This window comes from Eubalaena glacialis, chromosome 20 (assembly GCF_028564815.1).
Source record: "Eubalaena glacialis isolate mEubGla1 chromosome 20, mEubGla1.1.hap2.+ XY, whole genome shotgun sequence".
Taxonomy (NCBI): Eukaryota; Metazoa; Chordata; class Mammalia; order Artiodactyla; family Balaenidae; genus Eubalaena; species Eubalaena glacialis.
In genome coordinates, this window is record NC_083735.1 from 24,338,926 (window position 1) to 24,623,925 (window position 285,000).

Below are 285,000 nucleotides of genomic sequence, written 5' to 3' on the forward strand. Positions count from 1 at the left end.
GAGCCTTGCACTTTCTGGGGTTTTCAAAGTAGAAAAGTTTCCTCCAGCTTCCTTTCCAGGGCTCCCCTCTCTCCTCCAAAATGGAGCCGCTTAGCGCCTGGGGCGGTGGGCTGCCCAGGCTGGTTGTTGGTTTCATCAGGAATGTTGGGGTGGGAAAGGGAGAAGGGTGAGCAACAGGCCTTGTGTACGCCCAGCAAAATCTCCTTGGAACCTATGAACTCCCAAATATCCTTAAAGGGCTCAGAAATTAATCCGCATTGAGCATCCCTCAGGCGCCTTGCACATTCATTTTCCTAGTATAGTTTCAGCTTCACTCACACACAGATGCACACACGCAAACCACTGTGGGGTAGGTTTTATTAGCCTCATTTTACAGATGCAGAAACTGAGGTTTGCAATGCTAAAGGTCTGTGGGTCACAGAGCTAGTAAGAGGTGAAGCCCAGCTTGAATTCAGTCCCGAGTTCAAAGTCTGTACTCTTTCATTTCCTGTTATTTAAAAATAAATATTGTTGTTTTTCTGATTATCTAAGTGATACATAGTCTTTTTTCAAATTTATTTTTCTATTGAAGGATAGTTGATTTACAGTGTTGTGTTAGTTTCTGGTGTAGAGCAAAGTGATTCAGTTATACATATATGTATCAATATATACTTACTCTCTTTCAGATTCTTTTCCCTTATGGTTTATTATAGGATATTGAATATAGTTCTCTGTGCTATACAGTAGGTCCTTGCTGTTTATTTTATATATAGTAGTGTGTATCTGTTATTCCCATACTCCTAATTTATCCCTCCCCCCTTTCCCCTTTGGTAACCATCAGTTTGTTTTCTATGTCTGTCAGTCTGTTTCTGTTTTGTAAATAAGCTCATTTGCATCATTTTTTTAGATTCCACATACAAGTGATATCATATGATATTTGTCTTTGTCTGACTTACTTCACTGAGTATGATCATCTCTAGGTCCTCTAATCTCTATGATTATCTAAGTAGTACATAATCTTTATAGAGAATTTGGAAGACAAAATAAAATATAAAATTAAAATAATCTATAATTCCACTATCCAGAGATAGTAGTCACTATTAACATTTTAGTCTCCTTTTCTCCAGTCTGAGTTTACGTTATGCTATCCTATTTTATGTCCTGCTTCTTTTGATGTTTTGGGTTTTCTTGTTTGTTTCTAAATAGTCTTTATTTTTCAGAGCAGTCTTAGGTTCACAGCAAAACTGACAGGAAGGTACAGAGAGTTCCCTTATTCCCCTCCCCCCATATATGCACAGGCTCCCACACTGTTGACATCCTGCACCACAGTGGTGTATTTGATACAACTGATGAACCTATACTGACATCATTATCCCCTAAAGTCCACAGTTTACATTAGGGTTCCCCCTTGGTGTTGTACATTCTACAAGTTTTCACAAACGTATAATGACACACACCCACTTTTATAGTGTTAAACAGAATAGTTTCACTGTCCTAAAATTCCTCTGTGCTCCGTCTATTCATCCCTTCCTCCTCTAACCCCTGAACATTCTACTGTCTCCATAGTTTTGACTTTTCCAGAATGTCATATAGTTGGAATCATATAGTATATAGCTTTTATAGATTGGCTTCTTTCGTTTAGTAATATGCACTTAAGTTTCCTCCATACCTTTTCAGGGCTTGGTAACTCATTTCTTTTTTAGTAGTGAATAATATTCCATTGTGTAATGTACCATAGTTTTTTTAACCATTCACCTATTGAAGGACATCTTGATTGCTTCTAGTTTTTGCAGTTATGAACAAAGATGTTATAAACATCTGGGTGCAGGTTTTGGTGTGGACAGAAGTTTTCAACTCATTTGGGTAGATACCAAGGAGCATGATTGCTGGATTGTGTAGTACGAGTATATTTGGTTTTGTATGAAACTGCCAAACCGTCTTCCAAAGTGGCTATACCATTTTGTATTCCCACCAGCAATGAACGTGAGTTCCTGTTGCTCCACATCCTCACCAATAGGTGATGTTGTCAGAGTTTGGGATTTTTTTCATTCGAATAGGTGTGTAGTGATATCTCACTGTTGTTTTAATTTGCATTTCCCTAATGACATATGATGTTGAGCATCTTTTTACATGCTCATTTTCCATCTTTATACCTTCTTTGGTGATGTGTCTGTTCAGATATTTTGCCCATTTTAAAATTAGGTTGTTCATTTTCTTATTGTTGAGTTTTAAGTGTTCTTTGTATATTCTGGATAACGATCCTTTTATGAGATGTCTTTTGCAAATATTTTATAACATTCTGTGGCTTGGTTTCTCATTTTCTTGACTGAGTCTTTTGCAGAGCAGAAGTTTTTTTTTAATTTTAATGAAATCCAGCTTATCAGTTACTTCTTTCATAGAACATACATTTGGTGTTGTATTTAAAAAGTCATTGCCATAACAAAGGTCATCTAGATTTTCCCCTCTGTTATCTTGTAGGAGAGTTTTATAGTTTTGCATTCACTTTAGGTTTATGTTCCATTTTGAGTTAATTTTGTGATGGGTGTAAGGTCTGTGTGCAGATTCTTTTTTTTTCCTTTCTTTTTTTTTTGTTTTTTGCTTGTTTGTTTTTTGTTTTTATGTGGATGTCTGTTGTTGCAGCACCATTTGTTGAAAAGACTATCGTTTCTCCATTGTATTGCCTTTACTGCTCTGTCAAAGATGAGTTGACTATATTTATGTGGGTCTATTTCGGGGTTCTCTGTTCTGTTCTATTGATCTATTAGTCTATTTTTTTGCCAATAAAAGACTATCTTGATTACTGTCTTGAAGTCAGTTCGTGTCAGTCCTCTGACTTTGTTCTTCTCCTTCAATATTGTGTTGGCTATTCTGGATCTTTTGCCTCACCATATTAACTTTAGAATCAGTTTGTCAATATCCACAAAACAACTTGCTGGGATTTTGACTGGGATTGCATTGAATCTATAGATCAAGTTGGAAAGAACTGACCTCTTGACAATGTTGAGTCTTCCTATCTGTGAATATTGAATAGCTCTTCATTTATTCATTTCTTTTATTTCTTTCATCAGAGTTTTGTAGTTTTCCTCACATAGATCTTGTTCATGTTATTTGAGATTTATACCTAAATATGTCATTATTGGGGGTGCTAATTTTTTTTTAATTAATTAATTAATTTATTTATATTTTTGGCTGTGTTGGGTCTTCGTTTCTGTGCGAGGGCTTTCTCTAGTTGCAGCAAGCGGGGGCCACTCTTCATCGCGGTGCACGGGCCTCTCACTGTCGCGGCCTCTCGTTGTGGAGCACAGGCTCCAGACGCGCAGGCTCAGTAGTTGTGGCTCACGGGCCTAGTTGCTCCGCGGCATGTGGGATCTTCCCAGACCAGGGCTCGAACCCGTGTCCCCTGCATTAGCAGGCAGATTCTCAACCACTGTGCCACCAGGGAAGCCCGGGGGTGCTAATTTAAATGGTATTGTTTTTTATTTCAAATTACTGATATATAGGAAAGTGATTGAATTTTGTATTTTAACCTTGTATCCTGCAACCTTGCTATAATCACCCAACTTTAGTTCCAGGGTTTTTTTGGTCGATTCTTTCAGATTTTCTACATAGACAGTCATGTCATCTTCAAACAAAGACAGTTTTATTTATTTCTTCCCAACCTGTATACCTTTTTTTTTTTTAAAATATGGACGCTTCACGAATTTGCGTGCCCATCCTTGCGCAGGGGCCATGCTAATCTTCTCTGTATCGTTCCAATTTTATTATACGTGCTGCCGAAGCGAGCACTCCAACCTGTATCCCTTTTATATCCCTTTCTTGTCTTGTTGCATTAGCTAGGACTTGCAATACAGTGTTTAAAAGGAATGGTGGGAGAAAATATCCCTGCCTTGTTTCTGATCTTAGCAGGAAAGAATGTAGTTTCTCACCATTTGTTATATTAGGCATAGTTTTTCTGTAGATGTTCTTTATCAAATTGAGGAAGTTCCTGCTCTATTCCTAGCTTGCTGAAAGTTTTTACCACGCATGGGTGTTGGATTTTGTCAAATATTTTTTCTGCATCTATCGATATGATCACGTGGTTTTTCTCCTTTAGCCTGTTGATGTGATGGATTACATTAATTGAATGAGCCTTGCATAGCTGGAATAAATCCCCCTTAGTTATGGTGTATAATTCTTACTATACATTGCTGGATTTGACTAGCTAATATTTTGCTGAGGATTTTTTCCATCTATGTTCATGAGAGATCTTGGTCTGTAGTTTTCTTTTCTTGTAATGTCTTTGTCTGGTTTTGGTATTAGAGTAATGCTGGGCTCATAGTATAAGTTAGGAAGTATTGCCTTTGCGTCTATCTTCTAGAAGAGATAGTAGAGAATGAGTATACATTCTTTCTTAAATGTTTGGTAGAATTGCCCCAGTGAATCCATATGGGCCTAGTGCTTTCTGATTTGGAAAGTTATTAATTGTTGATTCATTTTTAAAATTAGATATAGGTCTATTCAAATTGTCTATTTCTTCTACTGTGAGTTTTGGGAGATTGTGTCTTTCAAGGAGTAGATCTATTTCATCTAGGTTATCACGTTTGTGGGCATAGAGTTGTTCATAATATTCCATTATTAGCCTTTTTATGTCCATGGCATCCTTTTTTTTCACTTCTGATGTTAGTCATTTGTGTCTTCTCTCTTGTTTTCTTAGTTAGCCTGGTTAGTGGCTTATCAATTTACTGATCTTTTCAAAGAACAAACTTTTGGTCTTGTCAGTTTTCTCTGTTGATTTCTTGTTTTCAATATCATTGATTTCTGCTCTAATTTTTATTTATTTTCTTCTGCTCTCTTTGGATTTAATTTGCTCTCCTTTCACTAGTTTCCTAAGTTTCCTAAGGCTTACATGATTGATTTTAGATTTTTCTTCTTTTCTAATATATTCATTTAATGCTAAACCTTTCCCTCTAAACACTGCTTTTTCTGCATCCCACATAGTTTAAGTTGTATTTTTATTTTCATTTAGTTCAAAGTATTTTAAAATTTGTCTTCAGATTTCCTCTTTTTTTAAAAAAAATTTATTTATTTATTTAAAAAAAAAAAAGTTGCCAGCTAACTTAGTGTCTGGTGAGGGCCAAATTTCTGGTTCATAATGTGGGTCTTCTGGCTCTGTAATTAAATGATGTAATGGGCATAAGATCTTTTGTGTGCTACATTTATTAGGTCACTAATCCCATATTTGAGGTCTCTGGCCTCATGACCTAATCACCTCCCTAAAGCCCCACCTCCTAATACCATCAACAAGGGAGCTGGGTTTCAAAATTTGAAAATTAGAGGTACAAAATGTTTATACCATAACAGGGACCACAGGGTTAATTTATTTTTCCTTTCATGTTAAAAGTTTTGCACATATATATTTATTATATACTCCTCAAACCCTTGTTTTTTTTTAAGACTCTTTTCCCATATAGGCTAGTACAGAGCATTGAGTAGAGTTCCCTGTGCTATACAGCAGGTCCATACCAATACTTATCTATTTTATATATAGTAATGTGTATATGTCAGTCCCATTCTCCTAAATTATCCCTCCCCCACTTAACTCCTGGTAACCATAAGTTTGTTTTCTATATCCATGACTCTATTTCTGTTTTGTAAATAAGTTCTTTTCTACCGTTTTGTTTTTACATTCCGCATATAAGCAATATCACATGATATCTGTCTTTCTGTGTCTGACTTGCTTCACTCAGCATAACAATCTCTAAGTCCATCCATGTTGCTGAAAAACCCTTAATTGTTAAGGATAACTCTCAACTTTTTCCAGTGTCATCAGCAATTCTTTCTGGCAGACATGTGATAACACTTTTTAAACAGGGATATTGAGACCGAGGCTCCTGACCTATTCTGTTTAATGAAGTCATATCTTGCACGGCACCCCATCATCACCAGTACAACCACAAAGTTCAAATGAAAATGACAGGTATTATCAAGTTTGACAAGAATGTGTATAATCCTTGAATCTCATTCACTGCTGCTGAGGATGAAAATTCATACAAATGTTTTGAAAATATTTAGAAGTATGTGGCTGTAGGTAGGAGGCCTCAGTTCCTTGCCACATGGATCTCTCCTTAGGGCTGCTTGAGTGTCCTCATGGCGTGGCAGCTGGCTTACCCCAGGATGAGTGATCTGGGACAAGGTGGCCATCCCTGGTTTCACATCAACATGATCTCAGGCACAAACCTCCTTGTTTTTCCATACCGGCCCGCGGTCCCCAGGACTGTCGCAACTTCGGCTGCTGGGGCCCCTCCAGAGCCGGCAGCCTCAGTGAGGCCGCCCTCCCCTAGGGCTCCAGGGCCCAGATTTCTTCTTTGAACCATGTTTTGTTTAAATGTGTACTTAATATTCAAGTATTTGGGATTTTCCAGCTGTCTTTTTGTTCTTATTTCTAGTTTAATTCCAGTGTGGTCTGAAAGCAGACATTGTATGATTTCTCTCCTTCTGCAGCTGTTAAAGTGTGTTTTATGGCCCAGAAGGTGGTCTATTTTGGTAAAGGTTCCATGTGAGCTTGAGAAGAATGTATACTCCATTGTACTTGGATGAAGTAGTCTAGAGATGTCTATTATATCCAGTTGATTGATGGTGCTATTGAGTTCAACTATGTCTTTACTGATTTTTTTGCTTCATGGATTTGTCCATTTCTGATAGAGGGTTGTTTAATCTTCCAACTATGATAGTGGTTTCATCTCCTTACAATTTCTCCTTACATTCTGTCAGTTTTGTTTCATGTATTTTGGTGCTCTGTTGTTAGGCACATATGCATTAAAGATTGTTATTTCTTCTAAGTAACTTCTTAAGTCTAAGTTACTAAGCATAATAACTTAAGTCTATGCTACGTGGTACAATTTTATGTCCTATTTTTTTCTCATTAAAAACATGATTTTGTTCCTAGGCACAAGCTCTTTTTACTCCATAAGTCTAATATTTCTTAATCAACTTGGGTCAGACCAATTTGTGATGATTCACCATATTGCCACAGCAAGATGTTATTCATGTGCCCTGGGGAGTTGTAGGATGGGGTACAGGACATCAGATGGAGAACAGGTTGAGAGGGAGCCCTTGACAACTGGTAGCCATCATCAGCAAGAGAGATGGCAGAAGAACGGGCAAAAGTTTCAGTTATTGGGTGAGAGAGCAGGTCAGCATCAGCATAGACTGGACCAGTGAAGCTCCTTCCATTCTAATACCTGCCTGTTAGTACAGAGTTAAGACCAGGAATCCAAAGTAGAAAGCAGCTGTGTGCTTCTTGAGAGGGAAACCAAAGATGTGGGCAAAGGGCAGGGCAAGGTTCAGAGCCCACGTAGAGTAGACACCAGGGTCAACACCACTCACCAAGGCTGAATGTCCAGCAGGTCTGCTAGATGGGGTCTCCAGTCTCTATTCTGAAACTCAGGCAACTTTCTCATCTGCCACCTTGGAGTTGTGTATTACTTCCTGCCTCCTGGGCAGCCAAACCACAGTTTGAAAGTGAGCCATGACAGATGTTTGACATGTGAGCCCTCTTTAGTAACTGCCTCTGGGAATTGCTTCGGTTACTGCCCCATTCTATTCACCCGTCTTCTGAAACCTTGGCCTTGATTGGCCATGTCTATGATGAGAATGGAAGAAGGAAAAAAGGCTCTAAAGAAAGGATTGAGTGATGTTAAAATAGATTGGGTGAGGTGTAGAGTTAACAGCAATGCCCTTAATGCTATTGAATCAGCTGGGTTTCAGACTGTTCTGTTTCAAGGTCTCCAAGGTCTGTGCTCAGTACAGTCATGCCCCGGGCTTCAGGACTTCCAGCCTCCTCACGTGACAGTAACCCTGATCAAGCTTTCAGTGCCAACCAACTCGCTAGCTCCAAAGATAAGGGTTGGCTTTATCTTGCGCTCTGAGAGGGCCTTTTGCATCTTTCCTGGGCTAAAATTTCTTCTGAGCCATCTTTTGTTTTCACTGAAATACAGTTGTTGCTTTCCCATAACAGATTAGTAGAGAACGCTCTATAACTGGCAGTAGGATCCTCTCATAACCATTGCCTTGAAGCCAGGAGACAGTGTGGTAGAATCCAGGGGATCGAAGTCTCAGACTTTGAATCAATGTATGACTAACTGCAGTGGAGGGACCAGGAAGAGCAGAGCAGGAGAGGAAAGGAATACAGTGATGTGGTCAGCATGCAGAGTCAGAGACGCCTTTGTTCCTTCCTGCCTTGTTATTGCCCAGCTTTGTGCTCGTTACTTACTCAGAGCTTCAGTTTCCCCAGCAAGAATTCCCAGCATGGGCTCTCGAAGAGGGGTTGCTTATTCAGCACCTATTTATTGAGCATCTATTAAGCACCGTGAGCCCCTGTAAAGGAGAGCCATGTGTTCTTCCTCTTCCATCCCAGATGAAATTTTTTTTTTTTTTTATAGAATTTTATCTTATTTTAGTTAAAAAAAATAATCGTACCACCGAATGAAGAAGTAGCCTTTTTTTTTTTTCCTTTTTCTTTTTTGGTGAGAAGGGAAGAGAGAAAAAAAAAGCAATAAGCCAAAAGTATCTGACACATGTCAAGCATTAAATCAATTCTTATTGAATAAGTAAATAAATGTATGGATGGCAAAAAATAATTGAATGAAGAAAAAATGAATCACTATAGAAATACTGACCTTTGAGAATGTGCTTAGACGGGTTGAAGGTTAGAGGAAGTGCTGGTTTTGATGCCTCTAGCAGTCACTAGTGCAGCCACGGAAGTAGATGGAAATAAAAGAGTTGGCTCCCTTCAAAATACACAGCACAGAGAGGCAGCATTGCTAGGAAAGGGATGGAAGACCAGAAGTTAACCACCTCCATTGTGTAAGGAGCAATGTGGCCCAATGAGAGAGTTGGGCCAATTTCGTGAATGCCCTTAATGATTAATTTCTTAGTTAATAATTGACGTGTCATAGCAGAGAAGCCTGAAAACTGAAATGGCAATTGTTTCATTATTTTGGATTCTCCTGCGTGTCTGGGTCCTGCTAATCGTCACCATGGGGTATGTGGAAACATCAGCAAGGGAAGGTGCATTTTTAACCTTCTGAGGTGTTTAAATAAATTCAAATAAAATACATGTAAATAAAATCTCCTGAGTTACCAGAAGAGGGATGAGCATAGTCAAGAAGGTATACTGGGGACTTCCCTGGTGGTTCAGTGGTTAGGACTCTGCTCTTCCACTGCAGGGGGCAGGGGTTCGATCCCTGGTTGGGGAACTAAGACTCCGTGTGCCTCGTGGTGAGGCCAAAAAAATTAAAAATTAAAAATTTAAAAATTAAAAAAAAAAAGAATGTGTACTGACTTCCTTGAATATCTGGGTGCTCTAAACAGGTCCTTATTTAGGATTTGAGACCCTGAGAACAGGGCTGCCAGAGAACCGAGTCACCCCACACATAAGAGGGGGCACTAGTATAACAGGAAGCGCTCTAGAGATTTTTGCCTTGTCATTTCCTCTTTAAATACAACAGAAAAGTCCATTTAGCTGGGATTCTGGAACACTGCCTACTCTCCCTGTCCTATCTGACTGTAAAATTCAACAAGGGATCATAAATAATAGACTCTAGGCCAAAAATACATTGGGGGAATCCTGTCGAATAGAAAGGCTGACGTCAGTGACTTCTGCACGGCCTCTGATATTTAGTCTAAAGAGGGAGAAGCGAGATCACAGATCCCGGGGTCGCTTCTGCTGTGTGGAGCTGAGGGAAGGGAACGAAGCAGAGCTGAGGCTCAGCTCAGCCCAGGTAGCCCTGGTGTTCTCTTATCCGTTGCTGCATAATAAATTTTCCCAGGACTTAGCAGGTTAAAAGAACAGTCTGTCTCATGATTCTGTGGGTCAGGAATTCGGGAAAGTTCAACTGGACAATCTTTCTGCTTCATGTGGCATCAACTCAGGAATCAGCTGGCGGAGGCCTCATCTGGAGGGTCCATGGCTTCACTCCACCACTCACATGCCTAGAGCCTGGTGGGCTTGGCTGGAACTGCTGGCCGGGGCATGTTCATGAGACCTCCTGGCCTGGAAGTCTCCGGGCAGTCAACCTCTTACATGGTGGCTCAGGGCTCCCAGAGAAAGTGTTCCAAGAGACCTGGGTGGAAGCTGTAAAACTTCTTATGTCTTTACCCCAGAAGTTCTAGAACGTCACTTGTGTAGCATTCTACTGGTCGAGCAAGTCACCAAGGCCAGGCCAGCTCCAAGGTTAGAGGCACAAGACGCCGCCTCTCAGTGGAAGAGGTAGCAAGCGTTTGTGGTCACCCTTAACCTAGACGGTCGGAGAATGGAAGAATTGTCTACCCAGTGGAGGGGGGCTACATCCAGAAGCATCTTTTCACTTCTCAGCAGGAACAGCAAGAAGACTGAACAGACGCAAGGCAGGTTGTAATCCTCCCAACCCCTCTCAGAGACTCGGGGGTGCTGCAAACAGCCCCGGAGACCCAGAGACCCAGGCCCTTCCCCGTGAGTACCTTTCTCTAAAACGAAGAGCTATCTCTGACCTCTCTCCCTAAGCTTTCAGCCCATCTCATCTACAAACTCTTATACCTCTGGAGGTCTTGAAAAACTGGAGATGCTCTTCCTGCAGCAACATACTATAATTGGTGAGAAAACCAAATCACGGGCCCCAAACCCGGCACATCCTACAAACATTCAAGTGCGGGCCTTTCCTTACATGTTAAAGACATAATACCTCATAAAATTTCCCATTATGTTTTTCCAGTTTCTGAACACCTAGAAACGAGATCATGGGTGAAGACAATCCATGCATTCCACAATAGACATTTACTGCCCTCAACCACGGGACAAGCACAGAGCTGGCCCCTAGCAGTACAAAGAAGGAGGAGACACATAGAGCCTTCACACCAAGCGAGTCATAGGTAATAACAAGAGCCCAGACCTTCTCAAAGCCCTCTGAGTAAGGACTATCATTTAACCTCTGCACAGAGGAGGAAGGAATCAGGCTCAGAGAGGTTAGGGGACTTGTCTAAGAGCACACAGTGAGGGGTGGTAAAACTGGGATTAGACCCTAGGTCAGGCTGTGCAACCTCTTCTCAGAAGACACAAATCCCCTCAGAGGAAAGAAGCAAATGCACTTCTGGGTAAACACTTCTGGGTACAAAGGGTGCTGGTCTTCCTAGAGTCCCCTCCCTCACGTTTCGATCACCGGTGCTGGAAAGGGGACTGGAAAGGGGACTTGAGGCAACATGCAGGACCAACCTTTCCAGTTAAGCTACAATCTCTGCAGGCCCCATTGTCTTATTTGGCACTTTTGAAAAATATCCATCCCCTCTGGAGATCAGCCTGGCAATATATAAAGAGAGCTATGAAAGTGTTCATACACTTTGACCCAATCGTCCCACTGTGGAATATACCTCAGGGTAATATGCAAAAGAGAAAAGAAAGCAAATAGCACAGAGAGGTTTACGGTAACACCATTCACAGCGGTGGAAAAATGGGGTGTGACCCAATGCCCCACATTGAGAAAAGGTTATGCGAACTATGGTACATTAAGACAATGGAACGTTATGTTGCTCTTAAAGGGAATCGAGTTTACAGATTCTGTTGATAGATCGAAATGCACACGTAAGAGAATCGCAAGAGGAAAGAGAAGAATGCAAAAGAGTATGTACACTCTGGCTGCCGACATAAATCAGTCTGCGTGCTCATCGATAAGGATCAGAAGCCAGCAGAATGTTGCAAATAGCTAGTGCTCTAAATTTATAGCATATTTTTCCCTCTGAAGTCCAGAGTGCCATGAAAAAAGGATCCATCATTCACTTTTGTTCCTGGTGAGGAGAGAGGGGATTTCCTAATCCCGAGGCTCAGCGTGTGTCTGCAACGTCATGTGTCTGCAAGAAGAGCCAGCTCCACACTCATGTACGTGATACAAACACAGTGTTCAGAGCAAGGCGGGGGAGGGTGCCTGGCCTATACTCGCTAGGCCATCTCTCTGAAATCACATATAGTTCTGGGCACCGCACTGCAGGGGAGACAGATAAACCAGAGCTCATTTCAAGGAAGATGACTAGGGTGTGTGGTTTCTAAAGACCATGGAATTTGGGGAAAGCTTGAAAAGCCTAGGAATATCTGGCCTGAAGCAGAAAAACCTATCAGAGACCCAAGAAGCTCTCTTCCAGCCCTTGGGAAGCATTCATGTGGAAGAGGGTTGGGCTTGTTTGGAGGGTTGGGAAGACCTATGGACAGATGTTATGGAAGAGCAGAGTTCAAGTCAACATGAGGAGTAGAGTCATTCAAGAGGCAGTGAGTCCCACGCCACCAGAAGTATGCAAGCGAAGCATGTAAGTTCCCATCACATAAATGGCCCTCCAGTTTGACCTTCATCAACTCAAGCAGGATTACGCATCAACTCGGGAACAGACACAGTTTCCCTGACTCATGAAGCCCTGAGGGAAAAGCATATGGTAAAAATAGAATATTCTGCCCTTCATAAACTAAGATAATTCTACTGACCCACTGTCAGTGAGGCTTCCCCTTGAGTTGTTTTCCTAGGACTGATCCTAAGTGTTTACAAAGTGATATTGTGGAGAACTACAGACAGGCCAGAGGTACAACCTAATGCTTTCATTTCTTCCAATGGAAAGTGAATTATCCTGAACTGAGCAGCATCCGTGATTTTTGACCTCATTAATCAAACAAACAATTGTGCCTTTAAGAAACTTACATTAACATGATATTGTGGTCTACTGGCTTCTACACTTTTTATTTTATTTTATCTTTTGGCAGTGCTATACGGCATGTGGAATCTTAGTTCCCCGACCAGGGATCAAACCTGCGCGCCCCCCTGCAGTGGAAGCGTGGCGTCTTAACCACTGGACCAACAGTGATGTCCCTACACTTTTCAAATTGAGAAATTCATCAGTAAAAAAAATTGAGCATGTACCCCTAATGTCTGTTTGTTAATGTACAGATTTATACATGGACTGCTGTCAAAACATATTAAATATTCATAAAGCTTAATTTCTTTCTTATCTGTAAGTAAAAGTACATAAACAAAAGTTCTAGTATTTTCTCCCCAAACTCCTTGGATCATTTTACTCACCCCTCCTTCCCTGCCCTCAGTGTGAATACTCACTGGAGACACCATAGCTCTTGCCAACGGAGAGGTCAGTCTGATAACATTGGCGCCGCTGTAATAGGAGCAAACACATCAGGATTTAAGAGAATTGGGATAGCTAATAAATAAATACCACCACGTCTGAAAAAACCTTAGGTCTATTGGTAGGCATTGGAGTTGGGGTTTGAGCAACTTGTCCCAAACCAGTTTACAAGTATGACGAATAAAATCTTATAATAAAATATATGCAACTTTATAACAACTAAATAGAAAGCTTTAAAAAAAATAAGGGATCTCATCATTGAATTTCAATAGTGCTAGCTACTGAATGGATGGATTCACTTATTAATTCATTATTTATTAAGAACCTACTAAGTACCAATTAGGCATTGTGTGCTACGTATTGGGGATACTGTAGAAAGAAAAAAACAAACAGAGGGTCCCTGAGATAGTGAGATAATAAACAAGTATATGAGACAGAAAATACACATGCAGGTAAACAAATTTCAGATTATAAATTGTGGTCTGGGACTTCCCTGGTGGTGCAGTGGTTAAGAATCCACCTGCCAATGCAGGGGAAACGGGTTCGAGCCCTGGTTTGGGAAGATCCCACGTGCCGCGGAGCAACTAAGCCTGTGCACCACAACTACTGAGCCTGCGCTCTAGAGCCCGCGAGCCACAACTACTGAGCCCTCGTGCTACAACTACTGAAGCCCATGCGCCTAGAGCCCGTGCTCCACAACAAGAGAAGCCACTGCAATGAGAAGCCCGCGCACCGCAACGAAGAGTAGCCCCTGCTCGCCGCAACTAGAGAAAGCCTGCGCAGCAACAAAGACCCAACACAGCCAAAAATAAATAAATACAAATAAATAAATTTATTTTTTTAAAAAATGAAATAACATAAACTGTGGTCTGTGCCGTGAAGTAAATAAGCAAAGTGATGTGATACACAGGGGTGGAAGGAGGGAGGAGACTACTTCAGATAAGGTGCTCAGGGTGGGCTTCTCAGGGAAACTATATCCATCCCAATCGCTGAAGGCTGAGAGACTACCACATGGAAGAAGGTAAAGACATACATAGCACACTGCCAAACTCAAAACATAACTCCAAAACCAAAGGGCAAGCTTAAACTCGTCTTTCAGTCGGAGCCCATCACGTATATTTTATTTATTTATTTTTTACTTATTTATTTTTTAATTATTATCTTTTTTTTGGCTGTGCCACACGGGCTGCAGGACCTTAGTTCCCTGACCAGGAATTGAACCTGTGCCCCATGCAGTGGCAGCTTGGAGTCTTAACCACTGGACCACCAGGGAAGTTCCCCATCGTGTATATTTTAATGCCCTCTCTGGAGCTTAGAGCAGAACCGTTTATTTTAGGCGCTCAATGCACTGAGTGAACAGGTATCTGGCTCTAAGAACTTTCTTATAATTGGGCTATTTCTGTCCTCATTCAAGGCAGCACGTACACTCTCCTTTCCTTGGTCAAGGCTTCCTGGCAACCTTTCCAGATGACACAGAGGCAAGCCGACTTCATGGCTACAGACAAGCCTCCCACTGGTCCTGCCAATGGGGAGTTCTCTTAGTTGAGCAGGGTCACCCCAACCCACACCTGTGGAAATAGTAAATAGTAAACTGGATTTGCTCTAAAGTTGTTCAAATTCCCTGCAAGGGCAACTGCTTTATCTTAAAATGTAAGACTCCTGGAATGAGCACGCCACAGGTTCTGTGCCCGCTGAAGATGTTAATGTATGGTCGGTAGGTTGGATTTATGAGGCGGCATCATCTGGGAATCACATTCTGTCCATTAAGTAGAGCTAAGTGCTGTCAGGAATGCAGGAAGAGCCGTGCTGAAACGAGGGAGCAGATAAGTGATTACGGCGCCTTAAGTGAATCCATCTGGACCAGCAGGTCCTTCGGTGGCAGCCCCACGCTGGGCAACCTGGCTGAGCAGTCTACAGACTCACCTAACCCTCAGATGTTTGGAAAGCAAAACGCCAGTCCTTTGCTGTTCCGTCTCACTGGCTTTTTGTGCACACTTACATGACTTACATGACAAGAAAGTTGGAAGAGAAATCACCCATGTACTTGAGATTGCAAAGAAGAATGGTAAATCTGCCCTTGAATTTGAACTTGACTCACACTCTAGGGTTTTGTGGAAGACTGAGCACAACAGCCATGACTCTCAGAGGTTCACTGACACTTATTTCAGTTCTGAACATCTCCAACGCAAGAGTAAGAGGGAAGTCCTGGACTCTGTTTATAGAGAGATAACCCTGAAGTCAGTAAAAAAAAACCAAAAAGCAAAAAACAAAAAAACCCTGGGCATTAAAATAGTATTACAAGAGAAAGATGGCTTTCTAATGGGACCAGGAATAGCAGAGACACTTCTAATATGAAAACGTTGTCACTTTAACATCAAAGCAGCATGAGAAATGGAAACCCTCATGCACCGTTGGTGGGAATGTAAATTGGTGCAGCCACTATGGAGAACTGTATGGAGATTCCTCAAAAAACTAAAAATAGAACTACCATATGATCCAGCATCTGGGTAGTTTTCAAAAGAAAACAAAAACACGAATTTGAAAAGATATATGTACCCCCATGTTCACTGAAGCATTATTTAAAATTGCCAAGATACAGAAACAACCTAAGTGCCTATCAACAGAGGAATGGATAAAGAAGATGTGGTATATAAAGACAATGGAATACCACTCAGCCATAAAACACAATGAGATCTTGCCATTTGTGACAAGGATGGACCTAGAGGCTACTAGGCTAAGTGAAATAAGTCAGACAGAGAAAGACAAATACCGCATGATGTCACTTACATGTGGAATATAAAAAAAAAAATCCCCAGGGACTTCCCTGGTGGCGCAGTGGTTAAGAATCCGCCTGCCAGTGCAGGGGACACAGGTTCGAGCCCTGGTCTGGGATGATCCCACATGCCGCAGAGCAACTAAGCCCGTGCGCCACAACTACTGAGCCCACATGCCACAACTACTGAAGCCCGCGCGCCTAGAGCCTGTGATCTGCAACAAGAGGAGCCACTGCAGTGAGAAGCCCGAGCACCGCAACGAAGAGTAGCTCCTGCTCGCCACAACCAGAGAAAAGCCCACGCACAGCAACAAAGACCCAACGCAGCCAAAGATAAAATAAATAAATTTATTTAAAAAAAATAATACAGTACTGCATATTTGAAAGTTGCTAAGAGAGTAGACCTTAAAAGTTCTCATCGCAAGAAAAAAAATTCTGAAACTATGTATAGTGACAGATGTTAACAAGCCTCATTGTGCTGGTCATTTCATCATGTATACAAATATCAAACCATTATATTGTACACCTGAAACTAATATAATGTTATATGTCAATTATACCTCAATTTAAAAAAAACACAACATGAAGTACATCCAATGGTTGTATAAAAATGTAATCTGAGCCATTCTCAGTAATCATTTACACACTTAAAACAGATAGCAACCAAATGTGCAAAAATTCAACAAGGGAAGAAAAATATATTCCAGAGAATGTAGACCAGAATTTGTTTGATTTTGATTCCCAGCAAACCCTAAAAATTGATGAAAAACAGATGGTAAGTAAACACTGAGAAAAGGAACAAGTGAAAGATACAACCAAACTAGCTTCAGTTATTCAAAAAGATTTTTTTAAAGATTGATTTTAGGGAATTCCCTGGTGGTCCAGTGGTTAGGACACCGTGCTCTCATTGCCAAGGACCCGGGTTTGATTCCTGGTCCGGGAACAAAGATCCCACATGCCATGCCCAGAAGATAAATAAATAATTGAGATTAATTTTAAAAAATAAGGGAAGGCTGTGTACTGTGTTACCATGATTTGTGATAGATGTATAACAAAATCTCTCAGGGTCTCTTGGTCCGAGGAGATACGTGGGCTCCACGTGGAGGTGGTGGGTTCCATGGATGATTGAACAACCTGAGTGGGCTGTTGGCCCTGTATGAGCCTGAAGAGGGATCCCCACTGTGAAGTGTCTGTCCCTAGTCCTGTCCATTGAATTGTTTTTGTTAGCCTGGAAGACCACTTTATCATGTTTATGATTGACCCACCTTGCAAGGGACTGCTGACCCATTGGAGGGTGCCACCCAGGCGTCCACGCACCCACTCACCAGTTGCAGGAGCTTCTGTGAGCTTCGATTTCCTTCTCCGAGTCTCAGTAATGTGAGAATAACTTCTAGAGGCTTTGCAAGAATTAAACTACACAGCAAAGTGAAACACCCAGGAGAGAGCTTCAATAAATGTGGATTTCTTTCTAATCTTAGGAAGCACTAGGATTCAATATTATCTCGATAGCTGAGATTGATAGATTAAAAATCCAAAACATAAAATATAATAGAACAAATACACACCTTATCTTAAAACAGACAAAGGGTAGGCTATGGGAGAATGAACATAATATCAACTTTGATTAAAAAGATAGAAACTCTGGGAATTTTTTAGTGGGCTACAAATTCATGGTTAAAGAGGTAGCCTTTAGGCTTTTCTTTTTAGTGTGTCTGATCCCGGAATTCTTTTTTTTTTTGCAGCACCGCAGGGCTTGCGGGATCCTAGTTCCCTGACCAGGGATTGAACCAGGCCCACAGCAGTGAAAGGACAATTCCCAGAGGTAGTTTTTAAAAAGATACACAATCTGGGGATTTCCCTGGTGGTCTAGTGGTTGAGACTCAGTGCTCCCGGTGCAGGGGGCCTGGGTTCCATCCCTGGTCAGGGAGCTGGGTCCCGCATGCCGCAACTAAGACCCGACGCAGCCAAATAAATAAATAAATATATATTTTTTAAAAGATACACAATCTGAAGATACAGTATGGGTGGTGTGGTGTGGAATAGGGTTGAAGGCTGGATGTTGCAACTAGGCAAAAATTTGCTCAAAATGATGCATTTTCTAAAAGCAAAAGCTGTTTGCGAATGAAATTATTTTCCAAATGAGACAGTGGCACCTACATCAGGCTCTCCAGGCGGAGGGTACTTTTGGGGTACCAGGTCTTTCAAGGTCTCTCTCATCAACACCGGGGGCCCTCATTCCTGGGCTTCTCTCCTATGGGCTCTGGTCCTCTGGGAGAGAGGTATGCCTGGGCTTTGCCTGCCATCATCACCAAGTAACTGTATGATACTGTTTCCCACCAAGGTCAGGCAGTAATAAAATAAAAAGAAAGCAAGTCCCAGTTCTGGAAAGACAGGCATGTCTCAATTTCCACTCACCTTCAAGCCACTGGGGATGATAAGAAGTACTCACTTAATGTTGTCTGCACTTACCAAATAGCAGTCCTGTATTTGACAGCACACTGATAGTCATCGGTTCAAGCTACTGTATATTTATTAAGTGATAAAACTGATGATCTCTTAATAATGAAGAATTCTGTAATTCAAATTTGATCATTTAGGTGACCCTTTTCTTGCTTCTCCATTAGCCAGAAGTATTGTGAAGATCTACAACCTAGTCTCATAAATTCATATCTAATTATTTTTAAAAATTCATATTGACTCAGATAATGTACTTTTCAAATTTTGTGGTTTACAGAAGCAAGTCATCACTGAGTCATGCTTACAGTAAACACAGGCAAAAGGACAGTAATGTACTTAAATAAAGGTAGCACACTGCATTGGGTCTGTACAGAAATAAATTTTTTTAACATTTACAAATACAGGTACTCAAAATTGACTTTCTATAAATAAGGTCTCATTCCTCATCTACAACCAAATTTAGTACATGCCAACATTATTAAAAACAAAGCAATTTTTAGCTTTGAGTATAAAAATTCATGTGTCTTTTTTTCCCGCAAACAAACATTTCCACCATTTTTAAAGTGATCAAAAACAGCCAAATGGACTTTTAGGGAGTTTTCCAAAAGCAAAACAAAGGGGGAAGTTAAATATGAAAGAATCTGGTACCTGAATGAATTTTTTCCACATATATAAAAGATTAGTTTAGCAAAAATTAAAGTACAGTGTGTCTCATGGGCTCAGAATTGCTCCTGAAATGTCTGGATAAATGTATCATTTGTTATACAATTTATATTCTTATAAATGTGATATACATGTGAATCTGGTGTTAAGGCATATTAGGGATATAAGCTTTGTAAATGAGTATGTTATAATTTTCTATTGTTAGAAGTTGTTATCAGTAATTTTGAATCTCAGCCCTTCTCTTGTCAAGCTTTACACTAAGCAGAGCTTCCAAATTAAGAAAATATTTGAAACACTTTCTTGAGTTGCTTTTAACACGAGACTCCTTGAACGAATTAAACCTACTTAGTGCTGCTGACACTCATGTTTCCACTGGCTAGCAGTGCCAGCCCTAGGGTTCAGAAAGGTAGAAAGTCACCCAGATATCCTCCCCAAATAGCTGACGTATCTGTGGAGGCAGCCACTGTCTTCACTGCGCTTCACCGCGCTGGCTTTTTTCAGTTCAAGTCATCTCCCTCCGTGGGAAATTGTCTATGAATGAATCTAACTTCTAATCCACTGGATTGCCTTTCTCTCAAAATCCTGTTTACCTGGGGTTCTTCTTTCCTTTCCCCAGAAATCTATTGCCTTTATTCTTTCTCCTCCTCTAGTTAGCTCTCCGATAGAAAAAGTAAATGTTGAATTTAACATGCCTTCTTGGTGCTGTTTGGAAGGGTTCTAAGTGGCAAAATATCCCTCAACCAAAAAAAGAAACAAAAAAAGGGGGCAGTTTATGGCGGGGGAATAGTACAGAGAATTCATCTGGGGTGGATATACCTGTTGCTATGAGGGTAAATATATGAGAGATGTCATTTCACTTGTAGAAGGGTCTACTAAAACACAATTTTCTTTTTCTTTTCTTTACTTTATAAAAAAGTTTTATTTTATTGAACTATAGTTGATTTACAATGTTGTGTTAATTTCTACTGTACAGCAAAGTGATTCAGTTTTATATATATATATTTATATATATACATTCTTTTCCATTATGATTTATCACAGGATGTTGAATATAGTTCCCTGTGCTATACAATAGGACCTGTTGTTTATCCAGTCTCTATATAGCAGTTTGCATCTGCTAATCCCAAACTCCCAATCCATCCCCACAGCAACCATAAGTCTGTTCTCTGTGTCTGTGAGTCTGTTTCTCTTTTGTAGATAGGTTCATTTGTGTCATATTTTTATTTTACTTTTTTTTTTAAGATTGTTTTTGATGTGAACCATTTTAAAAGTCTTTATTGAATTTGTTACAATATTGCTTCTGCTTTATGTTTTGATTGTTTGGCCCCCAGGCATGCGGGATCTTAGCTCCCTGGCAGGGATCGAACCCGCACCCCCTGCATTGGAAGGCAAAGTCTTAGCCATTGGACTACCAGGGAAGTCCCCTGTGTCATATTTTTAGATTCCACATATAAGTGATATATGGTATTTGTCCTTCTCTTTCTGACTTACTTCACTTAGTATGATAATCTCTAGGTCCATCCATGTTGCTGCAAGTGGCATTATTTCGTTCTTTTTTTATGGCTGAGTAATATTCCATTGTGTATATGTACCACATCTTCTTTATCCATTCATCTGCTGATGGACATTTAGATTGTTTCTATGTCTTGGCTATTCTGAATAGTGCTGCTATGAACATTGGGGTAAAACACAATTTTCTATTAAAAAAATCAAGTGGTATTTTATTATGTGGATGTTGTATATGCATCAAATCAATAATCAAGAACAGCTTCAGGGCTTCCCTGGTGGCGCAGTGGTTGAGAATCCGCCTGCCAATGCAGGGGACACGGGTTCGAGCCCTGGTCTGGGAGGATCCCACATGCCGCGGAGCAACTGGGCCCGTGAGCCACAACTACTGAGCCTGCGCGTCTGGAGCCTGTGCCCCGCAACAAGAGAGGCCGCGACAGTGAGAGGCCCGCGCACCGTGATGAAGAGTGGTGCCCACTCGCCACAACTAGAGAAAGCCCTCACACAGAAACGAAGACCCAACACAGCCAAAAATAAATAAATAAATTAATAAAAAAAAAAAAGAACAGCTTCAAATAGCCCGTTGATAGTCCATTATGTTAGTAAGCCTTGCGTTGCACTGGGGCCTAGTTTCAAATTTGCAGCACTGCCTACGCTCAATGGTAGATATCTCAGTTTGCAAAAACCCTTTGGCTCTCTCCGTACAAATAAATGAGATCATTCTTTTTTCTCAAGGGAAAAAAAAGAGTTATGATAATCACACTATTTGTAGATTGAACTAAGGACATGGGTAGAAAATTTGATGAAAGAGAAACAGGAGTTAATGTTGATGTTTCAGGCTCCAAACCTAGGTAATTGGGGAAATTACTAAATCCAAGTTGAGGACAGGTTTTATAATCTGTAAAATGCTAACAGAATGTCCGTGGTTGGTATAGGTACAGACAAACCAGCTGAGAAGAGAAATACTGGGAAAGGGACAAAGAATGATGCATTAAGGTGGGAAATTCCCATCTTGGAGAATGAGATATTTGAGCAGAGATGTACCAGACACAATTGCAGATTTCCAGGTGGAAGTTGAGTAAGGCAGTAAGTCGAGAGACAAAGATTTAGTAGTCATCCACATAGCGGTGATGCTTGAGGCTTCCAGTAGATAAGGGAGAATGATGACAATCCCTTTGATTTTCACAATATAAATTTTTCATTGCCTTTTCCTCTGGTGTGTAGTCAGTTATTATGTCTCTTCTGTGTCTGTCTGTTTTGCTTTAGCTTATGTGCTCCCAGCGGGTAAGAATATGTCTAACTCACTTTCAACAGTATGCAACTCAGTATCGTTGGCGAGCAGGCTATTAATGTGCACATTTCTCATCCAGATCTGAGTTGGTTTGACATGGGCTTGGGGAGGGGAGGACCCGGCTCCAGGACACAGACCATGGAGTTAAGTGTGAGTAGGGAGACAGGGCTGAGAATAAAAAAACCCACTCAAAAGACAGCACCGGGCTTCCCTGGTGGCGCAGTGGTTGAGAATCTGCCTGCCAATGCAAGGGACACGGGTTCGAGCCCTGGTCTGGGAAGATCCCACATGCCGCGGAGCAACTGGGCCCGTGAGCCACAAGTACTGAGCCTGCGCGTTTGGAGCCTGTGCTCCGCAACAGGAGAGACGGCGACAGTGAGAGGCCCGCGCACCGCGATGAAGAGTGGCCCCCGCTCGCCGCAACTAGAGAAAGCCCTCGCACAGAAACGAAGACCCAACACAGCCAAAAATAAATAAATAAAGTGTAAAAAAGTAAAAAAAAAAAAAAAAAGGCAGCGCCGTTGTGAAGGTCCTATGAGGAGGTAGAATCCAGGCGGAAGACCATCAGAGGGCAAACAGAGCACGTTAGAAGGTGAGGGAAGAAGGTTTAATGTGTAAGGAGGAAATGTATAACGTGATGGTTTTTTCTAACCTCCTCCTCCAGTGATACAGTCCTGAATGCATAACTCCAGAAGCCCTGACACACTCTCTCCATAGTTCACCCAGCATCCTGGGCTTTGGAGTGTGCATCCAGACGTGTACCTTCCCATGTGTAATTTAGTGTCTTTCCTTAAAGTCAGTTGCGGTTTTGACCATCAGTGAAGAATCAAATTGTAAGCATCTCAAACACAGGGATGTGCCAGAAGCACCCCTACCCCCCTTCATGGTCTACCCTGGAACCCTTGAGGAACTGCCCCAGCCCTCCTGCAACCTGGGTCTGAATGAAAGAGGTATCCGCTGGATGCTCCCAAATTCAAGGACTCGTCTTACTAAACCAAGGGCCTCACCCTCGCTGTACCTTGTTCCCTACATTATTCTCTTCATTCCACCAGGCAACCTGCTCACGCCCCAGCCCTCACGGTCCAGGTCTCCTCGGGCTGGCTTTGCATCTTTCTCTGACACAGCACTTTCTCTGAAAACCATGCCTCAGGGTGAATGCTTGGCCCAGCGCTGAGAATCTCTGCACTTCTCTGCAGGCAGGTCCTGGCCAACGCGTCCCCAAAAGAGATCTGGTCCTCCTCGTGTTTGTCCACACCCTTGGCTCTGACCTGTTCATCCCACATTTCTGACACCCTTGCCCAACATCTTCCACTCTGAAGGTGAGTGAAAAGCTGAAGGTTGAAATAGTTACAGTTGTGATGAGAACGTATATGATCATTAGCAAATAAATATAATGTAACTCAAATGAATGAATAAAAACAACTCACCTTCGTGTGGAGATACAGCTTTGGGGTTGTATTTTCCTTTTCTTGCATAAAATTAGAACCAGTTGCTGTGCTTACAGAAAAGTCTTTGCTTTGCCAAGCAAATTGGCAGAGATGTTCTTGCAATAAAAGGACAACATCCTAATATCTTTTCCTAGCTCTAACCTATAAAATGTGGTCTCTATTGTATTTCCAAACATGAGGGAATTATAACTTCCTCCCGTCACCACCAACATTGCTAGGGACAGAAAAAGAAAAGCCAACATCTTTATTACTTCTCTGAATAAAGTGTTACTGTGCACATGTCAAATGCTGGAAATTGGGCTAAGCACTATGAGAGTTACAGTTGCATGGAAGCTCTGATCTCTGGCCCACAGGCATTCACGATCTAGCTGGGGAGACAAGACATGTACAATTAGCCACACTACCAGGCAGCGTACCGTAAAGGCCATCGGAGTGAGTGATGGGGGACTCAAGAGCCATAGGATTTCAGAGGAGGGAGAGAGCATTTCTGGCTTAACAGAGGAAGTTCAAGTTGAGCTTACCTTTTGCTTATTCAATAAATATTGACCGGATGTCTCTGAAGACTGGGGACTGTGCTAGTTGTTGGGGAACACAAGAGTGGGCAAAACAGACATGTCCCCGTGGCTCCCATGAGAGCCTAGAAGGGAAATAGATCCTAATCAAATGATCACACAATATATAATAATAACTCATGGTAAGTTGAAGGAAGGAAGTAGAGGGAGCTATGCAGGCCCAAAGGAGGGCATCAGGGAAGACTTCGCTATAGAAGGGATGTGGCATCTGAGATCTATAAATATGTAGGAGTTAACTAGGAAAAAAGAGAAGAAACATAAAAAGAAAGGAGAGGGATATCCAGGTGGAAATGTCCAGTAAGTTTTTGGGGGTTTTGTTTTGTTTTGTTTTTTTCCGTGCCAGGTGGCATGAGGATCTTAGTTCCCTGACCAGGGATCGAACTCATGCCCCCGGCATTGGGAGTGCAGAGTCTTTACCACTGGACCACCAGAGAAGTCCCCAGTACGTTTTTGGACATGCAGAAGATGTGGATTTACAATTGTGGGGAAATGCCCCCTCACTGTGGGAAGAAGAGGCAAATTCCTCAGCAATGTCTCCTTTTTAAACCTGAATTCCCAGTGCCTAATATGTGTCAGGAACTCTCATGTTTTTAATGATTGATTTGAAAGCGGAAAGGTCTATTCTTTACCTTGGCTTGGCTTGTAAAACACTTGGAACCCAGTCTACCCAGGGCAATGAGCAACTGAGATTCCTAGAGAGGATTTAAACCTGTGTAATAACCAATGTTTTTGAGGATGTAGTGAATTAGAAACGTTTGAACAGCAATCTGGCAATGTAAATCGGTACAATCCTTTTAGAAAGCCATTTCATAAGATACAAAGGAATATTGAACACTCATTTTCGAGAAAGTTCTACTTCTGGAAATGGATCCTAAATGAGATTCTGCATACAGAGAGAGAGTTTTCTATGCAAAGGTGTTAATTGAAGAATTGTTTTTAAAATGGTAAAAACTTGAAAACAGGCTAAACTGTCCAACAGTTTTTGAATGCTTATGCAAATCATTATATATATTTATTCAACAGGATATTATATTTCTTAAAATATTACTTATGTAATATGAGAAAATACTTTTTTACAATGTTAAGTTTAAAAAACTAGATTCAAAATTGGATGTCTGTTATGAGTATAGTTCAGAAAAATCGCGTGCAGAAGAGAAAAATCACTTTAAATAAATAAACAAAAAATTTCAAATGAGATAATCTTTGGCCAGTGGAATTCTATGTGGTATTTCTTTTCACTTTTATCTATTTCTCATACATTCTAAAATGAACATATATTGTATTACATTATAATTGTAAAATGAACTTTAAAAAAAGTATAGTTCAAAAAGACCAAATCCATATTCCTCTTTTGGATTAGTGAGTAAAATAAAAGATTTTCTTTTTCCATTGTCAAAGTTGGTATGTTCTTTCTGTTACATCTTGAGAGCACCGGTGTGATTAAAAAGACTGATAAATGACCAAGAATTCATGGGTCATCCACTGTAACTCCCTGAAGAATGAGGAGAAAACCCCAAGTCTTGAAGTTAGCATTAAACTAATATAAAAAATTAGTCATATAAATCTACCCAAACTAAATATGCAGTGCTTCATTTATTGCTTAGTTATGTAAAGACTCAGTACACCAATGCAGTGAAATTGAAACAAGTTTTAATAACAAATAGCAACAGAGGCTTCACTTAGTTAGGCAGAGACCCAACCAGAAAGACTTTGAAATGATTAAAATACTACAAAGAGCTGAAGACAATGCCAGCACAGGGAAGCCCTTGGCTGATTTACAGTTGGGATCACCCCCTGTTCCGGTTAGCGCATGTACCTCAGGTGACCCTGGGAGAGAACTGGCTGAGAGGTGGGATGGAGCTAATGACTCCATCAAGCTGAGACCAGGGTATAATTAGATGAACCCTTATACTAAATGGACATCACAAATCTGTGATTCAGTCTGCATGCGATTTTATTTTTACCTCAGGCTCTGTCCTGTGTCAAAATTTGCCAATGATTTTCATGAATCCCATGACAATTTTACATGGATTCAAATAATGCCTCTGACTTTTTAATATCCCTATTTAGCCATTAGATTGATGGATCAATTTTAATTTTTAATATTGAGCATATTCTATATTTTAGACCAGGGAGCATAAAGCCATTTTGCAGTTAATGAGTTTCATCATTATGTACAATACAATGAACAGTGGTTTATTTAAATTGGGCAAACATTAACAATCATACACAGAGCATTTGTTTAAAAACTTCTCCACACTGTACGGCACATGGCAAAGTTTCATGGTAGATCCGAAAAAAGGAAAAGGAAGAGAGAATTCACAGTGCGGGAGCCAGAAAGAGCCAACTCCTTGGCTTACTATTTCACTGGAGGGAAGCTCTGTGGGAGGCGTGGGTGGGTACACACAGGCTGCACTTCCACAGAGGTGCTGTAATCTGAGAAGGTGCGGAGCAAACCTCCTGGTCCCCATATATCTTTCCTATACATTTATCACAATGCTTGAGGTTCTACCATTGCAATTTTCCCCTGGAGTCTTGAAAGCTAATCATGTTTATGGTTCTGCTTTGAAGATTGCAGAGCACCAGGTGCTCTAACCAGTTGATCGAGATTGACTGGTGGACCTTAATGGAAGAGGCAGGATTGATGTTAAGAGCTTGAATTCTGCCTCGCCACTTACTGAGAATGACCTGGGGCGGGTTATCTTCTCAAAACTCAGTTTCTTCCTTTATAAAATAAGGATAACAATACTTACTTTGAAGGGCAGTTGTAAGGAGAAAATGGATGTCAAACTCTTAATCACAGCAGATGGTACCTATTTCAGACAACCAGGTGGGTCAGCGGGAAGCTCTTAGCTCCTGACTGAGTGTAAGCACCTCCCTCAGCTCATGAGTGTCTCCAATAGAGTAGCTTTTAACCTAGAGGTCCCCAAACCTGGCACTGTGGAGATTTGTTTGTTTTATAAAATAAGAGATAGTCAGACACCAACACTTTAGAGACTCTGATTCAGGAAGTATAAGAGGCTTAGAGGTAAAGAGTATAGATTCTGACTTACTTCACTCTGTATGACAATCTCTAGGTCCATCCATGTTGCTGCAAATGGCATTATTTCGTTCTTTTTTTATGGCTGAGTAATATTCCATTGTATATATGTACCACAAGGCAAATATCATGTGATATCGCTTATATGTGGAATCTAAAAAAAATGGTACAAATGAATTTATTTAGAAAACAGAAATAGAGTCACAGATGTAGAAAACAAACATGGTTACGGGGGCGGGGAAAGTGGGGGGTGGGGGGTGGATAAACTGGGAGATTGGGATTGACATATAGACACTGCTATATATAAAATAGATAACTAATAAGGAACTACTGTATAGCTCAGGGAACTCTACTCAGTACTCTGTAATGACCTATGTGGGGAAAGAATCTAAAAAAGAGTGGATAGCTATATATATATAACCAATTCACTTTGCTGTACAATAGAAACTAACACAACATTGTAAATTAACTATACTCCAATAAAAATTTAAAAAAAAAGAAAAAAGTATAGATTCTGGAATCAGACTGCCTGGCTTCAAATTCCAGCTCTCTGGCCTACAATGTGTGTCTGTGAACAAGTCATCCATCTTTTCTGTACCTCAGCCTCTTCATCTATAAAATTAGGATAATAACAGTAACCTACCTCAAGTAATTGTTAATGGGATAAAATTAGTAAGCATGGGATACGGCCTAGCATCTGATAGTTTTAAAAGAGGCTGTAGATCATGAGATGCAGCTGAGCTAAAACCACTTTGCTACAAAGCTCTTTTTAATTAGCTTCCAACCGTTGGTCCTTAATGTAATTTCAGAAGGAGAAACAGGAGATTCGGGGACATCAAAGAATAATTTTTGGCAAATGACTGATCACTGACAAGGAAGATAAAAATGAGGAGGCATCATTGTTTGATCATGCCTTATATGGATACTTTTACGAAACACTGGACAATTTTCAAGGTAAACCATTTACGTCAAGAAGCACAAAGTCAAAAGATTGGAAGGAAAACCGATAATTACAGGATTGCACATGACAAATCAAAAGTAAATGAATCAGTGCCAGAAATGTTTAAAACTGCTTGAGTTGGATACTGAAAGTCAGGGGAATAAGATATACCCATCTTAAAATGGAGAGAATTCCATCAAATTAGATCCAGATGCATTTAGAGCTTCATACCTGTATATTACAAATAGACCAGCTGCTCTAAGTGTTAGAAATCAAAAGTAGGCAATACATGAAGAGGAATTTTCAGTTCTTTAAGCAACTTAGTATGTTATCTATACTTCCAAAATTCAGAGACGTTGTCGGGCATTTCTTATAGCTTCTCTCTTCTTTGTTTTTCTCAATTGCCTTTTCCAAATTCTTTTCCCTTCCTCTTGCATACCATCATTTACTCTTCTAAGCTCTTGTATTGATAAAATAAAAAACCATGGCATCTAGGTATTTACACAACATATTTTAATTGAAATTTTTTGCTGCGATAATTGTAGATTTACATGAAGTTGTAAGAAATAGTACAGTCTCTTTATCCTTTGCCAGTTTCCCCTAATGGCAACAATTTGCAAAATTATAGTATGATATTACCACCAGGTAATTGACATGGCTACAATCCACTGATCTTATTCAAATTTTCCTAGCTTTACGGATACTCATTTGTTTGCATGTCTGTGTGTTTATTAAGTTCTACACAATTTTATCACCTGTGTAGGCTCATGTATTCGCTACCAGAGTCAAGGTACTGAATATCCAACACCACAAGGATGTCCCTCATGCAGACCCTTTACACCACACCCACCTCCTTCCCGCCCTACCCCACCCCCCAGCTCCAAGTTCCTTACTCTGATATCCCATTTTTCCCCCATTTCTAAAATTTTGTCATTTAAAAAATGTTACATAAATGGAATCACATAGTATTGCAACCTTTGGGGACTGGCTTTTTTCACTTAGTATAATTTATAATTCCCCAGAGATTCATCCAAGTTGTCCTGGGTATCAATAGTTCATTCCTTTTTATTGCTGACTGGTACTCTACACTAGGGATGTTCCACAGTTTATCTGACCATTAACCTGTGGGAGGACATCTAGACCGATTTGAGTTTTTGTCTATTATAAATAAGACTTCCATGAACGATCATGTACAAGTTTTTGTATGAATATAAATTTTCATTTCTCTGGGATAAATGCCCAGGAGTACAATTGCTGGGTCATATGGTAATTGCATGTTTAGTTTTATGAGAAATTGCCAAAATGTTTTCCAGACTAGCTGTACTTTTTACATTCCCGCCAGCAATATATGAATGATCCTGTTTCTCTATATCCTCACAAGCATTTAGTGTTGAGACTTCTTAATTTTAGCCTTTCTGGTAGATGTGTAGTGATATCTCATTGTGGTTTTAATTTGCATTTCCCTGAGGGCTAATGATGTTGAATATCTTTTCATGTGTTTATTTGCCATCTGTATATCCTCATCATTGAAATGTCTGTTCATGTCCTTTGCCCATTTTCTTTTCTTTTTTTAAAAAAATATTTATTTAATTTATTTGGCTGCTCCAGGTCTTGGTTGTGACACACGGGATCTTCATTGCAGCATGTGGGCTTCTTAGTTGTGGCATGCATGCAGGATCTAGTTCCCTGACCAGGGATCGAACCTGGGCCCCCTGCATTGGGAGCATGGAGTCTTACCTGCTGGACCACCAGGGAAGTCCCTCTTTTGCCTATTTTCTAACTTACTTTGTTTTTTTACTATTGAACTTTGCAAGGGGTGTGTGTGTGTGTGTGTGTGTGTGTGTGGTTTTCCTGTGTTCCAGTATTTGCAAATCACATGTCCTTTGTCAGACATGTGATTTTCAAATACTCATTCCCAGTCTGTAGCTTTTCTTTTCATCCTCTCAATAAGGTCTTTTGCAGAGGAAATGTTTTCAACTTTGATGAAGTCCAATTTATCAGGTTTTACTTTTATGGATTGCGCTTTTGTGTCAAATCTAAGAACTCTTTGCCTAGCCCCAGACCAAGAAGATTTTCTCCTATGTTTATATCTAAAAATTTATAGTTATATTTTACACTAAATCAGTGATCCATGGGACTTCCCTGGTGGCGCAGTGGTTAAGAATCTGTCTGCCAATGCAGGGGACACGGGTTCGATCCCTGGTCCAGGAAGATCCCACATGCTGCGGAGCAACTAAGCCCATGTGCCACAACTACTGAGCCTGCGCTCTAGAGCCCGCAAGCCACAACTACTGAAGCCCACGCACTGTAGGACCTGTGTGCCGCAACTACTGAGCCCGCGTGCCTAGAGCCCGTGCTCCGCAACAAGAGAAGCCACCGCAATGAGAAGCCTGTGCACCACAATGAAGAGTAGCCCCCGCTCACTGAAACTAGAGAAAGCCTGTGCGCAGCAACAAAGACACAACACGGCCAAAAATAAATAAAATTAAAAATAAATAAATAAATCAGTGATCCATTTTTAGTTAATTTTTGTATAGATGTAAAGTTTAGGTCAAACTTTGTTTTTTTTACCTGTGGATGACCAATTGTTCCAGTGCCATTTGTTGAAAAGGCTATCCTTCTTCCATTGAATTGCTTTTTCACCTTTATCAAACATTATTGACCATATTTCTGTGGATTTATTTCTGGAATCTTTATTCTGTTCCATTGCTGTGTATCTCTCTGCCAATACCTCACTTTCTTGATTATTGCAGCTATGTAGTAAGCCTTAATATTGGGTGAGTGATTCCTCCCACTTTATTCTTTGTAAAGATTGTTTTAGCAGTTCTAGGCCCATGACTTTCTATATAAATTTTAGAATAAGCTTTCCATGTGTGCAAAAAGCCTTGCTGGGATTTTGATAGGAATTGTATCAAATCTATACGTCAGTTTGAGAGAATTGATATTTTAATTATGTTGGACCTTGTAATCCATAACCACAATATGTGTCTGCATTTATTTAGGTCTCCTTTGATTTCTTTCATTGAGGTTTTGTAATTTTCAGCATACAGATCATGTTTTATGTATATTTAAATATTTTGCTTTATTTGAGTGGTTGGAAGTAGCATCATGTTTTAAGTTTGTTTCCGTATGTTCATTGTCAAACAGAAATGCAATAGTTTTTTGTGTGTTGGTCTTATATCCTAAACCCTTGCTGAACTCACTTACTAGTTTTACGAGATTTTTTGGTAGACTTATTGGAGTTTTCTACATAGACAATCATGTTATCTGCAAATAGAGGTAGTTTTATTTCCTCCTTTCTAATCTGTCTACCTTTTTTAAAAAATTATTTTTCTTGCCTATTGCAATGACAACAACTTCCAGGACTATGTTGATAAGAGTGAGAGTAGATTTCTTTGCCTCGTTTGGGATCTTAGGGAGAAAACATTCATTCTTTCATCATTAAGTATGCAGTTAGCTCTGGGGGATTTTTGGTAGATGCTATTTATTAAGTTTAGGTACTTCCCCTCTATTTCTAACTTTCTGAGAGTTTTATCATGAATCAATGCTAGGATTTACCAAATGTTTTTTCTACATCAAATTGATATGGTCATACGATTTTTCCTCTTCAGCTTGTTGAATCAATTACGTTGATTTATTTTTGAATGTTGAACCAGACTTGTATGCCTAGAATAAATCCCACTTGGTCATGGTTCATAATTCTTTTTATGAGAGATGTTGTTCTGTTATTTTTTTTGTACTGACTTTGTCTGGTTTTGTTACCAGGGTAATACTGGCTTCATAAAATTAGTTAGGAAGGAAGAGATTGTATAAAATTGGTGTTAATTCTTCTTTAAGTGTTTAGTAGAATTCTCCAGTTAAACTACCTGATTCTGAAGATTTTTGGGGTGTGAGGTGGGGGAGGAGAAGGGCAGTTTTAAAAAAAATAGACTTTATTTTTTAAAACGGTTTAGACTTACAGGAAAATTGAGAAGACGGTACAGAGAGTTCCCATATATCTCGTACCCAGTTCCTCTATTATTAATATCTTAAATTAGCATGGTACATTTGTTATAATTAACGAACAATATTGATACATTATTGTTAATTAAAGTCTATACTTTATTCAAATTTCCTTAGTTTTGACCTAATGTCCCCTTTCTGTTCCAGGACAGAAAAGGTAACCCAGGGATCACCACATTATGATTATTTGTCATGTCTCCTTAGGCTTCTCTCTTTTTTAAAATAATTAATTAATTAATTTATTTATTATTATTTTTTAAATTCTTATTTTATTTATTTATTTTTGGCTGTGTTGGGTCTTCGTTGCTGCACGGGGGCTTTCTCTAGCTGCGGCGAGCGGGGGCTGCTCTTCGTCGCGGTGCACAGGCTTCTCACTGCAGTGGCTTCTCTTGTTGCAGAGCATGGGCTCTAGGCCACAGGCTTCAGTACTTGTGGCATGTGGGCTCAGTAGTTGTGGCGCACGGGCTTAGTTGGTCCGTGGCATGTGGGATCTTCCTGGACCAGGAATTGAACCTGTGTCCCCTGCATTGGCAGGCAGATTCTTATCCACTGCGCCACCAGGGAAGCCCCATTAGGCTTCTCTTGACTGTGACAGTTTCTCAGACTTTCCTTATTTTTTTTTTTAAGATTTTTTTTTTTTGATCTGGACCTTTTTTTTTTTTTAAGTCTTTATTTAATTTGTTACAATATTGCTTTTGTTTTATGTTTTGGTTTTTTGGCCACAAGGCATGTGGGATCTTAGCTCCCCAACCAGGGATCAAACCCACACCCCCTGCATTGGAAGACAAAGTCTTAACCACTGGACCTCCAGGGAAGTCCCAGACTTTCCTTATTTTTGATGAGTTTAAAAGTTTTGAGGAGTACTGACCAGGTATGTCGTAGGATTTCCCTCCATTGGAATTTGTCTCATGTTTTTCTCACGTCACATTAGAGTGAGATTATGGGTTTGGGAGAGGAAGAACATGGAGGTAAAGTGCCATTTTTATCACATCGTATCAAAGTTACATATTATCCACATGATTTATCACTGTTGTTGTTGACCTTGATCACCTGGCTGAGGTATTGTTTGTCAGCCTTTTCCACTGTAAATATACTCCCTCACCTTCCGTACTACTTTTTGGAAAGAATTTACTACGCGTAGCCCACACTGACAGAGGAGTTATGCTCCCCCCTCCCTTGCAGGCAGAGTATCTGTATAAATTATTCGGAATTATACATGGGAGATTTGTCTCTTCTCCCCTTTTTATGTATTTATTCAACTTGTGTCAGATTTTCCTTAATGCATCCACATTCTCAAATGTCATTAATACCAGATATGAGATGATTATCCAGGGTGAAAGCAGCCATTATCCTCTCTTGGTTCTGGGACACTTGAATTCATAACAACCACCTCACTTTATAGGTGCTATATGGCACAAGATCATTACTGAAATTGAAGTGAATACAAACTAGGTTGAGTCCTTGGTGAGACACTCGCATTCCACACACATATTCGGATGTCAGGGTGTCATGGTGCAGAGGCTGGCCTGGGAATCAGGAGGCTGGAGCTGCACTGCTCTTGACTCTAATGAGCTATGGGACCTTGGGGAAGTCAAACTCTGGAACACAATATGTTCACATGCAATCACAAGAATTGAACCCAATGAGCCCTTCCTATACTAAAAATATCCATGCGTGGCAAAGCCACAGCTAGGTTCAGAGTGGTTAACTGATCACTGTAGGAGCAAACACTGCGGTTTTGCCTGACCAACACTGGTGTGTAGAGTTTAACCAGGCAAGGGGTGGCCTTGGTTCTGTCCTGCTTCATGGTTACTTAGCGATGTTTTCTGACTATGTCCCTCCCTTTGCATCCCTATTACTACACTTTTTTCTTTTTTTATTGAACTATAGTGGATTTACAATGTTGTGTTAATTTCTTCTGTACAGCAAAGTGACTCAGCTATGCATATATATATATATATGTTCTTTTTCATATTCTTTTCCATTATGGTTTATCACGAGATACTGAACATAGTTCCCTGTGCTATACAGTGTGACCTTGTTGTTTATCCATCCTATATATAATAGTTTGCCTCTGCTAATCCAAAACTCCCAGTCCTTCCCTTCCCTGGCTCCCCTCCTCCTTGGCAACCACATGTCTGTTCTCCATATCTGTGAGTCTGTTTTTGTTTCGTACATATGTTGATTTGTATCGTATTTTAGATTCCACATATAAGTGATATCATATGGTATTTATCTTTCTCTGTCTGACTTACTTCATTTAGTATAATAATCTCCAGGTCCATCCATGTTGCTGCAAATGATAATGTTTCATTCTTTTTGATGGCTGAGTAGTATTCCATTGTATATATGTACCACATCTTCTTTATCCATTCATCTGTTGATGGACATTAAGGTTGCTTCCTTGTCTTGGCTATTGTAAATAGTGCTGCTATAAACATAGGGGTACATGTATCTTTTTGAATTATAGTTTTGTCTGGGTATATGCCAAGGAGTGGGATTGCTGGATCATATGGCAACTCTATTTTTAGTTTTTTGAGGAACCTCCATACTGTTATTAAGGTCATCAAGCTTCCATACCTAGACCATCACAATAATCTCCTTGTGGGTATCCCAACTCCCATCTCTTTCCCAACAGTTCACCATACATTCTGCAGTAAGGGTGATCTGAGAACTGTAGATTTATTGAAGGTTAGGTTGAAGGAGACCTTAGAAAACAACTATTCCAGGATTTTCCAAACTGTTTTTTTTTTAATAGTGGTTATGCACACACAGATAAACCTGATTTTTGGTAAACTACTTTTGAAAATTCTATATTCCTCTCAGAGATTTACAACTCACGCTTGTATATTCAAGCGGGTTCTTTGCATCATACTTCACCACCACCTATGAGTCAGGTCTTAAGACTGTCGAAAAACAACAGGAAATGGTTTTTTAAATATTATAAAATATTTCTACAATATACTTTTTTATAACATATATGTGGGGTGAAAAAGGCTCTGAGAAGTCTTGTTTATTGTTTAATCCAGAGTTCCTCAAACTAATTTGACCACGAAGCTTTTTTGTTGTTGTTGCCACAAAATATCAATAACATGTCTTAGAACTAATGTTCTGAAGAACATAGGGAAGTGCTGATCAGCCCATTTTCTAGATGAGGGAACTTGGGTTAAGGGAAGTTTATCAACTGTACAAGGTCACAGGACTACTTAGTAGTACAGCTGGGACTAAAACTCAGGTTTCCCAAATTCCTGATGGCCCAGTGTTCTTAGCATCATACTACACCACCACCTATGAGTCAGGTCTTAAGACTACTGAAAAACACCAGGAAATTTTTTTAAATATTGTAAAATATTTCTACACATATAAGTTTTTTATAATATATATATGGGGTAAAAAAAGATATTAAACACCCACCACCCAGCTGAAAAAGTAGAATATTATCAGAAACTTTGAAGCCCTTAGAAGCCTCTACCCAATTGTACTATCCTGTATTTATCATTCACTTGCTTTTCTTTATAGTTTTACTGCATATATATAAATATACCCCTAAAAGACATTATTCTATTTTGCATATTTTGAACATTTAATTACTAGTACTATTGTACTATCCTTTTGCAACTTGTAAAGTTTTTGCTCATTAATTTTGTGAGATTCATCCATGTTCATAAGTATAGCTAGAAATCCTTTGTGTGTATATATCATAATTTATTTATTCATTCTCCTGTCAATTGATATTTGAGTTGTTTCCTTCCCTTTTTATTTTGGTGTACCATAAGCAATGTTGTATGAATTGTCTTTCATGTGCACATAAGTGTGAGCACATGTGCTAGTATCTCTAGTGAGAAACTGCTAGAGCTGTAAGATATACCCACCTTCACTTTTTCTACATAACATGAAATAGTTGTTCAATTTACATTCTCACCAGCAGTGTATGAGGATTTCCACTGTTTCACATCCTTGGCAACATTATCTTGCCAGACATTTTTAAACTTTATATTATGGAAAAGTTCCAACGTATACAAGAATTATATTATGAGCATTCTTCAGCTTCAACAATTACCGACCCATGGCCAGTCTTCCATGGATCATCTTGGAGTATTCTAAAGCTAATTCCAGACATAATATCACTTTACCTGTAAAAATTTCAGAATGTATCCTTAAAAAATAAGGACCCTACCTTTTCAAAATTGAGGTAAAGCTTACATACAGTAAAGTACACAAATCTTAAGATTACAGCTCAGTGAATGGTGAACTTTCACATGTACCCACAGCTGTGAAACTACCACCCAGGTCTAGAATGCTCCAGTTCACCCAGAAAACCTTCTGGTCCTTCTTGGAGGACCTTATAAAAACATAAGAACAAGACTACTATCACACCTAAAATTGAATAACAAATCTTTAATAGCATGGAATATCCAGTCAATGTTCAAATTTCTTCTGCTTTTGTTTTTGTTTCGTTAGTTTTGCTTTCCGCTCAAACCAGGGTCCAAGTAAAAGCCACCCTTTTCCCGTCCTTGAAGTTTATTTGATGAACAAAGCAAGTGGTTTGTCCTGAAGCTTCCCACGGTCTGAGTTTTATTGGAGGTATTCTCCTGGTACTGTTTCCCATGTTCCTGTGTTCCTCATTTCCAGTAATGTGTTTGTTAAATGCAGAGACTGGATCAGATTCAGGATCAAATTTCTGGCAAGAACATTTTATAAGTGGTGGTGTGTTCTTCCATCAGGAGGTTGTATCTGTTTTGTTTGGAAGGGCAACAATTATTGATGATCATTTCTTAGTTCGTTAATTCACTGGAGGTTGCCAACTTGTGAGATGCTATCATTCCCTTTTCATTTATTAGCTAGAATATTTCTCTAAAGAGCAACTTCTGCTCATCAATTATTTGGTTACCCTGAGATGCATTTTGTATGAGAAATTGACAGACTTTAAATTTTCTACCAATATAAAATAATACCGTGGTTTAAATTTTCTATTTCCCTAGTTACTAATGAGATTTTCCTAAGTTCCATATTTTTTCTTCTGTCAATTGCCTGTTCTTGTCTTTTGTCCATTTCCTCTCATTGTACTATATGTACTATATGTCTTCTTACTGGTTTTTGAGTTGTTCACATATTCTGGATACTAATTCTTTGTCGGTTGCAAATATCTTCTTCTGGTTTGTGGCATTCTACTTTTGGCCTCTGAGGCTTTCCCTTGTTTTGTTACCAGCTTGGAAATGCATTAAAAGATGTTCATTTTGCCATGTAAAGGGCACAGATACATACACCACTAGCGACACGTGGTATAAATATAATGTGACGTTTACTGGGAAACTTATAGGCAGAGAATCAGCAGACTGCATGGTCCCCTCCCCCCATCCTCTCTATTCTATGGATAAGTGTACTTGGGCAAGGTATAGTTCATTTATAGAGAAATTAGACCATGAGAATAAAAGCTTCCTTATTAAGGAAACTAGCTTATTCCAAAGAGGAACTTCTAGAGCTCATTTTCTGGTAAAGCTGTCCTTTTGCTGAACTAGTACAGACCTGCGGAAGCAGCTTCTTACGAAGCTACAGAAATGGGAGAGGAAATGAACCTCCAGAGCCGTCTTGATCTGTCTCTCCTTGTATCCGAGGTGTTCTGTAGTGGAGTAGCTTTTCAGATTATCTAGCCTCCCATTTTACCAGAAAGGGAAGTCCTCCAGAAAATGTTTTTGAGGTCAACCGAATGCTTGCAATTAGACTGTGCCTAGAATAATACAAGCCAAGCTACACATCACTGCCAGATTAACCTTCCTGGAAATTTTGCCTTGTTCATGTTAGTCTCTGGATCAGAAGCTTTCAGTAGTACCCCATTTCCTAAATATTAATGTCCATATTCCTCAGCTGGACATTCAAGGCCTTCTGCCATCTTGTCCCAATTCAGTTCTCTGACCTCACCTTTACACAAATTTCCACCCCGCTAAACTGGACTCATCATTGTCCCTTAAGAGCACCACAGAATTCTACTGCTTTCCTTCTTCTCTCCAATTATCCAAGTCAGCAGTCTCCTCTAAGGTACAAACCAAAATCTCTCTTCTCTCTGAAGCATCCCCTGCTCAATCCTCCCTTGTGAACTATTTGATCGTTGAGTAGAAACAATGATTTTTGACAGTTAGTGTTCACCAAACACCCAAGTGCTCCCCACTTTTCCCAGCCCCCTTTGCAGTTGGGTTGGGGCTATGAGACTAGTTCTGATCGGAGGACTATGAGAAAGTCACATGTGTGATAGGACCAAGGCAGGTAAGAACTGATGCATTTCCCCCCCACCCTTGATTCCACTACTGTGGCGATCCTGTGTTCTAGATGGTGTTGCTACAATATTGAGGAGAACCTTCCTACTCCCATTGAACTTTGTGGGAATGAGTAATAAACAATGGAACTTTGCGAGTTGATTTGTTATTGCAGCATTGACTAGCCTATCCTCTTTTCATTTGGACAACATAAAAGTGTACTGTTTCTTGACTCTGACATTATTTTTCTTTCTCTTACTCCTTATTTTGCCTACCAAGCCTCACCATCCCATACTTTGAAAAAATACCTCCTATTCCAGAGGCACGATCCCTAAGTGAGTGGCTTGTTCTTACAGCCCACAGTTGACCAGACCAGTGCACCTGACTTAAGCTGGGCCATTGAGGTCCTCCCAATTATTTTTTCCTTGGAACCAAAACAAGTCAGCTCAACTTTTCTAGTGACTGGAGTTCTAGGATAAAACTGGGAGCTGTCAGCAGTCATGTCCAGATAGGAAGAGAAAGCTGGTTTACAAGAGATTCAGTTGACACAGAGAAGCAGGGACATTTAGGACTGCTTCCTGTCGTTCCTGAGACCTACATGTCTCTTAATCCTTCCTCATCTTGATGTATCAAACCTTTCTTGGATTCCAAGATGCAATAAATCTCATCTTGAGTCAGGTACCCTAGACTGTCTGTTACCTGCAACCTAGCGAGTCCACCTGCCATCTGTCTACTCTTTTCCCTGTGGAAATATCATCAAACCAGCATAACAGGAATTTGGAGAAATGTTTACCTTTGAGGTTGTCCCAAGTGGTAATGATGTTCCTTAAGGGCACCAGATGCCCTGATCCACACCAGGAATATTCTTGTCTCACACCTCTACTTTAACGTCAAAGAGAGATACATGGATTTTGGCTCCACAGAACCACAGAGAATGGGGTGAATAATGAAAGGAGTAGGGACCCCAAGGGCACAAACCTAGCCCTGCGGGAGGAAACAGAACAGCAGGCTCGTTATGTGGTGTTAATAGGCTTAACAAGACTGTCTTCTGAGCTAATCAGTAGAACAGCAAGGGTTATACTGTACAGTTCTCAAATCTTGCTTTGACAGGAGGGAGAGAGTTTTCTTTAAAATGTTTTAATTAATTGGAGGGACATCCCTGTCAATCCAGTGGTTAAGACTCTGCACTCCCAATGCAGGGGGCGCAGGTTCGATCCCTGGTCAGGGAAACAAGATCCCACGTGCCGTGTGGTGTGGCCAAACAAACAAACAAACAGAAACACACACAAACAAAAAAAAAAAATGAAAAAAGGCCTCTCTCATCTTCCGAGATGGCCCACACTTTGTCTATGGAGTGTGTATCTCCCTGAATAAACCTTCTTTCACTTAAAAAAAAAAAAAAGAAAAAAAAATGTTTTAATTAATTGAAATATTGTAGAGGATGCTATTGGCATCCACCAATATCCCCTTGATGTACACCCCAAGGTCACCTGCAGCACCTGAGTCTCTTCATGAGTGCTTTCTCTGGCTGCAGAGGTGTGCTCAGCCCATGTGCCAGACAAGTTGGAAGTATCAGGGGGGAAAAAACCCCAAGAGCAATTTTAATCAATGAGGGCTGAGAGTTGGTGGATAAATACCCCAGTGCTCTCACCCCTTGGCAGGACAGCTCCTAGGTGCATTCTGCAGTCTCAAAGGGACCCCAGTGGGGATGAGCGCTGCTCATAAGCACACTCTTTTGTCTCGTCCCTACATTTCCCCGGTCCCTCACCATACTTCCTTGTTAATAAACAACTTGGTCCCAAATCCTTCTCTCTCAGGAACTATTTCAGGGAAACCCAAACTAAAATATTTTAAAATTATTATTGAGGTATAATTTACATGCAGTAAAAGTTACTTTTTTAGAGTACAGTTCTAGGAGTTTTGAAGGTCACAGTTGATCATGTGTCCCTTAAATTTACACAATATTCTATGTCAATTATATTTCAATTAAATAAATAAATAAATAAATAAAATAAAAAATTCTTAAAAAAAGAAAGAAAGACACAATTGTGTAAATACCACCACATTTCTATCACTCTCCCCCTCCCTGAAATTCTCTGGCAACCATTTGTAGTCAAACCCTCCCTCCACCCCCAGCCCCTCGTAACCGCTGCTCAGTTTTCTGTCCTTATTCCAGTATGTCATAGAGGTAAATGGAATCATACACTATGTCGTCTTTTTGAGTCTGGCTCCTTTCACTTAGCAAAATGCATTTGAGATTCATTCACGTTGTTGAGCAAATCAGCAGTTTGTTCCTTTTTATTGCTGAGTAGTATTTCATGATATGATTATATCACAGTGTGTTTATCCCTTCACCGGTTGGAGAACATTTGGGTTGTTTCCAGTCTTTGGAGGTTATACATAAAGACATTACAAACATTCACATACAGGCTTTCACATGAATATAAGTTTTGATTTCATTTGGGTAAATACCTAGGAGTGTATAAGGTACATTCGTAAAAAGCTATTCAATTGTTTTCCAAACACCAATGCATGGGAGTTCCTCATCTGTACTTAGTATTTTCAGTTTAAAAAATTTTAGCCATTCTGATAGGTGTGTAGTGTTATCTCATTGTCGTTTTAATTTGCATTTCCCTAATGACTAATTACTTTGAGCATTTTTTCACGTGCTTAATCACCACTCATATATCTTTTTTGCTGAAATATCTGTTCAGATCTTTAGCTCATTGCTCTCTTATTGTGTTTTGAACATTCTTAAGACATTCTTAAATTTCAAAATGAGAGCTTTATTGATTTCTGATTAGAAATGCAGTTATACTCATTTTTAAAAATCAGGCAGCACATAAAAGTTTAAAGAAAGTGAAAACAAAATTAGAGACCCTTACCCTGATTCTTTTAGTCACAATGAGAGGAAAGTTTCAGGACACCAAATGACAGAGACCCATCAAAGGTAAATCATTTTATTGATGATGCTTAGCAACATTCCTATGTTAAAAATTAAAAGTAGAACTACCGGGACTTCCCTGGCAGTCTAGTGGTTAAGCCTCTGCGTTCCCACTGCAGGGGACACAGATTCGATCCCTGGTCGGGGAACTAAGATCCTACATGCTACGTGACGTGGACAAAGCAAAAAAAAAAGTAGAACTACCATATGATCCAGCAATCCCACGGCTTGGTATACATCCAAAGGAAATGAAAAGAGGATATCGAAGAGATAGCTGAAATCCCACGTTCACTGTAGCATTATTCACAACAGTCAACATACGGAAACAACCTGTTCATCAATAAATGAACGGATAAAGAAGATGTGGTATGTATGTGTGTGTGTGTATATATATACACACACACACACACACATACAATGGAATATTATTCAGCCATAAGGAAAAAGGACATCATGCCATTTGTGACAACACGGATGGATCTTGAGGGCATTATGGTAAGTGAAGTAAGCTAGACAGAGAAAGACAAATACTGCATGGTATCACTTTTATGTGGACTCTAAAACAAACAAGCAAAAAAAAGTCAAACTCATAGGGAGAGGTGGGTAAAAGGGTACAAACTTTCAGCTATGAGATGAATAAGGTCTGAGGTTCAAATGTAAAACGTGGTGACTATAGTTGATAACACTGTACTGTAGAATTGAAGTTTGCTAAGAGAGTAGAACTTAAATGTTCTCACACACACACACACAAAGATAAATATGTGAGGTGATGGGATACGTTAATCAACTAGGTGAGGGGAATCCTTTCAAAATGTGCACATATATCAAATCACCACTATGTACACTTTAAATATCTTTCAATTTTATTTGTCAAATATACTTCAATAAAGCTAAAAAACAGTGGGGGAGCTAGACATGCACCTGTTGCCAAACTCCACTGGCATGAACGACCACAGCCCTGCTCCAGGATGGAGATGTGGTCTGTATATACATTTTTTTTTATTGAAATATAGTTGATTTACAACGTTGTGTTAGTTTCCGGTATACAGCACAGTGATTCCATATATATATTCTTTTTCAGATTCTTTTCCCTTATAGATTATTACAAAATATTGAGTAGAGTTCCCTGTGCTATACAGTAGGTCCTTGTTGGTGGTCTACTATATACATTTTTAGTACCTCTTCTCGGGTGGAAACCATGGCAAACAACTCTCTTACCTCATGTAAGGCTGTGAAACAGTGAAATCCAAGCACAACTCTGTTACCTCATCCAGGTGCTGAGGGAAAGGTCTGTCTCTGTTCTCTAATAAAACTATTTAACACCAGTCAAGCACTCTTTCTTCACAAAGGACTTCTCACAGAATTCTACAAATGTGATATATTCTCTTTCCTTGAAAAAAAAGTTTTGTTTTCTTGAAAAAGGCACACAGACCTAGCTAAATAGTCAACGTTTATTAAACCTATGTGCTTTGCAAAAGGAGGGGAAAAATCATTAAATGGTAGTTTCAGAGGATGTCCTAAGAATCTCTCATAATATCTATTAATATAAGATAGAGGAACAGTACTGATATTTTCCTTTTTAACCTGATGCTTTTTTCTATGCACATATACACGCACACAAAAAATAGCATATAAAATAGATAATATTTTGTAACAATTTTTAATGTAATAGATATCATGGAAATCTTTTCAAATCAAAAAATAAGGATCTATGTTAATCCTATTTAATGGTTGCCCAGTATACACTGTGTTAATATAATTTATTTATGCAATCCCCTACCTCTGAATATCAAGGTTGTGTGTAACACCTAGATATTACATTTGTTAAGTGAATTGTCTCTCTTTGTCCTTTGACCACTTTTTTATTGGGTTATTGAAAAATACCTTAAATATTAGTGATATTAAATATATTTAATTAATTTAAACATTTAACAATCATGAGAAACATTCTTTCCTTTCTTCCTCAATAATTTAATTTTTAAAACATTATGCAGGACTTCCCTGTGCAGTGGTTAAGAATCCACCTGCCAATACAGGGGACACGGGTTCAAGCCCTGGTCCGGGAAGATCCCACATGCTGTGGAGCAACTAAGCCTGTGCGCCACAACTACTGAGCCTGCACTCTAGAGCCTGTGCTCCACACAAGAGAAGCCACAGCAATGAGAAGCCCGCACACCGCAATGAAGAGTAGCCGCCGCTTGCTGCAACTAGAGAAAGCCCATGCACAGCAACAAAGACCTAACGCAGCCAAAAATTAATTAATTAATTAATTAATTTTTAAAAAAAACCATTATGCAGGTCCTAGCATGGAAGGTGGTTGGAGTTCACATAAGGAAGGCAGCCAAGCAGGGTGACAGCCTGGCAGGCATTAGAAGAGCACGTACAGTGGAACTGAGCAATACGTAAATATACTGAGGATAATGAGAGCCAGGTTTCTCACTGTCGGAGAAGGGAATTACAAATAAAGAAAAGGAAAAAACTAGAATGAGCATTGTGTATTGCATTGGGGTTACAGGGATTGATGTGAACTAATGGTATGGAATATAGAGATGTAGAAACAAATATATATGTTTGTATGTATATATATGTGTGTGTGTGTGCAGAAAATACAAGTGTGAGTGTGTACACATTTATACATCCCCTTGCTCTGTCCACTAAGAGGACCTGTAGCAATGAGCACACCTAAAGCCCAGATCTTGGTATCTAAATTCCTTTTCTCCACTGAAAGGACTCCTTGTAGAAATGGCTGATTCCAGGTCTGGGGCATGGAAAGTGCAAACTGAGTCTGCAACGTTTTGTACCAGAAAGTAAGGAAGTGCTTATAGACTGATGCGCCATATCAAAAGGACACAGGAGCCACCTTGAATGGGGCCCAAATCTGGGACAAACCTGGGATAATTTGAGCATCAAGATAAATAATGATAGTAACATTACATTCCACTGGATAGAAAAGGAATCCACCAATCCACATTGATATAAATAGACAAATGAGTAAATACATGGGGAGAAGGCCAACTAATACGTTTAAAAGGAGTGATGGCACTAGAAAATTACCCCTTGTCAATCATTATGCTAGTTATTATTCAGGCAGGAAACATCAGTTGATGCTAAAACTGGAAGGTGAAAGTTGGATGAGAACAGGATATTTACACAGCCTCAAAGTTCCTTCCCACAAAGTAGTGATTAGTTATGAGAGGAAAAAGAGTAACCTTACCATCAGACACTATTATCATTATTTTCAGACCAGCTGACATCATGAGCTACCTGATGTGCAGTAAGAAAAGCACAGCATCACTTCTCTGATGTCCCTGCCAAACATGGGTAACTTAATCTAATCCTGAGAAAAGAAACACCAGACAAACCCAACTGAGGGATATTCTAGAAAATAACTGAGGACCTATTCCAGGTCAGAGAAAACTGAAGAGACATAACAAGATATATATACACATGACAACGTGTGACCCTGGATTGGATACTTTTGCTTTAAAGGACATTATTGAGACAGTTAATGAAACCTGATGGTGTCTCTGGGTGAACAGTATATGGGAATTCCTTGTACAGTTCTTGTCATTTTTCTGTAAGTTTGAAATTATTTCAAACTAAAAAGTAAAAAGAAAAAAAAATCATAAACAGGGGAAAGCCAGAAGAGTGACAGATTTATAGTCAGATGTGGGAACAGGATGGAAGACTCAAATGCTCAGACACTTCTTTGTGGTAAATGGATGAAAGAAAAGCCTTTCAATGAAAGGAGAAACAAAAATGCTCATGTGGCTGTAAAATATCACTATTTCTTGCACAGGCCTTTAGTGAAAGTACCTCAGCAAGTGACATTTGTATTAATTAGCAAAACATATAACAGAAAATAGATCAATCAAAAAAGGAGGCAGGGACTTCCCTGGGGGTCCAGTGGTTAAGACTCCACCCTCCCCAAAGCAGGGGGCCCAGGTTCGATCCCTGGTCAGGGAACCAGAGCCCACATGCCCCAACTAAAAGAGCCCGCATGCCCCAACTAAAAGATCCCACGTGTGGCAACAAAAGATCCCACATGCCGCAACCAAGACCCAGCGCAGCCAAATAAATAAATATTAAAAAAAAAAAAAAAAAGGAGGGAGACCTGCATAGGTCAATGTGATTATTGCCACTATCTCACAAACAACTACATAGTGAAAAGCAAGAGTTTAAAGTAAAGAAATATCATGAAGTTCAAAATCCAATAAAAAATACAGTACTGGAAAAAAAAGATGTATATAGTACTGTGGGCCCAGAGCCAGAGGATATTCTCAGAATGGCCTTCAGACCTAAATTTAATCATCTGGATTTTTTTTTTTTAAGAATCATCCTAGTCAACCTTTTCAAAAAGGATAAACCTTTTAATAGGAAGTCTGTATTTCCTCATAAAGGTGGAAGAAGCACACCAAGTCCTTAGCTGAGTTAATCTCCAGAAAGCAGGCTCTATGGTAGCATTGCACAGCATATTGCAGAGACATCGCTTATGGCAAATTTATTTCATGTGGTCATGTACAAGCATATCAATAAAGGAGCTTACGGACTGGCAGTGCATGTCCTAACTATGTTTGTACTTCTGTTAAAATAAAATATATGCTCTTTCATATGGTCTTGACAGCAGCTCTGAGGAGGACGTGAGCCATTATCACTAATCCAATTTTACAAATCAGGAAACCACATCTAAACAAGATGAAGCGCCTTTCCCAAAGTTGAGTCTGATAGGTGGCAGAGCTTGGGCTCAACATAGATGCACCATCTCTAAATTTGCTGCAATTTCCATGATACCAGACTCACTCAAAAAAATCACAAATCAGCAGTAAGCAGTAACTCTGTGATCTCAAACCATTGTTCATATGTTATGATCTGTAGCTCAGAAAGCTCATTCATTCAATAATGGCTAGTATGAAGTACTCATTTGTAACTCATTTCTAAACATCTAACATTTATTGGAAGTATCAACAAGTACTTAAAATGTTTGTTAGTGATTATATGACAGAAGCTGAACAATAAAGCCTTTCCCATAATCTCCTCATGTACACTCCTCCAGATTTCTTTTTTATAATTTTAATTAATTAATTTATTTATTTATTTTTGGCTGTGTTGGGTCTTCGTTTCTGTGCGAGGGCTTTCTCTAGTTGCGGCAAGCGGGGGCCACTCTTCATCGCGGTTCGCGGGCCTCTCGCTATCGCGGCCTCTCCTGTTGCGGAGCACAGGCTCCAGACGCGCAGGCTCAGTAGTTGTGGCTCACGGGCCTAGCTGCTCCGCGGCATGTGGGATCCTCCCAGACCAGGGCTCGAACCCGTGTCCCCTGCATTAGCAGGCAGATTCTCAACCACTGCACCACCAGGGAAGCCCTCCTCCAGATTTCTTGATTGGATGATGTTCTGTTCAGATTGATATTCGAGATACACACAAAATATGTTGAATCAGACCAGGTTATAGGTTACAGCCCAGAATCTGTGCCAGCAAGTCTGATTATCTATGGTCAGCTAGACATCAAGATCAGCACTTGTAAAATAAGTTCCAGACAGTTTCAGAACAAACAATGCTTTTCAAGAAACATTTTCTAGAATGCTTAACTGATGTGGCATCAGACTTGAAAGACAATTCAGTGGATTTGCATCATGGTTAAAAAAAAAAAAAAAAAAGAACCATTTATCCAAGTCTGTCTGTAATGTTTTTCACATGTTTTAAATATGGCATAAGTAGATATAATGGAAGTGTCAGATGAGATTATGTCACTATTTCGTCTTTAAAAGTCAATGAACATTCCAGCATAATTCATATGCTTGCTCTCATTTTTTAAAAGGTGGTGAAGTAAAGACCTGGATAAGGGACTACTATTTATTTAAAAGCTATTCAGGGACTTCCCTGGTGGTCCAGTGGTTGAGACTTCACCTTCCAATGCGGGGCGTGAGGGTTCAATCCCTGGTCGGGGAGCTAAGATCCCATGTGCCTCACGGCTAAAAAACCAAAACATAAAACAGAAGCAATATTGTAACAAATTCAATAAAGACTTTAAAAATGGTCCACATCAAAAAAATCTTTAAAAAAATAAATAAAAGCTATTCATTCTACAAATATTTATCAACTATGTTCCAGGCACACAGTCTAAGTGAATGTACCGTTTTCTCATGTAAATAATGAAAATTAAGTTAAGTTTCAGTTCACATACCACTGGCAATACCAGGCATCCCTGAGCATACTTGAAACCCCAAATACTAGTTCTTTTAGAATATTGTTTTGGATCAACTAAGGCACTTTCTAAAGTATTCATGTCAAAGATATAATTGTCTTAGGGAATTATATCAGGATTAAATCAAACAGTGTCATGTTGAATGTTTACAGATGTTGTAAAGAATGGGATTAATATGCTTGGGAAAAAAAGTAGGGGAACTAGATGGAAAAGTGGTGGCTGAGAGTAGAGGATGGAGGTAACGGATAGTACAGTGAAAGAAGCAAGAAGACCCAGAGGAATAGAGAACTAAATGTAAACCTGAGAAGCTGAGAATAACACTTGGTTTCCTACCCAATAGCTCTTACCCTTCCCTTTCTTCCTTGCAGACAGAAGCCACTTCCCATCACAAAGGGTGAACAAGCCAGATACTTTCCCAGCATTCAATGCAGCTAGAGGTTCCCATGTAATCTGGTTCTGGCCAATGGGAGGTGGGGAAGAGTTTCCTCCTTATTAATATAGGCTCTGCCTACCTTTTCCAAGCCATTGAACATAATTGTGTAAGGATGTGATGCTTGGAATTGCTGCAGCTGTTTGGGGACTTTAAAGGAAGATATCATGGGGTCATAAGAAGACATACCACATGCATTGACAATGGCAGAGTAAAAAGATGAACCAACTCAGGGACTACACTTCTCATTATGTGAAATTTTAAAAGTTTTTGTTGTTTAAGTCACTTTCCATCCTTTTTTTTTTTTTTTTTTTTTTTTTTGCCACGCTATGTGGCATGCGGGATCCTAGTTCCCTGACCAGGGATCGAACCCATGCCCCTGCAGTGGAAGTGTGGAGTCTTAACCACTGGACCACCATGGAAGTCCCCCATCAAATTTTTTGTTGTTGCTACTTGCAGCTGAAAACATTCTAATGAATACATTTTTATTACTGCCTTAGGATAAAGTCGAAATTACTTTCTATAACTTATAAAGTTCTTAAACTCTTAATTATCTAGCCCTCATTTACCTCTCCAAGCTAATCTCTGACCACTTTTTGCATTCTTCAGTTTTTTCAGTTCTCTAGCCCAAAGTCCTCTCCTTCCCTAGTTTCTAACTGGAACCCTCTCCACTCCTACCACTCCTGCTTGACCTGGCCACTACTGCTCATTCTTTAGTACTTGGTGAAATGTCACATCCTCCTAGAAGCCACTACTGACCACCCAGAGTATGTATTTGCCACATTTATGAAGTCCCTAGAAATGTGAACTTCCATAGTTAGAGCACATTTTCTACTCTATTGTAACTGTTTCAAACAGTTAGCCCGTGCAAGTCAGGCTTGTGTCTCTCTTGTTCATTACTGTATCCTAAGAACCTAGATGGTACCTAGCAGTCATATCTATGGAACACACGAAGGAGTTGTAGAATATTGGAAACAAAATAATGTCAAAGATCAACTAGGAAAAGGCAAACACCTCACTAGAAAAATGCACAAAGACATGAGAGACGATTTCCAAATGGTTATAAACAGATGAAAAGATGGTCAGCCCCTGTAGCAATCAAGAAATGCAAATGAAAAGAATAATACTTTTCACCAACAGATTGGCAAAATGAAAAAGAACTCTTCAATACTGGGAATGTTGTAATGAAATGGACAATCTCGTGCACACTGTAGGAGTGAGTATAAATTGTATAAACTTTCTAGCCATAAATATCAACATTTAAAATGTGCCTACCGTCTGACCAAGCAATTTCTTTAGAATGTATTCTAAGGAAATAATCAGGCAATGTGCAAAGACATTTGTCTATGGATAATTAAAAAACTGTAAACAACTTAAATGCCCATGCATATAGAAGTTGTGCACACATAGTGGCATCCTACAAAGCTTTTAAAAAGTTGAGATAGGAAAAACCAAGATGTCTTGATAGGGATAAATATTTATAACAAGGTTAATTTAAAAAGCAGATATAGAGTATTAATATATAATAATGCCATTTAAAATGCATGTTAAAATTGATTTAAAAAACAAATTTAAAACAATTAAACCAATTAAGTTGTTGAAACAAACTGTTCAAAAATCATATTGGACCAAGATGGATATATCCAGCCACTAGTTTTGAACCTTTTCAGTCGGAGAATGTCCAGTTTACATTTACAAAGATTAGTCATACATACATTTTAAAGTGGGTCACTTAGGGTGAAAATTACAGTAATGCTTAGGATTACTGGGACCCTAAAGTTACACACACACAGAAAGATTTAGTTTTGTAACTTTTCAGCCAGTGATGTTTATCTTACCTAATTAGTCCTGTTTTTTTGCCTCTTAGAGATTTATATACTTATTTTATACTTAAGTTGATTTGATGAGGCTTTTTTCATAGGAAGAGAAATAAACTTCTGATGAAAAGGAAAAAATGCCTGTTCTTCTTTTTCCTGCTGGATATTCCTAGAAAGAGGAGAGAGATTTAAAATGTTAACAATCAAATGTACAAAAAAAAAGAGGAATCTGGGTACAAACCACTTTCCTTTCGATCAGTCGTCAGGGTTACAGCCCCATTTTCACTCTCACTTCCGCGCTGCCAGCTGCTGTCAAGGCTTTGGGGGATTCTTCCGTGTAAGGTTGCTTCTCAATTTTCTCCCATCAGGCTTAGGATTTAGTTTTCTCAGCTCCCCCAATTTTATTGTTGTTGTTTTCTTTCATTCTCTTTATCCTTGTTAATTTATGTCTTAAAATAATAACAACAACAGCAAGAAATCTTTTCTGTGTTTTTATTGGAGGTTTTGGAACAGAGTGAATAGAAACGTGTATGTTTCACCTGCCATCCTCAAACAAAAAAATGTGACAATCCACATAAAATTTGAAGCACGGTCCCCTGGTCAGTGGTCAGTGCTGTTAGCTGCTATTATTTTTATTAGTGTGCTTGTTCCCTTTTTAAATCAGACTGCTTGGTCTGCCTCTTTTCTGGCTAGTCTTTCTCCTTGTCCTGTCCAAGCATAGATACTTCCTAAGATTCTGTTCTCCAACCTCCTATTTTTTCAGCTCACCTATGATTCCAATACAGATGGCATCTAAATATACATATTAACTCCTATCTCTTCTGGGCTAGAGATCCATTTTTCAACCATCAGCATGACCCCAACACTTGCGAACCTTAGAAGCTTGATGCTGAACTGGATGCTCATCTATCCATACAACCAACTCTTCTTCTCCAGACATCTATTTCTTTTCTTTTTCTTTTTTCTTTCTGGAGTTGGCATCACCGAATCCTTGAAGCCTTGAAATCTGGCTTTTAGGTCAAATGCCTTATTCCCCCTTAGCCCCTCCGTTCAATCATTTGTCAAACCATGTAGCTTCCCCCTTGGAAATGGCTTTCATTTCCATCCTTTTTTCTCTGCTTATCCATGGACCATTCAACATCCCTGTTTTCCATCTCCCATCTCACGTCACTCGAATCTACCTTACTGGCCACTGAAGATTTCTTCCTAAAGGGCAGTTCTTGATAATGACTAAATGAACTAAATATTCAGCCTTATCCTTAACACTCATGTAGAGGTTCTCTACATTCTAGACAAGGTAGAGTACAGTAGACATTTACAAGCATTTAATTTAGCATTTGACCTTTGACTGTTTATAAGTGAGTCTCTAAAAGGCCAGAGACATTTGCTAATTTACTATTTGCCTGAAGCACAAGTTCAATTCACAGCTATAAAGTCGGTGACAAAAAAGTCACTTAATTATAATCGTGCTTCCAACTCTCCCACCGCCACATGGCAATCTGGCTTTGTTGTTTTCTACGTATCATCATGTATTTAGCAATTTTTATTGAGGTTCTGAAGGGAGCACATACATTTTTCAATTCCATTTTACTGTCTTTTAGAATGAAAAGTACATGCTAGAAATGGCAGTTGGGATTTTTGTTGTTTTACAAATCTAACTGTTGGGTCAAGGGTTACTATACTGGCTAATCCTTAAAAATGCCCAGTGCTTCCTGGTTTCCAGAGCTTTGCTCCCACTGTTCCCTCCCCCAGTGTTTTCATTGTCTATTGCTACATAGAAAACCACCCCCAAACCTAGTGGCTTAGAACAATAATCATTTATCTGCTCACAAGTGTATTTACCATTTGGGCAATATTCTAAGATAGTTTGTCTCTGTTCCATGTGGTGTCATCTGGAGGGGCTCAAGATAGAGCATCTACCTCCAAGACGGCTCACTCAGAAGGCTGGTTGCTCGTGCTGGATGTTGCTGGGAGTTCAGATAAAGCCTTGGGGGTTGAGGGAGCATGGCTAGGGCTTGAATTTCCTCCACATGGGCCTCTCCAGGTGACTGCTTGGGCTTTCTCATTACATGGAAGCTGGGTTCCAAAAGGGAGGAAACAGAAACTGCCATAAATTTTTAATGCCTGGGCTCAGAATTCCCAGAATGCCACTTCCTCCACATTCTATTGCTCAAAGCAGAAACAGGCCTAGCTCAGATTCAAAGAGAGGGCACATAAGCTCTAACTCTTGATGGCAGGAGTGGTGTGCATGTACCAAAAAAGGGAAGTTTTTTGGGGCCGTGTTTGAAGACTAGCTACTACCATCCACCTTTTGGCCATAATACATTTCCTTCCCATATGAAAAATATACTTATCTCCTTCCCTAAGATATCAAAATATCTCATCCCATTATACATCAGTTCATAGTCTAGGACAGGGATGAACAAATCACAGCCTGAGGGCCAAATCTAACCTGTGGGCTGTTTTTGTACAGCCCCTGAGATAAGAATGGTTTTTAGATTTTTTACAGGATTATAAAAAACAAAAACAAAGAGTAATAAGTGACAGGGATCACACATGTGACCTGCAAAGCCTAAAGTATTTACTATGTGGCCCTATACAGGAAAAGTTTGCCAGCCCCTGGTCTAGGATATCACCATCTAAGTCAGATCCAAGTGCAGAGGTGGCTTCTTGGGTGTGGTTCCTTGACTATGGCTCCTCAGACATGGTTCCTCTTGATCTGAAGACCAGTGGACTAAGGGGACAAAATATCTGTCTCTCACATACCCAATATCTAATGGTAAGGTAGGGACAGAAACTCTATAATAGATACTCCCATTTAAAAAGGGGAGAATAGGAGAGGGACATGGAAGCTGGTCCATAGCAATTCTGAAACCCAGCTTGTCAAATGATATCACTTCCTTACTTATGCTCACTCCTGCTCTTTGGGAATAATTCTCAGTGGCTCTTTCATCCTTCTTGAGTTATCTTCCCTTTTGGAAACAGCTCATAATTGCAAATGAGTAGCTTCCTCAGCCTGCTTCCTGCCTATAACATCGAAGGTCCAGAGGCCTCTTTTCATTATGAATAGTCTCTGTTTCAGTGCAAGCTAGTAGAGATCCTTAAAAAGCCAGAGGTTTCTTATACTTAAAGTTATAATCATCTCCCTTAGGCAAAAGCTGTACTCATATTTCTTGCCAAGACAGTCCCTTCTCTACCTTTTGACACTATTGTAGGACAATGTCATTTAGATCCCCAGAAGCCCTGCTGTCTAGTTGAAAGGATCTATGAGGTACTACCTTAAATTTTTCTGAGATATTAATTTATCTATTATTGCATAACAAGTTACCCCAACACTTAATGGCTTAAAACAACAAACTGTTATCTCACAGTTTCTGTTGGTTAGGAATCCAGGCTCTGCTTAGCTGGGTCCCTCTGCCTCAAGGTCTCTCAAAGGTTATAAACCAAGATGTCAGCCAGGGCTATGATCTTGTCAACCTGATTTATGTCAGTTTACCATAACAAGATAACACAACTTGGTGGCTTAAACAATAGACATTTTTTTCTCACAGTTTTGGAGGTTGGGAAGTCCAAGATCAAGGTGCCAGCCATTGGCATTTGGTAAGGGCCCTCTTCCTGGCTTGCAGATGGCCATCTGTAACCTCACATGGCAGAGAGAGCAGAAACTCTAGTGTCTCTTCTTACAAGGGCACTAATCCCATCAGGGAGGCTCCACCCTCATGATCTCATCTAAACCTAATTACCTCTCAAAGGTTGTACATCCTAATATCATCACATTGGGGATTAAGGCTTCACAATATGAATTTGGGGAGGATACAAACATTCAGTCCATAACAGGTTTCATCTAAGTCTGCACTTAGGGGAAGATCTGCTTCCAGGCTTACTCGCATGGTTGTTGGCAGGATTCAGCTCCTTGTGGGTTGTTGGACTGAAAGCCCCAGTTCCTTGCTGGCGCTTGGATGGAGGCCTCCACCATTCCTTGCCACATGTGCCTCTCTATCAGGCAGCTCACATCATAGCAGCTGGCTTCCATCAAAGGCGGCAAGTGAGAGAGCAAGAGAGGGTGTGTAAAATGGGAGCCCTGGTCTCTTTGTAATCTGACCTTGGAAGTGATATCTATCACTTTTGCCATGCTCTTTTCATTAGAAGCAAGTCACTATGTCCAGCCCACACTCACAGGGAAGGGATTACACAAGGGCTTGAACACCAGGAGGTTGGGGATCACTGGGGGGCCACTGTAGAGGCTGCCTACCACGGGGTCTTCTAGCTACATCCTTGTCTTGAACTTTACCTAAGGCCAGGTTTTCCTGGTAGCAACCTGGATTTAACCTTTGCCCCAGGCCATTTTTTATTTTGAGAGTTTTGTCTTCTGGAGAATCTAGGAATGAAGAAGTTTTATTTCAAATCCAGCAAGTCCTGGCTTCTTTAGGTTTCCTCCAGATTCTGACTGAAAATGGAACAGTTCCTTTTTTCTTTAGCTCACCTCACTTCTCTTGTGCTAAATCATAAGCATCTACAAGAAACCATCCAACCCTTTTGACATTCTATCCAGATCTAGCTAGATCCACATGTTCATTAGGTATCTCTTCTTTCATGTAATAGCAGGCTAGTTTGGCTAATTGTTCTTCCAGTATGTAAATGGGGTCTCCTTTTCTCCTGCCTGCAGTGACAATACTCTCATTGTCTTTTAACAATGCTCTTCAGGACCTCCCCGGCAGTCCAGTGGTTAAGACTTTGCGCTTCCACTGCAGGGGGCACGGGTTCGATCCCTGGTCAGTGCAGGAAAGAAGAAAGAAAAGAAATTAAAGAAAGAAAAGAAAGAAAGAAAGAAGGAAAGAAGGAAAGAGAGAAAGAGAGAGAGAGAGAGAAAGAAAGAAAGGAAGGAAGGAAGAAAGGAAGAAAGAAACAAAACCCCAATGCTCTTCACTAGCAGACTCCTCAAAGTTCTTCCAGCTTCCATCTTCCACCTGATCCCAAAGCCACTGCCACATGTTTTGCGTTTTTGTGATGGCAGGATCCCATTTCTAGGTATGCGAATTATGTTTCAGTTTATCTACTGCTGTATAACAAACCACCCTAAAACTTAGTGTTTTAAATATCACATATTAATGCATATATGTAGAATCTAGAAAAATGAACCTATTTGTAGGGCAGGAATAGACATAGAGACATAGACATAGAGAATGGACATGTGGACACAGGGTGGGGAAGGAGGGAGGAAGGATTGGGAGATTAGGACTGATGTATATACACTACCATGTCTAAAATAGATAGCTAGTGGGAACATGCTATAAAGCACAGGAAGCTCAGCTCAGTGCTCTGTGACTACCTAGATGGGTGGGATGTGGGGGGTGGGAGGAAGGTCCAAGAGGGAGGGGATATAGGTATACATATCGTTGATTCAGTTCATTGTACAGCAGAAACTAACACAACATTGTAAAGCAATTATACTCCAAAAAAAAAACCCTTAGTGTTTTAAAACAAAAGCATTCACTTTTTTTGCTAACAATTTTGCAATTTGGGCGACTCAGTGAAGACAGCTCATGTCTCTTCCATGTGGTGTCAGCTGGGGCAGATCAACTAGGGCTGGAGTATCCACTTCCAAGATAACTCACTCACAAGGTTGGCAATTGGTCGCAGCTGTCTGCTGAGAGCTCAGCTGTAAGCTGGGGACCTAATTCTCTTCCAGTGGGCCTCTCCACGTGGCTGCGTGGGCTTCCATAAATGTTGGAGGGAAGTGATTGAATCTCAGAACTATTTTAGGAGGTAAAAATCAGGATGTTGCACAACAACGTGAATATACTTCACACCACTAAACCATACACTTTAAAGTGGTTAAGACGGTAAATACAATGTTGTGTGTGTGTTTAGCCACAATTAAAAATTAATAGATAAAATCAGGGGAAGGTGGTGATGGCCTGGAGGTGGGTGGGGGCAGGGGTGAGGGAGAGAGATGTGTTAAGAATGACAAAAACTAATCAAACACAGCCTCTGGCTTCAAAAACATTTTTGGTCCAGCAGAGGATGTAGAAGAGTTAACAGAAAATCACAACACATGTGCTAGATACTGCAGCTTTCTGCCACGGTGCTAACAGAGTTACAAAGCCCATGCCATGCAAATTGCCTCAAAATGGACCTTTAATGCCTGCAATTCCCAGAGACGAACATTTAAGACATAATTATAGGTTTGGATTTCTTAAAGCAAACTTCAAAATGAACACTGCTAGAGAAACAGAGATGAGGAATGAAAACTACAGGTGCATAGAATATGTCCCTATCAATCTAACAAGTAACCTTCCAGGCCAGAAGCAATGAAGTAAAGTGGTGGGCAGGGCAAAAAGCAGGTGTTTCTTGGTCATTAGCCCTGTTTTTCTAGGGTATAAAATCCCTTTGTTGTCTTAGTATGTCTAGAAACTATTGCTACCGAGGAGATCTCATGTTGAAACTTTCTTTTTTTGAAGTAGTAAACAGGTCATAAAGATCATTTATATCCTGAATGAATGTACATCCCCTCCCCCGACTCTTTTGCCTCACTCACAAAGTTGTATAAATACCCAGTCTATTTACAGATTTTCATTGAGTTTTGCTGGCAACTTAACCCGATTGTTCTTCCAAATAAGTCTAAACCATTCTTCGTAGAAAGGGCAAAATAGGAGTCCCTCTTTTCCTGGTATGTTACCTCATCCCCAGGGTGTTTTTTGAAAATATGCTGAATTTCACACTCACCATTGACTATATGTTACAGATTTCCCTACTTTATCATAAACTGCCTGATGTGTCTGTCAGTTGACTGGCTGAGTGGTGGTCTTGGGCCCCTGTGCTGAGTGGTGTGATTTTATTTTTTACTTTTTGAAATCTCATCAGTTGTCCCATTCTGCACAAGCTCTCTATCTAGGGTCTCCCACAGCAAAATAACGACTGAAGACCACTTCCATGAATCTGCCTAGTGCCTTTGTGGTGTTCTCCATGCTGAGACGCCTCGGCTAATTCAGTCCCTTCTGCAAGGTCTTGGAAGGATCTGTTCATATCATTCAAGCCCTAGAATCAATACCTGATGAGAATGTGTTCATTCATTCAAAAATAATTATTGAGTGCCTACTATGTGTTAGGCACTGTCTCAATGTTGTGAACACAAGAATAAACAAGCCAGACAAGGATCCTCTCATGGAACTTATTCTCATTTTTTATTCCAGAGGGTTTTGACTTTTAACAATGGACAAGGTGCCAACTTGGCTTCAAGACAAAGGAATCAGGTTCTCTGCTTGAGATTAAGCCACATTTCCTTGGATGGAGGTGGGGGAGGTTCTCCAAGCACACTAGAACCACCCAACATCCACCTACTCGTAAGTGGAGTCTGACGGGGACTATCAAGGACTAGGTCAATTGTCATTTTTCTTGGTCCTCTGCCAGGCTCCATGAAGACAATGCCTTTCTGTGGAGTGTATTCAGGAACAGGCAAGAATGGCCAAGGAGGGCAACGTGCCGGCATTACTGGTCAGCACAGGGGCCCAAGACCACCACTCGGCCGTTGCTCAGAAAGACATTGCCCCCTCGTGGTTCCTTATATAACTGAAGGAATAATAACTGTACCCTTGCCCCTTCTGAACTTCAGTTGCAATTTCAATAGACTCTTGGTTTATTTTCATCCGGGGGACATTTTTTTTTCCCCTGTAGAGAGAAATGACAACATGACAGCAATATAATCTCTTTATCAAAATCTCCAGACTCCCCCCATCACCAGAAAAATCCAATATGTAAATCCAAGTATCAGTACTGCTTTTTTTTCCTCTTCAAAATGCTCTTAAAGCAAATATTTTCTTTGCTTTCTACCATCTGAACCAGGATCGGCGGTGACGTTGCTGCGGAGTTGTTTGGGGTATCTTGTCTCCACAGCACCACTTTCAATTCCCTAAAAGCAGAAGCCTTATCTTCAACTTCGCCGCCACCCCCATCCCATTCCCAGGAGCACTTAAACCAGTCCGGGGTAAAGAATGTCTAATGGGGGAGGAGGGGGGGTTGGGGGCGGAGACAAACAGTGAAGCAAGCAAATAATAATTAGAAGTTGTGATTGTCGCCATGCTGGAAGGGAACAGCGTGCTGTGAGAAAGAATTCCTGGGAGTGAGAAGTGAGGGAGAAATCTACCGATGTTTGGAGTTTTAAATTATGTGTTTGTAGCAGTCACTAAGTTTGAAAGCTTAAATGATACAATATTGGAAAAGTTCTCAATGGCACAGGGAAAGTGGAAATTAATCATGTCAGCTCCCAAGTATGGTAGACTTAACTGGGTCCCAATGGGTGTCAGGTGCTATAGTTTTATCTATCAACCTATAATTTCCTCTAATAGCAAACTCCTGGTAGATAAATAGAACTACTTCCATTTCACAGAGGGAGAAACAGAAACAGGCAGTTCTTCCTTCCGAGGTTGGTGCGTAAACAAGCATAGTGCGCTGACGTCCCAGAACGCCGAGTCTCCCTTCTTTCAGCGGCTTTGACCCTCTGAATATCATCTGTCTTGGCCTCCAGTTCGCCTGGCAGAGAGAAATATTCCCTCAGCCAACAAATATTTATTGAGCGCCTACTGTATACCAGACAGCGTATTCGAATAGCCATGGGATTCAAAATGTAAACAGGGCCCGGTCTCGTCTTCCAAAAAGGATCTCCCAAGAGAGTAAGAGAAGCAGCCAGGTAAACAAATAATTCCAGGACAGTCTGGAAAGGGCTGTAGAGGAGTCTGAACAGGGGCGGCGGGTGCGGAGACGCTGGAGAGGTTTCCGAGGACCCGGCGTCGGAGGTGGGTTTGAAGCTGCGCCCTGAAAACGCCGGCCCGGAGCGGGCTGCCCCCGGATGTCACTCGACTTCTCGCGTCCTGTCATTTCAAGCTGCCGACTAGGAAGGGAAGAAATAGGTCTAAGCCGGTACTGAAAAGGAGGGGTAGGGATTGGGGTGCGAATCCCTCGTGAAGAGCAAGCAAACAAAAGTAGCACATCACACTTCCCGGTCCTCGCGCGGGCAGGGCCTGACTGCCCGAAGCCCCTCTCCAAGCTGCGCGCAACGCCCGGCGACCCCCAGGGACCGTGCAAGCGGTAGGACCTGACCTTCTTCCCTCCCCCCTCCTCGGCCCTCGCCCTCCGACCTACCGCGGCGTCGGGGGCTGGGGTCCGCCGCTTCCGCCCGCCGCCCCTCCGCCCCTCCCCGGCGCGCGCCATCCGGCCGCGGGGCAGCCGCCCTCGGCGCAGCCCCTCCTCCCGCGGGGGGCTTGCCGTCCCGCGTCCCGTTCCTCCCGGCTCCAGCCGGCAGCCCACGTCCAGGGAGGGCGGAGAGAGGAGGAGGAGGGGAGGGAGGAGAGAGGGGAGGGAGGGAGGGAGGGAGAGAGGGAGGCAGGCGAGAGAAGGGGAGCTGCTTGGAGCCCGTACTTCCCAGAGCCAGCCAGGAGCGCGCGCACAGCGGCTCTCCGGGTCCCAGCCGCGCCCCGCTGCCCCGCACCTCCTCCTCCTCCTGCTCCTCTCCGGGTACCCCTCGCCCCCTCCCTCCAGCAGCTGCTACGCTCGGGCAGCGGCCGCCCCCGGCCCCTACTCGGCCACAGCCCCAACTCTCTGGGCTCACTCCTGGGACGCGCGTCCTCGCCCCATCCTTTCTTCCTTCCTTCCCTCGCGCCCGCCCGCCCTCTCCAGGTCTCCCTCTCGGGTCCCGATTGTCTCCGTCCCCTTCTCGGTCCGCCGGCGCCTCGCCCTGCCCCGTCTCTCCCTCGCACTTCCTGAGTCGCCCGCCGCCGCTGTCTCGCCGCGCCGCGGGAGCCCGAGCCCGAGCCGAGCCGAGCCGCCGCTGCCCCGGCTCCAGCCCCCGCAGCCCGCGGCGCCCGGGGAAGGGAAAAGTGGGCGAGCGCGCCCTCGCCCAGCCCCGCGCCCCAGCCCTGCCCGGCGAGGGAGGACCGGGAAGATGAACAACGGCAGCAAAGCCGAGAAGGAGAACACCCCGAACGAGGCCAACCTTCAGGAGGAAGAGGTACGGAGTGGCTCGGTGCGGTGGTGGGTAGGACCTGGGACGGTGGCCGCGGGCTTTCTGCAAAGTGCGGGCGGGCGGCCGGCCGGCGGGGCGCGGGTCCCGGGGCGCCGGGCTGCGCCGGGGAGGGAGCGCCGCGGTCGAGGGTTTGGGAATCGTCCTGGCCCCGAGACGCCGCCCCAGACTGTGGCCCCGGGAGGCTGTATCATCGGAGAGTGTGTTTTTGTGGGTCCACGAGCGTCAGCGTGCCTAAAATTGCGTAACTCTGAGGACTTTGCTGAGACCTTTGTAAGTATAATGCTCAGCTTTGTTTGCCCCGGATTTTAAAAGCGGAATCGAGAGCTGACTCCTGGGTGACCTCAGATGATTGGGACCGGGAGGGTCAGCACTTAGCTCTGCGTCTGGGGCTGGAAGTTGTGGGGTGTGTTTGTGTGGCTTAAGGAAGAAAATCGGGTAAAGTTCCTCGTTAAAAGACACCTTCGGTTCCCTGCCCCCCTCCCTTTCAATGTGAAAAGTTCTTGGTGAAATATCTTCCCAGCTGGGGCATTTTGGATTAATAGATAACTCTTCAGCCGCATTCTTCTCTGATGAGTCAAAGACCCCGAACCTGGATGATTAGGTTTTGTAAGTTTAGGGGCTATGCGGTTGTGGGGAGCAGGAGTTGAATACAAGAAGAAGCAAGAAGTTGAATACAAGAGTTTCAAACTTTGCAATTCACCAAGTGACGATCCAGGCTATTTTAGGAGGACTTTGACGTCTGAGCGTCAATTTCATGTGGTGCGTCCGTAACAACCGTAAATATGTTAACGGCTGCAGAGCGTTCCTTTGGTAGAAACAAAATTCGATAAACGTGGGGGGAACTCCTGAACAAACGTTTCAGAATTTTGTAGTTGGGATATTTGTGATATCCTGTTAAATGGCTCAGTTCCTGCAGGTACATTATCTGGAGCCCAATAAACAATACTTTCCGCCTACTTTTTAAGAAGCCCACGAAACCGACTTTAAACATTCTAAAAGGAACTTTATGTTTAGATGCAAGAAAGTATGCAGTCTCGGTAAAAGTGTTCTTATAGGTATTGCATGCTGATGTATGAGGTTAACCGAAAGGTAAACTGATTCTAAAGCGATTAGGATGTTGAGATTATTATGGAGATACTGTGTGGTGTGTAAACTAAAATTCTGATAGTGAAACCAAAGGTTGCGGAGGATTTAACTAAAACATACAAGCCCTCAGCACTTTGTGCACTTGTAAAATAGGAACTGTTTAAATGGGGAAGACGGAGGGGAGCCCTAAGACCATGCAAAACAATGCAAAATAAACAAGATTTTACTCTTAACAGGGTTGTAAGGTAGTGCAACCCAGGTGATTGCTGTGAGCCCCAGGTGAATTGCTGTGAGCCAGAAGTTTGCCTTCTCACCTGAGGAAATTGCCTTCATTATTATAAACTATTATTTTGAAAAGCGTTGCTTACATGCTAGTTGTTTTTTAACTGCAAGTGGAGTACTACCGACAGTCCTTCTTTTTCAAAGAGATGGAGCCTTGAATTGCAAGTTCCGCTTTTCTTGAAACTTACCTGCTGCTTTGCTATTTGTTTTCCCTACCACTGAAATAAAATTTTAAAAATAAGTTTGCTTTTTTAAGGAGTTGCTGTGTTTAACTAATTCAGCTAACATACCAAGATACTAATGGCTTCAGAAACCTTTCTGTGTCACTTAGATTGGCGATCTGTTGACTTCTAAGGGTAAGAATATATTACGTGAGACCGTCTTTCTCTCTTCACCTGATTGAGAACTTGGAAGGTTAATCAGGTTAAAGATTTTTTTTGTTTGAGTGTCCCCAAACCATAACCTACTTGACAAAATTAGGTAGAGAAAAGTCACATTTTTCTGCTTAACCCATACAGCTTAACTGCGGACAGCACTGGCATATTGTCTGCCCTGATCGTGGGTGTCTTAATGTGTGAGGCTTGGGTACTAGTATAATAGAATCAGATGATGCCAGTAACAATCACTGCCTCTTAACCAGTGGGAATGGCATGTGGCTCTAGAAAGTATCAGTTTCAGCAAGATACTTGTTATTTTAAAAATAAGGGGACAGTTAAAAAGATTTCAGAACCCAGGTTGTACAAGAGGTGGAGCAGACAAAACAGGTACACCATGAAGAGAGAAGTTTTATAATGTTAAAAATTCAGGAAAAGAAAGTAAGTTGGCCTGAATGATCTAGGTAATTTTGCCCTAATTCCCTGTTTGGGGTTTATGTTTGTTTTTGAAAAACTCCTAACCTCTTTTTCCTAACCCTGAAAGCCACAAGTAAAATAAATATGGTATTTGGTGAGTCCCATTAATGTGCTCAGCAATATACAAAACCACCGCCCTGGACCCTTTCCCTGCCCACCCAGGGATCAGCAATTTGTTCTCAAACACATTTAAAAGCCGTGGCCAAGGATTCCAGTAAACAGAACACACACATATACGATGTATATACATGTAATGACAAGAGAGGAAAAATGTGTTTTGTTGTAGTTTTCTGATAGCCATTGAGCTGATGAGGAAGAGTGAGTCCAGTCATTATTAAGAGAAAATAGTTTCATAGATCATCAGGGTAATTTAGACTTTATCACTTTATAAAATCCAGGCTTGTTTTTTTTTCTACTTTTTTAAAAAAGTGAGTTCCTTTTATTTTCCAGTACATTTCAGCCCTGATTGAGAGCTTCTAAAGCTCACTTGAAACAGTGATGCTTGAAACACTTATTTTGGTTCCAATTGAATAGAAGGAACAGACAAGGACTTAGGAGAATTTTTGCAGCTTTTTAGGGTTGGAAGTTTTTGAGAACTTGGGCAGGAAGTAGTCTTCTGCTCTGGGTAGTATTTAAAACTTTGAGGAAAAATAATTTTAAGATTTGGCTAGCCAACTGTAAGAATACATCTGGTTTTCTGGCTTCTAGTATTCTATACATATGTGTTCCTATGCAAGTTGTCCCTTTAAAGAAAAACCAGTTGTCAAAATCTTCTTGGGATCTGAGATTTACAAGGCTTCTGTATATGTATGTATAGGGCAGTAGATAATTTCTTACGTAACTTTACAATTAATAAAATAATTCCTAGAATTTGCCTCTAATTTTGGACTAGATGGTATTCTCTTAAAACACTTGGCAGTTCTCACTTGACCGACTTTACTAAAGTTAATAAATATATAAGTAACAGACATAATTATTTGTCTTATCATTTAAGTTTCATATATTGAGACATTCTAGTAGTAGATAGAAATTATTTTTGGTCACTGAATTTTCAAAATGGAAATCAGATAAATAGTAATCTGGTCTTATTTTTACTTTTATGTTATCTGTGTCATTGGGTACTTTTCAGGCTGATTACAAATCATTTCTAAATGGTGTTTTATGTTGAAGCACTGGTATTAGAGTAATTTCTCCTTGAATTGCTTTGAACATTCTTGTACTTAAAACTAAAACAGAAAATCTTGGCCTTGTTGGACTATTGATCAAAAAGGTGTTTGTCAGATGTTGGGCAGAAATCACACACAGTCAGGTCTTCAGAAGTTAATACAAATCTTTTACCTCGCATTCCGCCTTTTAAAGTACTTAGTAATTTTGCCCAAATATTGGGGTCATGAAGAAGTTGTTTCTTAGGAAATTGGCGCAGAGAAAGGGTACCATGGTAGTTTGATGCGGCAACGGCGGGTTTTCATTGAGCATTAAGATTAATCTACGTTATGACCTGGGGAAAATACAAAATGGTTTTGTACAGTTTAACCAAGTTTGGAGTCTGTTACTCCAAATCAAATCAAATGTAATAAACTTATATTTCAATCATAAATAGGATTTGGTGACAGTGTCTTGGATGAAAATGTGGTGACTTCATAGTAAAATGATGCTGCAAGACCACTGCCAATATGGCATGCATTTCTGAGTTATTTTTCCAGTAGTGGTTTTAAAATTTCCCTGATAAACCCTTATGCTCACTTGTCATCTGTTTCTAACGGCATTTGTTTGGATAGATAGATTGGATGCTCTTATTTGAGGACCGAAGCCTTTGACGTTTGTGATGGGGCAGTGAAGTGGGAATTCTTGTGCACTGAGATGGGGATATGAATCACGGCAGCTTTTGGAAGGACTTGGCACTGTATAAGAAAATTTCAAGCCCTTTGATTCCGTGCTTTTATTTTTAGAAATTTACCCTAAGGAAATAATAAGCATGCACAAAGATTTATTTAAAGGGATGATTATTAGAGTTATTTACGATAGGGAAAATTCACAGAGACTCTATGCCTCACAGCGAAATTGCTAAGTAAATCATGGTCTAATTCCTCAAAGAGAATATTAGGTAGCCATTAAAAGCCACATTTTTAAAGAATGTACGTGTGTGCGTGCGTGCATGTAAATTTTTTTTTGGTGGCTTAAAACAACAGAAACCTCTTCTCTCTCAGTTTTGGAGGCTAGAAATCTGGAGTCAAGGTGTTAGCATTGCCGCCCTCTGAATGCTGTAGGAGAGAATCTGACTTTCTCTTCCAGCTTCTCTACATTTTAATTGAGGGGTTAATTCTCATGACAAAGTGAAAAGAGCAAAAATAAAAGTTTTATATTATGTGATGCCAATTTTAAAAAATAACCAAACATTAATAAAAAAACTATCTGGTGGATTACAGATCATTTTGTTTACTTTCTGGTGCTTTTCTGTGTTTTCTAAATTTTCTATAATGCACATAGGAACAAAAACAATTTTATGTCTTTTCTCTTAGATTTCAGTAAATTCCCTTGAAATATCTGTAGGTGTCACAAAACCATTGGGTTGGTCACATTTCGTTTTGCTCCCAAGCCTTGTCTGGGGAATCAGGCCTCTGATCCTCACAGCCTTTCCTCATAATGTTTATCTCATTCCCTTATCCTGTCTCTTCCTAGTGATCTTCAGCTGCTCTCCTTGTTCTAACATGCTTTCTCAATCCATCCTAACACACACTGCTGGGTCCTCTGGTACCCCAGCTCCTTCAGCACTCAGTGAAGTCCAAATATGATACTCAAGATTGCTCCTAAGGTACCTCCGTACATACTCTGCACACCATTTATTTCAACCACCCTTTCCCTCTTGGTCTAGCTTGAAGTGCTTTCCAGGCAAAAGTCAAGTTTCAGCCTACATTTTGCAAGATCTCATCACCTGAATGTCCTATCCCAAAGAGAGGCTTTTCCTCAGAATTCCAGAAGATACATTATGTTATCTCCGTTTAACTCCTGGATCATTACATTTCATTTTTGGGGTTTTTTTTTTTTTTTTTTTTTCCTTTAAGATCTATGCCGTCTTATCACAGTGTTTCCAATCCCCAACACCTACCCAAAGTTGGTACCCCAGCACAAGGTAAGTACCACACACTTACACATGTATGCACATATAATTCTTTATAATTTATAAACATATGAAATATCCTTACTGGTAGGGATGGTGGTGATGACCTTGAATAGGTAAGCTGTCACAAAGCAGCCACTTCCTTAATGTGGGATTTAGAGCCGGTTATGGATGGATGGATCCTCTGGGAAATGACCTCCCCCACCTGTCACCTGCAGCCTCCATTTGCGCCCACGGGCCAGTGTGCTTGGTTCATCCAACAGCCACTGCCAGTGTGGGCCCGCTCATTTCGAGGTGCAGTTGGGTTTTCACTATTAGAATTTGGTTTCTGCTGTGGGATTCATTTTGACCTTTCGGACAGGGGCTTCTGGAAGCTCTGGTTCAGTGGTGCTAGAACAGCATTCCCAAACGAGGCTGCCCTGTGTGATGGCCACTTTGGAATGTTTGTGTTCAGTTTCATTTGGCACCTTAGTGTCTGCCTTGGGGGTAGGGGAAAGGGAATGCAAATGTTCCTCTTGAACAGTGCTTGCTTTGGTCAAAGAAAAAATGTAGGAAGGAATGAAGAGAATGAACCTTAGTAAGAGCTGGGGCAAAAGTGGCGGCCTGGCTCTCTGGGCTCGAGGCCAGCAGGGACCAGGTCTTTAAATTGATGCTCTGTTGATATGAGGGCGTCATGGGGGATGAGCTTATCTGTCCATGGGGATGACTTGGGTATGATTCCTTGAACTCACATCCCTGTCTTTAAGTGTACGGGGAGGATGTTGCAAACCACTTCAGTGCACTGTGTGTTGGAGCGAGCGGGGAGCGCTCGACTGCAGAGCTTATCAGAACAGAGTTGCCTAGTTTGTTGCCTAGTCGTCTTTACCGAGCGCCGGAAAAAGAAAATACGGAAATACTTGATCCTGGGAAATTTTCATACATCTTTTTAGCCGTTCACTCAGGTAAGAATTGTTAACTTTTGAGTATTCTGTGTCAAGTACTGGCCAAGCACTTTATGTGTATCACGTGACTCATCCTCACACTGAGCTAATGTCGGTATTACGGTGATGAGGACCCTCATTATATGGGGAGGTGACTGAGGCACTGAGAGGCTGAGTGACTGGGGCCTTCACGTTCAGATTCTGGGGGACCCAAGATCTGGGACAAAGCTCTTACTCCAAGTTTCGCCCAGGTTTAGTGGCGATGGGCCTGTGTAAACAGGTATGGTAAAGCACTGTGTTGAATTAAGTGAGGCGGTAGTTGGAGTTGGGAACCAGTGGGCAGCACAAGGAGGGGGTGATGGAGCTATATATATCAAAGACAGCTTTAAAAAAAGGTGATATTTGAGATTTTTTTCCAGATGAAGAAGGGTTGAGACCGGAGGGGAAAGATTGTCTAGTCAAAGGGATTGGCCTTCAATGAAGATAGAGGCTTAAAAGGGAAAACAAGCAGGAGAGGAAGGGAAGTCAGGATACGAGGGGGAGGGAGACATGGGAACGGGAGGGAGGCATGGGAGGGGGATGGAGGCATAGGAGGGGGATGGAGGCATTGGCGGGGGAAGGATAGAGGAGCTCTCCTTCCATGCCAGGGACCAGGAAAGACTCTTCCTGTGATGGGAGCTGGGCTTCTGTGCAGCGGGCACTTGGAGTTCTGAGATGTTCCTGTGGCAAAGGGGATACAGTGGATTTGGAGGCTAACACTGCAGGAGTCCTGGTCTCAAAATTAGGCAGTGGCTGGCGGTGGTGATTGAGCCGGGCGGGAGAGGTGTTCAGGGGCTGCAGTAACTGTCAGATGCTCAGGAGAGAAGACTAGGAGTTCCATCCGTGGAGCCTCTTGGGTTTCTCTTTTGGTTGACTAGCTAAATGGTGGTTGTATTTGTAGAAGTAGAAAATACCTGGAAGGGGAAGGAAAAGAAGGCAACTGAGAGGTTGGGTTTGAGGTGCAGAGGAGAGGTCTTTCAGAACAATTGAAGATTATATAGCTAGCAATCGAAAAGCTGTATAATATGAACTGAGTGCCCAGAAAATTAGAGAGGGCGTGGGACCCCTGTTCCTTGGAAACCTTGTGAGGGTAGGCAACAAAAGGTGGACAATTTACTTAAAATTTGAAGCTGTGTTTTAAAAAAAAGGGGGGGGGGTGGAGAACTGGAAATTCTCAGGAAAAATTGAAGCAAATTTTTTAAAGCACTCTTTTAATTTAGGAACATAAGAATGTATTGCATATATCTGCCTAGTTATAATAGTGTTCAGAATACTTAACCATTTGAAAGCCCGATTCAGGGGAGCTTAAAAAACTCTGGGTATATATAGTATATTTCATATACTTTTTGTTTGTTTGTTTTCATCAACAGTCTTTGCAAATTGTTTTCCTCTAAAATTTGCAGTTAATTCTCAGGCTTAAACTTTTCTTCTCCCAACCCTGTACCTAGAAGGGACATAACATTTGTAGATGGGTTTGGGAGGTAAAGATGGAAGGCCTGGAGAGGCTTGAGTATTTTTATAAGAAAAAATTTCCCCGAGTTGCTTTGTTCTTTTTTTCATTTTATGGGGGTGGGGGGAGTTAGAATGAGCCTTTGGCTAGAGCCCAAAGTCATCTCTTGCGTGGGTCATATTTTCAATTTATTCATTTCGTGCTTTCCTAAAAGTTTGCTACTTTTTCTGCTCACAGCTAAGTGTCAACTCGTGAATAAAGAAAAACGGTCCAGGAGTTTAAGGAAAACAACAATTGCGTTTGTATTTCTCGTAGGTTTTAACCCTGCTGCAACCATTATGATGCACATTATGTAGAATACTGGAGAAAAAACCGGAAATGGCAGTAATAAATGCCAATCACACCAGGAAGACGGTTCCAAATTCCAGGCTGTAATACAGTATTGTTACACAAATTTAAAACGCTGAGGGAATGCCAAAGCAGCCTAGCTCAATCATGTCAGCCCCTAGGATTTTGCAAAGGTACAGAGAAACCTAGGAGTCTCAAAATTGAGGTACATCTCACCAACCCATGAAAAGAAGTTAGAGACTAATTTCTACTTTCAGTTAGTCTTTACTTCTCGTGAGTTGATTTTTTTTTAAAATGACGTTCCTTTCTCTGCTCTTCCTAAATTCTTATGTCATCAGGTAGATATGCTGGCAGAAGGCCAACATTTTTCTAAGAAATCCTAGAGATAAAACAAATTTTTTTTTCCCTCGAATCCCCAGGATCCTGTTTTGTGAACTTTTTTCTCTTATGCCCACCTATAGGATAGATAGTTTTGGCCTCATGAGAGAAGGGACAGCACAGAAAGTGTTATCTTTTTACAGAAGTAGCAGAATTTCCTTTGTGCTGGGAGGGGAAGTGCTACAAAAGTGTAATTACTTTACCCAGCATGTGCGATTTACAGGACTTAAAATGTGTGAGTTTCCAAAGAAGCATCTGTTTTTAAATACAGTATCCCTCTAAGCCGGCAGGATGTGTTTTGGGGCAGGGAAGGGACACACACACACACACACACATATGCACACACGCACGCGCTTCTGTCCTGTGCCTGCCCTGGGATGCTGGGTGACAGGAGACTGAAAACGTTGGTAATTGCTTCTCCTCTGGGCCTGGCTTATCCTTAGAAGGAACGTGAGCTGTCCTGGAGTCCAGTCGCCGTGTTCTGATTCTGCCTTCTCTCCTCTCTACCCTTCTAAGCCTGTTTCCTTCTTTACCAAGACCTCCAAGCATTTTCCCAGCAGTGAGCAAAAAAAAACTGGTTCGAGCTAGGGCTGAGACCATTTTTGTTACAAAAATGTTTTTCAGTCTTACTGCGTATGTGTAAGAAAATTGGAGGGAGGATTGAAGATCAGGTGCATGTCCAAATATAATCAAACTTGTAAAAGCTTGTATGGATTTTTGGCACATTAATTCACTAAGCATCTACTGAGTAGCGTCTACTGTTTTAAGCATTGCACATTATTTTTTTAATTTCTATTTTATTTTGGAGTATAGTTGATTAACAATGTGTTAGTTTCAGGTATACAGCAAAGTGATTCAGTTATCCCTATACATGTATCAATTCTTTTTCAAATTCTTTTCCCATTTAGGTTATTACAGAGTATTGAGCAGAGTTCCCTGTGTTATACAGTAGGTCCTTGTTGGTTATATGTTTTAAATATAGCACATTTTACATTAAGCATTGCACTTTAACAAACCCAATGAAGTGTTCTCATCCCATGTTGAGGGATAAGGAAACTGAGGCTCTGAGAGATTAAGTAATTTGTCTGACATTTTATTTGCAACTAGTGGTAGGAGATTAAACTCTCCAGCAGTGTGCAAGGTTCATGTGATCTGGGCCCTGCTGGTCTTCCTGACCTCATCCGCCAGGAATCACAGCTTCATTCATTATGCTTCAGCTGCTTGGGCCTTGCTTAGGTATCTCCAGCTTGCCAAACATGTTCCTGCCTCAGGGCCTTTGTGTGTGCTCTTCTGTCTGCCTGGGAAACTGTACACCCAGATGTTCCTATGGCAGCCTCGTCCTTGGCATTCATTCAGATGTCAGTTCAGATGTCACCCAGGGAGACCTTTGACCTCCAAGTTCAAAGTATCCCCACATTCCCAACCACTGTCGCATCCCTCTTATTTTATTTCCCAGAGAGTACTTTTTACTCACTGACTTTACCTTGGGTACTTGTCTTGCACTCCTAGAATGTGACTCCTGTCTTGTTTCGGGCTGTAACTCCAATGCCTAGAACAATGCTTAGAACTGCCCAACGTTTGTTATTTGTTAAATGACTGGAATACAAACCAACCTGTCAAATTCTGAGGCCTGTACAATATACCACATGGTCCTAAGTCTTTTCCAGCAGTTTTTAGATTAAATTTTAATGCTGCCTTCAAGATGATCATTTCTGGATCCCCATCCCCCTGTAATTACATCAGAAAGTACAATTACCGCCTGCTGTTAAGCCAGAAATTTTGGATGGTAAGTGATTGATCCCATGGAGATGGGGGCTGGGGAGGGAAAAACAGGTTTTCATACGTAAAGGAATCCTTCCCTTTGTCCAGTTAGAATGGAAACCAAGTACGTATTTCCACAGAAGCAAGAGTGAAATGTGGGCCGCCCATGGAGTGACAAGTAAAAGTAGGGCAAGATGACTTTGATTACTGTTTTGCAGATGTGCTGTTGGGTTGCAAAGAGTTAATGTTAATAACCCAGGTGGAATTGATTTGGAGATAGACTTAGCACTCACTCTCAGCCCTTTGAGTTAGTCTAGCCTCCAGCTCAACGTGCTTTCCTCCCTCGGCCTACAAAGGAAAAAGGCACCCAGCTCAGGATAAGGCGGGCTTTAGCTAGCCAAATCCAGCCTGTAAGCACCTGTGTTACGGTAGCTACCGGGCAGCGGCTGATCTGAGCCCTGGGAACCCTTAGGCCGGCACCTCAGAGCCGCAGATGATACCCACTAGTCAGCCTCACAGACGCAGGAGCTGTGTTTACTCACTTTGTAAAGCACAACAGGTGACGTGTCAGGATGTAGACATCTAAGTCATCCTTGCTTTGGTCATCAGACTGCCTGATAATTGAGCTCACTGAGGCACTCATGAAAGTGCAGGCCATTGGATTATCCTCATTTATGGCATTTATGTCATAATACTTGACCTTGAGCAAACTTTTTAAACTTTACCATCATCCACTGTCTGATAGTCTTATAACCAGTGGTATATAAATCCTTGTATTAGTCGGTGCTTGACCAAATCATCAGTACTCTTTTTTAAATTACTACACTTTTTTTTGTTTCCTAAGGGACGTAGGACAAGTCATTTAAGTGTCCGTTTCCCCAAACTAAAACATAGGGGTGGACAGACGACGCCTGCTATGCGTTGAGAGAACTGGAACTCCTCTGCCGTTTTTCTGCTTCATCCCACTTCTCCTCTCCCCTGTGCTGTGCTGGCACGCCAGCCCAGATACCTCCGGGGTGGAGGGGGATAGGCTGTTTGCGGGGAATGGTTTTAAGCCTGAGATTGTTTTGTTTTTGTTTTTTACTGAGAAAATCCGTGCCCCTCCTGGAGAAATGGGTGGGAGTTTCTGGGTGTGAGCTAACGGCAGGAAATGACCCTCTCTAAACAAAAGGACTCTTTAAGGCCCATCCTGAGTCTTTGTGTTTTGAGGAGGGGTTATACAGAAAACCAGAGCAAGGAAATTAATCTCTGCTTTAGCCATGCGAAGGGAGGGAAGGGAGAAAGGAGAAAATTCCTTCCCTGCTCACCCTCCCAAATGTCCAAAGTGCCAGGCAGTACCCAGTGTGAGCGCCGGAGAGGTTTAAAGTAAAGTGGGACACACTTTTTGGGACAGTGTGGCTTCATAACCCCAACACGCAAAAAGGAACCAGGTTGGGCAGAATTATACCCACCGTGACCTTCAGCTTTAACCTTGGCTTTCAGCTGCTGCTTGAAAAACCCATCACCAGCAGGATGCAGAAATACAGAACGGGGAAAGGAGAAGAAAGGGATATTTTGTATGATCTATTAGTTGGGGTGCTGTGATTTGCTAATGAAGACCCTGTAGATAAATCAAAGATTTGAATACTGCATTAACTACTGTCTTCATTTTTTCTAAATCTTAACTGATAAGAGCCAGTGACTTCTGCCGGTTGACTAACAGAAGGCATTTGTAATCATTCCTGTGTTAGATAGCAGGCCCATGTGAAGAAATGTCGGGCCTTGCCCCTGCTTTGGAATGCTCCTTCTTTCTCTTCACTCTAAAGTGACCATTCATTATATCAGTATTTATTCAGCAGGATCCTGAATTTATATTGCTAGGAAAGTAGTTCTGTCTTATCAAAATTATTTTGCCTTTACAGATTCTTGCTGACTTGCAGCAATGAACTTCTTCCAGGCACACCTTTTTTTTAGGAATATAAATCTTCCCACTAATAATTAGAAACACACATTTTTGTTGAAAGTGGTTTTGTGGCTTACTTCATTTTCAGAAAACGACAAACATCTCAAAGAAACATTGTTAGCCTACTATTTTAGGCTTTATATTGTAACTGTATTTTTAGAAAGGCCTGCTGATGTGTTTGGTGGGTACAGTGTGGTGTGTTGGGGGTAGAGAGGTGGATTACATCACGGCACCAGACACTTAACAGAATTGCAGAGATAAGATTAAAGCGGATGCTCAGATCCCAGTATGAAAGTGTTTTATTTGGATATTACATGTGTTGAAAGACTCTGTATCTTAAATAGGAATCGAGGAGTGTAGAATTGTTGTAAAGGTTTACAGGGAAAAATTGTTAAATTCCAGTGTCTCATGTGTTGGTAGGTTTTCTCATTTTCCTAATAAGTAAACTTGAGAGAAAGATTACTGTTGTAGTGTTAGTAATTTACAGATATGAAAATATACATTGACTTATATTCATTTGGAGGCTTATATGGTATACATCTGGCATTTGTTTTTCATTTGTAAAAGATCAGTTATTTTTCAGTTATTATCTGTGTAACATCACGTATTTTTACAAAGAAAAGATTAAAATACCAGTGATGATCTGCTCTCTACATTTAAGCACTTATAACTATAATGTCTGGCGGTAGAATTCTTTGCATTGAGAACTGTTTCTGCATCAGCTTTGGTGACTAGGACCAAATATTCCCAACCTGCATGCTTTACATAGGTTACTTTGTGGTTTAGATGGATTTGGGAATGAAGCGTGTCTGATTGTATTGGGTGGAGGAAAAGCTTCTTCTGTAGCTCTTCCCATTCGTGCAACTACTGGTAAACCTTGAATCAAAGTGAGAATGTCCTGATCAGGAATGTTCTTGGATGATCAAAGGGAAGAGTCTTGCCCTTTGCAAGACTAGCATCTGTTGCCGTTTGGTCATAGCGCACCCAGCCTGCTGACTCTGTATCTTAAAAACAAAAACAAAAGCCAGTAGGGAGGGAGCAAAGACTCAAAAATACCTGTGGGGCTTTGGAATACGTTGAGTTCCTGATTTTGGCAGATGATCATTTGAGAAGTTTTAACCGTTAAGTTGTCCCTTCCTCTGCCTTCCCAAAGCACCCCCCATTTTTAATTAACAATTAATCAACATGAAAATTGCTCTTATTACTATTATTATAAATCATGGGTCATGATTATACAGAAAAATCCTTTTGGTATGAGCTTATTCTGAACTCCACGAAACTGTTGTGTTTCCTTATTCACTAATGAAGTCAGCCCAGGAAAGCTTGGGTGCCGCTCAGAGCAGGAGACCCAGGCACAGAAATCCAGCAATTTGACCTCAGTCCTCCACCTCATCCCAATGCTCTCTGAAATTGCTCCACAAAACTAATAAGCATTATATTGTCCAAAATGAAATTGCAGTCATATTCCTCGGAAAATGTACCATGAATACGTCACTGCCCTCCCCACCCCAAATGGGTTAATTTGCAGACATACAAATTAGGACATTTCTCATATAGGGTTGGGATAAAGAGTAAGCATATTGTTCGTTGTAAAGTCCTGAGATGATTTCCCTTTATCGAAAGCTCTAGGATATTAATGCCACTTTTTGTTGTTGTGTTGGACATTTGTGGTACCCACTCCAACAGCAGTGGGCCACAGCGTAGCTTCAGTGTACAGCAGAGATTATCTTCTGGGATATTGTCGCATATTTTAAATCGTGTTATGCACTTAACTCTGCAGTCATTTCTCCCAACACTAAAAAAATAACTCCATTGGATTTTTATTTTATCTGGTTTTTATTATTGAGACTACCAAGATGCATAAGCCACTTGTTTACCTAATTGGATGACGTTGGGTCCAAATTTCTTTTCACCGTGTTTCCCCTCAAAAATAACATCTTTTTTTTTATTGGCAAATAAATTCACCTGTATTATCCCCTCCTTTCCTTTCCCTCCACTCCAAAAATAAAGGTAAGCAAAAAAAACAAAAGCTATAAAGTTTATTAAAATTTTAACAATTCCTTTCTCTACAGCTAATGTTAACATTTTGGTATCTATCTTATTTATGTCCTTTTCTGTGTGTACGAGTGTAAACACACACATACACTCACTCCCCTCTATTTTTACAAAAACGAGATCATACCGTAATAGTGTTTACTTACATTTATTTGATTTTCTTTTCACTTGACATTACGTTATGAATATCTTTGCATGCCAGTGGATACATTCTGAAGCTCCATCTTTAATTCTTTATACTATGCCGTAGTAAGGATGTGCCTTAATGTATTTAACCCATTCCTTATTATCGAGCCAGGAGCTTGTTTCCAGCTTTGTAATATAAATAGTGCTATACATCCTCCTAGCTAAATTGGAGTATACACCCTTAGTGATTTCCTTAGCTTAGACTCTCAGAAGTGGAATTTCTGGGTCAAAGGGCTTACAGTCCCTTTTTATTTATTATTTATTTATTTATTTAATTTATTATTTTTGGCTGCGTTGGGTCTTTGTTGCTGCACGTGAGCTTTCTCTAGTTGCGGCGAGCATTGGCCGCTCTTCGTTGTGGTGCACGGGCTTCTTATTGTGGTGGCTTCTCTTGTTGCGGAGCACGGGCTCTAGGCGCGCAGGCTTCAGTAGTTGTGGCTCGTGGGCTCAGTAGTTTTGGCTCACGGGCTCTAGAGCGCAGGCTCAGTAGTTGTTAGTTGGCTTCTCTTGTTGCGGAGCAACGGGCTTAGTTGCTCCGTGGCATGTGGGATCTTCCCGGACCAGGGCTGGAACCCGTGTCCCCTGCATTGGCAGGCGGATTCTTAACCACTGCGCCACCAGGGAAGTTCCCCATATTGACTTTTTTAACCCCCCCCTTCAAGACATCTCCTAGTTATTTTGAGTATTGCTTGTAGGCACTAAAATGCTTAGATAATTTCTGGAGCTTATCTGGCTGTTAATTTTGAATGAGTGAATGAGTAATGGTAAAGATTTGAGGATATTTTAAAGAATTTTTATCAGTTGTCCTTGGTTCCCCAACCAGGCCTGTTCCATAGGGGACAGAGGTACCACCTGCAGAACGCAATGCCAGTATGCTAAGCTTTTTCTTCTTCTTCTTTTTTTTTTTTAAAACTAGGCTTGCAGAGCCACACTCGCCAATCAGGTTAGCATACTGGAAAAATAAAACATTTTCCTCTTTGATTCTTCCCCTCAACTTCCTGGATGGAGCCCTTTACTCCTTGACTGCATTTGTTTCTTTTCGTCTTCATTCCGCAGTAGCCCGGCTGTTGATCAGTCATGGTGGCTCTCAGCCTTAGAAACAGAATATATAATTCCCAGGTGATGTAGTCATTCCAGAGTTATTAAACTCCTAATGTATTAAGCCCTAGTGATACAATGGGCAGCAAGCAGACATTGTCCTTGACCTTCCTGGAACTTGCAGTGTAGCGGGGAAGTGTATATTAAATAAAAGCACCTGTAAATATAAAATTATAAACTGTGATAAGTGCTGTGAAGGAAAAGCATAGTTGATGGGTAACGAGGGGGCCTTGTTTAGTTTGTTCTAGGCACCGTTCACATAATTTCGTGTATGTTAACTCTTTTAGTCCTCATAACGCTATATCAGGTAGGTACCAACCATCATTATTCCTAATGCACAGGTGAGGAGCTGAGAGATGAATAACTTGCTCTAGGTCACAGCTGATGAATTGCAAAGTCTGGATTTGACCTGCACAGTTAGTTCAGAATCTGTCGTCTTATACTAAATGTCACTGTCAGTCTGGAGTACTCTTTCTTTCGAAAAATTTATTCCAAGGAGATCAAGAGATCTTTGGGGCCTAGTACCCCTTAGGATCCTGCCTTCGTAGAGAAATTTGAGATATGGTACCTGCCTAAGTCCCCAGTGGTGAGTAATGTGGCAACTTCTTTTCAAGGATGTGAGTCACCCAGTTACATATAGCATCTCTCGTTTCAGAAAATCTGGGTGGCCCGTGACCACCTGCCACAGTCTAATCTGTCCCACCTTCACCGTCTTACCTGTCTGGACTCTAAGTTAGACCCTCAGAGCCTCAACTGGCTTTCTCTCACTCTTAGTCCATTCACACGAAGGGCAGATGAGGTACCTCTTCCAAAGATGTTACTCCCCATAAATCAACTAGCGCCTGAAAACATTTGGAGGCTCCTTGGTCAAAGGATCTGACGTCTAGGAGAGTACTCTGAAAACTGGAGGGCACTGTCCACCACCATTTTTTGGTTGTAGTTAGTGGGTAAGATGCAGATTTCTGTCGCTGACATTTAAAGCTCCCCGTGATCAGGCTCTTCCCTGCATTTCCAGACTTGGTGTCTGCTGTCTGCGCGTGTGCACTCTCTCCTTTACCTCCATCCCGGCGTCTAGTCGGGTGGTGGTGGTGTCCTGTTCTTTCTTTTTTAATAACTTTATGGAGGTATAATTCACAAAACTTAAAATTCGCCCTTCTAAAGCATCCAATTCAGTCTTTTGGGGGCATATTTAGAGTTGTGCAAGCATCACAACTCTTAATTTTAGAACACTTTTTGCTAGCCCCCTCTCTCCCCCACAAAATAAAACCTGTGTTCGTCAACGCCTCCTCCCAGCCCTTGGCAACTATACTAATCTTCTGGTCTTCATGGATTTGCCTATTAGGGACATTTCATACAAATGGAATAGTACAAAATGTGGCCTTTTGTGTCTGGCTTACTTCCCTTAGCATACTGTTTTCAAGGTTCATCCATGTTGTAGCATGAATTGGTACTTTGTTCCTTTTTATGGCTGAATAATATTCCCATTGTATGCATATACTGTGTTTTGTTTATCTGTTCATCAGTTGTTGAACATATGAGTTGTTGCCACTTTTTGGGCGCCCTGTTCTTACAAAGATGATTCCACCTCCAGGTTCCTGACTTGCTTGTGCCTAGAATGTCTTCTTTCCTCCTCTCCGTGCATTTACATTTTTCCCCCAGGCTTACCCTCTGGGCTTTCCTAGTATTAGCCTGAGTGGCTTCCCCCTCATAGAACTATTAAGTCAGGCTCTGATTTAGCACACTGAATGTGCTACCTAGTATTTTTACTTCTGTCCTTTCATGAATATCTACACGTTTGTATTTGGACTTGCTTGTTAGTTTTAAAGACAATTCATTCAACAAATGTAGAGTTTAGGGTAAATCAATGAACAAGGCTAAGAGCCTTGGCCTTTGTGGAGACTTAAGATTCTGGCAGAGCTTATATTTTAGGTGACTTTTAAACACATATGTATAATTTACTGCGATTTTATATTTTCACCTGGCCACAAGCTGTCACACAGTGTAGATTCTCAGTAAACATTATTTGATCATTATTGCATTGAACTTTTCTTAACTTTTAAAAACAGAATGAGGCCACTTAATCCTCTCCAAAGGTATAGGTTGCTGTCTTATTTCTTACTGGCACTGTAATCACAGTGGCCGAGTTTATTCCTGAAGGTGAAAGGATGTGTGTGAAGTGTCCCCTTGGAGACTAGAAACCAACTTGGAGAGAACACGTCTCCTCACATCCTCCTATGTGCCATGTCTTCCCTCCAGACCCTCGCCTGCGTCTTGCTCCTTTCCTAGGCTGTTCAACTTGGAGTCTTAATTATTCCAAGGACTGGAATCTGGGAGAAAGAGGAGGGAGGGCGGAGGCTGTTCCTCACTTACTGTCAGAGTTGAGAAATTTTCCTCCCCCTTGCTGTTCATGAGTAGGAAAGCGTTTACTCAGTTTCTGATAAAACTGAGGCATGTCACGCCCTGAACCAGGCACCCAAGAAGGGCTGCCAGCTCCTTACCCACTTGGCCATAATTACACGTGATGTCAGGTGTCTTGCCTCCCCAGTGTCTTTTGGAAATGGTAGTGGCATGGCTCTCCCAGAGCACCATGAGTATTAACGAGTTAACATTTGTAGAGGCCTCTGGAAATGTTAAGTGCCTGGTGTTCTTATCTCCTTTCTGGGCATAGTTGCCTTATAAGGCTGTCCCCTGGGCCGAGGGACTTCTGTTGGGGAGCTGGGCCAGCCTGTGAAGCTAGATGGCTGTGGCAGTCCGTGACAGTGTTCCCAGGATGGGCTCAGATTTCTTATTTTAATGCTGGTGATACCACTTTTTTTTTTTTTTGCACTAATTGTTAGTGTCAGTCTCTCCAGTACTTTCCCCTCAGCTTTATTGCATCTATTTTTAGCACCCCATGTCCATGATTCTTTCCCTATGAAAACCAAGTATAGTAAAATCCATTTGAACAAAATAATCCAGGCAGAGTTTTTAAATTTTCTTTTTTTGGAAAGGAAAGGCTACTCATCCCAAGAATTATTTTGAAGTAAATGCATTCTTTTTTTAAATGCTGTATTTAAAAAAGAAATAGCAGGTACAGCATTCCAATAGTGCTCCTTAGTTTTAAATCAATGAATGAAAATGCACAGATATTCAATCTAGATGACTACAAACGTTTGTTCATTTTTCTTTCATGAAACAGAGACTGCTTTTCAAACAGTGGTATGTAAACATGGAAACTTACATGTTTGAGATCCGGTTTTAAAGATCTTCCCTCTCTCTCTGGCTGTCAGTGTTATAACATACCCATTTATGCTTATCAGAGCTTTTTGGAGCTGGAAGGGACCCAGGAAGTGCTTTTGTTCAACACTCTCCCTTGAGCAGTGAGTCAGCTGAAGCCCAAGTTTGGGTCTGGAGCCCATTCCCTTTTTAAAGTAGACCATGCTGTTCTAATTGACCCCTATGTCTCTCTCTGGAAGAAGAGCTGTCATCTCTCTCTGGATCCCTTTATGTCAAGTAAAATAACTCCTATATTTTGAGTTTGTTAATTTATAAAATAAAGAGGATGATAGCTACTCTCAGCCTACTCCAAGAGGGTGCTATTAAGGTGAATGGTGTAAGTATGCCAAAACTTTGTTTTGGGGTCAAGAGAAGGGTAGAAGGTTAGAATATTATTTCTTATATCCTTGTTGACCTCTAGAAGTATCTTGGTTAAAACCTCCCCTCCTTTTTTTTTTTAAGTATCATCGGAACAATAGGTATGAGTCATTGGTAACTATCTATGCTGGCTCGGTGGATTACCATCATTTTGATTAATGATACACTTCTGCTTGCCAGGGCAGTACCTTGTAAGTAAACCTAAGTCCTTTTTAGAGGCAATGAACAAATATTTTTGGTGAGCCTTGGACCGCCTGTATCTGTGTGAATGTTTATAGGCTATCTTGTTTATAGGAAATGGTGCAGAGTTGGGGAACTTTGGCCTTAGTGGTGGGAAGTGGGACACAGTAGGCTGGGTCTGTTGCTGGTTAGCCATTTGATTTGAACAGTATGCTTATGACCCCAGGGTCACTGGACCATCTGTGTATAGGCCAGCCAGCTCTGCTCTGTTGGGATTCCAGACCCTGGCCGGGAGGCTGGGCCATGTGTGTCACTGGTCATGAAGCTGGAGCAGATAGATCACCAGACCCAGAGAATGAATTCAAAACACATGCCCTGAGGATAGAAGACTATTTGTGGCTCTTTAATTTATGGGGATATCATAACAGTTAGACATGTTACACAGTTAAAGTTTTCTGGTGAATAACAAAGTACATATTTATCAAGGATCCTAGGAAAATACAGAAAAGTATAAGGAAGGAAACAAAAACCACTTATCCCACTACTGACACATTTTACATTTTGGATTTTTCCCTTTCTTGACAGTTTCTTTCCTTGGCTTTCATGATACCGTGGACTCCCCCGCCTCTTCCCCCCCTTCCCACCTCTGACCTCACTCCTGCATTCTCCTTTTCATCTTTTTTCCTTGGTTTGGTTCTTAAGCGATAGTATTCCTTAGCCCTCTGTCCTGTGTATTCATTTCTCATTATCCTACTCTCCCATGGATGATGTCCTTTGTGCCAGACTTCTGTCCTAAGCTCCAGATTCAAATATCCAAGTGTCCATACCACCTCTAGTTGAATGGCTCTCGAAAACCTTAAACTTAACGTGTCCAGTAACTGATTTCATTATCCTCACCCCCAAACTTGCTCCCCTGTATTCCACATCTGAGTCACCCTTTACCGGGGTGCCCAACTCTTCCCTCTCCCTCCCTAACTAGTCTATTGCCAAATCCAGCAATTCATCCTCCCATGTATCTCTTAAATCTGTTGCCTTCTCTCCATCTTCCCTGCTACCATCAGAGCAGGGCCACCATCAAAACTTTCTGCGCTGCTGGGCCAGCTTTGAAACACCTTTCTGTCTCCAGCCTTGCCTCTCCACAGTTCTCGATCTTCGGGACAGCCAGGGTTACCTTTCAAAAAATGGAAATATGCTCTGCCATTCTCCTGCTTAAAACCTTTGATCATATCCCCTCATCAGATAGTCTCATCTGTGACACTTTCTCCTGCAGATTCTGCTTTTAATCATACTGAGCTTCATTCACTTCTCTAGTAATTCACCATCTCGTCCGTTTATTCAGTAAGCATTTTTATTGAATATCTACCATGGCAAATGCTAGGTTCTGGCAACATGCTCCAAGGAGAATGGGGAAGGGGTCAAGATACACCTGGGACTGGGCTCCCCTGGAAGGCTGTAATGGCTCTGTCTTTGGGAAAACCTGGGCCAGGATCATGCAGTTCACTACTTTGTGTGCTAGATGGCAGGACTAGTACATTCTGTGCCTAGCACAGTGCATGTGGAAGGCATGCAGTAAGTACTACAGCTTGCACTTCTGCAGGGCTTTGAAGGATGATGACTCCTTGGAAGGACTATGTGGGAAGCACATTGTGCAGAGAGAGGGACATCTGATTTCTTCATCAAAAATTAAGTGTGTCTGAGGTCTGTCAGTTTGGTTTTGTGTTAGCTTTATACTTAAAATGACTGTGGATAGGGCTAAATTTTAATGTAATACAATAAATCCCTTTTGTGACATTCCATCACAATTTGGGATTTTCAGAGTTGGGAAATCCCTATGGAGCCAGGACGTAGAGTGTTGTTTCTGGATTATACTAGTGACTTATGAGTTAGAAGAGTTGCATATATAGTAGCCATGTCCCCTGCTTCATCTTGGGTTTGTTTTGCATCATACTGGCCAGATAAACTAAACAAAATGATAAAGGGTAGAAACGGCCCTCCATTAGTGAAGTCAATGTTTGTGTAAATGTTAATCCCTAGGAAATAGAATGTTCTTCACTCCTCAGTCCTACAGATCCAGTTTTTGACCCTCATTCTACTGCCTTGATGTTTTTCATATATTTTTTCTTTTCATGGGGGAAGCTTGTGCTTCAAAGAGACAGATACATCTTGTTGCCTAATCTCAGAATACAATAAAATCTTTTGGTGGTGTTTGTGATTTCTGAAAAGTTTGTTGAAACGTTCAGATGGTTTACTTTCATATAGAAACAGAATAGATCACATTGACTGGATATTTAAGCGTTTACAGAATGTTTGGAATTGTTGGATGCCTTCTCTGTTTTCTTTCTCACTGTCTGCACCTCCCAGGGAATCATCACTACCCAGTACCAGATAACTGACATTATCAGTGACTGAAATCAACATGGAGACTCCTCAGAAAACCTGTTTTTCATAAACTTTTGGAGAGTTGCAAAGGACCATAAATACCACGTTCCCTCATTTTTCCGTTGTTAAAAAAAAGTACAAAGTAATAAGGCTTGTGATTTTTTTTTTAACGTAAAAATACAGAAGTACATGCAGTAAAAATGTAATTTTCCCTTCAATCTCCCACCCCATTCTGTTCCAAAAGTGTAATCACAGTTAATGGTATAATAAGCATCTTTCTATGCACTTAGATGCAGATAAAAATGTTTTCTTACATGCAATACATATGATTTACTCCCTCTCTTTATTTTAACCTGACAATAAATCTTAGATCTTGTGTATCAGAATGTGTAGCCATACCTCATTCTTTTTAATAGTTATATAGTATCTGTTGTAAGGATGCACACTAATATGTCTTACCACTTCCTGCTGACATTTGAGTTATTTTTCAGTATTTTTTGCTGTTACTAATGCTACTGCAGGAAGCATCTTTATGTATACATCTTCGGACACAGGTGTGCTGGTATTTCTAACAGTAATAGAGTTGCATTTTATGCATTTAACTTAGTAGAACTCAATCATAATATGCTCTTACATAATTAAAAATGTAAAATTTTATTTTGTCTATGTCTTGTTTATGATATATGTACCGCAGTAAATAAATTTATATTTATGTATACTATTAGGCATGTTTGAATTAATGAATTACATACACTTGGACAATTTAAGGGATATTTAAGGATTTTTTTTTCCATATGCCATTTAAAAATTTACTCTTTAACTCTGGAACACGAGTATAATGTAGAGATTCCTAGAATTGGAATTTCTGGAAGAAAAGGTTATGTGCACTTAACTTTTTGATAGATAATGCTGAATTTCCCTCTAAAAAGACTTATTAATATACTGTTCATTTCTTCACCTCCTTTCTCACATCAGATAATTGTCTTTCTTTCTTTGCAATCATTGGCTGGGAAAAAGGCATTTCATCATTTTAATTTGTATTTTTATTAACGAAGTTGAACATTTTCATATGTTCACTGGTTATCAGCTTTTAAACAACTTGGTTAGTAGTCCTCTCTTATCCATGGTTTCGCTTTCTGTGGTTTGTTACGGTCAACTGTGGACCAAACATTAAATGGAAAATTCCAGAAATAAACAACTCATCAATTTTAAATCGCACACTGTTTTGAGTGGTGTGATGAAATCTTGTGCCATCCCACTCTTTCCTGCCCAGAATGTGAAACATTCCTTTGTCTAGTATATCCATGTTGTACATGTACCCACCAGTTAGGATAGGAAGAAACATACATAGTGTTATCCATGGTTTCAGGCATCCATTGGGGGGCATAGAACATATCCCCTGCAGATAATGGGGGGACTACTGTATTTATATTCTTAATTTTTCTATTAAGGTATTGATTTCTAGGCACTTTTTATATATCATAAACATTGTTTCATGTATGTACTTCCTAAAGTATTTTGGAAATATTTCCCCTAGTTTTTTGCTTGTCTTTTAAGGATAGGCCCAAACTGTTATTATTTGAAACAAAGTCTAGAATAACAAACTTCAGTAAGTTGGCCAGACAAGATAAACACAAAATCGCAAGGCTTTTTTTTAACCTACCAGCATAGGAAAGCAGTACTAATCAAACTAGAAAACAAAATTTAAAAAGATACATTCTTGGCAACAGTAAAAACAAATTTGAAAGAACTACCTGAAGAATACTGTATTCTAAAGGTCATAAAAACCTGAATAAATGGAGATAAAGACTATATTCCTGAATGGGTATCATAAAGTTACCAGTTTCCTCCAAATTAATTTATAAATTAAATACAGTTCCAATAAAAGTTTCAAAGTAATTTTAAAAGAATTTGACAAACTGGTTCTAAAGTTCAATTGGACTTATAAATGTATGGACAGCCAGGAAAATTTTGAAAAAGAAGAACTATGAAGGGGGACTTTCCTCACCAGATATCAAAATCCATTTCAAAATGGTTTTAAAAAATTTTTAAAGATTGCAACATTTTAGTTGAAAGAGGCAAATCACTAAATGGGACGCTGAAGTCCAGAAAGGTGAAATGACCAGCTAAAAGTCATAGCGCTAGCTAGGGACATTTTTTCATGAAGTCTAAAAGTATTTCACAGTTTCTGAACTGATTGCATGCTGTTCTAACTTTTAGCAAAACTCCATTTGCGGATTTCTTGTTTTGTCATTTAAAAAAGAGTATTTTAAGGAAAATATGCACTCAAAGAATCTACTTGCTGGACATTTCACAAAGCTTGAACAGGGGTTAGAAAAGGAAGATGCTCATACAAGTCAGCCAAGTCCACGTGTGTTTCATGTTCTGGTGTTCTTCCCAGTGGACATGGCTGAATAGTTTAGGGGTGAAGGGTGGTGGTGGAAGGTAGGAGAGTCCTGGGGAATATCTAGGAACAGGAGGTAGGAATGGTTTAGAAACTTGGAATCAATTGACAGACTGGTTAGTATTTTATTGACATTGTAAGTTAAAAATTTAAAATATTGATCTGTTGTGAGTCACGAGAATGGCCGATTTTAATTTATTCCCCCCTGTGCTTTAAATGTGTGCTGAGCTGTAATAGACGATTAAAAGGTGCACGGATGGGAAGGGGGTGTTTAGAATTTGTAGTTACTTGTATGAAAGTTTGGCACGATTTGTTTTTTTGTTTTTGAGTGTGGCTGGTCAGCTGCAGAACCTTCTGTTTAAGGAACTGATAGCATCTAGGGTGGGGCTAAGAGCAGAATCATGTTTAATCACATACTGACCAACTTCCTGGCACTAAGAGAATTATCACCAGGCAGCAGCTACCAGGCTAATTTAACTTTAGTTCTGGACAGGCACATCTGCAGTAATCATTTTTGAAGTAAAATTTCTTCAAGCAAATGTAGGCATTACTTGGCTTCCTCTTTCTGGCAATGTTTTCATGAATCCTCTACAGTGTTTTTGTCGTTGGTGTGCGCATATATGTCTTTCCCATTAAAAACTCTTTAAAGTACAAATGTCATATGCAAATACTATATTTAGTATTCTTAAATTTGAAAGTACAACATCAATAGATGATTTTTAGAAGTTTTCTATGTACCTACTCTGTGCCAAGCATTGCAGTGCCCTCAGGTGGCTTGTGGGCTACTAGGTGGAAAGTAGGAAACCGAGGTTAGAAAAGGTGAATTGCTGTAACAGATAAGAGTAATCACTGGCTAGGATACTGAGGAAAGCTGCTTAGAAGCAGTAGCATTTGGGCTGGGATGTGTCGGATTATCTACTGTTATTTTATACACAAACCTGGGCTTTGTTGAGGCATGAGAGTTCCATGGCACTTCCTTTTGTAGGAGCTTAATGTACAAGAGAAACCCAAATGTATGTTTCTGACACATTTAGACATCTGAGGGTAGGTTTTGGAAATCCTTCCACTTGGGCTCATTACCATAATTTTTTATTATGTAAGCTAACACACAAGAAGTTGCAGAAGAAATACATCAAAAATGCACCTTCTTAAAGTGGAAAGATCACATTCTTAGAGGTATTGAATGGATGTGTTTTACTGAAACAAAATTCCATTTTCGATTACTGTGTGTCTACTCTTTATGCTAGAGGAACTCGTTAAATAGGGAATCATTTGACTGCATTCGTGTATCCATTGATTTCCACTATCCAAAGTAGGGCTGAGAACCAGGACCTGGACCAAAGGCCTCAGAGCAGTTGAAATAAATGTATATTACAGTGTCCATGCCCCAGACCTTCATTGCTGTGTTAATATCAGAGCTGCTCAACCTCACTTCCAGTCTCTTTTCTCTTGAACTGAATCGCCATGGGCTTTGCTATCTGGTGTCCCAGCCGAGCCCTCCAACTTTCTGTCCACCGGTGTCTTACCAGGGCTTTTAAAATTCTTACCCGGACTAGAGATCCAGACTCTCAAACATCTGTACTGTTTGTCCCTTATCTTTTTGTTCTGTGTTTCCGTCACCTTGCGGGTATTTATAAGTCACCAGTTCTGCTTTTGTTGGAAGACCTGTGTGGCAGGGCTGGGCATCGCTTTCCTCTTTGTGTATGTAGGGTCTGGTTGCCTAGCTACCTCGGAGGACGGAGTGAGGAGGGGTCTGGAAGGGGAAGCCTGGAGACGTCTGAGTTAGACTCGCTCTGCTTGTTTTCCAGTGTGGGCGGAGCTCCAAGGGGCCCAGGGAAAATCTATTGCTGGGAAACAGCTACTTCCCTTCCATTCCTTCTTTACTCTCTTTCCCTCGTTTTCTTTCTTCTCTTTTTAGTTCTTCATTTCTGCTTCTAGCTCAGGCCCACGGGTGCTCATCGGGACCAAAGAATCTGCGGAGTCCATTGGGTCGAGGGGTGGGAACTTCCTGGAAGAATATCTTCGCTTTTCAGAGACCAGCCTCATGGGGCAGTTGAGAAGAAGGGCATCCTGGTGGAGAGGTTTACTCTGGGTCTACATTCAGAAGATTTAGATGAGCTTTCCACTTCTTCAGAGTGCCTTGAGATTTGGAGTGGGCCAGTGTAGGTTTTGAATCCTGGTTGGTTTCTTATCCTGGCCTCCTCACTTATTAGCTGTGTTACCTTGGGCAAGTTACTTGATTTCTCCGAGGCTGTGTCTTCCTTGTAAATTGGGAATAACAAAATCTGCCCCATAGGGTTGCATAATACAAATTGTAGCAATAGTAATAGAGAGTATGCCTCATTAGAATGTAAATATGTGCTCAACAAGTACAGCTGCTATTATTATTATTATTTACTTGGAAGGGGGTTATCATTGAGAAGTGGGATGAGGACAGGTTATGGAGAAATCAGCCAATAAGCCCAGCTTTTGTGACACAGAAAATTTAATTAAAAATCACTTACTTCGGGCGCAGTTAGGTTAGATACATAACTAGGTTCATGGTGTGTTTCTCCTGTTGGCTGGGTGACCTTTAACCTTTCTAAACCATAGTTTCTTCATCTATTTTCAAGAAAATGACGGTAATATCTACTTCATGGAACTGTAAGGTGATCTTGTGTGTAAAACATGTGGCAGAGTGTCTGGCACAGAGCTTGTCCTAGAAAGGATCTTATTTTTAATTCTTAGTAAACTTTAAGGTAAAAGAGCAATTAATGCTACAGTAACAATTACATCACCGTACCCTCTGTCCCTGGAAACGTGTCTGTTTCCAAAATTTTTGACACTCCTGCAATATGTTTCTGGAGAAAACATACCTACCCAACAAGAGCGTTAGCCCGTTATTAAATAATAACACTATTATTACTTGGGTAGAAATTTGTTTTCCTTCGAAAGTTAAGGCTTGCTCCTCAATATATTGCAGTGGATAAAAGCATGACTCCTACTCTCTCAGTAGCCTCTGCTCCTGGGATTTAAAGACGTATATGTAGAGTAATTTTAATTTCTTTATCACCCACATCTAGCACAGTGATTAACATGTGGTAGTAGCTCAATAAATGTCTCTTTAACTTAGGTTGATTTTCCGATTTTTAAATACGTTTCTTTTTACAAATAGTTTTTGTTTCATGGAGACTTAAAGTATTTGCACTTGTAGTGGTTATTTTGGTGTTTTATTTCACAGTGAACAGTGGGCATGTTAACCTGGATATTGGCATGCTACCAAACATGGCTTTTCTTTCTCGGTTTTGTTGCAACAGCTAGTTTCCTTAACCAAGGAATTTTGGTAAGATTTAGTGTATTCATCAAACACTAGTCGCCAGACGCTGTTCTAAACGTCTTACGAACGTTAACTTACTGAGTTCTCATAACAATCCTATGAGGAAATACAACTAGGATCCCCATTTTATAGGTGAAGAAACCACAGAGAGGGCAGGTAACTTGCCTGAGCTTGCACAGCTTCGTGAGAAGGCTGGCATCGAACCCAGGCAGCTGTTGACTCCAGCACCGCTCTTCTTAACCACCACTCTGCTCCTTGCTGCCCAGCATCTGAGTGCCCAAAGGCGTGTCTCTCTTTCTGTGTCTTTCATGAAAAGTTGCTTATATTCCCTTGGCCTGTGCACTGCTTTAAAGAAAGCAGCATGGAGCTGAACAGAAAGAGAATAAATGCTGACAATGGAAGAATCATGACACGTTGAAATGCTGGTGATGTAAGATGTGACCATGATGACAGATGCTGGGTTAGCAATGTTCACGTTCCACCAGGGGACCCACTCGCCAGTCTGCAAATAAGCTTTCTTGTGTTCAGATTCCTTGGTGATTATTATTCCTCAGGGGGCAGTCATCCTTTTAATCTTGTGGTAGAAAATTAAGAGCAAGTCTCACTGAGGTGTGGTTTATTTTTAAGTTTTCTTTTAAATATTAGTTTAGAGAAGTTAATTAAGTACCTGGCCTGTGAATCCAGCTTCTTGGATTTCTTCACCGTTTAGAGAGCAGGTTTTCTTAGGAGAATTAGATTACAAATTGGAGAGTTTTCACCTTATCGGTAAGTCATGAACATTTGGGGTCCTGAATAGGTGGCAGGCTTGCATAATAGGACCTGAATAAAGTTAGGCAAACATAACTATCTCAGATCTTAAAGGCCTTTTGAACAGAGCCTTAAGCTAAAGTGTTTGTCAGCGTTTCAAGTAAGGCCCAAGAGGCAGGGGTACTTTCTCATTTTGCTTGCACTGATTTTCTTTTTTAACTTACGGTGTCTTAGGGTTGCCCCAGGTGTTATAAGTTGCAGGGAGGTCTGGCCTGCTTGAAAGCAGTGATTGTTGATTTTGGGGGTCATTGATCCCTTTGAGAATCTGGTGAAACCTGTGGGTACTCTCCCCAGAAAACACACAGACACACACACACACAGACACACACACACACACCTTTGTTCATAACCCTTAAGTGCCACAGACTGTATACGGAAATTCATCATGGGAGCCACTTACCGCCCCTCCCCTTATGTGTGCCATCTTCTGCCTTCCTGGCTCTAAAATTCAGCTAACTGGTTAGTTTATCACACATATATTCTTGCTTGCACCCCAGGACCATTTGCTTTTTAAAGTCTTCCTGACTCTGGGAAGTGAATCTCAGAAGGGAAGAAAAAGCATTCCTTCAAACTCCACCAGATACTATCCCTGTAGGAGACAACTATCAAGTGGACCCTGCTTTCTAACCACCATTAGCCCGGTAGGAACTGAGGCAGAAAGGGGTCCAGTGAGCGAACCTGGAAACTCTCCCCGTTCCTGCCGTGCCCTCTGTCCCCTCACACCACACTGGGTTCCCTGCACTCACTCACCTTTATGTACCTTGGCACATGCTGTTCTCCACCTGGAATGCCCTTCCATCCTTCCTGCACCCCAGGAATGCGTGCTCATCTTTCAGGGCCCAGCTCAAGTGGACTCAAGTGGAAGTCTTGCTGAACTCCCCCAGCAGGCCCCTCTCTCCACTGTGTTGCCACAGCAATTTTTAAAGGCCTGGGTTACAGCGCACACATATCATGTTGTAATTATTTTTTATATGTTTGGCAGACTCCACCGCCTGTAAACCAAGCACTTGTCTTAATCATCTTGATCACCCCGAACGGTGTTAGGTGCTAGGTGTGTTTGGCATCCAGCGTCTAAACAGGTAGGCTGTGGGGTTAGGATGCCGGAATTCAGATTCTGACTTTGTGACCTTGTGAGGAAATGACTTCGGTCTCTTTGTGCCTCTGTTTCCGCATCTGTAGGCTTCTGGGGGGCGGTGGACAGAGAGGCGCGAATCAACGCGTATTGTGTCTGGCACACAATAGTCAGCAAGTGCTAAACATCATGATTAATCGTAACATTAAGCAGTAATATTATTATTTTTTTTAATGTTCATGTTCGATCACTCGTGGTTTTTTTTTTTTTAATTCATTAATTTATTTATTTTTGGCTGTGTTGGGTCTTCGTTTCTGTGCGAGGACTATCTCTAGTTGTGGCAAGCGGGGGCCACTCTTCATCGCGGTGCGCGGGCCTCTCACTGTCGCGACCTCTCGTTGCGGAGCACAGGCTCCAGACGCGCAGGCTCAGTAGTTGTGGCTCACGGGCCCAGTTGCTCCGCGGCATGTGGGATCTTCCCAGACCAGGGCTTGAACCTGTGTCCCCCGCATTGGCAGGCAGATTCTCAACCACTGCACCACCAGGGAAGCCCTAAGCAGTAATATTATTGAGTGAATGAAAAACTCTAAGTAAGTAATCCAGCCATAATTGGAGATAACATTATTTCAAGAAATTTAGTCTATTCTGTATTGTCCAAGTTTAAATACCAGCACAGATCAAATAAATCAATCTAACATTTGTAGGGCACCCCAAGAGGCTTGGTAGGACACTGTACTTTCAGTCTACCATCCATCTCTTTGTTTTATGTTAACTGTGATCTATGAAAGGGCTTTAAAGCACTTAGAAGTAGGTACTGTGGGAGACTTTAGAGAACGAACTTATGTTTACCAGGGGGAAAGCGGGGGAGGGAGGGATAGACTGGGAGTTTGGGATTGACATGTACACGCTACTACATTTTAAACAGATAACCAACAAGGACCTACTGTATAGCACAGGGAACTTGGCTCAATATTCTGTAATAACCTAAATGGGAAAAGAATTTGAAAAAGAATGGATACTTGTATGGGTATAACTGAGTCACTTTGCTGTACACCTATGACTAACACATCATTGTTAATCAACTATACTCCAATATAAAATAAAAATTAAAAAAAAAAGTAGATACTGTGGGAATATAAGACTTTTTTTTTTTTTTTTAACGGAAATGAACACTTTTAATATATAGTTTAAATGTGTTCACAACCTTGTGTTTTTCACATCACTTTCAGAGCAGCCCTAGTAAGCTTTGGGAAATGGAGGGGGTCACCACCATGTTTAGCCCCACCAGTAACGTTCAGCCCTGTGGGAATTCATAAGTAACACTTAATCACAAAAGCATTTGCTTCTGCTTCTAAGACAGGTCAAAGGTGGTGAGAAAAAAATATCATTGGAGTTTTTTTCCTGTGTGTGTTTTATTTGTAGGCAGGATGGAGACATCATGCTTAAGTCATAAATGTAATAATCCTGTTTCAGAACTGGAAGGAACGTTGCTAGTCTAGGCTTTTCTCCTTTCACAAGTAAGGAAACTGAGGTCCAAAAAAGTGGCTTGATTTGCCATATAACATTGTGTCTGGATGTGGGATGGGTCTATGCCATCAGCCCTCTCGTGGAGTCACATGGATGGCCGTGTGGCTGGCTCGGGGTGAGGGGCTGCTGCAGTGCCCATGCTCTGTGCAGGACCGCCTTTCTGCTTTCAAGCACACAGCTTGCTTCTAGAAAGCCTTCCTGGACTCCCCAGGCAGTATCTTCTCTGTGCTTTCAAAACTAAATTATGCCTAAATTAAAAGCTGTGAACTCCAGGCCTCCTGGAAGGGTATTTAGTTTTCCCTTTTAAAAAAGCAAAGCAATTAAGCTAATGACAGTGTTGCAAGCCTTAACCACATCATCCAGTGATTGATATACATGTCCCCCAGTTTTTGTAGTGAAATATAAAAAGTTTGTAATCTTATTTTGTAGTCAAAGTTTAATCAATTATAGTAGGTCTCAGTACATCCTTAGCAATTGGGGCCTCAGGTTACCCAGCAAGATCCCTTTCATTAATTTCTTGCAGTTATTTTCCTTCGTGTTTTGGCTTCTTCGTGTCTACATAGTTTCTAAGCTCAGCAGCCCAATAAATGGCACTATTATCTCCAGGTTTCCATGCTTTAAAAAGTGGTATACATTTGCTATTGTTTCCTTTTTCAAAATGTAGGTCAATTTGTGAATTTTAAACTATTTTTAAAGTGAAAGAGGGGGAGGGGAAAGTGCTTTTAGAAGAAATTGAATCACAGTAATTTGTAAATTAAATGCCCTATCCCTAGTAACTGGATTCATAGAACAATATTTTTGTTTGCAACTGTTTGGTTATATAATCTACACATAAACTTGGCAAATTTAAAAAATATGAAATCACACGAGTCCCTTTGCCACTGTTGGCAGTATAGGAGAGAATCATACTTGTTGCTCTATAGCTGTAGTATTTCTATAAGAAACAACAAGTTGCATGCCTTGATTCTCTGCTTTACGTGGAATAAGATATTTGAGAGGTGAAAACAAAGAAGAGGCTTCATGGTGTATATCCCTGAAATGCACTTGTTTGGCACATTTTTCAGATCTTATAAAGAGAACTAATCTTTTGGTGAGTTGTTGAATAACTTTTGACCCATTCCCCCAAAGTACATTACAAAGTATGTCATATCAACGAACAGAAATGCAATAATGACAGCATTTTTAAAAAATATAGTTTATCTGAATAGAGCTTAAAGTAATGAATTAAAAACAAACAACCACTACCCCAACAAAAACACAGAATGATTCCCATCCACACACGCAGCATTTTCTCCCACTCTTTTAAACCACCTCACATTTCCCAAGCACCAGAAATCCATATTTTCTTTTATTTTTTGGCCAGTAAAGGTAAGAGCAGGTAGAGAGACTCTGTTCAACCTCAGCCCAGCAAGGCACACAGCAGTTGGATAATTTACCATACACATATTAGTGGTGCAAGACCTAATTCTTGTCCCTTACAGTAATGTCACTGATGTGTTCTGGTACCCAACACAAGCAACAAAGCGGTACTTTTCATTGACTAATGGATTTAAGTTTTGTGTGTTTTTGGGGTTTTTTTTCCTGGTTTTCCTGGAGACACTGTATTCAAGATGTAGTTTAATAAGGACCGATTAATTCACTGCAATTGTTAAATTGGTGTTCTGGATATTCCTTTTCTATTAATGAATGCTGAGATTGCAGCCTGATACTGTTGCCTCCTAAGGGTTATTCCAAGGCACATGATGTACTGTTATGTAGATTCACATGCAGTTGTGAGAAATAATACAGAGAGATCCCCATGTACCCTACACCTAGTTTCTCCCAGTGATACATCTTGCATAACTGTAGTATAAAATCTAATATCTCAACCAAGAAACTGACATTGCTCTAATCCACTGACCTTATTCAGATTTTACCAGTTATACTTGTTGTGTGTTTATATTTAGTTTTCTAAATTTTATCACATATGTAGGTATGTATGAACACAGTCAAAATACATAACGGTTTTATCACCATAATACCTCCTGCTACAAAATGACAGCATTTAAAAAATTAGTGGTATTTAAGTGTTATATGAAGAGACTGGTGTTTGAGTTCTTGGTAGCTATCTCAGTTACTAACTGGAGAAGGTAGAATAATCATGCAACAATCCTTTTATACATGTCTGAGGATATATGGATATCTTTGAGAGACACGTACTAACACCCTATGTAGTAGTTTCTCCTAAAGGCCAAAATTATAGCCTCTGCCTCATCTTCATTTACTTTTCTTGAGATATGGGTGAAAGTGCTATGAATTTTAAAAATACCTATCTCTTATAGTTCACTTACTCCAAAAAGATATATTAAGTGTCTACCCTGTGCTTGGCACTGTGCAAGCTGCTGAAATTTAAAGACAAATAAAAACAAGGCCATTTTCTTAGTGAAAATGATGAAAAGTAAAGCAGATGATGACAATGCGGGAGGATAAGTAATTATTTGTGGGTATGATTTACTTTTTTTAATGAACACTTTTTTTTTTTTTTTCCCCGTTGCACCGGGTCTTAGTTGCAGCTCTCAGGCTCCTCAGTTGTGGCATGCATTTGGGATCTAGTTCCCTGACCAGGGATGGAACACGGGCCCCCTGCATTGGGAGCGTGGAGTCTTATCCACTGTGCCACCAGGGAAGTCCCTGTGATTTACTTTTAATATATAAGTGAAAGTGGTTTTAAAATGAGCAAGGCCTACTCCGTTCATCTCATCTCTCATCTCTCATTCAATAAGGGTGCTTATCAGTATATGTATTACTGATCATACAGTTCTATTGTCAAGAAAAGAGTTTTAAAATTTTTTATTTAACATCCCAAAGATCACTTTTCTTTAGAACCAATCTTTAATTTGACAGATTAGCCTATAGTTGTTGAAACTGACTCTCTGGTCAAAAAGTAATGATTTTTCACCCCTTTGATGAGGTGTCCTGAGTCTTTGGTTAGATGAAAAACTGTAGACAAGTTAGCCCTGCATCTCATTTGCATTATTATTATTTTTATTAATTTTTACCCTTAAGCAAGAAATCTTCACCAGGACCTCTGATCTGGTGTTGACAGTACTGACCACAGAGGTGCCCATGACTTCTTTTGATGTCCCTTGAAGATGTTGGTGCCAAGGGCTACTTAAACCCTCCTTGGAGTGAAATGTTTTTTATCCATTGAGGAGTGTTGCCTCAACTTGTGTCGCTTACCTGTTTTGCATTCCTATCAGCCACACCACTTCCTTTGCTCCTATGACTGGGATGACTACGTCCATGAAGGTAGTTATATTAAAAGCAGATGGTAATATTAAAATCAGATAGGCTTCATTAATAGAGCGTGAGAGTGTGGTTTGCATATTAGTCATATGACTAACAGTTTAAGTTCAGGGTTATAGCTATTGTAATAAAACCAAGTACAGCTTCTGGCTCATTTGTAACTTAGCGGTAGTTTCAGTTATTTGTTACTATTCGTGGCTTTCTTCTTGTTATAACAAGGCAAAGAATAAATAAATGGGGGAAAAATCCTTACACAGTTGTTTTCTATCTGGCTATATTGCAACATAGGAAAACAACAAAAGAAGAACCCTTTAGCTTGGACATTCCATTGACTCAAGAAAAATCACACAAGCTCTGAAGACAGCTTTTATTTGGAGAGAGAGAGACTTTTCTGGAGTCTTCCCATGCGGATTGTTGAATAGAAATTCAGTGCAAGCTTCTGCTCCTCTAAAATGATGATGTCTTTTGCCTAAGAATAGACCCTTCTTTCAGTATAGAAACCAGATAAGCTGTCCTACAGTGATCCAAATAGCTAGCGGCCTCATCCCCTCTCAACCCCCAAACTTGAATAACAACCCAGCAATATAATTTTACCGTTTAAAACTTGGCTGACCCAAACATGAACTTTCAAAGAAAACAAGAGTCATTACTAAAAGAGATTCCATTTCTTTCCGGGGCCTAATTTAAGATGACTTTCCAGAACTTTGAAAAAACTTATTCTTCCAATGGCCACTTAATTGTGAAACAAAATAAACACCCACAGGGGAGGCAAAATACAGAGTTCTCTTATGTTTGGATTTTAAATTATCTTTTTTTTGGGGGGGGTGAGTTTTTTCTTTCTAGGGTTGTCATACATTGTTTGGAGTGATTTACCAGGTTCCATCCAATCCTGTGAATTTTAAGGGCGATGATTTATGAATAACTTTAATTCAGTAAGACTTCATTTCTTAAAATTTGCCCTGTTAAGCTTCTCATAATACCTCTCTATTCTATGTGCCCTGGTTATTCAGAGCCAGTGAGTGATGGTGTCAGCACTCTTAAGCCTGGTGGGCCTGGCTTCTAAGCCCTTGCTTGTTGCAGTGAACCAGACCACTTTTTATTGTGTATGCCTTTCCGAACACTTGGAAACGTCCTAGAGAACCGAAACAGCTCTGAGGAACTGCAAGACAGTACTTAAAAGTGGCACAGCAGAGAGTGCACAGGCTTTGAAGTCAGACAGGCCTGGGTTTAAATCCAGACTCTGCACTTTGAGGTATTGTCTTTGGGCGGAGTGAGCCTCATGGGTAAATCAGGGGTGATTCTACCTGCCGTAGCAGGATCATTGGGATGATTACATGAGATATTGTATGCATAGGATTGAATCAACTAAGTATAGCCGGAGTTTATGAAATGATAGCTGTTCTTATTATAATTGAGTCATTATTATTATAATTATCAACTTGACCTAGAACTCCCGTGTTCTGATTTTTGCCATTGTATACATAAGACTTGTCATTGTACCCATGTTATCTAAGAGATGACTTCCAAGTGTGGGTTACTTCAAGAATAAAGTAACTGAGCAGTCATGAGTCTCAGGTGGTCCTAAACCAATGCAGTGACTTCTGTGAGGTGAGTGAGCCCGTATTTTGTTTGTGGTTTAAAAAGGAAAAGGGAAAAAACTGTTTATAGAGTCCTGCATCATCAAGTCACTTCACTTTTCTAAGCAGTGAAATGGGGGAGCTACATTGGATGGTCTGTAAGTTAGCTTCTAACTCTGAAATTCTGTGATTGGTATTAAACCCAGTAATAGAACTCTGGGAGCTTTTAGTTTCCACAACTCTTAGGAAATTAGGTGTATCAGGGATTATTACATGAGAGTTGGAGGTAAGGGAGTTACTATCAGTGGTCTCTTCTGTCCACTAAGAACAGAAAAAAAGAACTTTGTGTTTCATTCTACCAGATTTTCAAAAATAATAATAATAATTACTCCCTCATCACACACACACACACACACACACACACAATCACACAATTTAGTTCTCCAAGTGTAGGCTTTCTATTTGTGAGCAGTTTATGGAATTTCATTTAACCAGCTCCTAAGGAGGGCTTTTGTGGGACAGGGAAAGAAGACTTCTCTGTCCTTAAGGAATTTACAATCTAAGCAAGGCTGAAAATGAAGAAGATCCTAAAACATGTTTCTAAAGGGCACAGGTCCAAAGAAGACACATATCCATACCATCCAAGTGGTTGCTAACTCCCTGTGAAGGCGCCAAGTTAGAACACATGCTCTCTGGCCATCTTTTTAGGTGCATTGCTTTCTAAAAATAATTTTTTTATTGAAGTATCGTCGATGTACAATGTTCTGTTAGCTTCAGGTATACAGCACAGTGATTGTTTTATACATATAATTATATACACACACGTATTCTTTTTCAGATTCTTTTCCCATGTAGGTTATTACAAAATATTGAGTATAGTTCCCTGTGCTATATAGTAGGTCCTTGTTTATCTGTTTTATATATAATAGCGTGTATATGTTACTCCCAAATTCCTAATTTATCCATCCCCCCCCACCTTTCCCCTATGGTAACCATAAGTTTGTTTTCTATGTCTGTAAGTCATTTTTTAAATAAGTTAATTTGTATCAATTTTTTAGATTCCACATATAAGTGATACCATATGATATCTGTCTATCTCTGTCTGACTAACTTCACTTAGTATAATCTCTAGATCCATCCATGTTGCTGCAAATGGCATTATTTCATTCTTTTTTATGGCTGAGTAGTATTCGTGTGTGTGTGTGTGTGTGTGTGTGTGTACCACATCTTCTCTTTCCATTCATCTGTCGATGGACATGTAGGTTGCTTCCATGTCTTGGCTATTGTAAATACTGCTGCAGTGAACGTGTATCTGCAGGGCACGTGTATCTTTTCGAATTATGGTTTTCTCTGGATATAAGGTGCATCGCTTTTTGATTTACTTAATTCTTTCATAAATTTCATAGACCTTTCTAATTGAGTAGTACTAGTACTTTATGGTACATGACTTCCTAAATTCAAAGTCTTTGCTGTAACTTGGAACTCTGTTCATGTCAGTAATCCTTATGGGACAATGAGTACTGTGTTGATGATATACACAGATTAAAGAGACAGCAGCCAATGGGGATGTGTGCACAGCCTGTGTGTGGTTGTGTGTTTGTGGTGGTGGAGTGATGAGTTAGGGAAGACTCTATATCAGGAATAATCTTGAAGAGGTTTCAAAGGTAAGTTGGTGACTAGGAGAAAAACAATCTTTGGTTAGATTATTTAAGTCAGCAATATATTGATTCAAGATAGAAAAAACATTTGGAATATGGATAAATACAGGGAAGGAGCAACAATTTTTCTGACATTTCCTTAAGTCCTTATTTGGAACTTAGTTATTTCCAATAATTATCCCCATTTTTCTTTTGAAGAAAATAATTGTTCGTAGTAAAACAGACTACCTTGCAGAATAGAAAGCTCCTGGCACCAGAAGATGTTTAGAGGTTCGGAAAAGTAATTACTCCAGGTTTTCTTTTGACTTTTCTGAACACTTTAAACATTTCCTGCTGCCAGGAGCTTTCTATTCTCCAAGGTAGCCCATTTTACTAGGGACAGTTTCAGTGGTTCTGCACTCCTAGAACTGTGACTTCCATGCTCAGTACTATTCCTGCCTAGTTGGATGACAACATAATTAACCAACTCCTTGTACAGGGCAGCTGTAAATATTTTAAATGTGCTGTCAAATTTCTCCTGAGCCTTGTATTTTTCCCTTCAGGATAAACATCTCTACTTTGTTCAACCATTTTTATATGCCATAGTTTCCAGTTGATTTCCTGACCTGATTGCTCTTCTCTGGGAAGTCTTCAGATGGGATTTTGTGCTCTGAGTACAGCCCTTCTATGCAGAACACGTTGGCACCATTACATTCCTTTATCTAACATTACTGTCACTTAGGACTACCTTAGCTTTCTCAGCACATGTCATCCTGCTTCTCTGCTTCTCCAAGGCTGGGGTATGTGGTTGCCACAGCTTGCTGGTACCCTTACATTTTTTCATGCAGTTACGGTTTGCTTGTGTTTCTGTTTTCAAAAGAAAGATGGATTCATTGTGTTGAATTCATACGATTGGATTTTGTACTAGCAGAGATCCTTGCTCATGGGATTTAATGTTTCTTGAACATTTGAATAAGTAAGAACATTTGAATTGAATACATAATGAACCTTTATACGTTTATACTCCTCGTCATGATATGTGTAGCAGTTTGACCTGGAGTTGTTGGGATTATAGGTCAAACGTTAACATTGATCTTATCAAAGCCTGCCACTTGGATAAGCAAGTTCACTTCAGAAGAATTTTGTGTTGAACTCTGAGTGCTTTAAAAAAAAAAACAAAAACAAAACTGTTGTTTTTACTTAGGAAATGATTTATCTATTATGGAAGTTTGTCTTAGAGCACAATTTTAGATATTTATTTGCTTAGTATTCATTCCCATCTTCCTCTTCCCTTGCTGATAAATAGCCTAGTGGCTTTTATAAATTTATTTATTTATTTATTTATTTTTGGCTGTGTTGGGTCTTCGTTTCTGTGCGAGGGCTTTCTCCAGTTGCGGCGAGCGGGGGCCACTCTTCATCGCAGTGCGCGGGCCTCTCACTGTCGTGGCCTCTCCCGTTGCGGAGCACAGGCTCCAGACGCGCAGGCTCAGTAGTTGTGGCTCACGGGCTTAGTTGCTCCGCGGCATGTGGCATCTTCCCAGACCAGGGCTCGAACCCGTGTCCCCTGCATTGGCAGGCAGATTCTCAACCACTGCGCCACCAGGGAAGCCCGCCTAGTGGCTTTTAGTAAAATAAAAATTAATCAACAAGATTCTGTAAATAATTGTAAAATTTCTGAGCCAACTGCTAGTCTTACTCTTCTTCTTCCCAAGTTTTAGGGTGGTCATTATAACCTTTATCAGATACAGAGTATAACTAAGTAGATTTGCCCCATCTGTCCTACCTGTGCAGTGAAGTAGACTGACAGTATGTGGAACCAGAAGTTGATGGTGGTCATTATTGCAAGGGGGTAGGGAAGACGATAGCAGCCAAGAATGCCATTTTACCTGAAACTTCTAAGTGATTTGGTAGAGGAAACACTTATTCAAGCAAAGGTGTAACTGGAATTCCCTGGCAGTCCAGTGGTTAGGACTCTGCACTCACTGCCAAGGTCCCGGGTTGGGGAACTAAGATCCCACAAGCCACATGGTGCGGCCGAAGAAAAAAAGGTGTATGTAGCTGATTACCTTTCACAGAGGATTAAGAATTACCATTTACTTCTGCAGTTGGAATTAAATTATTTACTTCTTTATCCTAACACACATGGCGCGGGGGGGGGGGTGAAGGGAGAGGCATTTCAAGCACAGACTATACTACTCTACCTTTTTATGTTTTTCTTTCCCTTTGTATTAATGATATATATTATTAAATAGCCTAGATGTGCCACTGTTTATGTCAAGTTTGTATTTATATACAGAGCTAGAAATAGAAAGATACGGTCTTATTTGAAATGTCTGCTTGCAGAGGGGGAATATCTGAATTTACTTGGAAGTGTCAAACATACTCTGATACTGTAATACTCGTGGTTATTTTGACCTAATTTTAGATGAAGTTAATGTGAGCTATGATCAGTCACTAATGTTAAATAATGTTTGTAGGATAAACTTTATGGGTGCGTAAGTTAAAAGTAAATCACTTTAATCCTAAAGCCAGAAGGAAAGGATGTGTTCTTTCTTCTATGTTTCTTGTCGAATCTTACAGCTGAGTCGGAGGAGTCATGAACCGGCAATTTCTAAGAAGTTAAAAGTAATTTTGATAATTCATAAAGCAAAATCTTCTCCTTTGAGAGTCCTTTCTCAGGATAGCATAATGATGTGGAGGCACTGATTCATGGTTTACAAGGAACCTTTTATAATAGGACCTAAGAGAACCTTAAATAGGCTGACTTGCAGTGAACGTCTCAAAAAAGCAATGTCGTTAGAAATCTGTTGACATTCTGAAAGTTACAAGAAAAAAGTTCTTCTGTAGAGGTAATCTTCAATTTGCTTCTCTCTTGCTAATTGTTTCTTCTTTTATATAATTAAAAAAATATTTTTAAATTGTGGTTAAAACACACAATTTGCCATCTTAACCATTTAAAAATGTACAGTTCAATAATGTTAAGTATATTCACATTGTTATGCAACAGATCTCCAGAACTTTTTTTCTTGCAAAGCTGAAACTCTGTAACTGTTAAACAACTCCCCATTTCCCCCTTCCCTCCAGCCCCTGGCAGCCACCATTCTACTTTCTGTTTCTGTGTATTTGTCTACTTTAGGTAATCCTGTATAAGTGGAGTCATACAGTATGTCTTTTTGTGACTGGCTTGTTTCACTGAGCATAATGTCCTCAGGTTCATCCATGTTGTAGCATGTGACAGAATTTCCTTCCTTTTTAAAGCTGAATAGTATTCCATTGTATGTATAGACCACATTTTGTTTTGTTTGTTCACTCATTCGTTGATGGGCATTTGGATGGCTTCCACCTCCTGGATATATTGTGGCTTATGCTGCTATGAACATGGGTGTGCAAATATCTTCGCAAGATCCTGTTTTCAATTCTTTTGGATATATACGCCGAGGTGGGATAGTTGAATCATATGGTAATTCTATGTGTAATTTTTTGAGGAACTGCCATACTGTTTTCCATAGCAGCTACACCAATTTGCATTCCCACTAACGGTGAAGAAGTGTTCCAATTTCTTCACATTTTCGGCAGCACTTGTTATTTTGTTTTGTTTTGTTTTCTATAGTAATTATCAATCTTTCACACTAACCATAATGATCAAATAATTTTTGAGTGCCTGAGTGTACACAAATAGGAGATTCGGGTGTAGTCTAAAAAGCTGGGGTTTCAAATTGTTCTTTAACTTGCTTTTAATAGGTCTGGTATATTGTTTCTTCTTGATTTTCAGCAAAGCCAGTAGGGAAATTTTTAACCAGGGTAGAAAAAGCAGTGGAACATTGTGTAGCTAAAATTGCAGACCTCAAACTTGGCACAGGTATTAAGCTGATAGGAAAAAAGTCAAGTTCAGTAGACCAGATTGTGGGGAAAGCATGATTCATGTCATAGAGTTTACAAATAACAGGTGTACATAGTGCACTAGGATGTTTCTTGCCCATTAATGGAAATGTTCCAGAGACCGAACAGTCTAGAAAGATGGATAAGGTGGTGGATCTCTTCAACTCCCCAGTGTTTCACTTTTTCCATCATAATGCCTAGTTTCTGTCCTTTTTCTGTTACAGACGCTAGGTAGTATCAAGATTGTTTCCTTGCTGTTAAATGTGGAAAAAATGAACCCTCCAAAAATAGGAAAAAAATCTAATGTTTTGGGAGTTTTTCCACTGTAGTGTTTATTTATTCGTGTATCCTCTTAACAGTCATATCAGAAACAACATGATCAGGCTCCTATAGACTACACATATTAGAGAAACAAGTAACTTGGATAGAAAAACATGGGAAATTACTGAACTAAGAGCAAGTAGTGACTTAATTTTGAACCATACTTTTTTGGACCTTTAGTATGCCAAATGTTCCCTCTGGTGATACAGGCATAATTAAGCCAAAAAATGAAATAAAACACTTGAGATTCTTCACACTCCGTTTTCTCATTCTCTTCACTTCCAGGTCCTCGTCGCTTTTTTCCCTTTTGCCCTTCGTTCTGTAGCACTCCTGTGTGCCTTGAAAGTTTTCTTCCCTCTTTTTGCTTCCTCTGACTCTGGCAGCTCCCAAATGCGACGTTGGTGGCACTTTATCTTGTTTCTGTAAACCCTCCCGGCCAGTCATTTATCTTGTTTCTGTAAACCCTCCCGGCCGGTCACAGCCTTCTCATCTTAATTACATTCTCCCTACTCCCGCTGTCTTCCCTGAAGTCTTCCTGTTTTGCTAAAGATGGTGCCCGTTAAGCCCTCGGATCTCCGCCTGCCTTTCTCTTCCTTCGACTGATGCACGCGGCACCGGAGAGCAGTCCCCACAGCCGGAAGCTGTGTCCGGTGTGCAGCCGCACTTCCGGTGGCGGGACACCCTGCCGGATGCCATCTTGGTAGGGAGGCCGAGGGCACCGGCTGGGCCTGAGCCCGAGCCTGCTGTCAAGAGTGGGAGGGCACCAAGTAAGAGACCTATTAAGTTTCCTGCGGAGAGAAGAGGGAAGGTCAGGATGGCTTTGGGGATGATACTAGTAACTGAATTAAGGTTTCCACGGAAAGGCTAAACAGCTTGGCCATTAGCTGTCACCACTGATGCAATGACTCTTAATCGTGACCTTTTTTTTAACCCCCCATAATAATTTTTCTTTGATCATGGTGTCGATATTAATGTCCCCTGAAACATCCACTTGTGACAGTAGGGGCGATTGAAAAAAGCGTGTGCTTAGACAACTTCCTTCACACCCACTGGCAATGGCTCCTCGATAACCGAGGATGGCTGTGACAGAGCCCATTCGAGCTCTGCCCTGTACCCACAACGCTGATCTGGAGCAATGCTCTGTGTGAGTGTGGTTTATGAAATACAGGCATAAATATAGACCCAGTCTTTTTCCTAAAATGCAGTACTTATTCTTCTTTTCCTGAAGCCTCAATATGGTTTTTAAGATTTTTTTGTGTCCTGCGTGAATAACTTTGGTAATTATGACTAGAAAATCCAAAACCTCATTCATCTGGATGCTGTAAAAGAGAAAAGACAAGACTGCATAGCATAATGTTAAGAGTCCAGGCTCTGAGCTACTTCAATTGAAATCTCAGCTTTAACACTTAACAACTTTTTGACCTTGGGTAGGTTCCTTAACCCTTAGTTAACCTCGTTTGCAAATTAACTCCTATCTCAGAGGGTTGTGATAAGGGTGATTGAGTTGATACACGTCCACACTTCCTTCTCTGAAATCCTTGGGACCAGATGTGCTTCAAAATCTTTTAGATTTTAAAAGGTAACACAGATTCAAACCACACGGAGAGTGGGGAGGAGGTCGTGATGGCGGCCCCGGAGCTGGAAGTGCAGCCCCTGGCTGTGGTCTCTGGCAGAGGATGTGGTGAAGAAGAAACCTCGGGCCACTGCTGAGGCGAGCAGCAGGAAATGCCAGCAAACCCTGGCAGAACTGGAGAGCGTCCTCAGCCACCTGGAGGGTCTCTTGCCTGGACACTAGGACCACGAGTGCTGATCCTCCTTGGGGGCAATGCCCTCAGTCCTGAGGAGTTCTACGAACTTGACTTGTCCCGCTTGGTCCCCAACAGCGTGGACCCGAGCCTGATCACAGCAGCTTGTTTGTGCCGCCTCTTCTGAGCCATTTTCATGGCTGATGCCTTCAGTGAGCTGCAGGTTCCTCCACTCATGGGCACCATCGTCATGGCACAGGGTCACCGCGACTGTGGAGAAGACTGGTTTTGACCCAAGCTCAACTACAGAGTGCCCAGCCTGGGCCACAGATTGGCTGTGACCCTGTCCCGTGGCTGACCCGCCATCCCAGCTACAGTCTGGGAGGATTACATTTGGTTCCAGGCACCCGTGACACTGAAGGGCTTCCACGAGTGAATGGGAATGCTCGTCGTGAACACAGTGGCTAAATTATCTTTCCCCCTGTGGCACCAAGTCACCCATCTCTTGCTTGGAGCTAGTTAATTCCTGGTGAGAGGAAGGTTCTCTCCTCCTGGCTGCCTGCCTCCGTTATAGACTTCCCCGGGGGCTGATGGTATGGCTAGGGCTGTAATAATCATCACTGAACAAGCATCTCTTTGAATCAAAGGCTGATTTTCCCAGAGGGTGCTGGGTCAGGTGTTTCTTCTGGGGGTTGGAAAGCAAACATGGGCCCATAGACAGACACCCCTATGGAGGTGACCCTTTCCTGCTTTTTGCTGTGGCATTTCAGAATTTTTACTAGGGACATAATGTGGATGTGACTCGTGAACTTAAATATAAAATGAATGGATTAATGTTAAAAAAAAAAAAAATAACACAGTGTATAACCCACTGAACACAATACCCCCAGTGAGGTCTAAGGTAGAGCCTAGTAATTAAGCAGACTACTATTTCTCCAGTGAAACAAATAGTTACACTAAGTGGGAGAAATGAAAACTAGTCATTTCAGGTCATGTTTTGCCACCCAGTACATTTACATATACGACCCTTCTCCCCCCACCGCACACAACTTTAGGCTTTCTGAGCTTTTAGGTTTTGGAATTGGATTAGGGTTTGTGGATCCCTATGTAGCCATTTGTAAGCACCATATTAATGTTAGTTATATGCAGAACTGAGTTCTTTCTATACTTTATGACCTTTGGCTTGTCACTATAAGAATAGTTAAATCATTGTGGTTTAAAGTGAATATGGTGGGGGTCACGTAATTACATGTATTTTTCACATATTACTATTTCATTTGGGTTTCAGGTCTACCCCTTTTTCCAATTGTAAAAGAATAAGAAAGATGGAGGACGAGGCAGAGCAGAAACATGCCATGTTCTTCTTTTTTTTTTAAAATTTTTATTGGAGTATAGTTGCTTTACAATGTTGTGTTAGTTTCTGCTGTACAGCAAAGTGAATCAGCTATATGTATACATATAGCCCCTCTTTTTTAGGTTTCCTTCCTGTATAGGTCACCACAGAGCACTGAGTAGAGTTCCCTGTGCTATACAGTAGGTTCTCATTAGTTATCTGTCTTATACATAGTAGTGTATATATGCCAATCCCAATGTCCCAATTCATCCCACTCCCACCTTCCCCCCTTGGTATCCATAAGTTTGTTCTCTACACCTGTGTCTCCCTTTGTACCCATTTTTCTAGATTCCACATATAAGCGATATTATACGATATTTGTTTTTCTCTTTCTGACTTACTTCACTCTGTGTGACAGTCTCTAGGTCTATCCACTTCTCTGCAAATGGCACTATTTCGTTCCTTTTTATTGCCAACTAATATTCCATTGTATATATGTACCACATCTTCTTTATCCATTCCTCTGTTGATGGACATTTAGGTTGCTTCCATGTCCTGGCTATTGTAAATAGTGCTGCAATGAACATTGGAGTGCCTGTATATATATATACATATATATATATATGTATATATCTTTTTTTATAAATTTATCCATTTATCCATCTATTTTTGGCTGCTTTGGGTCCTCGTTTCTGTGTGCGGGCTTTCTCTAGTTGCGGTGAGCGGGGGCTACTCTTCGTCGCGGTGTGCGCGCTTCTCATTGTCGTGGCCTCTCCTGTTGCGGAGCACAGGCTCTAGGCGCGCAGGCTCAGTAGCTGTGGCGCACGGGCTTAGTTGCTGCGCGGCATGTGGGATCTTCCCGGACCAGGGCTCGAACCCGTGTCCCCTGCATTGGCAGGCAGATTCTTAACCACTGCGCCACCAGGGAAGCCCTGGAGTGCATGTATATTTTTGAATTATGGTTTTCTCCAGGTATATGCTCAGGAGTGGGATTGCTGGGTCATAGTCATGTTCTTCTTAACTGCCATCTTGTCTTGCCTACCAGTTGGCTCCTCATTGAACCATTTTTTTAAAGAACATCTCTTTCAAAGATTTCAAATTTCTGAAATATTTTCTTTTGTTTGTGACTTCTGTTTTCATTTGCCTCTACTCTTAAGCACACATTAAGAACAGAAAGCCACCCTGTAAATCTTAATCTTTTGCTCTGGTTTGCTGCCAGTGAATCATTTCTAGAATATCTGATGTAGAAAAATCTTAAATTTTAAGTAACTTAAGTGTTCCTAAGATTTTAGTTTTCTTTTACAAAGAAGGGAGCCTCCTGAGCTTAGGACTGTGGGGTTAGTGGTCTCGTATGAACTCATGGTTAGTATTACAATTGGCCTGAAAGTCTAGCGGTCTGGTACGTCTTATTCTGTTAAAATCCATTGAAAAATCTCTTGACGCTTATAGTAGAAGATAAGTAGACGTCTAGATTTTCATCCTCTTTTCACTTAGTACATATATTTGCCAGTCAGAGCCTGACCAAAATGAGAATGTGGAATGTTTGAAAAAATAACGTATGCTTTTGAAAAGATAAGACAGATACTGTAAGCAGAAACTATGTACTCTATGAAGGGCAAATTTAAAATTTTAGAGGAAATGTTACTATCCTTGTGTCTGTAAGAAACAGACATATTGACAAAAGTAACTATATACGTAGGTATTTAAGCACTTCAGGAGAATAATTTTTAGATTAATTTGCTGAAGTATATCTGTTCTCTGAAGAACTACAAATTTCATTTTTACTCATTTATAAATCAGTAGTTCATTAGTTCCTAAAAATAACTGATTCTCTATGGAAGTGAAGCTGATATTGGGGTTTTTAGATTTTTCTTTTTCTCTAACGTTTATCAGTTATCTTTAGTCTGTCTATAAATATATTTGTGTGAGGCTTTTGTTAACTGATTTCATTGCCTCCTTAAGACATACCAATGTGGCACATTAAAAGTAACTTGAAAAGTTAGATCTAAAGGGGCAGAAATCACCTTGAAGTAAGCCTTGTTTCTTTGTATAAATTTATCTCTGTTGCTGCTTCACATCATAGTGAGGTGGGATATTAATTTTAAAGCTGATTTTATAGTTTGTGTTTGGTGATTCCTTCTAGTTCCCTTTTCTCTTTTTTGTGGTTAAGCTGTGAGGTGCATTAGGTCACTTGGTATGTTTTATTTTTAGTAGTCTCACAGTATTTTAAATCTTATATTTTACTCCTTTAACAAGTAGGAATCAAGGCCAGCAATCATTAAGGTTGAGGCTGTTCTGTTTCAAACTTGCTGCTCAAAAACCAAGGAGGTTAAGCAAGAAACCAAGATATCTTAGGTTCTTCTGCTTCTGTTTTCTATCTTAAGATTTAACACGGGGAGATTATTTTTTAGTTTTTAGTTTAATAAGTTTGTTTTTAACATGAGATATTTATAGCATGAGTGTATGCGTGTGTATGCACACATACACGCAGTATGACATTGACTGCAGCAACGAAAAACAAAGTAGCGTGGCTTGAACATAATAAACATTTATTTCTCTCACATGAAAGCCTGAAAAGTGGTCCATGGTCTGTGTGATTGGTCCGTATTCATCAGGGACTCTTATTTTGTTGCTCTGCCATCTTCAACAGGTAGCTTTTATCTTATGGTCTAAGATGGCTGCTCCAGTTCTCACCATCATATCTTCTATGCAACAGAAAAGAGGGACGATATGCTCCCTTTATGGGCACAACTTAGAACTTGTAGGCATTGCTTCTGCCCACACACCATGCGCAGACCTTAGAAATATAACCTTAACCAGCAAGGGAGTTTGGCAAATCGTGTACCGAGCTAAAATATATTACTTTGGGACTTCCCTGGTGGCGCAGTGGTTAAAAATCTGCCTGCCAATGCAGGGGACACGAGTTCGAGCCCTGGTCTGGGAAGATTCCACATGTTGCAGAGCAACTAAGCCCGTGCACCACACCTACTGAGCCTGCGTGCTGCAACTACTGAAGCCTGTGCTCTAGAGCCCGTGCTCCGCCACAAGAGAAGCCACTGCAGTGAGAAGCCCGAGTTCTGCAACGAAGAGTAGCCCCTGCTCGCCGCAACCAGAGAAAGCCCGAGCGCAGCAACGAAGACCCAGCGCAGCCAAAAATAAATAAATTTTGAAAATATATTACTTTGTAAAATGGGAAGAATAGATACTGTAGAAAACTTGCCATTGCTACGAAAGTGTGTGATATTAAGTGCAGTGTTTTGTTAACATTGGATACTCATCATTATCAATATTTACCAAAAGAAAAAAAGACCCGGGAATTCCCTGGCGGTCCAGAGAGCACGGGGTTCTATCCCTGGTCAGGGAAGTAAGATCCCCGCACAGCGAAGCCAAAAAAAAAAAACCCACCTCTGTTATACAGCCATTGGGATCGTTAAATCACCAGTCTTGGGTATCCCTGAAAAATATTTCCTTACAAATCTTCACGTGTAGAGAAGGATCTCCTAATTCTTAATTTAGGAAAGACTTTGTAAGGACAAATTGTTGTTTAAAAAAAAAAAAAATGGTTTAAAAACTAAATTCAGTAAAGATTAGAAAGTAAAAGTCCTTCATCTAACTGGCTTTGAAATAAATACTTTTCGAGCTTTATTTTGTCAGTATACGAAATTGCACCTGCGTCATGTTTTTGTATCTTCGACATCTTTCTGTATCAGCAATGTAGATCTACCTCACTTAAAAAAATGTTATTTAGCATTTATTTGGGGATTTTTTTTTAATTAAAAATTTAAATTAGAGTATAGTTGATTTACAGTGTTAGTTTCAGATGTATGGCAAAGTGATTCAGTTATACGTATATATTCTTTTTCAGACACTTTTCCATTATAGGTTTTTACAAGATATTGAATATAGTACCCTGTGTTATACATAGGTCCTTGTTGTTTATTTTATATACAGTAGTGTGTATCTGTTAATCTATTTGGGGAATTTTTAAACAATGCTGTTAATATAGCTGTCACGTACTTCATTTGTGATTATATTTTTTTGTTAGTTGATTAATTATGGATAGTTCCCTGATCAAAACAGGAGACTTATAAAGCCTCTTAGTTCGTTTTGTTCTTGCCTCAGAAATCTATAGCCTGGTCTTTCAGTGTTCCTGGATTTTCTCTGAGAATACATACGCTGTTAGAAGTAAGAGGGTGTAGGCGTGAAAAGCAAACAAACAAAAATTGAGATGGTTTACAACTATAGTGTCCATTGTTAAATTCAGAATGAAACATTAAAAAATCTGTTTTCTAGTTCTGGATCATTTTTGCATAATTCGTGTTAATTAGAATATTAGAATTTAATGGATTAGTTTGTATGTCAGTAAAGTATTAGAATTGGTATTTTTCACATTTTAATGCTGTAACATTAAGGATGTGTGAAGTCACTTGCACGTTTTTTAAAAATGTTCAGCATGACGTTCTTGGTGGAAGATGGCAGGATACTTGTGACGTGGTGCCCTCCTGGTGTTTGGCCCCTGTGCCCCTTTTACCATTGGCATGAGGATCAGCTCTACCACTGGTTTCAGTACTAGTCTTAAAACCAGCTCCCTTTCCATTCTTTCCCATCTTTACCGTGTTGCCTCTCAAATTCAAGACACCTTATCTATCAAGTATAGAATTTTTTGAAATGGAAGCAGCGGTGCATGAAAAAGAAAGGTTGACTGGTAGAAATTGGTAAGAATTTGGAAAAGTACATAGAACAGTGGGTAGAAATGGGTGTAATGGGTTAGACGTCTTGGACTCAGGAGAATCAGGTCTTGTCTCTATCACTTTGTAGTTTTATTACAAGTTACTTAAGCTTTCTGGGCCTCAGTTTTCTCATCTATAAAATGGAGACAGAAATAGGACATAGTTGATCTGGTTGGAGTTGGGATTAAATACTGCATGTGGTAAAATGCTTGGCAGTATTTTGTAAGTATTATACAACTCTGTATACCCTTTATTTCTTTTCTTTATCCAATTCATTTGTGAGGCCATATTCACTGGAGCAGCTTTTCTCTCTATTCTGTTACCAAGCCTGCCCTGCCCCTGGAGTTGAAGTCAGGATTAGAAATCTGGGGGTTTGGCATATTTGTTCACTCAGCTAGGAACGCTGGAGAAGAATGATAGTTACCTTTTACGGGGGAAACAGCATTTAGATCAGTGCCAACTCCACATTCTCAGACTTTTGAACAGTTTGCCACTCTGGTATCTATTCCTTAAATGCTTTGCTGAGCCTCATTGAATGAAAGAAAAGAAAGTAAGAGAAAGGAAAATGGGACAGACAAAAAAACCTCATAGCATTTGTAAACTTGGATTTTTAGTTAAAATGCTAGGATTCTCTAACATGATCCTCCTCTTCTGACTTAGTCTCATATTTTCATATCCCGAAGCAACCTAAATCATGTCCCCTTTTTCCCTCCGCCTTTAGTTCTTCGCAGGTCACGAAGCCTGTCCTCCTCACATACCACCTCCTCCCAGGAGGAGACAGATGCCAGCACTGTCACCTGTCACTTCACACAGGGAGAGACCGGGCCTCAGGGAGATTGACTGCAGCAGCATCACTGCTCAGGCTGGAGGCCAGATTCTAGGGGGTTTCTGCCCCTCTGATAGTCTCTTAGGCATTTTGTCTTTCAGAGTACTTTTCCATTGTTTTGGAAAGCGCTCCTTCAGGACCAGAGTCTACGGTTTTATGGGCAGAGTTTAGTTTCAACAGAAAATCGTGAAAAATTACATTTTACATTTAGTTATACTCCAAGTCAACTAGGATGTCCTGTTAGAAGCAGGGCTCCAAAAGAACAGTTTATCTTTCCTTTAAACAAATGGAGGTATTACAAGGGACACAGATGGAAGGCAGGTTGCCACATCAGAATAAATTAATGCATAGTTTCCTTCTCCCAAATAACTTTCCTCTTAAAATGAGGGGTGGGAGAATGGATTAAAATGACGAAACTTTAGATTGCTATGTTTAGTCACTTTACAATCAAGAAGCACAATGACTAGCCAACATTCTAATATTTGTTTAAAAGTCGATGGCTTTAAAAGCCCTGGAGGTAGACTATTTAATCACTTGCATGCTAGCTCCTAAGAATTAATAATTAAGCCATTCCGCATGAAATGGACTTGGAGATGGACTACTTTGGAAAGTCTATCAAGTAGACTTCCTTTCAGTCTGATGGAAACTCTGGATGGTTACAACCTGATTTGTTTGCTTTTATTCCTTATACCCAGAACTAGACTTTGAGGAGGAGGGTAGGACAGACACCATGGGAGGTCACTTCAGGTAGGGGCTGGAAGGGTGTGAGCAGAACACCACGCCCATACCTGTGATGTTGGCTGGGAACTCCAAGTGGTGAACAAATAGCAACTTTTGATGGTTTCCCTCCAACCAGCTCAGGCTTTCAGTCTCAGTTCCTGCCTTGGAACTCATGACACTTGAGTGGGAAGAAGTCATCACATAAAATGCTGCATAATATTTCCAGAGCAGCATGACTATGAAAAAATAACTGGCTTTCTAAAAGCTGGCATAGTCTCCTGTAGCAACATGGGTGAACGTAGCTATTAATTTATCGGTCGTTTTTGGTTTTATTGGGTTTCCCATTGACTGAAAGCTATAAAAGTTAGGTTTTCCTTCAGTTTAAGAAAACATTCTTTAATAGTAGAGAAACTTTGGAGTAAAATTATTTTTCCTTAGCAATTTATGATACTCACTGATGAAAGGCCAGGTGTATTTCTTCAGTAAAAATCCTACCACATATATTGAAATGAGTAGAAAACATACAGTGAGCATGGTGACTAGCCAGCATTTTAATATTTGTTTTAAAAGTAGACTGCTTTGGGAGACGCAAGAGGGAAGAGATATGGGAACATACGTATATGTATAACTGATTCACTTTGTTATAAAGCAGAAACTAACACACCATTGTAAAGCAATTATACTCCAATAAAGATGTTTAAAAAAAAAAAAAAAGTAGACTGCTTTAAAAGCCCTGGAGGTAGAATATTTAATCATTTGCATGCCCTGAAATGTTCCAGTCCTGGGGTCTTGAACAGGCCCTGGGTGCTGCAATATAGGAGTCCTTTTGTTTTTCATAACCTGCTCTGTAGCAGAAGTAGGCAGACCAGCACATTTCACTGGCCTGGGCTTTTGAGGTCTTTAGAGTCACACCTGCCATCCCAGTACCCTAAGCCTCAGAAGATTTCATTTTCATACCTCCCTAAGCTAATATCTAATAAACTTCTTGTATAAAATGATGTATATCAGGTATTACTGCAGCTACTGACACAGGGTCTGTACTCATGGGGCTTTGTTGATTAGGCAAGACTGAACTGTTTCATTATTTAGTGGGTGTTTTAATATAGGTCATGTGAAGGTTGTCAAGCAAAGCAAGAAGGCTTTGCACAGAAACTAAGTTGAGATTTTGATAGATATGGATTCTCTCCCCCGACCCCCAAACAGTTTTCTCTTTGGAAGTAGCTCCCATTATTTCAGAATCTCTAGAAGTATGAATGGGGTTAGTGCCTTTTCTCAGGGAAAACTGTCGTTTTACTGATGTTTTCCAGCAAGAAACAGTCTGTTAGTGATGGATATACTGATAAGAATGGAGAACAAGTGAGAAACTGGAGATCTTTGTGCAGCTGGGGGCTGATTTTATTTATGGGCACATTTAGCCCATTTGTTTTTAAAAATCAAATTAACTGTACAAATTGTTCCCATCTTCTAGGGAATGCAGAGTAGTCGACAGCTAGGTGCAGTGTTGATTCAGGAATTGATATTGGCCTGGAACCACTATAAAGTGGTTGCTTCCAGGTTTCTGCTCCATCATTATGTTAGTTACAGTATTATTTCAAGCATCCTCAGAAAGATGGCACATCCCTAGAAAACAATTTTTAGGGATGAAGCAGTGGTCAAAGGTGTTTAGTACTAGAATATAGGACTCATAATTCCCTGAAGTGCTTTTTCCTCCATATCCCTCTGCCTTCCTCCCCTGTGGGCTCCCTCAACGAGGCTGCATTCCTGTTTCTAAGAGATCATCAGTACAAGTAGTAGTATATACTAAGTTCAGCATCAGTTGAACTTCAATAAGAGGAAGGCAGTAATCAGAAATATATTTTACAGTCATCTTTGCTTAGTTATCATGAAAAATATGGGCATCCCAGCGGCCTTTTACCTCTATTCAGAGGTGGCCAAGAAACCCAGGTCCATCAAGTCCAGCCTATAGGAAAGCAGGAAGGAATGAGTAATTCACGTTTGATGTGCAGAGATGGTTGTACCGGGCATTACCACTCAGAGAGAAGGCATCCAAACCGTAATTTTAAAATGTTAGATGTTAGAGGAGGAGAGGTGAAGAATCATTAGGTTGGAATTAGATATTCCACACTGGCATTTGTTCAGACACTAGATGAACAGATCGTTGCATCCAGATTGATTAGCTCTCTCCGCCTCTACTGCCCCTCCCATAAGAATTTTTTTTCTTGTAGTGTATAGGATTGGTCCTTCTTTCATTTCTTTTGGTTTAGTACCTGTCGTTCTATCATCTTTGACCTCTGTAATGATGCCTGGGTGGTGGGGAAGAGTACCAAGTGATTCTTAGGCCTCAAATTCCTGCCCATCAATGAGATGTTTGTAGTATTTTCTGTTAAGGATCGTATACCGGGACAACTTGCTTCAGCATCAAACCATTTCTTTCTTTCTTTTTTTTAAAATATTTTTATTGGAGTATAATTGCTTTACAGTGTTGTGTTAGTTTCTGTTGTACAACAAAGTGAATCAGCTATAAGTATACATATATCCCCATATTCCCTCCCTCTTGAGCCTCCGTCCCACCCTCCCTATCCCACCCTTCTAGGTGGTCACAAAGCACCGAGCTGATCTCCCTGTGCTATGCGGCTGCTTCCCACTAGCTATCTGTTTTACATTTGTCAAGCCATTTCTTATCAGAGACTTGGGGGAGCTGATTCCTGACATTTGTTTATGTCATATGAGGTATACTTATGCTATTTGTCTAAAAACTATTCTTAATAGTTTCTGTTAGCTAGTCAAAACTTCAAAACCTTTTCCTTTCTAAAATATCAATATCTATGAACTTCAGAGCAAATTATGAGTACTGTTCTTACCGAGTATCTCATACTGCTTTGAAGTATGGCTACCTGGCACAGATGTCTTCTTTCCCATACCCTGTAAATTCCTCAGAAAGACATACCAAACTTTATTCATCTTCGTGACCTCTATAGCAGTACTTCTCAGTGTGTGTTCTATGGGCTGCCTGTATCAGTATCATTTGGGACCCTATTTAAAAATGCACATTCCAGAGGCCCAGCCTTAATTAATCAGAATATCCAGGAATGGAGACCAAGAATCTTCATTTTACATAACCGTCATGTCCTCCCTGTGAACCTTATGCTCATTAAAGTTTGGGCAGTCGTTCCTGTAGAACCTTTTTAGTATGTTCTGTGGACCAGGCAACTAGTTAGAAATGCAGAATCTCAGGCCCTACAGTAGGGCAACTGAATCAGAATCTACATTTTAATAAATTCCTATGAGATAATAGGCACACTCAAGTTGGAGCACAGTGCTTTACAACTCCTTACAAGTAGTGAGCTCTCAGTAATTAATCATTGCCTATTGGTTCGTCGATCTGCTTCTCAGATATTCTCCTTTTCGAAAACAAAACAGCCACAACTTTCAGCTTTTCAGAAATTTTAGGGAGTGTCTCAGAATTATTCTATTATTTTCAATAAAGAATTATAGTGAGAGTTCACTGTGTCACTAGTTTAAGCACAGACTTAGTGATCTCCTCCTAAATAAATGCAGAAGTACCTCATAAAATATAATCACAGATCTGTTTCTCATATGAAAGGGTCTAATTCTCTGCGTGTGTGAGATTCACTCTGGGCCTGGCTCAAAGGCCTCTGCTCCCAGATCAAGTGAAGTCTTCCCAACAGCCCCCATGGCCCTTGGCAGTGAGGAGCTTTCAAGGCCACAACCTCATCTCAGTGGAAGTAAGCATAATTGAATATTGCTTTGTATGTTCTTTTAAAACTAGAAAATCTTTCTGTGGATGTGGTAACTTGTTATATCAGTGTTTCCCAAATGTATCTGAACAGGAAAATCATCTGTGTTGCTTCTTAAAAGTTCAGACACCTAAGCCTCATTCCAGATCAACCGAATCAATTTCTGGGGGAGAATCCTAGCAACCTAGTTTTTAAGACACCCTGGACATCTTTGTAATCAGGCATATCTGAGAAACACTGAATTATCTGATCTTTCCCTCAGCAGATTACCTTTCTGATTATATTTTTTATTGTCCCTTATGTTTTCTTGAACATATATTGCCCCAAGAGCAGTAAAGAAGGCAGCTCGGGATTGCCAGTTTAGAACTGAAATATGTATAACTAAGTACTGCATAATACTGTTTTTCAAGGACTTAAAAATTAATGTTATTTCATACTACTTATGTTCCTTTGAAAATGTTACAAAAATGGCAAGTGTTTTGAAGATCTAAGATGGTGAAATGATGAAGCACCATAAAATACTTGAGGGGTAGATGTGTGTGCATGGGGCTTGCTTAAACGTGATTTGTCATCTCTTATCTCAGAACTCCTTTGCATTTAACTCTTGAATGTGCTTTAACCTCAGATAAACTTTTGTTATTATTACTATATTATTTAGAGAAATGACTTATGCTTTCTTTTTCTTGTAATTAAATAGTTCATGTGCTATCCTTTCTGAATTTTGCAGAAGAAAGCTGGTTCTTTCCTCTTGGAAAGGCACAAATTGTGTTGACCTCTAATTTAGGATTAAAGTAATTCTGGGCCTTGAGCATTAAAACAAAAATAGATTATCAAATACTTAATGGTACTCTCTTAGAAATCACTGAATTTATTGGTTTGTGTAAATCCACTATTAGATAATGTTACTTAATTTGGGATCTCAAATTCTTATACTTTATAAATCACTTCACGGGTTTAAATTATTGTTTTTGATGGATAAATAGAAAGGGAGTCTTCTTCTCTTACAATTAGGATCCTGACCATTTCTGTGAAATAATTTAAATACTATCCAGTTGTGGTTTTCCCCAAGTGAGTGTGTCATCTGTAAGTGTCAGATCCAGAAGGAAACTTTGATCCCTAACCTTAGGAAATTTAGATCCCTAATTCAAGACTATAGTGATAGGTGAATAAGGTAAGGTGCCTGCTCTCAAGGAATTTATAGTTTAATTGGAAAGGACTTAACTAAAGCCTGTGAAACAAATAGAGACAGAATAAGACATATGACCTTGTTACAAACAGTGCAACAGGAGTTCAGCGAAGAAGGAAGGAAATAATGAAGCAGGCACGGAATGCTACTGTTTTGGAGAAGGAAGGATACTTGATTGATTTGGCCTTCTAAGTCCAGAAGTGAGCCTTCTACCCAAGTAAAGAATAACTGTAAAAGAAGAAGAGGCTTTTAGTCAGGAGCAAGCAGGGTATGATGGATGTTAAGACTGACTTAGTAGAGCCCAGGGAAGAAATGTTGCAGAAAAGGAAGGGATCATAATTATGAATATTTGAAGGCCAGAGGCTTGGGAATTTTGTTTTCATGTAGTTGGAAGAAACTGATGCATGTTATTAGCAGTGCTGATTGTGAGGTTAGAAAAACAGTAATTTTGTTTGTGTCTTTATTCATTTCCAAAACCAAATGTGTGTGCATGTGTATGTGTATCTGATATTCTGTTTTTTACATCTTTGAGCCATAAGATGGCATTGCAAATAAAATTTAAAATTTCTGATAGTTTTAAATTTTATTATGTTCTGATGAATGGGACACTCTCTAGCACAGATTAAGGCATTTGGAGAAAAAAAAAATGGTGCTTGTGCCAGCCTTACAGGGTCATCTGAGAGTTACGGACTAATTGTCTAAGCACTGCTTACGCTTGGATAGTGTTAAAGGGGTGAGGTTCCCTGGTTTCCTAGTACCTGGGACACATTTCACTTAGCAAAAAAGTGTATTGCATGTGATGTGTAGTGTTAACTACACTAAAAGGGTTTTAAGTCATTGGCATATTGTAGCTCAATGTTTTTTATTTTTCTGATGACATTTTATATTCTATTGTATAGAATGTATACATTAGGAGTGTCTTTCACGAGGTTCCAAATAAGTTATCCTTTAATGGCTGAGATGTGGCCATTTGGAAGAATGAGTGAGAAGTTTTGGCATCACAGGACAGCACAATCTGGAAAGTTGCTCGTACCTTTATTTGGTCTTATTAGAACACAGACTCTGGCACGGTGAAAACGGTTTTGGCTGCGCGTATTTCAGCCTGTGTCCTGCCCAGAGCCCGGCTGGCACACCAGGTTCCAGGGAGATCACTGACAGGTCAAGTCATGTCCGCTAGGAAAGATCCTTCACATGCCCCCAGGTTCTGACAATTTTGAGAATTCTTCCTCAATTGGAGAAGAACAGTTTTGGAACCTGCCTGAGCTGTTTGAAATTCACAAAATGGAAAATAGAGAGCTGGTTTCTGGAAAGAGTACTGTTTTGTGTTCTTTACAAATATGTCATATTATAAATGCATATTTTCATTCACATGTTAAACCTTGAAAAGGAACTCTAAGAAGTTCCTGAAAGCAAGTGGAGGTAGTGCAAGCAACAGCATTTCACTCTGGAGATTCAGTATTAATAATGGAATATTTGTGTCTTAAGTGATGTGTGCAGTTTGTTCAGTGGTCATGTTTTTTCCTTAATAGCTATTGTTGAAAAACTGTTTTATGGGTAATTTTTCAAAGTATCTTTGGCTAAATGAAGTCCTAAGTTTTGGACTTGAATAATTTCATTCTGTAGTGTTCATTTTGCCCTGCCAGCAAAAAGTATTACCTGATAGCGGTTGAAGGGTTATATTTACTTATTTAACAAAAACTTATAGAATGCTTACTATGTGCCAGGTGCTTTTCTATATGCTTTACAAATATTCACGTATTTAGTCTTCTTCGCAACCCTATGGAGTAGGTTTTATTCTATCCCCCATTTTACCAGTGAGGAAACTGAGGCTCCAATTAGTTACTATGTTGTCCAAGACCATTTAGCTAATAGGTGTGTCAGCTGGGGTTCAAGTTCAGGCAGTCTGCCTGCAGAGTTTGTGGGCTTAAACCCTGTGCTCTACTAAGTCACTCTTTCTCAGGAGGGAAAAAACCAATACAGATAGACTCAGTCATGACTGTTTTGCTGTCAGTTCATCAGATTCTTTGATCTATCAGTAACTCGAGCCCATTTACCTTGTTTTGTGCTAACAATTCTGCTGAATTCTTTAAATTTGTGGCTTGAGATGACATTCTCCTTTATTACTGTAAATAAAAACACACAATTTAAAAAATATACTTGTAAAAACAATGAAATGTATATTCCAAGGGCTTGATTGAGAGGTTCTCAATGGCAAGAACTAGGTCTTCTTGACTGATGTCCTTTGACCCCAGTATGCTTTCACCAAAAGCCTTTCTTTTCCTTTCACTATACCTTTGGAGTTGGGATGGAACCTGGAGATGAACTATACCACACCTTCCTTTAATAAATAAGCAAACTGAGGCTCAGAGAGTTCATGCCCAAGCCCTCAACAGCTAGTTCTGAAGCAGAAATGTGACTTAAATTACTTGGCTCAATTTAGTGGTCTTTTCCTTCCATTATAGAAATTGAAAAGTTACAGTGCTGTGAGAACCCAGATAAAATATCTAATAAACTTTGAAACATTTTAGATCCATTTGGAAAGCATATATTATACTTTTATTAATCTCAGTTATTTCTCAACCTCAAACCTCATCATTTCTCTTCTGACATTTGTTATATCTTTCAGTACTTGCAGCCAACACATACAGTCCTGCTTGTAAGTCATGCCAAGTGTTCTGAGACCGGCATCCCTTTACATAATTATACATACACATAAGTAATATATAAGCTTAATATTGACTTGATTGAAATGACTGCACAAATGGGAAATAGATATGATTATAGGTGGTTATCAAATCAAACAAATATGTATCACTAGAGAAGTAGTTCCTGTAGTAGGCTGGGAGATTATAAGTCATAGCCTAAGTATACTGAATGTATTCTGGAATTGAAAATTCCTACCATTGGAAAAGCTAGGAGGTGATCCAAACTTGAACACTGAAGTTTGCTCTTTTACTGGAAGAACACATTATAAGCTCTGGGCTTTGCAGTAAACTAACTAGTTTATAAATTAGAGGAGGTAGCCAACCTAAAATAGATTGTATTTTAAAAATTTGTATTTCAGTCATGTGGCATTTTAAATGCAAACAAATATTGGCCGAAATTCTCATGTAGAAATAGGTTTAGAAAAGTGGGTGGTTCTTAGTAAGTTCACCTAAAGCCCTGTTAATACAAAATACAGCCTGCATATAATATATATATATATCTGTGCTCTGTGGAAGTCTCTGTGACCCTCCCAAGTTTTTCACCTGGTAGTAGTTTAAAATATTTTAAATTTATATATTTGCTATTTTTATTTTCTATATCATATGAGATGAATTTTAAATGAGGTATGGATACTAAAATAGAATATAACTAAGATAAGTAGTACAATAAAAGGTAGTGATTGAACAAATCAGGAAAATTATAAATTGAGTAAAATACACTCTTTTTTTAAAAAAAGTCACATTTGTTTCATTCTAATGTCTTTTACAATACGGAATCTTATCAATTAAAAATTTAATAGGAAAAAGACCAGTCTTCTTCTGATAGTACTTTAAAATAGAAATGAATGTGAATCCATAACCATAGAGTTTCACTGGCTAGTTTTACCAACTGATGTTAAGTCTCTTGACTAACGTTTATATAATTATTTATGTCAAAGTTTTAAAAAATATACACTTAAATTTGTTTAAACTTACTTTTAGGTAATTGTAGGTTCACATACAGTTCTAAGAAGTAATACAGAGAGATCCTATGTGCCCTTTGCCTGGTTTTCCCTAATGATAACATCTTACAAAACTATAGCACCATATCACAACCAAGAAATTGACAGTGATACTATCCACTCATTTTATTTAGATTTCCCCAGTTTTACATGTACGTGTTTTGTTCTATGCAGTTTTATCCCACGTGTATGTTTGTGTATCCACCACCACAGTTAAGATACGGAATAGTCCCATCACCACACGGATCCCTGTAATTACCTTTATAATATACACCTTCCTCCTCACCCCTCACTCCCTCTTTGTCTCTGACTTCCACAGACTCATCTGTTTTCCATCTCTAGAATTTTGTCATTTCAAGAATGTTAAATGAATGGGATTGTGTAGTATGTAACCATTAGGAATTGCTGGGGGTTTTTTTGTTTTTTTTTGTTTTTTTTTAACGAAACATAATTCCCTTGAGTTTCATCCAACTTATTTGTGTTAACAGTTTTTTATTGCTGAGTGGTATTCCATGGATACTGGTGTACCGCAGTTTGTTTAACCATTCCCCCACTGAACGACATCTGGCTTATTTCCAGTTCTTGGCTATTATGAATAAAGCATCTATGAATGCTTGTGTACAGGTTTTTTTGTGTGAACATAAGTTTTTCTCTGGGATAATTGCCCAAGAATGCAATTACTAGGTTATATGGTAATTGCACCTTTAGTTGGGAAAGAACTTGCCAAACGATAATATTTTCTAAGGTGGTTGTACGTTTTTACATTCCCACCAGCAGTGTGAATGAGAGATTCGGTTTCCCCACATCCTCACCAGCACGGTATTGTCATTATTTTTATGTCCTATGAGATGATACAGTCTGATATGAATATTAATCAAATGGATAATTTAATGAGTTGTGGACATTAATCAATGTATAAGGTAGCTAAAATATTATCTCCAATAAAAAGTAGTAATTAAATAGATCAAATGTTATGAAATTGAATAAAATGTACTTCTAATATACTTTCAATATTAATACTTAATCAAGAAGTTAGCTCCTACTTTTAATTTTACCATTAAAGTAAGTAGGAAGAAGGCAGGTGTTACTATGTCCAAGTTTAAAGATTTTAGAGACTGATGATTTGCCTAGTACCACTTCACAATTTGTTAACATTCTTTTTCCTTATTACTTTTCCTTTTCCTTACTACTTTTCTTTGATAGGAATGCTTGAACCTATCAGACTTGATATTTTTTTAAATCTCAGAAATAGAATGAAAAGAGAACTTCCTGATGTAATGAAAGTTAAACAAGAAAGAAAGGAAGGAGAAAAGGAGTCTAGGAGGGTGCATTAATAGCAGGAGGCTGGGCTGCTGGTCAGAATGGGATGTACTCATGGCCTTCTAAAGAGGAGAAAGAGGGTAGTGAAGGGACTTTGAGCCACACTATTGGGGTTCATAATTTGGACAGTACTTCTAGTTTAACTTGTTAGTTCCTTTTGCTCTGTAAACGTATTTTTATTTTCTCTTGTGTCCACTTTAAGCCCGTGTATAACAGTTGTGTGATAGTACTGTCAGTTGCAGCCTCTCTTAGAGTTGCCTTTGGAGCATGAAAATACATTTCCTTTTTGATTGTTGTAAGCCACCTTAATTAATATAGGTAACATTTTCTGAGCCCTTACTGTGAACCAGGCACTGAACTCTAAGCAGTTTACATCTGTTAGCTTATTTAATCATTGTGACAACTCTGTGTAAAGAATTACCCCAAAATTTAGCAGCTTAAAGAATGAACATTTATTATTTCAGTTTCTAAGGGTCAGGAATTTAGGATGCTTAGCTAGGTGCATTTAGTTCAGGATCTCTCATGAGAGTGGACTGGAAACATTTTTTTTCCCCTGTGCTAAACAGTAGGTCCTTGTCGGTTATCTATTTAAAATATACTAGTGTGTACATGTTCCAAACTCCCAATCTATTCCCCACCACCACCACCCTTTCCCCCTGGTAACCATAAGTTCATTCTCTAAGTCTGTGAGTTTGTTTTGTAAGTTCATTTGTATCATTTTTTTTTTTAGGTTCTGCATATAAGCGATATCATACGATATTTGTCTTTCTCTGCCTGAATCACTTCGCTTAGTGTAATAATCTCCAGGTCCATCCATGTTGCTGCAAATGGCATTATTTCATTCTTTTTAATGGCTGAGTAATATTCCATTATATATATGTACCACATCTTCTTTATCCATTCATCTGTCGATGAACATTTAGGTTGCCTCCATGTCTTGGTGATCATAAACAGCGAACAGTGAACATTGGGGTGCATGTATCCTTTTGAACCATGGTTTCCTCTGGATATATACTGTGGAGTGGGATTGCTGGATCATATGGTAGCTCTTTTTTTAGTTTTTTAAGGAACCTCCATACTGTTTCCATAGTGGTTGTACCAATTTACGTTCCCACCAACAGTGTAGGAGGGTTCCCTTTTCTCCACATCTCCTGCATTTATTGTTTGTAGACTTTTTGACGATGGCCATTCTGACTGGTGTGGGGTGATATCTCATTGTAGTTTTGATTTGCATTTCTCTTTGAGCATCTTTTCATGTGCCTCCTGGCCATCTGTATGTCTTCTTTGGAGAAATGTCTGTTTAGACCTTCTGCCCATTTTTTCATTGGGTTGTTTTTTTGTTTGTTTGTTTTTTGATATTGAGCTGCATGAGCTGTTTGCAAATTTTGGATATTAATCCCTTGTCAGTCCCATCCTTTGCAAATATTTTCTCCCATTCTGTGGATTGTCTTTTCATTTTGTTTATGGTTTCCTTTGCTGTGCAAAAGCTTTTGAGTTTAATTAGGTCCCATTTGTTTATTTTTGTCTTTATTTCCATTACCCTAGGAGACAGATCAAAAAAGATTTTGTTGTGATTTATGTCAAAGAGTGTTCTGCCTATGTTTTCTTCTGAGAGTTTTATAGGATCTGGTCTTACATTTAGGTCTTTAATCCATTTTGAGTTTATTTTTGTGTATGCTGTTAAAGAATGTTCTAATTTCATTCTTTTACATGTAGCTGTCCAGTTTCCGCAGCACCATTTATTGAAGAGACTGTCTTTTCTCCATTGTATAGTCTTGCCTCCTTTGTTGTAGATTAATTGACCCTATGTGCATGGGTTTATTTCTGGGCTTTCTATCCTGTTCCACTGATCTATATGTCAGTTTTTGTGCCAGTACCATACTCTTTTGATGAATGTAGCTTTGTAGTATAGTCTGAAGTCAGGGAGCCTGATTCCTCCAGCTCCGTTTTTCTTTCTCAAGATTGCTTTGCCTAATCGGGGTCTTCTATATCTCCATTACAAATTTTAAGATTTTTTTTTGTTCTACTTCTGTTAAAAAAAATATGCCATTAGTAATTTGATAGGAATTGCATTGACTTTGTAGATTGCCTCGGGTAGTATAGTCATTTTAACAATATTGATTCTTCGAATCCAAGAACATGGTATATCTTTCCATCTGTTTGTGTCATCTTCTATTTCTTTCATCAGCATCTTATAGTTTTCAGTGTACAGGTCTTTTGCCTCCTTAGGTAAATTTATTCCTAGGTATTTTATTCTTTTTGATGTGCTGGTAAAGGGAATTGTTTCTTTAATTTCTCTGTCTGAACTTTCATTGTTAGTGTATAAAAATGCAGTAGATTTCTGTGTATTAATTTTGTATCCTGCAACTTTACCGAATTCATTGATGAGCTCTAGTAGTTTTCTGGTAGCATCTTTAGAATTTTCTATGTATAGTATCATGTCATCTGCAAACAATGACAGTTTTACTTCTTCTTTTCCAATTTGGATTCCTTTTATTTCTTTTTCTTTTCTGACTGCCATGGCTAGGACTTCCAAAACTATGTTGAATAAAAGTGGCAAGAGTGGACATCCTTGTCTTGTTCCTGATCTTAGAGGAAATACTTTCAGCTTTTCACCGTTGAGCATGATGTTAGCTGTGGGTTTCTCATATATGGCCTTTATTATGTTGAGGTATGTTCCCTCTGTGCCCACTTTCTGGAGAGTTTTTATCATAAATGGGTGTTGAATTTTGTCAAAAGCCTTTTCTGCATCTATTGAGATGATCATATGGTTTTTATTCTTCAATTTGTTGATGTGGTGTATCCCACTGATTGATTTGCAGACAATGAAAAATCCTTGCACCACTGGGATAAATCCTACTTGACCATGGTGTGTGCTTCTTTTAATGTACTGTTGGATTCTGTTTGCTAGTATTTTGTTGAGGATTTTTGGGTCTGTGTTCATCAGTGATGTTGGCCTGTAATTTTCTTTTTTTGTGGTATCTTTGTCTGGTTTTGGTATCAGGGTGATGGTGGCCTCATAGAATGAGTTTGGGAGTGTTCCTTCCTCTGCAAGTTTTTGGAAGAGTTCCAGAAGGATAGGTGTTAACTCTTTTCTAAATGTTTGATAGAATTCACCTGTGAAGCCATCCGGTCCTGGACTTTTGTTTGTTGGAAGTTTTAAAATCACAGTTTCAATTTTAGTATTTGTGATTGGTCTGTTCATATTCTCTAGTTCTTCCTGGTTCAGTCTTGGGAGATTGTACCTTTCTAAGAATTTGTCCATTTCTTCTAGGTAGTCCACTTTATTGGCATATATTTGCTTGTAGTAGTCTCTTATAATCCTTTGTATTTCTGTGGTGTCTGTTGTAACTTCTCCTTTTTCATTTCTCATTTTATTGATTTGAGCCCTCTTCCCAACCTAACCTTACACCTAGAGCAACAAGAGAAAGAAAAACAAACAAAACCCAAAGTTAGTAGAAGGAAAGAAATCATAAAAATCGGAGCAGAAATAAATGAAACAGAAACAAAGAAAACAATAGAAAAGTTCAATGAAACTAAAAGCTGGTTCTTTGAAAAGATAAACAAAATTGATAAACCTCAAGACATTTTTAGCTGGGGCTGCAGTCATCTGAAGACTTGGTTAGGGCTGGAAAATCTGCTTCCAAGATGACTTGCTTGTGTAGCTTTTGGTCCATCATCATGTATCCCTCCCCATAGAGCTTCTTGGATATCCTCATGACATGGTACCTGGCTTCATCCATAGTGAATGACTCAAGAGAGTTTTCTACTGAAGAAGTCACAGTGCCTTTTTTTACCCAGTTGCTAGAAGTCACACACTGTCACTTCGGCCATATTCTGTTCATTAGAAGTGAGTCACTAAGTGAAGCTCGTGCTGAAGGGGAAAGGAATTAAGTTTTACGCTATGAATGGAGGAGTGTCAAAGATTTTGTGGACATAATTTAAAACTGCCACACCTGGGTTACCAGTATTGTCTCCATTTTCCAGATGAGGAAACTTGTGAATGGAGAAGTTAAGTGACTGGTCCAAGGTGCATAGCTAGTTGGAGAAGTAGGGCTTAAATCTCAGCAGCCTGGCTCCATGTGACTTTTTCTTTGTCTTTCTTTTTTTTTTTTTTGGTTTCGTTTTTACTACATATGCTTTACTGCCTTGAGTACTTCATCTCTTGAGTACACAGTAAAAAGTCACAGTGGCTTCACTTCTTCATACTCATCCACATCTGGGTATTTGTGGGTTACTTGACTCTTTTATGCCTCACTCCTAGTACTGTGACTTAATACTTAGATTCACTCATTTAGTTCATTCTGTAGATACTTAGCATCTACTGCTAAGTACTGGGATGCTCACCGCTGTTGTGTGGGGAAGAACTTTGATTTTGAAGGTGTACTGACCTAGCAGCAAAGAATTTCAAGGTGTATATTGGGTAGTTTTCCATGACTAAACATTGGAAAGCAAACATTTTTCCCATAGCCTTTTAGTTTTGCAGTTCTCACACCTTCTGTAGTTGTTAGAACTATGGTGCATTGTGGGTGGTTATTTAGAATGCATTGTGAGCTGAAGTTTACAGTGGGATCAAGTTCCTCAGATGGAGTTTGTCCACTACTGATATCAAAAGCAATAAATGCATTAGACCCCTGGGCAGTGTTAGGACCATAATCTTGCCCCTGCAAATTTTTTCCAGTACTTTAAGTGACTATGAAGAACCCTGTGCTATCTGGGATAGTTTTCCTCTGTAGTTTGGGAGAAGTAAAATGAAGTAAAAAAAAATTTTTTTCCCCCAGGAGATCTGTTTTGTAAAATGACAATCACAGTTACCCAAACTATGCCGAAAGAGAGAGAGGTCTTAGAATTTTGATAATATCTCTGTATATTTTTGGCTTATATTTCATTTTGTTAGGCCATGGAATAGTCTGTATTATGGGTAGCCCAAGGGATCTTTTTGACATACAATTTTAGGGTACACTATAGGATTAAAAAACCCTAAGGGTAATTGCACTTTGGGGCATCAGAACACAAACTTCTGTTTATAATGTACTGGATAACGTATCCAATTAAAAATCTTCATGTTTTAACAATGTAAGCAGTGCAGTGTACTTGGATAAAGAGTACGATTCCATGGGTTAACCAGTGTTAAAACAGAATAAGCCATCAAAAAATTGACTAAAGGAACTTAGAGAAGCCATGGTGGGGTGTTAAAGGGTAAAGCTTCCTGCCTTTATAAGGAACTTCTGGTTGAACTCGAAGGACTTGACAACCATATATTGTGTTTGACAGCACTCAGTGAATTTCTTAATAATGTGGTTAAGTTCTCACTTGCGTGCGCGCACACACACACACACACACACACACACACATATATATATATATATATATATCTAGTTTCCTATCTAGGTTAATTCAGACCCTGAATTCCTAATTTGCCTCTGGTACCCACCTCTCTTTGTGTCTGACAGCACTAAGAAAATATCTTAATGAGGTTAAGCGCTTACGTGTACAGACACATCTGCCTATAGTTGGGCAGTTTCAAACCCTAGAAATTCTTGATTTGTCTTATCCTTTTAAAAATATAACAGATGTGAGGAATGGCCTAGATTAGACTTTGGTTTTAAGAAGTCCTATCAAGGTGAGAGTTTGAGACCAACTGATTATAAATTGATACTGGGTTGGATGGGGATAAGCTCCTGCAGAATGAAAGTAGAGGCCTGGTGTACCTAGTGCTAACCTGTGGCCCAGTTCCCTGTCCATTTTCTGAGCCCTGTACATACGAGTTGATGAAACGTGGTGTTTCTCTTCAATATGTTCTCCCGTGAGTCTTCCTCCTTTCCCTCATAACTTAGTGGAAACTTTTTGATCACCTTGGCAAAGGGACCCTGGTTCCCATGGGCCCTAAATAAAGCTATCAATTTGGTTATACAGATAGGATATCCAACTGAATAGCACTCGGGGCAAACACTGGTGGATCCCTCAAAACTAGGGAGGTGTGCATTGTGGGTAATTATGTGGCTTTTTTCTTTAGAAAGGATAGAACAATTACCCATTTAAAGCTAAAACAAAGCTGGGAGTCCATAACAACAGCATAGTGACCCTTTTATCCTATGGTTAGTCAGTCCTTGGTGTCTGTAGCAACCTGGCCTCCTGAACCAAAACATACTTTCTCAGGGCTAGAAAAGGAGCAAGTCTTTAAGTCCAGTAGGTGGCCATTGTCAGGAAGAAGGAACCTGACCACCTGTTCCATCTTGAAGCCAGTGCCACGAAGAAACTGGAGCTTGACCAAAGGCTGGTCAGTTTCTGCTGAGCTGCAACCAGAATTAAATACCTGGCAGGCCATTTTAATGATTGTGGTAATCCATTTCTGTGGTGGCAAGATACGAATGGGAGGACTTCCCTGGTGGCGCAGTGGTTAAGAATCCGCCCGCTAATGCAGGGGACACGGGTTCGAGCCCTGGTCCGGGAAGATCCCACATGCCGCGGAGCGACTAAGCCCGTGCGCCACAACTACTGAAGCCCGCGCGCCTAGAGCCCGTGCTCCGCAATGAGAAGCCCGCGCACCGCAACGAAGAGTAGACCCCGCTTGCCGCAACTAGAGAAAGCTCACGCACAGCAACGAAGACCCAATGCAGCCAAAAATAAACAAAATAAATAAATGTATTTTTTTAAAAAAGAAGATACGAATGGGAAATCATAGCAGGCCAGCAAAGCCTTCTTTGGAACAGAGAGGACCAGCAGTCCTCAGCATGGTTCAGTCTTGCAGTTTGGGTTTTCAGCTGGTGCTTATAGAATAAGCAAAGAACTAAATCCACTTACACTTTATTTAAAAAGAATAAAATAATTTATTATTATTATTATTTAACCAGAGTGTAAAACTTACAGGGCTCTGGAACACACAGATCCCCTGCCCCAGCCTCGTGTGTTTAAACAACCCAGCTGTATGGGACTTATACTGCCACACATACGTGGAGCTCTTTTTAACTTCTCTGCCCCTGAAACCACGTTTATTTCATGGTCTCAGAAGAGATAAGGCACTTCTTGGATGTTGGCAAGTGAGTGATTCCTCTTTTCTTGTCCTAGTGAGAAGTAGGTTGATCACAAAGCAAGAACGCCCCTTTGACTGAAGCTAGGCTGGAGACTCCTGCTCCTAGGGCCTTACCTTAGAGTCACTGGTGCCCTTTTTTGGGTTAGATTTTATTTTTAGAGTAAGTACAAAGAAACACTCACTGATGGTCAGAATTGAAATGTGAAGCAAGTTATGTAAATGTATATTTCTACTAGATCAAGTTTGTCCCTATGGAGCAAGGACAGGCAGAAGATGAGAATTTCTAAGGACAAAAGTGGATGGGAAGGACCCAAGGTTTATATTTTCAAAGAAAGGAGATCTATTTGGGCTTGTGTTTGTTCTTTTTTTTTTTTTTTTTTAAAGAAATAGTTTATGCTTATAAATATTTAAATGCCAGAGGGTATAAACATATAAAATGAAAGTTCTTTGTAATCCCACCTTCCCTCCCCACTATTAACTTAATAGTTAATGCGGTATATATTCTTTTACTACCTTTTTCTTTTTTTTTTAACCTGAGCATGTACTTAAAAACACTGAAAGAATTAGTGGGATTATGGGCAATTTCTGGTGTTTGCTTTTTTACTTAATAATCAGAAACCTTGTTCTATATCAGTACATAAGGATATCTACTCACCATTTTAAATGTGCAAGAGTTTGAGCATTTTCTCAAACTTTTTGTGAATTACTCATTTACCTTTGAAATTGGACTTATTTAAGCAAACAAAAGTACGTTTCAGTCGTCATTAGTAGAAATGTGAGTGATTTTACTGTTTCCCATGTACTGATCGTTCTCTCCTTGTTAATAGGTGCACGGTGCTGAATTTTCTGTGGTCCTTTTATGACTTTTTATGTCTGCGATTTTTATGCAATTTCGTCTGTTTTTCATTTTTCTCCCTTGTTTTTTTGTCTCATTTCTCTTTTTCGTCTAAATTTCTGTCTCTTACAATGTTAATTTTTTCTGCCTTTTTGTCACATGAGTGTTTATCATTTGATGTTGTAACTGTACTGATATGACTGTGACTGGGCAGTATGATCACCTCATTTTGTTTGCCGTGTCATCACCCCGGGGCGTTGACAAGCAAACACTTACTGTTTCCCATGAATACAATGTTACTCTGTAGATTTCTAAAATCAAGGGAAAATTTTATACTGTGTGCTTAAGACTGTGCTACACACTACCCAGAAAAGCACTTTTCACCCTCTAAAATGCCCACTGCAAGATCTTACCTGGGAATCCACTTGCATGTTTCAAAAAACAGTTAGTTACACCAACAGAGTGATTTAAACATACAACACATTTGAAAGCTGCTTTTGGAGTCTACATTTGTATATGTGAGAATGTGGATAGGTGGAGAGAAAGTTTGCAGAGGATAGATGATCATAGAAGCACCCCCGTGGGTTTTAGGATATTTCAAATAAATGATTATACAGTTATTCATGAGTCATTAGAAAATGTGAAGTTGCCTTTGCCAATCCTAGAATTTAAGAGGAACTTCAAGAGGTCAGCTCATAGCAGCTAGAGATGATGTCTGAGACCTTTTTATAAACGATTAAAATGTCCACAGAAAATGCCCATAGTCTTGGGACGCTGTGTGTTGACTGGATGTGGCCACTTGCTGAAAAGTATGCATGATTATTCTCTACTCTATACTGAAATTAATAAGCATTTGTCTATTGGTTTTTATTTTAATGTCTAGATTACCTACAAGATCATGCGTGTTCTTTGTTAAAGGGAGGGCGTTTCCATTTCAGGGCCTGTTTTGGCCTTTCTGTCCAGGAAAGCCCAAGACCGACACAGTGACTTTACTTACTGAATTAGAGTTTAGAAGTCAGTCACTGAAATGTGGCTTGACTTTCCCCGTGGGAGCTGGCAGTGCCATTTAAGAATACACAGCTGGTGTTATCCAAAATGTAACTGTGGCCTCTGCAGGAATGGTTGATAATGGCTGAGCCAAGAAGACCTTCGCTCTTCCTGACCCGCACAGGACGATTTCTCCTAGCATTTATTCTTTCAATCCTGTTGGGGTAGAAATGAAGTTGGAGGTACATCCACAGAATCCATTAGCGTCCCTTTGGGACAGAGCTGTCAGCAGCTTCACATCTTGGACTTCTATGAGGCATGTTGTGTCCTTGACTAAGAAATGTGTTGCCCCATGTGTCTGATAAAGTAAACATCTGCAATGCTAAAGGCATAGTGCCAGGCACATCTGTGTCCATAGACAATGCTGTTAAGTTAAGGGTTGCCCTGGAAAACGATTGACCTGCGACAAAGTTCATTTGGCAGCATTCATTGGTTTTGGGGCGCTTTTTTCTGAGTATTTGATCATGGATCTTACATGTCTCTTAAACTTTTATCTCATTGTTTGGGTTCTAACTGTTTGCTCTGTGAATGAGCTAAGCTTTCTCTTGTCACAGAAAGCTGCATATTCCTTCAGTGACAGTAAGCTCCCTGCAAGCAAGAATCATGTCTAGGAAAGGGAACCCTCCTGCACTGTTGGTGGGCATATACTCGGGGCTCTTTGCACGTATTTCTGCCCTCAGGCAGAGGCTGTTGCCTGGCATTGCTGGCAATCAGGGAATCCAGCAGACAGAGCAGATGTCTTTTACATGTCCACACGTGCAGTCACATGGTATTTGACTAAACCGAATGGCCAATTAAATTCAGAATTAGATTGCCTTTTTCCTCTCATCTATCTGATTTACTATCAATCAATGTGGATTAAACAATCGATTCTCGGAAAAAAAAAAAAAAGAATCATGTCTAGGGACTTCCCTGGTGGTCCAGTGGTTAGGACTCCATGCTTCCACTGCCAGGGGCACGGGTTTGATCCCTGGTTGGGGAACTAAGATCCCCCATGCCACACGGCATGGCCAAAAAAAAAAAAAAATCATGTCTAACCTTTGCGATTTCCATAGACATAGCAAAGGCAAAACCCAGAAGTGCTTTACTATTTAATGGCTCAGATAAAACGAGTGGTGGTGAGAAGAGTAGGGAAACTAAAATGTTTTAAAACATCCCCGTGATTTTAGGTCCCAGTTACCATAGAAAAGCATGAATTAGATATTCAGGAAGAGTTTTTTTTTCCATTCATTATCTGTGATTTTTTTTTTCTTTTTTTAACTTAATGAAGTTTCCCAGTCTGAGGAGGTCTAGAAAAGATTCAGAACACATAGATTCCAAGCATTTGGATTTAAGAGACCTTTAGTTGTCCTCATAACTTCATAATGTAAGTATTTAAGAGTTATTTCTCCTAGTCAGTCTATCTGTTCTGTCAGAGGAGAGAATAGCTCTTCATTGAGAGATAAGATGTCTTGGCAGGTCTCTGAGACAATAATGGGCTTCACTAGATTCTAAGAAATGTAATTCGTGTTCATGTGTAAATAAAGTGCCAGACATCTTAGTTGCCTCTAATTTGATGAACAAAACAGAGTGGCCTTGAGTCTCTTTTTAATCCATGGGCGAGAGGCAAATTTAGGCCTATCAGTTCAGTTTTTATTTTGTGTTTTTTTTTGTTTTTTTTTTTATGTTTAACAGTTTTTTTGTTGAGATACTGAGATAAGAATCTTCTACTTCTGAAATATATAAAAAAGTTTTCTCTATAAACTTCACAATTTTTATTGATAACAAATATTGACATTATTTATGTTTTCCTAAATAAAGTAATAAAAAAATGTAGGCTGTTCTCAACCTAACGATACATTTATAGTCTCTAAAACATGCTTATTATAGAAAGATAGAAAATACAAATAAGCTAATAAAAAACCTCAGAAGCACTTATTAGGACTTCCCTGGAGGTCCAGTGGTTAAGACTCTGTGCTTGCATTGCATGGGGCGTGGGTTCAATCCCTGGTCGGGGAACCAAGATCCCGCGTGCCACACGGCACAGCCAAAAAAAAAGAAAAATCAGTTATTATTCCACCATTCAGGACTAAGTAATGTAGATAGAAACCTTTTGGCATATATATCCTACAGCGTATTTTTCCCCCTTCCCATATACATGCATGTGTTGGCTTTTTGTTTTATAGAATAAAACTGAATGTACTTTCTCCTTGAACATAATTTTTATTGGTTACATAATACATTTTATGGATGTAGATGAACCTTAATTTATATCAAGTAATCTTTCGTTTAACTCCCAGATTTCTAGTGGGTTGTGTTTTTTTTGTTTTGTTTTTTGATAAATTGTTTGACTTGCAAGTTTCTAAAGCCTTTTTCTTTAGAATAGTGCTATAAATGGTAGTTAATTTCCTGAGTTAACTCCCCAGATCCTAATTGATACCTGTCACATGGCTAAGCTTCCCTGCTTGACAAATGGTACTACAGTGATTAAAACACAGGATCTGCTTATCATTATGTCCATGGAACTCTCTGTAATCCGTTCAGCACCTGGCATAGTGCCGGATACAGTGGGCATTCAACAAAATCTGAATGAGTGGAAGCTGGGATTCCCTCTCTGTCCAGGTTGTCGTGGCCGGAGCAGCCAAGTAGAACACATGGTGTTCACTTTCTGGAATGTGGGAAGAGGGATGTGGATAGCAGAGAGGGCACACAGGATAGCAGCATTCCCTTGTGTATGTCTTCGGCAGTTGTCAGTAATTCAGCCTTAGCAGCTTTGATAAAGAAAGTTCTTTGGAAAGAGTGTTTATCACTGGCAAAGTTGAGAGAGAAGGGGGTGGCAAAAGGTATACTGAACAACAAACTTGACCTTAATTGAAATTTATAAAACACTGTACCCAACAGCAACAGAATATACATTTATTTTACATACACACAGAACATTTATCATGTTCTAGGCTATAAAACAAGGAATTGAAGGGCAGTTTTTTAAAAGTTTAAGCATATACCTACCATATCATCCAGCTATTCCATTTTCAGCTATTAATCCGAGAAGAAAGAAAACATATGTCCACACAAAGACCTGTACAAATCGATACATGAACGTTCATAGTCGTTTTATTTGTAGAAGCCAAAAACGAGAGATAACCCCGATGTCTCATAAACAAGTGAATGGATAAATGAACTGTGATGTGTTCATACCACAGAATACGACTCAGAAATAAAAATAGACTATTGTTACCTGCAGCACCGTGGATGAATCTCAAAATAATTATGCTAAAGTGAAAGAAGTCGGATGAAAAAGGATACCTACTTTATGGCTCCATTGGTATGAAACTTCAGAACATACATACTAATCTGTAGTGACAGAAGGCAGATGAGTGATTGCGTGGGGATGAGGATAGTAGGACAAGGTAGAAGGAAGATGAAAGGAGCATGAGATAAGGAAACTTTTTGGGGGGTGATGGATATGTTCATTATCTTGATTGCTGTGATGGTTTCACAGGTTATACATATGTCAAAACTTATTGTAAAGCAAGATGTACAGTTTATATGTCAATTATACCTCAAAAAGCTGTCTAAAATATAAAGAAGCAAATAATAAAAAGGCAGTCTTGATTCTGGGGCTGTTTACTTGATCGTAGTGTTTATTGTACACCTACATGCAAATGGCATGACGTTTTACCATACACTGTGCTGGATCAACCAAAGGGTCTTGCTTGCTAATTTGTGCTTCTTCAAGCCAGAATCAATGGAAAGTGTTAGGAGTCTAGAAAATATTCTCCGTATTTCTCACCGAGGAAAAATCTTCCGTAATTATACATGGTTTACAACTGAGCGTTGATTTTTTTTTTTTTTTCCCCTTTGGGTAGTAACGTGATTTCTAATGAGGAACTCGATCATGTTGTATCAGCTTGAGTAGCGAAGAGGAATAGAAAACATGGGGGTGAACCCGAACTCATAAAAACAGAGTAGGATAGTTAGTTCCCTGGATCTGGAGGGTGAGGAAAATGGGCAGATGTTGATCTAAGGATACAGACTTCCAGTTAGAAGCTGAGCAAGTTGTGGGGAATCTAATGCACAGTATTGTGAGTGTATTTTAGGTACTGTATTATAGGTGTACTTGGAAGTCGCTGAGAGGAGGTCTTAAATGTTCTCATCACAAAAAGAGAAATGGTCATTTTGCGGTATGATAGAGGTGTTAGCTAATGCTGTAGTGGTAATCATTTTTTTATTAGATCAAAAAGTACATTTGAAACTTAATATTATGTGTCAACTGTATCTCAAAGCTGGGGGGTGGGTCTGACTAAAGACTCACTAAAATAAGTAGAAACAAAATGTGATGGTGATGATGATTCAGTGTTTACTCCTTGCCTATTGAATCAAGACCATATTCCTGAGCCGATGACGTGATACCCCCCTTGGTTTGATTCTCCGCTACCTGTTCACTTTTGGCTCCCCCTTCTCCTGGAATACACTGTGCTATCATCCCCCTCTTCATTGCCTTGGTTAGTGCTTTTTTTCTGCCTGTGCCACTTCCCCACCTCACCTTTTTATATCTATGTGGTAAAATGCTACCTATCCTTGAAGTTTCCGCTCAGATGCCCACACGTTTACTCTGATCCTCCCAGCTGGAAATGTCATCTGTGTTCTGTATTTCAGCACACACTAAGTACGTATTTTGTACCGTAGGCCTTACGGTACAGCCAAGTTTGCCCTGCTGTTTCAGAACTGAACAGACACAGGGTTATGCATTTGGCTACTATTTAGATGCATTTCAGTTGTTTAATAAACTTCTACATTTATTAAAATTACTGTAATTATCAATGCCAATGAGGGAAGCAATGACAAGACAAGTAGGAGAAAAAAATTGGTTCAGTTGTATTTTTGAACCACATTCTGTGTTCATTTGATTAGAGCTGAGGGGAGTGGTAGATTTACTGTCCTCATGACATTTTTGTTTTCCTTAAGCTAATGTTTTAATCACGGACCCTCTTTTCCCCTCACGTTTTTAGAACCAGGCGATGGCTAGGAAAGGAGAAGTCAGTTTGTAAATTTAAATCAGCTAGAAGTGATTCACTCTGATAATTCACACAGAGCTACTCAAGAGTTGGCTTAATGGCATCTTAACATTAGAGTAATCTTCGTGTCATGGAAAGAGCACGAATTAGGTAGGAGTCGAGGAATATTTGAAGAAATGTGTTTTGGGGATTTCAGGTGAACTATTCTATGACTGTCCACTCCCTTGATCACTTCTTGTATTTATCTTCCAGGTCCGGACTCTCTTTGTCAGTGGTCTCCCTCTGGATATCAAACCTCGGGAGCTGTATCTGCTTTTCAGACCATTTAAGGTACCTTTTCTATCTTTCAGAAATTGTAAAAGGAGACAAAGACTGTGTGTATAAGCTTCTTGGGGCTTTTTGGAGAAAGAAATGACATGTTTGTGAAAGCACTGTTTTTTAAAAGGTTAGCGAGTAAAGGAGATTTGACAACTCAGTCCTAATATACGTTTTCACTTTGGAAAGACTGAAACCGCCTTTTGTCCTCCCAGTAGCTAATCTGGAGAAGTCTCTTACTGATGTGGACATGCGTCTGTTTCTGTTCTACAGAACTGCTTTAGTGTCCTCCCTGTTTATCCTCTTGCCAATTAGGGATGTTCTTCTGAGTACAGATCACCAAAAATATTATCCATGACTTATTCTGTATTTATATTTCAAATGCAGTAAAAGTCAAGCCCTATCCCTAGGAGGTTCCTTATCAGTTGAAATACTGCTGTTAATACTATTCTTTGGAGACGTAATAGGTTAAGTAGGCTTTTATGAACTAGACTGGGAACCTAACACCATTATTTTTTCCATGGGCAAAATGTCCAAAGTTGCAAAAACAGTAAAACAAAATTTTAAAGAATTGCTTGGTGTGAGTTGAGGGAAATCTATCCTGTTGCTTAGTGAAATATTTAATGCAAGTTGTCTGTCCATTGTGACTGTCAAGGTAGAACTACTTTAGAGATAATTAATGTAGCTGGGATTGAAAATTTAACAGGAAATTGAACTAAAGCTGAAATAACCATGTTCCAAGGAGAAACCTTGAAGGTTAGCCTTTGGAGGGTGGGAGACAGCTGGGACTGGGCATGATGTGGGCTGAAGGCCTTGGCTCTCAAGGAGTGAACCTGGAAGTCATGACAGATTCAGGGCCTGTGTCTGGGCTGGTCACATCAGCTGAGGACATGTCAGCAACAGTGCCTGGCCAGGGCCATACTTACGATCACGTGATGGGCCATCTTGATTGCTGGTTAAAGATCCATCCTGGTTTGAAGCAGGACCCCAGCCACAGAGGCAAGACAGGTTGAGGGACAGTATCTAGCTTCTTAGGAGGAGAGAGTAGGATGTGACAGCTGAGAACAGTTGGGTAGTAGAACGAGAAGGACGGTTGAGCGGGCAGCCAGTTAAAACCAGCAAAGATAAAACAGTCTAGTTTATGTGCCCCAAAGGCACCATGTAATAATGGACATAACTCCATTCTGACAGCTCTCCTTTTAATGCAACAATAATGATGACATTACAGAGGGAAGCAGAAAGGTTAGCCATGAGGTTAGCTAGAGGAAGTGGGAAAGAAAGGGAAGGTATTGTGGGGAGAGTGCCAGCTTTATAGAATTTCCCGAGTTTCTTCTGCAGGGTTGTAGTTTTTACTGTCTGTCTCTTTTGTAGGATGAGGACTTTTTAAAGCTAACTGATCCTCGTAAAGGACAAAATAGTTATGTTTTTGTATACATACAGAGAGATTTAGCCAGCAAGCCCCTTAAGAATTATCTCATTTAATTCTCATCACAGTCATTTAAAGTGGGTTAGCCTCATTTTTTTCAAATAAGGGAAATGAAACTTGGAGCAGTTGAATACATTTTGCTCAAGTTTACACACATAATAAATGGCACGGCCAGGATTCAAACCCAAGCAGTCATCCCTCATCTGAACTATTATTTGATACTACTTCTCTTTTTGTGACTTGAGAGGACAGTATATCCCTACTAGTGGTCTTTTACTTGAGTGAAACATCCATTTGTTCTTTGCCTCTGAGGCCTTCAGGGTGTTTAAACCTTCAGGTTTTTCAGAGAGTGAGAGCACCTTGAAAAAGGAAGAGGCAGGGCTGTGAATCACGACCTCTCTGGCTAGAAGAGCTCAAGGCCTTTGAGGTAAAATGTTTACAGTAGCTAATTAGTAACATAGTTCTCTGCTGGGAAAATAGGAGGATGAATCAATCCCAACATCCTGCCCAGAAACCCAAACGCTGAAGTCAGGACCCTGGTACATTCCTACCAACCCTCTTTTAATTAAAGTCCCCGGAGTCTGACCCTTGTCTGCAAATCTGTCTCTGCACCGATACGTGCAGTGGTCAATCATGTCAAGTGTTGTTTTTTCCCCTCTTGTGTCATCCATCAGTGCAAGCTAACAGTCATTGATTATTTTCAGAAATAAACAGACTTTGTTATCCTTATCCTGGGGAGCCAGGAGGGCTTAAGGGAGGGAGTGAAAGGAATGTTTCCATCTTCCTTGAGGATGAGCTGGAGTAAAAACCCAACAGGGAATTTTCGCATCTCCCAATCAGAATACCAATGTGAAAACTGATGGCTGCAATAAATAAGCAAAAGAACTCAACAAATGTTAGCATCACTGCCTATTTAACCTTTTCTGGAAGTTTTGAAATTTTCATTAAGTTCTACGGAGTACGATCTTAATGTTTTATTGTTTTATAGCAAATATATGACCAAGTCATCACATACTCTGACCTTCCTAACTTAATTTATCCCCTTCCCTCTCCTAGTTCCATAAAATGAAAAAGACCTGCTGTTGACATAGACACCATTTTCCTATGCATAAGTCCATTCATGCACTTATGTTTCTTTTCTCTATATATTTTCATGAATTCATGCACTTATGTTTCTTTTCTGAATTTCATGAAAATATATAGAGATAAGAAACATAAGTGCATGAATTTCAGGGCTTGATTTCTTTTAAGGCCCAAGTATGCAAAGATTGGCGTATACATCATGCATGCATGTGTGTATAAAATTTGTTTTCCCAGTTAACAGGCATTTGTGAGAAGAGTTGGTCAGTAGTCATAAAGGACTCATTTTCACTTGAGCAGGATGCTATTATTACAATTGCTCTTTTCTCTTATTACTCTTTATTTCTGGTCTAAATTTGGTTCTTTATTTTCAGGGCTACGAGGGTTCTCTTATAAAGCTCACATCTAAGCAGGTAAGAATTTCAGACTTGCACATAAATGATCACTTCCACAGAAGTTTGGATTGGCTTTCTTCAGGAATGTTACTAGGGCTCGACATTCTTTTTTTATTTCCATTAAGATTTTATTTTTGTTGTTGTTGCTCTAAAATTAAGGGTGAGATTGATTAGGAATTAGCACAGGAAAGTGATCCCTAATTCCATAGCCTCCAGCTAGAGTGTCTGAGACTATCCTCAAGCAAGGTAAATATAATGCATCCAGCATAGTTATATTGGGATTGATCTATAGATTCAAAAGAAATTATTGATTATTATCCAAATTCACTTTTATTGCCATTTCTTTCCTGGGTGTTTTTTTGGTTTGTTTTTAATAAGGTTAAACAGGCAAACTTTTCATTCACGATCGGTATGGGAATTTGATGACGAAGAATCAGGCTGTCTCTCAAACCCTTAATAACCGCAGGAGAGTCTCAGGTCTAGAATGGAGCATAAAAGGTACAGAATGGAGGTGGTAACCAGTGACCCTGATAGTTTCTGCAAGTGTCTTGAAAATTTGTAGCTATGTGCTTTTTTTTTTTAAATGCTGAGCAACCAGCATCCTCTCTCTGGGTCACTTTTCATCTCTCAATAAGGTATTCTCTGGTTCATCAGAGAATAAGCTATGTTGCAACCATCCTTCTGGACTGAAAGATACTGAGTCCAAAGGAATTGTGACCCCTCTCTTTAGTTGGAACAGTATGGTTTATACACCTAATTAAACACACAGCTTTTTAAAGGCATCCCTTGGGATTTGAGATTAAAATGTTCATGATATAATTTTGATCATGCAGTGAGAATACAGGGCTTTTATCATTGTGTCATTATATCCCTTGCACTTACAGTGTACCAAAAGGTGATTCGGTTCTCTTTCCATTTTAAAAGATGAAGAAACTGAGGTACAGTGAATTCAATTTAGGAAAGTAGAGCCTTTCCACCCAAGTTTTCCTCTGTTGCCTTGTTCACTGCTGCTCACCTTCCAGCCCCCTCTAGATTTTTTTTTTTATGATTCTCTAAATCTCCAGCTGTGCCCTTGAAGAACCACCCTCACAATCCCTTTGATTCATGTTAGAAATTTGGCTAAGCCACTGAGTCATGATTCTTCTGGACTGGCTTTCTTGTTTCTACCCATTGCCTGTGGTGATTTCTGTATCTTAGCTCTTCAGTTTGATATCACCTTTGACCCAGAAAAATAGACATCCCCTGATATTGTTTTCTTCATATTTCTTTTTCTTTCCTTAGCCCGTAGGTTTTGTCAGTTTTGACAGTCGCTCAGAAGCAGAAGCTGCAAAGAATGCTTTGAATGTAAGTACTAATGATGTTAATCTTTGGGGGTTTCCTTATGAGGTGGTAGGAAGTAATAGAACCTCTTTGGACAGGAAATCAAATGGAAGGAATATGACTGCTCGATCTAACAGGAAGGGATTAATTAATTAGCCCTCTGAAGAGATTTTTCCTAAAATTGTGGTTAGACGTGCAAACTATTAAATAACACTTTGCTCTTCTCTAGCTTTTACTGTAATGCTCAAAATACCTGATGATGTGGGTCTTTATTCAGCCCAGTCACATCCCATGGTGGTGTACAGTTTAGTTTGGCCATCATTATACTCTCAGTGGCTAAGCCTAAGTCAAGAATAGATCAAAATCTTGGCTTTCCTTAACACATGAGGTTTTTGTTTAAGGTATGTGGCTTAAACAAACAAACAAATTTACAGGTTGTAGTCTTTATTCTGATTGATTAAAAACTTGCATATACTGCTTTCCCAGAAGACATTCTGCATTGTGGTATAATAAAAGATAGTCAGCTATAATTGAATAGAGATACCTGTATTTGGTTTGTAAGCATTTTGTAAGGTTCATTTTTTTTAGGTTCTGCTTATAAGCAATATCATATGATATTTGTCTTTCTCTGTTTGACTTACTTCACTTAGTATGATAATCTCTAGGTCCACCCATGTTGCTGCAAATGGCATTATTTCATTCTTTTTTATAGCTGAGTACTATTCCATTGTATATGTGTACCACATCTTCTTTATCTATTCATCTGTCAGTGGACATTGAGGTTGTTTCCATGTCTTGACTATTATGAATAGCGCTTCTATGAACATGAGGGTACATGTATCTTTTTGAATTATAGTTTTGTCCAGATATATGCCCAGGAGTGGGAGTGCTGGATCATATGGCAACTCTATTTTTAGTTTTTTGAGGAACCTCCATACTGTTTTTCATAGTGGCTGCACCAATTTACATTCCCCCAGGAGGCATCTTTCTAAATGCAGAAATTCTGGGTCCTTCCAAATTGAAGTTTTCACCAGCTTCTTTTTCTTGTTCTTATAAAGGAAATAACAGCAGCTGAAGCTTGTTCACAGAATGGGCTTTCCACTGCCTTTCATTGTCTCTGCTCTGTGTAGAAACATGTCACTGACCCACTGTCTGAAAAACAGTAGGTTTTTACAGTGGGTTGTTTATAGCTTGATTTTTTTTAACAGGTTTATTTTTTAGATGTTTACATGGTCATAGTCAAACTGTGTTTCCTCGTCTTACTAGGCAGAGTATAGCTAACATCATTTCACTTTTTCTTAGTACTGAGGGTTGTATCGTTACACATAACCGGTATTGAGACATGCAGTAACATTGTGATAGAGGTGTTTAAGCCCATTGCTATGCCAGCTGGCCCCAGATCATTATGCTCTCTTGTCCTAAGGTCTGGTTTTAGGCTCAGTGTTTGTTGCTCATATATTAATAACTTGGGAAGAACTCCAAGTGAAACAGGTCTCGTTCTGTTCTATTCTGTGGACCGAAGAAGAGTAACTCTTGAGACTTACCTGTGCAGTATTATACCTGAGCTTTCTTCTGCTCAGAGGTTGACTTGTGAGTTTAGAGCATCTGTTAAGGTCCTGGGTCATCTCTTTCTCGATATTTTTAACTTTTATATAAAAGTATTAGAGGTTTTTGTACCTTAGAAACTGTCCTGTTTCAGTTAAGAGAACTGAGGCCAGAGAGGATGGATGGCTCAGTCAGAAAGTACAGGTTTAGAGCTACAGCTAGAAGGAAGCCTCCTGTGTCTTAGTTCTGTCTACTTTATGTAACTTCTTGCTGTTTGCTTGTTCCATGGAATGTTGCTGCAATGACAGACTAATTTAATCACATTGTCTAGGACAAATGCCCACAGTAAAGTTTGGTACATGACCGTGGAGCAGGGTTTCTTCTCTCTGCAGAGAAAACCGGCCCATTCAGGATAATGTATTTAATCATGAAACTGACACATCTCTGTGACCCAACATGCTCTTTTCACGATCATTTTTTCTAACTTGGTGAATTAAAAACATCCGATGCTCATAGCCATTACAAAATTTTTTCCTCATGTCATTCATCCAGCTTCTCTTAGAAGCTTTTCCTCACATTCCTTTGGGGGAAAGTTCCATGTTGTAATGTTTTGTTTTGTTCCACTATTGAGAAACGTAAGCCTCAATCCAGTAAGTTCCTCTATGTAGAGCAGTTCACAGTGTTAAAAACCACTTGTCCATGTTTAGAGCTTCTCTTCTTATTGTTGCCCTGTCTTGGCTCCTGTCTGGTTCAGTTATTAGTATTAAGTCTTGTCCCAAAATGACTTTAAATGATTTTTAAATCCATTTATTTTCTTCCATTTTTGGAGTATGCTTTAGTCAGTTGGATAATTTTATGGAAAAACATGGTCAGATTGAATTAAGTGGTAACATTGAACTTTTATCAGGGTGTTCGTTAAATCTTCTAAAGTAAATACAGTATATTTTGGTTTTATAGCAAAAACTCTCAAATTAAGCTAAAAATAACCCAAACCCAGACTTCCCTTCAGGTTATCTGTGGTCCCATTAATCCACATGACTAGAAACCCCATCCATTCTTTAACCCGACAGCAAAATATCTAACCTATCCTTTACCCTTCACACACAGTTATAATTTCTATACCAGCAGTTTTCCATGTTCCATGCTAATGGAAGGGGGAGCTGATAATCCAAACAATCAAATTATTTTTAGGATTTGTTTATAATTTTGGAATGTAAATCAATATTGACAGTTACAGTCTGGTTTAGTAAAAATTTGATTTGTGGAAATTTTGAGAAGAAACACACACAGGAAGCAAGGCAGGCCTGGCAGTAAGGGCCCTGAGCAGAGGTGGGAATAAACCATCTCTGGCTCTTCCTGCCAACTATGAAAACCCCAGTGTTGCCATTGTTGTGTAGCTGAAATCGTGTTTTCATAAGTAAGAACGACTGTAGTTAACACATGAGATCTGCAGGCCTGATGTGCTTCCTGCTTGTGTACACTTCCATGACAGGCTTTGTCTTACGTTGGTGTTTGAGATTCACTCATGTAAAGTATTTAAAAAGGTTACGTGTGGCCTGTTGAGTATATGTGCCATTTTGATTGATAGCCCTCCTCCCCTAATTTTAAATAGTTGTTATTGGCCTAGGTTTTATCATAGGCGTTATTATAAATTTATCAGAACTAAAGAAGTCTGATGCAAACTGTGCATTACTACAAATTGCCTTCACAACTAAACATTGCTTAGGCTGTCACAATAATTTGCTTTACTCTCAATCCAGACTCACTGATGTTAGTGATCTCCAATTATCATGGCACCCTCAAGTCTATTGGGTTCTTTTATAAGTAGCTTTATTGAGCTATAACTCACCCATTTAAGGTATTTAATTCAATGATGTTGCTATTTTTGAGTATATAAAATATATATAACAATTTGACATTTTAATGATTTTTTTAAGTGTACAGTTCAGTGGCATTAATACATTTACCATGTTGTGCAACCATCCCCACTGTCTATTTCTATTTTTTCATCATCCCAAACAGAAACTTTGTAACCATTAAGCAATACCTCCCTATTGCTCCTTTCCTCTAGCCCCTGGTAACCTCTAATCTATATTCTCTCTCTATTAATTTGCCTGTTTTAGCTATTGAAATATTTGTCCTTTTGTGTCTGGCTTCTTTCACTTAGCATGATGTTTTCATGATTAATCCATGTTGTAGCAGATATCAAAACATTGTTCCTTTTTATGGCTGAATAATATTCCATTGTATGGATATTCCACATTTTGTTTATCTGTTCGTCTATTGGTGGACACTTGGGTTGTTTCCACCTTTTGGCCGTTGAGAATAATGCTTCAGTGAACACTGATGTACAAATATGCGTGAGTACCTGGTTTTCAATTCCTTTGGGCATAAAGCTAGGAATGGAATTGCTAAGTCATATGGTATTTATGTTTTTAGCTTTCTGAGGAGCCTCCAAACTTTTCCATATTGGCTGTACCATTTTACATTCCCACCAGCAATGTATGGGAATTCCAGTTTTCCCTGTGCTAATACTTGTTGTTTTAAATTATAGCAATCCTACTAGGTGTGAAGTGGTCATTGGTTTCTTGATAAATACTTTTTGACTAATTTCAGTAGTAGATATGATTTCTCTTGAAACCCCATATGACTTAAAATATTGTTTCTTTTAATGGGGATTAGTAACATTTCTTTTCTGTGATGGCAGTTCTATGTAATAGAATTGTGTTACCTTTAAATAGTTTACCTGTTCATAAAAGAAAGGAGGGAACAACCCAACCCTTGGATGATTGATTGAATAAGATAAGACTTGGGCTTTGTATTCTCTCTTATACATTATGCCAGGCATGAAGGAAAGGTGTTTTCTTAAGGTCTGAATAGACTTTGAATTAAAGAGAAAAAAGCAGTTTGGTTTTGAAGAGGAAAAAGGTGGGCGTCATCTTAATAAGCAGAAAATGAAGAGGTCTTGAGGATATATAGTACTAAATTATTTCTTGGTTACTGAGGAAATTTATTCAGTAGTGTGAGGTAAAAAGAATTTTTAAAAAAATCTTTAGTAGTTTGTAAGAAAGCACGCTGAAAAGGTACTTGGTAGTGTCACATGTTGAAAAACCGGACATAATCAGAAAAATGTAGTTTTCTCCATCTCCATAAAGTCCTGGCATTGAAGTAAACACTGTAGTTATTTATATCACAGTGATTCAGCCTTGTGCATAATTTGTTTTGTTGAATAGCTTGAGCTCTCCAACTACTGAGTTTTAAAACACTTGTATATAATAAATGTATTATTCCTATACCAGGTTTCTCATCTGTGAAATAGGGGTATTACTTCCAAGAGTGTTAAAGGGAAATGACCAAGCAAAAACACTTGCAAATGTTCTAAATGTGAACCCATACCATGAATATACTTTCTCAGTGAAAAGATGTAGCCATAAAGTCCTGGTACAAACTCTTGAGTACAGAGGAATACCAGGGTACTCGAGAAACAGGTATTGGCCACACAGAAACAGAAGTCTGGACTACAGTCTCTGGTTCCTGTAGCACAGGTTCTTCTGACAGTTTGTGCAAGTCAGGACTTTTTATTGTAATATTTGTACAGCTTGCGGGTTAGATGAATTATTTCCACTAAACAAAACTTTTCACATACACAAGCATCCAGATGGCTTGTCTCAGCTCCCTGTTCACCAGGCACCATGTCAATATGTTTCTTATCAGTTTTAAAAATTTCTCCCTAAATTTCTCTTAGCTCAAAGTGGTTGAAGAGGCCCAATTACTGTGATCCCAGCTGGGACTTCTGGATGGGAAATATGCAGGGCTGCCAGATGAGATCATGAGTCTGATCTAGTGTTTATCTGTTAAATCTGTTTATAACTGCTTACTCTTGACTTGCAGTTTTAAAGCAGCCATTTAATGTCACTGGGTTGGGGACTATGCCTGTGTCAGTCTAGAGCCGCCATAATGCAGGGTTGTTGGACTCTCCTCTTTTTGTCAACAACTTTGTGCACTTTGGGGCTTGACAAACAGCTTAAATCCGGCTAGCCCCCCTCCAAGAACTTTGAAATAGCCCCTTTTTTGCAGGGGAGGGAGTGCTGTGCTCTGCTCTTTCTTGCAACTTGGGGTTGTTATAAAATCTCTCTAGGATGGTGCAGCACATAAATTAAAAGTGGTTCTGAAAGAGCAAATGAAGGTGAATGTGAGGAATTTGCTGAATTCCCAATTAGAGTCTTTGCCTGAAGAAAAGTAGGTTATTTAGATCTATTAAGCATTCACATAGGAAAGTAGGCAATAAAATGCTGGTGAAAGAAATCCTAAGGAAGTTTGAAGAAGGAAACGTAGCTGGAAGTGTTAGCATCATCCTTTCTCCAAGGAAACTGGCAGGAAGAACCACAGGTTCTCACACATAAACCGGTCTGTATTCTAATGACAAGTATATGTGGAGATCTCAAGTTTGCCCAGCTTTTCCCTAGGTAAAATAGTTCATCAGATATTACATGGCTGTGTGAAACTGCCCTCAGACTTTGCATTATGGCCTTTTTTCAAGGATCTACTTGTTTAAACTTATCTAGACTCTCTTTTTAAAATACTATCTTGTATTGACCTTGCCCTTACTCCATGGTTCTTCAGGCATTTCGAAATACTGAGAAGGTATTTGCCCCTGTTGTAAATGAAAGTAGAAAATACAGTTAGTGTTCATGGAACCTGAAGTGCAAAGAATGAGTTATTTGCTAGGATTCCTTTCTGTAAGGAAGCCAAGCTAGTTTTAGAACCAAAGATCTTGACTCCCTAGGCCATGTACATTACTGATTGTTCTGCAGTGCAGCACATTTTGGTGCCTTAAGTCACTGTCTTTGTTGTAAAATTACTCTTTTACTCCTTAGTGAATGATCAAACCATCATAATGACAAGTGGCTATGGATCTCCCTTCAGCATTGGCTTTTATGTTTCTGATTATCTACACAGATTTGAACTATTGGTCCACAAAGCTGAAACCCTTTGTCTTACTCTGTAATTAGAATGCATTAGAACATTTTAAAGCCTTGGGGAGTAGGGTAGGACTTAACCCCCTTAAAGTGGAATAGGTTGTCTTGACAGGGCATTTGTTAATTATTCTATTCTTATTTCCTTACACATATATACAGCATTTCTTTCTTTATAATTAAATGCAAACTTTTCTTGCTGTTTCAGTAGACTTTAATACTTATTACATGGAAACATTTTTTAAAATGAGAGACCCACAAATAGTCAAGGATTTTTTTTGTACGTAAAAATAAGAAGAGGCAAGGAAATAGAGTAAATCCTTCTAGGATATGGAAAATATATCTCATGCATTATAAACATGGGAATAGGAGGATAAGAAATAAAACAGAATTCTAGTGAACATTAGGCTAGTCTAGAATCTTAAAAATAATAAAATCTGTCTAAAAAGGCTAATATTTATAAAAATAAACCATGAACTATATATATATATATATATATATATATATATATATACCCTCTCCCCCCCCCCACCCCCGCCGCCGAAGCTGAAGTCTTCTTTATTGACAGAATCAACAGAACAAGCATGGCAGAGTTGGCCACAACGTCCCACCACAGCACATTCTGACATTCAAATTAGACTTATTTAAATGTGGCTCCTTTTGATTCCTTCAGCTTGGTACTATGATGATTATCTGTACACAGGGATTCTACATTGAAACAACCTCACTCACATCACCACTATCACTCAGTTTTTGGAGACTAACAGCTTGGTCCAAATTTTAAAAAAGGTAATAGGCTAAAAGACCAAAAAAAAAAAAAAGTCAACTAACCTATCAGGCCTAATCAAGAATGGCTTAATATTATTCATTCTCTTTGAACATTTTACTTAAGTGTTTTACTAGAGCTACTAGCTCAGGGTTCCCACCACATGCATCAGTTTGTTTATAGGCTTTAGATTCAAGCTCTTTAAGAGTATTCCGAGTGTATTCAAAAGAACCTACGTTCTCAGAGAAAGATAATGTGCACAGTATTTTTAAAGATCTACGTTTTCGGTTCTCTGGCGCAAGGTATTGTGCACCTGGGTGCTTTCAAGCCTCGAGCAAATAGCATGAATAGTAGGGAATGAGAACTTTCCCTCTGTTAGATCCTCACAAAAGCTTTTATTTTCACTATATTCTTTGGAGTGTAGATTAGCATAATCATCCCTGATTTGGAAAAAGAGCCCAAGTGTATTCAGTAGTGGCTTTAAGTCTTCTTTGTAATCAGAGAACAACTGCATGAGACCTAGTGCTAATCCAAATGGTCCACCTGTCTTTTGCAGCACCGTTGCTTTACATTCTTCTTCAGTGGGAGAAGTGTAATTATCCCTCCAATAGATATCTAGGCCTTGTCCCTGATGGAGTTCTAAAAGCTGGCGGGTAAAAAGCTTTACTGCATCTGGGTGATCAAGGGTTAAGACTTTCGCTAAGCCAAGAAAATATACATAATTGGCAGAATTGATGACAGATGGAATTCCATAGATGCTGTGTGCCACTGGAAAGCCACGTCGGAGTTTTGAGTTGTCTTCAATATCATCGATGAGTAAACTGGCATTATGCAACATTTCCGTCACTTCAGTGATAATCTGTAGCTTGTCTTCTGGAACTTTTAGCCAATGATTAAGCCTGTGAAAGTTTGGTTTTCACTTGTTTACCTGGTAACTGAAGTAAGTGCTTGTAAGGTTCTAGAAGAATTCTTTGGGCTGTTTCTTGAGTCTTCTCCGTTGTTTTTTAATTTCAAAGCTGATGGTTCAAGGATGATATCACAACTTTCATGCTGGGGATCCGGGAGTAGCAGTACCCAGCATCAACTTCCCACCTTATAGTTCAGAACAAACCTCCCCCGGACGCCTGCATGAATCCCTCCCCTCACTTCACCATAGAACTCTCCGCCCTCCTCACCTGGCAGCAACACCGCATTACTCCGTGCAAGAAAATGCGCCATCCCATGAACTATGTTTTTAAGACTAGAATTTCTCTTCTAAAAATGTAGTGATAAATTTCAGCAGAAAACAATTTGAAAAAATTAAGGGGTACCTTGAGTAACCCTGACATTGCATAAAAGGCTGTAAGTTTTTGTTTTCTAGCCATAGTGGGCAAGTTATTTTTTAAATTCTTTCTTTATTTATTTGGCTGCACCGGGTCTTCGTTGCAGCACATGGGATCTTTAGTTGTGGCTTGCAGGATCTTTAGTTGTGGCATGCGGGATCTGGTTCCCTGACAGGGGATCGAACCTGGGCCCCCTGCATTGGGAGCATGGAGTCTTACCCACTGGACCACCAGGGAAGTCCCTAAAGATTAATGTTTTAAAATTAAAAGATCCAGATAATTTCCCTGGAAAATACAGTTGGGTAGAAAATTCCTAGTGTAAACCATTTGAATCTATTTTACTCTTTATTTGCCTGACACAAGATATCACTCAAAAGTGAATGGATGGGGGCTTCCCTGGTGGCGCAGTGGTTGAGAATCTGCCTGCCAATGCAGGGCACACGGGTTCGAGCCCTGGTCTGGGAAGATCCCACATGCCGCGGAGCAACTAAGCCCGTGAGCCACAATTACTGAGCCTGCGCGTCTGGAGCCTGTGCTCCGCAACAAGAGAGGCCGCGATAGTGAGAGGCCCGCGCACCGTGATGAAGAGTGGCCCCCGCTTGCCGCAGCTGGAGAAAGCCCTCGTACAGAAACGAAGACCCAACACAGCCATAAATAAATAAATAAATTAAATTTAAAAAAAGAAAAAGTGAATGGATGAATAAATACACAGAACTTAAAGAGTAAAGTTAGAAATGTATTATGGGAAATGAAAATAAGTTTAGATGGAAAAGAATTCACTCAAGCAGAAAGTTTATAACAAAGGAGCAAAAACAGGCAAAGTATAAAAGTGTTTCTGCACTTGCAAAAGTAGGAATAAAAATTAGAATTCACACAATATTATAGTATAATTTTTAAATTTTTATTGGAGTATAGTTGATTTACAATGTTGTGTTAGTTTCTGCTGTAAAGCAAAGTGAATCAGTTATACATATACATATATCCACTCTTTTTTTGATTCTTTTCCCATATAGGCCATTACAGAGTATTGAGTAGAGTTTCCTGTGCTGTACAGTAGGTCCTTATTAGTTATCTATTTTATATATAGTAGTGTGTACATGTCAATCCCAATCTCCCAATTTATCCCTCCCCCCTCCCCCCTGGTAACTATAGCTTTGTTCTCTACATCTGTTTCTCTCTTTCTGTTTTGTAAAAAGGTTCATTTGTACCATTTTTTAAGATTCCACATATAAGCGATATCAAATGATATTTGTCTTTGTCTGACTTACTTCACTCAGTATGACCATCTCTAGTTCCATCCATGTCGCTGCAAACAGCATTATTTCATTCTTTTTAATGGCTGAGTAATATTCCATTGTCTGTATGTACCACATCTTCTTTATCCACTCCGTCGTTGCTGGATATTTAGGTCGCCTCCTCGTCTTGGGTATTATAAATAGTGCTGCAGTGAACATTGGGGTACGTGTATCTTTTCAAATTATGGTTTTCTTCAGATATATGCCCAGGAGTGGGATTGCTGGATCATATGGTAGCTCTATTTTTAGTTTTTTAAGGAACCTCCATACTGTTCTCCATAGTGGCTGGTACTAATGTACATTCCCACCAACAGTGTAGGAGGGTTCCCTTTTCTCCACACCCTCTCCTGCATTTATTGTTTGTAGACTTTTTTGATGATGGCTGTGTGACCAGTGTGAGGTGATACCTCATTGTAGTTTTGTTTTTCATTTCTTTAATTCTTAGCGATGTTGAGCATCTTTTCATGTGCCTCTTGGCCATCAGTATGTCTTCGTTGGAGAAATATCTATTTAGATCTTCCGCCCTTTTTTTTTTTTTAATTTATTTTATTTATTTATTTGGCTGCATTGGGTCTTCGTTGCTGTGTGCGGGCTTTCTCTAGTTGTGGCGAGTGGGGGCTACTCTTCGTTGCAGTGCACACGTTTCTCATTGCGGTGGCTTCTCTTGTTGTGGAGCACAGGCTCTAGGCACGCGGGCTTCAGTAGTTGTGGCACGCAGGCTCAGTAGTTGTGGCTTGCTGGCTCTAGAGCACAGGCTCAGTAGTTGTGGCGCACGGGCCCAGTTGCTCCATGGCATGTGGGATCTTCCTGGAGCAGGGCTCAAACCCGTGTCCCCTGCATTGGCAGGCGGATTCTTAACCACTGTGCCACCAGGGAAGTCCCTTCCGCCCATTTTTTGATTGGGTGTTTGTCTTTTTGATATTGAGCTGCATGAGCTCTTTGTATATTTTGGAGGTTAATCCCTTGTTGGTTGCTTCGTTTGCAAATATTTTCTCCCGTTCTGTGGGTTGTCTTTTCCTTTTGTTTATGCTTTCCTTTGCTGTGCAAAAGCTTTTAAGTTTCATTAGGTCCCATTTGTTTATTTTTGTTTTTATTTTCATTACTCCAGGAGGTGGATCAAAAAAGACCTTGCTGCAGTTTATGTCAGAGAATGTTCTGCCTATGTTTTCCTCTAAGAATTTTATAGTATTGGTCTTACATTTAGGTCTTTAATCCATTTTGAGTTTATTTTTGTGTGTGGTGTCAGAGAATGTTCTAATTTCATTCATTTACGTGTAGCTGTCCAGTTTTCCCAGCACCACTTATTGAAGAGACTGTCTTTTCTCCATTGTATATTCTTGCCTTCTTTGTCATAGATTAGGTGACCGTAGGTGCATGGGTTGATCTCTGGACTTTCTATCCTGTTCCATTGATCTATATTTCTGTTTTTGTGCCAGCCCCATACTGTTTTGACTACTGCAGCTTTGTAGTATAGTCTGAAGTCAGGGAGCCTGATTCCTCCAGCTCCATTTTTCTGTCTTAAGATTGCTTTGTCTATTCAGGGTCTTTTGTGTTTCCATACAAATTGTACAATTTTTTTGTTCTAATTTTGTGGAAAATGCTATTGGTAATTTGATAGGGATTGCTTTGAATCTGTAGAGTGCCTTGGGTGCTATGGTCATTTTGACAATATTGATTCTTCCAATCCAAGAACATGGTATATCTCTCCATCTTTTTGTGTCATCTTTGATTTCTTTCACCAGTATCTTACAGTTTTCTGAGTACAAGTCTTTTGCCTCCTTAGGTAGGTTTATTCAGAGGTATTTTTTTCTTTTTTGATGCGATGGTAAATGGGATTGTTACACTATAATTTTTCATAGAATTTTGGTGTTCATTTAGAAGGCCAATGTAATGTGCAAATAAAGGAAAATTGAATAGAAGGTGGAAAAAGACTGTTCACAGTTACAGGTCATAGATACACCTCAGTGAAAAAAGCAAACAGCCACATTATGAAAGAGAATCTGCCTGTTTTACACATCTTAGAATGCTGAATAAAGGAGAAACGGAAAGTCTTTTATATAGGCTTAGAAAAGTCCACGGTAAGATGTTGATTTTTGCCAACCTCCACTCTGTCTTCTTGGTTTATCTGTGGGGCCTTTCACCAAATTCTAAAAACATACTTAACACAACCCTAAGAATGAATTCTAATTCACTGATATTAAAAGTATGGTGTGTATTTGATTTATTAGGGTGGTTTTTTGTATTTGTGCATAACATTAAATGTATACCTGTGAAAAGGTACTGAATCTCTAAATTGCAGCTGAGAGGAGGGCAAGGAAAGTGTGTCTTTTTGGTAACTTATCATGTCTGAGGGGCTTTCTGGTCAAAGGCAGTGTAATAAATAAAGGTGTCAGTCAGACTGACCTGGCTCAAATCCAGATTTTGCCACTTACTAATCCAAAGTTGTTTTCTCCCGTTAAGACTCTGACAGTACCTATCACAAAAGGTGAGAGGATCAAATTAAATGAGATAGGTATTTTTAAAGCCACTAGAACTCAGTAAATGGTAAAAATTCTGATAATTGATGGTGATGATGACTTACACAAGGAACTGGTTTTAATTCCTTAGGTCCCCTTTTCTACAGACTGATTTAAAAATAATTTCTGTGGAATCCCAAATTCTCCTGGGTTCAGAGTACTTTTATACATCGATTTGTATTATAGTATGATTAATGAAGTTGATTCATCAGTCCTTCCTTGGAGTTTTTTAGGGAAACAGAGTAACAGTGTTGTCCTTAATGTTCTCAAGTCTTCAAAATATTGTGAGCCCAACAAGCACATTCTCATCTCCCTTTTATCCTATTAAGCTAACCATGCATGTCTTTCTCCATTTCCGGTTCCAGTTGAATCTATTGCAAACCAAAGAACCCCACATCAATTCCGTATAAACTAATTTATTTAACAGCCAGTGAGACTCTTTAAAGTTTTTTTGTCTAGGCAGCCTTTTAGAGAGGGAGAAATTCAGCCTTTGCCTTGTCAGATAACCAGTAAGTGGCCTTGAGGTGATGCATTAAAGCGGGGGAAGAGTGCGGATTAAAGTTGCTCGGAGGCGAGATCTGTTTTGACGCTTTATTTTGGATCCCTGTGCAGCACAGGAAGTACTTTGCAGTGAACTTCCGAAGTTTGGACTTCACTGTTTACATTCTTTTCAACCAACTCTTGCTTAAGCCCCAGATTCTTGGTTGGAAAGAGCTTACAAGCCATTTGATGGTCTAAGCAAGAGTTTTTTTATAAAACAGGTTTAAGGAGCAAATGCTACCGTCCTTTTTAAATTTCTGTATTTTTGCTGTATTCATCGGAGAACAGATTTCCCACCCACGGATCGATTTATCTGTAGTGGTGTTAATAAGTGACTTTGAGGACCAAATAAGTAACTTATTGGTAAAGATGGCACTCATTTTTATCCTCAGTAAAGTTGAGGATATAACATCATTGACTTTTTAAAATACTTTTAATCTTTAAATATAATGAAACCTTTTCTCTCTGAAGACTTGTCATTATCCTGATGTGTAGCTTAAAAATCAATAGCTAGGATGTACATGTTTCGCCTCCTCTCAGTATTTAACTTTAAGATTACCCTAAATATGGTTATACACGTGCAGAGTGGGAGAGTCCTCTGGATCCTATTGGGATGAGGGATGTTCACTGCTGACAAACTGGAAAGCAGAAACAGGGCTGTAAAAATATACTTGGGGCCTATTGTGGGATGTGTCTGATCTTTTTTTTTTTTTTTTTGGCTGCGTTGGGTCTTCGTAGCTGCACAGGCTTTCTCTAGTTGCAGCGAGCAGGGGCTACTCTTCGTTGTGTTGCGCGGGCTTCTCATTGCAGTGGCTTCTCTTGTTTCGGCGCACGGGCTCTAGGTGCGCAGGTTCAGTAGTTGTGGCGCACAGGCTTAGTTGCTTCACGGCATGTGGGCTCTTCCTGGGCCAGGGCTTGAACCCGTGTCCCCTGCATTAGCAGGTGGATTCTTAACCACTGCACCACCAGGGAAGCGCTGTGTCTGATCTTTAAATGGAAGTCTTTTCAAAATGATTTTGGAACGTTTAGGCAACTGTCTTTTTTCAGTTATAGGGTTTGTTTATATCAGCACTGTTCTCCCCTCTTCCCTCCTTTTTTCTCCTACACCAGCCACTAATAAAGACTCAAAGTAAACTTTGCAGAATGATCCTTAAAGCATATACAGAAAGTTACGGTGGGTGCTCAAATGACCTAACACACACTTTAGGTGAACCTGAAAGAACAGTATGTTAAATACATTCTCTTTGCCTGCCTACCTCACAAGTAGGACTTATTCTTCATATGCCTTTCTACGTAGGCACAGAAATAGTTGGTTTTTATAATTCTGAGACTGTTTACTTTGCACAGTGTTAATCATTCAGGGTATCTCAGAGTTCAGAAAGTACTTTAATAACACACAAACACACATATATCCACTGTCTTATTTTTCCTGGCATGCACCTAATACGTGTTAGGTGCAGAAGCAGGTTGGTTTCCTTCTTTTCATTAATTAGAAAATTAGTGTGTAATTAGTATGATTATTCTTTGCCTTGAAGAGCTAACACCTCCACTAAACTCTGGTCTCAACATCAGTAACCTTTTTACCTTTAAAGGACTAAGTCATCTATTAATGATACATTGGATGGGGATTTAGTAAGCATTTAGAGACACATCCTTTCCGAGTTTAATTCTGGGTTTTGTGATTTGCGCAAGCTGTATGAACACATGTGTGGCCATCACTAGGAAAAGAGATTTAAGCTTTTTTTTTTTTTAATAGTTGTAATTGATAGGAATTTGAACATAAACACTCTTGCTTTTTCATCAAATATACTATATGACCAACTGTGTATATTTTCTAGACTGGCTGGTGTAGAAATACAGACTATGGCTAGGAACAGGGTGTGATTTCTTTTGTTAGTTTTACTGTTTAGTTTTCTTTTTTCTTCAGTGCCACACTTGCTGATTTAAGCTCACAATCTGGGCTTTACAGAGACGAACTACATACCCTAGAAATCATTTACGCTGGCACAGCATGGTTCATCCCTTACATTTCTTTAGGCTGTCTCTTTAATCCCTGAAATTTTTGCTGTGACAGCCATCCATAAGGTTGTGGACAAGTACAGGGAAGTACTTGGTTGAGGCAGAACCTCTTTGTTGATTTCTCAAATAAGTTAACCTCAAAATTCTGAGGTTCCTCTGGTGTTCAGTGGGGCAACAGACTTCAGACTAGATGCCACAGGCCAACATTAAGCAGATGTGGACCATCAAAAGTTTGTCTGTAGGTTTGCCCCATATCACCTCCAGATCTTCTCAGAGTCAAACACTTAAATGAAAAACATTGCCTAGAATCTGGTTTCTTTTAAGCTTTCATTGTGAGTGCTATTTGAGTGCCTCCATTCAGCAGATAGCAGGAGTAAAAGGCAGTCATTCAGCTATTACCTTTAACCCCAGGAGATGCTCATGGTTATGGACACCACACTGTCCCAACAATGAGGTAGGGGAGAAAGAGGCTTGAGGACTAGACAATAAAAGAGACTGCTGGCAGCACAAGTCACATTTGGCATTTGTGGGTTAAGGATTCCAAGAGATGCCTTTGTCCCTACCAGAACAGTTGACCCCCTGTTTACCTTCAGAACCCTCAGGGTAAAAACGTTAACATCAGGATTCTTGAATGAAAGAATACTATGTGCACTCTGGCCTATGTTTCTTTCCGTATAATATTATCTATTTCAAAGTGTCACTGTAAAATACTGCTTTAACGGGTAACTGACTGTGCGTGAAGTGGAGACATCCTCTTCCTAACATTGTCAGGGCCCAGCTCTCTCAGTCATCCTTTTCAGGACAGTTTGAGAACGTAGTGGCAGAAGTTCAAACGATCATGCCCTCTCGACCCTTTGGAAAATAAACTCTGTTTGACTCTGATTCTCTTGACATGTTAAAGATTGAGTTTATAGCTTCTTCAAAGGCCCTGTCATGACTTTATAGTTGTCCTATACAAAGCAGATTCTTCCCAGGCATGGTTATGTACACGGGGGGTGGCTGCCTAACAAAAAGTGTGCTTTAGTGGAAAAGAAAGAAATTTAGCTGCGGTGAATGGTCAAGTCACCAGATATGGAGACCCAGATATCTCCGAATTAGGTACTTTTACCTAATTCTCCTCCATAGTGGATCCCGTCTCTGGAGTTACCAGCCAGTCTCCCAAGAGCTACTCAGACTGTGAGAACCAACAGAAATGGGCAAGAGAAGCAGGACACACATCCGTTCCCTGTGGGGGAAATGAAACCAGGTAGAATAAAAGAATTCTTTGAACCTGTACAGCACCATCTCCTCAAAACAGCAGCTCAGGTATCCCGCTTCCTGCAGTTGGAGGAAATCTCATAGTTGAGCATGAATCACATCCTTCTCTTTTACAAGTGGTAGAAGCACTTTTCCAGAAAGTCCAAAGGCGTAGAAACCCCTATGAGTCCATGTTAGGAGGAATAGCTCTTTAGTTGGCCACAGGAGTGTTTCATAGGCCAGCATTAATCTAACCATTTTTTCTTACAATCAACCATATGAGGTATGGACTGTTATTCCCAGTTTACAGATGAGGAAACTGAGGCACAGAAAAAGGTTAAATAAATGTAGCCAGGATCGGTAGTGGAGGTAGATATGAATGCCCACACAATTGCCACATTTTAAGCCTCTCTTTTGGGGGGAGGTTCTACCCAAAATTGGTTGTGTCCTTGAGTGGGGTATCTCCTTTATAATTGTTACTATAATTCACTGCCACTGATGGTACTTCTGGAGAACCTATTTTCTTGCTTCTTTCACCAGTAATTGGAAGGGGATCCACCAAAACCATTTTCTTTTTGTTTTTCTAGTCCTTCTGGATTAGGGGAGCGGGGTGGTCAGAAACAAAGTCTCCCTCATTTTGTTGTTGGGTCAGATCTGTCCTAACGGTAACCACTTTGTAGGTTTTACCTTAAGAGTGTGGCTTAGTGTTGCGAGGGTATGAATTTGAGTTCTACAGTTTGTTCACGTGAAAATGAAGCCAAGGATAAAGTGTATTTTAAAAGTGGCCTAGTCACTAAGAAATATAAAAATTCTTTCATTCCAGGCTCAGGTTGGCTAGTGAGGAATGAGAATGGGTTTCTCTATCACGGCCAAGCTGATTCCATTATAACACTCAGAGACCTGAGCTTGTTGCACAGTATTATCGGAGGAGGAATTACATAGGCTTCAAATCAAGGGTAAGCCTCTGGAGACATTTTAGGCTAGACGTGGATATTCCTTTCACTAAAAATTTCCAAACAAGATAAAGTTTCATTGTATTTTATGGAACATCTGGTTTAAAAAAACAAAATTCTGCGGATTTTTTTTTAATTCAAGGGGTTAAAAATGAGAGGCTATAAGACATCTAGAAACCTAACACTTATTGGAAGACTTTTAAATTAGTCTGTGGAGCAGGAATTGTACCTGGACTTATAGCCCAGCTCCAACTCACATAGCCACACAAGCCCAGAGAGCCCTTTGGAAAGGGGTCTCTTTGTTAAAGTATGATCTAGGTATGTTACCAATGGAGAGGGACACATTCTTTCCAGATGACTTTGCTTAGGCGAGGAGGAGTGAGTAGTAAATCAGATTATTCTAGGTAAATCCAGGGCAAGCACTCTGAGGTATTTGGATTAAGAAAAAGAACAAGGCGTAATTGGTCTGATAGTTTCTCAATGGACAATGCCCCAGTAGCACAAGCTGTTTTATTAACAGTACTGATGTTTCTACAAGCAATGCCCTTATTTAGGAAAAGCATGAAATATGGTCTACACCTGATGGATTCTTCTCCTCACTTGTTCATTTTCTGTGGGAACTCAACGTCTATCTAAATTTTAGCACAGTGGAAACTGAACAACCACCTCCATTATTATGTGAAAATAATGTCGTCTTTGTAATATAAGGAACTTCACAGAGCTGTAGTGTACACACACGCACACAGTCAACAGGAATCAAAATTAAATTCCGATCTTTATTCTACCAGTAGTTAACTGGGAATTTAGGCAGATTACTTGACTTTTCTGCATGTTCATTTCTTCATGTATGTTGGAGAGCGTATGGCACTTTGGATGAGGCAGCTCTTATACTGTATGGGACTATCCTGCCCATTGTAGGAGTTTAACATCCTTATTATTTTCTGCCCACTGAATGCTCTCATACATTTCCAAATATCCTTAAGGAGTGTGCAGGATAGTGGGGGTGGGAGACAGGTGCAGTGAGGAACACTACCCGTGGTTGAAAACTACTAGGTTAGGAGGTTCCCAAAATGTAATACTAAATTCTGTGAATTTCATGCTTTGTGTACTCAATATTTAGTATCAGAGAACCTAACCCAATTTGCCACCAGTTCCCCTCTTCTGTGCTCTTTTATTCAGATTTTTTTTTTTTTTTTAATGTTTGGGCATCACAAGTTTCCATTTGCAGTACCATGACATTTTATAAATGGTAGAAAAATTCTACTCATTCATTTTCGGAAACAGTATTGAGTTAGGAGAAATTTTTGAAATTGTGGGATTGATCCCCCCCATTTCCTTTTCTTCAATCATCTTCTCTTTATGTATAACATACAGCTCTTCCCTTAACTTCCCTCCACACTGTTGTCTCTGAATGAGCCCCATCCACTCCATAGTAACAGGTTACCCAGGTGTGTGTTTCTATTTGGCCTGTCATTGAGCCATTTTAAGGCTCTGACTGAATGTAACAATTGTTTTCAGAATCCTGGGGAAACTTCTGCATATACCTCGCGTAGAGTCTGTTTCTAATTCTGTTGAATGTTTTATGTTGCCTTTAGAAGAGAAAGCTGAATGTATTCAGAAAACTGTAAATATATTTCTTTGGTCCCCTGAGACATCAGAATATCTCTGAAGTATGTATTTACCTCCTCTGAGTTTCTGATGGGAGTGACATGTCTATCAATAATTTTCAGAGAACAGTTAATATTTCCAACTTCTTAACTCTAAAAGGTAAATGTTAATTCTTTCAGCTTCATTCCCTTTTATATGTTGAATGATTTGTGGTTCCCAGGTTATTTCCTTTCCTTGTGACCAAAATGCTGTTTGAAAATAGAAGGCTTTTATTCTTAATCCTCTTTACAAAATGTTTTAAAATTTAACAAGCATAGAGAAATGGACATCGAAGCCACGTTGAGACACCACTTCACACCTACTAGGATGGCGAAGACAAAGACAGGCAATAATAACAGGCGTTGGTGAGGATGTGAAAAAATTGGGATCCTCATACATTGATAGTTGGATTGAAATGGTATAGCTACTTCAGAAAACAGTTTCACAGTTCTTCAAAAAAGTTAACAGAGTTACTATATGCTCCAGCAGTTCTTCTCCTAGAGAATTGAAAACATATATCCACACAAAAACGTGTACACAGTGTTTATAGCAGCCAAAAAAGTGACAACAACCCAATGTCCAACTGATGAAAGGATAAACGCAATGTGGAATGTTTGTACAGTAGAATATTATTCAGCAATAAACAGTGGATGAACCTTGGAAACATTCTGATTAAAAGAAACCAGTGTGACAAAAGACCTCGTGTTGTATGATTCCGTTTGTAGGAAATATCCAGTATGAATAGGTACTTTCTCAGAGACTGAAAGTAGATTAGTGGTTGGGGGAGGGGAGTGAGTGAAGAGGGAGAGGGAGAGGGAGGAATGAACAGTAAGTGTGAATGGGTACAGTTTCCTTTTGGGGCGATGAAAACGTTCCAAAGATGTATTGTGGTGATGGTTGCACAACTCTGTGACTGTACTAAAAATCATTAAATTTAATGCAAAAGGGTGAATTTTATGGTATGTGAATTATTTTTAATAACAGCTGTATGAAGTATATCTATAATAGCAGAAACTATTCCAGAAACTTTAAAAATAAGAACGTTGAATTTTTAGTTAAGTCAACGTTAAATAGAAACTTAAGTCATAAATAAGAGACCTCAGTGTTTGGTCACTTGGCAAGAAAGGACTTAAATAGATTTTTGTGCTTGAATGAAAAATCTTTTGAATGTAGCATAGTATAATTAAGCCATCTCCAACCTCTGAATACCTTGCCTATATCTTCCCCCACATACTATTATGACTGGAACTCTTTTGAGTACAACGTGTACAAGAATAAGTAATAAGAATCATTTTCTCTCATTTATTTATTAGCTTGTTCTAGTCAGCAGTAGGGGAAGGAAGTAATTTATTAGCTTGTTCTAGTCAGCTGAATTGGAGGGAACTGGTGTCCGAGCACTAAGGGTTAGTTTATGAGGACGCCATCTTGGTTTCTCGGTTGCTGAGAAACTGGGTAGTTGTTTACTAAAGCTCAACCAAGTCATGATCTCAGTGAGTTGGAATATAAGTGCTTTGCAAAATCCCCACAACCTCAGCAGAGTATGCGTTTCTCTTTAGTTACTCCTGAGAACTGATTTAGTTCTTCCCTCCCTATGGATCTTGTTTTATGTACTACTGTTTACAGAAATTAGCAGTGTTGGTTCAACTTTTCTGTTTAATGCTTGATAATCCTGATAATTTAGAAGGAAATCACTTTACCACCCCACCCCCTAATCCCACTATGCTCTGATTTCTTCTGCCTTGTAGGATGATAATCACGCCTCAGTAATAGAAAGGTCAGTGGGCACCAGGTATATCAGCTACCACCTGGTGGAGCTCCGAGTCTTGGTGGTTTTGACAGCAGTTTTTGAAGCAGCACTGGAGATTTACCGGGGTCTCGGTTTGAGTAAACCTGAAGAGGCATATCAGAACTCCAGCCCTCAGATGACCTGGGCTTTAGTACCAGAAACCGAGATAAGGCGGGTGGTGTGGAGCAGGGAGATAGGATCCAGGTACTGAGATTATTACAAGATCAGAGAGGTATTATTACTAAGTTTGACCTTGATTTGAGCTCCTTTCCTTATTTCCAGGACACAGGATGGGGGTTTCATTAACCTCATCTGTAAAGGTTAAAGGAAGTCCTAAAGGCTAGGGAAGAGCCGAGCAGATTATTACAAAAGAAATACTATGATTTTCCTACACCAGGATTTTATTGTACAGCATACATAGTTTCTGGTGACAAATTATTCTCATTCTGTATTAGAAAGTCCGAATGAATTGGTTAAAACCTATAACCTGAACGAGGAACATTATTTCTCCCCTTCAGCATAGACACCTGGCTAGGCAGGGCTTTCTGGATGCTCCACATTCCTTACAGCAGCAGTGGATATTCGTTTGGAGTGCGGTATAGAGAAAAGGGCAGTAAGAAGCTTGTTAGAATCAACCAGGAATCTCAGCAGTCATATTAAGTTGACTCTTATGAGATTGCTGCTACTTTACTATTTTTATTCTACACACAAGAAGGTAGTTTTATCTGGTTCAATACCGAAGCCTCAGATCCACTGGATTACTGGGTCAGAATGGGGTGTGTGTGAAACACCAGGAGATTCTGATAGGAAATGACCTTGGCTCTAGAAGAAATGGGTCACTTGCGGCTGTGTCTCAGAGGAGAGCAGAGTCCACTGGCGGTGGAGTGAACAGTAGGGGCAACCTGTTGCTTTCCAGTAGAGCTTCATGTAGTTCACCCGAATGGGATAGTATTCTAAACATTTAAATTTGCGCATATTGGGACACTGTAAAGGCGTTTGGCCCAGGACTCAACAGGAGAAGCCTGGGCATCAACCCAGCTTCATTCAGACCTTGAACTTCACTGAACCTTTATAGCAATATTTATTACAGTAATTTTAGCCCCAATTGTCTTTACCCCTTCCCCCCCTTTTTTCTTTTTTAACATTTCAACATATTTCAATTAGTAATTGAAAATTAATTTAAAAATTAAGTTCAATAAACAACATTGAAAACCTTGGTAATTTAGAAACTTCCTTCAAAAGATTGGGTGTCTCAGGAAGTCACAGCAGGTTGGGGGGATGTTAAAATTCTGAGTCCTCAGCTTTTTAGTCAACATACATAAAATTATTCATAAATTCATAACCAGAAATTCAGAAATGGGTAAGAAGAGATGGATGGGTTGATGAATCAACTTTAACTTTTCAAGTGGTAAAACAGTTTTACCTGCTATGAATATACAGAGAGAGAAAGTGAAGACAACAGAATGCGGGGAGACCCCAAACAATGCAGACACAAACAAATGTATCTATTTCAACTGAATAGTACAACCACAGTGAAGTTGGGAAGAATGGGGAGAGCTGACCCAAATAATTCTTGAATGTACACATTGGCTATATACTTTTAGGCCTAAGAAGAAAAGAACTATATATACTGAACTGTAGTTAATAGGTTTCCTTTTTATGTTGATACTGTTTAGCGATTCTGAAACTTCATTCCCGTGTTGAGCGAATAAGTAAATGTATAGTGGATAATGAGAGCTAGTATTCAGAGAAGGAGTTATCAGTACAAATGTGGAGAGGGAAGGCTAGAATTAACCTAATGGTGTTGGATTGGAATTGGAGGTATCAGTACTAACTTGTGTTTTTAATATATCTAAATAGATATGGATGTGAAAACGTGTGTTTCCGTATAAATCTGGGACAATTTGAGCAACAAAACAAATAATAGTAATAAATTATAAATCATAAAATAAGGTATGAATCTGTACTGATGTGTGAGTGAATGAACAAACGAATGTAGAAAGGAATAAATAATAAACAGGGCCAAAGGGTAGGGTTTTCCTTAGAGTAGAAGACTAATGAATATGAAAGGAATGATAGGATTAGAAAAATCACCATTTGGCAATCACAATAGTAAAGATTGCTTCAGGTAAGAATTATCAATAGATGTTAAAACAATAGATCAATAGATGTTAAAATTTGAGAAACAAAATATTTAGTCTCAAAGTTATCTCCCTATGAGATACTTATTAGTTAAAAAGAGAAAAAATAGTAACCTCACAGTGGAGAAACTTGGCAAGTGATCAAAGTTATTATCACTAGTAATGAGACAAAAACGACATCATGTGTCTCCTGATAGGATGCACTGAGAATGACACTTCTGTGATATTCCTGCCAAAAATTTGTAACCTTAATTTAATCAAGGAACAAATCAGATAAACCCAAATTGAGGGACAGTCTACAAAAAAAATAGCCTGTACTCTTCCAAAATGTCAAGGTCACGGAAGACAAGGACTGAGGGAAATATTCTGGGTGACTTAAAGAGATGACAGCTAAATGCTATGTATGATTCTGGATTAGATCCTGAATCAGCAGCACAAAGAGACGTCCTTGCTTTTAGGAAGCCAAACTGTAAAGGGTAAAGGGTATCGAGTTTTCAACATATTCTTAAACAGTTCAGGGAGGACAAAGGTGTATGGGGAAATCTAGGCAAAGGGTACACAGGAATTCTTTGTACTATGTGTGCAACTTTTCCATAAATCTGAAATTATTTCAAAGTAAGTATTTTTTAAGAACTAAGCAGAAAGCACCAACGTACCTGGTTGAGTGCCGTCTGCCAGGATATCAGTTACTGTTAGTTCTCCTCTGGCTCTGCTAGCGCTCCACAGGAACCCTTTTATTCCTGCTCTCTCCCTCTTCTTTCTTCTTTTAACCTGTGTCAGATCCTGTAAATTGTAACTTTATAAATTATACATATTTGTAATAAATTCAAACGATACAAAATCATACAGACCAGAAATCCCCTCCCCACCCTGACATTGCCACCAAAGTTACCACTATTAACGCGGTGGTTGTCCCATTATAAACATTCCTGGGTTCACACACTCGTACATATGCAAAGTCTCCTCCTTCTAAGGCTACTAAACATTGTTGAGTATCTTTTTCTTTTTTAAACCTCATATTGCCATGACATCTTTCTCAGTAAATATATATAGCTTTGCCTCATTCTTTCCCTTTTTTTCCCCTCTAAATGAATGCTTCCTTTGTCTCTAAAACGAGTTGTCAAGGGCTGATAAACCCACTTACTTTAATGGTAGAACCATTTGTTAAGACATTGGGCTATAGCTCACAGATTTGAAGGATGTACCAAGTAAACAAGACTCCATCCGGCATTAGGACAGCTCTGAAGACCTCAGTGACAGGAGTTTAGAGACCTTTTCTCTAGTGGGAGACTGTTAGGGTAACTCAGCTCCAGCCACCTCCATTTTCTGTATTTTTATACTCAAGGTTGAAATCCTCAGAAGAAAAAACATGTTTGGTCACTGTGGGCTGTGTCTGTCTGTCCCTTTACTAGTCAGCTGTCACTAGGGGAGTGAGGGCACAGAACCTGGATGTTGGCCTCTGGGTGCTTCCCAGAGAAGAAGAGCCAGCAGAGCAGTTATCCCAACCAACCTCTTTCCAGGGCTGTTTGAACTGCTTCGCGTCTGGTGTGTTCCAGTCTTTCGTTTAAGTCCAGCTGCCCTTCCACCACTAGAGTTGTCCTCCACTGCAGTGATTCTCAGATGTGGTCCCTACACAAGCAGTATCAGCATCAGCCTGGAAACTTGTTAGAAATGCAGATTCTCAAGTCCCATCCCAGACCTACTGAATCAGAAACTCTGGAGGCGCGGGTTCCACTTTCTTCCAGGAAGTCTTCCAGATGATTCTGATACGTGCTAACATTTGAGGATCACACTCTACTACATAAATCTGATCATAATATTTCCCCAGTTTAAAAAATTTTAGCGGCTCAGCCATGCAGATACTCCAGAGTCCTCACTTATGACCTGAAAGTTCCTCGTGATCTCATCCCAGTGCTTGTGCAGTCTTTTACACACATGCACACACGCACACACGCACACACGCACACACACACACACCCTCTCCACATCCTGTCATACAGAACTTTGCTCAGCTCTTTCCTGGGCTACCACCTGGTAAATTTCTGCTCTTCTGTCACTTCCTCTGTGATGCCTTCCTGGTCCCCAGTCACTCAGGGCCATGGCTCTATTTCCCATGGAGTCCTAAACATTGTGTTTGTCTGTTTATCTAACCATCAGTTTACCTGTACAGCTCCCTCACCAGAGCCTGAGATCTGAACTCCTCAAGGCAAGGACTTATTTTCACTGATCCTTGTGTCTCTAGTACATGACAGACGTTATGTGCTTGGTTAAATCTGTTCTGTTTTTACTTTTTATTATGAAATTTCAAGCATACCAAAAGGTAGAGAGCATAGTAATGAACATCCATTAATCCATCAGAATTTACCAACTTAACATTTTGCTGCATTTGCTTCCATTTTTTCTAAGTATTCTAAAGTAAATACCTGTTGTTATGACATTTTGTCATTATATCTTCTTTGTATTTCAGTACAAAAACTAAAGACATTTTCCTACATTACCATTTTATCACACCTAATAAAATGGACAATTCCCAGAGATCACCTAATTAGCCCATTCTGTATTCAGCTTTCTTCATTTTCCCACGAGAGGTCTTTTATATCTGGTTGTTCAATCAAGGACCACACATTGCATATGAGGGTAGGCTTCTAAGGGTATTTTAATCATTCTAGAATAGCCCTTCTCTCTCTTTTTTTCCCCCATTATTCAATGAATAAACTCCTGACTAATATTTATCCCACTCTTGTGGCATGACATTAATACCAGTGACACTACTAAGGAGTTGGAATGGTGTTGAACCTTTATGTTCAGAATAATCATATGACTCCAAATCCACTATTTGCAGCCAATAAATCTTTTCCAGCACAGCCTATGTGCATAAGAAGCCAGTATCACCACAGCTAGAGAAACAGGAGAGCTACTAGGGATCTGAGCTTTGCAGCACATTTAATTAATAGCTTCCCCATTTTGTCTTCTAGGAAGTCACTGAAAGAGCTGCAGTTCATTTACAGTGACTCTCTACATTCCTGTAGGCTTGGGTCTTCAGGATTTGGTGATTTCCTTTTACCTTGCCCATTTCCTTGTGTTTTATTATATACTAGCTCTTCCCTTATTCTTCTAGGACTCCGGCCTTTGATATAGTTTGTAGAGCAATAAAATGGCATTTTAAAGCTCTGTAACTTGCTGAGAATCTTAATTCAATTTAAATAGGAAGCACAAATTTGCATTGAGGGGTCTAGGTCTACAATTCAGAAAATTCTCTTTTTCAAGATTTTCTATTTACAGAGAGTTCTTAAGCTTTAATTTTAGGAGAAAGAGAAGGAGGAAAAAAGAGGATTTTTTTAAATTCCCTCAACAGAGTCCTAAATGCAAAAATATACTCTGTTTGAGTTTAGAGCATTACAGTATGCAAATGCAGGGTTTGAATTGTCCTTCAAGCCTCTAATTGCTGTCTGTAGCTTTTGAAATTGAACTGTTAGGACTTCCAGTAATCACATGTATCAACAAAGGTGGTTGAATACAAGTGTTCCTATGGGCTGAGTCACTTGCACTGAGGGAAAAGGTGGGGCTGGGGATGAGGCTGGTGGAGAAGAGGAGAGTTACCTGGACGAGACTGTAGAAAGTTCAGAAAGAGTACTGTGAGGTATTTTAGGAACTATGGTGCAGGAAAGAAAACCGTGTCATTAAGGTATCTCAGCTCTGGCTGCCATAACAAAATACCACAGATAGGGTGGTGTCAACAACATTAATTCTCTCAGTTCTGGAGGCTAGAAAGTCCAAGATCAAGTTGCCAGGAGATTCAGTGTCTGGTGAGGACCCTCTTTCTGGTTTGTGCAGACTCTACCTTCTCACTGTGTTCTCAAGTGGCCTTTCCTTGGTGTGTGCTCCTGGAGAGAGAGGTCTCTAGAGTCCCTTCCTCTTCTCCCAAGGGCACTAATCCCTTCGTAGGGGCCCTACCCCTACGAGTGCCATCACATTGAGAGTTAGGGCTTCAACATGGATTTGGGGAGGACACAAACATTCAGTCTATGACACATAAGCATATGGATTTGCTACTGCCCTGATATACTCTTAGGTATAGTAGGCTACTAAGGATACTTTCTATCTCCCATAGTTTGCCCTGGGTAGGGAGTTTAGCCTTTGTAGATCACAGTGAACCTGTGTTGCTTTGGTCACAGTGTTCTAGGCCATCTTGGAGAGACTATTGGCTGTTCGTATAGCCAGTCAGATTAGGTTGCTTCTAAGTAACTTTTCAAACTGATATCATACTGATATCTAGAAACTGTCCTTTTTGGACACCAAGGAAATACGACACCATTTACAATTGGAAGAGAAACGTTTCTATTCACTTATCAGAAGGGTTTTGGTGAATTATAGGCAAGAGAGGAAAAAGTTGATTTTGAAAGGCACAGGTTCCCCCTTTGATTTAGTAGTAATCTTATCCCAACAGCATTTAATGAGAAGTCCCTGTGGCCAGAGAATAATCTTATTGGGCTTTAATTAAAAGCACAAGGGGATTTGTTTGTTTTGTTTTCATGTCTCCTTCCTATCTGTCTTCCTCTTTTTCCTCTTTCTCCCCTCATTCTTCCTCTTCACTTCCATGTTCTCCCTGCCCCTGCCCCACTCTGCCTCCTCTTCTTCATCCTTTAACATGTACAATGTTTTTGGCTTGGCTAGTCCCTCTGGATAGAAACTGAGCTGAGCAGGATATTGATTACCAAATATGGTATTACTGCTAAAGATGTTAGAGGAATGTGACTTGTGTTCTAAGCCTCCGGCCTCTGAATAAGCTGCCAAACAAATTAGGTCATTTTAACTTCTGAGCTTTTTTTTTTTTTTTTTTTTAATAAAGAGCTGGAACTTTGATTTGGAACATGATGGTGGTGTTATTTTAGCTCACACAGGGAGGAGGGGTATGAAGACGGGGGTGGGGAGTAGGGGAGACTCAGTTAAGCATGTTTTAGGACCTGAGTCACGAGACCAGGTTGTGTAAGAGGCAAGCACGTTGTATGGAGCCTCGATGAACCGCTCTGGCACATCAGGGAAAGAGCTGAGGCATAGAATGCAGATGTCCAGCCCCATTCTCTGAGACTAGAAACTCCAGAGGACCCCTGACAGGTCCCAGGATGCTCTTCTCATGTTACCCATGCTGCTCGCATGGATGGGGGCTCAGGGTTATTAGGAAAGCTGCTGCTTCACAGGAAGGATGGGGGAGTTAAGTGCCAAGGAGGACACTCAGAAATTGATAGCAAGTTGCTTGCTATCAATGTGTAGTTGGATGGCGTGTGATATGAATATACAGGTCCTTCCACAGCATACCTTTAAATGACAGCGGGGACTGTGCTTGTCTCCCAGCAAAGGCCACAGCTCTTCAGATCCGTATTTGGAAATATTTACTCTGTTGTTGATGTCAGCTTTGATAGAGTGAAATGCTCGTGGTGGAAGTGAATGGAAGCAAACACTGCTTCAGGATGCTGCTTTGTCTTTTTCCCCTTATGTACATTTTTCTCAAGATAATACTGAGGTTTCTCAAATTAAAACGGAAACCGAGACCAGTTAAAGAAAGAATTTCTTTTTATATTTCATATAGCTGGCACCCCCTTTTCCCTTTTCATCATTGGTTAGGGCTGCACAAGAGGATTCCTTTTCTTCTTGTGCACCCGCACCTGTTTGCGCCTTCAGTTGGAAATTTCACCCACTCCAGGACATGTGTGGGTCAGGGCTCTGTGGCTGTAGTTGTGCCTCCCTGAGGGCCTCGCTTTCCTTCCGCTCCCCACCCCCAACCCCCTTATTTCTCTTATTGCCGCTCCCATCAAGTCACAGGCTCTTCCTCCCGTCTTTGGAGCTGAGCCCGAGAAGTTCAGAGCTGTTCATCCTGGTCTACAGAGTTAGAGACTCTTACTAATTTCTTGTGGAAAGTGCTCTTGTCTTCAAGCTAATAAAAAGAAGAAAGGGGCTTTGGGGCACCCAGGCCCACATGGGTGCTAAACTGAGAACCTGTGTTCTTAAGATACTCATTTTTAGAACTTCACTCCTTTTTCAGAACGTACCATACAAACAAACATGGTACCTAAGTCTGTTCTGAATGCACATTTATGCACCATACTATACTGGGGTGTCTTTTTGGTACTGTTGTTGGGGTCCAGAATCGTAGCATTGGACATAAATATCATGAGATTAGTCATTATGCTCAGTAATAGAGGCATTCTTAAATGGTGGGAGGGTTTCAGAATAGATTGATCTTGCCCTAAATCTTGTATTTTATAGTGTTTGTGACTTATTTTATTGAATATATTTGGTTTAGGTAAACTGCAATAATAGGGTTAAAGGTAATTGAAATTACTACCCTCTCTTTGGCCCATATAATCTGTTGTCTGTCTATCCATGTAGCTAATAAGCCAGCTATAATCAAAATCAGGACCTTACCACATCAAGACATTCATATAAATTTATAAGCTAACTGGAATTAAATGATACTAGTTATATTGAAATCTTAAAACTGTTTAGTTCCTGGCTACTTAGTAACTCAGAGTACATGTATCACCCATATGAACGCTCTCCAGTTAGAAAGGGATGGGAATTTTCCCCCTCTAGAGATGATGAAACTAAGACATTGAAGAATTAACATTGTTTTAAACACTGGTCAAAGCCTTGCCTCTTAACGATTTCAGGTGTTAGACTTTTCCAGTATTACACAGGGCTTTACATTAATTCATTCTTATTGGTAGCCATTAATTAGTTTTTAACTATGCTAGGCATTTGCTGGTCCAGATTTAAATTTGAACCTGAAAGTTTTAGTCCAAAAAGAAAAGGAATAGATGAAAAACCATGCAACTAAATTTTTAATACAGTAAACTAAATCTCCTCGACTTTGTGGACATGCTGTGTTATGGGTTTTCGTGTATTCTGTGTAAGTAGTGAGAATGAGAGCTCTTACTAACTTTTTTTTCCTGATAGGCCAGGTTTACTGGTGTGTTTATTTTGTCACCATTCCGGTTTGACTCTAAGGAAATGAAAACATCTTCCATTTGTTCTTTATTTCCAAAGGGCATCCGCTTCGATCCTGAAATTCCACAAACACTACGACTAGAGTTTGCTAAGGCAAACACGAAGATGGCCAAGAACAAACTAGTAGGGACTCCAAACCCTAGTACTCCTCTGCCCAACACTGTACCTCAGTTCATTGCCAGAGAGCCATGTAAGTTGATCTACTTTTCATTTTGGATAAAAAATAATAACTAAGAATTGTTCGAGTACTTGATGTGAGATTACACCATGGGACATAGAGCTGGCTGAGTGTCATTTTCCATTTCTGAGAAGAGACTGCCTTTTCTTGCTGTCTGAATTCCAAATACAGCAATCTTGTTCATGATTGGCTGTCCCAAAAGATGGTTCTGCTTGATCAGTACTGTAACTACAAAATTTCGTTTTAAGTGCTGTAGATTTCCTTAATGTGATCTGACCTTATTGTGCGTACGCCCTGTTTGCCTTGGGGTTTAAATCCTCATTCGTGTCCCCATCCTTGGACCATGAGTGCTGGTTCTCAGCATTCACTTTACTTCATCTGTTGAAGAATATCAGTTCTGTGGCTTCAGGGAAATAGAATATTAAATATGAAAGAAGCAGATAATAAGAAGTTTGTTCTGTGTTTGAGAACAGTTTGGCCATAAATCTAGGAGGGAAAGTAAACATACACAAAGAATTTATATAGTAGAACGGTCAGTTCTAACAAACTAATACCAGTAAAGCTTTAAGAAAATTCGGGGCTTCCTGTTTTAAATTAATTGGGTAAAGACACTGACTAATTGCAAAACAAGTCTTTTACCCCACCTAATGAGCTTATTCCCTTAAATGTCCAGGCTACAATTTCTGCCTTTGATTGAGTAACTTGAAAATGTTGTCTTAATTTTCTTTCTCAAGCTCAATCAGTAGCAGAAGTGAGGCGTGAGATAGGCCCTAGCTTTTCCTTTCAGTGCATGGCCGTATGTGATTGAATACGGCAGGGCATTCAAGGAATCCCAAGTGCCTTGCTGTTACTTGGAATATTTCCGTCCTATCATTCTTGATCTTCTTTCTAAGCCACATGATCTTCATCTTCTTCCTGCCTTCCCTGACGATATGCTTCAACTTTTCTTATTGAAATCGAAGGGCACATGGGTTCCTTTCTCCCCCGTGTCATGTGCGTGTCAGATTTAATCGGGTTGTTGTGGAAATTACAGTCATTCTGTAGCTCAGTCACTCTTGAAAAGCTGCTGCTTATCAGGGGAAACTAATAGATAAAAGAAGAGTTTCTCCCTCGGTGTGTTCTACAGTTTTTCTATGAAGCCTGGAAATCATAATAGAGAAAAAAAATATTTTTGTTCTTCCATGTCCTAGGGAAACTTAAAACCTTTGTTTATTTGGGAAATCTAAACAAAATTTCATCTTATGGTACAGTTGTACTACAGGAGGACGTATGGACATTTCTTACTAATCCTGTATTCTAAACAGCATCTAGCCCAGTGCTTTGTACATTGCATATATTTAGTAAGTATTTATTAGTGATGATAAGTCGATAAATTGAGTATTTTACTTTGGCTATGTGCAGAATTATTCCATTTGTATGCCTCTTCATTTCTTTCTGAAATTTCTTCTCTCTTTAAGGCATCAGAAAAGAGTATTTGTAGGATACTTTTACTTAGAAAAGACAACCTAGAGTAACTCTTTACTTAGTGAATATGCCTGCTTCACATCTCAGAGTATTTTGAAAAAATTCAGACAGGAAGTGTAATGCTGGCAATACTTTTATCCTTTCAGTTCTTTATTGAATTTTTTTCTTTCTGAGAGTTTGGTTTTTGGTTTTTTCCCCCCTAAATTTGCTACAACAGCTGTGAAGTAGTTAGCCAGAGAGGTGATGGCCAGTTCACAGTAGGGTACATGAAAGCAAGATAGATGAACAAACTGGACACCCACAAGTCCCTGAAGTTACAGGAGAGCTTCGAGCAGAGTTTAGAGCGCTGCTCTGGCCGGCTCCGCCTACCACCCTTCCCTGTGTACTGAACCGCTCAGAAGTGGTCAGATAGTTTCCATGGCAGGGTCAAAACTTGCCTGACTGCTCATGGCCAAACAGACTTTGAAGTGTTTTTTTTAAAAAACGCAAACACCAGTGTATTCTTGAGAAAATATGTTGGCCTGATTTCTCTCAATATAGCTCCTTTTTATGACATAGGGGCCTTGACGGACAGCAATTACACTGCCCACTGAGATCGACCTTATCATCCATTACAATTACCTCTGGAAATTGTGAACTTTTCTGTCACATATGCAAAACTGTTGTTTTCCCTGAAGCACACCACAAACTAAGAAAGAACATTGTAGTGGTTCTGTACTGGTGAATCCAATTGCATTGTGCCCATAATTGGTACTAGAGGTGGTGAGTTTAACTACCTATCAGGAGTAGACTATGATGGAATCATAGGATTTGGGGGTTGGAAAAGGCCTGTAGGCTTCTCTGTTTCAGGCCATGAGAGAGAAATTTTATAAATGCTTCTTTTTGTTGATGTTTTTTATATGATGGTGGCTGAAAAGTACTCATTGCCATCACTAAAGGAGGAATGTGCTAGGATTCGATTATACAAACAAATATTTACCTGAACTCTCATTTCTCAAGTATTGAACTTAAATGAGCACCAGGTGTGTTAGACACTGGGGAAGAAGGGGACCGTGGTTTCTGCCTTAAAAGAGCTGTCAATCCAAGGGGTTGGTGGTGATCAAAGTTGTCAGGAAACTTGGCCCATATAAAGGATATAAAAGAGATGCCTTGCAGCTTAGTCTAGATTGCCCCAAGTCAGACTGCCTTATTTGCTGAACACCTGCTCTGTGCCAAGCATGAAAGATGCGAAAACCAGGTATTGCAACTTAAAGAAAAACCTTTGACCTTGCTGTGCTCCTGTTCCCTTGCTGAAAAATGGGAATAATACCTTCCTCACGTGATTGTTATGAGAGCTAAATACAATGATATTATAAGATTGTGTTGAAGATTAAATGGGTGTTAATATATGTAGAGTACTAGGCAAATGTAAAGGACAATCCTAATTTTTTACAAAAAAATGAGTTGCTTTTCGTTCCTGATAGTTAAAAGTAGGTTTTGATCTTCTGAGGTGTCATCACTGGGTGGCTATAGCCAGTTGTCTTTACAAATTAGGAGAAAAGATGAATGACATTCATATACCACGAAAGTAGTATACTTCCCTAACTAAATTCTTATTAATTTGAGCTTCTCCTTCTCTTACTCCCTTTTATGTAATAAAGAAAAATACTGTGAAAAGGCAGGAAGTTAAGAGATGTATAAAATTTATAAATTATATAAAATTGTGCTAGATTATACATTTGGTTATACAGGAAAATAGTGTTCTGAAGTGTAAGAACTCCGCTTTAGAGATGAACGCAGGGCAAGTCACCGTCTCTGAGTTTTGTATTCTTCATCTTTAAAATGATACTGTGTGTCACACCACTCGGCTAATAAGCATTTTACATGAATTATCTCCTTTGATTCTCAATAGCACTATTTTACAGGTGAAGAAGCTGAGGCCTAGGAAGGTTCAGTAACCTTCTTGAGGTTTCACAGTCATCAGGTGTTTGGGGTTGAATTGTGTCCCTCCCACCCAAATTCTTATGTTGAAGTCCCAGCCCCCCAGTTGGGCGTTGCCTCCAAATGTAACCATATTGGAAATAAGGTCTTTAAAGAGGTGATTAAATTAAAATGAGGCCATTAGGGGGGACCCTAGTCATATGACTGGTGACCTTATAAGAAGAAAAAGAGACATAAGGGATGTGCTCACACAGAGGAAAGGCCCATGTGAGGACAGTGCAAGCCAAGGGCAGAGGCCTCAGGAGAAGCCAAACCTACCGACACCTTGACCTTGGCCTTCTAGCCTCAAGAACTATGAGGAAATTAATTTCTATTGTTTAAGCCACCCAGTCTGTGGTATTTTGTTACAGCGGCCTGAGCAGTCTAATGCATCAAGCGATAGAGCCTGGATTTCATAAATTCTGGCCAGTCACTTACTAGTTTTGTAACTTTGGTCTAATGACAACCTCTCTGTGCCTCAGTTTTCTCAACTATAAAATGGCAATAATTGAACATACCCGTACGGTGGTGAGGATTAATTAACTGACAAATGTAAAAGTTGGAAGAGGGGCCACATAGTGAGTACTCAGTGATTGTTAATATGTGCATAGAAGAATGTATGTTTGTCTCTTGTTGTGAGACCTGTAGTTTTTCTGCTTTTTGTATACTCAATATCCTAGCACCTAGAAAAATACGTGGAATTTTTTAAGATGCCACAGATTTCATTTTCTGCTTTTTCATTTGGAACTTTTAAAATTCACAGTATTAATGAGTATGATTGGGATATGATAAAATGCACATACTTCAAGTGTCTAATTTGGTAAGTTTTGTCATAATACATATTGAATTTAATTGAATAAATGCTCTTGATCTGTTTACATTGCGGCATACCGTATTCTAATGCCGTTAGAAGGTGGAAGCAGCCAGTGCTTAACAGAGCCCTTAGTCAGGTCAGACAGATCCTCCCCCTTCAGTTCAGATGTATGGAGCAAATATCAAAAGGCTCTCTAGAACTTTGCAGAGTTCAGATCCCCGTAGCCCAGCCTCGAGCATTCTGATTCTGCGGGTCTGGTCTAGGACTTACGCTCTGTATTTTTAAAAGCTCTTTGGGTGATTGTGATACACAAGCATTTTTGAGAATCACCAGCAGAGCAAGGAATTGTAAAGTTAAGCTCTCCTTACTACTCACTCTCCTCCCTGACCCTAGCCTCACACGCATCTCCTCCCCCCAAAGAAAGCCAGTGCTCTCTAAGAGTGATACTTTTATTTTATTTTATTTTATTATTATTATTTTTTTTTTATAACAAAGGCATTCTGAAACTTTGTTTCCGCTGCTCCTATCAGGGTATTTCTGGGTTCCCAGGCTGTGGTGCATTTTCTTTTAATTTTTATTTATTTATTTATCTATGGCTGTGTTGGGTCTTCGTTTCTGTGCAAGGGCTCTCCCCAGTTGCGGCAAGCGGGGGCCACTCTTCATCGCGGTGCGCGGGCCTCTCACTATCGCGGCCTCTCCTGTTGCGGAGCACAGGCTCCAGACGCGCAGGCTCAGTAGTTGTGGCTCACGGGCCTGGTTGCTCCACAGCCCGTGGGATCTTCCCAGACCAGGGCTCGAACCCGTGTCCCCTGCATTGGCAGGCAGACTCCCAACCACTGCACCACCAGGGAAGCCCTATTTTATTTTTTATATTTGGATTATCTTAATGGCTTCTTTTTTTTGAATTTTATTTTATAAGAGTGATACTTTTAAACACCTAGTAAGCACATAAGCCTTTGGTGAATAATCAGACCACTTCCCAGTTTTCCTGCCACACCACTGGAATTTCCCATTTGTCCAGTACTGACCCCAGCCTTCAGGAAGTGAACTTTCTGACTTATGTCTGAAGAGACCCTGTGAAAGTTCAGAAAAGGCTTTAAAGTACCTGGCAAGTGCCCTCCCAGGGACAACACCCAGCAAATATGAAATCTCGTAGCCATCACCTCTGTGGCATAGGGGCCTTCCAGGGCCTGGACTGAAGCTCCCTGTGCCCAGGGAACAGAGCCAGCATGCCTGCATTTTCCAGGGTAGCGTACACAGTATGTGCTGCTTGGAAAACCAAGGGTGTCTTTTTTTTTTTTTTATTTTTGGCTGTGTTGGGTCTTCGTTCCTGTGCGAGGGCTTTCTCCAGTTGCGGCGAGCGGGGGCCACTCTTCATCGCGGTGCGCGGGCCTCTCACCGTCGCGACCTCTCCCGTTGCGGAGCACAGGCTCCAGACGCGCAGGCTCAGTAATTGTGGCTCATGGGCCCAGTTGCTCCGCAGCATGTGGGATCTTCCCAGACCAGGGCTCGAACCCGTGTCCCCTGCATTGGCAGGCAGATTATTAACCACTGCGCCACCAGGGAAGCCCCCAAGGGTGTCTTTATAGTCCCCGCCCCTGCTCTGAAAGTGCACCGAGTGCCACCAGGACCGGGGGCTGTGTATCCCACACCTGCTGTCCTCGAGCGGGATCATCTAGAAAGATGGTGACTGGGCCTGAGGAAGATCTAACCAAGCTGGGCAGGGGGAGGCAAGGGAAAGGCAAAGTTGCAGGTGTTCTATGGGGAGGAGGGCAAGACTTGTTTTTACTCTGAAAAGCAGCTCCCTTGCATTTTTGTGTTTTATGTTTCATGATGCAAATAGTTTTAGTTTTTTCTGATGGTAAAAGTACATGCTTCTGAGAGGAAAAACATTTTTAGGCAGTCCAGGAAAATATAAAGAAGAAAGTAAGTCACTAAAATTCTACCACCCCAAGACAATCACCATGAACATTTTGGTGTCTATCCTTCCATGCCTTTAGCATGCATAGAATGAACGTGCATCTCTGATTTTTGAATTTCAAAATCGTTTAATTCACCTCTTTGTCTTTGGGCCAAAGTTCTGATGCCCACTGAGATTGAACAGGCAGGAGTAATATCTGGCTCTCACAACCCTTCACACGGTCTCTCTGTGTTGCCCTTACTGTAGGGCACTATATATTCAGGTGGCACAGATACCTTGCTAGAAACCAGAGGAGTGGTGGTAGACATGTCTGTTGGGCTGTCTTTCTTAACTATCTGAGGTCTCAAGTGAGTATAGCAAGCTCCTGAGCTGCTGGAATTCAGGTGGTTGATTGAATGATCCGTAGGCTTTTATTAAATGCATGGGAAGAGAGGAAACAAACATTTATTAAGCAACTATGCTATTCCCTTAAGAATTGTGTGTAAAATACTTACTTTCCTTCCCAAAGTCACACGGCTCATTTTTAACCTAATTGGCTCTAAACCCACTGCTGGTCTCACCATACCATACTACCTAACTTACGGCCCACAGGTGCTTTTGGCTATCACTGTTTTTAAGATATTCCTTAGGAGGTACTTTAAAATCAAACCTCTGAAGGTTTATTAAAGACCCCAGAGGCCCGCATCAAGTTGTAAGGGCAAGATTTCAGGGCAGGTCACTACTTAGTGAAAATCAGGCTTCACTATAACTCTTTAAAGTATCAGATTTGGATGGCCAGGGTCCATTAACTCTAAAATGTATTCTTAAGTAGTTGACCAACTTGAACTACTGGACAGTTTTATTTAGTTTTGGTGTAGTTAATTCTAAGTCATTATTTCAGAAACTAAGAGTGACCACTTTTAACAGTTTATGTATTTTAGTTCAATAAATAATGGCATCATCAGCCAGGATATTTGACTTCTTTGTTTATACTTGGAGGACATGCACACAGGTCACTTAGGAGATTTTTCAGATCATTCAGATAGAAATGGCAAAGAGCATGGGTGGAAAGGTGTGTGATACAGCCCTGTTTTATTTACATTGTCTGGGGTCCTAAGACCTCACCTGCCCACTCCTTGAAACTGATAGTATGAAACCAGCATAAATACACACCGGTTTATGGTTAAGTAGATAGTGTGCTCTGTAGGTGGTGCCTCTTTGTAAAGTTCCAAGAGGCTGATACACAATCTGCAGGAAATTTTTCACTTTTAATTTTCAAAGCGATTGAACAGATCAGCAAGAAACCTTGCCTGCTCTTTACGTAAAAGATAAAATTGAGAGACCCAGTCCTGCAGTATTTTTTTTTTTTAAAGTAAAACTAACACAGAACTGAGGGATTGTCTAGCTGGATATTGGATCTGTTATTTGGGGAGATCAAAGGTTTCAGTCTATTTTAGGGACCATCCCTGGAGACAGAAGTATGATGATCATATGATCACAATCTGAGCCCATCTGCATTTGAGAAATCGGCCCATCCTTTTTTCTTGAATCTTCTCTTTACACTTAAACTTATAAAATTGTATTTTTATTTCATTTTCTAAAATGATTATGCCTGACCCATTTTATTGTTAGTTATAAAAGTAAGGAGACCATAAATGAAATTTGAAGGGTTAAAATTATAGATTTTCCTCCCGTCCAGAAATAACCACTGTTAACATTTTGTTGTGTGTCTTTCTATGTACATTTCTATATACATATATATGCATAAAAAATACGGAGTGTGGCAGGTTGTTGTTGTTTGGTTTAGTTTGGTTACAACACATGATCATGCTGTCTTTATCATTTCTCACTTACCTCCTGAACATCCTTCCATCCAGGATTGTAAAACCAGAGCATTATTACTATTTTTTTTTTAAACATCTTTATTGAAGTATAATTGCTTTACAATGGTGTGTTAGTTTCTGCTTTATAACAAAGTGAATCAGTTATACATATACATATGTTCCCATATCTCTTCCCTCTTGCATCTCCCTCCCTCCCACCCTCCCCATCCCACCCCTCTAGGTGGTCACAAAGCACCGAGCTGATCTCCCTGTGCTATGCGGCTGCTTCCCACTAGCTATCTATTGTACATTTGGTAGTGTATATATGTCCATGACACTCTCTCACCCTGTCACATCTCACTCTTCCCCCTCCCCACAGCCTCAAGTCCATTCTCTAGTAGGTCTGTGTCTTTATTCCCATCTTGCCACTAGGTTCTTCATGGCCTTTTTTTTTTTTCCCCAGAGTATTATTTTTAAAGGCTCTTTATAAGTGAAGGGTATGGGCGTGGTGGTGAGGGCCTTTAGTGCCAGGCTAAGGAATTTTTTCTAAATTAACTTGTAGGGAGAGAATGGAGATCATTGAACGCAATAGTCTCACACTTTACCAAGGCAGACTGTCCTTCTTTAAGCTCTAGGAAGCTGCATTGGGAAGACAGGAAAGGGAGTAGAACACCATAAAATCTTTTATGTAGAGAAGGAAAATGGGTAGTGGGAAGAAGGCACTTGCCCCAATTTTGCCAAATTTGACTCAGAATGCCACTGGAAATACCTTAGGGAGGTGGCGTGTTTAGGACTGAAGCCGTCCTCCTCTCCACCCACCCCTTCCACCAAGATTATGGAAGAGGAATTGGTGATGGTGAGGACACAAATCATTGTTTCACCTGTTTTGCTTAACCCAGTCCTTGCTGGTAAGGGTTTTGATGGGAGGGAGCCCAAGGGTGAAGAGGAAGTTCCGGAGAAAGACAGCAGTAGTGAGGAGTCTTGGGACAGTCAGAGGCATTGGGAAGTAGTAGTAGAGGAAAGTAGTAAAGGTCAAGAGATGGACACAGGGAGGAAACAGGAGGCAGCCGGCTGCGGAGAGGAAAGGAGATGAGGACATCAGAGTATAAAAGCTGAGCCTGCAGGATTATGCTTGACTGTGCTTACTTGACTCAAGCACCCATCGCCTCTGAGGCAGCTCTGCAGTGGGGACCATCAAGGCTTTCTGTCCTTGCTCTGGACCAGTTTGAAGCCGTCAGAAGTGATGTTCAATGAAACATGCCAGTGACTTCCATTCTGTGTACTGAGACTCCATAATGTTTGAGTAACCCACTGAGCACTCACTGAACACCTTCACCCCGGCAATACCAACAGGCATTTTGTACGCCCGATTGTTATGAGTCAGGACATGTATTTGGCACTCAGGATATATAAGAGCACCTAGGCCCCTGGACATTCTGAGAAATAAAACCGTGGAACAAAACTACAGTAAATAAGGACAGCAAAATACTCTTAGAAACCAGAGACCTAAACTAATGTTTATTTCCACATATGTCCCACTCTGAAAAAGCAAAAGTATTGTTTTCCTTTTAAAAAGAAGAATCAAACACTTACTGAGCCACACCAAGATTTACAGCCCGCTTCCATCTCTTTCTTCTCTTCAGACCTGCACATGTTCCTAGTTGTTGCTTAATGTGTGTAATTGCAATAATTTTAATAATTAAATGTAACAGTAATATAAAAATATTAGGCAATGGATTTGGTAAGAGTGGTTTCCATATAGATATATCTTATTTTATATGGGAGGTATTTTATTACAATATCAGTAGATCAGCTAATTTGATCCAATTTATTTACATTATGATTTAATGAAGAGCCTATCTTTGATTAGCAATGGATGTTAAGATTTTGCTTTCAATGTCTGTTTCTTGTTTATCTGATCATTGATCAGCTATACACAAATGCCTTAAGAACTCAGGAAGTCACATCTCCTTGGAAATCACAGAATTCTTTCATAATGCAAATAACTGACCCAACTTTAGTGTTTTGTAAACTCATATTATTCATTACCTCTGCAGAGAAATGAGAGAATAAAGGGAGTTAATTTACTGGTACAGTGCAGAAGAAACAGACAACACAGACTTCATTCTTTTAAGGCCACGTACCCTCTTTACCTGCTCATTAAAAGGAAAGCATCTCTTTCTTCGTTAAAGTTTGATGCAGGCTCCCTGTTTCTCTCTTCTGCTTTTTCATACACTTGTAATCCTCAAATACAGAGACACTTTTTCTTGTACAACATTCTCAAAAGTATTGGTCTGCCAACCCCTGGTTGGTCTCCAAGACCCATTCAGGGAGTCCACAAGGTCTAAACTATTCTCATGAGAAGAGTTTGTTTTTCTCACTGTGTAGTCGTAGACACAACTACTGGCACCTTAGTACATGTCAAGACAGTGGCACCAAACTGTACTAGTAATCACTGTATTCTTCACTTTTTAATAAATTTATTTATTTATTTACATTTTATTTTTGACTGTGTTGGGTCTTCGTTGCTGCGTGCGGGCTTTCTCTAGCTGCGGTGAGCGGGGGCTACTCTTTGTTACCGTGTGTGGGCTTCTCATTGCGGTGGCTTCTCTTGTTGCGGAGCACGGGCTCTAGGCGCGCGGGCTTCAGTAGTTGTGGCTCACGGGCTCTAGAGCGCAGGCTCAGTAGTTGTGGCGCACGGGCTTAGTTGCTCCGCGGCACGTGAGATCTTCCCGGACCAGGGCTCAAACCTGTGTCCCCTGCATTGGCAGGTAGATTCTTAACCACTGCGCCACCAGGGAAGTCCTCCATTTTTCTTTCTCAAGATTGCTTTGGCTATTCGGGGTCTTTTGTGTCTCCATACAAATTTTAAGATTTTTTTGTTCTAGTTTTGTGAAAAATGCCATTGGTAGTTTGATAGAGATTGCATTGAATCTGTAGATTGCCTTGGGTGGTATAGTGATTTTGACAATATTGATTCTTCCAATCTAAGAACATGGTATATTTTTCCATCTGTTTGTGTCATCTTCGATTTCTTTCATCAGCATCCTATAGCTTCCGGAGTACAGGCCTTTTGCCTCCTTAGGTAGGTTTATTCCTAGGTATTTTACTCTTTTTGATGCAATGGTAAATGGGATTGTTTCCTTGATTTCTCTCTCTGGTCTTTTGTTGTTAGTGTATAGAAATACAACAGATTTCTGTGTATTTATTTTGTATCCTGCAACTTTACCGAGTTCACTGGTGAGCTCTAATAGTTTTCTGGTAGCATCTTTATGATTTTCTATGTATAGCATCATGTCATCTGCAAATTGTCTTCTACTAAACCAGATACTAAAGAGGTTTGCAAAAATGTAGAATTTAAGTTTTTCCTTGTTTGTTTTGAAATATGTTTTTCACAAAATATATCTTATTTATTTTAATGTGTAATGGTTTGGTTTTAATTTTTTTTAAGTTTTAATTTTTAATATGGTGACTATCAATTGATATAACCCACAGCAACAAAAGTTCTTTGGTGTCTTCACTAAACTACCACTGGTAGTTTTTACCAGTGTAAAGGGGTATTGAAACTAAAGTTTAGAAAACACTGGTCTTAAACATTTAAAGTTAATATTTTATTCCTGGTTGGATAGAGTGGGCATGGAGATCTGCAGTTACCAGAAGACTATAGATTTGGGGCAGATGATTGTTTGGCTTCAGCAGCTAAAGCCATTCAGAGCTAGACTGGAGGGAAACATTGCCCCTGCAGTGCCTGGGACCTTGCAGGCTCCTATGCCAGCCTCAGCTGTGAGAGGACCTTCTACCTCTGCTGCTTATTGTCTAGAGACCAGCCCAAGAATAACTGCGTTAAGTGGTGGTTTGAACAGCTGGAGGATATGCCACCCATTCATTCTCAGAGAACCTCATTTAGGCCTGGACTGAGTACCTTTCAGAAATGCTTATTCTTCCCCCCACACACTCCCTTTACCAAATGCAATACCAGCTCATTTCAAGAAACTTGGAAAAGATAGAAAGGGAGTTTTTAAAAGTTAATGTTTTTGAGTTCCTAAACCTAAAGACACATGCTATTAAACTCTTTTGTGTTTCCTTTGTATTTTTTAACATGCAACTTTTTACAAATTTAAGTACGAAGGCTTAAGGCATTTTAACAGCTTTAAAAATATACGTGTATTTTTCTGATGTTCATTGGTTTTTAATAATATAACTATTTTTATTTAACATACTATCTGTATAGCTTAGAAATTAAATGCAGCAAATTATCTCTTTTGTAAAGTTGCCAAGGAGACACTAACCCTGTGAGATGGGTTCCTAAGCTGCAGGTGATTTAAATTATCCAGGGAATGTTTTCATCACAGCGTTTTCTTTATACAAACATGCCTCACCCCAATCCTTAGAGTCACAGGGTAATGAGACTTTTGTGGGGGGGAGGGGAGGGAGGTATAGTTAATTTACAATGTTTTATTAGTTTCTGGTGTACAACAAAGTGATGGGGGTGTGTGTGTGTATATGTATGTGTACACATATACACATATGTATAGGTATATATATATACTCTTTTTCATATTCTTTTCCATTATAGGTTATTACAAGATAGGTTCTTGTTGTTTATCTACTTTATATACAGTAGTTTTTATCTGCTAATCCCAAACTCCTAATTTATCCCTCCCCCACCCCCTTTCCCCTTTGGTAACCATCAGTTTGTTTTCTTTGTCTGTGGGTAATGAGACTTTTTAATAAAGCTTTCCTTTCCAATTAAATTCAGGCTTCTGGATAATGGACAAAAGGTAGGCAGAACTGCCAGAGAGAATCTTCCTCTGCTTATCAGGAAGAAAAAAACAAAACAAAACAGCATTCTACTTATCTCTGTACCCTTTTCTCCATCTATCAAATGGGGATAATACTGTCATGCACAGTTGTGATGAAAGGTCAGTGATTATGTACTTATGTGCCTGTATTGGGCACATGGTAGTGGCTCAATTAAATGACAGCTTTAAAAAAAATCATATTCGGTTGCCTAAATCTACCACAAATGTGTGGGCATGGAAGATTAGATGAGATGACAGCTCACTCAACACATTTATCTCAGCCTTGTGAGACCAGAGGCAGAGGACCTGTGCTTGAAATTCTGACCAACAGAATCTGTGAAATGGGGTTTTAAACCTCAGTCCCCTAATCCATACTTCTTTATCAGTTTGCTTTTTCTATAAATGCTTATCTGAGATGCTGGAGAGATGTATTCTGTGATGGAGTTAAAAAAAAAAAACAAACCTAAAACGGTTTCTTCCTGTTCACAGAACAAAACCCTTCACCTGGATTCCCTTGAATTGGCCCAAACCCCCGTCCAGCATTGTCGCGCTCTGTTTTCTTCTGTGCACTGTTCTTCCTCAGCAGATCTTGAGCTCCTCTGTGACCCCTGCCATACTGTTCCTTCACCGTCTTCATCAGCACGTCAGCCACACCTTCAGTCTTTAGATCGCTGTGCACGTTTTCTGCTTTCTGAAATCTTTCTCACCTTCATCTACTAGGTCAGCCGCTTCCAGGAGGTCTTTTCCACGTTCGATGCCTAATGATCAGCTTCATCATTTGCACACAGCGTTGTCTATACGTTCAGTTTTGCTCTGCCTTCTTTCTATCTCAGTCACTTACAAGCCTATTGCTCCTACTAAAGTGTAAACATCTCAAGAGCAGAACTGGACCTTACTCCACTTTTTATCTCACCTCCCCTCAAATGTTTGCTCAACTCAAGTGAGAAAATTGGCACAGGAACACACCATGATTTCCTGTACAGAACTGTTAATGTTTGGCCAGGGTGAGCTCCTTGACCTCCTGTGAGATATTTAATTAAAAGACAGAAAGACACTTCTCCACCCTCAGCCACAGATTAGACTGTTTTGTTCAAGTAGAGAAGCTTCTTCTGGCTCCAGCTCCGTTGCTTCTCAGGACAGCTAAAATCCTAGTAGCTGCACACATTGTGGAATGAAGAGGATGACAAAGCACGGGCTGCGTTACACTTCGAGCCCGACATTTTTCATTTCATTTACGGTCCAAGCAACCACCACTTCCACTAGTTTTTTCCCCAAGGAAAAGAGCCTTGCTACATGGTAATCCATTGTTACAGATCAGCTGTATATTTATTGATATGCAGAAATGAGGCCTAGAGCTGAGAATGAAAGCAGGTATCAGAGCATCACGTAATATATAATCCCATTTATATCAATATCAATATCAATATGTGTATATTTGTATGGCTTTTCATCACAGATGTTAAAATATGTAAATCAAGTCTTTTTACAGTTGAGTTGTTTATACCAGGTCAATGTATCGCATTTAGTTAAGTCTCTTAAGTGTCTTTTAATCTAGAACAGTCCCCTTACCGCACTCTCTCTTTTTTATGCCATTGACTTGTTGAAAAAAGTGTCAGCCTTCCTGAGAAAAAACCATCCTGCTGGGCTTTTCTGTTTATTTCTTTGTGTCCTTTTACTTGTTCCTCTGTTCCTTCTACTTACTGCAAACTGAAAGGCTTGATTAGATTTGAAAGGTATGGTTAAATTCAGGTTCACCCTTTTTTTTTTTTTTTTAACTTATTTCTTCTATTTATTTCTTTTTGGCTGTGTTGGGTCTTCATTGCTGCGTGCGGGCTTTCTCTAGTTGCGGTGAGTGGGGGCTACTCTTCGTTGCGGTGCGCGGGCTTCTCATTGCAGTGGCTTCTCTTGCTGCGGAGCACGGGCTGTAGGCACGTGGGCTTCAGTAGTTGTGGCACACGGGCTCAGTAGTTGTGGCTCGTGGGCTCTAGAGTGCAGACTCAGTAGTTGTGGTTCATGGGCTTAGTTGCTTCGCGGCATGTGGGATCTTCCCGGACCAGGGCTCGAACCTGTGTCCCCTGCATTGGCAGGTGGATTCTTAACCACTGTGCCACCAGGGAAGCCCCCACGTTCACCTTTTTTTGTCAAGAATCACCATCATAGGTGGTGCCGTGTGCTTCGTATGGCATTGCATTATGAAGTAACTAACGTATGGGCTATTCTGCATTTGGTGATGCTAAGATGGACCTGTGGATTTGGGTAGCAGTGGCATAATCTCTTCATTGTAAAGGTCTCTCAACTTCAATTCCCTGGTTTCATCTACTGATCTTTATCTCACTACTTCATTCGTGGTTGAAAAATGGTGAGTTTACTAATTATATTTGTTTACTATGAAATACAGTTAGTTCATCCAAGGCAGAAAAAATGCAGAATGTTGATTATTTTCCTTTCATTGCCGATTTTGAGCCTAAGAGATTGGTGCCTGGTTGTCTATATTGATGATCACTGTTTTGAGGGGAGTTTTGTCACTTTTTTTTCCTTTCACTTTCCATATTTTTCAGCATCATAATGAACTCATGTTTTTATATTTTCAAGGTGTTGCAGTTTATTTCAATCATTCTTTCTGATACCTGAGGGCAGCGAAGGGGCAGCATCTTTTTTAAAAAGAATATTTTTTTAAATTGAAGTATAGTTAATTTACATTGTTATGTTAGTTTTAGGTGTACAGCAAAGTGATTTGGTTATATATTATTTTTTAGATTCTTTTCCATTATAGGTTATTTCAAGATATTGAATATAGTTAGCTATGCTATACAGTAGTTTCTTCTTTTTTTTAAACAAATCATTTATTTATTTATTTATTTTAATTAATTAATTATTTGTTTATGGCTGTGTTGGGTCTTCGTTTCTGTGCAAGGGCTTTCTCTAGTTGCGGCAAGCGGGGGCCACTCTTCATCGCGTTGTGCGGGCCTCTCACTGTCGCGGCCTCTCTTGTTGCGGAGCACAGGCTCCAGACGCGCAGGCTCAGTAATTGTGGCTCACGGGCCCAGTTGCTCCGCGGCATGTGGGATCTTCCCAGACCAGGGCTCGAACCCATGTCCCCTGCATTGGCAGGCAGATTCTCAACCACTGCGCCACCAGGGAAGCCCTATACAGTAGTTTCTTGTTGTTTATCTATTTTATATATAGTAGTGTGTATATGTTAATTCCAAACTCCTAATTTATCCACCCCCCCATCCCCTTTGGTAACCATAAGTTTGATTTCTATGTCTGTAAGTCTGTTTCTGTTTTATAAATAAATTCATTTATGTCGTTTTTAGATTCCACGTGTATGTGGTATCATATGATACTTTTCTTTCACTTACTTCACTTAATATGATAATCTCTAGGTCCATCCATGTTGCTGCCAATGGAATTATTTTGTTCCTTTTTTATGGCTGAGTAATATTCCACTGTATGTATTACATACCACATCTTCTTTATCTGTTCATCTGTCAGTGGACACCGAGGTTGCTTCCATGCCTTGGCTACTGTAAATAGTGCTGCTATGAACATTGAGGTGTATGTATCTTTTCAAGTTAGAGTTTTCTCCAGATACATGCCCAGGAATGGGATTGCAGGATCATATGGTAGCTCTATTTTTATTTTATTTTATTTTTACCAGAAGCCGCAGTTTATTTCCTAGGACCACTAGACACTGACATCAGCTGTACCCTACTTGTTTGTGTCAGGTAATGAGATACTCTGCATGCAGAACACTTCACTGGATCGCCTTTGGGGGAAGCTCATTCCCAGGATTAGAAGAACATTTTTTATTGTAAACTACACGCAAATTTGCCAGGTCATTTCCAAGTTCTGATGGAAAGTCTCTAATTTTTTTTTTAATCTTTATTGGAGGTTAATTGCTTCACAATACTGTGTTAGTTTCTGTTGCACAACAAAGCGAATCAGCCATATTCATACACATGCCCCCATATCCCCTCCCTCTTGAGCCTCCCTCCCATCCTCCCTATCCCACCCCTCTAGGTCATCGCAAAGCACCGAGCCGATCTCCCTGTGCTATGCAGCTGCTTCCCACCATCCTACTATTTGACATTCAGTAGTGTATATATGTCGATGCTACTCTCACTTTGCCCCAGCTTCCCCTCCCACCCCATGTCCTCAAGTCCTTTCTCTATGTCTACCTCTTTATACCTGCCCTGCAACTAGGTTCATCAGTACCTTTTTTTTTGTTTTTTAGATTCCATATATATGCATTAGCATATGGTATTTGTTTTTCTCTTTCTGACTTACTTCACTCTGTATGACAGACTCTAGGTCCATCCACCTCACTACAAATAACTCAAATTTCGTTTCTTTTTATGGCTGGGTAATATTCCATTGTATATATGTGGCACATCTTCTTTATCCATTCATCTGTCGATGGACATTTAGGTTGGTTCCATGTCCAGGCTATTGTAAATAGTGCTGCAGTGAACATTGTGGTACATGACTCTTTTTGAATTATGGTTTTCTCAGGGTATATGCCCAGTAGTGGGATTGCTGGGTCATATGGTAGTTCTATTTTTAGTTTTTTAAGGAACCTCCATACTGTTTTCCATAGTGGCTGTATCAATTTACATTCCCACCAACAGTGCAAGAGGGTTCCCTTTTCTCCACACCCTCTCCAGCATTAATTGTTTCTAGATTTTTTGGTAATGGCCATTCTGACCAGTGTGACATGATACCTCATTGTAGTTTTGAATTGCATTTCTCTAATAATTAGTGATGTTGAGCATCTTTCCATGTACCTCTTGGCCATCAGTATGTCTTCCTTGGTGAAATGTCTATTTAGGTCTTCCACCCATTTTTTAACTGGATTGTTTGTTTTTTTAATATTGAGCTCCATACGCTGTTTGTATATTTTGGAGATTAATCCTTTGTCGTTTCATTTCCAAATATTTTCTCCCATTCTTAGGGTTGTCTTTTTGTCTTGTTTATGGTTTCCTTTGCTGTGCAAAAGCTTTGAAGTTTAATTAAGTCCCATTTGTTTATTTTTGTTTTTATTTCTGTTACTCTAGGAGGTGGGTCAAAAAAGATCTTGCTGTGGTTTATGTCAAAGAGTGTTTTTCCTATGTTTTCCTCTAAGAGTTTTATAGTGTCTGGTCTTACATTTAAGTCTTTAATCCATTTGGAGTTTACTTTTGTGTGTGGTGTTAGGTAGTGTTCTAATTTTTTTCTTTGACATGTAGCTGTCCAGTTTTCGCAGCATCACTTATTGAAGAGGCTGTCTTTTCTCCATTGTGTGTTCTTGCCTCCTTTGTTGTAAATTAGGTTCCCAAATGTGCGTGGGTTTACCTCTGGGCATTCTGTCCTGTACCACTGATCTCTATTTCTCTTTTTGTGCCAGTACCATACAGTCTTGATTACTGTAGCTTTGTGGTATAGTTTGAAGTTGGGGAACCTGATTCCTCCAAGTCCGTTTTTCTTTCTCAAGATTGCTTTGGTATTCGGGGTCTTTTGTGTTTCCATACAAATTGTAAAATTTTTTGTTCTAATTCTGTGAAGAATGCCATTGGTAGTTTCATAGGGATTGCATTGAATCTGTAGATTGCTTTGGGTAGTATAGTCATTTTCACAATATTGATTCTTCCAATCCAAGAACATGGTATATTTTTCCATCTGTTTATGTCATCTTTGATTTCTTTCATCAGTGTTTTATAGTTTTCTGAGTACAAGTCTTTCGCCTCCTTAGGCAGGTTTGTTCCTAGGTATTTTATTCTTTTTCTTGCAGCGGTAAATGGGAGTGTTTCCTTAATTTCTCTTTCTGATTTTTCGTTGTTGGTGTATCGGAATGCCAGAGATTTCTGTGCATTAATTTTGTATTCTGCAGCCTTATCAAATTCATTGATTAGTTCTAGTGGTTTTCTGGTGGCATCTTTAGGATTTTCTATGTATAGTATCATGTCATCTGCAAACAGTGACAGTTTTACTTCTTCTTTTCCAATTTGTATTCCTTTTATTTTTCTTCTCTGAATGCTGTGGCTAGAACTTCCAAAACTGTGTTGAATAAGAGAGTGGACATCCTTGTCTTGTTACTGATCTTAGTGGAAATGCTTTCAGTTTTTCACTACTGAGAATGATGCTTGCTGTGGGTTTGTCATATATGGCCTTTATTATGTTGAGGTAGGTTCCCTCTATGCCCACTTTCCAGACAGTTTTTTATCATAAATGGGTGTTGAATTTTGTCAAAAGCTTTTTCTGCATCTATTGAGATGATTATATGGTTTTTATTCCTTAATTTGTTAATGTGGTGTATCACATGATTGATTTGCGTGTGTTGAAGAATCCTTGCATCCCTGGGATAAATCCCACTTGATCATGGTGTATGATCCTTTTAATGTTCTGTTGGATTCTGTTTGCTAGTATTTTGTTGAGGATTTTTGCATCTATGTTCATCAGTGATGTTGGTCTATAATTTTCTTTTTTTGTGATATCTTTTTGTGGTTTTGGTATCAGGGTGATGGTGGCTTCGTAGAATGAATTTGGGAGTGTTTCTCCCTCTGCAATTTTTTGAAAGAGTTTGAGAAGAATGGGTGTTAGCTCTTCTCTGAATGTTTGATAGAATTCGCCTGTGAAGCCATCTGGTCCTGGACTTTTGTTTGTTGGAAAATTTTTAATTACGGTTTCAATTTCATTAGTTGTGATAGGTCTGTTTATATTTTCTAATTCTTCCTGGTTCATTCTTGGAAAATTGTCCCTTTCCAAGAATTTGTCCATTTCTTCGTGGTTGTCCATTTTATTGGCATATAGTTGTTTGTAGTAGTCTCTTATAATCCTTTGTATTTCTGCAGTGTCAGTTGTGATTTCTCCTTTTTCATTTCTAATTTTGTTGATTTGCACCCTCTCCCTTTTTTTCTTGATGAGTCTGGCTAAGGGTTTATCAATTTTGTTTATCTTCTCGAAGAACCAGCTTTTAGTTTTATTGATCTTTGCTATTGTTTTCTTCATTGGTATTTCATTTATTTCTGCTCTGATCTTTATGATTTCTTTCCTTCTACTGACTTTGGGTTTTCTTTGTTCTTCTTTCTCTAGTTGTTTTAAGTGTAGTGTTAGATTGTTTATTTGAGATTTTTCTTGTTTCTTGAGGTGAGATTGAATTGCTGTAAACTTCCCTCCTAGAACTGCTTTTGCTGCGTCCCATAGGTTTTGCGTCATCGTGTTTTCATTGTCATTTTTTCTATGTATTTTTTTATTTCTTCTTTGATTTCTTCAGTGATCTCTTGGTTATTTAGTAGCACACTGTTTAGACTCCATGTGTTTGTGTTTTTTTACAGTTTTTTTTTTTCCTGTAATTGATTTCCAATCTCATAGCGTTGTGGTCAGAAAAGATGCTTGATATGATTTCAGTTTTCTTAAATTTTCTGAGGCTTGATTTGTGACTCAAGATGTGATCTATCCTGGAGAATGTTCCATGTGCACTTGAGAAGAAAGTGTATTCTGCCACGTTTGGGTGGAATGTCCTATAAATGTCAATTAAATCTATCTGTTCTATTGTGTCATTTAAAGCTTCTGTTTCCTTATTTATTTTCTGTTTGGATAATCTGTCCATTGGTGTAAGTGGGGTGTTAAAGTCCCCTACTATTATTGTGTTACTGTTGATTTCTCCTTTCGTGGTTGTTACCATTTGCCTTATGTATTGAGGTGCTCCTATGTTGGGTGCATAAACATTTATAATTGTTATAGCTTCTTCTTGGATTGATCCCTTGATCATTATGTAGTGTCCCTCCTTATCTCTTGTAACAGTCTTTATTTTAAAGTCTATTTTATCTGCTATGAGTATTGCTACTCCAGCTGTCTTTTGATTTCCGTTTGCATGGAATATCTTTTTCCATCCCTTCACTTTCAGTCTGTATGTGTCTCTAGGTCTGAAGTGGGTCTCTTTTAGACAGCATATACATGAGTCTTGTTTTTCTATCCATTCAGCCAGTCTGTGTCTTTTGGTTGGGGCATTTAATGCATTTACATTCAAGGTTATTATCGATATGTATGTTCCTATTATCATTTTCTTAATTGTTTTGGGTTGGTTTTTGTGGGTCTTTTTCTTCTCTTGTGTTTCCCACCTAGAAAAGTTTCTTTAGCATTTGTTGTATAGCTGGTTTGGTGGAGCTGAATTCTCTTAGCTTTTGCTTGTCTGAAAAGCTTTTGACTTCTCCATCAAATCTGAATGAGATCCTTGCTGGGTAGAGTAATCTTGGTTGTAGGTTTGTCTCTTTCATCACTTTAGGTATATCCTGTCACTCCTTTCTGGCCTGCAGAGTTCCTGCTGAAAAATCAGCTGATAACCTTATGGGGATTCCTTTGTATGTTATTTTTTTTTTCCTTGCTGCTTTTAATATTTTTTCTTTGAAATTAATTTGTTAGTTTGATTAATATGTGTCTTGGTGTGTTTTTCTTAGGGTTTGTCCTGTATCGTATGGGACTCTCTCTGCTTCCTGGACTTGGGTGACTATTTCCTTTCCCATGTTAGGGAAGTTTTCGACTATAATCTCTTCAAATATTTTCTCAGATCCTTTCTTTTTCTCTTCTTCTGGGACCCCTATAATTCGAATGCTGGTGCCTTTAGTGTTGTCCCAGAGGTCTCTGAGATTGTCTTCAATTCTTTTCATTCTTTTTTCTTTATTCTGCTCCTCAGCAGTTATATCCACCCTTTTGTCTTCCAGCTCACTTATTCGTTCTTCTCCCTCAGTTATTCTGTTATTGATTCCTTTTAGTGTATTTATCATTTCAGTTATTGTGTTGTTCATCTCTCTTTGTTTGTTCTTTAGTTCTTCTAGATCTTTGTTAAACATTTCTTGTATTTTCTCAGTCCATGCCTCCATTCTATTTCCCAGACTCTACATCATCTTTACTATCATTACTCTGAATTCTTTTTCAGGTAGATTGCCTATTTCCTCTTCATTTATTTGGGCTTGTAGGTTTTTACCTTGCTCCTTCATCTGTGACATATTTTTTTGCTGTCTCTCTCTCTCTCTTTTTTTTTTAATGAGCGCGATTGTGTTCCTGTCTTACTGGTTGTTTGCCCTGAGGCTTCCAACACTGGAAGTTTGTAGGCTATTGGGTAGAGCTGGGTCATGGTGCTGAAATGAGGAACTCCGTGAGACCTCACTCCGGTGAATATTCCCTGGCGTCTGAGGTTCTCTGTTAGTCCAGTGGTTCGAACTTGGAGCTCCCACCGCAGCAGCTTCGGCCCAACCTCCGGCTCGTGAACCAAGATCCCACAAGCCACGTGGGGTGGCAAAAGAAAAAAAACAAAAACAATAACAAAGTAAAAAAATAAAATTAGACTAGGAAACTAACAGATATGTTGGAAAGAGTACAAAAATAAAAATATAGATGACTTAACAACTTGAAGGTACATCAGTACCACAATAGTAAAAAAGAGGAGGAGGGAAAAGAAGAAAAGGCAGGTGGGTGGGGGGGAAGGCCTTGGCTGTGGAGGGCAGGGCCTAAGCAAGGGTGTGGTTTGGGTGGTGGGCGGGGCCTATGCTCAGGACCCACAGGGCTGGAAAAGGCCCTGGGGGCTGTGGGGGGGGTGGGGCTTAGGCTCAAGGAACAGAAGGGGCCCAGGCGTGCCCCCACCCCTGGTCTCAGAGGGTGGGGGACCTCACCTGGGAACCCAGCAGGCTTCCTGGGCTCAAGTGGGCAGGGCAAACACCCTCCACTCCTCTTCTGCTCCTCTGGTCTGGGAGGGCCCCTCCCGCCTGCCTCTCCTGATCTCTGAGGCCTCCTTCCTATGCCCCCAAGGAGCCACGTGGCCTGGAGGGAGCTTTGGAGGGCAGGGGACCAGCCTGGGAGCTCAGCAGGCTCCCTGGGTCCGAGTGGGCCGGGTGATCACCCTCCACTCCTCTCCTGCTCCTCCCGGACGGTCCCTCCTGCCTGCCTCTCCTGATCTCCCCGGCCTCAGGGGCGCCGATCCTGTCTGGCCTCCACTTCTCCTCCCCCTCTCAGCCCCCCTACGTCCTACCGGTTCACTTTGGGGTTCCTCCTGTCTCCTTGGGCATCAGTGTACCCCACCAGCGGCCAGCAGGCACCCTAGTTGTGGGGAGGTGCTAACTCCGCGTCTTCCCACACCGCCATCTTGACTCCGCCTCCAGTAGCTCTATTTTTAGTTTTTAAGGAACCTCCATCATGTTCTCCATAGTGGCTGTATCAATTTACCTTCCCACCAGCAGTGCCAGAGGGTTCCCTTTTCTCCGCACCCTCTCCAGCATTTATCATTCGTAGACTTTTAAGCAATGGCCATTCTGACTGGTATGAGTTGATACCTCATTGTAGTTTTGATTTTCATTTCTCTAATAATTAGTGATATTGAGCCTCTTTTTATGTGCCTCTTGACCATCCGTATTCTTCTTTGGAGAAATATCTATTTAGGTTTCCTGCCTATTTTTTGATTGGGTTGTTTGTTTTTTGACATTAAGCCGCATGATCTGTTTGTATATTTTTGCGATTTATCCCTTGTCGGTAGCATTGTTTGCAAATATTTTCTCCCAGTCCATAGGTTGTCTTTTCATTTTGTTTATGCTTTCCTTTGCTGTGCAAAAGCTTTTAATTAGGTCCCATTTGTTTATTTTTGTTTTTATTTCCGTTACTCTAGGAGCCGATCCAAAAAAATATTGCTGCAGTTTATGTCAAAGAGTGTTCTGCTTTTGTTTTCTTTTATGAGTTTTATAGTGTCTGGTCTTACATTTAGGTCGTTAATGCATTTTGAGTTCATTTTTATATACGGCGTTAGAGAATGTTCTAATTTCGTTTTTATACATGTAGCTGTCCAGTTTTCTCAGGGCCACATATTGAAGAAACTGTCTTTTCTCCATTTTATATTCTTGTCTCCTTTGTTGTAGATTAATTGACCATAAATGTGTGGGTTTATTTCTGGGCTTTCTACCCTGTTGCATTGATCTCTATGTCAGTTTTTGTGCTGGAACTATACTTTTTGGTTACTGTAGCTTTGTCTATACTGTAGTATGGTCTGAAGTCAGGGAGGGTGATTCCTCCAGCTCCATTCTTCTTTCTCAAGATTGTTTTCACTGTGGGGCAGCATCTTTTTGATGGAAAGAAATTCCAGGACTGCCTCACTGTGCAGAGCTTTGGTATGTCCATTATTCTTGGGAGCGATGGGCTCTCCCTGCCTGGTGGTTCAGGAATGGAACAGTGCACTTTTGTTCATATACTTCCCCAAGTGCTCAGTAGGACCTGTCATTGTTGGAGTATAAAGAGTTTCTTTGGTCATGTATTTGGTCAAATCAAATTTTTTTAATCAACATTAAAAAAGGCCACTTATATGACCTCACTGAGGATAAGATTTTTAGAAAGAAAAGAGATTGTTGTTTTTTGTTTTTTAAATTCTTCAGATTACTTAATTAGGAACTGCAGTAGAGCGCTGGGATTACTAGTCATTATATAGGATTGGTTATTTTCTTCTTAATTTAAAAAATATGTGAGCAGAAGAGTAATGAAAAGTAGTTTTCCATTTCCCCCAATGAAATTAAACTAAAAATGGAAACGTGGGATATTTAACAGCCAGAATCATCCTCAAAAAGAAATGAAATTTATCTCATAAAAAGAGTGTCTTTGAATTATGCACGTAAAATAAATGTAAAACAGACTGAGCAATGATATTGACTAGATACTTTAAAATAAGCTCGGGGGCAAAAAGTTAAATATTTAGATTAGTGTGAAATGTTAGCTTTGTAGCAGTGTGCCATTGATGGAGTATTCCTGGAACATGTCTTCTCTGCTTGTTTTAACACCTGACCTTGGTCCCTGAAATGGAATGTATAGACGGGAAGACACTCAGTGATGTGGGTGGGTTTGTTTGACATTTTCTCTTTGTTTGTATAAGCCCTTTAGTTGTTTCTTTGCACTCTCTTTAATACCATTGAAAATTTGGTGGCTTTCTAGAGTCAAGACAGTATGGATCTGTCATTCCATAATGATCTGTTTGGGTTCACTGACTTTTCCCCGAGAAAGACTAGACAGTTGAGTCTGAGGTTGAACTTAACTTGATTTTTCATTTTATTTTTAAGAATAGTAGATTGATTCCATCAACAAATATGGTTCCTGGCACAAAGATGGAAACTTAGTAGGCACTTGGTTTAAAAATGCATAGTTCCCTGACTGTGCCCCTCAAGTGGGGCTATTATCGTATATAAACTGATTCATTCTGTCTGATAGGCCAAAATGACATGGCATTTAATTGTTTATTAATAAACTTAATATCTTGTCATACACTTATTGGCCATTTAATTTATGAGTGGTGTTTTTCTATTTATCTGTTCCTTGTTTCCCTTACTGATATGTCTATGTTAGAAAAACAGTGCTTTCTTCACTAGTGTGGTTGATTTTCAGTGGATAATTTCTTTATCATTTGGATGAAGAAGAAGCTGGTAGTTTTGTGTTTTCTTTTTTCTTCCCCCAGAAAAAATGATAACATGAGCTCCCATCACAGCTGGTGGTTTCCCTTTAAAATAGCGATGAACTCCCTGTTCTGCTTGGCCTCACTGAGCTATAGTGGGAATAAAATGAGATAATGTGGGGCTTCCCTGGTGGCGCAGTGGTTGAGAATCTGCCTGCCAATGCAGGGGACACGGGTTCGAGCCCTGGTCTGGGAAGATCCCACGGGCTGTGGAGCAACCAGGCCCGTGAGCCACAACTACTGAGCCTGCGCGTCTGGAGCCTGTGCTCCGCAACAAGAGAGGCCGAGATAATGAGAGGCCCGCGCACCGCGATGAAGAGTGGCCCCCGCTTGCCGCAACTAGAGAAAGCCCTCGCACAGAAACGAAGACCCAAAGCAGCCATAAATAAATAAATAAATAAATAAAAATGAGATAATGTGCTTTGAAATATATTAAGCACTACATAATGGCACATTGCAAATGGTACTGCTTCACCAGGAGGACCTGAAACTCGGCTTAAACACAGTGTCACTTAGAATGCGGTTAGTTCCTCTAGAAATACCTTTTTCTTAATTCGTGGGCTCTTACAAAGTCCCTAAGTTTCATTACACTTAATATAGACACAAATTGTGTTATTATAATGGTCTCTTGGTATGTTACACTCTGGTGACTGGGGGAATAATCAAATAACCCAGAGGATAGACAAGAAAGAGTTTACATTTACAAATTGTTATCTTGCTTTCAGGGTCACCATTTTTAATGGCAATCTCCTAGTTTTTTATTTTTAACTTTTTGTTATGGAAAATTTCAGATATACACAAAAGTAGAGAAATTGTTTGCATAATGTTTTGATGTTTTTAACAGTTTAAATCAAGATACAAATCTATACAATCTCTACATTGGGTTGGTCTCTGAAATCACTTCTAATGTGGTAATCTCTGTTCATTTCTCGTTCTCCTTTTTCCTTACGGTGTAGTTACTGAAGAACTCAGATTATTTGTCCCATAATTTCCTATAGCATGGATGTTGCTGATTGCATCTCTGTGGTATTGTTTAGTATGTTACTATTTCTGAATTTTCAGTAAATTAGTAGTTTAGTTATGGAAGGCTTGATCAGATTAAGGTTTGAATTTGCGGTAGGAGGGCAAGAATACCTTATGCGTACTAGCAGTTTGTACTTGCACCTAATGATTAGTTGTATCCTGATCTCTTTTTTGTAATGTTACCAGCCATTGATGAACTTTACCTAATAGCCCATTCCTTTTATATTTAGTTATTTACTTACCTTGGTTATTTTAATGTATTTCATGAAATTTTAAAAACATTTTATATATTTGCCAGATAGCCCTGTATAAAGATTATAACCATTTACATAGTGTACAGCCATGTATCAGAGTACATAAACTTTAATTCTCTTTATAGATGATGTATCTAAGGCTTAAGGGGACTTATAGTTTTCCCCAGGGTCACAAAGTATGGTATCGAGGGTTCAACATACGGGTCTTGCCTCAATCTCATATATAACACCAGCTTCCTTCTTGTCTTCTTTGACCACAGCTCATCTCCATTTAGGAGAAATGATGGAAAGGATAAAGAAGGTAAGGTGAGAGATTAAAAGAAAGGAACTGAACAGTTAACGCAGGAGAGTTAGAGATACAAAACTGACTTCCAGAGCCTTCCCCAGTTTATCCTGTCATTTTGATTCTCTGTTGCTTATCTGGCCATTGATTATCATTACTTAGGTCTAATTTATTGCCTGATCCTGTGTATGTTTCAAAATATACATATAACCAAACATTAGTGGCTTTAGAATCTTAATTCAGACTTTGCCAGAAAAACTACATTTTTGTAGCACCTTTTCCCACGCCCTTTAAAGACCATTTTTAACACGATAATAAATACCAAAGCTGGAATCCTATGGGAACATGACAAGTTTAGTCCATCATTTCACCTTAACATACCACTTTTCCTAACACTTCTCTCTTAGTTTATCAGTGGGTATATTTATGAAGTAATTTAATCTAGATATATTCATGAAGAAATTTAATAAACAAAAATAAGCCTTGTCATTTAAAGGTATTTCAAAAGTCATTTTGTTATATAGTAAATGTTTCTTAAACTTGTTCCACTTAAGTTCTTTTACTAAAATAGCAATTTAATTTGACTTCTGGCAAATACTTACTCCTCAAATGTTGAGCTAAGTTTTGAATGTAGGGATTTTGCATAGAAGCTAAATTTAGCAATTAGCAGTCTTCCACTTCTAGGTCAAATCTAAGTGAACTTTTAAAAGTCTAAAATATATGGGCCTCTCTGAAGACCTAGACTCTGATATTAACAAATGCCAAAAGAGACGTGCAAACAGGAAACTATGTGATTCTTTTTTTAAATGTTTTAAATCATATAATCATTTTTCCACTTGACCCCCACCTCACCCCCAAATAAAAAGGATCTACAGTAAATCTGTGGAAACTTTAGAAATCTTTTTGTTTTTCTTCCCCACATCTCCCTATTTATATATTTTAAGTGCCACCTGATATGGCAAACAAATGTAAATGATGTCCTTTCACAGTTCACTGGCTTCCGCTCTGAAATCATCTAAAATTCTGGAGCCATAATACAAACCATCAGATAAAAGTGTGAGAGTTTATACTTGGGAAACATTAAGTGCCTTAAAATGGTTAAGCGGAACCACAGGAGCATTTTTTTTTTTTTTTTCAGTTTCTAGAAGGGATTGTGTTACTCCTTTAAGCAAATGAGTAATGAGATTTTAGTTCCAGAGAATGCACGCTCCCTGAGGAGACTGTAGGTAGGTACATCCTGGTACAGAGGAGGGTATTTGGCGCACAGACCCTTCTAAGGGCAGGTAGGTTGCTGATCTCAGGATCAAGCCAAATAGAGCTTCCACCTCTGCCACTGGTGACCGCCCCTCCTGCTGGCCTTCCCAGCCTCTCGCTACTTCTCTGTTGAATTCTCCCCTGAATACCATACAGTGTGTCAAAGAGTTCCTCAACCCTCAGGTGAAATGTATTGATTTGTTTAAAATATTTGATGCATTTAAATCCCAGATTAGCAGCAGTTATTTTATTTTATTTATTTTATTTTTTGCTATGTTGGGTCTTTGTTGCTGCGCGCGGGCTTGGGGCTACTCTTCGTTGAGGTGCGCGGGCTTCTCATTGCAGTGGCTTCTCTTGTTGTGGAGTATGGGCTCTAGGCATGCGGGCTTCAGTAGTTGTGGCTTGCGGGCTCTAGAGCTCAGGCTCAGTAGTTGTGGCGCACAGGCTTAGTTGCTCCGCGGCATGTGGAATCTTCCCGGACCAGGGCTCGAACCCGTGTCCCCTGCATTGGCAGGCGGATTCTTAACCACTGCGCCACCAGGGAAATCCCTAGCAGCAGTTATGATAGCAGTTAAAATAGCTTTTTGATGAAAAGCTGTTTTTAATAGATCTCTGTAGTGGCCTGAGAAGAGCTCCATTGCCCTCTGGGTAGAGTCTCACCTCTTTACCACGGTGCCCCAGCCCTTTGTGATCTGTGCCTCAGCAATACACAGCCCCTGGGAGTCTGCGCTGGCAAATCATGTCCCCTCTTTGCCTCTGGGCTCTTTGCTTAGAGCGCCCATTCCCTGGCCATGAATTCAGTCCTTTTGCACATTAGCTACTTGTCCTGTAGAAGTCACCTCAACGGTCTTCTCCTCTGGAAAGCCTGTCTGACTATTCAAAGGAGGAATTAACTGTCCTTCTGGATTAACTGCCCTACTAGATTAGTCGCTGCTACAGAACTGTGTTTATTCCTTTAGAGAAAATTCGTCATACTATATTCAGTACTGTATAATGTATTGAAAAAGCTAATTACTCTCCATCTCCCCATCTGTAGTCTCTAAGTTTCTTGAGTAATAAGACTGGATGTTGTGGTAGATGCAGTAGTATTTAATAAATATTTGCTAAATTAATTCTTGCTCCAGTTCTGCTTCTAACTGGCCAAAATTTGTATATCGTGAAACTTCCACCCAGCAACCTATTTTTAATCCCTGGGCTTCATGGTACAAGTCTAATCCCACTTTTACATGATAGTCCTTCAGAATCTAGATTTCTGGCAGATGGTTCTCCAGAAAGAATGAGATATTCCAGAAAGAGTGATTTCTTATACATGGGCAGAACATACTTACTTGCTTGTAGAAGAGCTGTCACTGGGAGAAGACTAAAGGCTGGCTTTCCTTCTGAAGAAGCGTAAGCAAAGATCTTACAGTTTTCCTTCTAACGAAGGAAGGAAGACAATACAGGTGATCGTGTAAATACTGACTTAAGTTGGATGATAGGTATAAGAAGTTCTTAAAAGTAAAAGAAAAAAAAAAAAAAGTAAAGACATTCCACTGAGATCAAATTTTCAAGCTCAATTTTATTTTAATAACTGGGAAGCCCTGAAGTTGGCTCTGGAAGCACACACAGCCTTGTGCAATCAATTCTGAGCTGTGTGGCTACCCCCGATTTAGACGAATTACATTCCGGGCAAGAGGAAGAACTGGTTTTAAAGTTCAGTGGCAAGAATAACTTTTTTCAAGAAATCATAAGTAACTTTACCCAGCTAGAGGTGAGTTGTGTGGGGGGCATGGGAAGAAGGAAGGAAGGAGCAAAGGGAAATCCTTACTACAGTTAGGAGTTACCTTTGATTCAAAAGGAATTGGGAGCTACTGGAAATGTGTAAGAAGGGTAATTACTCAGCATTAGGTTTTGAAGAAGGTAGCTGTGTGTTCAGTACTTTCTCATCTCCCCAAATTAAGCATAATGATTAAAAATGCATCCTCAAAAGTGCCAGGGTGATGATTCAGATAACGCTCTGTGGCTCCATCCTAAAAAGGGCATGTTAGCCTGTTTTTCTGACACATGCTCTCAAGAAACTTTCCCAGTACTCCCCCCACCTCTATTTATTTCCGGCACTATTTGCCCCTTTGGACCTGATTCTCATCTAAAGATATTCCGAGTGTGGGAAAAAGTAACTTTTCCAACAAAACCTTGAGATAAATTATTGTAAACCCTCAGGCCAGCTCCTCGTTCTATGTTTGCAACAGGGACAGAGGAATTAACAGATGGAACGGTTCTGCGAGCTGGTGTGAGGTCTCCACACCACGGAAGCCTGGCCCTAGCCGTGATCTCACAGCTGCCCTAAGAGGCCTCTTCTGGGGCTCCCAGCCTCACTCTAGATGAGGTGGTTCTTCCCCCAGCCACTGATTCTACAGGTCTCTGAGCTAAACTTCCCGTTCTCCTCTCTATTCATCGATTCTCATGAAAGGTCCAGAGACAACTCTCCAAACAGTCCTTTCTGTCTGTGAAACATTTGTAAACTACTGTCCTGTCGCCCACTAGCTGGCCTGCGGCCATTGGTTACATTCACAGCCTAGTCTTTTCATATTTTACCATCCAAGCCCCGCACAGTATGTGCCGTGGGCTTTATGATTTGTTTACCAGTTTGTTCCCAGCCTCTGCCTCCCACGCTGGGCCTCAGCACTGTTTGAGAAGAGAGAAACTTGGAGGGGATCCAGCACAAAGCAAATGATTGAAAGATTGGAAAGAGGAGTTGCTAAGAGAAAAGGATGAAGGAACTGGGTGGGTTTAGCTCTGAGAAGGAGATAGAGAGAAAGGTTGAGAAAAAATAGTCAGCAGTCCCTTTGCTTGCTTCATTTCCATCATAGTTACAATACTGTCCATAAAGATACTTTAAAAAATTGTATTCCTTGTTTAGTGACGGACTCTTTATATAGGATGTTACATTACTTAGGACAAAGTGGTCTGAGCTGCCCACACAGACTTTTCAATAGGATCTAAGCTGCCTGTGTTCCTGTCCCTCCTCTGATTTGCTATGAAATTTTGGTGGCGAAGAGAGGTGAACTGATGTTGCGTGAGGAAGGGTGGAGCTCCTGCGAGCCTGTCTGCCTAATGAGCTCCGGTTGGAGAACTAGGGCATTATCTTCCCTTACTATCGAGGTGGGTCGTAGGTCTTATACAGTTGTGAGAGCTGTTCAAACCTGGAGTCAATAGGTAGAGCACGTGTGATCTTTGGGAATCTTCAGGTATGAGAAGTTTGAAAATAATAGCGATTATAATAACAGCAGCCATTGCTACTCAAGGCATTTTGTTAAGCTCTTTATATTATCTTTTACTCTTCACAACAACCTGTCACATAAATACAGTTGTTATCCTCATTTTACAAAGGAGGAATCAAACGCAGAGAGTTTTAAAAACATGTCCAAGGTGTCACATTTGGCAGACTGCCCATCTGGGGTTCAAAAGCAGGTCTGGCGGGCTACAGAGCACAAGGTGTTTGCGTTTATTTAAACAGCTTTATTGATATATAATTTGCATACCATACAATTCACCCATTTAAAGAGTACAATTCAATGTGTTTTTTGTATATTATTATTTTTTTAAGTTGTGGTAAAATATATATGACGTAAAATTTGCCATTTTAACCATTTTTAAGTGTACAATTCGGTAGTAGTAATTGTATTCACAGTGTTTTGCAACCATTACCAATATCTGTCTCTGAAACTTTTTTATCACCCAAAACAGAAGCTAACCATAAAGCAATAACTCCCTATTCCCTCCTCCCCACAGCCCCCAGGAGTCTCTAATCTGCTTTCTGTCTCTGAATTTGCCTATTCTAGATCATTCATGGAAGTGGAATCATGTAATGTTTGCCGTTGATGTCTGGCCACTTTCTCTTAGCTTAATGTTTCAAAGTTCGTTCATGTTGTAGCATGTGTTAGAATTTCATTCCTTTTTAATGGCTGAATAATATGCCATTGTATGCATATACCACATTTTGTTTAGCCATTCATCGGGTCGATGTTCCCTGTTGTTTCCACCTTTTGGCTGTTGTGCAGAGCCCAAGTTTTAACTGGCATGTATACATTACAGCCTAAGCTGAGGACCACCCCAGGGTGGAATCTCCTGTCTTCAGCCCTGGGCATCACACCTTGTTGCAGTGAACTCTGCATTGCACCAGCTTTTTCTAGTAGTATTTACAAGAGTCAGGCAGGTTTGGTTTCGGAAATACAGGTCTGCCACGTGTCAGCTGTGGGAACAAGGACCGGTTACTCAGCTTCTCTCACCCTGAGTTTTCTCAGTCTCTAAGGTAGAAGCAGTAATACCTGCCCGTCAAGGTTATTTTGAGACACATAATACCTAGTAGCTGTGTTTGCTTGTTTGTTTGTTTTTAATTTTTATTTATGTATAGTTGATTTACAAGGCTGTGTTCGTTTCAGGTGTACAGCAAAGTGAATCCGTTATACATATATCCCCTCTAATTTTTTTAGTAGTTTTTTAAATGGGTCATTTGCTGGGGTTTAGATATTTTTCTTCTGTATAAAATTTAACAAGTATAAAATTAAGAATATGTAAAATCCACTATCCAGAGATAATCACAATAATATCAATGAATATGTGTTATATCCACAAGGAGTTTTCTGAATCCTTTACGTATCTCATTCAATTCTCCTGACAGCCTATGAGAACAGGTGCTCCCTTCCTCCTTCTCTTCCCCTTCTTTCTCTTTAATACTTTTCAGATGAGGAAGTTTGGCCTTAAAGAAGTTACTAACTTACCCCAGGTCACATAGCTAGTAAGTAGCTCAAATCCTGGACTGCTAACCAAAGAATTGTGCCAATCCCTCATGCAAAGCATGTATGTGTGCGTTATTAAGGAGATTATACTATCCATGTTGTTCTGTAACCTGTTTTCTTTTTCACTGAGTGTTCTGTTAACATTTTCCCGTATTTATAAATGCAGATTTAGCACATCGTTTTCAGTGGTTATAATAATATGCCGTTTTATAGGTTTTTTTTTGGTTTTTTTTAAAATTAATTATTTATTTTAAATTTATGGCTGTGTCGGGTCTTCATTTCTGTGTGAGGGCTTTCTCTAGTTGCGGCGAGCGGGGGCCACTTCATCGCGGTGCGCGGGCCTCTCACTATCGCGGCCTCTCTTGTTGCGGAGCACAGGCTCCAGACGCGCAGGCTCAGTAATTGTGGCTCACGGGCCTAATTGCTCCGCGGCATGTGGGATCTTCCCAGACCAGGGCTCGAACCCGTGTCCCCTGCATCGGCAGGCAGATTCTCAACCACTGCGCCACCAGGGAAGCCCCGTTTTATAGTTACTTAACCAGACTCTAGATTTGAACATTAAGGTCCTCCCCCTCAATTAAAAAGAAGCGAAACAAACCTCATATGACCTGCTTCATAATGCTTAACCAGCTGCCGGTTCTAGATTTGTGAGAGATCTCACTGGCACTGGGATGCCTTTGGGCATGTCCTTTACTGTTAAGGGGCTCTGGTATCTGACTCTGAAGAGGTGAAGCAAGCCCACAAACTCCTCAGCTCCTGCATGGATTGCCCACCAAGGCTCAGGAGTCGCGCCGGAGCCAGCCAGCCTTCCTGCTGACCCTCTCATGTTTCCCTGGTTTTGTGTATCAGCGTAAAACTGGAAAAGACTTACTCTAACAAGCAACCTTTCAGAGTTGGAAGGTAATCTGGTCATCACAGACCTGAGATCCTCAGGAGATAGAGTTACTTTTTCCCTCAAATGAAGAAGCTCAGTTAGCCTAACCCCTACAGTTCTCTTTTGGTATTTCAGGGCTTCTAACCAGGTTAGGATGCCCTGTTCTCTCAGATGAACTCTTCCTGTCATTCACATCCCAAGAATGAGTACAATCTTCAGGAATGAGTGGAGGAGGGGGGATAGTATACAGTAGTGCTTGCCAAGTTTTTACTGTTTGTCTTACTGCAAAGTCAACAGTGTGACCGTTAACCTCCTGCACAATTAAGATCTAGGCTTTTTGTTATGGTTGTTCTTAAACTTTGTGCTTATATCTTTCTGATTTTTATGAGGCAAAGAGATGGAGAAAAAAGGGAGAATACAGTCTGGCCAGTCAGGGACTGAGGTGCATCAACTCCTAGAGCTGCTGTTGTAACTTAGTCCTGTTGTAGCCGGTGGCATTGGGTGACCGGGGAGCTGTAGATCACAGTTTCCAAAGGTACTTGGCCACTTTTATTTATGAGGTTAAGTGGACCTTTGAGCAGATCAGATTCTCTTAGAGAAGCTGAAGGGCAGTGAGACTTCTTTTAAAGGAAGCCTTGTGCTAGGAAGAAAGAGCACTGTTGTTTCAAAAATAAAAAAGTGAATGCCATGTAGTTAACAAAGCTTTATCTTCTAGTGATCATCAACTTTTTCCTGGTAAAAAGAGCTGAACAGTACGTATGGGGCACAAAAGAATGAGGAAGACACATGAAAAGTTTTTAAGCATGAAAAGTGGCTGAGGGCACATATTCCAGTGCACCACTGCCTCCTCCCAGCAGCTGCGGCCCCAGACAATTTGACGAACCGAGGAATTTTCTTGTAATTAGGATAGAGTTCCTATAGCAGAGACATTGCTTACACCCCCAGCTTGTGTCCTCACCTCCTTTCCTATGTCAGTGTCCGTAGTTGTTGCTGTTGTTACGTAACACGGTGCGCGATGCAGTGCACTTACTATATGCGTCCCGAGCTCTCAGTTCCTTTTTATAAGGAACCTATGTGATAGCCGGTATTTTTCTCTGAGGAAACTGAGGCTCTGAGACATTAGATAAACTGTCCAAGATTGCACAGCTAGCAACGTTTACAGCTAAGACTTAAAGAGGAGAAACACTAGTTTGACTTTCAGGTGAAACGTATTGAGTCACCTCTCACCGCGTTTCTGGAATTACATCATGTGTAATACTGATACAAGAAGGTCATTTGTTCTTCTCTTGTCCAGTCCTTTTCAGTCACCATTTGCTGACTCCCCGGAGAGTTTACAGCTCTTCCAGCACTTTCCAGATGACAAATCGCATCCTCCTAACAGCCTGCCATCTTGAAATTAATAAGGACTTCCATTTCCAAATAGTTGGTTTCGAGTACATTCTTCTCCCCACCCAGGATCACCAAGATACATTCACTTAAATAGGAATTACCCTTCACGTTCGTAGATAATGAGGCCTCCCCCTGGGGCTCAGCATTACTGTCCCAAATTTGGGCTGGAGAAATCTCAAATGATGGCATTCACCTAGCATCTGGCCCACAGTTAGGTGCTTAGAAAATATTTGTTGAAGACATTGACAGAGATGTGATAAAATTTGAGAGAAAGTAGCCCTGACTAAATTGACATTTTTGCATCCTGTGGGCTTTATTCATTCATGCTGGCCCTGAACTGTATTTAAGAACTAGTTTAGTCTCTTGCTGTTGTTATTAACTGGACACTGCTCAATTATTTCATCCAGCTTGTGGCCTCATGGTTCAACCGTCTTAGAAAAGATTTTATTCAGCGCCATCCTAGAGTGTGCAGGTGGAATTGTCCTTCAGTGGTAATGTGGGACCTGTGTCACCTCTGAGAGCACAGGGGGACCAAGGAAAGCAGTTCTTGCAACAAAAGTTTCTGGAAGGGGAGTTTTGTTTACACAAGTTTTGCTCTGAGGTCACTAGATTATAAAACTGGATGAATCAAGGAAGGCAAGTTTAGAGAAGATGGAACAGGAAAGCAACTTTCTGAGTTTTCTGTGTGCTATCAACTTTGTTACCCTTGGACAGGAAATGTTCTGAGAGTTCTGATGGCTTTGTTCCAATAGGCTTTTCACAGTTCACAGTAATTGGCGGTATGAGGCTTTTCATATTTTTAAGTGATTGATTTCTAGCCTCCTGGAAGAAATGTTAAAACACCTCAGCACAGAGAAATGTTGAAGCAGCCTTGGCCATATCCATCAGCATTGTGGTGCTGAGATACCGATACTAAGTAAAGACAGTGATAGTGATACTTCAGGCATTCAGTTCACTTTTTAATACTATGAAGTGATCACCACAGTGCCATGAGGGATAGATGTTCTTACTCTTTTGTGTCTTCCTCCTTATTTTCCAAGTACCATTCAGAGGCTGGAGCAGGAATAGTTTGGGAAAGCATGTTCATGTAGGGGCTTTTATGGCATTTACCACACCTGCGATTCGGCTACCATAGCCCCTGGGCTTTGACAGTCAGGAGGGGGTAGTGGTGGTAGTAGTCAAGTGCCCAAGCCACCTCAGTCAGGAAGGTGATAAATGATAACACACAGCTACCTCTAAGTCAATTGATGTGTTCAATTTTGTAATTGCAATTTGAACTTGAATTTCTAGGAGCCCAGAAACCTGCAGGCAAACCCTGCAGTATCACCTGAGAAACTATAAAATTTCTATCTGTTTATCTCTAGAGATGATGACATTTTACTTCAGTAGGTCTTTATCATTTCTGTTTTAGTCTGTGGGCTGTACCTTGTCAGTGATCGGAAAGGCCCCTTGAGAAACACAATGTTAGCGTAAGCTAGTGCCATATTTTTTTTCCAAAAGATGGATACATTTTCTTGAGTTCTAGAAAGTATGCTTGGAACTTTTTGACATAGCCATGCATATTTAACTCAGAATTATTTTCAAGATAGCAAACTACAGACTAGGATTGATCTGACATGAGAGAAAACCAGAGAAGGAGGAAGCAGGGATGACATAGGTTTTACCGGTGTGGTCCACACCCACCTCTCATCTGTGCAGCCAGGATATCATGCTCTGCCGATGGCTTGTGAATATTCTCAACATTCCCTGTGGATAAATCAAGGGCAAATAGCCCAGGGCCAACCCGTGAACATAGATGGGGATCCAAAAGGGTGGGTGGGGGCCGGGTAGGGCTGCTGAGCTCATAGAGCAGGAGAAGGGAAGGGATGAGAGCAGGAGCTCCGCTCAGACACACAGCTTCATTCAGAAATTCCTCACGCGGCCCAGAGGCCAGCGTGCTATTTTATGTGTGTGGATTTGTGTTATCTGTACTTTCAGGTATATTTTAAGGTTCTGCTTTATCAGTTCCCTAAGTCAGCTTCAGTCTCTTGAAAACTGACAAGTTATTAAAGTTTCTGCCTTTTTGCCCGGGAGCGGAGCCTGTGCAGAGTTAGACTGATATTTTCTTAAAAGTCAAGGGAATGTGCTAAATTTTAAACCATTTGGGTTATTTATTTCTCAACTTTAAATGCTCTTTTGTAAAATTTATTTATTTAAACTTTTTTTTAAAAAAATATATTTATTTATTTTGTTTATTTTTGGCTGCGTCGGGTCTTCGTTGCTCCGCAGGCTTTCTCTAGTTGTGGCGAGCGGGGGCTACTCTTCGTTGTGGTGCGCAGGCTTCTCATTGCGATGGCTTCTCTTGTAGAGCACGGGCTCTAGGCGCGTGGGCTTCCGTGGTTGTGGCATTCGGGCTCCGTAGTTTTGGCACGTGGGCTTCCGTAGTTGTGGTGCGTGGGCTTAGTTGCCCCGCGGCATGTGGGATCTTCCCAGACCAGGGCTCGAACCTGTGTCCCCTGCATTGGCAGGCGGATTCTTAACCACTGCACCATCAGGGAAGTCCTTTAATTTATTTTTAATATCAATATTTATTTATTTACTTATGTGGCCGGGTCTTAGTTTGCGGAACACAGGCTCTTTTAGTTGCGGCACGCAGAACCTTATTAGTTGCAGCAGGCGAACTCTTAGCTGCGGCATGTGGCATCTAGTTCCCTGACCAAGGATCAAACCCGGGCCCCCTGCGTTGGGAGTGTGGAGTCTTAGCCACTCGACCCCAGGGAAGTCCCTACATGCTCTTGATAGTTAATAAGTTACAGGCACTTGGAAATATCAATTAAATTTAACAAACTTTGATTGAATGTCTTGTGTGTGCCAGACATAAGTGCTGGGAGAAGGAGATTACAACTTGGGGAAGGAGAAAGCTACAGAAAGAGATCATTTTCAATGTAAGTGACAGGTGCAGTAATCAGGGTACACATGCTGTTATGGGAGGGGTGGGGAAAGGTATTTGGTCCATCCTGGATTTTTTTTTTAATATTAATTTAATTAATTAATTTATTTGGTTGCACCAGGTCTTAGTTGCGGCTCACCGGCTCCTTAGTTGCAGCACGTGGGCTCCTTAGTTGTGGCATGTGAACTCAGTTGTGGCATGCATGTGGGATCTAGTTCCCTGACCAGGGATCGAACCCAGGGCCCCTGCATTGGGAGCGCAGAGCGTTATCCACTGCGCCACCAGGGAAGTCCCCATCCTGGCTTGTTTAAGAGAGCAGCATGCCTTAATGGAGACTTCTCTTGGCAGTACCTGCTCCAAATAAGAATCTGGAAGTACGTTAGTTCAGCATTACTAACTGTCAATGAAGTGTACATTAAAATAATGGAGAGATTTTTTTGTTTATAAATTTGCCTTTTTTTTGTTTAGTTTTGTTTTTAATAATAATTCCCAATACTGTCATATTAAAAGTTGGTAAAAATGTTTCTGTATCTATTGGGAATATATATTGAAACATTTCAACACAGCAAGATGTATCAAGGTCTTTAAAAATGCCCATCACCTTAGACATAGTTGTTCCACTCTTAGAATTTATCTTAAAGAAAAACAACGTATGCAGAGATTTATGCCTAACACAGCATTTATCAAAAATGATGAAGGTCTGCTAGATAAATGTACTAGACTAGCCACTGGGGATACCACGGTGAGCAAAACACACACAGGCCCTGCACTCAAGGAGCTTATCGTTTAATAAAATAGTTCTATAGATTATTTTTATAGACTAAATAGAGATGTATCCAAGCAGCAGTTTCATTAAAAAGACACCTATGCCTGGCTGTGTTCTTGTAAACGTACCTCTCCCTTCCTCACTTTCTTCCCTCACCAGATAATACATGTATGCCCCCAAAAAGGTGAGTGGCAAGTGGAAGTTATGCTAAAATACCTTTTTTTTTTTTTTTTGGCCACGCAGCATAGCTTGTGGGATCTTAGTTTCCCGACCGGGGATCAAACCCGAGCCCTCTGCAGTGAAAGCACAGAGTCCTAACCACTGGACCACCAGGGAATTCCCACTAAATGTTTTTTTTCCTTAAATGTTTTTTAAATGGAGGAAGAAATTTCTTTTCCTTTCTTTCTACTCCCGCCAATATTCTCAGTCAAGCACAAGTTGTTGACATTCCTCATCTACCATCTCTGTGATCCAAGCCTGTAATTTCTCGTGTCTTCTTTCGCCCTTACTTAGTGTTTATATATACATAGTATGTCTCCTAACTAGTTTTGTAAAACTCATGTCAAAATTACCTTATGAATATGCTTTTCTTTTTATTATAAATTTTAAAAATTAAGTATTCATTACATATCATCAGTGCCAGAGAAGCAGACCAGAATTGTCATGTTCTCAAAATAGCCTCTTGTGTTATTCATCTGCCCTAAAGTAGTGTTTTGTTTCTTTTTTGTTTTTGAAGGTGGTGACCTGTCTTTTCTAACTTAGAAAATTAAGCTTTATGGTTTGTGGGGAGGATGTTTGGGTAGAAAAACCACCATCTTAACAGTGGGTACGACCATGAGCTCTGGAGCCACGCTGCTTGTATTCAGGTCATGGCTCCACTCCTCCCAGCTGCGTGGCCTTGGGCCTGTCACTTCATCGCCAAGCCCTTAGGTAGCATCCTGCTTTTGTGACTCAGAGTAATAACAGCAGTACCTCATAAGGCTGTTCTGGCGAATAAACAGGTTAAAGTCTGGGAAGTATTTTGCACAAAGTATGCACTGTATAAATATCCTTATTATGACCATTTGTTATGTGACTAGTCCCATAGATGGCCACACGGCCACTCTTATGTACAATTCTGAAATCCCTTTATAATTAAATTACCTACCACAGATGGAAAAGGCTGTTTGGACAGCAAAAGAGGCAGAAGAAACATTTTAACTGAGAGTGCAGTTCTGGACTAGAAAAGAGGAAGAAGGGAGTGTGCTGTGTAAAAGGGAGGGTTTATTCCTTCAGGGAATATTTATTGAGTGTCTCCTTTGCTCCAGACACTGGGAAAGGGCACATTAGTGAATATAGCTAGTAGTGTTCACTAGTAGGGAATAGCTAGTAGTGAATACATGAGAGTATTCTACCCTCATGAAGCTTACCTAGGTCTCTGGCAGAGTGGAGCTGGGCGAATGTTTTTATGTGGTTTATGTAATATGAAACCAATGTTTCCTGGAAATAGAGCTCCTGTTAAACATCCAGATTTGATTGCAGTCAGTTTCTTAACGACCGGCTCTCAGAGAGACACCCTCAAAGTTCAGTTGCCGTGTCTGGGAAGGGAATTGCCTGGGGAAGCTCTGGGTGACCCTCAACCCTGCAGTTGCAGGTCTCAGGAAGGAAGAGCTATGAAAATGCCCCATTGTGATGAGCAAGAGTAGATAACAGTGGTGACTTCAGTCAACTCCCCGAGGAACAGTTTTCTTCCAGCTTATTATTCTCTGGGTTCCCTTCAACTCTCAGATCAAGAGTCAGATCCTTTTAAAACCATGGGTTGGAAGGTATTTTGGCATGGGACCAGCTGCACAGTAAGGAAAGAACAGGACCTTGAGAGCAGTGACTGCTCGGAGGCATGGCAGAATATCATTAACTGGGGGGGAGGTGACTCTGGGCCAGTTGAATAAAGACCAGCTTGCTTCTGGAATTTCCTTGGCATATTTTGTTGGTCTGGGTTTGCCTGCAGGTTTCAAGGGTTGCTCTAGGAATGTGTGTTATGAGAGAAAAATGTGAGTGGAGAGATAGCGGAAGTTATTAGGAAGGCAGTTTAAAAGTCCAGGTGGGAACATGCATTTGGGTGGTAGAAGTAGGGATGGAAGGGAGAAGATAGTGAGAAAGGCACAGAGGGAATGTAATCAGTGTGGAGAGGCAGAGAAGTGAAGGGTCTGGATTCTGGACGGAGATGACTTTGATCCACGTCCTGGTTCTGTCGGTTGCTGTGAGCCAGTGGGCTAGGTATTGAACCTGTGTGCCTCTGTTTCCTCATAATGTAAAGGGGCTGGTGTTAGTACCTTCCACAAGGGGCACTAGCACAGTGAGTGGCACATAAGATATGCTCCATAAACATTAGCTACTTTACTACTGCTGTTATCCTTTATTGTATTAGCACTTAGCAGTGGTTTCGATATGGGAAATGAAGGAGGCTTTGGACCTGAATGAATGGGATAAAGGGATGTGGGGAGGTAAGAAGAGGAATTGATTTGTGAGTGCATTTTTGTATGAGTTGACTTGGATGTGTTTAGGATGTCTGCGTTGGAGTGGAAATCAAAGTTGTAGATTTATGAATTATCCTAAATAGAATTAGTAATTGAAGCAAAGAAAGTGGCCAAGGACGGGATTAAAGAACAGGTAGAGTGGAGAAGGGCTGAACACAGACTTGATTTCTCCTGGTGTCTCCCGCACTTAGTACGGTTGGTTCCCGGTGCAGAACACAAAAACTACAGTCGTGATTTGTGCTAAGTGGTGCTGAACACATCCTTTGAGATTTTCACCGAATCTTTTTTTAAAAACATCCTTATTGGAGTATAATTGCTTTACCATGGTGTGTTAGTTTCTGCTGTATAACAAAGTGAATCCGCTATACATATACATATATCCCCATATCTCCTCCCTCTTGCGTCTCCCTCCCACCCTCCCTATCCCACCACTCTAGGTGGTCACAGAGCACTGAGCTGATCTCCCTGTGCTATGCGGCTGCTTCCCACTAGCTATCTATTTTACGTTTGGTAGTGTATATATGTCCATGCCACTCTCTCACTTCGTCCCAGCTTACCCTTCCCCCTCCCCGTGTCCTCAAGTCCATTCTCTATGTTCACCAAATCTTTTGATTCTTCCCCTACACTTACCTTCTTGGAGAGCTAATGAAGTATGTGACCTTTTGTGGGAACCGAAGGTTTTCTGGGGCTGTGACAACAAATTCCCAGCAATTGGGTGGCTGAAAACAACAGAAATGTATTCTCTCACAGTTTAAGAGGACAGGAGTCTGAAATCAAGGCATCCGCAGTGTTGGTTCCTTCTAGAGGCTCTGAGAGAGAAACCGTCCCATGCCTCTCTCCTAACCTCTGGGGGTGCCGGCAGTCCTTGGCGTTCCTTGGCTTGTAGATGCATCATTCCAACCTCTGTCTCCGTCTTCACCTCACCTTCTTCTCTATGTCCTCTCCTCTTCTTCCCCCGTTGCGTGGCTTGTGGGATCTTAGTTCCCCAACCAAGGATCGAACCCGGGCCCTTGGCAGTAAAAGTGCGGAGTCCTAACCACTGGACCACCAGAGAATTCCCCTCTCCTCTTCTTATAGGGACATCAGTCATTGGATTTACCCAACCCCCCAATCTAGGATGATTTCATCTTGAGATCCTTAAATAATTACATTTCCAAAATTTCTGTTTTCAAAAAGTTACATTCTGAGGTTCTGGGCAGATGTGACTTTTCGGGGGATACTGTTCAAACCTCTGCAGGAGCTGTGTGCACTTCGCTGTGCCACAGAAACGGGGAGTGGGCTGTGTTCTTAGCCCTCACACCGGAAGAGCATGGCCTAATGGGATCGTCCGCAAAAGAGTGGGCCTCTTAAGGCTGGTTTTTCAAGGGTTTACTTAACAAACTTGGATCAACTACTTGCAGAGGTATGTGAGTAGGAGTTGATTGCTTAACAGAATCCTTGATTTATTTTTCTTTGGAATTTTTCATCAATCTTGGGTCTTCTGTGTCATGGCTGCTGTTTTTTCTGGACAAATTCTTCATCTCTCAGGCAAGCTCTCCTGGAGGACGCTGTCCCTGAGTTTGTTCTAGTAAACTGAGTATGCTAAAAGCTAGAGATGAAGACCGCCTGCTCTCCAGGGGCCTGTCACCACCACCAGTAGTGGGGACGTCCCCATGTCAGGGAGGACAGGATGCTATGTGACAGGGAGCCTGAACCATGAGACATGAGACCTGGATTCTAATTCCAGTTCAGACGCTATGAGTTAGCTATGAGACCTTGGATAGATCTTTTCTCATCATTAAAATGAGACACCCATTCCTGCCCCTTTCTCCAGAGCTTTTTTTTTTTAAAGATTGATTGATTGATTGATTGATTGATTAATTGATTGCTATGTTGGGTCTTCGTTTCTGTGCTAGGGCCCCCTCCAGTTGCGGCAAGCGGGGGCCACTCCTCATCGCGGTGCGCGGGCCTCTCACCATCGCGGCCTCTCTCGTTGCGGAGCACAGGCTCCAGACGCGCAGGCTCAGCAGTTGTGGCTCACGGACCTAGCTGCTCCACGGCATGTGGGATCCTCCCAGACCAGGGCGCAAACCCGCGTCCCCTGCATTATCAGGCAGACTCTCAACCACTGCGCCACCAGGGAAGCCCTCTCCAGAGCTTTTAATGAGGATCCGGAATAATGACGTACAAGCTCTCAGCAGCTGTGTATAAAAAGTATGAAAATAGGTGTTATTAAAACAGGATTGAAATGTAATCTTATTTAAAAAGTAGCATTTGCACGCTCTCACATTCATCCTCTTTCAGTACCTATTTCTCTCCCACACGGAATTGAATTAACCTAGAATTTGTTCATTTCCTCCTGAAGGGCAAGGTATTTTTTTTTTCTCCATTCATTTTATCAAGTATGAGCAAATGGTTGACTTCTTGATACTTTCTGGTGGTAGGCACCGGGGTAAGCAAAGAGTGAGAACTTAGAGCCCTAGAAGTAACTACTGTGACGGGGAGGTGCAGAATGCAGCAGAACACAGAGGGTACTGATTGCTTCCAAGAAGGCCTGCCTCACCTCCCCTCCACCCCCAAGGAAGTGACATCTAAGTGGAATCCTTTGAAGAATGAATAAGAGTTAAGTCAGGTGAAAGGAAAGAACACTCCCAGCAGAGGGAAAAAGAGTGTACTAGACCTAGAAGTGGCAAGAGAACCATGTACGGTCAAGCCAGGACAATGACTGATGGATCCGAGACCAGGAGGGAAAACCAGGTGAGAGCCGGGGCTGGAGAGGTGGGCGATGATGGCGAGATCATGCGGGGTCTTCTAGGCCATGGTCACATCCTGTCCAGAGAGCAAAGAGAAATCACAGAAAGGTTATTTAAGCAGGAGAGTGACATTACTAAATTGAGTATTTTAAAAGTTGACCTAGGTGCAGTGTGGCGACCAGGAGGACCTTTTCGGTAATCCAGTGATGGGAGTTAGGATCCAAGTGATGATGGGATAGAGTCAATAGGACCTTGGTGAAAGATTGAATGTGAGGGAAGGTGGGGTGACTTCCAGGTCACCCTGGCTTGGGCAGCTAAGCAGCATCTTTTACTGAGATCTGGAACCAAGGAAGACAGGCCATTGGAAGGAGTGTGCTTCATTTCGGACGTGTTGAGCATGAGATCGCTGTGGAATATTTCCAAATAGAAATATCCAAGAGACAAAGTAAATACTGACTTAAACGTTCTTGGACCTTGTGTTCGCAACTATCCTAAGGTTACGTCCATTAAAGATTCTCCTTGTTCCTCTTTATCTCAGTTGTTTCTAAGAGTCATTCATCTTTGTCCGTTTCAGTGTGACCTTAGACTGGAAGCTTCGCCTGTCTGCATCCTTGTTTCCTCATCCAGATGAAAAGGCAGACTAGGTGATCTTCATGAGCTCTTTTGGTTTAAACATTCATCAGACTTTGCAGTTCTTTCTTTTTAAAGGGATTGGAGGTTGGAATTGGGGAAGTTTCTAGTCTTTGTTGGTTAGAATTCAGTTTGAACTCTCCTGGTTGCATACTCTTATGCTAAGAAAAAGGCCTATTCAGATGTATATTGTGAGCCCTCAACAACATTATCCTCAGAGGTGCAAAAGGAGAAAAGGACGTAGCCAGATCTGGCGCCAAGGGAAAGGATTGACCCAGCCTCTCAGGAGGGTCAGATTAGGCCCAGACAAAAGCCCTGGGCTTCTGATCTCTTTCTGCCCAATGGGGCCTGGCTCACTCTGGGTGGTCAAGAGCCTCTTTTGTTAGGGGACCTTAACCCCCTCCCTGACTCCAGTTCATCCCGGTGGGCCTAGGGCAGCAAACTTTCTCTTCTTTTTTCAGCCTCCCCGTCCTATTAAGTCAGAGCAGGCTGAGCAGTGACTCCAGAAGGTGAAGCCCACCTGAGCTGTGCTGGCGCCTGCTCCTTCCACCGGGGAGGCGTACAGAGGGCTTGTGCTGTGGAAAACCTGTCTCAGCTGCTGTAGCTGCTGTAGTTCTCAAGATCACATTAGCAACAAAAAAGAGCGTACAGATGCAAAAAGCTTATGCAGCTCACTACCCTCTTCCATCAAAGGAGAGTGTGTGCCATTTGGGGGAGTCGGCAGCCTCTTGCTGAAATGCAGGCGTCCGTGAGGGCTGCTTTCCCACCGGTGTGATCCTGACCGCGGCCGGCTGCCTCTGCTGTGCCTGTGTGCTTCTGTCACTGGTGGGTGGCTCTGAGCCAAGCAAGGGATGTCAGGCTGGGTCTGCTCTGACCCTCCAGTTTCACTCACAAAACAAGTCCGGGATTATCGCTGTCATTTGCATTTTCTCTCCTGGAGTGTTTCATTCATTTGTTCAACAGATAGTATGTAACAGGTACTATCCTGAGCCCTTGGAAAGCAAAATGCCTAACACTTGACTCAAGCAGCTAATAATAGAATAAGAAAGACAAGTTAGAAGATAACAGTGGTTCTCAGACTTAAGCATGCATCGGAATCACCTGGAGGGCAGAATTTCTGGTTTAGTAGGTCTGGGGTGGAGCCGAGAATTTGCATTTCCCACCCACCCCCCCACCTCGTGCTCCCAGCTGCCGCTGATTTTGCTGGTGCCGGGAGCACCTGTGGAAGCTGCGGTGCTGATGGGAAGCTATGGCTTGGGAACACGGGGGAGGGAGTGAATAGCTCCACCTGGGTTGTTTACCTTTCTTCCTGTTATTTTACCTGCTGTATTGCTTGGGTCAGATTTATCAACACCTCGTTTGCGAGGCCATTAAAGCTCTCTCTGGTTCTCCCTGGGCCCTCCAGTGGCTCAAGGTACCTTGGCCACTGAAGTTCGTCAAGAGAGCCTATTTCGTTCCCTCCCAGGTGTTTCCTTGTTCCTTCTTTCTTCCCCACCCTGCTCTGGCTACTCATTGCCCACCCGCCCGTCCTCTCTCAGCTGGGTTTCCAGGAGCTACAGGAATGAATTCAGACTTCCGAGATTTTGAAGAGGAGCTTACTTTAAAAACCGGTCCCTGGGTGAGAGCAGCTGTAGGAGCGGTTTTCAAGCTGTTTTCTCCGGGACCCTGATGTACTTTTTGGGGACTCAACAGGGGTTGAGGTTCTCCAGCCATCCCCACGACCACCAGCAACTCAACCCAAACCGCTGCACTTTTAGTAAACAAGAGTTTCTGGGAAACACGTTTGAAGAAAGGTTCCATCGCTTTTATTTTTCACTTTGAAGATTCTTGCTCAAAAACACTTGCTCTTGTTTGAGCCTGCCTTTGCTCCTTTTTTTTTTTTTTTTTTTTGGTGGATATGACAAATACTGCAAGGATTGAGAAATTTTAGATCTAGTTCCTATGGATATTCCCTCAGTTCCTTTAACAAAGAAAACAGTGGTGTATCTTTAAACAACTTGTAGGATTTTCTGTCGGGGACTATTCAGTACAACAAGCATTACTGCAGGCTAAATGCCAGGGTCAGAGCTGGCCCAGGGGTGCAGACTTGAGTAAGACCTGGCTCCTGCCCGCAGCACGTGTCGTCAGTAACCCGCTCCCTGCCGTCCTCTCCCAGTCCTCACCAACACAGAGCATCACCACTGACATATTTTGGGTGCATCCTCCTCCGGACCGTGACTCCAGATTCCATCCTGAGAGGAGATGGAAGAAGGGGTTTATCCCGTGTGCGTTTCCCCTAGTCTCTTTTAGGCCTCTGCTTCACTACCTGACTATATGCTATTACTCTGCAGCTTTGGGTTTAGAGGATTTGGAAGCAGGCCCCCCATTCAGCTGGGCTAGGTTTTATGCAAATATCAATCAGTGAGTTGTCTCCAAGCATCTGTATAGGCCCAGTGTGAAGTCATGCTTTAGGATAAAATGTGGAAATGTATGGAAATCATAAATTCCATCAGGCTGAGATTGAAACCCAGACTCTATCTCTTTAGGATCAGATATCTTAAAAGACACACATTTTAAAACCTTTCTAAAGGGAGCCCCAGGGTGCTCTGCAGCCAGCCTCACCTTTAGCCAGTCAGGCTGCAGGCCAAGCACAGCCCCTCTGATGCTGCTGATAGTCTTCTGCCGTCACAGTGGGGCTGGACGAGCATGGGCTAAGAAATTAGTGTGTGCTAGGTCTTGAGACTCTTGCCTTTTTTTAAAAAAAAAAAAAGACTCAGTGTCTTAAAATAGCACGGTAGCTGAAATAACAATAACAGCAACAGTAATAGCTTGCCATTCCTGAGAATGGTTGTTTAAAATCTGAGGCATTGGTTCTGGCGGTAGTTGGTTTCCACGAGCTGGGCTCTCCCAAGAGTTGTTGCTCTAAGGGACATCATGTGGTCTCATCACGACGGGAAACACGGGGGTCTGTGAAGCGTTCTCTTAACCCCTCTGTAAGGAATTTCCTTACAGAAACTGCAGACACCTACACACCCTAGAACTGGAAGTAGGTGGTATAGACCTGATCGTTTTAAAGAGGGCTATGATGCTGGTATTTCCCTCTCCAGATAATTACTGTTAGTCTGCTCTTTGGGCCTAGGCTTCCCCGCCTAGATGGACAGGCCATCTGTGTTCCCATCACCAAGTCTTGAGGTCGTTTCAACTGCCTTGTTGAGAGAGGGAGTCGGGGCGGCCACATATACGACCCCACCTTACGGGCATCCCCGGCTGCCCCCTGACGCGTCCTCATCAGCCAGCTCTGGACCGTCTCAGCCCGTTGGAAGCTCTTGCACGCGGGCGGGCGAGAGGAGCCGTGCGTACACCCTGTCCGCTGGCGCAGGCGCGCACGGCCTCAGCTGCCTTCCGCTGGTTCTGTAGAGCGGTCCCCACGTCACACTCAGCAAAGCGGTTTTCTGTGTCTAACCCCCTTCCCACGCTGAAAACCCTGCCCGGGGTCAGAACTGGGGGAGATGGGGGAGACCTAGAATGCAGGCCTGCGCTGGCTTTAGATGGTGGGAGGGAGTGAAGGGACTCTCTTGACCTTGGGTCACGTGCACTGTACACTTCTGGGACGTCCTGAATGGCACAGGCACTGATGGCTTTACCAGGTCACCTTTTCCTGACTTCTTCGGTGGTCCTGGGGAGCATCCCGGGCCTACTTGATGTCAGACTTTGACAGGTGATAAAAGCACGTATCGAGATCGCTGCTTCACGGGTTCCAGATTCAGAACTATTGACTGAGGTTATTTTTGCCTTTGCTGAGATGCTCCCTTGTGTGTTTGCTGTTACTTTAATGGGTTGCTTCCTGATCCATTCTGAGGCCCGGCACTTGCCCTTCAACCTGGCAAACTGCGGCTTGACCTGAGTGGAATCGGAGGTCCACGAGGACCATTTAGACCAGTCAGTTGGCAACATGACTCATCTTTTTTCCCCTAGAAAATAAAATCCGTGTAAACAGCAGTTGTGAACGTCCTTATTTGGATCTTTGTAGAGCTTAACTTTAACCAGCATGCCCCAGGCTTTGCACTTCCATTCTCTGAACTTTTAACACCTTAAATGCCCTATGGGCACAATGTCTGGCCTTGTGCTTCTAAACAGAAAAGGCTTGATGATCCCGATATGTGTCAATGGTAATTATGCTGATTAACAGAAAAGTCCTCCAGTTCTTCTGGTCTGTCGCTGTCCTGCTGGTCAGCCACTGTTCTCCCAAAGGCTCTGCAGTGAGTCTTCATGGGAGATCGCCTACTGGTTCTCTTTCTTCCTCTTTTCCTCGGAGGACCCCGTTTGCTGTTTGGTGCAGGAAGTCCCCACTGTTCGTGGGTTCCCCCGAGCTACAGTTGGAAAGACATCAGGGTGGAGCCCGGGCCTGAGATCTCAGCAGGCCAGACAGGAAGCAGATTTCTTGCCTTTTTTTTTTTTTTTTTTTTGTCCATTTTGTATTTACCATTCTCCTGCTAATTAGTGTTTGGGGGACGGAAGCCAACAGGTTATTGAAAGAATGAGAGCGACTTGACTTCTGACATTGATTGGGGCTCGGGGCTACACTGGGTGTTTTGTTTCGTAACCACTAACTCTTCCCTTATTCTTTTCTTGCAGATGAGCTCACAGTGCCTGCACTTTACCCCAGTAGCCCTGAAGTGTGGGCCCCGTACCCTCTGTACCCAGCGGAGCTAGCGCCTGCTCTACCTCCTGCTTTCACCTACCCCGCCTCACTGCATGCCCAGGTAATTCATACCCATCGGCCACGACTTCACTCCACCAGCAGCCCTTTCAAACCTGGTTCCCCAGGGCACACCATACAACTAACCCCTATCCAGCTAACAGATCCGCCTTCAAGAGACTACTGATCCCCTCTGAATCAAGCTGACACTCCTCCAGGACTTCCGAGGACCGTCTGACAGCAATGATATCACCCACTGCCTGATGTTTGCCCCAAACAACACCTCTCTCTTCCTTAATGATCTCACCCTCATATCACACACGAGAGACTGGGCCCAGGTCACCTCCCCAGCCAGCTAGAGGGTGTCACGAGAGCAGAAACGTGTGTGCCTTGCCGCGGGGAAGGGCTGCAGAGGAAGGCGTGCGCTTGTTACAAGAGCTACCTGTCTGCGTGTGCTCCTGTGTACTGAGATCTCTTCTCTTGTGTTCTGGGAGCTCTAGGGACAAAGGAGCAAGCTGGGGGCTTCCAGGAGGAAGGTTATGTGCTATCATTACATATATTAAAGAAGAGATTAAGGGTTCCTTTTTTCCATTTTTAAGAGACCCTGTAGAAAAGGAGGTACAATATAGTGTCTTAAATGTAATTATAGGTCAAGGTAGAGGTATCTCTTCTGACCAGCTTTCTTTCGTAGTTAAGAATAGCCTGAGCTTTACAAACAAACTCTGCTGTTTCTTCACAAAGATTACTGTCTACATACCAACCTTTCTCTTCCCTTGGAAACGATGTTTCTCTTAGCTTTGCTTTTAGTACAAGTAGTAGTAATCAAGGTTAGGATTCAGCACGATGATCAATAATAACAAATAAGATAGAAAGAATATAGCTTTCATTTGTCTTACTGCATGTGTAACTCCTCTAAAAGCAGGAAAGCCTGTTTTTAAAAAATTACCAGCCTGAACAGGTGGGGTTTTTGTTTGTTTTGCTTAGTGTTTGTGTACCAGGCTGGATGAAATAAACAGCTTCCCAGAAGACCCTTCTGAATTAAAAGTCTTATGTCGTACACAACTTACTGTGTTGTGCAAGACACCTGCAAGGGGCCCCAGCAAGGGTCTCCCAGGCAGGCCATGGGGTCGGGAGTGTTCTTAGCTGGACCTCCTTCCATTCTCTCTCAGCTGAGTTGTCGATGCCTCGTATGTGCGCGGACAACCCAGCTTCCCAGGGACCATGCAGGCAAACTACAAAGAGAAGGCCCTGGTGCCTGGGCCTCAGAAGTGATCACCCTTTGTGTTGGAAGAAGGGGGTAGAAAGTAGTACAAGCGGTGAGGAAAAAGGTGGTGGTGGTGAGAGTATTTGGCACAGAAAACAAAGTAACGGGGGTTCTTCCGAGACTGATGACCCAATTTCTGGATTCGCTGTGCTTTCTGCTTTTCCTTCCCTGTTGCTTTTTCCACCTTTGTCCATGTCAGTGCTTGGTCACCCTTGCAACGGCAGGTAGCAGGGGAGGGCAAAGGGAAAGGGAAAGGAAACGGGCTGATACCTTCTGCTGAGTTACCAGAATGCTCGTAGTGACCTTAGATTATTTTGTAGATGCCGTGGAGCAACTCAAAAAGTCCCCTCTGTTTGTGGCCCACCCCTGCCATCTGGGGATATGTGATCCACCTCTTCCTCTTCCTGGACTGCCTAGATACAGATCAATTGACAACTGAGGCAAATGTTAATAATACCATGAAATGGTGCCAAGTTTGCCTAGTCTTCTAAATATCCATGGCTTTGGTTAATCAGCACCAAAGCCTTTCACCACTGTCCTGGAAAAGCAGGAATTGACAGTGGCCAAAAAAGACTGCGAATGGTGGCTTTTGGCCGTGATGTCTGGGTAATTTGTCCTTGCTTCATTCATATAACGGATGAAATCAGAAGTCATTCTGGGGATACGGTGGGAGAAGGAGCTAAAAAGTCTTAAGAGATCAGAAAGCCCAGGCCATTGTGAGAAAGGATGAGGAGAGACAGTGCCAAGATTACATGGACTCAACCGTTATGCTTTACTGGGATGTATCGCCCATGGTGGCACCTTCCCCGTGAGCTCTTCCTTGACCTTGAGGCTTTCCCAGCCAGGAATCCACTTGGTACTGCCACGTCAGTCCTAGAGTTGGTGGGACTCTCTTCTGATACCAGTGAGATCCTTGTGTTCAACCCCACTTCTTGTTTGGGGTCATTCCCAGTGCAAGCTTGGGTTCTGTATCCTAAAGACTGATGAACAAATATGGTCATTTAAATGTCTTTGTCCAGTGTGAGAATCTTAGAATGAACTGGGAGAGGCTTGACAGAGCAGCTGGTCTGACCCATTTTACAGATGAGGAAACAGACTGGAGAAGAGGAGAGAGTTGTCCAAAGTCGCAAGTGGCTCTGCCATGACCAGAGCCAGGCCACCTGACTCCCAGCTCTTTCCACACCTCAGTGCTGGCTCACCAAAGACTAATTCTTTGATGGAATTTTGGAAAGGCCTTGCTCCAGTGACTCCTTGGATCTTTCTTCTCTAACTAGATGGGAAGCCTGTAAGAAGAGACTTGGAGACAGAGACGAGGGGATCAGAACTTAACCTTCACCCAAAGGGCCTGAGAGAATTTTTATTAACTGGAGGTAGAGCAGAGGGGAGACCAAAATGGAGCGTCCTCTTAGTGGCTAATTCCATTTTTGTTTTGGAAATCGTATTATGTCTTTGGAGATCAGCTTTTAAATAATTTTGCTTTTCTTAGTGATGTTGTGCTCTGTTTTGAGACGTGGATTTTTTTTTTCTTCTAGTGTTTCTCTCCTGAGGCAAAGCCCAACACACCTGTCTTTTGTCCACTTCTCCAGCAAATTAGATTTGTCTCTGGGAATGTGTTTGTAACATATCAACCTACTGCAGACCAGCAGAGGGAGCTCCCATGTTGAATTTGCTTGTTAGCTATTTCTTCCCCCTTTTGCAAAAACTATTTCTTGGTAACGTTTGAGATTTCAATAAAAATTTTAATTAGAGAAAAAAACGATCTCAAGTAGACTGCAGCGTTTTGTTTTCATGCTGATGCGATTTTGGAGCTAAGATGTTATCTCAGATTTTGGGAGAGCTGGGCCCATGACACTCAGTATACCTTATATGCGAGAAGGACTCAGCATCCCAGGGAGACTTGGTCCAGAGCCGAGGCCTCACTGCTGCTCGTATCTTCTTGGGCTCCTGAACCCTCAAGAGCTGCATATTGGAAGATTCTCATTCTAGCATCCATGTGTCACATCTGCCAGGAGATCTCGCTTCAACAAGGGTGGAAGTGTTTTCCAGTCTGTCGGATCCAGAAGGAGGACCCAGGAGAGACAGAAATTGTCATCGAAAAGGGGTTGCGTCCTATTTCTACTTCTGCCCAGCTTCCATCTGTGGTCGTGTGCCTCCATCTCTAAATTGAAGATGCTTATGTGACATCAAATCCCATTTTTTAAAGAATTATTGGATAACGTAATCGGACTGTAAGCTTCAGTACTGCCTTTTTACTTTTAGGGATGAAAGAACGTCTATTTCTAAGAGCATCCGATTTCTAAGAAGATGGTTAACATTGTAAGAAATGATCATCCTGCTTACTTTCACCGTCATTGGTATTCGAGGTTTATTAAATATATTATGTGAGTCCCTGGGAACAGCAGAGGAAGGTTTCATTCACGACTTTTAGGAAAGTTACGCTCCGAAGAGAATGTCCAGACAGTTCCTCTGACCTCATATTCACACATCTCAGCTTTTTAAGTCTGGGTTCATTTTTGCTTTTAGTCTTGTTGCTGCTGGGGCTGAGAGAAAGCCAATAAAATGCACTGTCCTCACGACACTCTAGAAACGATACTATTTACCCTTGACCAGCATCATACTGTTCGGCCTGAAACTTTTGAAGGTAAGTGGGACTGAGAGAGCAAGTCCTGACTGCCTGTCCCTTCCTCAGAGGCCTCAATGGCCCCGAGGCAGCAGACCTTCTCCCAGGGCTGCTGTGCAGCTTGTGACCCGAGCGCATCACCTGCATGTAAACAAAAGGCTTTAAAATCATACCACGGACTTCCCGGGGCAAGGCGTGCCCCTAGGGAGGTCCCTTGTGACACACTGGAAAAAATTTAAAGGCTAAACCTAAAACAAATACCAGAATGAACCATGGGAGAAGACACAGGCAGATAGGGAAACGAGATCGTGGAGGAGAGAGGGGCCTAGGATTGTGTATGGGTGACCTGACTGCGCGGCCCCCGGCCAGGCGTTCACTGTGCAGCTCCTAAGAACTGCGTTTGTGAACTTCTCTTTAAAGCACATCTCATTAGGCATCTCCTCTGTCCCTGTGCCCCATAGCGAATACTGAGATGAAGAAGAAGAAGGAGGTCCGGGCCGGCGTCAGTCTGATTTAAGTACGGAGCCGGTGAGAGGTAGCGTCGCGAGGGCGCAGGGAGCAGGGCGGGCGTGAGTGCGGACTCGGGCGAGCACAGCCCCGGCGGCAGGGCGGCCGTGCTTCCCACCCAGGCGCGTGTGGGCACCCGGCTCGGGAAGGACTTTGGTTTCTCAGCTTCTCCCTCCTGTTCAGAAGGCGGTAGCCAGTGCTGCAGGGGTGGGCCCGTGAACAGAGCCCACGGGAGGCAGCTTGAGCCCCTCACCCGCCGGCCAGCCTGTCGGAGGGCGGGGCGGGGTCAGGAGATGCGCGCCCTGCTTGTGCGCCTCCCGCGCGGCATCCACGCTCAACGCGGACGCCCTCATTCTGGAGGCCCGGCCTTCCCAAACGGGTACTGTCTGCTTGCAACCCGGGGCTTGCGACCGGCCCAGAGACCACAGCTTCGAAGGACTGCAACGCTGTTTTGAGGCCGATCAGCTCAAGGCTCTGAATTGTTTTCAGCCATAAATGAAACTATTAATCCTCTGACATTTACTTTTCTCTCTAAACCTGCAGCTCCGTGAAGGTCAGAGGGTGGGGAGAAACCGCTGCTTGGTGTTCCGTCTCCTGCACGCACCAGCCTTGTCTAGTTCCCTGTTTTGTTTGGCTTTCTGGTCACCTAGGAGCATCTGGCTTAACTCCCACAGGAGCCTGAAGGCAGGCGGGGCAGGCGCGGTGCTCCCAGCGCCAGCCCCCAGTGAGCACAGGACCCCCTTTCTTCTCCCAGCCCCTCTCCCCCGACAGGGGGGCCTCTTTCTCTGCCTGCCCCTCGAGGCCTGGCCTCTGCTGGGGCTACCTGGTCAGACACAGGCGCTGCCATTTACACGCTCTGTGACCTCGACTGAACAAGCTCCTTAACCTAAAGTGGGGCTAATCGTCCCTCGTGTTAAAGCATTTAACAGGGTGCCTGGCACACAGCAAGGGCTTAGAAAGCGTTAGCCTTTTAAGGAGCATTTGAATCTTCAAGGAGAAGAAAGCCCAGGACTGGCTACCCACGAAGCTGTGCTAGTTCCAACACTAAGGACATCTAGCCTGTCTTGACACTAATGGGGCCGCAGAGTCCTCATGGCTGCAGCCAAATGAAAGGCCAGAGGCTGGAAAGAGTGAATGAGGAATAGGTGAGCAAGATGGGGCATCGAATGACAGCCGCCGACATCACCGAGCGACGGCGCCTGCCCTGCGTCCAGCAGTGTGGTCTCTGCAGCTTGTGCCAGCGCTGGGAGAACTTGTCCCCCGGAGGAAGTCCCTACAGCCAGGCCCGGACACGCCTGTCGGAAGAAAACCTGTCCCTGACAGGAAATAGATCAAGAGTGGGAAACAGCTGGATTCCCAGAGAGACCAAACGGTTCGTGTGTGTTGCTTCACTCAGAGCTGTTGTTCCTGAACTCTCCAGCTGCTGTTCACCCGGCCTGGTCGTCCCTGCGCTTTCTAGCTCATTCTTTCTACAGTCCTTCCGCTAGGGTTCTGCCCAGCCTCATTTCCGGGCGATGGGGTTACATTTTGTGCCTCGGGGGGATATTATTCTCATCATAGTCCTGTGGCTGAACCAACCCCCAGGGGGGCCAACTCCTGGCCAAGCAAATTCTCTGTCCCTTTTTACCCTCTCTGTCCCATCCATCCCTTCCCTCCCCTCCTCTGCTGTCTGGTATTTGAAGAACTAAGGATCCTCTTCATAAAGCAGCGACACAAACCTTGACCCCATCCTCACTGGCCTCTCAGAAGCAGTCCAGAACCATTCTTCCAGAGTTGTTGGGTCTAGTTGTTCCTTTGGCCAGAGCTGCTGCTTCGCCACTGAGGCCCAGCCTTCCCCATACTGGGCGGCTTTCCTGACTGGGGGGCGGCAGCAGGATTGCCTTCATTTGGTGCGCTGTGTTTTCCAGGTTTCTTAAGCGTGTTCCGTTTGCTCCTCTGTAAAGCTACGCTCCCTAGATGCTGTGTGTGTGCTCCCCGACCTCATGAGCAGGGAGAGCCCGTCCCCGAGTCTCAATGAGTCTCCCCTGTGAGTGCTGTTTGTGAGCCTGCCTCCCCTTTGGGATTAACTGCTGAGCGGTCCACCCATACAACGGGATGTGCCGAGGGCCTGGCATGTAATCGGGCCCTCAGTGTTTCAAATCCAGCAGGTCGAATTTTAATGACAATTTCCATCCGTTCTGCTAACTTCGGGATTTTAGGCAAGTTTGTTTGTTTGTTTGTTTGTAACCTCCCTGAGCCTCAGTTTCCTCATCTATAAGTAGGAAGAATGAACACTTGTTCTCTGGGGTCATTTTGAGGGACAGAGTAAAGTGCTTGGCATAGAGTAGTAATTATTGTTAAAATAGCTCTTTCATTTCTTTTTCTTTTCTTTCTTTTTTTTTTTTTTTTTTTTTTTTGGGTCAGAACTTCAGGCGTGGCCCAGAGGCTCCTGAGCACCTTTGTAGCTTAAGAAGCAGTTAGGATGCAGGCACTCAGGACTGGTACCCCGCCAGCAGAAACCTAAGGGTCCAGGCTTTACTCTTTGGTAAAGAAGAGAAGCAGCTGGAACCGGGCCAGAAGGGCAGCCTGTCGCCGGGGTGTGAGCTGAGGGCAGGCTCAGGTGGGGTCAGCTGGCCGTCCACCCAGGGTGTTTGGCCTCCTTTGGTGGGAATAGTCACCCAGATACCATCTGAAAGCACGTGAATTCTAACTGCTTGGGAAACAAAACCAAGCTACAAAGAAACTTTGGAAATGTAAAATGTAGCCTCCATAGAAAGAAAGTGAACTCCGTGAAGAAAACCAATTGTGACAGGGGTAAAAAGGAAAATCAGCTCCAAATGGGATCATGTTTTATTCAAGATTTGTGCTGCCAGTGGGCAAGGCCAGAACTCGGTGACAGGATGGCAAAGTGGGACAACCCAACTTCAAGACTCATCCACTCTGCCACGAAGTGCTTCTCGCTTCACCGAGCTCGGCTCCTGGAGATCTCTAATGGCCCTTGATAGCAAACATAGTTAAAAATTAACAGTCTGACAAAATTAAATATGGATGACAAGCAACCACTGTGGACTTAATCTGACACAGGGTGTTACATGCTTGGGTGCCCTCGACCCGAGTGGCGTCTTGAGTGAATTTCTGGGTTGTCTGAGCACATTTCACCTGCCTGTTTGGAAGCAAGAGCCTGGTTTGTGCTTGGGACAGATGGGGAAAGAGTCTAAAAGCCCAAGAGAGAAAATTAACCCTGAAGGCTTATGTTTAATTAAGCCCAGCCTTGATTGGTCTTAGCAGGAGGTACTCACAGGCCTAGGACCTTGCTTTTGAGGTCTAGACCTTGTCGCTGCCTGGGCTCAGACCTCAGCACCGTCCCACCATTCAGACTGGGAGATCAGGTGGGGTCACTGGGTTGGGCTTGGGCGTGGCCTTCTCCCCAGCTTTCCGGGTGGGTCAGATGGCAAACTTAAACCTTTGGACCAGTTCGTGTAAATCTTGACATTTTGTCTAGGTGATGGCAACTTGTTTAATTGCCCTAGGCAAGGAGTATTAGGTGCTAAACAAGTAGTGTAAAGAATGCTAATTGCATTCGTGTCCTCCTCGTCTGCTAGGAAAGAGTGTGAGGGGGCAGAGGGGACCGGTGGGTGTGGATGCTCCTTTAGAGGGTGATCCTCACGGGCCTCATTTCATGAAGTAGAGGAATTCCTCTACTTCTAGACCTCAACAAGGTCTAGACCTTGTTCTTCCAGTTTGGGTGAATGCTTTATTAGAAATGGGGAGGATTGCTATTTAAAAGAACCCTATAATTAGTCCCATAAAGAGGATCATCTTTTTTGTATTGCAATTATCACTCCAGTCTATTTGGTGAGTTTGGAGTTTCTTAGACCAGAGTGTGCTCCTGGCTTGGCAGCCTCTCCGCAGCCTGGCAGCCTGCAACGAAGTTTGCTGTGGGCCCTGACATGCTTTATTTGGTGATGCTGCGTAAGAGCGGATCCTTAGAGCTGGAGTCAGTGGGGCAGAGTTGCTTATAATTAAACAGTGTGTGAGTGGCTGGCGGCCAATGGCTCGATGCTGGGAAGGCCCTGGCAGGGTATTCAGGGCTCCTTCTTGGGGACAGTGGTAGAAACCTGCCTAAGAATATCCATGCCTTAAAAAGGAAAGGAAGCTTCGTTCTGACTGTGGTGCTGGGAAATCTGCATTCAGGTACAGCACCTGCGTTAGGAAAGGTAAGAATATCTTCACTGCTCCCGATAGATTAGACATCCGGGGTACCAGCTGGTCTGGTGCTCTTCTTCCAGCCCTAATTAGTTTTGTTAAGAGCTGGGAACTTGGATGCTGTGTCAGCATGCCTCAGCCTCCTGGATCCACCATATGTCACCACTGGAAGGGGCCTTCCAGACCAGCGTTTCTCAACACTGCTATGTAATTCAAACGATTATGTGATCAGATAAACTTGAGAAACCCAGGATTAAATCAGGTCAAACAGGTTTGTTTAAACTTCTCAGAGCCTTTAATGTGCTAATGTGTATCTAGAATCTGCTGAGACTGCATTTTTCTCTCAAACGTACTTGACTGCAGAGCATCTCACTTCTTCTGGACACACTTTTGGAAACCTGTTCAAGAGCAGTGTCTCTCAAACTGGAGCATACATATGCATCATCATCTCCTGGAGGACTTGTTAAATGCAGGTGCTTGGGCCCTACCGCTACAGTTTCTGCATCTCTGACATATGTCCCAGGTGATGCTGGTGGTCAGGGGACCACACTCTGAGAACCACTGGTCTAGACTTATCCCTTTATTCCACAGAGAAGAAAATTGCTAAACCAAGGGGTATCTGTTAATGGTAGTTGCCGTGAGTTGAGCCAGCTGCCTGGTAAGCACTTCTCATGACTGTTTCTAAAGGCATGTGGGATGATGGGAGTCATCACTAGTCGGGGATAGTACAGTGCAGATGATTACCCTTTCGGTGCTTTACACTGTGCTCCTCACAAACCACTGTACGAGGGCTAGTGCATCAGGCAGGGCTCCCACCCTGGAGCCCAGTCGGGGTTTCCTGTCCTTGGCAACACTACTGGGGACATGAAGTCTATGTATTTTAATCCTCTGGGCCTTAGTTTCCTCATCTACAAATGGAAGAGGATGGAAATTATCTGTATGGGTTCCTTCTCCTTTCTCTACCGCTCCACTTTATCTTTGCTCTGAGTCATTTCTTTTTCTGGGTGCCCTCCTGCTCCTGTCTGTCGCCAGTCTGTCCCCAGTCACAGGAGCTGGTACGAGGCTGAGGTGATGGAGACTACAGTGTCACCCTTGCAGGGCCACTGCATTTGAGAGGAGCGTTCCTGAAGAAGTGTCATGGTGGAATCCCAGTGTGGGCCCTGGATAGTGAATCGTGACAGTAATAACTGTAGCATTATGAAGCTCTAGTGGAAGGGTCCCAGCGTCTTCTGTGTTGCTTATTCATTTATATGTCACAATTTCTGTGACGTGCTTTGCAGTCTCTGGCACGGAGTAAAGATCAGCGTTAGCTTGGATCGTATGAATGATGTGAGAGGCTCTTGCAGGGATTTCCGAGGCCCCTGGAATTGCATACAAGGTTGTGAGCGTGCAGTTGTGTATGTGTGATTGAGCACACGTGCATTTTTCTGCAGACAGGACCACTGCCTTACAAGGACGGTCAGCTGTGTAGACTTCATCCCTGCTGGATTGTCCCTGGAGCTGGAGTCGGGGAATCATGGGTTTCCCCCGTGTTTGTGACGCATCTAAGTAGCCCCTAGGCAATGGGCAGGAGTGGCCACGAGTGACCTGGGGCCAAAAACCAGAGCAGAAGGGCAGCCTGAGTGGGTGTAAGGATGAACCCTGTTTTCCCAGACAGCGGTGATTAGCACAGAACAGCTTGTTCCCCGGGGCTGGCTGCCTGAGCTCGGGTTTTTGCCCCGTGAGCTCTGCTGCTCTGTCCTCTGCGGGCCCAGGGACAGTGCTGATGAGAAGTGCGGGCTCGGCCACCTGCCTTCTGAGGAAGTGGCCTCACAGAGCCGACGCAGGCAGGCGCGGTGGTGTCCAGCCGTGGGGCACGAGAGGGATGGATCTCGGGACCCGTCTACTGCGTGGCCGCCACACCCTCCCTGAGAATCGGCCAGTGGGCCGACTTCACCTCCGCTCGGCTGAGCCCACCTTACCCTGGAGCCCGGGGCTCAGCATCCGCCTGGCCGTCACCCGCGGCGGCGGGGCGGCGGGGAGGGAGATCGCGAGGACGTGTGTGTGTGGAGAGGCGCTCAGAGAGGCTGGAGCGGGCGTGCGGGGCGGAAGGGGCTTCACCTGCATCGAAGCGAGCCGCCTGCCAGCCACTCTGCGGCTCTCCCCTCCCCGGGCAGCCCCCGTCCCGTGTCTCCTCCGTGGACCACCAACGCGTCTTGGCCTCCTTGGGCTCAGCGCTCCGGCCCCGCACCCGGGCAGCACCAGCCGTCAGCACCGTGCTCCCCCGACCCCGGTGCGCACGGACCCGCCCCCTCCAGTGTGTGCTTAGGTTCCAAGTCCCCACCCCATCCTTTACCACGTGTCCCGGGAAGGCAGCTCCACCTCTGCCCTTTGCTTAGTGAGCAAGTGCATTCAGATGCGCAAAGCCGTGAGCCGTGGGTAGGTATCAGTTTTTTCCTTGAGTCTCTTCCTCCCCTCCCTTCTGCCCTCTCCCCCTCCTCCCCTGTACTCTACCCTCCCTCTCCCTTCCCGGCCTCCTGCCTCCCCACGTCCCCTCTTTCTTTCTCTCCCCTTTGTCCTGCCTAACCCCCTAAATTTCCACTGTGACATGTATTTAGCCTACCTGCATGCAGTGTTTTTGGCCCCCGTCCCCTTAATTGCTATGAGTGTTGAAACGACTCTGGCTCTGTCTTAAATGAGCTTCAGTACCAGCTGGTGGCTCCCAAGGAATACAGCTCTGCCCTCTCCCAACGCGGGGACCCCACTTTGGCTGGTAAACTGATTTCTAGTCATATCTGATGTGCTGCCCCAGCGGGTCTCTAAGGCACAGCCGGCCCAGCGGTTTCCCCGAAATGGAGTCCTGGTGTAGGCAGAAGCTCCACATTGGTCCTTTGAAGCCCCCTGAGTAAGTGAGGCCAGACACCTCTACTCCCAGCTGGGACAGAGTGCCCCAGTGTGGCCCCTCACCCTGCAGTGACAGCCAGAGGGAAACAGCCACTCTGTGAAGGAGGCCCATGGGGTCGGGTCAAAGGGAACTCGCGCACTTGTGCACGTGGACCAGGGGGAGAGGCCAGGGGTACTACGTGGGCTCTCTCGGGCCCATTCCTAGACAGCCCAGGTTTTGGAATCAAGTTAGAGCTGGTGGAGCCTGAGCCCTGGATTCTGACCCAGCCCCGAGCCCACTGGGCTCTGTGACCATGGTGGACATCATTCAGAAAACCCAGCCCTCAGCTGATTTCCCCACCTGTACAAGTCAGGTAAGATGAGGCGGAAGGTCTCCATCAATGCCTCAGGCCCCCTGCTCCTCTGTATCAGCCGGATTGCTGCTTCATCTGTTTATGCTTTGGAGATGTGAATAAGATGCCATATGAAAAAGGGGTTCTGCTGCAGATTTTATTTCATTAAACTACGGAAGTTGGTTTGCCAGGGTAAAATTCCTCCCAGCATCACATTCCACTCTGGAAACGTTCTCACGTGAACCGGTTTGGGCCAGACCCAAATAAAGAGCAGCCTTCCCCCTGCCGTGCTTGGGAGTGTGCCGCCTCCCTCTGCTGGCAGCCTCCCCCTTCGCTGTAATTTGCTCTCCCGCCACCACGCCCAGCACTGCTTCCTGTGTCGCTCACAGGCTGGTGGGGGGGTGGTCCCTCCTCGGTGTAAACAGACGCAGCGGTAAACGGGCATCTCTCGCCTCTGTCCAAAGGCTCAGGGTCAAAACTGACGGTGCCAATAGATGGACATCTGTCAAAGCCATAGTGCACTTGCCCTTTTGTTTGTTTGTTCACATCCTCCTCATTACAGGATGGGAACATTCTGCCAGTGCACAGAGCATCACCATCCATTTGTGTTTGGGGCTGGCCTTGCATTTTGGAAACCTCGTGGGGGAGGTGGGGCTCAGCAGAGTGGGCAGACAGCACGGGGTACCGGACACCCCGCAGGGCCGGGAGGCCAGGACCCTTTCTGAAAGAATAGGAGCAGAATCTCAAAAGGCTTCCTGGCCAGACCACTGGCGTGGACGGTGTCAGGAACCATCCCTTCCTTATCAAAGCTGATACGTGTTGCCATGTGCTACTCAGAAAGCCATTAGGCAGCCCGGCCCCCAGCCTAGGTGCTGCTGAGTGAGCATGGAAAAGGGGGCTCGCTGGGCCAGATTTTAGCCCAGCAGTGGCTGTTAGCTGAGAAGGAAGCTGGGAGCGGGGCAGCTGCTGGACCCCGGCTGCTCCGTGAGAGCTTGGTCCTGTGGAGGATTTCTCAGGACGCGGCTGCGATGCTTTTCAGCCCCTGGGGGGAGAGCTGCCCGTGGGCAAGGATGAGTGGGCGCTGCCTGGGGACAGTGAAGGGGGCAGCAGCCCAGCAGGATGCCCTGTGAGGAGTGTGGATGTACGGGGGGGCAGGGGGAGCCCTGGTTCACACCTTCTCCCCACGTGTCTTTCCAGATGCGCTGGCTCCCTCCCTCCGAGGCTACTTCTCAGGGCTGGAAGTCCCGTCAGTTCTGCTGAATCCCATGTAAGTACTTGGTTTCGATGAGAACTGTGTCCAGTGCCTGGACGAGCCCAGCCCAGAGCAGACGTTTGATAACTGGGCGGCTGTCATCCTGCCTCAGCGCCTGCTCCTGGGCTTGTCCATGCTCGTTAACAGTCACCCAACAAACTCCTTGTGGCCCAGAGAGTTCCGGGGTTTACTTTCCACAGGCAGGTTGCCCTGTTGACCTGAAGTCTCAGTTGGTGGCTCATGTCACCTTCATTTCAATTACCAGGGGAACCGCTGAGTGCAGATTTCAGTTACGGAAGTTCTTAGCACCGGAAAAGGTCAGCGCTTCCAGAGGGCTCCGGTCCTAGGTCAGAAGGAAGGGCCTCACCAAACAGAAGGATTAGTGTTGGGTGTCAGAGTATCAGAAATCCCACACAAGAGTGTCGGAGGGGCCACTCAACCCACACCCCGACCAGTCAGGATGCTTTCTCTGGCCCTGGCAATAAGTAAGTCAAGGGATGACACTTTTGTGCTTTAAGACATCAACTTCAATAAGTTAGGATTGTACCTTTTCTTCTCCTAAGATGACATATTTCTGAGTGTGGTCAAAGAGCACTTGTCCTCGGGTATAACCGTGGACAGAGACTTTCATGCTTCTAAGGTCGGAGTTAAAAAGACTTTTTACCAAACGATTCTCAGAGCCTTTATAACAATATGAGCATCGTGAATCTTGAAGATTAGGAAACTCTAGGATGCAGTATTTCTCAAACTTATTTGAGACCAGTACACCCTTTTCTCACAGAATCTTAGGAGACTAATGTTTTACATAGCGCCCACCTTGGGAAACCGTGCCCTCACCTCTTATCCAGAATCTAAACCAGGGGCACCTCTACGTATAACCCTTGGACCAGTAGTCACCTGTTAACACTTGTCACTAATCTGTGATTATAGGGGGAAAACCAGGATTCTTTCCTTAAAGCTACTTGTATTTGTCCCTTATTCTGAAATCATGTTCTTCTCTGTGTGTTAAAGTACCCTTTTAAAATGAAATGGTAATGTTAGTGACAGTTGTATTTTAAATGTCCTTTCTTAGAAAGATGAAGTCAGCCGTCCATGGTAGACATCTAAAGTGTTCTTTAAAATGTTTTACTATTTTGTGAAATCTTAGTTTGCTATTTAAGGGTGACTTTTTTCTCCCTGAAAATATAAATTTTAAGCTTTTGAGGTATATTCTGGAGTCCCTTTAAGTCCAGAATTTCCTAAGTCCATGCTCCATATCCATATGCCCATAATTAATTTTTAAATTTAATTTATATATCCCCAGCCATTGTTTCTTTGTTCCGAAAAGCCTTAGGCATTTGTTGTGTGGGAATCTTCTCCATTAGTGGATGGCACTGGTCCAGCGCTGTCATGTTATACAGCTCCAGAAGGCACTGTTCCCAGGTACCTCTCTGTGACAGTGTTTATCTCTTAGTTTTCGGAGGCTGGTAGGTATTCATCTTGAGGTGTCTAGGATAAGAAAACCAGAAATTCTGAAGCTCATGAAAGAGTTCATGGGGTGAAATGCGGATCTGGCATTTTTCGCATAAGCTGATAGTTGAGGAAATGAATGAAATCAGAGGTGAGGTCGGCGGGACAGAACCTGGAGGCTCTCCTGGATGCAAGGGGTCAGCTTGTTGGGAGTGAAGAGTGACCAGGAGCTGGAGCGGCATGGCGCCCGGGGAGGGCAGTGTTGAACTGCCTGGTCTGCAGCGTCAAATGCTGTAGGAAAGCTGAGTAAGATTTTGGCAGTTCCAGCTGGCAAAAGATGGTGGTAGCATAGGGCCCAAGGAAAGAGAAGGCAGGATTGGTAAGCAGTCGAAGAGATCTAGCTCCATTCCCCAGAGATCTAGAGGCGGCGTGGCTACCAGAGGAGGGCCAGCAGTTGCTCCCCACTGCCCTGGAAGTATGGCTTCGGAAACGCTGTAGGATCTGCATAAAGATGTAATGTCTCCTATGGGTGCATCATTGTGCTGAGATAAACTTGGGCCATGGGCCAGGCTCCTTCCTTGGGGTCTGAAGGGAGCGGGGGAGAGGAGGTGGCTCGGGAGGAGGAGGGATCACTGCACTTATTACACTGCACTTGGGGTCGGGACTGCGGTCTCCCATCCCGCCTGAAGTTAGACCAGCTCAATATGGCTCCATTACCCAGGCTCCTTCTCATCTCTTGGATCAAGTCCTTTCCAAGACAGCTAATAATCCAGGCTGTGTAATCTTAAGGAAACGTAAGTTAGAACTGAAAACAGTGGTGCTGATGAAATAACAAACATTTTAGAGCAAAATGAGTCTCTAGAAAAGGGCAAGTGAAGGGTAAGTGCCACCAGTGGAACCACTGGCCCACATGGCCTTCCTGTACTCATTGGAAGGGGCTTTCTTCCCCCCCCCCCCCCCGGAAAGATGGCGCCAGAATAGGGGCAGAAGTGACATCTGGTATCAGACATAAGGACCTGTATGCAGACTGGCGTCACTTGTGATGTGTGGAACGTCAGGGCTGCCTCCTTCTGGATCCTGAACATTCCAGGCCTGTTCTCCCACAGGTCCTTCAGGGATTTTTAATTGACCCACTCTGAGCGCTTATTTCTAAAGGGAAATCAGTGACTAGACTAGAAAAGTAAACAAGCTCTTTATTCTTTAAATAAACGTGTGTTATCTATCTACTATGTGGTAGATATAAAAATGTGTGAAACTAGGCCTGTGCCCCTGAAGAGCTTCAGTTCTAAGGGGCAAGAGCCATGGACACACATTTTAAAGAGAAAGGAGAATTATTGCCCAGGATGCTCCAGAGAGAGGAGCGCTCCAAAGGGGGTGGGTGTGCGTGTGGACCGCCATCAGCGGCATAAGTAAGACCACCAGAAGGGTGGTCGTTAGAGGGGTGGGTGTTACTGACGATTTAATTTGTTCAACATCTTGCTTGACAGATGGTGTTTAGTCTGGTTGCAACGTGTGCACATCACTACAGAGTTTTGCTAATGGTTCAGCCATGTGGCCGAGAACCCCAGAAAACATAATAACAATTGGCAGTGATCAATTTCCCAGATGGGTTGAGGATAGAAAAGCACGAGCAAGTCTGTAGTCACTCCTTACAAGGAATAAGGGTTACACAGTTTTCCTGGTTGGGTATCCAAATGTAGTTAAATAAATCAGAAAAAAGGGGGGAGAAAGAATTAGAGTTGGAGTGGATGTGGGAGGGTGTTCTTAAAGAACTCATGAAATTTCCCTGGCCGGGGACCAAGACCACAGCATAGAAATTATAAGCACATGTAGTTACAGCCTCACCGAATTAAAGGAGAACATGGCAAGGGATAAGAATTTGAACCTGTTTGTTCCTTTTGTTTAGTTTTGGGGAGGATTGGCCTAGTCTGTCTTTGGCTGTGAGCACAAGTGCCTTGGGGATGCGGCCGTGATCCGGAGAGCCCCAGCTGCTGGGTGTCCAGGCAGAGCTTAGAGCTTCGCAGGGTGGGAAAGGCAGAGTCTTCATGGAAGCCCAGACAGCTGCTGTGGCTCCATGCGGTCACCCCCTGCCTTCTCCCTAGAAGAGGCCCCAGGGTCATTCCCTTTCCTTCTGTGAACCAAGGCCTTTCGGTCACATGTAAGTCCACTGACACAATACATACTCAGTGACCATCTGCAGGATATAAGGTACTGTTCTGGGTGTTGCATATACAACAGTGGACAGAAGCAGACAAAACCCTTGACTTGGTGGAGCTGACATTCTGTAACAGGGAGAAGAAGAGTAATAAAATACTAAAACACAGTAGGTCAGGTGGTGAGAAGGGCTAATGGAAAAATGCAAATCAAGGAAAGAGGGCAAATGTGAGGGGTCAGCAGGTGCTTCCTTGCACACGGGAGCAGAGATGAAAGCTCTCCCAGATTTATATGGGGTTCTTTTTTCAGAACAGACCTCACTTTACTCAAGTTTAGAGAACAGTTTAACTTCTCTGTTCCTCCTCTTCTTCCCTCCCTTTTGCTACATCCGAGTGAACAGGCTTGAGCTGGGTGGGGCTTGAAGGCAGCGCTGGCAGAAGGTGCGCCGGCGGCCCGAGTGGATGAGCCCTTTCCTGAGAGGGGTCTCCACGTGCCCTGGTTCTGATTACCCCACCCTGAGCCCTGGGGTCTGTTTTGCTTCCTGTGTGAGTCAGAAAGTAGGGACGGGCCTGAGAACCTGCCTCCTGCCAGGCACCGGGGTGGTGGCGTCCCTTCCAGCTTTCTGCTAACCACCTCCTAGCACCTGCCGAGCCGCGTGCCAACCAAGACTGTTGTGACAGCCCAGTGCAGTCAGCTGTGGCTCCCCCTTCACCCATGGTCTATTCTGTGAGTCTGGCTGGGACACGGAGGCCCCTGAGCACGTGCGCCAGGGAGCTGCCCGCCCGGCCCCTGGAGGAAGGTCACAGATCGCGGCCACATGTTAAGATCAGGACATTGAGCCTCGGCGTCTCCGCGGTCGCAGGGCAGGGCCACCTGCAGGAGCCGACCGTCCACTGCCATCCGCTCTCTGCGTGGCTGAAAGGAGAGGTTCAGAAGGCCGGCGTGCTCACCGTAAAGTTAAAGGTGAACGCGTTGGGACTCCCCTCTGGTGTTTTGTGTTCTTTGGGGAGTCCTCTCCCAGGGTCTCTGCAAAGCAGACTCTGGCCCACTTGCTCTCTCTGCCCACCCGGTGAGCCCGGTGTGCGGACAAGTGTTGTTGATGCAGTAACTGGAGAGAGCGGCTTGCTGATAAAACCCTGGGCTCCCAGAACCCGGGCCGAGAAGCCAGGGTCCCAGGACTCCTAAACCACCAATCCTCAGTCCTCCCGACTAGCTCCAGCCCAGAGGCTGAGAGGAATCTGGTCATCAGTGTGATTTCCTAAACAACAGGCATCCTAAAAAGGCAGCCTTGGTCTGGCCACCCCGGAAGGTACCCTGGGTCTGCAGGCACGCCCTCCCTCCCTCCTTGCCTGTGCCCAGCAAGTGTGGACACGGCCGGGGAAACTTGGGTCAGGTGATAGGTTTTGTTTCCAGGGGTGAACATTGATTTTTCTGTCCTCAACCCAACTTCTACCAGGAGACTAGAATCACATCTACTCATCTTTCAATGTTTTTATAGTGAAATTCTGGGGAAAACTTTTTTTTTTCCCCTGACTCTGAGAAGAGAGATGCCCTGGGAAGGCGATCTTCCTTCAGCCTGCCGCCTCACCCCGGAGGCCGTCTGAGCGCAGGGCATGGTCTCCCTGCAGCATCCCGGGGCAGCTTTCCACAGCACGTCGTGCACTCCTGCCCACAAAGCCCTGTGCGCCAGAAGCAGGCTCTCTGTCCCAGGAAGGAGAGCAGCGCTGAAGACTTGAGGAACGCTAGCGGGGAATCGGGCACCGGTGTCCATGTGCTGGGCGAAGGCCTGCCTTCCTCAGCACCAGGAATTCTTGATGACGCCAGCCAGCTCAGAGGCAGCCATGCCCGCAGGAAGAATATTAAAAATGTGTTGCTCACTGAGTGTCTGCCTCTTCCTGTCTCAGAATTCTCAGACACTGGGAATAGCAGGGTATGTTCACAAGTGTTAGCTTTTGGGTTTTGTTTCCTAGTAGGTGCTCGGAGCAAAGTCGAGTTCATTGGTGCACGTGACAGCACAGGGTTCTCCTGGAGAGTTGCTTCTGTGGCCTTGGGCTGACCAGAGTTGTCCCTGGGGTCTGGGGCGGCCTCTGGAGTTGGTTAGGTTTCGGGCTCCTCTCGGGGGCCCTCAGATCCCGTGCCTTTCCTCTGTCCAGTCCTGGGGGATGTGTGTGCAGAGGCCCTGCCCGTCTGCCCCCCCGGGGCTCATGCCCTGGTGCTCCTGAAGGTCACGCTTTTCTCCAGGTGCCCTCCCCACTGGGCTTGCTGCCAGGGAGTCCCTGGGAGCCACCCTCTGCTGCCGGGCACCCCGGCCCCCGAGAGCCTCCTCCCACTGGCTGCACCACGTCCCAGTGAGAGCTCTTCGTGGCACTCCTAGTTGGAGCTTGTCCTCAGGCTCAGCAGTGGAGGCCTTTGGTGCTGGTGCCTTTGCCTCGCAGCTCTCTGCCCTCGGAACAGGCCCGGGGAAGCCGGCAGCCGGGGTGGCTGTCACCGCGGGTGTTAATGGCTGATCTCTTTCTCCACCCCAGGTTCCAGGTGTGTGATGGTGGCTGCAATCTGTCTTGTGGGTGTTAACGCAATCTTCAAGTGGCTACTGTTCTCGAGCTGTTCTACAAAACTGGAGCGCGCTGGTGAGTTCCAAAGTCAGAGACTGCACGGTTCCTCCCAAGCAGCAGCGTGTCCCGGGCAGGGCACGGCCGCGTGGAGCGGTGTCGTCGAGACCATCACACCAGCATCCCCTGTGGGTGGGGCCCCTCCGGGGGCCGCGGTGGGCGCCCTGGGTTGAGACCTGCTGGCGTGGGTGCTGAGGATCAGCGTGCGCTCGTCTCCTCCAGCTGCCGCCTGCTGGGGGAGAGTCGTCCCGGGGTAGCAGGTGAGCTCTGCGGGCTCTCAGAGCGCGGCACCCCAGTGCTTGGTCCTCACAGCCTTGCTGGGTGAGGCCGTCAACACCTCTCATCCAGCAGCAGCCGGGTATGAGATAGTCCATCAAAGGGAACATATGTATATGAATGAAGTTTTTCCCTTTAAGCCCTAAGCCTTGTTTTCTTTTAATTAACCATTTTGGTGGACGGCTTCAGATGTGGTACGTATATGCCTTTTGACCTGTTAATCCAGTTATACTGAATGTAGTGCAGCCTTTTCTGGATGACTTGGAGACGTTCTGATGAGCCTCTTCACAAACAGGGCGATTGCCCTTGGGCATGACTGAATTATAACGGAGTCTAACTGGACTCCTCTGAACTGCGGGGCTTTTCTAGTGGTGAAGATTTTGGTGATTTGTCCGTCTTCTCCGTCGCTACCAGCTGTCACTGCTCAGTTCTTTCACTCCTAGCAGTAAGCGTGGTCTCGGAACAGTCGTGCAGCAGGGTTCCAGGAGGCCACCTGCCTGCTGGGCACCACATGTGGGGCTTCCAGTCTCTTTGGAAAGCTTGACCTAGAACAGCAGGAATGCCAGGGGCAGGCCAGCAGCAGTTATGTCCCAGCCCAAATAAGGTGGCAGATTTTCATCCCTGCGAGGGGCCTATGAAGAAAAGATGAGTCATAAAGAGAACAAGATTCCTGCTAAGGGCAAAGAAGCGGGCAGTTGGGCCTAGGAGGTCATTACCACATTTGGGGCATAAGTAATCTCGTGGTAAGACCACCTCTCAGTGCCCCAGAGAGGCGCGCATAGTCGGCGCGTGCGGCCTGCCCACCCTGCCTGCATGGGGAGCCGGCATCAGGCACTTGGGGTCTTTTTTCCCACTGACGTCCGTTTCTCACACTAACCAAAGTGACCAACAGGTAAAGATTTTTCCACATCACACAGGGCAGCCAAGAGATATCCCACTAGTTCTACAGCCTTCTCATCGGATCAGGTTTTCCTTTTCTCATGGTCCTTAACAGAAGTGCCCACAGTATTCTTATGGATATTACCACTCAGTAAAACTGTTTAAAAAGACAAGATTTTGCTTTGCTTTCTCTCCTCCTCTGGGGAAATTTAAGGACCAATTAGAAGCCACCCATACAATTTTTTTTAGAAGCAGGTTAGAGGAGGGATTTTTTTTTTTTTTTTTTTTAGTGCAGTAAATCAGCCCAGATCTCAGTAATTCGGGCACAAGCAGATGAGCCCCGTCAGGAAGCAGCAGCAGCTGGAGGTGTGGTGACTCTCTGCAGACAGTGGAAGGGCCTGGTGACAAGGGGGAGGAGAACCGGGGCTTGGTCCTGGGTGGGCAGCTGAGCTGAGCCTGAGAGAGTGGCGGTGGCCCGCGTGGACGGGGTCTTCAGCACTAGCCGTGTTCACGGCGGGGCTCACCAGTCCCAGGCCACCCATCGGTTACGAGAGTGTGGAGGAGGCTTTCCCCTCCCCAGCTCTGAAGTCAGACAGCGCTGCAGAGATAGGCCTGGCCTGTGAGGAGGGAGGATCTCTGGCCCCAAGGGCGGGCCTCCTGAGAGTGAGGGCTGGCGTCCACCCAGGGCCACAGCGGGAGCGGCCAGCGGGAGCTCGTTTCCATGGCCAGTGGTGCGCTGGTGCAGGGGATGCATCTTTAGAATAGGGAGGAGTTTCTAACCACAGATGACTGTTCCCTGGAGACTCTATAGACTGTGAACCTTTTAAAATGTTAACTAGTCTTTTTGTTACAAATTAGTATCAGCGTTTGATTTTTTAAAAGTCAAGCTGACAGGTATAAAATGAAAACTAAACCACTCTTATTAAAAACCTTAGTCATATGATGTTGGGATTTGGATGGAAGGGAATATTTCTTACCTTTTAGTAAAAATGAATAAATGTTAGAAAAACTCTTGGGGAAGAAATCATTAGTAAATAGGTCAAGTATACATACAGATGGATTGGGGGAAGACAGAAAGAGGATTTTCTTCTTGCTGGGAGAAAACGCTCACAAGGCGCTTGGATCAACACACTCTAACTTACCAACCTACCAAGCTGCCTCAGGCAAGAGCAGCCTCTCCTGTGGGTCTCGGCGTTGGCCACCCCCCAACGCCGCCAGGGCAGCCGGCACCATGACCCATACACATCGGCAGCTGTCCCCGAGCACTGAGGGACACGCAGTGATCTTCTCCATCAAGGACAGCTGAAATGAACTGGTTTAGAATCGTGTAATATTCCTTAAGACACAGGGAGACATTCTCCATTGTCTTCAAGTTGAGACAGTTGTGACCTGCTTCAGACAAGATTTTATACACATTTTCTTCCCTTGTTTATCCGATCACATGCATGTCATAGTTGACCCCCTTTCCGGAAAGGTTCTGTGAGGAGAGTCTGCTCTGTAAACAGAGCCTGACTCTCTCCCACCCCCCATGGTGCTCTGTGTTCCCGGATGTCTTTGCTTTCTGTTTAAAATGTCCTTGTTAATACATTCCAAGGTTTGAACTCCGTTCCTAGCTAAACCCCTTTCCTTGTTTACAGGGATTGAAATAGCCACATTTTGACCTTCTATTCAGTCTGGAACATCTATGGCAATGCGGATGCATTCTTTTCCCATGTGAGAATTGCATTTACCCAACACAGTTATGGAAAAGCGGAAAAGCTCAGGAAACTATCGACTCTCACCCCTTTCTTTGTTTCTTCCCTCCCTGTTCTTTCTCACTTCAAAAGATCCGACTTTCTGTGCAGCCTAGATTAACCGGCCCCGTCCATCTTTCTTCCTGCTCAGGGGCCCAGGAAGGGGACAGAGGACCCTGAAGTCGGGTGTGTTGCTTATCGCCTCGGAAAGCTGGGGGCGCCTTCGCAGTCCCCGCATCAGCTTTCTGTAGAGGCCCTGTCAGGGCCGGTGTGCAGAGCCCCACGTGGGCCCCAGGCACAGTCTCCTGGCTCTCAGCCTAGCCTGGGGGCCACGTCCCATTAATGGCCCATCGTTCCCATTTCATTTGTCCTAGAGTCCAGGTGTCTGCATTTTTGCTACATGCAAGTGACTGTGTCTGGAGTAGAGGATGGTGGAGACGGTCTCAGGGAAGTAATCCTTGTGAAAGCCAAGTAAAGTAAGTGGCCTGGACAGTGAGAGCTCCGGCCAGGAGCTGAGAAAGCCCTGCAGCCTGAAGGGGTCAGGAAAGGCTGCAGGAAGTGGGGCTTAAACTGAGTTTTGAAAGATAGTAGGGTTTGTATATGCGGAACATACGCTAACAGAAGCGGGGGACGTAAGAATGACTGTGTGGTCTTGTGGAAAGTGGATTTTGATCAAGGTTTTGAGGGTCTTGGGGAGGCAGCGGAGGTCTGAGCGAGGTAGCAGGAGGTGCTTTAGGAATTGTCACCTTACTGCCCAAAGCAAAATGAACGAAGAGTCTAGTGGAAACACGTACCAGGAGAGGCGAACCAAGCCGGTGATGGTGGTCAGAGTGACCTGAGAGTGCAGGGCGTGTCTGGGAACGCAGCCGTGTGAAGGCCAAGTGGTGAGTCTCGATAGAGGTGCGTTGCCTTTGAGGTCGTGGCAGAAGCGCCCAGGGCAGAGCTGATGGGAATGGGGAGAACCGCCCGGGAGCTGGCGGGGTGGAACCGGAAAGAGGCCGGAGCTGGCAACGTGCACTTGCCCGAAGGTGGCCTTTGAGCGCCCGAGAAGCAAGCAGACCTAGACCAGGCAGGCCCTGCCTCACCCAGCCAGGGGCTGGAAGAGACTGCAGCGGCTTCGTCCTTCCTAAACTAGTGGGCGCCCCCGGGGAAGGTTCCCCTGCTCGCACAGTCCCTGAAGGCCGTCGGCCGCTTTCCAGGGCGGCCCTCTCCAAGCCCGTGCTCTGCGAGAGGCCCCTCAGTTTCCCAGAGCCCACGGGCTGCCCGCTGCTGTCCCCTGTGAGTTGTTCCGAAGTGGGAACTGCTGTTAGGCACTGGTTTCCTGGAATCGACGACATCCACAGCTTGGGTTGCTGGCATGGGGTCAAGTTTGGAATGATGTGGGACTTGTCATTCCAGGCCTGACAAGCCAAGACCAGAGGAAGGAAGCCGGCCTTGTCTCTGGGTCCCCAAAGCTGGTTTCCCTCCTCTGTGGACGGACGGAGACTGGCAGATGGGGGAGGCCCCTTTGGCAGCCAGAGGGCCGCAGATCAGACGCTCGTGGGGACTGAGGCTCGTGAGTTCATTAGAGAACGTCAGCTGCTACAGCACCAGAGACCAGGCCTGGCCCTGTGACCCCCATAACCCTGGGCACGTGCATTGCTGCCACCCACCCGGGCCTGCTTCAGGCCGTGCACACCTGGGCTGGATCAGGGGTCCTGGTGCCCCACCCCCTGCTGGGTAGAAATCAGGCGGGAGAAGAGATGTAGCTTTCACGAGGGGGGTCCTTCTGCTGGCCCTGCTGAGTGTCACAGTACATGTGACCTGCACCAAAGATGGGGTGTGAAGGGTCCTGGCCCGCTTCGATTCCTCCGGCATTGAATGAGTCTGGGGGGCTGATCCCTACCACTATGCTGGGCACCAGGGGAAGCAAAGGAATTTTCCTAAAGGAGGTGACCTCCTCCTGCTGGACAAATCCTGTTCCAGAGAACTCGGAGAAGCTGAAGGGAGGACGTGGGGATGGGGCTCCCAGAGCTCGAGTTGGGAACATTTCTAAACCGAAGGGGACACTCGTTATCCTCTCTATAATCGTAACTAAATGATGGGCGAGGACCAATTTAATAGTTACAACAAGCTGAAGAGACAGGTAAGTGTTAACCTACCTTCAGAGAAGAGATTCTGGATGTCCAGATCCCTACTCTCAAGAGCAGCGTCCTAGCTTCTCCCCATGGAGTCTTCCATGAGCCACAGATCTGTGGTTATTATATTCGGTCTTCTGACTTGTGGCTCATTATTTTTACCCATTTGTACTGTCATCCAGAAACTGGGCTCTGACAAGATCTATTGGTCATAGTTTAGGTCCAGCTGGCACTGGACGGGTCTGGGTGGGAGAGAAGTGCTCAGTAGGCTCGTCCAGCGCGCTGGGTCTGGGCGAGTTTAACTCAGGGCAGCAGAGGGGTTGCTAACAGCAAGGACGGCCTCCTCCCACATACAGAATTCTAGTAGTATGTGCTGACTACTTCTACGTCCACCTTTCCTGCAATCACAGATTTATGTGAGTCTGACCTGTTGGTAAGATGGCAAGAAAACAAGGGACTGGGGAGTTGGAGAGATGAAAGTAAAATGAGTGACAGAATAAGAGTAGAGCACCTACAATGCAGCCTTCACGTAAGTGAGTGAATCCAGACACAAGAGAGCTGAGAAGTGTTTAAGAAACGCCTGGGACCAGGGCGGGGGTCTGCCAGGGACAAGGTCTAGATGATCGTCCGAAGGCCCTTTATTCTGCCACGAAGCAAAACAAATATGAGCGTTTCCTTGCAACTGCAGGGGAGGGAGGGCTTGAAAAGATTATTCTAGTAAGAGAAAGATGAACAGAAGTTAAATACCCACTCCCCGTGTTTGTAAAGCGAGACCACTGAGCGTCTGGCTTGTGAGTGGTCTGCATCTGGAGGGTCAGTGAGGATATTCCGTGTTTACAGAAAGGTGCGCCGTCGTAGGGAATCACCAGGAGTCTCTGAGCCGTGGCTTCTATCCACTCGTGTCCCCAAACAGCCGTGCGGCTCAGAGGAAGGACCCGCTGCCCTTACACGCTTTCTTTCTGTTTCAGGCTGGAACCCGCCCAGTTTTGGTCCCTTCAAGACTCTGCCACAGCCTCTATCACACATCTGTTTTTCTCGAAGAAAAAATACAATAAAAATGTTTTACTCTTTTACACTGTATAATTGTAAGAAATAGTGTTATTTGTGAACGCATGGTCTGCCATTTCTGTACAGTTTGGAGATATTTTCGAATGAAACATAAAAGATGTCAACGATAAAATCAAGAGAGTGAGTATTTTTATACCAAACATTTTAAGTATGACAGGATGGATGATCTTACACTGGGTTGGATCACAGATTTTGTGCTTGACTTTTGAATGCTTGTAATTTAAAATATCTATTTTTTTCCTCTAAAAGAAGCTGCATGTTTTTAAATAGTATCAAAATTTCCAGAATCATATGGTGAATGTATAGAAATCTGTTTACCTGGCCTGAGTCCAGGGTCCATGAGTAATGCGGCATTAGATAGATATTAGAACCGCTAGTGCAGTGCTCGGGGTTTACTCCCAGGTCTAGTAGGACACCCTGCAAGACAATCAAAGCCTCCAGGAGCTTCTGTCTTAACAGCGGCAGGTTCCCAGCTGGGCAAAGCAGCCTTTCCTTGGTGCACATTCCTCACCAGAGTGCACCCTTAGAAAAGCCCGGCAGCTCCAGAGGTGACTATACATAAATCGTGGGCCGAGTTTTGGGTTCTGCCGTTTTCTTATGTTTTTCTTCTACCAGCACGCTCCTGTGTGCGCCCAGCTGACGCGCGACTCCCCCGGTGAACGTGCTGAGTCTAAGGGGAAGCCTTGGCTTGGGAGGCCAGCCCTGGCCCAGGAGGCAGCCGCCTTTGCCCGGCCCACCTGGCTGCAGTGGGCAGCTCCCATCTCCCAAGTGATTTTGCAAAACATGGGTAGAACTGAGCTGGTGTTCCTGAGCCTTGGCAGCAGCAGGCCAGACACACCACTTAAAACATGATCTTGAATCCCACGTGCTTACCGTGACACTACCTGCCCCATCGGCCCAGGGGGAGGTGTGCAACCAGTGGCGTCTGGAATGAGTACTCGTCAGCTTGCTTCAAGACTCTGTCAAAGCCAGAGTTGGTCTTGCGTGGTAAGCTGACACTTCCAGAGTGTGTGACAGCTCACTCTCCCCCTTGTTGGAGAAGAGCCGGCTGTAAAAACATATTGACCTAAGAATTTTTAACTGCTGACATAGCTAAACATGACCACAAGCTTTCTTACCGATCTGCTCACGTTGTGCTGAAGACTTCGATGTTTTAATGACTATACACATGGTTGGTGTCAGGTTTTCTAGTTTCATTATTTTCCATTAGAAGTAAAGAGATCAAGAAGCTTTTAAAGGTCATCACAAAAAAAGCGAAAGGAGCCAGGGGTGAGGGGCGCTCACCCTCCGCTAAGTGACAGGAAGGAACGTCCCTGCCACCCCCAAGCCCTGCTTAGGCCTTCAGCGCCGCCTGGTTCATGGTGACACTTCTGTACTCTTGTTTCTAAGGAAAACGGCAACTTCCACACAGTCTATTATGCTTTTATAAACTGTTTAAAGGTACTTTTCTATTGTCATTTTTAAGAATAAAGTGCTAATTCCAGCTGTCACACCACTGCTTGGCATATTCCTTTTTGTAAGACCAACCCAGTGCATCCACACTGCAGACCAGGGAGCAGCGTTTTTGCTCCCATTTTCAGGTCTGGACAGAGCTAAGCACTGGCCCTTGAGCCCAGGACAGAGGGGCTAAGGGAAGAAAGGGGCAGGGATGGGAGGGCCTGGACAACCCATGCAAAGGCTCTACTGGGGGCGCCTGCTAACTGACAGACGCAGCAGCCTTGACCAGAGCCTCCCGACCCACAGGAGGGTCGCAGGGGAGACTCACACGCCTATCGCGATGCCTTTTACTGCACTCAGCAGACCCCACATCTTCCTCAGGCTACAAAGCTTTAGCTCAGGCCTATCTGAAATCTGTATTTGCAGTTTTCTACTGACTTAGAGTAAGAAATACATTCTATTAAGTGAGAAGCCAGGCCTTGATAGCCAAGACCATAAAGTGCTTTATATAAATATATTCTCACCAACTCCTCTTCCCACAAAAGGGGGAGGGGGCCATAGCGCTCAATTCCAACTAATGGCAACCACCACAAGCAACTAACAGTCTCGCTGGGCACTGATGTTATTGGTTCTGTCGCTTGGATCTCACGTTCCTTTTACAGAGAAGACCAGCCACCAAAAGTGGGTCCCAGTCACAGCCTTCCAGTACCCTGGAGCCAGGGATGAAGGTAGAAAACGACCACACAGCTCTGCCGCCCTGCCCAGGCTCTGCAGGCCACATCTGACATGGCTCCGGGATCATGGCTCTGGGACAGGCTTGATGATGCGCTTTGCCTTTGGCCCATCTGGGACCTTCCAACTCCAAGGCACCAGAGACGGGCCAGGCAGCCTAGGAATTGAGGGCGCCTCCCCCAGAAGGGCTGAACACAGTCACTGCCATAGGTTTTTGCACAAAGGGCCTTGGGGTGGATGAGTGAGTGCCTGGGTCACCACCACTGTGCAAATGACAAGTCTGGACAGTACCTACCTGTCTAGCGTGAGCTCCAGACACAACCCCACTTGAACACCAGCTTCATTTTGTGTTAGTCCACTGAGCACAAACACTGGAATTGGGAATTTGCAATAAGAAAAGGGCAGGTCCTGTCTGTTCCCTCTTACTTCTGCGCATAATGTCCCAGTCTGTAGAATCCAGCAAGATGATAACTAAGCCATCTGTTGTTACCAAGTAAACCCTCCATTGGGAGGGAAGATGTGCCGCTTAGAACACAGGACTAATGTCATAAAACTGGCATTAAGTACTGAAATTAAGTACTATGCCTTCTACCTCTATAACAAAATTACAAATTAAAGGAATCTGGAGAAGAACCTTAAAACTTGCAAAATGAAAGATACAGAATAATCAATCATACATACAGGCTTCAAATTCCCAGTACCTGAATACACGTCCAGACCTACTTTCACAGGAGAGGAAGCATGGCTGGACACCCCAAGAACTCTTGGTGTCTGTGTCACGGTGACATACAGGAATCAACTAGTTATTTCTGCGTGCTTTGGGCAAGGCATGCTTAGCTCAAGGAAAACAAGCAGACTTCCTACTGTATCCCCCATCTATCACTGGGACGTCCAACTGTTAAGTGAAAAGTGCATTCTTACCCAGTGTGAAGACAGTTTTCAGCACACAGTTGCTCTCACTCTTCCAATGTCACCCCCGTTCTATCCCACCTCCTCATGACATCAAACAACTGGACAACATTCTGAGAAGGCAGAAGAGTATGTTACTAGTGATGTGTTATCTGAAATGTTGGTCCTCAAAACGCCTACACCGAAACTTGTGACTGTGATGCTGAAAAAGCATACGGAGTCAGCTAACGGATAAGGCCCTCTAAACAGGAAAACATTTAACTGCCACAGTGAAGCTCTGTCTACTGCTGCAGAACGTCCTGGATGGTACCCAACTCCCCCAGACTGGCCTGGCTCTAACCACCCCAAGCCCCCAGATGCCAATATGCCGTGAGAAACCTTCCTCAGGTGCTGCTTCACCAGGGCTTCCACAGTACAAACCACACACTTCCCTGTTTTATGAGGGGGAAAGGCCCTGTGCCCACGAACCATAACAACATGCCCATAACTCAAGACCCAGGGAAGCCTTCCACTCCCCACTGCTCACACCCATCTCTCACTGGAAGTGAAACTCTCTCACCGTGCTAATTAACAATAAATTAGGGCTTCCCTGGTGGCGCAGTGGTTGAGAATCTGCCTGCCAATGCAAGGGACATGGGTTCGAGCCCTGGTCTGGGAAGATCCCACATGCCGCGGAGCAACTAGACCCGTGAGCCACAACTACTGAGCCTGCGCGTCTGGAGCCTGTGCTCCGCAACAAGAGAGGCCGCGATAGTGAGAGGCCCGTGCACCGCAATGAAGAGTGGCCCCCACTCGCCGCAACTAGAGAAAGCCCTCACACAGAAACGAAGACCCAACACAGCCAAACATAATAAATAAATAAATAAAAATTTTTTTTAAAAAACAACAATAAATTAGAAATTTAATTAGGCTAGATTAAATTAAACCCAAACTTCTCTTCTGAGCAAAAAGACACACCTACATGGAACAGGAAATGATGCTCAGGTTAAAATATTTACCTGGACAAAAGAGCACTTTTCCCCTAACACTAGAACACAGAAAAGTTCAAAATCTCATGACAGTCAAGTGCAAGGTAAACCTGACTTTGGTGTTTCTGAAGCTGATCCTGCCAAGGTCAGGCTATGATTTACAGCAGTCTCTCCTATTAGTATCCTTCTGTGTTTTTACTTATTTTTTTAAAAAATTAAGTTAAGTCTGCACTGAACATCCTTTAACCCCTGCAAAGTTCTGGGTGGCTGAAAGTCACTGGGTTCTCACAGGGTCTTGAGACCACATGGTTTGAGTCACAGGAAGGTGCTGGCCCATCTCCAAACCAGGAGAGCTGGACAAGTGCTACAGGCCTAACTGTCCAAAGGGCCCATGGCAGCAGCCTTGCCACTTCGCCTGAGAGCACCAGCACATCTCTAATGGAAATCCCATTAAGAAGGAAAACGCACTTTTGCTTTTTGAACTATGGCCAGAAGGAAGGCCGACAGCACAATGCCAGGGCCTATTCTAGCTCTGTGTTTCCAAAGTGCTCATTCAACATGACGCTCACAGGACAGGGACAGGGGTTCCGAAGTCCGGTTCATCTGAGAAGTGGTTTCCAAGAGGTCCTTGGGCCTCTCCCACCCTCTACTCCCCACAGAACATCTAGTCTCTCAGAACAAGCCCAAAAAACACACCCGAGGAGAGGATGGACTGTCCTACGTGAAGCCCTGAGGGCGGCAACACATAATACAGGTCATCGTGCTGTCTCCACACACAGCACCCCAGCCTCGCTACACAGCAACAGTGCTGGACCCAGCTTGTTAAGAACAGTCAATAAAACCTTAAAAAAAACAAAATCATCTTCCCCATAAATAAATCATTTTTGCAAGTAAAAACAGTAGCTAGAAGGAAGAGGGGACACCAAGTCTCATTTTCTATGCCTCAGAAAACCACTGTTAGCCGATATGAACTGGGGAACTTATAAATCCAAATGTCCTATTCCCACATCCAAAACGTTTTTTCTGCTAGTGACTTCAATCAGCTCACAAAAGAACCATGTCTGCAGTGCCCTTGCTACAAACAATGGAACGGGAAGTAGCTGCACTGCCTTCTCGCTGAGACTCTGCTCCACACGTATCAAGTACTCCTCCGTCCCCTGAGTCCCACCATCATCTCGCCACACTTACAGGATGTAACAGCAACAGTCAAATGTCATTTTTTACACTTTTGGGCTCAAATATATTTCTTTTAGCTATCCCCTAAAAGCCTCGGCTTATGGTGATGAATTATAGATCAAATGCACTACAGACTGTCTTAAACTTTTAACATACCCAGACACGCCCATTCCAACTTCCTTCTGTTAAACAGGCTACAGACCCAGCAGAAACGGGCAGAGGTGAGAACGTGACTTTGACTTTAACTTGAATTTCTGGTGGATATGTTTCTAGGTGCCCAGAAGAACTGGTAAAGAACTTCTTTCTTTTTATTACAACCCTCAAACACAACTGGGTTCCTATCACAATTTCCCACAAAGACTATGTCCCTCCCCACATGTCAAAACAGCCAGAAAACAATTAACAAAATGGAAACAGTAAAGTCCTCACCTAACAATAATTACTTTAAACATAAGTGGATTAAATCCTCCAATCAAAATACCCAGAACTGCTGAATGGATTAAAAAAACAAGATCCAATGATATGCTGCCTATCAGAGACTCACTTTAGCTTTAAAGACACAGACTGAGAGCAAAGGGAAAAAGATATTTCAGGCAAATGGTATTCAAAAGAAAAGCAGGCATGGTTATACTTATGTAAGACAAAATAGACTTTAAGAATGGTAAAAAGAGACAAAGAAGGTCATTATATAATGATAAAAGGATCAATCAATCAAGAATATATAACAATTGTTGGAAATTCCCTGGCAGTCCTGTGGTTAGGACCTGGCGCTTTCACTGCCAGGACCCAGATTCAATCCCTGGTCAGGGACCTAAGATCCTGCAAGCCATGCGGTGCAGCCAAAAAACAACAAAAAAAAGAATACATAACAATTGTAAATACTTATGCACCCAATCAGAGCACCCAAATATATAAGCAAAAACTAATAGAGCTAAAAGGAGAAATAACCTGCAATAAAATAATAGTTGGGGACTTTAATATCCCACTCTCTACAATAGACAGATCACCCAGACAGAGGATCAGTAGGGAAACAGAGGATTTGAACAACACTAGAGATTAAATGTACCTAAAAGACATACACAGTTGACTCTTGAACTGCATGGGTCCACTTATATGTGGATTTTTTTTTTTAATAAATACACACTACAGTACTATACAATTCATGGTTGGTTGAAACCACAGATAGAAGGGCCAACTGTAAAGTTGCATGCAGAATTTTGACTGTGTGGGGCTTCCACACCCCTATCCCCCATGTTTTTCAAAGGTCAACCGTACAGAACATTCTACCCAACAGAATAGGCATTCTTCTCAAGCACACATGGAATATATTCTATGATAGACCATATGTCAGGTCACAAAACAAGTCTTAGCAAATTCAAAAAGACTGAAATCATACCAAGTATCTTCTCCAACCAGATGGGATGAAACTAGAAATAATAAAAGGAGGAAAACTGGAAAATTCTTGAACATATGAAAATTAAATAATGCTCACCTGAACAACCAATGGATCAAAAATGAAATTAAAGGAGAAATTTAAAAGTATCTTGAGACAAATGAAAATGGAAACACAACACACCGAAACTTATGGGATACAGCAAAAGCAGTTCGAAAAAGGAAGTTCATAGCAATAAACACCTACATTAAGAAACAAGAAAGATCTCAAATAAACAACTTAACTCTACACCTTCAGGAAACAGAAAACGAACAAACTGAGCCCAAAGTTAGCAGAAGGAAGGAAATAAAAAAGACTAGAACAGAAATAAATAAAACAGAAAAACAGTAGAAAAGATTAACCAAACTAAGAGTTGGTTTTTTGAAGAGATAAACAAAACTGATAAACCTCTAGCTACACTAAGGAAAAGAGAGGATCCAAATCAACAAAACTATAAACGAAAAAGGAGACATTACAAGTGATACACAAAGAATCATAAACAGCTACTATGAACAACTATATACAACAAACCAGACAACCTAGAAGAAATGCAAAAATTATTAGAAACATATAACCTACCAAGACCAAATCAGAAGAAATAGAAAATCTGAAAATACCAATTGCTAGAAACAATCAGTAATAAAAAATCTTCCAACAGGGACTTCCCTGGCGGTCCAGTGGCTAAGACTCTGTGCTCCCAATGCGGGGGGCCCAGGTTCGATCCCTGGTCAGAGAACTAGATCCCACATGCTGCAATTAAAGATCCCACACACCACAACTAAGACCCAGCGTAGCCAAATAAATAAATTAAAAAAAAAAAAATCTTCCAACAAAGAAAAGCCCAGGCCCAGATGGCTTCACAGGGGAACCTCACCAAACATTTAAGGAAGAGTTCATGCCAATCCTTCTCAAACTCTTCCAAAAAACTGAAGAGGAGGGAACATTCCTAAACTCATTTTATAAGGCTAGCATTACCCTAACACCAAGCCAAAAAAGTACACTACCAGAAAAGAAAACTAAAGGTCCATATCCCTGATGAATATAGATGCAAAACTTCTCAATAAAATACTAGCAAACTGAATTCAGCAGTACATTAAAAAGATCATTCACCATCATCAAGTAAGATTTATCCTTGGGATGCAAGAATGGTTCAACATACATAAATCAATTTGGTACATCACATTAATAGAATGAAAGAAAAAAATCATATGATCATCTCAAAAGATGCAGAAAAAGCTTTCCAAAAAATTTAACATCCATTCATGATAAAACACTCTTAACAAATTAGGTACAGAAGGAACATATCTTAACATAATAAAGGACATATATGATAAGTCCACAGCTAAATGGTGACGGGAGAACTGGACATTCACATGTACAAGTATGAAACTAGACCCCTAACTTACAGCACTCACAAAAATTAAATCAGAGTGGATTAAAGACTTAAATGTAAGACCAAAATGCATATAACTCCTAGAAGAAAACACAGGAAAAAAGCTCCTTGACATGAGTCTTGGCAATAAACTTTTGGATACAACTAAAGCACAAGCAACAAAATCGCAAACAGACAAGTAGGACTATATCAAACTAAAAAGCTTCTGAACATCAAAAGAAATAATCAATAAAATGAAAAAATCTATGGAATTGGAGAAAATATTTGCAAACCATTTATCTTATGATAAGAGGGTTACTATGTAAAATATATAAAGAATTCATACAACTCAATAACAAAAAGATAAATAAAAAATAATCCAGTTAAAAGATGGACAAAGGACCTGAATAGACCTTCATCCAAGTAAGATATACAAATGACCAACAGGTACCTGAAAAAATGCTCAACATCACTAGTGATGCAAATCAAAAGTACAATAAGCTATCACCTCACACCTGTCAGAATGGCTAGTATCAAAAAGACAAGAGATAACAAGTGCTGGTGAAGATGTACAGAAAATGGAATCCTTGCACACTGTTGATGGGGTTGTAAACTGGTACAGCCACTGTGGGCGGAAGTTCCTCCAAAAGTTAACAGAAACTACCATATGATATTGCAATTTTACTTCTGGGAATATATCCGAAAGAAACAAAAACACTAAGTCAAAAAAGAGATATCTGAACCCCCATGTTCACAGCAGCATTATTTACAATAACCAAGACGTGTTCCCCATTGTTCCCTAGTGGATGAATGGATACACGCAGATATACACACACACACACACACACACACACACACACAATAGAACCTTATTCAGCCATAAAAAAGGAGGAAATCCTGTCACTTGCAACAACATGGATGGACCTTAATGGCATTATGCTAAGTGAGTAAGTCATACAGAGTAAGCAAATACCAAATGATCTCATTTATATGTAGATTCTTAAAAAAAAAACCTCACAGAAAGAGATCAGATTTGTGGTTACCAGAGGTGTGGGCCAGGGTGAGGGGAAATTGGACAAAGGTGGTCAAAAGGTACAAACTTCCAGTTTTAAGATAAATAAGTACTAGGGATGTAATGTACAGCAAGAGGACTACAGATAGCACTGCTGTATGATACATGTGAAAATTGTTAAAAGTAAATCCTAAGGAGTTCTCATCACTTGTTTTTGGTATCTATATGAAATGAGTGACATTAAACTTACTGTGGTTATCATTTTATGATGTATGTAAGTCAAATCTTATGCTGTGCATCTTAAACTTACACAGTGCTATATGTCAACTGTATCTCAATAAAACTGGCGGGGGTGGGTATGTATAGACCAGAAAAAGTAGGTACACTTGGAGATAAGCCAGCTCCAGATTTTTTTTTTTTTAAAAAAAGAGAACTAGTTTATGCCATAAAATATTAAAGCTCTTCCTTACTAGCAAAAATCCTCTACAAAGCAAGACAGATTGAGTTTCCCATTTTCTAAATTATCCTGAAGAGTCTCAGTTTTACATCTTCTCATGCCATATTTTGGGGCTTGGATATAAGAAAGAGGTAAGATGACACTGAAATAGGATGACACTGAAAATGGATGAAAAGTAAACAAAAAGGATAAAAACTAAAACAGCAAAAAGGCTCCCTGTCATCTGCACAAAGTACTTACTGCTTTGGGCTATCATCATACCTTTTTTGAGAACACCAAACCTTGCTTTTATAATCTACTACAATGTGATATGACAACCATAACAATCACCCCAAAGGGCCACCACAGACCATAAAACAAGCACAGATAAGGAAAATGGGTAGTTTACCATAGAATGATGGAATGACCATAGATTTCCCCAAAAGTCACCACAACTCTTAACCCACATGTGTGACAGCAGCTCTCCTGAGCTCAGCCAGTGATTGGGAGACAGAGGGAGTCTCTGAAAGAAGAACCTCAGGGCCAAGCCCCATCAGGGCTGGGACACAGTCATATCTTCATCCTTGCTGGAGATGGCATGAGAACATGACTTGTGAAATCCAACAGGCTAAATACTGATTTATCCTTTTAAAAGCAAGCATTAAAAAATCACATGTAGTGTACCTTTACTGCTTCACCTGCTATCAAGAGGCACACCTTGGGTTCCAACTGTGAAATCCACACGCTCAGCAACGCAGCCCAGACCTCAGTCTCCGACACATTCCAGACACCACCTGTGGGACTCAAAGACGAGCTGCCACCCGTCACTGCCAAGAATGGAAAGAAGCAAACTGAACTCACTGACACCTTAGAGCTCCTTCTACAACGATTTTATTATAAATATGCTCTTTTGGAATAAACAAATACTGCATTCAAGACTATCGGCAAACTTGTTCTAAGGTAATGAAAGGGAAAATGGAACCAGGAACCACTTAGAAGTAGAGATAAATAGCAAAGACACCTGCATGCCATGCTGAGCGCCTTTCCCCCAAGAAGTAACAGGAGGTTAACAGGGGACAGAACATTTCTCATTAGCCCATTAATGAAAATAAGCTTCAAGTTTGGTAATTTGCGCTAGTTCTGTAAACTGAACTGCTCCTGTCCTTGGTCCTAAGAAGTAGAATGGGAAGACGGTCAGTCTTCAGATCCCAGCATCAACAAGGAAGATCTTGACTTTGTAACTCTGCTCTCAGACAAAACTGTTCACTACTTGCCAGGAGTGATGTCAGAGTAGTCCTTCAGCACCCCGGCCAAGTGCTCATTGTGAGTTTTAAACCGTCGCTTTTTCTGTGAAGCTGGCTTTTTCCTTCTCTGAATAGGAGCCTACAGGAAAAGGTAAAGACAGTTAGAAACAACGGCTACTCAGAGCGGTAATATGGGGAGGATTTACAAAAGATGCCCCAGAAACCAGCAGCAAAGAGATGCAGGGTTTGTGACCTTTTTTCTGTTCTGCAGCCCAGCCTCACACACACCAATCCACACAATCCTGGTTCGAAAACACAAACCAGGGCTTTCTGTTACAGTTAAGTGCATACCTCCACCTGGAATAAATGGGCTGGCACGAAAACTAACCAGAACTACTGTAGGCAAGAAGTGGATAAAAAGAGAGGCAGTAAATCTGTTTTGTTTTTCATCTATATTATCAGGTTTAAAATTTTATCCACCATTAATTACCAATAAAACAAAGACCTGAAGCAAATACAGCAAAATGCAGAGATATGGGCAAATTGGGAAGTGGATGAACACAGAGAGATTTGTTAAATATTATCCTCTTTTCTTCACTGTATACTTGAAATCCTAATATCACATAATATTAACAAACTAAGCAATGACAGGAAACCATGAAGTGCTGCAATCACACTAATTCTTGGAGATCACTGGCAATGAATTTCCCCTTTTAAAGGAGTCCTAAAACTTCACTGACTAAAACACAAAGTCACAAACAAGTCAAGCTACAAGGCACGATGGTGGACAAGGGAAGGAGGGTGTTAGTGAAATATTTCTCATCCTGGCTTTGTCCCTGGACTGCAGAGAGCTGGTTAGCTGGTACAAGGAATTCACAGGTCTTCATTCAATTACAAATCCCTCCAATGAGCAGGATTCGGGGGCTGTAAGGACAGTAATATCTGGTTCCTAAGGGATCTGAAAGTCAACAAGGATAATTCAATGTGATCAGGGCTAAGGCAAAGCCAGGCACCGAGACCACTGGGCTCCGGGAGCAAGAGGGGTTGGGGGGTGGGATGAAGATCATAAAGGCCAGAACGATGAAGCAAGCCCCTGGCAGAAACTGGGAGGACAACACGTGGGCACCACTCGTCCTATGGCTGGAGCTTAAGAGCAGGCACTGACTGCCGGACAGGGGCTGGAGCGGGGAGGCTCTCACACACCTGGCTAGCAGCATCTGAGGGCAAAGAGATCCGCTGGCCCTCAATACACCGGATGCGATCTGAATGCACCTGACCAAGGTCACGGGATTAGGACACAGAAAAAACGGGAAGGGAGAACTACCTACCTACCTGCTCTTCCGAGAGCTGCACAGGAAGCAGGCTAACAGTTCAAAGAGCAGAAGATTACATTTTCTTCTAGAGAGTACATACCACTTTCTTTGGTCCAGATTCCTGCATGGAAGAAATACCCTGTCGCTTCAGATACTCTTCAATTTTCTCCTCATCCATTGAATCCACAGTGACACTCCTCCACAGTTTCTGAAACTCTGTGCCAACAAGACAGTAGTTACTGTACAATAGATGTTTATAAGCTATAACATCTCAGTGTGATCAAAATCAGGCTTCAATATTATCTCCTCTGATCTCAATTAGCACATCTGAGATTTCATTGTAAAAACAAAGGAAGACAGGAACATTCAGATGTTGGACACAGAGCAGCAGGAGGGCCTGGGAACACGAACTGCATCCCTACAGACCAGGTCAGCACTGCTCTATTTTTAGAGCCTATAAATGAAGGGCCATGTGATTGAGCCTCCCAGCTTTCCTGGGAAGAAACGCAGTTGACCCTCTCCTTTAATTCCAGAAATCAGTTCTCCATTGAAATAGTTCAAATTCCTGATCATCTCTCATGAGCTCAGTATACCCCCACTTCCTCTCCTACAGGAGAAGAGAAACACACAGGGAGATGAGGAACCAAAGTTTTATACGGACTGAGGAGTTACAACAGCTTATTTGCAAAAAAGGCCTTTTGAAATCAAATAAATGGGGGATGGGTGACTAAGAGGTCATAAAAGTAAGGGGACGAATACTGAGACAGTAACACTGTCTCACATGCCCTGGAAGACAGAGGAGAAAGGCCTTCCATCCAGCCTACTCCTTGTTCTCAGAGACCCCGGCCCCTCTGCCACACCACCATTTCTGCAACCAAAAGAGATCACAATTGGGACATGTCCAGAATTAAACTCGTATGCATCTTAAATTCTGTCCCTAAAGACAGGCTCAAGTAACCAGGTTTCACTTCATTATTAACATCTACTTTCCAACACACAAAAAATGTCTTATGATGGCAAATCATAAGACATTTGTACTCTGGATGGTGAAAAAGGAAAGTTCGCTGGGTGCCCTGAGGCTGGGGCTGGGCCTCCTGCTCACCGGAGACCTCTCGAGACTTAAGGATTTTTCTTGTTTCTTTAGGTAGGCTTGTATAGCTATAAACTTCCCTCTTAGAACTGCTTTTGCTGCATCCCATAGGTTTTGGATCATCGTGTTTTCATTGTCATTTGTCTCTCGGTATTTTTTGATTTCCTCTTTGATTTCTTCAGTGATCTCTTGGTTATTTATTAACGTATTGTTTAGCCTCCATGTGATTGTGTTTTTTACGTTTTTTCCCCTGTAATTCATTTCTAATCTCATAGTGTTGTAGTCAGAAAAGATGCTTGATATGATTTCAATTTTCTTAAATTTACTGAGGCTTGATTTGTGACCCAAGATATGATGTATCCTGGAGAATGTTCCATGCACACTTGAGAAGAAAGTGTAATCTGCTGTTTTTGGATGGAGGGTCCTATAAATATCAATTAAATCTATCCGGTCTATTGTGTCATTTAAAGCTTCTGTTTCCTTATTACTTTTCTGTTTGGATGATCTGTACATTGGTGTAAGTAAGGTGTTAAAGTCCCCCACTATTACTGTGTTACTGTCAATTTCCTCTTTTATAGCTGTTAGCAGTTGCCTTATGTATTGAGGGGCTCCTATGTTGGGTGCATATATATTTATAATTGTTATATCTTCTTCTTGGATTGATCCCTTGATCGTTATGTAGTGTCCTTCCTTGTCTCTTGTAACATTCTTTATTTTAAAGTCTATTTTATCTGATATGAGTATTGCTACTCCAGCTTTCTTTTGATTTCCGTTTGCATGGAATATCTTTTTCCATTCCCTCACTTTCAGTTTGTATGTGTCCCTAGGTCTGAAGTGGGTCTCTTATATATGGGTCTTGCTTTTGTATCCATTCAGTGAGCCTGTGTCTTTTGGTTGGAGCATTTAATCCATTCACGTTTAAGGTAATCATCGATATGTATGTTCCTATTACCATTTTCTTAGTTGTTACGGGTTTGTTTTTGTAGGTCCTTTTCTTCTCTTGTGTTTCTCACTTAGAGAAGTTCCTTTACCATTTGCTGTAGAGCTGGTTTGGTGGTGCTGAATTCTCTTAGTTTTTGCTTGTCTGTAAAGCTTTTGATTTCACTGAATCTGAATGAGATCCTTGCCAGGTAGAGTAATCTTGGTTGTAGGTTCTTCCCTTTCATCACTTTAAATATATCATGCCACTCCCTTCTGGCTTGTAGAGTTTCTGCTGAGAACTCAGCTGTTAACCTTATGGGAGTTCCCTCGTACATTATTTGTCATTTTTCCCTTGTTGCTTTCAATAATTTTTGACTTTAATTTTTGTCAATTTGATTACTATGTGTCTTGGCGTGTTTCTCCTGCCTGGGCCTCTCTGCGCTTCCTGGACTTGGGTGGCTATTTCCTTTCCCATGTTAGGGAAGTGTTCGACTATAATCTCTTCAAATATTTTCTCGGGTCCTTTCTCTCTCTCTTCTCCTTCTGGGACCCCTATAATGCGAATGCTGTTGCGTTTAATGTTGTCCCAAAGGTCTCTCAGGCTGTCTTCATTTCTTTTCTTTTTTCTTTATCCTGTTCCATGTCAGTGAATTCCACCATTCTGTCTTCCAGGTCACTTATCCGTTCTTCTGCTATTGATTCCTTCTCGTGTATTTTTCATTTCAGTTATTGTACTGTTCATCTTTGTTTGTTCTTTAATTCTTCTAGGTCTTTGTTAAACATTTCTTGCAACTTCTCGATCTTTGCCTCCATTCTTTTTCCAAGGTCCTGGATCATCTTCACTATCATTATTCTGAATTCTTTTTCTGGAAGGTTTTCTATCTCCACTTCATTTAGTTGTTTTTCTGGGGGTTTGTCTTGTTCCTTCAGCTGGTACATAGCCCTCTGCCTTTTCATCTTGTTTATCTTTCTGTGAATGTGGTTTTTGTTCCACAGGATGCAGGATTGTAGTTCTTCTTGCTTCTGCTGTCTGCCCTCCTGATTCACTTTGTTATACAGCAGCAACTAACACAACAATGTAAAGCAATTATACTCCAATAAAGATGTTAAAGAAATAAATAAAAAATAAACAAATGAGACCTAATTAAACTTAAAAGATTTTGCACAGCCAAGGAAACCACAGACAAAACGAAAAGACAACATACCAAGTGGGAGAAAATACTTGCAAATAATATGACAGATAAGGGGTTGATATCCAAAATATACAAATGGTTCATACAACTCTATCAACTCAATATCAAAAAAATAAACAACCTGATTAAAAAATGAGCAGAAGCTTGAATAGACATTTTTCCAAAGAAGACATACAGGTGGCCAACAGGCACATGAAAAGATGCTCAACATCTCTAATCGTCAGGAAAATACAAATAAAAAATACAATAAGATATAACCTCACACCTGTCAGAATGGCTGTCATCAAAAGATGACAAGTAACAAATGTTGTTAAGGATGTGGAGAAAAGGGAACCCTTGTACGCTGTTGGTGAGAATGTAACTCGGCGCAGCCGCTATGGAAAACAGTATGGAGGTTCCTCAAAAAACTAAAAATATAACTACCATGTGACCCAACAATTCCACTCCTGGGTATATATCCAAAGAAAATGAAACACTAATTCAAAAAGATATGTGCACCCCGATAGTCACAGCAGCACTATTTACAATAGCCAAGATATGGAAGCAACCTAAGTGTCCATCAGCAGATGAATAAAGAAGATGTGGTACATATATACAATGGAATACTACTCAGCCATAAAAAGAATGAAATAATGCCATTTGCAACCCATGGATGGACCTGGAAGGTATTGTGCTAAATGAAGTAAGACAAAGAGAAAGACAAATACTGTATGATATCACTTATATGTGAAATCTAAAAAAACGAGTGAATATAAGAAAACAGAAACAGACCCACAGATATAGAGAACAAACTAGTGGTTACCAGTGGGGGGAGGGAAGAGGCAAGCTAGGGGGATGGGATTAAGAGATACAAAAACTACTGTATATAAAATATACACTACCAAATGTAAAATAGATAGCTAGTGGGAAGCAGCCGCATAGCACAGGGAGATCAGCTCGGTGCTTTGTGACCACCTAGAGGGGTGGGATAGGGAGGGTGGGAGGGAGGGAGATGCAAGAGGGAGGGGATATGGGAACATATGTATATGTATAACTGATTCACTTTGTTATAAAGCAGAAACTAACACACCATTGTAAAGCAATTATACTTCAATAAAGATGTTTAAAAAAAAAACTACTGTATATAAAATAGATAAGCAACAAGGATATGTTGTATAGCACAGAAAAAAAATTCTATAATAAAAAAATTTTTTAATAGGTAAAGAATTTAATCAGACATTTCTCAAAAGATAATATACATGTAAAACTGAATCACTTTGCTGTACACCTGAAACTAACACAACAGTGTAAATCAACTATACTCCAATATAAAAATAAAAATTTTAAAAATAAAAAAAGACAATATACAAATGGCCATTAAGCAAAAAGATGCTCATCATTAGGGAAATGTAAATCAAAACTACGATAAGATACCATATCACACCCAGTACGACAGCTAAAATCAGTGTTAGCAATGATGTGGAGAAATTGGAACCCTCATGCACTGCTGGTGGGAATGTAAAATGATGTAGCCACTTTGCAAAACAGTATGGCAATTGCTCAAAAGTTAGCCATTGGAATTACCATATGATCCAGCAATTCCACTCCTAGGTATGTACTTAAGAGAAATGAAAAATTATTTCCACACAAAAACTTGTACATGAATGTTCATAGTACCATTATTCACAATAGCCAAAAAGTAGAAACAAGTCAAATGCCCATCAACTGATGAATGGATGAATAAAATGTTGTATATCCATAATGTAATGTCCTTTTTTAATGTAACCATTTAATGCTCTATTTCCCTTTAAGCACTGCTGTAGCTGCATCCCATGAATTTTGATATCTTGTGCTTTCACTTTCATTTAATTCAACATACTTTTTCACTTCCCTTGTGATTTCCTCCTTGAACCACGAGTTATTTAAAAGTGTTATTTAATTTCCAAATACTTTGGAGCATTTCCAAATATATCTCTGATTTCTAGTCTAATTCCATTATGATCCAAGCACATCTTTTATATGCTTTCAATTCTTTTAAATTCATTAAGGTTTTGTGGCCTAGAATACCATCTGTCTTGGTGAATATCCCATGTACAATGGAAAACATATGTATTCTGTTTTTGGGTAGTCTTGTTTTATAAATATCAATGAGGTCAAGTTGGTTGATAGTATTGTTTAAGACTTTCATGTCCTTATTAATTTTCCATCTATTTGTTCAATCAATTATTGAGAGAGCAGTGCTGTGAAATTCAATCTTAATTGTGGGTTTGTCTATTTCTCCTTTCAGTTATAGCTGTATTTTTAATATATTTATTTACTTATTTTGGCTGCAGCATGTGGGATCTTTAGTTGCAGCATGCATGCGGGACCTAGTTCCCCGACCAGGGATCGAACCTGGGTCCCCTGCATTGGGAGTGCGGAGTCTCACCCACTGGACTACCAGGGAAGCCCTGTATCTACTTTTAACTCATGTATTTTAAAGTTCTGTTGTTAAATATACATATATTTAGGACTATTATATATCCTTGGAGAAGTGAACCCTTTATCATTATGTAATGTTCCTCTTTATCCTTGGTAATTTTCTCTGTTCTGAAGACTACTTTGCCTGATACTAATACTCTAGCTTTCTTTTGATTAGTGTTTGCATGATACATCATTTTATATCCTTTTACTTTTAACCCACGTTTTTATAAAGTTTCTCATAGACAGCGTACACTAGGGTCTTGCATTTACATCCAATCTGAAAATCTGTCTTATTATGTTTAGGCAATTTACATCTATCTCAATTAGTATGTTTAGATGATTTTACAGTGAAAAGTATGTTATATGATTTTGTATGTTTAGACAGATGAAAATCTGTCTTAGTATGTTGAGATGATTTACATTTAACATAATTATCACTTAATGTGGTTGGAATAAAATCTATCATCTTGCTCACTGTTTCTATTTGTTTCATCTACTCCCTTTTTCCTTCTGTTCCTGTGTTCATCTGGATTAACTAAATATATTTTTATGATTCCATTTTCTCTCTGTTATTGTCTTATTACTTACAGTTTTCTTTATGGAGCTATATGTAATTGATATATAACACCGTATTAATTTTAGATGTATAACATAATGATATGATACATGTATATATTGTGAAAAGATTACCACAGTAAGTTCAGTTAACATAAATCGCCTCACATAGTGATAATCCTCTTTCTTGTGAACCTACTCTCCTAGCAGCTTTCAACTGTACAATATAGTACTATTAACTATACTTGTTTTTTTTTAATGGTTTCAGTGGTTGTCCTAGGGTTTACAATACACATCTTTAGCTAACCAGAGCCTAACTTCAAGTAAATTATACCAGATCATATGTAAAGATGTTATAATAGTATATTCCCTCCTGACCTCTGAGCTAGTCATAAATTTTACTTTTACATATGTTCTAAACACAAATTCATGTCTAATATGTCTGCTTTATAGTCAGCTATCTTTCAGAGTGATTAAAATTTTTAATTAAAAATTTTAATTAGACAAACATGAATTTTATATTTACTTTCATTTATTCCATTTACAGCACACTTACTTCCTTGTATAGATCCAAGTTTCTGTCTAGTATCACATCCCCTCTGCTTGAAGAACTTCCTTAAGGGATTTCTGGTAATGCAGGTCTGATGACAGTGAATTCTCTCAGTTTCTGTGATACTGAGAGAATATTCCTCTGAGAGAGTATTTATCCTTCGTTTTTTAAAGATTACTTTTGCTGGGTACAGAATTCTGTGTTGAAAACTTCTTCCCTTTTAGTGCTTTAAAGATGTCACTGCACTGTGTTTTGGTTTGCACAGAATCAAATGACAAGTCTGCTGTAATTCTTTTTTCCTCTGTAATGAGCTTTTTCCTCTGACTACTTCAATATTTTCTCTTCATCTTCGGTTTTTGGCAGTTTGAAAATGATATGCTTAGGTGTTTTTTCTGTCATTTGTTTCTTTTGGGGGATTATCTTGCCTCATGTTCTCTGAGCTTCCTGGACCTCTGATTTGGTGTCTATCATTAATTTTACAAAATACTTAGCCATTATTTCTTCTCTCCCATTCTCTTTCTCTTCTCCTTCTGAGATTTTAATTATAAATTCAGACCATTTGATGTTATCTCACAGCTAATGGAGGCTCTGCTGTATGTCTTCACATTTGTCTTTCTGCATTTCAGTTTAATTTGTACTGGCCTATCTTGCAGTTTACAGATTCTTTCCTTGGCTATGCCAAGTTGACTACTGAGCTTACTAAAGGCATTTTTTGTCTCTGTTACTGTGCTTTTCATTTCTAGAATTTTCATTTGATTTTCTTATAATGTCTATCTCTCTGATGAAATATCCTACCTGATCATGCATGCTGTCTGCCTTTTCTACTGGAGGCCTTAACATATCAACCAGTGTTATTTTAAATTCCATGTCTGACAGTTCCAATATCTGTGTCCTAAGAATTTGGTTCTGTAAATTCCCTTGTCTCAAAAGTGCTTTGCTTTTTCCTTGCTTCTTTTTATGCCTCATAATTTTTTTGAAAGCAGGATATCCTCTGTAGGACAGCTGAGACTGAGGTAAATAGTTTTTGTGCTGGGAAATGGGCACGCCTTTCCTTCTGCTAGGCCTTCAGCGTGTGGAGGTAGAGGCATTCTATTGTCAGAATGTGAACTTGGTTTGGAATCTGTTGCTGCTATGGTTACCCACAATGCACCACAGGCTCCAAATGCCTCCAGCCATACCTTGTGTTTAGGGTAGAGACTGCTTTGCCAGAGGGTTTTTCCTCAGTGTCTGCTCAACCTGCTCTTTTAGGTCTTCCCTATGCTGCACCTTGGATGGTCTGTCAGCCTCCATGCTCTTGCGACTCTCACGGAATTCCACTGCTACCTGTTACTCCAAATCTGTCAGCCTATATGGGGGTGGGTGGGAGTTCTCTGATATTCCGATTAAGCCTCAGCTTCATTTAGACAAGCCCTACGTTCCGAGGTGCCTGGGGGTAGCCTTCTCAGTGTTCCTGCCCTGCCCCCTCCGCCAAAGTTCTGGGCCCAGCATATATTCCTCCCTTCCCCCAGGTAGAGGGTTTTCTTTCTTTTCTCCTCACAGGAGTTGAAGGCTTCTGTCTCATGGGAGACAGGGAGGAAGGAGAAGCCAGACAGGGCTTCATGTCTCTTCTCAAGCATCTACCGCTCCCCTCCTCCAGAGCTGCCCTCTAATGCCAGTACCCCCACCCTGGCCTCTGCTTTGTAAGCAGCGAGGGCAGTCTGCGGAGAAGAGCCTGTGAGTGGGTGCGAACTCCCATGTGTCTGCGGCCCCCAGGGGTTCTACACTCGCTTGCTAGCCCACACTAAGCGTTTAGCAGGTCATTAAACATTTTAACTGAATTCTTCTGAGAAGTGTGCATGTTCCCTGTGCCAGGTAGACACGTGTTTGCATCCCACCTTTTCTTGGAGGTGCCTGCCTTTCCTTCGATTCCAGGTTACGTGGTTGCCCTGCAACCTCAGCTCTCTGATGGAGTCAAGAAAACTGCAACTCTGCAGCTGCCCAGGGTTTGTTGTTGCTGCAAGAGCGGGCACAGTGCTCTCCCCAGCTTTCGCTAAGTGAAAGCTACAAGCCCCCAACTATCTACCTCTTAGCCAAGGTTTGAGAACAATGTGACTAACATGGCTAGCTCTGCTCACATCAGGCATATATGAGAGAAAATAGCTTCAGGTCAAACTTCCACGTCAGCAACAAAAACATCTAATTCCAAAAAGGCACACAAAATTATTTTAAAATGTACACCACATCAGGGAATTTACAGGTCAGATTTACATAGCTGCTGAAGGAATTATGTCACACACAATAGTTCTGACATTTTAAATATGACGTTAAATTCTATCAACTTGTAAAAATTGTATTCACTATTTAGAATAAGTAATACGTGATATAACTGTATAACAACTATACTGTGTACTTCTCTCTGTATAACAAAAAGGTAAGGAGAAAAAAATACATGTAATAAAAACACCTTTCACTCAGTGTTAAACTTCACTCAGTTCACTCTTTACCAAACCTCTGTGTTACCAGCATTGCAAAATTTCAGTTCCTTGAAGACTGAAACTACTTTCACTTTGTACCTGATGTGTACAGAGCTTATTATATACCTCAGGCCGCTTATGACACAATGACAGAGGCAATATGACAGGAATGGTCTGGAAAGCCAAAAAGAATATACACCACTATACATTTTCATAGTACAGTGGAATTGAAAGGACATTAAAACAAAATTTAACTACTTCCTTTTGCTAAAAGAAACATCACTTGAGCTGTATTCAGAGGAAAATACCTGAATAAAAATTCTTCAATGTCTTTGTTTCAATGAAACATTTCTACTTTAATCCATGGCTTTCCTTAGCTCAATGCTGTTGCAGTATTTACATAATACATCTACTGTGTAAATGTATTACAGCTGCATAAATACTTAAGATGAACACTGGAAGGCAGGGCCTAATTTTAGAAACAGGATCTCACAAGATCCCAAATTTAATTACTTGTTAATGTTTGTAGGGACAGAAAATGCTCAGATTTTCTGACAGAGGTACAAAGAGAAATAAACTGGTGTAAATTTTATAAAAATCACGGCAAGAAAATACAAATTAAAATCAAGATAATCTGTATTTTCTGTGAGGCCGGCAAAGTTAACTAAAAACATCTAGTGAGGGTAAAGAAATGGATACCTTCGCATATAAATTGGTCCCAAAACTTGGTGCAAACTTTAGGATGGGCATTAGGTAGGCTATTGAAATTTTTTTCAAACATGCCTTATCTTTTGACCCACCAATTATACTTTAAGAAAACTACAATAAGGAGATAACCAAGCAAGTGTACATATATTTATGTGCAAGGACTGAGCATTATTTATAATAGCATATAGCAAAAAAATAAAACAAACACTAAGTTTCTCTTTGTGGAGCATAAGAAAAAGTGTTTTAAAGTATGTCCCTATCTGGAATACCATATAGCTATTAAAAAATGACCTAAAACAGCATCAGGGCCCCAGGGGAGTAGCTACTGGGAGGAGTCTAGATTCTAAGGATAAAGCTGAAATCGCTGAAGCTTCCAGGAAGAAAAGAACAAGTTACCGGCAATGGGGGGTCAGTCAGATTGTCATCGGACTTCGTACAGGAACACCACCTAACAGTATGTCACTGCCACACATCAGCACTCCGACTGAACTGACTCTGCTTCTCTGCTACCTGTCTAACCAACTGCAAAATCACAGATCCACTGAGTTAATAACCAGATAGCTGAATAAAGTAACCAGATGAGTAAGATTAAAACACCTAATATTTTGGTACTATTTTATATTTTTAATGTTACTAATAATAGCTAACCTGCTGATACTATTATTCATACTATGTGCCAGGTTCCATTCCAAGCTCTAAGCATTTTTATTTATATTAACTCATTTAATCCCCGTAAGGACCACTGAAGTACAGATACCACTATTCCTATTTTATAGATGAGGAATCTCAGACAGAGAGGGGTTAAGTATTACTAGGCAGTATCTTGCCTAAGCTAGTAAGGAGCAGAGCCAAGATTTAAACCTACAGATCGACTGCTCAGACCAACCTCTTGACCACTGCATTTATATTGCCTCTAATGAATAAGATTCTGATTTAAGAAAATAAATACCTCTGTGAAATAAAACACATACCTACATCCAACTACTCTGGGTTCACTTATCTATTTAATCCTTTTTAATTACCACACAACAGACTTTCTCCTTACTTATGCTATATCTCATTTTTGGACATTTGCTTCTATCACAGATAGAATGAAGGGTGAATCTTCAGTGTGACTGAAAGCTTGCCCACTCAACATTTCCTCTCTATAGCTAAGACTGCCACCTAGTGAGCTAAAACAAAATAACATGATCAGCGTAATTATTTTGAGAAATAAAATACAAAAAAAGACAGACAGGTGGACAGTGAGAAAGACAAATGTTAAGATATGCATCTGTGGGCTTTCCTGGTGGCGCAGTGGTTAAGAATCCGCCTGCCAATGCAGGGGACACGGGTTCAAGCCCTGGTCCAGGAAGATCCCACATGCCGCGGAGCAACTAAGTCCGTGAGCCACAACTACTGAGCCTGCGTGCCACAACTACTGAAGCCCGCGCGCCTAGAGCCCGTGCTCTGCAACAAGAGAAGCCACCGCAGTGAGAAGCCCGCACACCACAATGAAGAGTAGCCCCCCCTCGCCACAACTAGAGAAAGCCCATGTGCAGCAACAAAGACCCAACGCAGCCATAAATAAATAAATAAATAAATAAATAAATTTATATATATAAAAAAAGATATGCATCTGTTTTCAATAGGTCTTCTCTGGAAACACATAATTTAAATCATTAACAAAAAACCTCCGTTTTTAAAATAAGTGATTTACGCAATACCGACACTTTCAACTAAAAGAACGGCGTCTTACCCCTGAGGTTCCTGTGGGTGGCTGTGACCCCCAGGGTCTCTATAGCACTGTATGAACACCACAGTGACATGCTGTATGACATGTTGTACCATATGTGTACCCATGTCATTCCACCCTCCACCTGGGCTCAAGGACAGAAATCTCATTCACTTTGCTATCCCTCATATCACTGAATGCGCTGAATGAAGGAATGCACAAAAAGAAGCTTGAAGACAACATATCGTAATATTTCTGTTTTATAAACATAAACTGTACCTTTAATATAACTCTCAACCTGGGCAATTCTGCTCCCCAGGGAACTTTTGGTAATGTCTGGATACATTTTTGGGTGTCACACTGTGGGGAAAGGTATGCTACTGGCATCTAAAGCAGGGAGGGATGCTGCTAATCATCCCAAAATGCACTGTGACAACCCTGACACCAAAAAAATTATCCGGCTCCAAACATCAATACTGCCAAGGTTGAAAAACCCTGCATCCTCCCAACTATCTTTATTAGAAAGTATACAGATTAATGATAAATACCAGTTTATAATAAACTGAGCCTAAAACCCAATTCTGTTTTACGTATGTAAACAAAGTATTTCTTATACTGGTTTAATACACACTTGATTTTCTAAGAATATACAGTGTATAATGTATATGAATACAGTATGATTAACCTTTGTAATCACAGAAAAGCTACACCTTGTATTTTTTTAGAACTTTACCAAGAATTCTTTATCACTTAAGGAAAACACCAATTATGGTATATAAGTTGCCAATGAATCACACCTTCATTAGTTCACTTGTAGCTATCACATTCAATGGTAATTCTACATAAAAATGTAAACAGCTATTTCATTTATATTCCATTTATATCTGAGTATGTATAAATGTGCTTGAACAATTACAAATATTGAAATAAATTTTAAAAATATAAATCTGCACTTCTCTTTTTATGAATCCAGCATACACCCATACCAAACCCTGAGAAAGCACACAAAAAAAGAAAAAAGCAAAAATCCTTAAATACATTAGTAAAAGGAACGCAGAAATACAGGCGCCAAAGAAGGGTTATTCTAGGACTAAAAGGATGGTTCAATATTGAGAAATCTAGTAATGTATTTCACCAATAGCAGTAAAGATATTTAAAAGATGCAAAAGTAATTTACTGTTTACCCTCCCAATATTTTCCTGATTTATATGGCGTTTCATTAACATAAAAAATACATATACATATATCCACCGTATCAGGTCTGTAAGGATATTTGCTGCAGCAATGTTAAGTGTTTAAAAATCCATGCATCAGACACACCTATAAAACAGAATACTAAATAGCCACATAGGGGGACTTCCCCTGTGGTCCAGTGGGTAAGACTCTGCAGTCCCAATGCAGCGTGCCCAGGTTTGATCCCTGATCAGGGAACTAGATTCCCCATGCATGCCGCAACTAAAGATCCCACATGCTGCAACTAAGAAGTCCACATGCCACAACAAACATCCCGTGTGCCGCAACTAAGACCTGGCACAACCAAAATAAATAAATAAATAATAAAAATAAATAATATCCTAAAAATAAATAAATAAATAGCCACACAGCATCACTGAATACCTACAGTATAGAGAAAGTAAACTAGAGAAACACTAAACTATTTACAGCACTTATTTCTAGATGTGTGGGATTTTACTAAAAAGCATATATGATTACTTTTATAATCTGAGGGGCAAAAAGTGAAAATCCTCATTTTGTCTTTATAGCCAAGTAATAAGGAGATGGGAAGAATTTAAGCCTTGCAAAAGGCCATATAACATGGCAAATGAAAACAGGTAATACTAAGGAACAGAACTGTAGGTAAAAAATACACAAACAGGAAAACACTGACCAAAGTTAAAACAACAGTATACACAGAAAGCACACACAAGGCACACAAAAATCACAATGGCTTAGTGTAAGGACTACTGTGAGGGTTACTGCTAAATCCAAGTGTACTCCTAAAATTTCTCCAATGAAATACCATCAAGAAATCCTACAGTTTCATGCTACTCTTACAGAGCTACTGCAATCTCTCTCCTATCAAACACTTGCCTCAATTTAAACATCTACTTCCAGAACAGATATGCTACACTATGCTGCCATCTAGAGAGCAGACTTAATACTAAAAATTCCCACTGAGAAGGTTTACGTTGTTGAAAGTGCCAAGATAAATGAAAGAGAAACTAAAAATAGTGATGTACTATATTGGGAAGTAGGAAAGAGAGACAGGTGTTGGAATCAGAGAGATGATAAAGAATAAGTCATTAGACGATGTTTCAAGTTAAAAAAATAAAGAAATAACAGTATAAGCATATTATTTAGCCAGATGGGAAAAACCACCAGAAGAATCTAAAATAAACCCAGTTAAGTTACTTGCCAGAAAAAAAAAGGGACTGGAACTGGAGAAAGGAAAAGCGCATCTGCTGTTTATTGTAAGATCTTCCTTAACTATTTGAACATGTGATACCTGTGATAAGTTTTTTTTTAATACTGTGAAAATTTTCTTCAAATGGATTAACTAGGCTTAAGAATAAAGGAATCGGTTGTTTCTTTGTTTAAACTCAGAAGGACTTAAAGGTCAAGTCCATCCATACGGTTTTTAAAAGAAATCAATTTGACAATTATAAAAGTTTACATAACACCAAAATTCCAAGTAAAAGAGACTCAGGCAATACTAAAATTGCTCAGCCAAATCTTTCTTAAATGAGCACCTATCATTACAATGTATAGAAGGAGCTGACTACTATCTTGTTTACATACAGGAAGCTTACCTTATTTATTAGAAATGGCATTATAGAAGAGCCGGAATACTTTGCAAATTTCATTTAATTAACAAACATTTATCGAGAACCAACTATATATCAATACAAGGTATTCTTGATGAGGATTTTCACAAAAATACAATATTCTATTTCCTACAAAAAATCATGGTCATCTAAGTAACCTTAGGTTGACGAAACTACAGCACCACAAGCCTGATTATCTACAGCCAGATAACACATAAGAGAAAACCTTAGGGTTACTGTACAAATTACAAGTCATAATCAAGACAGGTTTGGGCTCTATAGGGACAAGATTTGTAAATGCACTTCTTATACAAAATTACTCATTCAACAGAAACTCTTTCATTTAATGTCATAAAAAAAAGTCAATATGACTACCAGGTTGGCACAGCAATAGTTTCACTGTTTGCAGTCTATACTACTATCATACTATATGTCCCTCTATATTTTTAGAATATTTTGCTGGGAGTTTGTATCACTTTTGAAATTTTATAATTAAAATGACGTTCAATCCTTTTCTTGCCTTTTGATAAAACTTCAAAATTAATACAAATTTAGAGTAAAACATATTTGCTTACATGAGAATATCTACTTGTATAGAAAAGAAATTTCTCATGACTAAACCCTTGTTTAATTACTGTTTTACTTGAAAATATTGATGAAATATTTTAAACTAAAATCCAAAATATAAGTATCACACATTTAGTACAAGACAACATATAGCTTAGCATACATACAACTCTAAAATTGCCAGAAAGAAAAAATTAATCTCCTTTCTTATCCAATTTGATAATCAAAAAATTCTAAGTTATTTAAGAGAATATCAGTCTCCACAAAAAGTTTATTCTTTTTCCCATCCTGAAACAAGCTTTCATATCAAGATATGAAGTAATATTTGTAAAACAACAGAAATAAAGAAATAAACTCCTGTTTGGTACAGCTGAGCTATGAGCATAAGAAATCATGAACTGCTATACTATGACTGTACCTAAAATCTTTCAAATTACACATTTCAAACTGCATTGTGAGAAACAATACATTAGACATAGGAGTTATTAGCGTTAAGAGATGATAATGCTAAAAAAGCAGTATTATAAAATTTAAGTTATAATTGTATTATAAATATTATAAATTCTGTCACCCTAAATTTGTAACATGTCTGCAAATTAAAGAAAGTATCTATACAGAAAGGCTCACCTTCATCCACAGAAAACTGACAGCTCTTATCGTTGAAGAAAAGAATCTTCTTCTTATCAGGACGGTTTACAAATAGTATCTGGTCCCCTAAAGCCTTAAAGATAAAGAAAAAATTTTCAGTTAACTCCAAATTACATCACCCAAGGAAAAAACAAAAAAAAATTTTTTTTTTTTTAAAACAACAAAGGACTCCCACTTCCTTTAACCCCCAGTACACCATTAGGGTCCACTAGACCAAATTTTAATTCTTGAGTTTCTTTCTTGAGCAGTTCTATTTTTAAGAATTGATATTTTGAGACTTTTATTCTTAGAGATCATCCAAAGTACATAAAGAAAAAAAACTGTTTTAAATAGAACAAAATTCAATCTATGTTGCAATTACAATTTGGGTCTACTGGACCCTTTCATTAATCTATGAGAAAAACTGTGGAACCTCATTGTTCTTACTTTTCCTTTACCTTGAAATATTTTGTTACTCATCATTATCCATCTATCATTTCCAATTATGCTTTGAAAAGCTAGAACAGTAAGAAAATGGAAGAATGATTAAATCACCTAAAAATGTGTGTGCAACTGTGAGATAAATAGCATCCTTCAGTTTTCTTACTGCACTGCCCAAAATACTGCATCATCTTTAAAGAAAATATAAAAGACTTGAGTAGTCTTTACTATCTTTTAGCTTTCACTGAGCACAGTTGACAATTAAAAATTTTTCATTTTCTACTACTCTAGCAATGACAAGAAAATTGATATAAGATATTTCATTATTATTAATTAATGAGAACAAGAATGCAAAAAGCCTGATAGCAGTAATCTGGACTATAATGATGATGGTGAAATTCATCACAGAAATAAAGTCTCAATCTATGAGCCTTTAGATGACAATAATCTCAGCCTTAGGCATCAATGTGTGAACTACATGGACTTAACAGATATATAAAGAACATTCCATCCAAAAGCAATAGAATACACATTATTCTCAAGTACACACTTGATATTCTCTGGGATAGTTAATATGTTAAGCCACAAAACGAGTCTTAACAAATCACATCAAGCACCTTTTCTGACCACAATGGTACGTAAAACTAAAAATCAATTATAAGAAGATGGAAAATTCACAAATATGCAGAGATTAAGCGATATGCAGAAATTAAGCAATATGCTTCTAATCACTGGGTCAAAGAAGAAATTTAAACATACCTTGAAAAAAATGAAAATGGAAATACAACATACCAAAACTTATGAGGTTAAAAAAAAAAAAAAAAAGCAATTCTAAGAGAAAGTTCACAGGTATAAATGCCTACATCGAAAAACAAGAACAGTATCAAATAACCTAAACTTACACCTCAAGGAACTAGAAAAAGAACAAATGAAGCGTGAAGTTGGTATAAGGAAGGAACTAACAAAGATTAGAGTGGAAATAAATTTAAATAGAGACTAAAAAGACAACAGAAAAGATTAATGAAACTATGAGCTGGTTCTTTGAAAAGATAAACAAAATTGACAAACCTTTAGCTCAACTAACCAAGAAAAAAGGACAGAAAACTCAATTAAATCAGAAATGAAATGAGAGGCGTTACAAATAATACCACAGAATACAAAGAATAAGAGACTACTATGAACGTACACCAACAAAATTGGACAACCTAGAGGAAATGGATGAATTTCTAGAAACATATAAGCTATCAAGACTGAATCGTGAAGAAATAGGAATTCTGAACAGATCAGTTACTAATAAATTGAATAAGTACTCAAAAATCTCCCAACAAACAAAAGTCCAGGACCAGACAACTTCACTAGTGAACTCTACTGAACAAAGAAGAATATCAATCCTTCTCAAACTCTTCCAAAAAACTGAAGCAGTTCATCAAACTCATTTTTCGAGGCCAGCATTACCCTGATACCAAAACCAGATAAAGTATGCTACAAGAAAAGAAAATTACAGGCCAATATCCCTGATGAACATAGATGCAAAAAATCCTCAACAGAATAGTCAACACACCAAATTCAACAATACATTAAAAGAATCACACACCACAATCAAGTGGGATTTATTCCAGGCATGCAAGGATGGCTCAATATCTGCAAATCAATCAATGTGATATAGCACATTAATAAAATGAAAGATAAAAATCATATGATCATTTCAGTAAATGCAGAAAAAGCATTTGGCAAAATTCAACATCCACTTATGATAACTCTCCACAAAATGGATACCAAAGTAACATACCTCAACATAATAAAGGCCATATATGACAAGTCCACAGCTTACATCAAATTCAACAGTGAAAGGCTGAAAGCATTGCCTCTAAAATCAGAACAAGACAAGGATGTCTACTCTGCCACTTTTACTCAACATAGTATTAGAGTCCTAACCAGAGCAATTAGGCAAGAAAAAGAAATAAAAGGTATACAAATTGGAAAGGAAGAAATAAAAATATTACTTTTTGCAAACTGTATTTTATGTATCTCCCTAAAGACTTCACCAAAAAACTATTAGAATAATGAATTCAGTAAAGTTTTGTATATTGTATAATCAATATACAAAAATTTTGAGTTTCTATGCACTAATAACTATCAGAAAGAGAAATTAACAATCCCATTTACAATTGCATCAAAAAGAATAAGATACCTAGAAATAAATTTCACCAAGGAGATAAATAACGTCTACACTGAAAACTATATGACAATGATGAAAGAAACTGAAGAAGACACAAAAAATGGAAAGATATTCTGTGCTCATGGATTGGAAGAGTTAATATTGTTAAAATGTCTATACTACCCAAAGCAAAATATAGATTCAATGCAATCCCTATCAAAATTCCAATGGCATTTTTCACAGAAATAGAACAATGCTAAAATTTATATGGAACCACAAAAGATCCTGTCAGCCAAAGCAATCTTGAAAAAGAACAAAGCTGAAAGCATCACACTGCCTATACTACAAAGGTATAGTAATTGAAACAGTATGGTACTGGCATAAAAACAGACACATAGATCAATGGGACAGAAGAGAGAACCCAGAAATAAACCTATGCATATATGGTGAATTAAGTTACGACAAAGGTGCTAAGAATATACAATAGGGAAAGGATAGTCTCTCAATAAATGGTGCTGGGAAAACTGGGCAACCACATGCAAAAGAATGAAACTGAACCATTATCTCATACCATATGCAAAAATTATTTCAAAATGGATTAAAGACCTGAATGTAAGACCTGAAACCATAAGACTCCTGTAAGAAAACACAGGCAATAAGCTCCTTGACATTCATCTTGGCACCTTTTCAGATTTGACATCAAAAGCAAAAGCAACAAAAGCAAAAATAAACAGGTGGGATCACATTATACTAAAAAGCTTCTGCACAGCAAAGGAAACATCAACAAAATGAAAAGGCAACCTACTAAGTGGGAGAAAATATTTGCAAATCATATATCTGATAAGGGGTTAACATCCAAAATATATAAAGAACTCATGGAACTCAACAGCAAAAAAACAAAAAACCCCACCCGATTAAAAATTGGGCAGAAGATTTGAATAGACGTTTTCCTGAAGAAGACACACAGATGGTCAGCAGGTATGTGAAAAGATGCTCAACATCACTAATCATCAGGAAAATGCAAATGAAAACCACAACAAGATTATCACCTCACACCTGTCAGAATGGCTATTATCAAAAAGACAAGAAATGATGAGTCTTAGCGAGGATATGGAGAAAAGGGAACCCTAGTGCACTGTTGGTGTGAACGTAAACTGATGTAGGCACCTTGGAAAACAGTATGGAGGTTCCTCAAAAAATTAAAAATAAAACTACCATATGATTCAGCAATACCACTTCTGGGTATTTTTATCCAAAGAAAATGAAAACACTAACTTAAAAAGATATATGCACCACCTTGTTCAGTGCGGCATTATTTACAGTAGCCAAGATATGGAAACAACCTAAGCGCCCAATGATGTATGAATGGATAAAGAAAATGTGTTATATATAAACAATGGAATATTACGCAGCCATAAAGAAGAATGAATCTTGCCATTTGCAACAACATGGATGGACCTTGAGGGCATTATGCTAAGTCAAGTAGGTCAGACTGAGAAAGACAAATACTGTATGATCTCACTTACATATGAAATCTTAAAAAAAAAAAAAATATGAGCTCACAGATACAGAGGACAGATTGGTGGTTCCAAGAGGCAGTGAGTGGGTCAAGGGGTGGGCAAAATGCAAGAAAGGGGTCAAAAGGTACAAACTTCCAGTTGTAAAATAAGTCATAGAGATGTACTATACATCATGATGACTATAGTTAATAATACTGTATTGCATATTTGAAAGTTGCTAAGAAAGCAGATCTTAAAAGTTATCACAAAATAAATTTTTTTTGATAACTATGTATGTGACGCATTTAACCAGACTTACTATGATCTTTTTTTACAATTAAAAAGAATTTTTAATTGAAAAAAAAACCCTTAGTTGATTCAATACACCATCTTAAAATTAAACCATATCACAAACACAGAGTTATTAAAATTATTCTGGCAGTTAATTTAATTATTAGAAAACCCCCAATAAACAACTACTGAGAGATGAATAATCTGGAACAGTCACTGGTTTTTCTCATTGTCTTGTTTTCTTGCTTTTGCACAGTCCTTTTTGTTCCTTGCTAGCACTATACTGTACATTTCTTCAAAACACTATATGGTCAACAAAATGACAGTAAAAGTTATCTTCTATCTCCACCAAGAACTGAAGAAAAGGAAACAACACAGAAGGGATTTAACTTAATTAGGCCAAATTTCTCCCTTGAGAAATTACTTAGAACACATCTTCACATATTTAAAATGTGAGGATTTTTTAAAACTTAGGGTTTCGAACAATTTAGAAATAATCCTGCTTGCAAATGACAGACTGTGTGCTTTTCATGACCCCTTTTCAGCTCTACTCCTTAAGGAAGAGAGCCATTAAAAACAGGGTAACAGGGACTTCCCTGGTGGTGCAGTGGTTAAGAATCTACTTGCCAACGCAGGGGACACAGGTTCGATCCCTGGTCCGGGAAGATTCCACATTCCGCGAAGCAACTAAGCCCGTGTGCCACAGCTACTGAGGCTGTGTTCTAGAGCCCGCAAGCCACAACTACTGAGCCCATGTGCCACAACTACTGAAGCCTGCACACCTAGAGCCCATGCTCTGTAACAAGAGAAGCCACCAAAATGAGAAGCCCATGCACTGCATCAAAGGGTAGCCCCCACTCGCCGCAACTAGAGAAAGCCCACGTGCAGCAATGAAGACCCAACGCAGCCAAAAAAAAAAAAAAGAAAAAGAAAAAAAGTGGAAGCCAAATGTTAAAAAAAAAAAAAAAAAATAGGGTGACAATGTGACTTTACATCACAAAATTATTTAAAATAGAAAAAGCAAATATCAGTTTACATTACTGTTCTACTTTAGAATGTAATATAAAGCCTACCAAAGAGTAACAATACTGGCCTGTATCAAAATGGGAAAAAGAATGGAGCAGGAAATGGACCTAGCACTCCCAATTGTTAAGCTAGCATTCAGTAGTTCTACCTTTCAACATGCTATAAAGTGCATAATTTATCAACTTTGGTCACATATTATTTGCAACATTTGTGCAGGTTAAGTTTAGACACTTAAGTGAAAATCTTAAAAAGGGTTCTTCACCTGGTAATGGCCAAGTAGCTCCTAAGGGACCAGCCCACCAGAAGAAAACTACTAATACTAATCTCTGGACAAGACATTTTAAAAAGAATAGAGCTAAAAGAACAAAACAGATGTGTCGTATGCCATCCACCACAGAGAATACAAAGTTTGAAGTTTGACTCTAGTCAAGACAAATGCCCACTTAAGAACAAAATAAACAAACAAAAACACTCTTTGGAGGAATATAACAGAATCCTGAGCCATATAATTCACAGTGTTCAAGACTCAACAGAAATTAGGTATATGAAGAAAGAAGAAAACATGACCCGTACTCAAGAGACAAAGTCTCAGAGCAGACCATCCCCAAGATGACCCAGCTCTTGAAATTAGAAGAGGAGAATTTTAAAGCAGCTACAAGAAATTACACTCAAGGATGTAATGTAAAATATGCTTGTAGTGAATGGAAAAAAACCAAAAAACAAAATCTCAGAAGAGAAACAGAAACCTAAGAAAGAATGAAAAGGAAAGTCTAGATGGAACTTCCCTGGTGGTCCAGTGGTTAAGACTCCGCGCTCAATCCCTGGTCAGGGAACTAGATCCCGCATGCCACAACTAAGACCCCGGTGCAGCCAAATAAATAAACATTAAAAAAAAAACAAAAAACCTCTCTTGAGGGGATTGTTAGAAAAAAAAAAAAGCAAGGTCTAGAACTGAAAATACAATCTATAAAGAATTAACCAATTGGGCTTAATAACAAATTGGAGGTAAAAAAGTCAGTACAATTAACAACAGATCAATACAACAACAACAACAAAGTCCAAAAGCACGCGTGTGCGCGCGCACACACACACACAGCCTAAGGGACTTGTGGGACAATACCAAAAAGGCTAACGTGTGTAACTGAATTACCAAGTAGAGAAAGAAGCAAGTTTTCTCCACAGGTAGCAAAAAGAATGAACCTGCTTACAGGTTAGCATCAATCGTTAGCAATTTTGAATAACAGAGACTCGCAGCCTTCCCGAGAGAGTTGAAAATTTAAACAGGAAATGTAAACTCTATCACTTTTACTCATAGCCCCTTTAGGAATTCGAAACAACCAAATTATAAATGTTCTTGTGTTTTAATGCCTCTGATTCCCTCAGGTTAGCAATGTGCACAAGCATTGTTGAAGGAGTTCTTAAATACAAACATAACAACTTATAAGAAAAAGACTAATGTCTTTGAGGAAATCTTTCCAGAAATATTTTGAAGAATCAATCATACACAACAACACAAAAGGGAGCTGTCAAAGTTCCACAAAAATGGTTATGCTCTGTCCTGCTCTACAGCACAAAACACAAATTTCAAATCTTTAATTGGCTCGTAACAACCCCAAGTATATATGATGGAGGAGGTTTTAAAAATAATTTTTTTTTAAGTCATGATGTTTTTTAAAACCAAAAGACATTATTAATTCAAATTATATTAAGGCATAGAAAGAAAAGAGAGGTTACCTTGACAGCTTTCTGGGAATTGGGCAGTCCTTCCTCAATGTCTTCTAAAAGAATTCCTCCTAAGCCTCGCTGGTCATGCTTATCTAAAAGCCTAAGTAGGGCCTTCTTATCTTTCAAGTTGTACTTGGGCTTGAAGGCATACTTTCCATCTACTACTTCAATTTTGGGATTATTGACTAATGCCTGTAACAGTGACACAATTTGGACATATTAACAAAAGGAAATACCATATATACATTATTTAATTCTACCAATTATTAAAAAACCACAATACTCGTATTAGAGTGGCAAACTAAAAGTATCCTGTGGATATCAACAGATCTAAAATACCGGACATCCAGGATCCAAAACAACAGGCAGAGACCAGCATGGTGCTCATTTTTTATAAAAGAAACTGTTTATTATTTATATAGATTCTTTGGATGAGAAAGAAACCACTTTATTACAACTGCTTTGAAGAACGCTGTACCCATATTCTTTCGGAAGACAAAAGAGGTAAAGATCAATAAAACACCTATTAACATCACTAGACAAAGTGAAATGGGTACTGCCTACCCCACCCTCAAAGTATAGTTTATCACACATCGGGATTATAATGTGAGAAACATTACCCTGGGATGAAAATACCAATAGTCAGCCTGCTCCACACGGTATCAAATGGCACCAGCAGCTGTGGAAGGAACTGAAAAGGACCAGGCTAGTGCGTGTAAGAAATTTACTTATAACGCTGTCAGCTGAGATTGAAACTGAGTAGGAATGCAGAAATTACTCAATATAATTATGTTTCTAGTCAGTCCTGTTGTGTAGCTAGTATCAGAAGGAAAGCTCTTCAAGAAAGAGCAACCCTATTAATTTTCTTCTACAGCTGCCAGCCTGATCCTGAAAGGATAAAGAGAAGAAACACAGAAAGAAGAAAGGAGGGAGAATAGAATAGTAATTACAATAAACTTTACCTAATGTGGGTAGTCCATGAAATTTCAAGATTAGGTAAAGCATCAAAATTTAAATGTGGATTACCACCATTTGTATATCACTAATATAATGAGCTACAATGATACTAACTGGTTCATTTTACATTATTAAAATCAAGAACAATATTTGCTCAATAAAATAAATTAAATTTTATTTTAGGAAGTTTACATTTGGTCTTTAGAATCAGCACTGGTCCTAGAAAGTTGTCTTATTAAATTGTCATTTCATACTTAAACAGAAAAGAGACAAATATCTCAATTTTTAAAGTGCTACTCATTTCCAAACTAGCGTGGTCACTGATGGTTGGGGATTCCTTTTCTTCCAATGTTGTGTGGAACATATATACAATGTTCATGATTATTTTTCCAAGTAATCTGCTAGAGGCAGTAACGTCACTATCAAATCATAATAGCAGTAGCGGTGTAACAAGTATCTTGCTTAACAAAATATCTTGCTTTCCCTATAATACCTCATGCATTAAATGTCCTAAAACAGAAACAATACAACTTGCCAACATGTACATTATAAATTTAGCAATTCAAAATAAGCATCAATTATTCTGTAAAAAGTTAAAAATTGGTACAATGACTGACTTCTTTATAACTTTTATGCTCAAGTCTTTGACATTTTTAAATAGATACATAAGGTTATATGAAAACAAGTCAATCTCAAAATGTGTATGTTTAAAGAACAAAAACCCTACACCAATTCTTTTAAGAAAAAGCAAAAATAATTATATTTCAGTATATGAAAACCCTAGTTACAACAAATTTTTTTTTTTTTTTAACAATAATTTAAGCCTATTCTTACCTCAGTCATTAGCCATTGTTTCTGCTTGAGTCCAATATCTAAATGTTGTGTTTCATCCAAAATTTCTTCTAAAGTAAGAGGATGTGTATCTCCTCGCTGATGCCGTGTCTATTGCGGCAAGAAACTGTTATTAGAAGACAGGTTTTTTTAATGATTTTTTTTGGGGGGGCGGGGGGCACGCTGTGCAACTTGTGGGATTTTAGTTCCCTGACCAGGGATTGAACCCAGGCCCTCAGCAGTGAAAGCACAGACTCTTAACCACTGGGCTGCTAGGGAATTCCCTGGAAGACAGTTTTAAAATGCTAGATGCATTAAATAATAGTTACTAGTAAATTAATCTTTTCAGGAATGCAGAATGTGTATTATTTAAGGCAGTACAATTATAGTGATGAAGAGAATAGACTATAAAATCAGACAGAACCAAGTTCAAACTTGTAGCTATATAAAATCAAATGACAAACTGAGAAAAAATATTTGCAATTCATATCACAAAGAGTTAGCCTTCCTAATATTTTAACAGGTCCAAAAACCTAACAAGAAAATGACCCAATGACAGGAACACAAAAAGCACAAAAAAAAGAGATGCAAATGACCTTAGACATAGGAAAAGATACTCAACTTCCACTAAGGTATTTCTTATCACACCAGCAAAATTCCATGTTTGACAACTCTATTGGTGAGGATGTAAGGAAACAGGCCCTCTCACACACTGCTGGTAAGAATGCAAATTGATACAACTCCTACAGAGGGAATTTGGCAATATAAATGCATTGAAACCCCTGACCCAGCAAGTCGGCTTCTAGGAATTTACCTTACAGATAAACCACAATGTAGAAAAGCCGCATTGTTGTAAAAGGAAAATTAGAAACATTAGTTGTATTAAGATGTACTATTAGAACTATTACCACACTAAGTTGTATTAGAAACAACTCAAGTGGCCATCAATAGAGGACTGATTAAATAAACTACAGCACATCTATGCTACGATACAGATGTTAAAAAAAGAAAATATAGATGTTCCCTGTGTGCTAATTTGGAAAGATGTCCAGGACAAACTATTAAGTTAAAAAACATATGTAAGTGGCACAGTGGTGTGCATCAGAATCACCTGAAGAAAGGGCTTGTGAAAACACAGACTGCTGAGCTGCACTCCCAGAGTTTCAGATCAGTAGATCTAGGAAGGGGCCCAAGAATTTGCACTTCTTACAAATTCCCAGGAGATGCTGATGCCGTTGGTTGGAGAATGACACACTGAGAACCACTGAGCTAGGCTAAACCAAACTAACCAAATTTTTCAACATGATTTTTTACATAACTGAGACACAACCACATAAAGGGATAATAGTGAGATCAAGAGAAAAATCATTCCATCAAAAACAAAGTGCACCACTGATTTGTCATCTTAGAACTAGAGCAGTGTCTCATATGGACCTAACCATATCTCTTGAACCTTCTCCATATAATTTTTACATAATTCTCATTGAGCAATTAAAGAGCTCTTCCATCAGTAAATGAATAAACTATGAGGAGTATTTTGTGTTGCCTTTTCCCTTTCTTTCTGAGTTCTTGGTTTTATCCGCTCTTCAAAAAGGGTACACAAGGGGCAGTTGAAGACTTTCCAAGAATCAGTTTACAGATCATCTTCCGAATGTACTCTTTCCCTTTCAAAACAGGCCTGCCCCCTTTCCACAAAAAAAAAAAAAAAAAAAAGGTATAACTCTCACCTCCACCCAGAATTTATACTGCAATGCCCGGAGGTATATTAAACTCCAGGGACTCAAACAAAAGGTCAAGTCAAAAAAATATTGTTTTGGGGAAGCCTTCATAAATGATAAATCGAGGTATCCAACTATCCACTATAGATGGGACTTCTTGTCTCTTCCAGTCCTAAATATTTTTCTAGGAGTTAAAAATAGGATATTTTTGCCCTTGCTATGACATTCTAAATTCTGATGAACTACAGTTTGTGGGCAATTGAGAGCTGTTCCCTTTAAACAACTCTGTCTCTTCCATCCCCACACACCCCACCTCCATGCCATACTGTCCAAGAATGTATCGCTCTTAGGGGAGAATCTCCAAATAAAGGGAACACTGGTAAGAAGTATCTAATGAAAAATATAGAATTTTTCAGGTATTTTCATATAAGTAATTCTCTTCAGCAATTCTCAAAATCCATTCCTTGAATATTTATTAGCCAGAAGAAAAAGCACATTTAAAGAACTGAAGCAGTATTAATAAAGGAGGCTGATTCTTTTAAATATAACAAATATTTTCTCGAACTACCAAAATGTTCAAATCATGCTACATAAAACCCATAGACAAAAACCACATAGGAACTGTTTTAGACTGAGGGTGCATTATTCAATGTGGTAGTTAAAACCTACTTTATCAAATCATATCATGAAATTTTCATTCTAATTAGTCAATTCTCATTACGTTTTAAATATTTAATATTTCTACCTCCTATTAAAAAAATAAGTCATAGCTAGCTGTAAAACCAATTCATTTTTAGCAATAGGTATCCTTCCCCTTCATTAATCACCCCAAGATAAAATTTAGTTATTTCTGAATCATTCCCTTTTATTTATATCTAAAAGCTGAATATCAGAGATGGAAGATACAAGCACACACATTTAGAAAAGGAATAACACACTGTTTAACACACCCTTGCTTCATAAACATTTGATTATTTATAATGATGCAATGTTACATGATGGTAAACTGCGTACTTATTTTTTAAATTATATAAAAATGGAAAAATTCATTCTTTTTGATCCTTATAATTTTAATCTCAACTACCTTAGTAGTAACTGTTAGTATTCATTCCATACTATATTTCTCAGTGATTTTTATATTACTTAAAATATGATAAAAAATAAGTTTGGTATATCTGGTTGGTCTGACAATGGAGACTAGCTTTGTTAACCAGAAAATAATTTCCATAAACTGAGTATGCTAAACCTTCAACCTGACAGTTTTGGCAAAAATATACTTATACACCTAAGATAAAAGTATTTCATCAAAAAAAATTGCACTGGCAAAGGTGTGCTGAAACTAGTATTTTTATTTTCTCAACTGCTTCTGAATGTATCAGATTAACGAAAGTACCGATATGGGGAAGAAGAGGAAGCTGATATAATTAGACATTTACTGAGTCTTGGTAAAACCTTTTTGATACACTTCCTAGAAACTAGATGGTTAAGGACCAGGTAACAAATCCTCTGGCAAGTTAGGTGATTCCCATTCTTTTGCTTTCAACAAAACTGAAGAAGGACCTAACAGAACTGTCAACTGATAAATGTTGATGATAAATCACCATGTAATTTCTGGCATACAACTTGGAAGGTTTTGCTATCACAAAATTTCTATTAGAATGAACTTATTTATATGAACATTTATTTCTCAGCACTTAAACCTACAAGATCTCAAAATAAGACCAGAAATTGGTGCCAAATCCTGTTTCATTCTACCAGTAAATAATATATTATCTCCAGACACAAGAACCACTGGAGAGATAAGACAGTTCCATTTATTTCATTAAAAATGGATTTCTGTTGCATAATTATTACATACAAAGTGAATTTTAATCAAAATTTTAATATATTTATGTTATTCTAATCAACTATGTGGTAATAGTAATTATAATGATAGCTCAAACCAGAAAATATTTAGAGCCTTATGGTTATAGGGAAAACATTCCTAATTTCAATTTATATACATATTATTGTGACAAAGGAGTTTGACAGATGATCAATAGAAGATTTCCGAACACTAAAATACATAACATTAGGATAAAATTCAGTGGGAGTAACAGAACTGACATACAAGTTGAAAGGAAAATAATTAAAATTTCCAACCACTAAAGTCTGTTTTCATATTTTTAAAAACTGGCATTTAGATTCCCTTAGGTAAATTTAAGAGTGCTGTATTTTACTGAAATATTACAATATGCCAGAAATTTCATCCTGTGTCACTATTTAGACTTTTGTTAAAACATAAATAGACTCACAGACATAGAAAACAAACTTATGGTTACCAAAGGGGGAAGGAGGGGTGGTTTGAGGAGTTTGGGATCAACAGCTACACACTACTATATATAAAATAGATAAGCAAGGACCTACTGTATAGCACAGGGAACTATATTCAATATCTTGTAATAACTTATAATGGAAAAGAATCTGAAAAAGAATATACATATATGTATACCTGAATCACTTTGCTGTACACCTGAAACTAACACAACATTGTAAATCAACTATACTTCAATTAAAAAAAAACCTTTTGCTGAAAAATTACACTTATCAATTTAAATATGTGCAAAGGGACACACAGTTTTTCAAAATTGTTTCAGGGAACACATGAGTAAAAATTTGAAGATCGTTGTCATAGATTAACAAAGCAATAAGGGTCTCTAGACAAATGAAAACTGTTTTTAGTAGAGTAGCAAAAACATGACATTTAAATGTCAGTCTCCCTCAAAAGACTGACAGCCTCGAGGGCATACATTTCGTCTAGGTATTCATACCATTCGTGCCATAATAGCAGATAGTAGGTTTTAGTATTGCTTACCATGTGGGGGAATGGATGCATGGAATGAAAGGTAAATGCCTAAGTGTCAGAGTATATTATTTGATAATGGGAAATTATAAACTAACACATTTCTACCAGAAATCAAATACAAACCACAGATTTCAGATATAGCTAGACAGACACCGGGTCTCTTAAATTACAAAAGAAAAGACTTCACATAAAATTCGATTTATACACTAAGGAATAGCTGAAATTTGAAATAATAACAAATACAGTACTTTCTTTGACTTTTTTTTTCAAGAGATACAACTAGGAACTAAATGGGAATAAGAGTTTGGCAGACAAAGGGGGTAAATCTGAGATCACTTAGCCATTTTAGCTATAAATGAAATTTCACTTTCATAAATTAAGTTAGGGTTCAGAATCCTTAGTAAAGCCAAAATGTCATACCATCAGAACTTCAAAATTGGGGCTTCCCTGGTGGCGCAGTGGTTAACAATCTGCCTGCCAATGCAAGGGGCACG

General features: G+C 41.0%; 2 protein-coding genes, 1 non-coding gene and 2 pseudogenes across 6 annotated transcripts in view; 2 read left to right on the top strand and 3 right to left on the bottom strand.

Annotated features, from left to right (window-relative positions):
* Positions 1-3,657: 3,657 nt before the first annotated feature.
* On the bottom strand, positions 3,658-3,765 carry LOC133081501 (U6 spliceosomal RNA). Its single transcript, XR_009698839.1, has one exon. It is a non-coding gene; the product is annotated as a U6 spliceosomal RNA (small nuclear RNA).
* Positions 3,766-58,799: 55,034 nt separating this feature from the next.
* On the top strand, positions 58,800-243,451 carry RBPMS (RNA binding protein, mRNA processing factor). Of its 4 annotated transcripts, none has more exons than XR_009698746.1 (8): positions 58,800-59,446; positions 134,481-134,558; positions 137,424-137,462; positions 138,726-138,788; positions 168,551-168,701; positions 231,000-231,069; positions 237,183-237,284; positions 243,240-243,451. XR_009698746.1 is itself a non-coding variant. In XM_061177196.1 (8 exons), the coding sequence occupies exons 1-7, from the start codon at positions 59,381-59,383 to the stop codon at positions 231,060-231,062; spliced, it is 588 nt and encodes a 195-aa protein (XP_061033179.1). In that variant the 5' UTR covers positions 58,802-59,380; the 3' UTR covers positions 231,063-231,069; positions 237,183-237,273. The 4 variants fall into 4 exon arrangements, 3 of the variants coding, with proteins under 3 accessions (XP_061033178.1, XP_061033180.1, XP_061033179.1); XM_061177196.1 differs by lacking the exon at positions 243,240-243,451 and adding an exon at positions 217,948-218,075 and having other exon boundaries at positions 58,802-59,446; positions 237,183-237,273; XM_061177195.1 differs by lacking the exons at positions 231,000-231,069; positions 237,183-237,284; positions 243,240-243,451 and adding exons at positions 217,948-218,075; positions 220,808-221,034 and having other exon boundaries at positions 58,801-59,446.
* Positions 98,601-103,173, top strand: LOC133081460 (MAD2L1-binding protein-like; annotated as a pseudogene).
* Positions 146,147-146,904, bottom strand: LOC133081373 (geranylgeranyl pyrophosphate synthase-like; annotated as a pseudogene).
* Positions 243,452-253,688: 10,237 nt separating the features above from the next.
* GTF2E2 (general transcription factor IIE subunit 2) overlaps positions 253,689-285,000 on the bottom strand; it is a 54,312-nt gene continuing 23,000 nt past the window's right edge. Inside the window, exons 4-8 of the mRNA XM_061177309.1 lie at positions 279,947-280,054; positions 278,165-278,347; positions 271,016-271,109; positions 255,471-255,586; positions 253,689-254,196 (exon numbers count right to left, since the gene is read on the bottom strand). Coding sequence (XP_061033292.1) covers positions 254,080-254,196; positions 255,471-255,586; positions 271,016-271,109; positions 278,165-278,347; positions 279,947-280,054 — 618 coding nt within the window. The 3' untranslated portion in view covers positions 253,689-254,079. The remainder of the gene's footprint in view (positions 254,197-255,470; positions 255,587-271,015; positions 271,110-278,164; positions 278,348-279,946; positions 280,055-285,000) is intronic.

Bases quoted from the DNA above. Each gene is read 5' to 3' on its own strand.
- RBPMS (XM_061177195.1), top strand. From the start codon at position 59,381: ATGAACAACGGCAGCAAAGCCGAGAAGGAGAACACCCCGAACGAGGCC. The intron at 168,702-217,947 runs GTAAGTTGATCT...CTTTTCTTGCAG, and splicing joins GTTCATTGCCAGAGAGCCAT to ATGAGCTCACAGTGCCTGCA. The intron at 218,076-220,807 runs GTAATTCATACC...TTTTTCTTCTAG, and splicing joins CCGCCTCACTGCATGCCCAG to TGTTTCTCTCCTGAGGCAAA.